Raw genomic sequence first — 288358 nt, 5'->3', positions numbered from 1 at the left:
TACCCTGCAAAGTAGACTAGTAGATATTACAATTATATACATTTTGCCTATGAGGAAAACTAAAATTTGCCTCAAGAAACATAATTGGGACATGATAAACCTAGTTCCCACTCCCAGTCCAGGACTCTTTCTACCACTTCTCAATTCTCATGGCAGCCCTCTAACTTTTCTGTACTCTGGATCCACATGTGAATTTTGGAATCTAAAGACAGGAACCTCTCTCTTTAAAAGAGATGGACTTCAAATTATACTCACCAGGCTTCTATTACAACTACCTGGACCATACTGAGAACTACCCTCTCCCCACTCCTGAAGCTACAAACACTATACACAAAATTTAATATTTAGACTCAAATTTTAAAATATTTGCACGAACTCTTAAATCTATAGAAGCTGAGCAGTCATGGCTGGGTGCGGTGGTTCATGCCTGTGATCCCAGCACTTTGGGAGGCTGAGACGGGAGTATCACTTGAGCTCAGGAGTTCAAGATCAGCCTGGGCAACATGGCAAAACCCTGTCTCTACCAAAAATACAAAAAATTAGCCAGGCGTGGTGGCACACAGCTGAGGTCCCAGCTACCTGGGGAGCCAAGGTAGGAGGATGACTTGAGTCTGGGAGGCGGAGGTTGCAGTGAGCTGAGATCATGCCACTGCAGCACTTCCCGCCTGGGTGACAGAGTGAGACCCTATCTCAAAACAACAACAACAACAACAACAACAACAACAACAAGATGGGTAGTCATGATGGTTAGGCTCCCCATTTAAAAAGGAAGGCTAAAATCACTGTTACTTGTTTTTCCACAATTACTATTTATGGATAGTTTGCCAGATAACTGATACTCCCTTCAGATAACTGATACTCCCTTGTACCCCTAATTTTATTTTTTTCTTTTTTTTAGGTGGAGTCTCACTCTGTCACCCAGGGTGAAGTGCAGTGGGACGATCTGGGCTCACTGCAACCTCCACATCCCGGGTGCAAGTGATTCTCCTGCCTCAGCCTCCCGAGTAGCTGAGATCACAGATGTGTGTCACCATGCCCAGCTAATTTTTGTACTTTTAGTAGAGACGGGGTTTTACCATGTTGGCCAGGCTGGTCTCAAACTCCCGACTTTAGCTGATCCACCTGCCTCGGCCTCCCAGAGTGCTGGGATTACAGGCATGAACCACCGCTCCTGGCATCTAACATACATTTTAAGAGTCATTCTGTCTACCTAATGGACAAGCAGTCCAGTGTCTTTCCCCAGAAAAGATCTAGAATTGGGTCTGTCCACCTTGTTCACTGACCTTTTTAATTAGGTGTGTAATCTTGGTATCCAGGGCCCAGCAGGTTTTCCCTTCCCCAATGTCTGGACAATACCCAAGTTCATCAAAGCAGAAACAGGACTCAGTTCCAGACCTTATACCTGGCTGAAAGAATGATATTCTTTTTGTCTCAGCTCAATCTTGGTTAATCTCCATATGCAGTCTAACTCTGGAGTGAAAGAGAGGAATGACTCTACTTGTTGCTTTGGGACGACTGCCCTATTTCTTTGTCTGCTGGCTGACCTTCCCTATGTAAGAGCATCAGCATTTGCAACATTGGGTTTAAGCAGGAAAGCTCTTTCATCTTTGTCCATTGGCCTTGATCTCTCCTGATCAGTATGGTCTGGATTCTTGCTAATCACTAATGATCCCTTGGCCCTCTATATAATACTAAAGGTATTAGACTTGAACTGTTAGGAAAATTCCTACTCAGCTAATTACATTCTTTCTGCTTTTCTTGGTTTTCTGTATAGTCTCAGCTGGAGTTGAATTTGAATTATTTCCTCAAATTTTAAATTGCTGGTTTTTGGAAAGCAATGGTAAGTTGTTCCCTCAGATGAATACAACTAATTATAATTAAAAAGCCCCATGACTAACCTCTTTCTCCCCCATCCCGCTCTTTTCCTTGGATGACTTTCCATACCATCTCCCACATTCTGGCCTTGAATATTATAATAAGAGCTTAATTCACTGGGCTAGGAGTTTCATGATTCTGTATTTTGTAAAGCAGGTTGAATATTATTAACTTAAAACAATATGGTGGTTCCACTACACATATGCTTTTCAGTCTGTATTTATAATCAACTACTAAAAATGACAAGTGTTTTACCTCACAGGTTAGGCCTCACCCATAGGCTAGGAGAAGGTGAAGTTTTTTGTAATAGTCAAAGCCTTGCTCACCAAATAGAATACAAGTTATGTTTGATTTCTTAAATGAGTATGATTGTTTAATATTTCAAGGAATGTGGAATGCCAATCCTGTGGAATTATACAGGGCAACGCTAATTTTAGCCACGACATCTTGAATGTTTCCCACCCAATTCCATATTCTAGAACTTAGCTTTTTAAATCATACCAAAATTATGCACTCAAAAAATTTAGAATCAACCAACCAAACTCTTGACAATATAACTTTTTGAAGTAATGTCTTTATCATGCATACCAATGCACTATACATGTATATGATTGTTAAGTTAGTAATTCATTGACCATCAAAGAGAATGTGTAGCACTTTTCTTAAGGCTGTCCTTTAGCAGCTACTCTTATTCCAGTGGTGCTGCCATATGTTAGTATGATGACTTTATAACTAGTTAAAAAGTCATTGAGGGAAGTCATCTAATTTTCTTTCAGCTTGTTTTGACCCCAAATTATATTATCCTGACTTGACCACCCACCTTATTCTTCAGAGCACTGAAGGATGCTAAAGGAAGATGGCTTGCCACCTCCAAGGCTCTTAAACCAGATGTGCTGTGGGTTCTGAAAGCAGTGCCCAACAAAGAGCTCCAGAAACGTTTTGAGCAATGGCAGCAATGGAAGCACCTACACAATAAGTGACAGCCTTCCAAGATGACTTGATAGATGAGAACACACTAAAATGTCTGTGTAAGTTCTGGTGTAGTTGTTAACATGCAGACATTAGTTAGACCTTGGTTATACCGTTTCAGCCCTCCAGCTGAGAGTTAGGGACAAAATTATTCCTAACATATTGTACTTCAAAAAATGGTACATCCTTTAGGTGCATCTTGCAGATTTCACACAAAATGTTTTAATATTTCGGATCTAGATATTGTTTTGAATGATTTCAAGCATTATCCAAGAAAGATGAAAACTATAACTGAGATAAACATATTGAGTATGTTTTTATATTTTTATTAAACCAATTAATTTTAACCAGGTGTATGTATGACTACTTGGGATGCACTTTGTTTACTTAATTGTAGACAATTCTGACTTAAGATTGGGGGGAAAAAAGGTACTGTATGTGGTCTTGATTTTAACTAGAAATATAGTGCTTTCAACTCAAATGAAACCAGCCCGTCCAGTATACCAAATAAGGAGCAAGACCTTTTAAGGATTATTTTGCATTCTAAAGTAATTAAAAGAATATCCCCTTCAATCATGTATGCCCTTTAAACTTTCCTTAATGAGTTTTAAAGGAGAAAAAAAAAAACATGGTACTGTGTGGTACTGTGAATACGGCACAATCTGGAGAAAACTTTCTGATTCCTAATTTATTTTTTTCCCTTGACTTTCTACTTAAAGGTAATCAACACAATTTTCCATTTGTATCAAAGAAAGGCCACAGTTTTTAACTCTTTCATAATAATGTTCCTTGAGTTTCTTGGAGCAAGGAGAAAATATACATATTTTAGTTACATTTCAACAATTACTTATTAAAGGTCCATAGGGATCATGTTCAATGGCAAAGGGAAGTGGAGGACCTATAATAGATAATGAATAAATACTTATTGAATGGATGGATGGAGGAAAAGAAAACTGTATCTTGGGCCCCATATGGAGTTCACTATAAAATTAATTCCCACAGATTAGCCTCCCAAAGTATTTGGTCCATGTAAATACAACTTCTGGCTATCATATAATATTAAGCCTAAAGCATCTGCTTAAATTTGGACTTGATTTTTCCAATTATTCCAGTTTTAGAAAATGTTTGGTCACATAAATAGAGCTCTCTCACTAACTTACTTGGACTATTTGGTTACATAACATCTCTGTTCCTCAGTTTATGTCAGAATGGAAATAAGACAAAAACCTCCTCCTTCCTATAGGGACTTTTTTGAGTACCTTGATAAATACCTACAAAATGATAAATGCTACTACCTCTTTCAACATTTGCACGATGTTAACTAAACACAAAATATTTTTAGTGTGTGAATTAAAATGCCTCTTTTACTGATGGCTTCAGATGTTTCCTTGTAAGATACCGTGTCAAGAACTGGTTTATAAATTATCTGTCCTTCCAGAACGCACTGACATCACGCTTCCTAATAGCTTGGTATGATGACTGCTGTCAAAATCGCCTGCATGGAACCATCCCTGACCTGGACTAACATCATGTATTAGCGTGACAGAGACTAAAAAGCTAAGAACCGCCGTGCGATGGCCGGCTTTGGGCACCGGGGATGGGGGCTACGCTACGCGTGAAGGGCCTCAGTCCTCGGGCTTTAATTCAGGAAGAAAATGAAAGCTGGAGGTCTCGTGGGCGGGACTGGAGGCGGCCAAATAGGCAAGAACCCGCAACAGGAGTAGGGACATTTTTTCTTCAAATTCCAATCCCATCCAGCGATAGACAGGCGCGTGGGTCTCCCTCCTCCACGACCACCACACAATGGCACACACTTTTGCTGGAAACTGAAATCGAAGTCTCTGAGGCAGGCTGGGGCCCAGGCCGGCAGCGGGGAGGGGAAGGGTCCAGCCACCTCGGCGTGGCCTTGGCGAGCGCTCCGGGGTCAGAGGCCGTCGTTCTCGCCGCGCTCCACAGCGCGTCACCCGCTGCCCTAGCGACCCCCGGGCGACCCCGGCATCGCCTGGCTGCGCCGTCCCGGCGGGCCGGCCCTCTCCACGCCCTCTCCTGGGGTTTGCGGCGGGCACAGCTCCCTCCAGACTGGGTCTCTCCACTAGCCTCCTCCCCGACCGCAACGTGGGAACCAGAGCTATCCGAGTCACGAGCCCCAAGTGCACACAAAGCCCCCAACGGGGCCACGGCGCCTCCACGCCTCGCTACCTCCAGCTCCAGGAGCGCAGAACGCAGCGCCCTGGGTCACCGCGTCTGCCCTGCGGAGCAGCCCCACTGAGGGGAAGCCTCGGGCAGGAGGTGAGACCCCGCGCACGCAAGCACCCCCGCCCCAAGCAGGGCCCTCTGCCCGAGGGAGACTCTCACCTCAAATAAACGGGCGCTGCCGCCTCCAGGGGGAGGACAGCGGGCGGAGAATACTCACGCTGGGCCCAGCCGCGCGGGGACTTCGCTGGGAACCACGCGCGGGCTCCCGCGGGGGAGCGGAGCCCCAGCCTGCAGTCCTGCGCCCGCCCCAGCACCGCCTCCTCGGAAGGGAGGCCTCTACCGTCCGGCGGCGGACCTGCAGCCGCCGCGGGAGACGCTGCCCCGCCCCCCGGCCCCGCCCCTCGGCCCCTCCCCGCCCCGCTGCCCTCCTTTTCCCCTGCCCCCTCCCTCCGCTCCTCAACGCCCGCCGGGTGCAATCTGCTCTCTCCGGGAGACGAACGCGAAGCGACGTGGAAACCCTTCCACCAAAATGAGCTGTGATATCCTTTTGATGGCTATAATTTATTCCAAATCGTCCCTGGACTGAAACGATCAATTAGCAGCCCGAAACGCACTGTGAAGTAAATTGTCACACTCTCTATTACAGGATGGTTATCATATATTTATAAGGTGTGTTTTCTGCAATCAGAACCAACAAGGTGTTGAGCGATCAGTCATAAACGCACTTCTTCAAAAAGAGAGGGAGAGAAGCTCAGCATTGTGTGGCGGGGGAATAATCCTCATGACAGTTCTCTCCCCACCCAGTGATGTTTTGTCTTGGCACCTGGGAAGTGCAGTGAGGGCTGGAGCTCTGGACGGACTCTCTTCGCCACGCGTGCCCCTGGAAGCAGGGTCCCTGTGAACTACGGAGAGACCCCAGAGGAGAGATTTCCTTATTGTGTAAACACAAATCAGTCGTAAGGGCCGCTCCCTCTGTCTTTCTCTGTCTTCTCTTGTATCCACGAAAATCATATCTTACTCTTTGCTTCTAAGCTTCTAATAGAATGTTTGCATCCTACACTTAATCATAAGTATTTTTTCTTCTTCCTCAGGTCTCAAGGTGTTGACCTCCTCTCTCGTTATTTAATTGATGATGATCGGTAGAAATTATGTCTGGGTGATACGAAGTTTACCCACAGAGAGAACCCTGCTTTCTGAATTGAAATCCTCAGCAGAACTCTTCCATCATTCATAAATGAGATAGCCCAAAGTTCTAAGAAAGTAATAAGAAAGGGCGATTTAGGCCAGGCGCCGTGGCTCACGCCTGTAATCCCAGCACTTTGGGAGGCCAAGGTGGGCGGATCACTTGAGGTCAGGAGTTCAAGACCAGCCTGGTCAACATGGTGAAACCCCGTCTCTACTAAAAATATAAAAGAGTAGCCAGGCATGGTGGTGCATGCCTGTGATCCCAGATATTCGGGAGGCTGGGGCAGGAGAATCTCTTGAGCGGGGGAGATGGAGGTTGCAGTGAGCTGAGATCATGCCACTGCACTGCACTCCAGCCTGGGTGACAGAGTGAGACTCTGTCTCAAAAAAAAAAAAAAAAAAAAAAAAATACTGATTCAGCCTGGTAGCTATTTTGACTGGACCAGGCCATGGAGACATTGTTATTTTCCTTCTCAGTGGTCAGGAATATACATCTGGAACTTCTGAGTTTTTCCCCTTACAAACTTTCATCAGATAGTCATCCATGAACCACCTATCAGTCATTTTTTAGAAGGGTTCTAGTTTGCATCCAAGTGATATTCCTTTTGCCTGAAAAACATAGCTTTAGAGCCTAGACTACTGGTTATTGATTGTGAAAAAAATTTAGCAGCTAGAATTATGCCCTTGTAGTAATAAAGTGACATTCATGCAGAGTGAATCACAAGGTGTGAAGGTAAGATGCAGAATTTATACCACATTCTTCTTAGGTTAAGTGCCCCCATGACTTTTGCATGGGAGGGCTTATCTGCAATGCCAACCCTTGAAGAATGGGGAGAAAGGAAATCTGGTTGGGCATTTGAGCTGTGGAGGCAGCTGTTGCCATTGGGCTTTCACCCCCACCCTCACAGCATAAATGAAGTACCACATTCCTCTGTCAGAAAGCAATGGGGATAGGGAACCTTGCTTCATCTGAGGACTGGCATAGCAAAGAGCCAGACCCAGCACCTTCACCTTGTGCCTTCCAATATTATTGATTTAATTTGCATTTAACAGCTAATATTTATTGAACATTTACTCCATGCCAGGCACTGAGCTTTAAACTACAGATGCACCTCAATTTATGATGGGATTGTCCTGATAAACCTATTGTAGTTTAAAAATATCTTAAGTTGAAAGTACATTTTTGACTTACAATATTTTCAATTTATGATGGGTTTATTTGAACATAACCCCATCATAAATGAAGGAACTTTTGTACCATTGTAAAGTTGTAAAGTAGAGAAATGTTAAGTCAAACCATTCTAAGTTGGGGACCATCTGTATGTGTATTATCTTATTTAATTATTTCAACAATCTTATTGGAGAAGGTTATTTATTTTGCCAAAGAGAAAACTGAGACCTGGAAAGATTAAGTAATTTATGCAAGACCACCCTCCTAGTAAGTGATGACTTCAAATCCAAGTCAGTCTCCAATACCCACACTCTTCACCCCAATAATATAATACTTCAGAAATTTGAGATTTTGATTTAAGATTTTTTTCCACCAAAAAGATTTTAGTGGAGCTGATGATACAATGAGAGTGGTAAATTCTGGGAGATGATTGAAAGAACAGCTGTTTGCAATAGAAAGCCACATTGGGTACTTACACAGCCCCTCCCCACCTTGGTAGATTATCTCTTCTTTGTTCTATCCTTCCTACCCTTCGTGATTTCTTTTTCAGAGTTACACCCGCCATCTAGCAAAACAGACCTCACCCAAGGTCAATGATGGCTGCTAACCTTGGGGTTGATGGGGGAAGGTGGATGCAGCAGACCCCAGGGAAAACAAGAGCACCGTGAGGAGGAGCCAGAAGAGGCCAGAGGCCCTTGTCTCAGACATCCAGCTCTGAGAGTGAAATGTTGCTTCCTAATGGACTTTAAATTACCAACATCGCTAAACTCTCTCTTAATAGACTTGTAAAGATTTGCTTGCTACCTTTTTCCTCCTTCATGTAGAATTTGTAATCAAGAGCCCAATTTTGTCATTTGGAAATACCAATTATCTAATCACGGCATGCTGTATAACGTACTTGTCTGCCCAATTAGCTAGGACAATTATTAAAATTCAGAGGCCTAATTATGTCTCAATTTAATGCTGGCAAACTTGCATACAGAGCAGTAATTAAAATCCTCTCTTTCCCTCTGCCTTTAGGGCAGGGGATGATTAGGCCCTGTCAGGGGGTGTACTGAACCAAACCAGTGAAGCGTATTGTGCAACATGACCCTGCATTGTTAAGTGTGTCAACATATTAACCTGAATTCCCTTCAGCCCCCACATAATCACATTTGGTGGAAGAATAAAGGAGCTAAAACATGAAGCATTTTATTAAAAAAACATAAATTCATTTTAATTAATGCTGTGAGAGTTCTGGTGAATTTCACGTTTCCAAGTGCTAGAAGACGTAAGACTGGTTCATCTAATTACTAGCAAATTTGTTCTTGTTAAAACTACTTTTCTTACTCATTTAAATAAAATAATTTTGGGGGGTAGTATTTAAAAAAAAAAGCCCTAGTTAGCTTCCAGTAATACAGTTGATTACCAGCTTTGATGATGGAACACAAGTGAATGTTGACTTCCAAAAGATTCAAACCCAAGACTGGAGGCATTGAGGGGAAAAAATACTACAATTTAATACTTGAAAGATGTTAATAAAAGTGGAACATTACAAATCATAATATTGAAATAAATTCAAAATATTTGTCTTTTGAGCTCTTAAGTTTGATGTCTGAAATTGAACCAGGGTGAGAAGACCAGAGCATTGCACAAATTCATGATGCTTTGCAAGCTCCAGACGGTGTGTGTCCACCTTGCCAGCATCTAAACCACCTTCTCTATGGAGTAAGGAGAGCCACAAAACCCATTAAGACTCCTGAGCTGTCCTCTAAGTTCTGGCTTTCACTCATGATGGTCTTTAGAGATTATTCATATATTCAACTAAGGAAGGACAACATTTAGTCTAGACCAAAAATGAATTATTCTGGAGCAGAACTTCTTTCAATTGCTTCCCAACTTCTTGCTGTATGGATAGCTTCCACAGAGTAAGAGACACACAAATACACACTCATGCACACTCGCACAGTCCCTTACTTGGACAGAGCTTACTCTCATCTCAATTGATCTCTTTTTCTTTTTTTTTTTTTAGATGGAATTTTGCTCTAGTTGCCCAGGCTGGAGTGCAGTGGTGTGATCTCGGCTCACTGCAACCTCCACCTCTTGGGTTCAAGTGATTCTCCTGCCTCAGCCTCCCGAGTAGCTGGGATTACAGGTGCCCACCGCCACACCCGGCTAATTTTTTATATTTTTTGTAGAGACCCCGTTTCACCATGTTGGCCAAGCTGGTCTCAACCTCCTGACCTCAGGTGATCTGCCTGCCTGGGCCCCACAAAGTGCTGGGATTACAGGTGTGAGCCACCACGCCCCGCCAATTGATCTCATTTTTAATCTCATGATCACCTTGTAACACATGTAAGGCAAGCATGTCTCCATGTTAATATGGGGCAGTTAATATACTTGCCCGAGCTCACCACTCCATACTCTTACTTCTTGGTTGTAGGCAGGGTAAGACTAGACTCCGTTCCCCTTGCTGCCCACTGCATCAGACAGTTAGCTGTGGATCAGTCACCAATCAGGGAGGCTTAGTTTGGTTAAATATGTCATGTTGAGATCGAAGTATAGATAATGTTATAAACAATGAGACAACAAGGGGACAGCCTATGTACCAACACCAGAGGACCTCCTGTCCTCAGTCAATACTTACTTGCAACATGTTTAGCCATATTTGTTTAGAGTTGATGCCTCTGGCCCATTTTCTTCCTCTTTAAGCTTTTATATTTCTCAAGTTTTATATAGTTTCATCTGGGCCAGTGATAGTAAAATTTGGGTTCCTTCCTCCTAATCTTGCTGTGGTACAATGTGGTGTGTTTAGGGACAATTCTGGCTGGTATATGCCCTCTTACTAACAAAGGCAGTGACTACAGCTATCTCTATGAGAGATGGTTGGCTGGAGCCAGGACAGGCCCTTAGGCACTTGTGCTACAAAACCCGGGGGTGGTAGTCCTCCCTCCACACCCGCCACTACCCCCCACCCCCACCTCCCAGGGAGTATGCCCTGTGTCTTGAAAATGGCCTTGCTCTGAGCCTCTTTGGATGGCAAACTGAAGTGCAAATCTGTGTTCTGACTTGTTCCCGTGGCTGTCAGCATGTTTTCCTCTTGTCAGCAGCAATTGACTGGTCAGGCTCACCCCTGTACAGCAATTGTAACAGCTCATTGACAGACTAGTGACCCAGCTGGACCTGATAATGGAAAACTATTGATTTTTGTGGGCTCCACGAATCTAAAATGAACGACCGATGTAATGTCATCAATTGTCTCGGACTCTGATAACCCAGGGGGAAAAAGTTTCAGGGATTGCTTGTATTTCCTGACAATAGTGTTCCAAAATCTCACTGAGCATATGTAAGAAGAAGCCCATTTCTTAGATGGGCTTTAAATGACCCCGATTAGTCCATCAGGGTTTCAACGCCGAGGCTTGCATGTTAAATGAAGTGGAAATTAGGATTATCAATTAGCAGAACTGAGACATAACGTACAATTTAGGAAAGATATTTGTGGAGAAGCCCTTTGAGAGGAAAATGTTTAAAATGTTTATTATAAAACAAGCTCACAGGAAAAAAAAAAGAAGAAGCTGGGAGGAAACCAAAATATATAGGCTCTCCAAGAGCCTTGATGTATGAAATTGTGATAGAACTATGAGGCTGCTTTGGCTTGCCTGTGTTGATTTATTAGTAGTAGAAAGAAAGGCTTGAAAATAATGTAGAGATGCCTTAAACATGTGTTGCAGGAAATCGCTATTTAGTTTTGTTTTTTAAACAATTTTCTCCTTACTTGATCATTTAAAAATCCTCAAACATTGCTTAGTGTGTTTTTTAGAAACAACAGCATTTTTTTCTTGAGCCAAATTAGCAATGGGTTGGAGCTAATTTTGCCCAGTGGACAGGTCTAGAAAATTCTGTACTCTATGCTGAATTCTGATAGATAGGATTTCCCTTAATGGCCTCTGCCAAAGGGAACTTGATTAAAAAAAAAAAAAAAAAAAAAAAAAGGCAAGGCTATTGATCTTGGCTGCCAAACTGATACATTTAGTTCACAATCCACTTGTAGTGAGAACATAATCATCTTATGGTCCTGATCAAATTCAGACATTCTTAGAACACAGTTCTGAAGGCTAGACAAATCAGAGAACACAGAAATAACAGGGGTGCTTCCCCATCCATTTTATTTGCTCAAAGAGGGCTAGAAGTCTCAGTAAGGGTCCAGAAAGAACAGGCCCCAGAGGAGATGAATCTATGTGTGGCTGGACTCCTGTTCACAGGATGCTGCCATCTTCACACTCTCCTGTCATGGTCCTTCTCTGGCCTTTGATTAGCATCGCCCCTTACAACACTGCACCTCTGGTTTTCTAGCACTATCAAAACCAACCTTGCCAATTGTTTGGCTGGCTACCTATTAGTAAAGACACACGAGGTTGAGGTTGAGATCTGAAAGAAAATTAGGCTAGGCAAAAAAAAATTGGTATTTGGACTTTAATAGATAAAAAAGGCTTGATGCAGAGAACACAAAATTTGCCTGATGCTGTGTGATGTGTCTTATGGCCCAGCCAAGGCATCAACAGGTCAAAGGTCAGGAGTGAGGTCTTATATGTTTTGGAATTCTCTACAGTGGTTTTCATCAGGCCTTGCATGTCACAAATATATAAATAATCATTGAATAAAGGAGCAAAAAGGCTATTTTTAAGTATAGAAAGATGAAGGTAACATTTTCCAGCGTATAATAGATTTGGGAGAAAATATTTGCAATCAGGGTTTTCCATGTGCAGGCTCATGCCAGTCCATGAAGGAGTTCACCTGTCTGTGGTAAATATAAATAAATGAACAAAAGGAAGTTAATAGGATTTTATAAAGCAAAATTTAATCTTTTTAAAAGTCCGAGATTGGCTGAGCATGGTGGCTCATGCCTGTAATCCCAGCACTTTGGGAGGCCGAGGCGGGCAGATCACCTGAGGTCATAAGTTGAAAACCAGCCTGGCCAACATGGTGAAACCCTGTCTCTACTAAAAATACAAAAATTAGCCGGCCGTGGTGGCATGTGCCTGTAATCCCAGCTACTCAGGAGGCTGAGGCCGGAGAATCACTTGAATCCGGGAGGCGGAGGTTGCAGTGAGCCAAAATCGTGCCACTGTACTCCAGCTTGGGTGACAAGAGCAAAACTCTGTCTCAAAAAAAAAAAAAAAAAATTCCAAGATTATAGTCTTTTGAGATGTTAAACATTTTCTTTTATAAATAATGATTATAATAAATTAATAGCTTTACTTGGCAAGGCAAGATTAAAAGTTGGCAAAAATCATACACTGGTCCAATACCTTAAAAATTACTTTTCTGTAGAAGCCAAAGAATGGGTGCACTAATCTAAATACCTATTGTGCCTCTTATTAATATTAAGGCAATCCCATATGACTGTCAACAAATAGAAATATTCATGATTAAGGCACAGCATTAGATGTGATAGGTGTAACAGCACTGGCCTAAAGTCTAGTCATTTGGAGCTTCTTTTAGGTTTTTGGTCTGTATTCTATCTTTACAAATTATTAAATTATTTAAAAATTTTAATTTTTAAACCCAAATCTGTGATTTGATTGAAATGCTGAAAGATGCGATATTAGTCACCATACTTTTAACTTCAAGATACTCTTTTCTGATAACACAATTCCTATCTTCTGCCCTATGCAATGTCAGGTCTGTTCCCGGCAGCAGTTCCACAGTAATGATGCCACTTGGAAGAGAAAACAATTTTGTTTCTTTGGGTTTTAATTTGATGTGTAAAGTCAAAATTTTAACTCAGAGTATGTGTTTTGCTGTGCTTTGTAACTTGCACTAAAGATTTAAATGTATTAAACACATTCCTTGCAATAACTATTCATAAAATTACAGTATTTATTAATAGAAGATTAATAACTCTGGACCCAGTTTCACCTCCACATTTAACATCTTCCTCTTGTATCTTTTGGAATGCTTTCAGCTGCAGGTAAAAGAGGAATGCTTTGTGTTACTTCACAAAGCAGGTCAGAGATCTTGTGGTTCTAGGATTGATTGATGCAGTATCTCAGCAACATAATCGAGGACCCAGGTTTTTTCCATATTTTTCACTGGCTATCTCAGCATGTTCACTTGTCCTGTTATACTCTCTTCCATCATGGAGAGCAATATGACCACACAGTTCCTGGTGTTCAATGTAGATAGTAATACTTAGCAGCAGGAAAAGGGGACATTCCTCTGTTGTGTCCCTTTTTAAGACTTAAGGAACACTTCCCCTAAAGCCCATTTTCTCACTTTCCCTCAAGCTTCATCCAGAGTTGTGTTATCAGCCTGTTTCTAAACCGTTTGCTGGCTAAAGGAATAGATTAATCATTATTGGATTCTTAATCTATATCCATCCTCTGGGGCTAGAGAAGAGCACAGCATCCCCTAACGTACATCACACCTGAAAATAAGTCACCTGAAAAGAAAATTAAGTTTCTGTTTACAAGGAAAAAAAAAGGGACACATCAACTTAGAATAACTGTTTCGATGACACTCCCTCTTAGAAGTCAGCCATCATGTAAGAAGTTCAGATGCCCTGAGGACACCATACTATGAGGAAACCTGACCCAGCCATTTGGAGAAACACAGAGGCACCAGTCAAGTGAGTGAGAATTTTTTGGACCTTCTAGCTCAGTTTAAGAGGAATACAGCCAAGTGAATAATCCAGAACTGCCCAGCCAAGTCCTGCTCAAATTCTTGACCCAAAGAGATAAAATGGTTTTTAGTTTAAGCCTCTAAGATTTGGGGTAGTTTATTGTATAGCAATAGGTAACAAAACATCCAACAATGTGGTATCTAGAAGAGAGACAGTTTAAATATAGAGGTACTAAGAGGTTGAAATTAAAAGATGGAAAAAAATATACTATACAAACAGTAAGCATATAAAAGATGGAATTACTATATTAACATCAGACCAAAGTAGGCTTCAAGACAAGCAATGTTGCCAGAGAAAATGGGTAATGTTTCATAATAATAAAATTATAAGTGTATGTATCTAAATCAGAGATTCAAAATACATTGTGTAAGAATTGTCAGAACTAAACAGAAATAGATCATTCAGAATTATAATTAGAGATTTAAGGCCTCCCAACAACTGTAGCCCCTCCCCATGCCCATGATTAAGAATACAAAAAAGCTTAACAACACAATCAACTATCTTGATATAATTGATATTTGTATAACACTATGTATTAGTCCATTTTCACACTGCTGATAAAGATATACCTGTGACTGGGAAGAAAAAGAGGTTTCATTGGACTTACAGTTCCACATGGCTGGGGAGGCCTCAGAATCATGGCGGGAGGTGAAAGGTACTTCTTACATGGTGGCAGCAAGAGAAAATGAGGAAGAAGCAAAAGCAGAAACCGCTAATAAATCCATCAGATTTCGTGAGACTTATTCACTATCATGAGAATAGCAGAGGAAAGATGGGCCCCCATGATTCAATTACCTCTCCCTGGGTCCCTCCCACAACACATGGTAATTCTGGGAGATACAATTCAAGTTGAGATTTGGTTGGGACACAGCCAAACCATATCATTCCACCCTTGCCCCTCCAAATCTCATGTCATCACATTTCAAAACCAATTACGCCATCCCAATAGTCCCCCAAAGTCTTAACTCATTTCAGCATTAACCCAAAGGTCCACAGTCCAAAGTCTCATCTGAGACAAGGCAAGTCTTCTGCCTATGAGCCTGTAAAATCAAAAGCAAGCTAGTTACTTCCTAGATACAATGTGGGTACAGGTATTGAGTAAATACACCTGTTCCAAATGGGAGAAATTGGCCAAAACAAAGGGGTTACATGGCCCATGCGAGTCTGAAATCCAGCGGGGCAGTCAAATTTTAAAGCTCCAAAATGATCTCCTTTGACTCCAGGTCTCACATCCAGGTCATTCTGATGCAAGAAGTGAGTTCCCATGGTCTTGGGCAACTCTGTCCCTGTGACTTTGCAGGGTACAACCTCCTCCTGGCTGCTTTCATGGGCTGGCATTGGGTGTCTGTGGCTTTTCCAAGTGGACAGTGCAAGCTGTCAGTGGATCTACCATTCTGGGGTCTGGAGGATGGTGGCCTTCTCACAGCTTCACTAGGCAGTGCCCCAGTAGGGACTCTGTGTGGAGGCTCCAACCCCACATTTCCCTTCTGCACTATCCTTGCAGAGGTTCTCCATGAGGGCCCCACCCCTGCAACAAACTTTTGCCTGGGCATCCAGGAGTTTCCATACATCTCCAAAATCTAGGCGGAGGTTCCCAAACCTCAATTCTTGACTTCTGTGCACCTGCAGGCTCAATACCACATGGAAGCTGCCAAGGCTTAAGGCTTCCATCCACTGAAGCCACAGCCCGAGCTCTGTATGTTGGCCCCTTTCAGCCATGGCTGGAGTGGCTGGGACACAGGGCACCAAGTCCCTAGGCTGCACACAGCACAGGGACCCTGGGCCCAGCCCATGAAACAGCTTTTTCCTCCTGGGCCACCAGGCCTGTAATGAGAGGGGCTGCTGGGAAGGTTTCTGACATGGCCTGGAGACATTTTCCACACAGTCTTGGGGATTAACATTAGGCTTCTTGCTACTTATGCAAATTTCTGCAGCTGGCTTAAATTTATCCTCAAAAAATGGGTTTTTCTTTTCTACTGCATTGTCAGGCTGCAAATTTTCTGAACTTTTATGCTCTGTTTCCCTTTTAAAATGGAAGGCTTTTAACAGCACCTAAGTCACCTCTTGAATGCTTTGCTGCTTAGAAATTTCTTCCACCAGATACCTTAAATCATCTCTCTCAAGTTCAAAGTTCCATAGATCTCTAGGGCAGGGGCAAAATGCCACCAGTCTCTTTGCTAAAACATAACAAGAGTCACCTTTGCTCCAGTTCCCATCAAGTTCTTCATTTCCATCTGAGACCACCTCAGCTTGAATTTTATTGTGCATGTCGCTATCAGCATTTTGGGAAAAGCCATTCAACAAGTCTCTAGGAAGTTCCAAACTTTCTCACATTTTTCTTTTTTCTTCTGAGCCATCCAAACTGTTCCAACCTCTGCCTATTACCCAGCTCCAAAGTCGCTTCCACATTTTTGGGTATCTTTTCAGCAATGCCCCACTCTACTGGTACCAATTTACTGTATTAGTTTGTTTTCACACTGCTGATAAAGGTATACCCATGACTGGAAAGAAAAAGAGGTTTAATTGAACTTACAGTTCCACATGGCTGGGGAGGCCTTAGGTGGCAGGAGGTGAAAGGTACTTCTTACATAGCGGTGGCAAGAGAAAATGAGGAAGAAGCAAAAGCGAAACCCCTGATAAACCCATCAGCTCTCATGAGACTTACTCACTATCACAAGAACAGCATAGGAAAGACAGGCTCTCATGATTCAGTTACCTCCCCTTGGGTCCCTCCCATAACACATGATAATTCTGGGAGACACAATTCAAGTTGAGATTTTGGTGGAGACATAGCCAAACCATATCACACTACATCCAACAATATAATATACATTATTTTCAAGGGCACATAAATTGTTCACCAAGATAGACTATATGTTGGGCCACAAAATATGTTTCAATAAATTTGAATAGACTGAAATTACACAAAGTAAGTTTTCTGACCACAAGAGAATGAAATAAGAAATGAATAACAGTAAGATAATTTTAAAATTCCCCCCAAATCTTTGGAAATTAAATAACATACTTCTATTAATCTATGGGTCAAAGAAGAAATCATAAGGAAAATTAAAAATATTTTGAACCAAATGATTATTTATTTATTATTATTATTATTTTTTGAGATGGAGTCTTGCTCTTGTTGCCCAGGCTGGAGTACAGTGGCTCTATCTTGGCTCACTGCAACCTCTGCCTCCTGGGTTCAAGCGATTCTCCTGCCTCAGCCTCCCCAGTAGCTGGGATTACAGGCACCCACCACCACACCGGGCTAATTTTTTCATTTTTAGTAGAGACAGGGTTTCACCATGTTCTCCAGGCTGGTTTCAAACTCCTGACCTCAGGTGATCCACCCACCTTGGCCTCCCAAAGTGCTGTGATTTCAGGTGTGAGCCACCGTGCCCAGCCAATAATTTCAAAAGGATCGAAAATCAATTATCTAAGTTTCCCCATTAAGAAACTGGGAAAAAGCCCGGGCACGGTGGCTCATGCCTGTAACCCCAGCACTTTGGGAGGCCGAGGTGGGTGGATTGCCTGAGCTCAGGAGTTCGAAACCAGCCTGGGCAACATGGCGAAACCCCCTGTCTCTACTAAAATATAAAGAAAAAAATTAGCCAGGCATGGCAGCATGAGCTTGTAATCCCAGCTACTCCAGAGGCTAAGGCAGGAGAATCGCTTAAACCAGGGGGTCGGAAGTTGCAGTGAGCCAAGATACCGCCACTGCACTCCAGCCTGGTGACAGAGCTAGACTCTGTCCAAAAAAAAAAATAACAACAACAAAAAAAAAAGCAAGAAAGAAACTGGGGAAAAATTAGCAAATTAAATCTATAGTAAGTAGTTTCATTTAGGAAATAATGAAGAAAGCAAAGACAAAAGCAGAAGTCAATAACATAGAAAAATAAAACAATAGAGGAAATTAACAAAGCCAAAATTTGGTTCTTTGAAAAGATTTTGAAAAACCGATAATCCTCTAGCTAAACTTACCAATAAAAAAGAGAAAACACAAACTAAAAATACCAGAAATGAAAGAGGGGAATCACCACAGATCCTACAACCATCAAAAGGACAACAAGGAAATATATGAGCAACCCTTATGCCTTTATACAGCTGACCCTTGAACAAGGATATCTTCATCTTTTTTGAACAGCACGATTTCTTCATCTTTTGTCCCCCTTTTCTTCCTCCTCCTCCTCCACCTTCTTTCTTCTTCTTCTTCTTTTATGATTATGATTATGATTATGATTATTATTTTGGTAGAGACAGGGTCTCCCTATGTTGCCCTGACTAGTCTCAAACTCTTGGGGTCAACTGATCTTGCCTCAGTCTCTCTGAGTGCTAGGATTATAGGCGTAAGCCACTGATATGAGCCACAAATTTCTTTAAAAAGCAAAACTTGTCAGTGGGACATGTTGGCTCACACCTGTAATTCTAGCACTTTGGGAGGCTGAGGCCAGGAGACATCGCTTGAGGCCAGAAGTTTGAGACCAGCCTGGGCAACATAGCAAGACCCCATCTGTATGAAAAATTTAACAATTACCTAGGCATGGTGGCACATGCCTGAAGTTCTAGCTACTCTGGTGGCTGAGGTGGAAAGACTGCATGAGCCCAGGAGTTCAAGGCTGCAGTGAGCTATGATTGTGCCACTGCATTCTCACCTGGGCAACAGAGCAAGACCCTGTCTCTAAAACAACAACAACAACAAACCTCCTAAAACCTCATCAAAACTGCCATATAAGTAAATAGAAAAATTGAATAGCCATATATCTATCCAAGAAGCTAAATCCATTATTAGAACAATAACAACAACAAAACTCCAGGCCCAGTTAGTGCCACTGGCGAATTCCATAAAATCTTAAGAGTAGTAATGACATCAGCCTTAAAATAGGGGAGAAGAGGCCAGGCACGATGGCTCATGCCTCTAATCCCAGCACTTTGGGATGCCCAGGCGGGCGGATCACTGGAGGTCGAGAGTTCAAGACCAGCTTGGCCAACATGGCAAAATCCTGTCTCTATCAAAAATACAAAAATTAGCCAGTCCTGCTGGCAGGTGCCTGTAGTCCCAGCTACTCAGGAGGCTGAGGTATGAGAATTGCTTGAGCCCAGGAGGCAGAGGTTGCAGTGAGCCAAGTTCACGACACTGCACTCCAGCCTGGGCAATAGAGCGAGACTCTGTCTCAAAAAAAAAAAAAAAAAAAAGGGAGAAACCATTTCCATGTTTCTCTGATGAAACCAGCATAACCTTGATACAAAAGCTTTAAAAGACAATACAAAGACATAAAATATAAACCATATATCACCTATGAACCTAGATGCAAAACTCACTAAAAATATTAACAAACTAAATCTAGCAATATATAAAAAGGATGTATATAATAATCAAGTGTAGTTTATATGAGAAATTCAAGTTAGTCTCTGTCATTTAAAAATCAATGAAATTCAACATATTAATAAAGGAGAAAAATCATTTGAACATCTCAATAAACACAGAAAAAGCATTTAATAATTTTTTTTTTTTTTTGAGACAGACTCTCGGTCTGTCGCCCAGGCTGGAGTGCAGTGGCGCAATCTCAGCTTACTGCAACTTCCGCCTGCTAGGCTCAAGCAGTTCTCCCGCCTCAGCCTCCAAGTAGCTAGGGCTACAGGTGCCCGCCACCAGGACCAGCAAATTTTTGTATTTTTAGTAGAGACGGGGTTTCGCCATGTTGGCTAGGCTGATCTCAAACTCCTGATCTCAGGTGATCCACCCACCTCAGCCTCCCAAAGTGCTGGGGTTATAGGCATGAGCCACTACGCTCAGCTACATTTGATAAAATTTAACACCCATTAATAATAAAAATTTTCAGCAAACTAGAGCTATGGCCTCTATGAAAAACAAACAACTAAACATTATGTACAATGGTAATATGTTGAATGCTTTCTTCTTGAGGTTGGGAATAAGGCCTGATTCCACTTTTCTTTTCTTTCTTTTTTTTTTTTTTTTTTCCGAGACAGAGTTTCGCTCTGTCACCCAGGCTGGAGTGCAGTGGTGCAATCTTGGCTCACTGCAACCTCCGCCTGCCAGGTTCAAGCGATTCTCCTATCTCAGCCTCGCGAGTAGCTGGGATTACAGGCACCTGCCACCACGCCTGGCTAATTTTTTGTATTTTTAGTATAGATGGGGTTTCACTATGTTGGCCAGGCTGGTCTCGAACACCTGACCTGGTGATCCACCCACCTCGGCCTCCCAAAGTGCTGGGGTTACAGGCATGAGCCACTGTGCCTGGCCCACTTTTCTTTTAACATTGTAATGGAGTTTCTAGCCAAGGCAATAAAACAAGAAATAACAAGGCATAAAGATTTGAAAGACAGAAATATAAAAATCTTTATCCCTATTTGTAGATGAATTTAATTAATTAAAATGTTAATTTAACAAGTTACAAAGATATAACATCAAAATATAAAAGCCAGTTTTATTTTACATACTAGCAGCAGTTACAAAATGAAGTACAAAAACCAGTTCACTTTACAATACCATCAAATAACATAGACCCCTTAGTAAAAAAATTAACAAAATAAATGTGAGACCTCTGTCTACATTAAAAACTACTAAACATGCCTGAGGGAAATTAAGTAAGACCCAGATAAATAAAGAGGCATTCCACATTTATGGATTGGAAAACTCAATGTTTTTAAGATGTCAGTTCTCTCAAAATTGACCGGTAGTTTCAATGCAATCCCAATTATCATCACAACAGACTTTTAAAATAAAAATTGACAAGCTGATCCTAAAAGTTATAGGAAAATGCAAAGGACCTAATGGAGTCGAAACAATTTCAAAGAACAAAACTGGAAGAATTAAATTACCTGACTTTGTGACTCACTACAAAGCTACATTTATCAAAGGCAGTACAATATTGCCACAAGCATGTAAAGTTGAACTGAATGGAAAGTATGTATATGTGTGTGTGTGTGCATGTATATATATATATATACACATGCAAACGTAAATACACATTTTTTTCTTTTCTTTGAGGCGGTGTTTCATTCTTGTTGCCCAGGCTGGAGTGCAGTAGCGCGATCTCGGCTCACTGCAACCTCTGCCTCCCGGGTTCAAATGATTCTCCTGCCTCAGCCTCCCAAGTAACTGGGATTACAGGTGCCTGCCACCATGCCCAGCTAATTTTTGTATTTTTAGTAGAGACGGGTTTCACCATGTTGGCCAGACTGGTCCCGAACTCCTGACCTCAGGTGATCCACCCGCCTCGGCCTCCCAAAGTGCTGGGACTACAGGAGTGAGCCACTGCACCTAGCATATACATATTAGATTTTCAAACAAAGGTCCCAAGTAAATGGAGAAAGATAAACATGTCAATAAATTAGTTTCTTGGAGGAAAAGTTGATTCCAGTGCTGGAGCAGGAATAGTAAAAGGAGCTCGTGGTGGTTCAATCTCAGTGTGTTCCAGGGGAGAGGTGGGGGTTATTGTCTCTTCCAGGGGCTGTGCCATACTCTGCCTCCTGGAGCATCAAAGCATCTCTGCTCTTTTCCCCAAGGCCCTCAGAGTCTCTTGAGAATACAACCTGGGTAGAGGTGAGGCTTTCTCTGTAGAATCCAGGCATGAACCAACCCAAATGCCCATCAGCGATAGACTGGATAAAGAAAATGTGCTATATATACATATATACTATGCAGCCATAAAAATGAATAAGATCATGTCCTTTGCAGGGACATGGATGAAGCAGGAAGCCATCATCCTCAGCAATCTAACAAAGGAACAGAAAACGAAACACCACATGTTCTCATTCATAAGTGGGAGCTGAACAATGAGAACACATGGACACAGGGAGGGGAACAACACACACCAGGGCCTGTTGGGGGCTGGGGGTTGAGGGGAGAACATTAGGACAAATACCTAATAATGCACATGGGGCTTAAAACCTAGATGACAGGTTGATAGGTTCAGCAAACCACCATGGCACATGTATACCTATGTAACAAACCTACACATTCTGCACATGTATCCCAGAACTTAAAATAAAATATTAAAAAACTAAAAAAAAAAAAAAAGAATCCAGGCATGAATCATATGGCATTCTGACAGACCATGACAAACCCTCTAGTCGCCTCCTAAACTCTCCCTTACCACCTTCATGCTCCTTTTGCATCAATTTTTTTTTTAAGTGTGGAAAAACCAGGTGTGGTGGTACATACCTGTAGTCCCAGCTACTCAGGAGACTGAGGCAAGAGTATTGTTTGAGCCCAGGAGTTCAAGGCCAGCCCAGGCAACATACTGAGGCCCCATTTCAAAAAATATTGATAGCATAAAATACACCATCATAACCATTTTTAAGTATACAGTTTAGTGGCGTTAAGTACATTCACATTTTGCAACCATGATCACTATCCATTTCCAGAACTCTTTTCATCTTGCTTCAGTAAAACTCTGCACCTATTAAACACTAATTCCTCTTGTCCTCCAACTCTCATCCCTGGGCAACTACCATTCTACTTTCTGTCTCTATGAATCTAACTACTCTGGGTATTTCATACAAGTGGAATCATACAGCATTTGTCCCTTGATTTATTTCATTCAGCATAATGTCCTTAAGGGTTCATTCGTGTTGTAGCATGTATCAGAATTTCCTTCCTTTGAAGGCTGAATAATATTCCATTGTATGTATATACCACATTTTATTCATTCATTCATTCACTGATGGACACCTGGGTTGTTTTCACCTTTTGGCTATTGTGAATAATGCTGCCATGAACCGGAGTGTACAAGTATCTCTTTGACACTGTGCTTTTAATTATTTTGAGTATATACATAGAAATGGAACTGCTGGATAGTATAGTAGTTATATTTTTAGTTTTTTGAGGAACTGCCATATTGTTTTCCATAGTATTTTACATTCCCACCAACAGTGCTCAAAGGGTCAAATTTCTCTATATCCTCACCAACACAATATTTTCTGTTTTTTTGTTTGTTTTTGTTTTTGGTAATAGCCAGTCTAATGGGTGTGAGGTGGCATCTGACTGTGGTTTTGATTTGCATTTCCCTAATGATTAGTGACAGTGAGTATATTTTCACTTGTTTGTTGGCCATTTGTAAACCTCCTTTGGAGAAATTTCTGTTCAAGTCCTTTGCCCATTTTTTAATGAGATTTTTTTTTCTTTTTTTTTGAGATGGAGTCTTGCTCTGTCACCCAGGCTGGAGTGCAGTGGTGCAATCTCAGCTCACTGCAACCTCCATCTACCGGGTTCAAGTGATTCTCCTGCCTCAGACTCCCGAGTAGCTGGGATTACAGGGACCCGCCACAATACCTGGCCAATTTTTTGTATTTTTAGTAGAGATGGGGTTTCACCATGTTGGCCAGGCTGGTCTTGAACTCCTGGTCTCAAGTGATCCCCCCGCCTCGGCCTCCAAAAGTGCTGGGATTACAAGAGTGAGCCACTGCGCCTGGCTTTGTTTGGGTGTTTGCATCGCTTTTTTTATTATTTCAGTTTAGTTTTATATATTTTGATATTACACAAGTGAATGCATAAATACATCCTCATTATACAAATTTGAACAATAAGAATGTATGTAGGTAAAAGCAAAGTATCCCATTCATGTCCTCTGCCCCTAGCATGTCCAACTCTTTTTCCTCATTGCTCTGTAAGTTTGATTAAGTGTATGGCTGCTGGTTGTTGAAATTCCAACTCTGCTGTTTATTCACTAGCTGTGAGATCTCAGGCACTTACTTAACCTCTCCTCATTAGTACCTACCTCACTGAATTGTAGGGACAGGAATAGTAGCTACCTTAAGTGAGCTGTTATGATAATTAAATGAGTTAATTCCTGTAAAGAGATGAGAACAGTGCCAGGTGCATTGTTATGTACTCTATAAGGGTTGACTCTTAGGATCAGTTTGGCGTGTACCTTTTCAGAACTTTCCTATACCTTTACCTACATATGCATGCATTTGGAAACGGATCGTTTGTAAGTATTTGACCAATGTTTTGCAGTCCTTCAGCACTCATTATACTCTGCTGTCCCTAACACACATGCAATCAGGTTGTGACACCTTGAGGTCAAACTGATCCCTCCTGCATCTCTCAGATGCAGTTTCAGCAGAGGTTGCACCAACTTCTTTATATTACCCAAGTGGTAATTTTTTAGTAGCAAACAAAAATTTCAGGAAGACAGAGTTCTAGTGTCAGTTTTGCCACTAAATGTACCTTAAGGCCACAGTGACAGCTTCATTCCAACTCCAAAAGTCTTGAGGTTAATATACATCTTTATGGAAACCCTTTCTGAGAGAGCAATAAAAGGCAAATCACACCTCACAACACACAAGAAAACTCCCTAAAGCTCTTCTTTGTCTATTGGCAAAGCCACATTTATTGGCAATGCTCGGACTCCCAAAGCTCTGGGTTATGGCTCTCTCCTCACTGCCCTGCCTCCAGGGCTTGTCTGGGGACTCTGTTGGCTTTTTATCCACATGGTATAATCTAGTCTCTTTCAGTTCTCATCAGTTCTCACCTCCAGGCCCAGCAGTGATAAGGTCCAGTAGAGACAAGGAAAGGTGAGATGGTAAGGAAGGAAAACACTTTGAATTTAATACATATTTTTATTTCTGACACAGACATAACTCCAAGCAAGCCACTTTCCTCCTAGTCCACAATCTGCCCTCCCTGTCTTCTTCCCCTCCTGCCCCTTTTGTCCCCTTTGCAGGTCACTGTCATGTGAGGGCCCCCACAACCTCCACTCAATAATACCTCATCCCAAAACAAGTTTGAGAACTCCTGCCATAGCAATTCTGGGCCTTTCTTTCTCTTGAGAAGGAGATACTGTCTTGGGAGAATAACATATCTTTGAGATGCCAGTCATTACTTCATCCATTTCAGAGGGAAAAACTAAGAAATTACGAGCACTTTAGAAATCATTCGTATTAAATATGCCCTTAACAGTACCTTTTTTTTTCTCAGCTGGCCTTAGGCCTAATCTTATTCTCAGTCTCCATGGAGAATCTGGCCTTCACAGATCCTTTATTTGTTACAATAAAAAGCAGAAGATTTCTCGAATATTTCAAATATTCGGTTTTTTTTTTTAGGTTCACATAGTCCCTGGAGGGTTTTTTATTTTTATTTTTTCGCATCTGTTAACTGTTACTTAAAGCTTTAGGGGAGGGAGATGGGAAGGATAGGAATGGAAGGGATTCTGTTGCAAACAGCTCTTTTTAGTTATGAGTATGCTGGAATATTTTTGTTTTCAAAAAGCAGTCCTTGGTCAAGTTATGCCCTTTCTGTTTGGAAGTAACAGCCCAACTTTCACCTAACCTATGGCATGGGAATCCTTGGTCTCCCATCAGTGAGTCACAATGAACACAGCATTGGCAAATTTCAGTGAGCTTCCCACTTCACTTTCAAACTGCTGTGACTGTGAAACTTTCAAATGCTGTGAAACTTCCTGAGGCTCCTAAGAGTTTATCAGAGGCATCTGCATTTATGGGTTAGCAAATTGAGCTACTACAAATTTGAGCCCACACAATTACATGCTGAGCAGACCCTCATCTAACATTTCATGAAAAAAAAACCAAACAATTATTTTCATATTATTTACTATTTACTTTATTAAAAATCTCCCCAAATTGCCAAATTGTCTTTAAACTTAGAGAGAAGGGCTTGCAATTTTAAATAAGGTGGTCATGGAAGGAAGACCTCATAGAAAAGGTGACATTTGAGTAAAGACTTGAAGAAGGGAGAAAGAAAGCCATGTAGAGATCCTGGGGAAAAACATTCAGAGCAAAGGGAACAGCAAGGTACAGGCTCTGAGATAAGAATTAGTATGGAGACCAGGCCTGAAGAATCCCTGAGCAGACAAAGCCAGTTGGGCCTCATGAGTGACCTTAACCTTGCTTAATTTGCAAACATGAGGGAAACCTAATTTGATCAATTTCTTGTAGACACCTGTATTAAGAAAAATGAAACTTAAGGGTAACCAATCAGAAGCTGCCAACTAACTTATTATAACTAGGGACTTTCCAGCAGGATAGACTAAATGAGACACATGTATAATTGTAATCAATCAAATAGTTTCTTTGATTACTTTTTTTTTTTTTTTTGAGATGGAGTCTCACTCTATTGCGCAGGCTGGAGTGCAATGAAAGTATCTCGGCTCACTGCAACCTCCACCTCCTGGGTTCAAGTGATTCTCCTGTCTCAGCCTCCTGAGTAGCTGGGATTATAGGCATGCACCACCATGCCCAGCTAATTTTTGTATTTTTAATAGAGACAGGGTTTCCCCATGTTGGTGAGGCTGGTCTCGAACTCTTGACATCATGATCCGCCTGCCTTGGCCTCCCAAAGTGTTGGGATTACAGGCTCGAGTCATCGTGTCTGGCTTTTTTTTTTTTTTTTTTTTTTTTTTTTTGGAGACAGGGTCTCACTCTGTCACCCAGGCTGGAGTGCAGTGGGAGTACAGCCTCGACCTCCTGGGCTCAAGCCATCCTTTCACATCAGTCTCCCGAGCAGCTGGGACTACAGGCCTTATCCATCATACCCAGCTATTTTTTGTAGTTTTTGTAGAGACAGGGTTTTGCCATGTTGCCCAGGCTGGTCTTGAACCCCTGGGCTCAAGCAATCTGCCCACCTCGGCCTCCCTAAGTGGTAGGAGTACAGGTGTCAGCCACCATGCCATCTCTTTGCTTACTTCTGTGTTTGTCCTATAAAATATTTACTTTTGCATTCCTTAGTGAAGGCTTAAACCACCTTTTGGTTTGGTGCTTCTTGATTCATGCATCCCTGTTTGCTCAAATAACCTTTTAAAAGTTTCTGTTACCTTTTAACAGAATATGTCTCGTATGTTTGAAGAGGAATACTGTGGCTAGAATGGCTGGACCAAAACAAGTAAGGGGAATTAATAGAAGAGGAGGCAGACAGAAGCCAGGGTGGAGGGTGGAGGCAGATCACGTAAAGACTTACGGATTGAGAATACGACGAAAGTAAGAATAGAAAATCTATTAGAAGCCTATGGCAAGCCGGGTGCGATGGCTCACGCATGTAATCCCAGCATTTTAGGAGGCCAAGGTGGGCGGATCACAAGGTCAGGAGTTTAAGACCAGCCTGGCCAATATGGCGAAACCCTGTCTCTACTAAAAATACAAAAATTAGCTGGGTGTGGTGGCGTGCACCTGTAGTCTCAGCTACTCGGGAGGCTGAGGCAGAAGAATTGCTTGATCCCGGGAGGTAGAGGTTGCAGTAAGCCAAGATCGAGCCACTGCACTCCAGCCTGGGTGACAGAGTGATATTCTGTCAAAAAAAAAAAAAAAAAAGAAGCCTATTGCAATAAGCCATGTGATAAATGATGGTGACTTTGATCAGGATGGAAATAGTGGAGATGGTAAGAAGGGGTTGCATTCTGGATGTATTTTTTTTTCCTTAACTTTCTTGAGATGTAATATATACCATCAAATGTACCCACTTAAGTGTACATTTCTGTGTGTTTTGACAAATTTGTGTACTACTACCATGATCAAGGTATAGAACATTTCATCACCCAAAAAAGTTGCCTGTGTCCCTTTGCAGTAAATGCATCCCACCCCAACTCCAGGAAACCACTGATTTGCTTTACGTCATTACACATTAGATTTGTCTTTTCTGTAGTTTCATGTAAATTGGAACCATATCTTACTTTTTTTGTGTATGTCTGGCTTCTTTCTCTCAGCTTGCTTTTGAAATTTACTCATTTTTTTCATGCTTCAGTAGTTCATCTATTTTTCTTGTTGAGTAATATTCCATTGTTTGGATAAACCAATTTGTTTATTCATTACTGTTAATGGACATTTAGGTCATTTCCAGATTTGGACTATAATGAATAAAGCTGCTCTACATACTTGTGTACAAATCTTTGTGTGAATATGTTTTGTTTCTCTTGAATGAATACCTAGGAATGTGATTGTCATAATAAGTATATCATTGGTCAAGGTAAACATGTGTTTAACTTTAAAAGAAACTGCCAAAATGTCTCCCAGAGTGATTGTATTATCATACATTCTCACTAGCAAAGTGTGAGATTTTGGTTGCTCCATATCTTTGCCAATATTTATTGTCAATCTTTTTAATTTCAGTCATCCTAATGGGTATATAGCATGTGTGGTGTGGAAACATTGGACCAACACACTCTTTGACACTTCACCTATCAATAGGTGGAGTCTAACTCCCCTTCCATTGCATATGAGCTGGATTTAGTAACTTTTTATTTTCATCCTTGTAATTGTTTTTATTGAGATATAATTAACATAAAATTTACAATTTAAAACCGTTCAATTGAGTGACTGGTTTTCCATATATTCATAATGATGTGCAACTATTACAAGTATCTAATGTCAGAACATTTCCTTTCTTTTTTTTTTGTGAAATGGAGTCTTGCTCTGTCGCCCAGGCTGGAGTGCAATGGCGCAATCTCAGCTCAGTGCAACCTCTGCCTCCTGGGTTCAAGCGATTCTTCTGTCCCGAGTAGCTGGGACTACAGGTGCGCACCACCATACAGGGCTAATTTTTGTATTTTCAGTAGAGATGAGGTTTCACCATATTGGCCAGGCTGGTCTCGAACTCCTGACCTCATGATCCACCCACCTCGGCCTCCCAAAGTGCTGGGATTACAGGCGTGAGCCACCACGCCCAGGCCAGAACATTTCTTTAACACCAAAAAGAAACTTTATACTGTTATCAGTCACTTCCAATTTCCTCCCATCTCCACCTCACTTCCCATTCCCTAGCAAACACTAATCTGCTTTCTGTCTATGGATTTGCCTATTCTGGACATGTCATACATGGAATCATACAGTATCTGGCCTTTCATGTCCAGCTTCTTTCACTGAGCATAATGTTTTTAAGGTTCATCCACATTACAGCATGCATCAATACTTGATTCCTTCTTATGGATATTATTTCATTGCACAGATACACCACAATTTGTTTACTCATTCACCATTTGATGTATATTGGGTTGTTTCCACTTTGGGGCTATTTTGAATAATGCTAGTATGAAAATTCATGTACAAATTTTTGTGTGAATAGGTTTTCATTTCTTCCTTTTTGAGGAACTGCCAAACTTTTCCAAAGTGGCTGCACTAATTTACAATCCCACCAGCAATATATGCAGGTTCCAATTTCTCCACATCCTTGGCAATATTTTTAGTGTCTGTCTTTTTTATAAATCCATCCTAGTGGGTGTAAAGTATTTCTCATTGTGGTTTTGGCTTGTGTTTCCCTACTGACATGATGTTGAACATCTTTTAATGTGCTTATTGGCCATTTGTATATCTTTTTTCGAGAAATGTCTATTCAAACTCCTTGCCTGTTTTAAAATTGGGTTATTTTTGAAGTGTAAGAGTTCTTTATATGTTCTGGACACTAGATCCTTATCAGATATATCATTTACAAACATTTTCTTCCATTCTGTAGATTGTTTTTTCACATTCTTGATAGTGTCTTTGGATGCAAAACTTTTAATTTCGATGAAGTCCAATTACCTATTCTTTTGTTGTTTATGTTTTGCTGTCATACGTAAGAAACTGTTGCCTAAGTCTTAAACCCGAAAAACTTTACATTTGTTTCCCTTTAAGAGTTTTTAAAAATTAGCCAGGCGTGGTGGCGGGCGCCTGTAGTCCCAGCTACTCGGCAGGCTGAGGCAGGAGAATGGTGTGAACCCGGAAGGCAGAGCTTGCAGTGAGCGGAGATCGCACCACTGCACTCCAGCCTGGGTGACAGAGCGAGACTCCGTCTGAAAAAAAAAAAAAAAGAGTTTTTAAAGTTTTAGCTCTGACAAAATTTAGATTGTTGATTTATTTTGAGTTAATTTTTCTATATGGTGTGAGATAGTGGTCCAAATTCATTCTTTTGCATTTTGTACTAGGATAGCTAGTTATTCCTACACCATTTGTTGAAAAGACTGTTCTTTGTCCATTGAATGGTCTTGGCACCCTTACTGAAAATCTATGTATGGGTTTCTTTGTGAAGTCTCAATTCTATTCCATGGATTTATGTCTATCCTTATGCCAGTACCACTCTGTGTTGATTGCTGCAGTAAGTTTTGAAATTGGGAACTGTGTGTCTCCAATTATGTTCTTTAAAAAAAACTGTTAGGCTATTCAGGGTTCCTTGCATTTCCATATACGTTTTAGAACCAGCTTTTCCATTTCTTCAAAAGAAAGCCATTGGAATTTTCATAGAGAATTGCATTGAATTTGTAGATCTTTTTGGGGAGTTCTTTCATCTAAACAATATTTTCCAATCCAAGACACAGGATGTCTTTCCATTTATTTAGGTCTTCTTTTTTTTTTTTTTTTTTTTTTTTTGACAGAGTCTTGCTCTGTCACCCATGTTGGAGTGCAGTGGCGCGATCTCGGCTCACTGCAAGCTCTGCCTCCCGAGTTCATGCCATTCTCCTGCCTCAGCCTCCCGAGTAGCTGGGACTACAGGCGCCCACCACCACGCCTGGCTAATTTTTTTGTATTTTTAGTAGAGACAGGGTTTCACCATGCTGGCCAGGATGGTATCGATCTCCTGACCTCGTGATCCGCCTGACTCGGCCTCCCAAAGTGCTGGGATTACAGGCGTGAGCCACCACACCCAACCAGGTCTTCTTAATTTCTTTCAATGATGTGCTGTGGTTTTCAGTATATAAATCTTACACTTCTTTGGTTAAATTTATTATTAAGAATTTATGTTTGTTGGTGCTATTGTAAATGAAATTGTTTTCATTTCATATTCTGATTTTTCATTGCTAATTTATAGAAATACAACTGATTTTTGTATATTAATCTCATATCCTGCAACTTTGCTGATACTAATTAGCTCTAATAGTTTTTTGTAGGTTTTTTAGGGCTTTCTACCTATATAAGATTGTGTCATTTGCAAATAGAGATTGTTTTACCTTTTTCTTCCCAATCAGGATGTCTTTTTCTTTTATTTTCTTCACTAATTGCCCTTCCAGTATAATATTGAATGGAAGCAGTGAGACCAGACATCCTTGACTTGTTCCTAATCTTAGGGGGAAAGTGTTCAGTCTTTCACCATTAAATATGATGTTGACTGAGGGTTTTTCATAGATGCCCTTTATCAAGTTGAGGAAGATCCCTTATATTTCTAGTTTGTTGAATGTTTTATCATGAAAGAATGTTGAATTTTGTCAAATGGTATTTCCTGCATCTATTGAGATGTTACTCAATAGTAACAAATTTTACTCAATTCTATTAATATGGTGTGATATATTGATTTTCATATTTTGAATCAACTTTCCTTTCCTGGGATAAATTCCACTTGGTCATAGTGTGCAATCCTCTTTCTATACTGCTCAATTTGGTTTGTAAGTATTTTGTTGAGGACTTTTGCATCTCTATTTACAAGGGATATTGGTCCGTAGTTTTCTTATGATGTCTGGCCTTGGTATCAATGTAATATTGGCCTCACGGAATGAGTTATGAAGCATTCCCTCCCCTTCCATTTTTTGGGAGAATTTGAGAAGAATTGGTGTCAAGTATTCTTTAAATGTTCAGGAGAATTCAATAGGGAAGCCATCTGATCCTCGACTTTTCTTTGTTGGAAGTGTTTCTTGATTACTAATGCAATCTCTTCATTGTGGGTCTATTCATGTTTACTATTTTTCCTGAATCAGATTTGGTATTTTGTGTGTTTCTAGAAATTAATACAATTCATCTAGTTACCTAATATGTTGGCATACAATTATCTATAGTATTCCCTTATACTCCTTTTTACCTGTAAGGCCAGCAGAAATGTTCCTTCTTTCATTTTTGATTTTAGTAATTTGAGTCTACTCTCTTCCTTTCTTTGGTCTATCTAGAGATTTGTCAATTTTGTTGATTTTTTTTTTTTTTGAGAGAATGAGAGAACCAGCTTTTAGTTATGTTGGTTTTCTTTGACCCCTTAATTACTCAGAAGTGTAATTTCCACATATTTGTGAATTTCTCAGTTTTCTTCCTATTATGGATTTGTTGCTGGTTTTTTTTGTTTTTTTTTGTTGTTGTTGTTGTTGTTTGTTTGTTTTAGACAGAGTTTCGCCCTTGTTGCCCAGGCTGGAATGCAGTGGCACAATCTCAGATCACTGCAACCTCCACTGCCTCCCGGGTTCAAGCAATTCCCCTTCCTCAGCCTCCTGAGTAGCTGGGATTACAAGCGCCTGCCACCACAGCTGGCTAATTTTTGCATTTTTAGTAGAGACAGGGTTTCTCCATGTTGGCCAGGCTTGTTTCGAACTCCTGACCTCAGGTGATCCACCCACCTTGGCCTCCCAAATTGCTGGGATTACAGGTGTGAGCCACTGCACCCGGCCCCTATTATTGATTTCTAATTTCATTCCTTTGTTGTTGGAAAAAACACTGTGTATGATTTTAATTTTTAAATTTTATTGAGGTTTGTTTATGGTCTAACACATGTTCTATCCTGAAGAATGTTCCATGTGCAGCTGAGAAGAATGTCTATTCTACTATTGTTGAGTAGAGTTTTCTTTAGATGTGTTAGGTCTAGATAGCTTATAATGTTGTTCAAGGCTTCTGTTTCCTTGCTGATCTTCTGCCTAGTTGTTTATGCATTACTGAAAGTGGGGTACTGAAGTTTCCAATTTTTGACATTTCTAAACTATTTCTCCATTCTGTCCATTTGTGCTTCATGTATTTTGGGGTTCTGTTGTATATGTTATATATGCTTAGAATTGTCATATATTCTTGATGCCTTGATATTTCATCCTTCTTTGCCTCTAGTAACAACATTTGTTTTAACATTTATTGTGTCTCATATTAGTATCTCCACTCCAGCTTTTAGTTACCGTTTATATGGAATATCTTTTTCCATCCTTTTACTCTCAACCTATTTGTATATTTGATTCTAAAATGAGTCTCCTATACACGGCATATAACTGGATCATGTCTTTTTTTATCTATTCTGCTAAAAGCCTCCCTTTAGCATTTCTTGTAGGGAAAGTCTGAAAGCAACATACTCTCTGTTTTGTTTATCTGGGAATATCTTAATGTCTCCTTCATTTTTGATGGCTAGTTTTGCTAGATATAGAATTTTTAGTTGATGACAGGTTTTTTTCTTTCAGTACTTTGACTAGGTAATCACATCACACTGCCTTCTGACCTCCATAGTTTCTGAGGATAAATCAGCCGTTAATCTTATAGCAGATCTCTTGTATGTGATGAGTTGCTTTTGCTGCTTTCAAGATTTTTCTCTTTGGCTTTGGCTTTTGACAGTTTGATTATATGTCTAGGTATAAATCTCTTTGAGTTTATCCAACTTGGAGTTTGTTGAATTTTTTGGAAGTGTAGATTAAGTTTTTCATCAATTTTGGGCAACGATTGAGTATTAAATTCTCTAATATTCTTTCTGCCCTTTTCTTTCACTTCTCTCTCCTTCTAGAACTTCCATTATGCTTATATTGGTATGCTTTATGGTGTACCCCAGGTGTCTGAGACTATTTGCTTTTCTTAAATTTTTTTCTTTCTCAGCTTAGATAATCTCAGTTGATCTATTCTTTTTTAATCTCTTTCTGCTAACTCATATCTGTTATTGAGCACTTCTAGTAAATTTTTCATTTCAGTTATTGTACTTTTCAACTCCATCAATTTCTATTTGTTTTCTTTTTATAATTTCTATTTCTTTATTGATAGTCTCTATTTGTGAGACATCATTCTCATACTTTAGTTCTTTAAATGTGGTCTCCTCTGAATATATTCAAAATAGCTGATTTGAAGTTTTTGCCCAGAAAGTCCAACATCTGAGCCTCTTCTGGACATTTCCTACTGATTACTTTTATCCTGGGTGTGGGACATTCTTTCTTGTTTCTTTTTATGTCTTGTAAATTTTTGTTGAAACTGGGCATATTAAATAATATAATATGGCAAGTCAGGGAATCAGATTTTCTCACTTTCCTCAGGGTTCATTGTTGCTGATTATGGTAGTAGTTATTGTTTGGCAACTTTTCTGAACCAGTCCCATAAAGCTATATTCTCTGTTGTGTGATGTCACTGCAGTCTCTGTTTGGTTAATTAAGTGGTCAGCTAATAATTGCACTGAAATTTCCTTAAATGCCTTGAGCCAAAAAAATATCTGTCTTTGCTGAGGAGCTTCTTGTGTATGTTGGGGCACATCTTCAGCACTCAGGCAGGCAGTTGCAACTCTGCCTTAGCCTTCACTTTCTGCTTGTGCAGAGCTTCAAGGTCAGCCAGAGGTGATAGCCTAGGGCCTTCTTGGGGCTTTCCCGAGCATGCACAGAGCCCTATGCCATGTGTGTGGCCGTCTAGAGTCCAAGAAATATGTTGTTTTTCAAAGCCCATATGAACATCTTTCCCCAGCCTTTTCTCTCAAACTTTTTCATTAGTCTACTGTTTGCCCCAACTGTTATCCATCATCCCTGCCAGCAGCAACTGAAACATTTGCCTGTAAATGTTTCAATAAATGCCACTTGTTTGGCAGCTTTAGCACTGGACAAGTTCTGAGTCAAGTTAAATAAAGAGAAGTCTTTCTGGCTGATCTTCCAGGAAGCCACCAGGCAGGTCAAATAATTCTTTATGAATGAAACCCATTCTGCTCCCTCAGGTGCCTGGATTGTGGACTGTTATTTTTAAGGCAACTGCTGAGTTGGGGAGTGGGAATGGGAGCAAGGTATATTAAAATGCCACCAAGCTCACTGTTATTGCTGAGATTCAGCTGTTTTTCTTGAATAGGCATTCCTCAGCTTGCTTCAAGACTTTAGTTTATTTCTTGAGTTCTGAAAAAGTTGATTCAGACAGTTTTTGTCAGTTTTTACATTGCTTTTTTGGAGGGGTGAAATTTCAGAGTTTCTCATCTGACATCACTCCTTAGTGAAAAACTTTTAATGAATAGATGCAGCAGAAGTAATGCTGAATGTCTTCCAAGGTTAGGTTGAAAAAGATGATGCAATTTCCACCTGGCTGTCTCTTGAAACACTTATCCTTGGAATAAGTGACAAATGGTGACAGCCATCATTTTGGAAGAATGCCCAGAATATATGGATAGGCTACATGATTGTGTTTGAGACAACAGCCCAGCTACAGTCTAAGCTAATGGCCAGTATTAATTACCAGACATGAGTGAATGAGCCTTCAGTGGATTCTAGTCCCTTTCCATTAAGTAGCCCTAGCTAAGTGGAGTAGGGATAAGTATACCCCTATCGAACCCTGCTCAAGTTGCAGTTTCATGGATAAACTCAATGTTATTGTTTTACACTATTAAGTTTTGGAGTGTTTTAAAATACAGCAATAGGTAAATAGGAAATTGGAATACAGTCAGCATATTACTCAGGGTTCCCTAGAGGGACAGAACTAATATAGGAGCTTATTAAGTATTAACTTACACGATCACAAAGTCCCAAAATAGGCCATCTGCAAGCTGAAGAGCAAGGAGAGCCAGTCCGAGTCTCAAAACTGAAGAACTTGGGAGTCCAATGTTTGAGGGCAGGAAGCATCCGGCACAGGAGAAAGACGTAGGCTGGGAGGCTAGGCCAGTATCTCCTTTTCACATTTTTCTGCCTGCTTTGTATTTGCTGGCAGCTGATTAGATTGTGCCCACAAGATTAAGGGTGGGTCTGCCTTCCCCAGCCCACTGACTCAAATGTTAATCTCCTTTGGCAACACCATCACAGACACACCCAGGATCAATACTTTGCATCCTTCCATACAATCAAGTTGACCCTCAGTATTAGCCATCATTGTCAGGTACCTGAAAGAGGTGTGCTGCTGTAACCCAAAATCTCAATTATAGGTACTGGCTTTGGGTGCAAGCTTGAAGGACCTCAAACGGATTGTTAATTAAAGTCAAAATGGTCTTAAAGATACTCTTAGTAGAAACTTGATGGCCCTCAAGGAGGCTGTTGGGATTACAGGAACTTGAAAAATGTTATTGGAAACTGGAGAGAAGGGGACCATTATTACATGGTAATGAAAGTTGAACTTCACTGTTTGTTTCAATAACATGAAAACTAGGAAATTTACACAATGAATTGGATGTTCTAGCTAAGAAGATTTCCAGGCAAAATGTTCAGTTTCTTATTTAGGTCCTTTTGGCTGCTTACAGTAAAAGCAAAAGAAGAAAGAAGTGCTGAAGAACGACTGTTAAATATAAACTAACAAGCGCTTGCTGGTTTGGAAAAGAAAACTGTCTCTCATTGCCAGCTTTTCCAGATGGCAAATGTTGCTAAAATTAAGAAATGGATTTGGGACAGAGTTCAAATCTAGGAGGGCTGTTAGGAAAACATGGTATATAATTGCAGTCCAACATATGACTGTAAGACTTTTGGTAAGACTTCAGAAAGATTTAAGATGGTGCCTCTTAAGAGTATGCCTTACAGATCCTCTCTATTAAACAATAGGGCTCCTAAGGATCTTATGGTTGTTGTCCCACAGAACCTTGTAGGAAGCCCAAGAAGAATAACTTACCTTGACAAGACTTGTGAGTGCAGCTTTTGTCTAATGGATTGAATCTCGATAAGACTCATAGAAAACCAACAAAGTTTTTAAGAAAATTGTATCAGCAAACACTGCCAGCTTGAACTGAAAGAGACCGAGACACTACAAAATGATAGGAAACTTTTGGCTCTCAAAACTACTAAGTTCAGGAAGCAGGCTGAGAAATCTACTTGGTAGCCTCATAGACCATTTCTTATGTGCAAGGCAGGATGACTCTCAAATTCAAGAAAAGATGACAAAAAGCCCAGAGGGAAGAGCCAAGAGCTGTAGGGAATCATTCCCAGGCAGTAGGACTAAGCACTAATCAAGAAACTGGCAACATGTGCCCTGCCAGATTTTTAAAAGTCTATGGAGCAATAACTTCTGTGTACTTCATTTTCCACCTTTTTGAATGGATCTAAAGCAGTTTTCGTGCCCCACCATTGTATACTGAGGGAGGGGAGAGAAGATTTCTTTGTAGTTCACAGGTCTTCACATCAAGAACTGTACTTCAGGAGCTGTACTTAGGGAATCACATCCAAGGAGCCTCAGCTGCCTCTGGATCTGATTTAGATGGTGAAATCTTTGAACTTAAACCTGGTTCTGATACTGTTAAGAGTCTTCAGGGAGGTTTGAATATGTTCTGCATGAAGCAGGAATGTAAATAATGTGTGACAGACTGTGATTGCTATAAACATGTTTGCAAATTCTTTGACACTCTTCTTCTCCCCTTAAATATGGGCCAGCTTTAGTGACTTGCTTTTAATGAATAGAATAAGATAGAATGTTGATGTATGACTTCAACTTCTGAGGCTAGATTTTAAAAGGTGATAGCATTTTTATTTAGTTCTCTCTCTTGGGATGCTTGCTCTTGGAATCTGGCCATGTTGAGAAGAATCCCAGGCTATACGGAGAAGCCATGTGCAAGTGCTTAGCTAACGACCCCAGTTATCATCCTAGCTGATGGCTAGCATCAACTGCCAGACAAATGAGTGAATGAGCTTTCAGATAATTCCAGCCCCAGCATTTAAGTGGCCTCAGCTAATGCCTAATGGAGCAGAGGTGAGCTGTCCCTCCTAAGGCCATACTAGTTTGCAAGTATGTTGGTAAAATAAATGTTGTCATTGTTTTTAAACCACTATATTTGGAGCTGGTTTGTCACACAATAGATAATTGGAACAAAGTGGTGGTTTTAATTTGCATTGCCCTGATTAATGATATTGAATATCTTTTCATATGACAATTGGCCACTTACATATCTTCTTTTATATATCTTCATTTGTTCAAATTTTTGCTCTTTTTTATTCCAGATACAAGTCTTTTTTAAAGAAATATATATTTGAAGACATGTATTCTCCCAGTCTGTGGCTTGCCTTTGCATTTTCTTAATGTTGACTTTAGAAGAGGTTTTAAATTTTTATAAATTTATCATCTTTTGAGTACCTACAATGATTTATGTACTTTCCCTATATTACGTTTAATCTTCACAACAACTTTCTTAAAAAGGGATTATCATTGCCATTTTGCACATGATGAAACTGAAGGTAAGAGAGGATAATTTGAGAATAAGAAATGAAGTAACACAATAAGGAACAGTATCAGGCATCAGGCATCAAACCTAGGTATGCATGATGTCAAAGCATGGCTCTTTTCCTTCTACCATGCAATAAGCCTCAGTAAAACTTACATCTGGAACATCCCTCTTTGGCTTACTAATTATGACCCTGGAGAAGTCACTAAACTTTTAGGAAGAGGCCTCGGTTTCTTTTTCTATAAGATCAAGAAAATGATACCCATGTCATAGAAGCCCTTTGAGGATGGTTGTGTATGAAAAAGCATTGTAAACTCTCAAGTCCCTCATAAATGCTTATGTCTTGATCAAAACTATACTAAAGAATTGGTTTATCCCCATAGTACTTCCCCATAATTTTGGGAAAATTTGATAGCTTCTCTTTCCCTTTTTACCCCATAAAAATTCTATAAATATATTATTTTGCCTCCCCCTTTATACATCAGATTACTCTTAAATTTAATAAGGAAAAAAAGTCACATTTTTACTCAATATTCCTTCCAAAAGTCTGGCCTACTTTCCTCCTATGTTTACAACCAAAAAGTGCTCTATGGCCTTTTAAGATGTTAGTAAACAGACAGCTGGTCTCAAATGACCAAGAAACCATAAATGAGCACTGGCAGGTCTAACATGCCAACAGGCCCTCCTCAGACAGAGTTCACATCCCACCTGCACCTGGATGGGCCAGAGCAAGGCTGTCACAGCCAGATCCAACACCTGTTTGCTCACAGAAACACATTATCTCCCTTGCTATAGGGTGGTGGTGGACTGTGGGTGCTATCGCAGGTCAAGGTTATGCTGTGGGTGAGACGCCACAGCTTGAGGAGGTTCCATACCATGAGTGCAGGAAGACACTGATACTCGCCAGCATGTGCCCCTTTTCTACAGTTATCTTCCTCTAGATTCTGAAAAATAGAACACACTGCTTGGTGTTAAATTTCTTTGAGATTAATACAAAATGCTTGCTTAACTAAACTTGCTTTCTCTCTAAACCTGCTGTTTCCTTAAATTATCCCTGGGCATATGCAGTACTTTGGACCAAAAATCCGTAAGTATTTAGGGTTAATGAGTTGACTCTGTCATTAAAAAATAATTTATTTTGGGTTATTGTTTTTCTAGCATTCACTTTTAGTAAGCCAAGGGATAATTTTAGTGTGCTTTTTACATATTTTATAAATCTACCTTGTTTCCAATAGTTTCTAGTTTAAATTGAACCATTTTCCATGAACATTTTTAGGTCAAAGATGGTTGAATATCAGCAACTTCATATAATTTCACCTAATTACATTGTGAATAGGAAGTGATGTTCTCTCCTTAGATTAAAGGGTGTTGGTATAAACACCCAGTTTAGTTCTGTATTTCTACTTATCCTTTGATGCTTTTTCTTTAGTTCTCCCCAACATAATATTTAATTTTTATTAAGATCTCTGCGCCCCTTTCTCTGCCTCACCCCATCATAGCTTAACAATTATTTCAATCTCTCCTAGAAATAGTTTATAAATACATTGGTTTTTAGTAGTTCAGAAATGTCACCAAATCACACCACCTTTCAAGCCTAAAAAAGCGGTATCCACCATTAGAAGCAAGCAGCTTTTCTTTCATTTCCTTCTTGATCATTGAGCTGAGATGTTTTAGAAGGTATCATTTATAAACTAAGATGACTTAGAACCAGCATCCACCTTTCAGAGGATATAAATACTCTTTTGTTCCACATATGGTCCCATCTGGTGGTTCTATACACAAATCATGCCTCTTGGTCTGGCTTCCATTTATAAAACTTGGCATATGAGAAATACAGAACTGTGGTTCCAGGTCTGGCTCTCCCAGTGTTTAGAAAACACATATCTACACCTCCACACCCTGGCAGTGGCCCAGGCCTGACCATGCATTCAGAATTTGAGGGAAAGGGTTTGCCTTGGAAAACCTCTAGTGAGGCAGTCTTTTTTGTGATATGATCTGACTCCTCTGTAGAGCTTCTTACTTCCTAACAGCGTCCACTAAAGATCTGCAGGGGGCCGGGCATGGTGGCTCACGCCTGTAATCCAATCCCAGCACTTTGGGAGGCCAAAGTGGGTGGGTCATCTGAGGTCAGGAGCTCGAGACCAGTCTGGGTAATATGGTGAAACCCCATCTCTACTAAAAAAAATACAAAAATTAGTCGGGTGTGGCAGCACTCGCTTGTAGTCCCAGCCACTTCGGAGGCTGAGGCAGGAGAATCACTTGAACCCAGGAAGCGGAGGTTGCAGTGAACCGAGATCACGCCACTACACTACAGCCTGGGTGACAAGAGTGAAACTCTGTCCCCCCAAAAAAAAATCTACGGTGCATAAATGTCTCAGAGGAACATCTAAGTTGTCAATATATCCCTTGCCATCAAGGAGAGCCACTGCTTCCTTGTGTGTCAAATTCAAAGTTCGTTGATCTGCAAGAAGATCCATCATCAGTCTCCATTACCAAAGCAGTAAGATTCCCTTAGTAACTCCTTTCATCCATATATGGAGTGCACAACTCTAGCTATCAAAAGTATCTTGGCAATTTTTTAGTACCACAGAGGGTGGATTGTGCTGGGGATCTGCAGAAAGTCTTCCTGTGTGGCTTCAGAATAACATCATTCCCGACTTTCTCTACCATTTTTCTTTTTATATCAGGGGAGAATCAAAATGTGATACTAAGGAGAATGATCAGGAGGCCCTCCGTATGTTTCATCGTTTCTTACTTGGGCAGCTGCAAAGGTTGAGATCTTAGTGTTGATTTAACTAAGATCTTTCCTCCTCCTCCTTCTTCCTGCCTTCTTCTACACTGTCATCTTGCCAGTGGCTCATGTCAATCAAGTCGGAACCAGCCAATGAATCTAATTCATTAGCTCACGGCAATGCAAAATAGCACTGTTAACTCAAAGCAATTAAGAAGACTGGGTCACACGGTTGTTAACTGTGTCAGAGAAAAATTTCGTGAAGAAATAAATCTTGAGTATGACCTTGGATGTGCAGTGATATACTTTGGATATTTGTCCCTGACCAAACCTCATGTTGAAATGTAATCCCCAATATTGGAGGTGGGGCCTAGTGGTAGATGTCTGGGTCATGAGGATGGATCATGACCCAGCAGGCACCAAGTGACATGGCTGCTCCTGCTTTGCCTTCCACCATGGGAAAAGCTCCCTGAGGCCTCCCCAGAAGTCAGGCAGATGCCGGCACCATGCTCGTACAGCCCACAGAACTGAGAACCAATTAAACCTCTATTCTTTATAAATTACCCAGTCTCAGGTATTTCTTCATAGCAATGCAAGTACAGAATGTACATGAAACTGGTAAAACTCATTGACTTAGAGATGTGTTCATCAACTGTAACTGAGCAGATTATTTACATTAAATAACTAGCTAAAAAAGAAATATCATCCAATCAGACAAACAGCAGCCTAACAACAAAACTGTATTAGGACAATGGTGATGTTTTATTTATCCTGGCAGATTCCATTATGCCTCACCACAGAAAGCATCTATTACCTACTTATTGAATAAACACAGTACTAATCATTGGTAGAGGGTCTGAGACTGAACAATGTTACCAGTGTTATTCAGCATTGTGTAGTGAGAAGGAAACATATTTAATAATCAGATGAATATTCAAAATTCAACATGTGTTACTTGACATTGAACAGGTGATTTTAGCTCTCCAGAGCCTTTCCTGATTTGTAAAATGACATCTCTGAGGACTATTGTGAAGATGAATGAGTAAACATGTGCAAGTTCACTGTTAATGGGGATGAAGGTATAGTATTATTTTGAACACCATTATTAGTTTTGTATGAATATTAGTCATCTCATGATGGGAGTGACTATGTCCTGATAATCCATTGCTTTCTCTCCTAAGGTTTAGGGGAAGTTTTTGCAATTCCCAAATGGTTTTGTCTTTTAAATACAGAAAGCAGAAATTCATAAGTAAATGTGAAGGCAACTAGAGGTTCCAGTTCTTACCCAGTATTTGATTTCTAGGCAGGAACACCAGCCATTTGGGCATTCAGGCACTGGAGAAGTTAATGCCTTTTGTTTCCTTTACATCAAGACTGAAGATATGAGAGATACATTTCCTGGAGTCACAGAGATACATGTAGGTCCAAGAATGAAGATAGGAGGTGGGCCATAAACTGACATGTTAACTGAAAGTTCTACTCTTTCAAAAAATTGGCAAATAAATAATATCCTGTAATGGCTATGAAATGTTTCTAGTCGGGCTTTTATCGAATGGTACGTAGTATTTCCCAATGTGTTGAGTTTTTAAACACCTAAATACTAAAATCCAAAATAGAACATCCAAATTATTTTACTTTGAAGGGTGGGCTTACTGCTTCTAAGAATCAGTTCTTCTGCTGACTGGTAAACTGATTTTTCTGTTTATATCAACCAGAACTTTAAAGGCCTGAGTGACACACTACAAAGAGCAGTATCACGGGGAAATCTTTTTGAGAAATATTAGTCTCTATGATTTAAAAAACATAGCTCTGAGAAGTCCTGTGTTTGGTTTGCCCAGGCTGGAGTGCAATGGCATGATCTTGGCTCACGGCAACCTCTGCCTCCCAGGTTCAAGCGATTCTCCTGCCTCAGCCTCCCCTGTAGCTGGAATTACAGGCATGCGCCACCAAGCCTGGCTAATTTTGTATTTTTAGTAGAGACAGGATTTCTCCATGTTGGTCAGGCTGGTCTCGAACTTCCGACCTCAGGTGATCTGCCCGCCTCGGCCTCCCAAAGTGCTGGGATTTACAGGCATGAGCCACCACGCCCGGCTGGTTCACTTTTATAGTTTGTGACAACGTGGGAGGGAGAAGTTCTACTTGGTAATGACAGTGGTAGCTGTCACTGAGTGACAGTCAAAGTGATGATTCTGAACTTTGGTGTTCTATGTATACTTGACATAGGACCACTAGTGTGCTGGAGCAATGAGAGGTGAGTGTGCACAATTCTTCCCAACTCTGCTTTTGGTGACATCATTTTGGTAGCTTGCAGTCAGCCACAGCGAGAGCATTTACATCATAGAAATTGGCAAATGCTACAAATTAGGTACCTGTGCACATAACCACCCCCAACCCTTGCCTGGAAAACCAGTTGTTAAACACTGACTGACACATCATTGCATTGGAATAAATTTTTTTTTGTTTTGTTTTTTGAGACAGTGTCTCACTCTGTCACCTAGGCTGCAGTGGCGCAATCTCAGCTCACTGCAACCTCTGCCTCCGGGTTCAAGTGGTTCTCTTGCCTCAGCCTCCTGAGTAGCTGGGACTACAGGTGCACACCACTGTGCCTGGCTAATTTTTTTATTTTTAAGTAGAGACGGGGTTTTGCCATGTTGGCCAGGCTGGTCTCAAACTCCTGGCCTCAAGTGATCCACCCGCCTTGACCTCCTAAGTGTGGGGATTATAGGTGTGAGCCACTGCGCTCGGCCCAGACTAAACTTCTTGAATGCTATTCTTACTGATATTGAGTCTATGATTCTTAAAGTACAAGAGGGTACAGTTGTTAACAGGTTGTTTGAAGTCTTAAAATTTTAATCTAAAATACCACTAATATCTTCCTGGATCTGTATCAGCAGAAGTACTTCAATCTTAGGTATCCTAGTTCCCCAGAATCCCAGCCTTCACTGTAATATATTTGGTGCTGGTCTAATGCCCTAAGGTTCTCAGTCTCTAAGACAGTTTGACTCTTCTGGAAATCAAAGGCTGTTCTATAGAAAACAGACAGTTTGATTAAAAAACATTCTATTGATGCCAAATGTTTGTTTGAAAATTCTCTCTAGGAGAAGGCTCTTCCAGAAACTGTATACAGATCAGAGACGCCAATGAGACTCAGGCTCATTTAAAAATTGTGTCAACTGACAAGGCTAAAAATGAAGACTCCCTTACTATTCCAAGAGCACTGAGAAAATTTCCAGTTTAGTTAAATGCTGTCATTACATTGATACATACATATTGCTCTCTTATTTGTGTCATTATGTATTTTTGTGCTTCTATCTTGTTATTTGATGTTTGTACTGATCATTCTCCAGGTTCGGGATTCTCATTCTTGTGTAGCTCATCACATTTCTTACTACAGGGCTACCCGTGTCACAGATAGACAATAAATGTTGTGGGAGATAGTAATGAGTTTTTAAAAGACTTCCATAGAATAAGATTCACTCGGTAACCCACTTCAGTTTACAAGATTGTTCCTCATTCCTTGCCCAAATCCCTCACACTGAGGCTTATATCCATTTATTGTTTGGAACGCAGGGGAGATAGAGAACAGCTGATCACCATCTTCCACATAATCGCCCTTCATATTTGTATCTGGGTGGAGCTTACATTCAAGACAGAAGCCTAGGGCCCAGTATGAGACTGGCTGAATAGGCTTTGTTCTTTAAAAATGTTAAAACTGCCATCACTTGGCCTATTGCTCTTTTAAATGAGTTTTCTTTTTTCCTACACCAGTTTCAGCGGTTTTCCAGGGTAGGAAGTCCAAGAGACTAGACATCTGAATAAGCATTAATATGTTTTGCAGTCTTCATTCAGCTCACAACCCTTCAATATCATTTTGTTCCACAATAATTCAGGTCAATTCTTGAAACACAGTATGAGACATGTTATCAATGCCTTTAGCCCTGAAGAAGTCCAGCTTAAGTAGGCTTTTCCCAGAATCGTGTATTGCTTCTTACCTTACTAGTCATATGCACCATTTTCACTCTGGTTTTTAATGAACAGTTTACCTGAAATAAATTGGCAATAAAATTTATTAACATTTTTTGTTCTCGTATCATTTTGAACTTTGCTTTTCATTTATCAGACTATTTTCCTTCCTTTTTGAGTCTGTCTAGGCTGGGTGTGGTGGCTCATGCCTGCAATCCCAACGCGTTGGGAGGCTGAGGCAGGAGGATTGCTTGAGGCCAGGAGTTTGAGACCAGCCTGGGCAACATAGCAAGACCCCCATGTCTACAAAAAATAAATTAGAAGAGTCTGCTGTCTAAAGAATGTTGCTTATATATCCTTTGTATTAATTGCAGCTCAGTTCTTAGCAAGGTTTTCTCATTTTATTTCAATAAAGGGTCATAGTTTTATAGAACTTGGTGAAGAAAATGATTATTTTTAATTTTATTCCAACTTCCATATCATGCTCCTTCTTTAGCATCTATTTTTATCAGAAAGGGTACCATAGACCACCAAAATTTTTTCTTACTATTTACAGGGTTCTGTAAATTTAGGGTGCTTTTGAAATAAGAGATATCATCATCTCCTTCTTGCCCAACAGCCAACAAAATATTTAGCATTCTGAGGAATGCCAAAGAAGTACTAAAGAAAGAATATTTTCCATTTAGGCAAATCATATCTTGCTCCTGAAGTGTAAAATATTTCCAAAATAATACAGAATATAAGACACCCAATAGACTCTATCTTAGAGACAGGATGTGATTGCCTTTATTTTGAAACATGCCTGAAATCTCAGTTTAAAGTATAAACTAAGTTAAAACCTTAGAAATTTCTCCTGAGTAGTGCTCATTTGACACACTCTTCCCAGAAGGTTCTGACAGAGAACAGACACTCTAATTTTTAGAACTCTCTGCTCAAACTCCTGTGTTTGGAAGGCCAGATTACCTAGTTAGAAACAGTACTTTAGTTTTACTTAACTAAAAACAATGTTATTCTCTATTTTACCACATAAAGGATACATTTTGAAAGATATCTGGCTTCTCAATTTAAACCGAAATTTGTAGTATTTTTTTTTTTAAATTGTGGCTTCAATAAAGGAAAAAAGATCAGTGAATGTTTACAGGACTACCCAGAAGACAGTTGTTTTAATAATTTCCACAACAGAGTTTACAGAATATAAAATTAGGGTCATATTCAGCTTTTGTTATGAGAAGATGATGTGCTCATGGTTAAGCAAATTTGGTGCATCCCACTGGGTTATGTGTCATTCAGTGAGATGTGTTCTTAGTCTGGGGCCAGATGGTGGATGCAGAAGTCTTTTGCTAGAATACATCTCTATAGAGGAGGGTGTCGCATTGGACTTGGTGACCAGGCAGATACTGAATGCAACTCAGTCACGGTATTTAAATCACATTAAGACTGTCTTTTATTTATGGCTCTCCTTGTGATTTTGTCTGGCTTATGTCTAATTCGCTAGCTTCCATGTGGCAATATGATGTGCTACCAGTTCTGCTTTTTATGTTTACCAAAATGAACTCTGCATCCCTGTCAGAGGTATAGTTTCCAGAAAAAATTCATTGTTGCATAAACCTATTAAAATAAAGCATAAACTTAATTAAAACAACACCTTATTTTTACATGCTATTTTTCATCATCTTCATACTGTTCAAACAAATTTTATTAGTGTAAGTGTGGATACTTTTCTGTTGTAATTATATAATTTTAGAGGTGGAAAAACAAGATCAGGTAGTCTTTCTAGTGATAAGGAACTAAATCAATTGTGAATTTAGGGTCTTGTACTGGATAAAGCAGGGCAAAACCCAGGCGCAGACATCAAGTTTTGATACCTGGGTTAGTATTCTTTCCACTACTACTCCCTAGCTTTGCTCTAACAACCACTACACTTAAACATCGCCTTCATCATCATCACTGTCATCATCATCTGACCACAGTAGGACATATCATTTGTTTCTTTTTTAAACCATGAAAAAAGGTCTTCTATTTGCATAATTTTATTCTTCCTATAGTCAGGGGGAAATTATATTTACTCAGTAAAGGAAAAAGCCAACTATGGTTTTATGATTTGGGTGTTTCTCAGTGTTGTAATATCAGAGACAGTAGCTGTGTGAAATCTGTGGCAATGACACATAGAGCTCTTCTCAAAACTGAAGCCTTCTTCCTGCCTTCATCAGTTTTAACGAATGTTTTCTGGAACACCTCCTTCTCCCTCAGCCCTCATCCATAGGAAGCAAAATTTGTTTTTCTTTTCCTGGCTGGCACTTCCAGCATATCCACTGTGTTGAGTCTGAAATTGCTGTCATGGAAGGCTCCTTTCTAACACCCCCTAGTGCTAGTTCTAGAATCTCTGATGTTCTTTTAGAAATTAGATTCTCTTTGACCTGTCCAGCTTATCAAATCTCTCATCATGTTCTTGTTCAATTTATCTTTTGTCCTCACCCACACCACTGGCATCAACCTGAAGGACCTGTTATAAGATTAACATTTACCTTTTACAGACATAAAAAGCCCTTTCCTGTAGTAGGAGGTGGCATTATCCAACACAGGTACAACTGTATTTATCACAGTGAGACCTTGGGTCACAGATTCTTAAATTACAATCTTGGTCTTCATAATCCTTGATAATATTGATTTTCTTTAAGCTATCAATATGAAAACGCTTTATTTACTAGAATTAGTTAGGCCAAAGCCCCAGGATAGATGTCTAGTAAAAGGAATCAACTCACTTAAAAGCATATAGGATTTACAATTCTTAAGTCAAATCTCCCCAACAAAGTTATATATTTTCTTTAGAACCAAACAGATAAATGTTTCAGATATCACTCCTAAAGGACCAGTGGGGTTTGTTCATTAAGTTTAGGCCAGTTTGACAAAATCACTCAGCTTTATCTTTTTTTAAGAAATAAAACCTGCACAATGGAAAGTAATCACTTGGGAAATGGTTGGATTTTCATTCCATCATGGTAGTTTTGTAGGTCAATTCTTTTTTTAATTATTATTTTAGTAATTTCATATTAACATCAGTTCCTTTTGTAGAGACTGGACCTTTCAGTGTAAACTAATAACATTTCAACATTTTTGGTACTGGAATGTAACTAAGACAAGTGGGGGTTCAGAAAGGTAGAACTGTAATGGGGTAAGGGGGATAACAATATGGCTGAAAAAAACTTGCCTGCTCTTTATAATAGGAATTTTAAACTATCTCTGACAAGAGTTTAACTTTTAAGAATGAACAACAAAAAAATCAATCAAACAAAAACCAATAAATAACAAATGCTAACAACTCCTCTCTAGGTATGATAATAAACTCTACAATTTGACGCAGAAAAGGATTAAGACAATCATAGTAATCCCTTGCCAGTGACTGTTTAGGAAAGGGCATCTCTGCTGTGTCTGCCAATGACAATGTGGGAGAGGTCACCCAACGTTATCCTGATTTTTCCTTGCTCTTAACACTTAAAAATTGATTTTGAGGATTTACTGTTTAAAATTTTCTAAATCAATAGTTACAAAACATACATGCTAAATGTTTAACTGAATTTCTTCCGCTCCCAAAGGATAAATATAACAAAGAATATAAGATAAGTACAAGAAAGGAGTGACAAATAAATAATGGATTACAGGCAATTATTTAAGAAAGAAGTTCCCTAGGGATATATCAGATTAAGGTCTATAGAAAACAACTCCAATTGAAGGGTTTTAAAATTATGTCATTGGTAGGGGGTAACCCTTTGATAGAAAGCACAGGTGCCTGATTAAAAAAACAAATATCTACCACCTATTGCCACCACAGATTCCAAAGTAGCAATTGCAGAAGCAGCAATTCAGACAAAGAAGTCTTGCTGGTTACCAATCTGATTTAGCTCCAGGATTCTTTCTGGACTAGAGATCAGGGTGAAGAGTCTTCTCTAGAACTTCTTTTCCTGGGACCCCACTCTGGTTCTTGTTTGGCCTATGATGTGGTAGGGATAGGATGAGGTAGAGCTTATGCTTTTATCGGAGACAGGCAGTGTTGAGCTGAACTTACAGGAGATGTAAGAGAGAAATGAAAAGCATAAAGAAACCAGAAAGCACTAAGGTTACAAGAAAGAAAGAACGCTCAGCCTAGAAGCAATCACTTTTTAACTTTCTGATAACATGAAAAACTCCACCTTATAACAAACACAATGCCCAACAGCCAGGACCTATTAGCCCTGCTCCTCATGAGGAATGAGAACTGCAGTAGGGTATACTCGCTCTTGGGAGCTGGAGTGTACTGCTAGCTGCCTGCAGGAGAACTGACATTTAAAACACATTTTGCTTGAGATCCTAATAGTAAAGGGCATAGGCTCTGATGCCAGACCACCTGGATTTTTAATTTCGCTTACTATTGATCAGTTACTGAGAAAGTTGGTCTTTATGCCTCATTTTTCTCATTGTAAAAATGCTATTTTCTACTTCACTGGACTGCTGTGAGAATAAAGATTAATATATGTAAAATATTTAGAATGATGTCTGACACATAGCAAGTGCTCAATAAATATTACCTATAATTATAAATTTTATCTCTATATCATAATGCTATCTGGTTATGGCAAGAAGTTTTGCTTTAAAAGGAAAAACAGAAATGACTGATAGCTGGAGAAGGCAGGGGTCAAAAAAAAGGTTTTTTGTTTTAAGATGGAGGAAAGTAAGTGTGGAGAATGGTTTAACTGGAGTTGGGATTTTGCCAAGAGAGCACAGAAAGTGAGACAGACAAGGGAAGAGTGATTATAAGAGAGTGATCTTGATGACAGACCAACGAATTTGGGTAAGGAACTAAGGGAAAATATGGAGGGGGTGGATGGCAGCTGAGAGTCAGTGAAAAGGTGGTAACATCAATGGACTGTTAGGCCCTGGTGAGGTTGAAGAATTACTGGAGTCAGGGTTTAAGAGACAGTAAAATCAGAAGGATAAGAAGTGGTAGTTCAGAGAGTAGGAATATTGAAACTGAGAAAAAATAGGCTGCAGTTTCATGAAGACAGACAAGGTTTAGAGCATCATGATGAGAGTATGAGGCCAAGAAAGCGTGAAGACTAAGTCTGTTAGAGACATCCTATGATCTTACATTTCTTACAATGACACAGGCCCTACATGACCAGCTCCAAATTACTTCTCTGACTCTATCTCCCACTTTTCCACTTGTTTCTCTCCAGCCACGGTGGCCTTCTTCCGGTTCCTTCAGAACACCAACCATGCTCCTTTGCACTTATCCTTCCTAGAGCCCAATACTTTTCCCCAAGACAATTATACTGCTAATTACATCACCTTCTTTGGTAACTTGCTTTAATGGCACTTTCTCTTGGACGATAAAATCTCAAGATTTAGAATGGGGTAGTGTTGTAGAGAGTAACCGGGAGCTAAAAATGTTCAAGGCTTTGGTATACTGGGGAATTGTCAGTGGTATAGCCTGAAAGCATGAGCTTCAAAGCTGAGGATTTTTAAAGAAGACGAAGAAGAGTTTAGAAATAACAATGAAGAATAAATACTATCAGAACTTTCCTCCCTCTCATATGAATTAAATTAAATTTACTGTTGTGTCAGCATTACCATTTAGAACCCTTTGGTTTTAGCAGTAACTGCATAAGAAAGTGATTTCCTTTTAAACTGTGTGGGCCCAACACCACACAGCAGACTGTATACTAATGTTCCCAATCACCAATTCAAATAGCCACATTAGCTCCAGTCTTAGACAGAAAGGGGCTGGGGCGATGGCTCATGCCTATAATCCCAGCACTTTGGAGGGCTGAGGAAGGAGGATTGCTTGAGGCCAGGAGTTCGAGATCAGCCTGGGTAACATGGTGAGACCCTGTTTCTAAAAAAAATTTAAAAATTAGCCAGGAGTGGTGGTACATGGCTGTAGGCCCAGCTACTCACGAGGCCGAGGTGGGAGGATCACTTGAGCTTAGGAGTTTGAGGCTGCAGTCAGCTACGACCATGCTGCACGCAGCACTCCAACCTGGGTGACAGAGTGAGACCTTGTCAAAAAAAAAAAAAAAAAAAAAAAAAAGGAAGGGAGGGAGAGAGGGAGGGAGGTAGAAGGGCAAGGACAAGGGCATTTGCCTGCCCTATCAGAAGAGAAAATATGACACTAACAGATGTCTAACAGAAATAATAGACCTTTAACGTTATACATGAGCGAATATAAGTTCCATCTTCCTAGTGAATGGCCCTAAGTCTTCATTGTATTGGCCTCCTAAGTGAGAAGAGGGCCCATGAAGCTATGATCTATGATGTACAGACTTAAACATATTATACGAAATATTAGGAGGGTCTGCAAAAACCATGTTCACATGATATCATTCACCTTTGGTAAGTAATGTTTTACTTCTGAAATGGTACCATAACAAGTATTCCAAATTAGCAGCTTGGTTACCACCTTAAGCAAAGAGAAATGAATAGCAGTAAACATCACCTTCTAAAAACAAACAAAAAAAGCAGAATGCAGAATATACAACTTAAATCACAGGGTAAAAACTGTGTTCATTTAAATCACTTTATGTTTTAGGTTAACATATTACAAAAATACTTTTCCTCCTTATCTTTTTCTACGTATCTCATAAAAAATACATATCCAGTGGTTGTAGAGAGTAGAAAGACAGCATTGTTGTGATAATCTGAAAGGACTTTAAAAAGTTAGGCACAGAAAAAAAAATAGATTTGAGGCAGCTGAAAAAGAACACTTTTGAAGCATAACTACCATGACTTAGACTTGACTTTACAGTGGTTTAGGGAAATAATGTATCACTCATATTTACATGAACAATTCTTCAATCAATTAAAAAAAGAGACTATACTGCAGGATCCTCTAATCCCTAAAAACTGACATAAAGAAAAAATTTAAATCTGTAACAGGGTTGGGGGAAAAATAGCATATTTTGGTTAATAAAAAATTGTAATAACTGAAGAAACAGAAGGCAAAAGAAATCTAATAAAATGAGGAAATTAACCCAAATGATACATGGGAAGATTGCTACAACAGGTGGTAAAGGCTCTGGAGGCTGGGGTTCTCTTAGTTCAGACGTGGCAAGGCTATGACATTGCTCTACAATACCAAAAACAGAAACAGCCTCCATTTCTAGAAAACTCAATATTTATATGTTGTACTCTTTCCCTACAATCACCAGAAACTGGCTGAATTAATACAACATTTGCAGAAAGGCTAGCAAGGAACCTAAAACATAAGATGAGCAAACAAGCACGAATCACCAAATATGTGAGGAAAACCTAACCCCAAGAAAACATTCAATAGAGTAAAGAGACTTAAAAACATGTATAATTCTTGAGGGCCAAGAGGAAATCATATCCACAAAACAAAATGGATCCTTAAGAAGAACAATTAAAGATCTTAGATATAGAAAGTGTTGAGTGCCAATAAACAAACAAACCAAAATATCAAACCCCAAAACAACTCATCAGATAGCTGATGAGCAGAATGCCCAGAGCTTTAAAGTCAACCTGTGATGGAAGACTGAGCTAAGGAATTCTCCCACAGGACAGCACAATAAAAAACTAAGAGAGACATGGAGGATAGATTTATAAGTCCTAATATACACCCGGAAAGAAGTGCCACCAAGGACAGAACAGAAATAATTAAGGGAAACAAGAAATGATAAAAATAAGTATCCCAGAACTGAAAACAGACATTGGTCCTCAAATTGAGAATGCCTACAAAGTATTGATCAGGATGAAGGAAAAATGACACATCTTGGTGAACTTTCAGAACATTAAGGATAAAAAGATAATCTTACAACTTTCATGGGGGAGGGTAGGAGATTGCCAAAGAAATTAGACCAGATTGGCACCAGACTATCCACAATACTAGATATAAGACAATGGAACAATCTTCAGAGGCCCAGGGGAAAATCTATTCTACCCCTAGACAAACTGGAAGTACATTTTCAGATGTACAAAGATTCAGAGAGCATACCACCCATAAGGTTACAGCCCTTTGTGAAAAAAGCTCCTTGAGGTTGTATTCTAACTATTCTAAGAGTAAAACATGTATAAAAAACCATGGAAGGTGAACTTAAGAATTAAATTACAAAATACTGATTAAAAAATAATATGGAAGTACAATAGGTAAACCCACTGAGACAAAATAGACTGGTGGTTGCCAGTGGCTGGGGGTAAGGGAAAATGGGGAGCAAGTGCTTCCTATGTACAGGGTTTCTTCTTGGGGTAATGAAAACATTTTGGAACTAGGTAGAGGTGGCTGTTGGACAACAGTGTGAATGCACTAAATGTCACTAAATTTTTTACTTTAAAATGGTTAATTCTGTTATATCAAGTTTACCACAATCTGCAAAAATGTTCCATAAAAATAGTAACTAGTTCAGCTTGGAACTCAAACTGCATATAATTTTCTTTGAAGCAACCACTACACTTCAGTATGCAGCAGAAATGCTTTATGCATTTTTCCCATTTCTTCACACAGAATATTAAGTAATAAAGGGTGCAGACTTAAAATTAATAAATTAAAAAAATATGGAAGCCAAATTTCAAGTGATCAAAAGGAAAAAAAAGTTGCTGAACATGAGGGAAGTAAAGCATACTAAAGTTCTTGTGTTGCTGGAGAAAAAAGATAAAATGCATGGGTGATTTCAATACAGGTTCCCTTTCCTCTACTCTTCTCCTAAGCCAGATGGTGACTGGGACTTGTAGTAGCTGGTGTAGATGTGTATGAGGCTTGGCGCTCTGCTGGGGTCCTATTAGAGAAAAGAGAACCAATATGCAACTTTCTTCTTCAAGTGTGGGAAGCTCAGTGTGGAGGACCAGAAGATGCACCTTGGGAGAGACTGAATATCAGGAATATGTAGGCTCCAGGGAAGAAGGTCAATTCTGGCCCACAAGTAAGTGTACTATGTATTTTTGAAAGAGTAAGTGGACTGAGTCCCCCTTATCTTGAGACCCAGAGATTATCTCCCAGAGAGCTCAGGGTGATAAGGGACCAGACACATCCTTCAGGTACTTCAGCAGGAACTGCCACTTCACTATCTACTGCTTGGTGGATTACTAACATGTAGGACACCACAACAAACGGGCCAGAATTCAATGAGCTGAAAAAGAAAAATAACCCATTTAAGGAGGCCCAGCAATAAGAGGAAAATGAGCAGAGTAATCAGAATACACCTTTAGTAAAACAGAAATGCTAGAGAAGATGAAAACATGAATAAAAATAAGAGCATTTAAGGTGATTCACGTGCAGCACATACACATACACGCACAACTTCCAAAAGTTTAGTAACATTATTTTTTAAATAGATTTTTAAATGAGGGCTATGCATGGTGGTTTGATCCCAGTTACTTGGGAGGCAGAGGTGGGAGGATCACTTGGGCCCAGGAGTTCAAGGCTGCAGTGAGCTATGATCCTGCCACTGCACTCCAGCCTGGGTGACAGAGCGATACCCTGTCTCTTAAAAAAAAAAAACAAAAAAAATTTAAATGATAGTTTTAAAAGGAGGATGGTCACTAAGCACAAGAAATATCTCAAAGTACAAAGCAAACATATGTAAATGGAAACTGTGAGGGAAAAGATTTAAAGAATGGATCAAAGAAATCTAACATACAATGGGAGTTCTAGAAGGAGACAAAGGAATAAATGAAAAAAATAAAATTATTCAGCAGGTAATAGTAGAAAATTTTACCTGAGTTAGAGAAAGACTGAAATCTACTCAGTAAGTCCCAAGCTGTACATTTAGACATGGTTGGTAAAGTTCCTGAACTCTAAACAGAAGATCTTATAAACATCCAGGCAGAAAGAACAAGTTACTTATAAGGAAAGAGGTTACACTGGCAATGAAATAGCCAGTCTATCCACCCTGAGACAAACAGCATCTATCCACCCTGAGAGAATGGACTGCCTCCAGTGATCCTTTACCTGGTCAATTAATTATTCATCTTTCAGGGCAAAAGAAAAGTAACTAGAAAAGAGGCCTCAAGATGGAATTAGAGAAAAGGAAACACTGGTTACTCATGTAAATTTAAATTTAATTGGGGAGGGATAGATTTCTTAGGATTATGACAATAAGGACGCAAAATTTAGAAGAGAAGGGTAGCAAAATCATTCTGAAGTTCTCACTGTGACAGCAGTGAAGGAGGTAAGTATATTCTCAAGAAGGACAGGGAACTGTTCTGCCATTATTAGAATATAGTATTAACTCTGCAATCAAATAAATATGGTATTGATTAAGAAAAAGACAAAAAGAATAGTTGAACAGAATAGAGATTCCAGATGCAGATCCTAGGTTACACAAGAATTTGATATGTGACAAAGTTGTTTAATTCTGTTAGACAAAGAAAAACTGTTCAGTAAGTGGTGTTGATATCCATTTTTGGTATAAGAAATGGACTCCTATATAATACTGTAAAAGCAAAAGTAAATTCCAGATGGGTTAAAAACAATTTTTTTTAAAAAAATCTAGAAAACTACATGTATTATCTAAGAAAAGAGGTATTTCTCTCTGTCCTATATTATTCTATACAAATATATGCATAAAAATTAGCCAAAAACTCCTCAATCAATCCAATAAAAGTTGGAAAAGGAATCATTAAGAAAGCACAATACATAGAAACCATAATATGTTAAGAGTAAGTGTAAACATATGCACAAAAATATGAATCGTTGTATTTACCTACTCATCTTAACTTGGGTGAAATAATAAGAAAATCTAGCTCTACGTCCAAAATAAACTGACATTAGGAAAGAAGGAAAAAAGATATCCCTCCTTTTTTTTTGTATTTTAAAAACTGAACAATCTACCAAGTAGATATAATAGCAACGAACCTCTATATACTTAAAAACAAGGTTAAAAAATAAACTGAGGTTTAGCAGAAACAGATACAATAACAATCACACTGAGATCCTAAACTATCTTTCATAGAATCTGACAAATTATATAGAAAATAGATGAGTAGGCCGGACACAGTGGCTCGTGCCTGTAATCCTAGCACTTCGGGAGGCCAAGGCGGGTGGATCACCTGAGGTCAGGAGTTCAAGACCAGCTTTGCCAACATGGCTAAACTCCACCTCTACTAAAAAATATAAAAATTAGCCACGCACGGTGGCAGGCACCTGTAATCCCAGGTACTTGGGAGGCTGAGGCAGGAGAATCGCTTGAACCCAGGAGGCGGAGATTGCAGTGAGCCGAGATTGTGCCACTGCACTCCAGCCTGGGCAACAGAGCGAGACTCCATCTCAAAAAAAAAAAAAAAAAAAGAAAGAAAGAAAATATATGATTAAAATATAGATAATTAAAACAGCATCATTTAAATCCAGACTATATATATGATATAAATTATATTTTAAAATATATGTAAATAAACTATATATCATGTATATATAAAATTCTATACCAAAAAAACAGATTATACATTATTTTCAAACACATTAAACACTACCAACAAGTAATTACAGATCTTAGACCACAGAAAAAATTTCAACAAATTCCCAAAAGTTCTGTAGAAATTGGTTAAAAAGTAAATCAAAGTTGAAATATAATGTAAAAAGTAAATAACAATAGCTCTAGTATATCTACGCCTGTGGGATATCAAACTGACATGGACAGAAAAACATGTAACCTTACATGTAATTACTAGAAAACCAGAAAGGTGGGAAATAAAATTTAGGTTGGAAGGTAGAAGAGTTAATAAATAAAATACCAAGAGTAAGTTCTTGTAAAGACTGAAAAACAAACACCCCAGAAAAAACCTTCAGTAAGTTTAATTAAGGAAAAAGAGAATCAAACATCAGTAAATGAGGAAATGACAGAGATTAAATAACTTTTAAGAGGATATTATCTAGAAGTTACTCCAAAATTTTGGAAAATCTAGGATAGACAGATACTCTTCTAGGAACGTATAACCAAAATTGGCTCAAAAAGAAGAAAAAACCCTAACAATCTATGATTATAGAAGAAACAGTAAACTTCTCCAAAATATTGATCTCTCAAAAGTTAACAGGCTCAGATGAGTTTATGGATGAGTACGATCAAATCTTTAAGAAAGCAATATTGTCCATGATATGAAAACCCTGTCAAAGCATAGACAAATTTAAATTTCCTAACTCATTTTCTTAGGCTAGCCCAACTTAGATTCCAGACAAGTAAGGCAGAAGAAAGGTACAGACCAATATTACTAATAAACATATATGAAAAAAATTCCTCAATGAAATATGGATTGAGTATCCCTTATCTGAAATGCTTAAGAACAGAAGTGTTTCAGATTTTGGATTTCTTTAGGTTTTGAAATATTTACATATATTAGATTTATGCAAATATTCTATATTAGATATGCAAATATTTCAAAACCCAAAGAAATTATTAGGTTATATACATAATCCTTATATTATTTACATAACATATTGGGGATGTGATCCAAGTATAAACACAACATTCATTTGTTTCATATACACCTTATACACAGTCTGAAGGTAATTTTATACAGTATTCTAAATAATTTTGTGCATGAAACAAAGTTTTGACTGTTTTAACTGTGACTTGTCACATGAGGTCAGGTGTGGAATTTTCCATTTGTGGCATCATGTCAACACTCAAGGGAGTGACTCAAGGATTTTGGAGCATTTTGGATTTTCAGATTAGGGATACTCAACCTGCAGAAACAAATCAATTGTACAGTATTAACCAACACAGCATGATTATAAAAAGGCATTTAAGGATGACTTAATGTTTAAAAGCCTATTAATATATTTTATTAGTATCAACCGATTAAAGAAGAAAAAAATCACATGGCAATCTCAACAAAAGTTAATACTTATTAAAATCAATGTTTCCTTTGTTATTTGAAACAAAAACATGCAAAAACCCTTATCCAACAAGAAATAAACTCTTTTCAACTCAAACTGTTTACAAGAAACTTTCAGCAAAATTACATTCAATAATGACAGCAGTATCCTTGTTATAATCTGAAGCAAGAGAGAAATACCTGCTAATATATTGTTAATACTGTACTGGGGATCCTTCATAATATAAGAACACAAGAAAAAGAACAGGAATAAAATTGGAAAGCAAGAGATGATTTTTTGAGATGATTGGCTACTTAGAAATTTCAAGATAACTTACAGAAAAAATATTAGAATATGAGTTCAGCATGATAGGATTGAATGGATTCCTTTGTATCAATATTGAATTAGAAAATTCTGGTATAAAAACCCCTCTTTCACTAGCAACAAAAACAAAAACTAAGATACATAAAAATACATTTTAAAAGAAATGTGCAGTTCTCTATAAAGAAAACTATAGGACTTTCCCATAGGACATAAAATACAAAGATAAATGGAAAAACATATCATGTTCCTAAGAGGGAAGACTTATATTTTCCCGTTTTCCACAAATTACAGTGTAGTTCTAAGCCAAATCTCAGGATGTTCCCAAATTTGACAAACTAATTCTAAAATATACGTGGAAGAAAAAAACGCAATGCTTTAAAATAGCTAATTCACAGGCTGGGCGCAGTGGCTCATGTCTGTCTTCTGAGCACTTTGGGAGACCAAGGTGGGTGGATCACTTGAGATCAGGAGTTTGAGACCAACCTGGCCGATATGGTGAAACCCCATCTCTACTAAAAATACAAAAATTAGCTGGGTATGGTGGCAGGTGCCTGTAATCCCAGCTACTCGGGAGGCTGAGTCACAAGAATCGCTTGAACCCAGGAGGCGGAGGTTGCAGTGAGCTGAGATCATGCCACTGCACTCCAGCCTAGGCGATAGAGCAAGATTCAGACTCAAAAAAACAAAAAACAACAAAAACAAACAAACAAACAAAACTCAATCATTCGGTAACTACTGGATGCATGCTATATACCAGTACTCTTCTAGAATAGAAGTGAACAAAACATACAAAATGCCCAATCTCAGAAAATTTATAATGATTTATTAAAATGTTGGATTAATAAAAACAAAAACTTCATATAGGCATCAAAGAACTAATATGACAGTGAAGGATTACTGAGCCAAAAATCCGAAAGATACTTCTCCGCAGAGTTCACAGAAAAAAAAAAAATCTTAAGACAAGAAACTCAGTGAGGCCATCCAGCAGGGATACATTTTAGTTTTGCCCAGGGGGAAATGTCCGATCTGAATAAATAGCTATAAAACTAAATTGCACTTTCAATGGCCTCATGGGGCTAGAAGAACAAAACTATACCCACAGGGCAAAAGGTGAACCAGTTGTAAAACCAGCCTTCCCATGAGATAGCTCTTATAGCCTGACTTTGGGTCATCTTAGTAGGCCAGGTAAATGCAAGACATGAACTTGGATTAGGGTGTTCTGAACTAGTAGCACCCCTAGACACCTGGCAGAAGTAAATGAAAATCCTATGGGAGAAGATACTGTCCTAGGCCTGAAAATAGTTCTATAATACATTTCAAATACAATGTCCACCACATAGTCAAACATATGGGCATATAAGAAAACAAGACGCCATGAACAAGCAGAAAAAATCAACTACTAACAGAATCTGACCCACATTTTGGAGTCCCAGAACTATCAAACACAGAATGTAAAAATAACTATCTGCACCATATTCAAAGAAATAAAAGCCAACCTAGGGTACTAAAAACAATAAAAAGTATATCTGAAAAAGAGCCAATGGAAATTCTAGATCTGAATAATAGTATAACTGAAGTAACAGTCGCTGAGAAAATCAGGGGAAGAAACTAGAATGCAGCACAGAGAGACAAAGAGAAAGAAAACAGAGAAGACAAAAAATCTAGAAAGCACAGTGAGAAGGATTTAACTTATATTTAGAGTCCCAAAAGAACCAGAGAGAGAAAATGGGGCAGAAAAAAACAGTTGAGAGATAAATAACAGCCAGGAAATTTCCAGAATCCCAGCAGAGATCTCAAACTTGACAACAACAACAAAAAATTCCCACAGACATATTAGAGGAAAACTTTAAAAACTCGAGATTAATATAAATGTCTAAAAATCAGCCAGAAAATAGAGAACAGATTATTTTAAGATGAGCAACAACTGAACTTCCAAGAACAAGGCAGAAAATGATGGAATAGCCTCAATCTGTGAGGAAAAAATAACTATCAATATAGAATTCCATACCCAGTAAAAATATCATTCTAGAATTAAGTGAATATCCATACTAACTAAAACATCAAATAAATCCTAAACAGTGAAAAAAAAAAATTAACCAAATAAAGGCATCACCAGACATACAAAAGCCAAGAACATGTGCCATAAAATGACTAAAAAATTTAAAAGGATTTATTGGAAGTCACCATAAAGCAAGTGAAAAGTACAGTCACAAAGTAGAGGATATCTGCAACACATACAACCTAAGGATTAATGGAATTGCTAAGAGTCAATATGGAAAAAGACAGACACCCCAATAGAAAAAAATGGGCGATCAGTAAAAACATTTTTCAAAAGAGAAACATAGGTGGCCAATAAACCTAAGAAAGAATAATCAGCCTTATAGTAATCAGGGAAATGTAAATTAAGTTCACAATGAAATATCATTTATATGCACTAATGAGTAAAAATTTAAAAGTCTGACTGTATTAGTGAGAATACAGAGGAATAAGAACTCTGACACAGTCCTTCTGGGAGTAAAAACATGCACAATCATTTTTTAGAAAAGTTTGGCTTTATCTAAGAAGCATAAACTATATAGTCTATGACTAAAAAATCCCACTCCTTGGCATGTACCTTAAGAGAAACCCGCAGATGTCATCATGAGACATAATAAAAGTGTTCATAGCTCCATAGCTTTTAAAAGCCATAAGCTGAAAACAACTCAAATGTCTATCAAGAACAAAAATGGATAATTAAATGTGTCATATATATATAATAATATACAACAATGAAGCCGGGTGCGGTGGCTCACTCCTGTAATGCCAGCACTTTGGGAGGCTGAGGTGGGTGGATCATTTGAGGTCAGGAGTTCGAGACCAGCCTGGCCAACATGGTGAAACCCCATCTCTACTGAAAATACAAAAAAATTAGCCGGGCATGGTGGTGGGCGCTTGTAATCCCAGCTACTCAGGAGGCTGAGGCAGGAGAATTGCTTGAACCCGGGAGGCGAGGGTTGCAGTGAGCCAAGATTGCGCCACTGCACTCAAGCCTGGGCAACAGAGAAGACTCCGTCTCAAAAAAAAAAAAAAAATACAACAATGAAAATGAATAAACTATAGTTACTAACAAAAACAGAGATGAACTTCAAAGATGGTATTAAGCAAAAGCAACAGGTCACAAAAGAGGACACGCAGTGTAATTCCATTTCTATGAGGACAAAGCAGACTGCATGCTTTCTAAGAGGTCAAACTATTAAGAATGGTAAACAAATGATTATTAGAAAAGTCAGAATAATGGTAAACAGAAGAAAGAGAATTTAATTGGGGATGCTGGCAATGTTCTACATCTTGTCTTTAGGGTAATTAAGGTTATTTCTTTAAATATCAGAGTAATATATTTACGTACTTTATCTCACAATAAAGCCAATTTGGTAAGTGGCAATTTGTTCATACTTTAAACATTTTGAGTATTTATAATATTTAAGAATTATCTGGTCTATTAGCCTAACAGTTCAGCCTCCTAAATCCAATCTAAAAATGTGTAAATGAGTAATCAACATGGACTTGTACTAATCATTTTAAAGTAGAAATCTTATTAAGTTATCTGAGGCATTGAAATAGCCAAGATAATTCAAGGTTCTACATATTAAGACTAATTTGTTCTATTTATAAAAGATAATTATGTACTTGAAAAGGTTTTAAATCAGGGAACAGAGGTTCTTGAAATAGAAACTGAATATACTGAATTTAGAAATGCACTTTTAAATGTTTTTAAAATTCTACTAAGGTTGTAAATGTGACTACACATTATCTAAAAGCTCCTTACTTCAAAGTATTTGCTGAAATTTGCTAAACTCATCAATAGAAAAAAACAAACAAACAAAAAACCACGAGTTTGACCTTAGAAAATTAAGAAAGAACTAAATCTCTGGATTTATATCCTTAAGAAATCATCTTTTTAGAGCAAACTTCTAAATAATATTTGTCTACCAACTTGTTCAGAAGACACAAAACAATTCACATTTAATGCTATTTTTCACATTATATAAAAGCAAATGAAAAAACCTATGCCAGAAGTTTTTTTTTTAATTCCCAAACACCAATTTATATGCCGGAAGATTTTGAGGGTTAATTTTAATTAAAATTTGTCTAGGATTATACTCAAAAACACAAAACACTTGACAGTTGATATGGTGACATATGCTACTTTCAAAGAAGTTATTGTTTACTTTTTTGGGGGTAGGTGGGGGTCACAGAGCAATTAAGTGCTATGGAGCTCCCAGAAAAATGTATAGACACACCACACAATACAATAGTCAAAGATCTCTTGAAAAAGACTACAGGTTAAGGACACTTAAAACTCTCCATTATCCTGGTGGCCAATTATGAAATCAGAGCTTAAGTTATTTTAGACATATTATCCAGCAAAATATAATTGTATGTATTATGTTATTATATATAATTATATTCATTTTAAATCAGAAAGGTAATGTCTTTAAGAACAAAAGTTCACATATTTTGTTTTCATTTACCAGTTAAAAATGAACACAATACCACTTTTTACATACTAAATAAGCAAAGTTTTGTTTCGTTTAGAATATACTGGCAAGGATGAGAGGAACTGAAACCAGTCTCCATACATTGAAGTTAGGAGAATATAGTTATATAACCTTTCTGAATAGTAATTTGGAAATGTATACATAAAGCCTCAACTGAGGAATATTCAACTCTTGATTAACTCTACTACTAGAAATTTATTCTAAGGAAATAATTTTGGATGTGTACAATTTACTGCAAGAATAATCATCAAAAACATTTTTTTTTGAGACTGAGTCTCACTCCGTTGCCCAGACTAGAGTGCAATGGCACGATCTCAGCTCACTGCAATCTCCACCTTCCGGGTTCAAGTGATTCTCCTGCCTCAGCCTCCCAAGTAGCTGGGATTACAGGCGCCTGGCACCATGCCCAGTTAATTTTTGTATTTTTAGTAGAGAAGGAGTTTCACCATGTTGATCAGGCTGGTCTTGAACTCCTGACCTCAGGTGATCTGCCCACCTCAGCCTCCCAAAGTGCTGGGATTACAGGCATGAGCCACTGTGCTGGGCCGACAAAAGTATTCTTTATGATGCCCAATCCTGGAGACAATATAACATGAGTAATAATGGAGGAGTAAATAATGTATAGGATAATGGAAAATTGTAAAAAATTTAAGTATATTTAAGATGAATATTTAGTGGCATGAAAATGCTCATGGATCTACTGCTAAGAGAATAAAGGGTCAATTTCTACATAGCAAATTCTTTTTTTTTTTTTTTTAAAGGAAAAAGTCTACAAACAGAAAAAAAAGACTAGGGGGCATATGATGAATTTTTAATGTGGGGAATTATAAGTATTTTTTTCTTTTTCTTATCTAAAATTGTAACAAGAAATAAATCAATAATTTATTAGATTATATGCACTCTTTGTTCACCTTGACTTCTGGTCTAATCTAAGAACCATGCAGTATGAAGAATCAATTCTGTAAATTTTATTTATTATTACAGTTGTCGTTTGCCTAAACAATTACAGGTATTATTCAATAATTTGTGATAAGAAAAACCAAGGTTGTAGTAAAGGTATGGCTACTGATGAAAGATCTATAATTGAATGTGGCTGGCCCTCAAAATAAGAAAACAAGTTCCCATTGTTGAAATAAATATGATAGCTATCTTCTGCAGTGGGGATGAAAAGTGATTCTAGTCTGTCATTTGAAATATCACAGATGGGGACTGGCTTCTGTCACATTCAAGGGTTAACATAAATTTATGTGGTATTCAAAGGTTAATCTATACAATACAGCAACTGAATTTAAAATTAATGGTAAAACAAGATACGTTATAATACATTCTGATCATAATTATATTGAAATAGTAAGATAGATAAAAGAAATAAATGTATCAAGCTATTTAAAAGTAGGTATCTTTGAGTGATACTATCACAGGTGATTTCCCCAATTTTTATTTTTTTGTTTTTCTAATATTTTTTAAATGGGCATAGATTACATTTTTTTTTTTTAAGAGACTGGGCCTCACTCTGTTGCCCCAGTATGGAGGGCAGTGGCATGGTCATAGCTCACTGTGTTCACCTTGAACTCCTGGGCTCAAGCAATCCTCCCACCTCAGCCTCCTGAGTAGCTGGGACTACTGGTGCACACCACCATGCCTTTTTTTTTAATTCTTTCAGAGATGGGGTCTTACTATGTTGCTCAGGCTGATTTTGAACTCCTGGGCTCAAGTGATCCTTCTACCTCAGCCTGCAAAAGTGCTGGAATTACAGGCGTGAGCTACTGTGCCTGGTCTATTACATTTTCTTAGTGAGGAAAAACCCAGAGTGATCCTTTGGACTTTGTATTCTAATTGGACAGTCCTTGAGAAGTTATGTATATGTCCTTTAAAAAAGTTTGTCTAGTAAATTACTGAGAAATCATTATCTCCCCAACCCATAATTAAATAAGTAAAATCTAAAATATAGATATGAGTTATGCCACAGTTCTAATATACTCTAAAGAAGTATAGTGGAAAATAATACATAGAAGTTAACCTTTTTGTCTTGAAGCCATTAAATAAATCAACACTTCAGCCTGGAATTTTTTTTTTTTTTTTGAGACGGAGTCTTGCTCTGTCACCCAGGCTGGAGTGCAGTGGCACCATCTCAGCTCACTGCAAGCTCCACCTCCCAGGTTCATGCCATTCTCCTGCCTCAGCCTCCCCAGCAGCTGGGACTAGAGGCGCACGCAGCAACGCCTGCTAATTTTTTTGTATTTTTAGTAGAGACGGGGTTTCACTGTGTTAGCCAGGATGGTCTCGATCTCCCGACTTCGCGATCCACCCACCTCGGCCTCCCAAAGTGCTGGGATTACAGGCGTGAGCCACTGCGCCTGGCCCAGACTGGAATTTTTTAAAGCCCTAATTTAGCATTAGAAGCTTGCATATCTCAGGCAATGGTAAAAGAATTAAAAGAAAATTAGTCAATACTGAATGATAAATCAGGCCATATGCTGACATAAAAATCTATCATGTAAATTGAGACAATATTTTATACTTTTCTTCTAGTGGGAACCAAATGAAAACATATTATTAATTTTCTAGTTGCCAAATAAAAGATGAATTTTGAATGCTTCCTAAAGAATTCTTTAAATTTTGTAACCCAAATATCTTTACTATGGAAAATGCTCTTTGCTTAATTTACTTTTCAGGAGTCACTCTAGTCTACTGTTTCTGATATGAAATATTTTATTCTGATGACTGAATTCTTTATATAACTAGAAGGAGAAATAATTGTTTACATATAGTTCAACATATTTTAAAATTAAATGTAGTTTTGATTCCGAAACTTGTGGTCAAACTAATTCTTCTACTTGTATTCACACATGTTGGTATTTGGCCTGATAAGACATCATAGAAGTGTAAGAATTAGGAGGCCAGGTGTGGTGGCTCATGCCTGTAATCTCAACACTTTGAGAGGCGGAGGCGGAAGGATCTCATGAGCCCAGAAGTTCCAGCACAGCCTGGGCAACATGGTAAAACTCTGTCTCTACGAAAAATACAAAAACTAGCCAAGAGTGATGACATGTGCTTTTAATTCCAGCTACTTGGGAGGCTGAAGTGGGAGGATCACTTGAGTCCTGAGAGGTTGAGTCTGCAGTGAGATATGATCACACCATTGCACTCCAGCCTGGGTGACAGAGTAAAACTCTGTCTTGAAAGAAAAAAAAAAAAGAATTAGAGTGGAAAGGGGCTCTAGTGATTACTAGCCTTCCCACAAGATTCCTGCTATGATTTTTTTTTGTTTGTTTGTTTTGTTTTTACTTCTGGACTCCACTTGCTATGTAGTATGTCTTCCAATTTAAAAATATATATTCAAAGACATATAACTATCAACAAAACTTGTTCAGTAAGAGATAACCAATATATACAGACTTGGTATATTTTCAGTCAAAAGTAAAGAAATGGGATGTTTTAGTTAGTTTTGTCACTATAGACAAATACATAGTTTTTATTGGGACTTTTGTAAAATTGAAAATAACTTACAAGTACTATTCCCTTATCTATTAACCTAAGGATCAGGAGACCCTTGGTTGGGAATGATCCAACTAGTCCAACCTTCTAATTTTGCATATAAGATGGCTCTGAATTTAGAGGTTTGATTAATCATGAAAGGGGGAAAATGATTTTTCTCACATACATTATATTGACCAATGAGGTGATTCTAGAAAAACTATGCTCTGTGATCCAAGTAACCTGGCAAGTATAAACAATTTAAATCCAATGAAACACAACCTGAAGTGAACTATTACCACCAATGATAAAAATAAGAAATGTTTCACATTTTAATTTTCTTTAAACCTTTTTTTATTTAGAGATTTTTCTGGTAAGGAGATATACCATAGGAAAGCAATTTCACTGGCAGTGAGGTATGTATATACTCTACCAAAATACTCCTTATTTTAACTGTTTTTAACTTTATTTACATACGAAGCAAAGAATCAATGCATATCCTTGGTTCAACTATAGTATTAGCCATACTACATGAAATAAAATGGTGCTTGCATACAAAAACTTGTTGTTTGTAAAGGAATCTGATTTCAGATTAAAATACCTAATTGTTTTTGGAAAAAATTTTTAAAAAGAATCACAATTTATCATGACCAAGACACCTGCACCATATTTTCCATTCCTCACAGCACATTTATTTCAGTAATTCTGTTATGTCGGTTCTTAGCATGAGCATAGTGTTACACGATTTTCGTACATATAATCACATCCAAAACAAGTTCTAAAATTTAAATTGTAAACATTCTCATATGTAGAAATATTTTAATTGGTGTATTAAGTTTTGCTAACTGATCAAATTTGGAAGATAATATAAATGAGAACGTCTATTCTAAACTGTGTAGTGAGCATTGTTTATTAATTACATTTCTACAATGTTAAATAAAGTAAGAGGCAAACCTGTCCTGTAAGCATGTCAAATTTTAGGTAAAACATTAAAAAGAAACAAACCTGTTAACAAAAGAATGTCTTGCAATAAAGAACATTAGATTTTTAAAATCTATTATGATACAAAAATGTAAAGGGTAAATAGCATCTTTGTTGACAAAGTAGGAGGTAGCATGGATGCACCACTTTATTGTCTGAGAAATGCAACTGGAGTAAAGAATATTTCCTTACCACAAATAATTTCCAGAACTATGTACATATTTCTTTTAGAAATACTTGTTTAAACAAATCTCCCTCCACTTTTTAGTATAAAAAAAACCGTTCCATGTGATTTTAAAAAAAACACTTACACATCTAGATAGAATAGTACTCTGCCCTATTTGAGTGAACAGTCTCAAACTATGAAGTACATGATATTTAATGCCCTAATTTGAGTAAATTTAGTCAGCGGTTCTTGGTATTATACAAAACACTAAATACATACAAACAAAATATAATATCTTATTTTTCTATGCAAGTCTTGTGGGGAATAAACAGAGCCTTGATTCTGGTAACACTGCAAAAAACATAATTGTCCAATAAGTCTGTCTATAAGTATCCATGTGCAACAGTTTATTAATGGCTGCTTACATGTACTGCTCTTTTATTGAGTGAACATAGTTAACCAACAAAACTTCATAAACCTTAAAAACACATCTTCCACCCTATATAAAATATATAGACTACTTACTGTTTTAAGTATTCAATTTGCTCTGATGTCACTGTAATTCACTTTCCCCCCATTTTCCTGCTTTAGTATTTATAAACAGATAATTTAATGTGGCTTAAAAAAAAAGAATTTCAAATTTACATCCAATTCAAATTGGCTATTTAAAAGGTTTCCTGGTTCTATGAAGCTGCTTCGGCCATTAGTAGAGAAAATGAAGTTTCTGTAATGGAGGCAGGCTTTTTAAGTAGTGACGTGACTTCCACCATGCCAGCTCCAGTCCGTGGAAGATTAGCGTTTACAATATGTCGTTGTAAGTGCTTAATCCAGTCTTCCTGAACAGACAAGGGTCCTCGAAAGACTAGGCCACAAAACCTACAGAAAGATAACAATTCTCTTAACATGACCAATTCTCTTTAAAACTAATTCACACAAAATACTAAAACATAAGGAATAAACTTTATCATATTTTAAAGACAGCAATTGATAAAGTTTCTAAAGTCAAATGATTTAATAAAACATCAAAACTCCCAATTCATATGTTTATTAACAGCTATAATAAACTCCAGTAATCTTTGTATAGGTGGGAGCATTATTATTTTAAAATTAACATCTACACATCTTAATTCACTTGAAACAACAACTATTACTCCAAAATATGTCATTCTTTAGAAAAGACCCTTCCCCAGTTTAGCATTCCTTAAATGGCATTGTGTCTATGTTTCTTCATGTGTGTTGTGTGTGAGTGTGAGTACGGAAGAAGGCGTGACTATGAGGGGAGAGAAAATGTGTTCCCAATAAGCGAGAACTCAAGACAACAAAACATCAAACCAAACAAAATTAAACCATACAAACCAAATAAACACAAGGAAAGCCAGTTTTTTTTTTCTTTTTTCTGAGACAGAGTCTTGCTCTGTCGCTCAGGCTGGAGTGCAGTGGCACGATCTCGGCCCACTGTAACCTCTGCCTCCTGGGCTCAAGCAATTCTCCTGCCTCAGCCTCCCAAGTAGCTGGGATTACAGGCACCCGCTACAAAGCCTGGCTAATTTTGGTATTTTTAGTAGACACGAGGTTTCATCATGTTGGCCAGGCTGCTCTTGAACTCCTGGCCTCAAGTGATCCACCCATCTTGGCCACCCAAAGTGCTGGAATTACAGGCATGAGCCACCACACCTGGCCAAGCTACTTTAATAAATCACAGTATAATAGATTTACATTACTATTGGCTAATGTAAAAAACTTGATTCATTAGTTGTTGAAGTACAGGATATTGTGAGCTGAATTAAGATTTTAAGCCTATCTCCAAAAGTTCATTTATAACTTGATTGTTGAGAATGCACTCTGCCACAAATTAAAAATCCCAAATGAAATAGCTAATATGTTTCAAAGCAAAGTATGAAGAAACTGATCAGATTTGGCAATATAGGCATATACCTGCATCGGAGAATGTAAACCTCGTCAGCACCATGAGGTAATGTTAGCATTTTCTTCTTGCTTCCAGATCTTGACCTTGATTTCTTTTGCTTACAATCTAAGGCTAAAAAGGGGAAGAGAAAGACTTAACATTCCTTATATATTTCAAAATATACATACACACATATTTTTCTAGAGAGGTCAGACAGACCATCTAAATCAGTTAGAAAAAGTCTGCATTCATTTCCCTATTCCCTGAAGCATGCATTCAACTTGCTGATTCTGTAATAGCAGTAATATTATCTGTACTGTACAGCGGTATTATCTGTACTGAAGAATACTATCTGTATTCTTCCTATACTGCCTTTTCAAATAATGCTTTACCACACCAAACTAGAACTGAGAAAATGTAACTAAATAACTTGAAAGTACTAAATTGGTCAATTATTACAATAATGGTAATCTTTACTTTTATAATCATACATAATTTTAATATCTGGTTTAATCTTATTTCCAGAAAAGTAGAACCTTTTATTTGAGATCATTAAATTAAGTTTGCATTTGATTACTGCTCCATTAAGTAGGTCTTCTATACTTGGAAAACTTCGTAAGGGAATATGGATAATGTAATTAAAAGCTCAAGGAAAAATCAATTTTCATAGTGATTCACCATGAATTTTATAATAAATAGCTCTTAAAATTGCATGCTGGCCCTACATTTGAAAGGACAAAAAAAGCTCAACTTTCATTTTTGAACTTAACTTGTATTGCATATACAATAATCAATTATGCAATCATGTTTTATTTTACTAGAAAATAAATATAAATCCATATTATCTCACGTAAGTTTACAATTGGATCTGATGTTCAATGCTAACTATTCTTTACATATTTTTCATTTTACATTTTCTCCAACTGCTTATTTTAAAATGTGATTTGAAAAGGTAAAAAAAAAAATTAAAATAGACCAAAATTTTATGTGAACTGTTCTTGAAATTTTTCCATTAATTGACTTTTCCTTTATTTATTCTAAAACAACCTGATTTTAAAAAGAAAAAAAGGTATTTTTTATAGGTAGCAATAGATAGCACATAACATTTTATAGGTCTTTGAATACAGCTACACCATTTCTTTGGACAAAGGGATGATAGCAATCCAGGGTGCTGCTGGTCAATTAGCAGGAAGAGAAGGTAAGAATTTATCTGTAGGGATCCAAGGGGGGAGGGATACAAATGTAACAGAAGAGTTACCCAAATGGCTTTTCTTCCATTATCCTGCCATGTGAAAAATTCCCTGGAAAAATTCTAAGTAAGAGAGAAGGAACTGGCTGTTCAATGACTCTGTGAAACGAATTGTTCAAAGTCCAGATTCCAAAAGAATAGATGCTACTATTACAAAACCAGTAAACATAGTACCTTAGTCAAATGGCAATGATAACAGAAATGTCATATAGAAAATTCAAAACCACAAGAAACCTAAATCTCATTGAAGCCACTGGTTTCAGCTTCCTGTCACCTGCCTATTCAAAAGTAAAGTCTAGGACACAGTCTTTTTCTGTTTATCCTTAGAAGAAGAGTCTAATAAGTAAAGAACTACTAGAAGTCAAGTTAGGTATTAAAGAATGGGTAATTCAAAGCTAAACAACCAAACTCTGGAATAGAAAAATCTTACAAGGATCTTATTAGTTATCTCAGTCAAGAGCCTCGCATGTAGTAGGAACTCAACAAATACTTCTGGAGTAAAAATAAAGCAAAACTCAGTAATTTAACCATTGATATTTAGACAGCCTATGAATGAAAATGTTTTACTCCTATTTAATACAGGTAATATTCCTGTACAACATTGTGCATCATTTGTTTAAATATGTTGCTGCAGTCACACATACTTCATTATCCTAGATATAAATCACTGACCAGCCAGCTTATGTACAGAAACTAGGTTATTCACAACAACTACAAGAGTGAAATACCTTATGCTTTGTACCCAGTAGGAAAAACCTTTTTCCTAATCGCTTTGGTGAGCAATCTGAATTTAAGTGGGTTATGAGTGATTCATTAGAAATAGAGTTCAGGGAACTCAAAGAGTAAGTGCTACTAGATGTCAGCTATTCTTTCCATCTGTAAAGATGGATCCTTGTCTGTGTTAGGCAGAATAGAGCAGGCATTTGGTGTATCATAAGATTACAGGTAGAATCTTACTTTGATGAGCTTGCTGGTTGTCAAAATTGCCACACTGTATTCAAACTCCTTTTAAAATGCAAATAAATTACTGTAGGATACAAATAGAATACATTATAACAACCCTTAAAAATTTGTTCACAGAATGTTAATGTTAGGGGTGTAAAGCAAATTGAGGAAGAAGGGCAGGAGGATGGTAGGGAAATATGCAAAAGAACATTTTATCAGTTACAAAAGCATTTAAATTTACATGTTGTTAATATTTTAAAAATGGAACTGGAAATGTTTATTCTAAAATACAGAAATATTTTTGGCTTTTTCTTTAATAGGGAAAAAAGAATTATTTTATGGCTTTTGATGCTTTATGGACTGTGGAAACTCTTAAATTTAGGCTGTTTTATGAATGATCAGATCTAAACTTGAAATGAGAATGCCATCATTTTTGTAGCAATGATTATTTGAAGGTATTATAACCTTGGAAAGCAGGACAACTCTGCCAGCATATGACTGATCAATCATCTCTAGAACCCAGGGCTCCAAAGTTAAGGTTACAGAATCTCATGCACTGAGAATCCCTAGAAACTTATTCACAAAGTTAAAATATTAAAAATCTGGGAACTTTGGAAATTGAAATCTAAATGCCTCAGTGTTTTAATATCTTCATCAATTCTAGATTTATTATCTCCTGAAATGTTATATTTTTGAGCAGGTGAAACATGAACATATTTTACAATAGTTTTTCTAATGCCAATATCCAAACCCACTCCTGTGATATTGCCCATACCTTTGGGAAAATCTGTTTAAAATTGAGTATTTAACATATTAAAACTGCACAAAAAGGGGACATCCACATAGGATCCTCTACATAAAAGGATGATTTACACAGAAAATTTCAATAAATGAAAAGGATGAGGTAGAAACATGTCTGTTATACCAATATTCTCACTTAAGAGATTTTATTATATCTAGAGGGAAAAGTAGTTTTGTTCTGGACTGTACCAGGAGCCACTAGAACATTAAATACAGATCACTAACACATTCAGTTTTAATATAATGCAGCCCATCAGTATCTGTGATAAACAGCCAAAGCTTTAACAGAGTTGTTTATATGAATAATCTGCCAAATAGATAACTTTGTTACACAAAGCCTTTTTTTGTAATAGGATTTTATTTGCACTTGTTAGTGACCAAAAAACTCCAAGGAACTTAAAAACAAAAAACCCACACACTCTTTTCTCTTTACAAAGTATTTTAAATCTAACATTGTTTCTATACTTTAAATATATTAAAAAATTATTTTTAGAAAGTATTAATTTTCTTCTCAAGCATAAGCTTCTATAGAAAGAAACAAATCCAGTCATCCAAACCTTCCTAAGATTACTATTCAGTGGGCAGAAACTGTTTAAGTGATCGATTTCAACCAAAAGACTGTTAAAAATCTTTCAAGTTACCTGATTTATAAAAGATCTAAATTGCTACTGAGAATATTTTACTCATACGGAGAATAAATTGAGCTGTAAGGTCAAATGCAAAAAAAAAAAAATAGAATATACCTTTCAGTAAGATATTTGTCTTGGTCAAATACAAATATGAAAGAGAAATACAATAAACTCATGAGTCCTCAAAAAGAACACCACACTGCTATGCTATGAATACGACGACCAATGACCATGACGACAACAACATGCCAAAGCACTAAACCAGACTGGTGCAAAGCAAATAAATAGATAACACAACACATAAAAATTCAAGTCTGTTTTCTGAGCCATTATTTAGTTTTATACAAAGAAGATTAAGAATTTACTTTTGACTTTGACATTAAAATCTTTTGCTCTTTCCACCTTTCTGCTCATTTTATACAATAATTGCTTCAATGAGTTTCATTTTCTTTTTCCTTCACGATATAAATGACCCAAGAGAATGAGATTTCATAAAAACATCTGGAACTTCTTTGATAAAGCACACCATAACTAAATTAACATTCGCCACCGAAGTATTTTTATTTGTAATCATTCTCACCTGCCCAATAACTTAAAAGTCTTGTTTAATCCATTTCTTTTCTAATTGGTTGCTGGTATCTCTAGGACAAAGTGAAACAACTGGGGTATCTATATCCAAAGTAAGAGGCACAGTATACCCCTACGAGAGGGAAGAAAATTTCTTCTCTAAGTGGTTGGCCTGTGTAAGTTTGGTGGACAATATTAGCTATGAGCTCATTCAGAACTACAGTAGGAATAAACATGACACGAACAGGTAAATCATCATTCTATCACTATTAAAAAGTTGGTGCTGGAGGTCGTGCTGGCAGTGGTGAGGTGGGAAGAGGATGCACACATGCCAAAGGATACACAAGTGTAAGAAAAATAAACTCAACTCTTTTTTTTAAACCTTTATTTTAACTTCAGGGGTACACGTGCAGGTTTGTTATATAGGTAAATTGTCACAGGAGTTGGTGTACAGACTATTTCATCACCCAGGCAATAAGCACAGTACCTGATAGGTAGTTTTTTTTATTATCTCCCTCCTCCTACCCTCCACCCTTAAGGTAGGCCCCAGTCTGTTGCTCCCTTCTTTGTGTCCATGTGTTCTCGTTGTTTAGCTCCCATTTATAAGTGAAAACATTCAGTATTGGTTTTCTGTTCCTGTGTTAGTAATAAATTCAATTATAACTGTTGTCACTAATCCTTCAAGGTTCATAAGCCCCAAGCATATAAAAAGACTGCAAATATAATTTTCTTTCCTTTGGCCTCAAATGAAAAAGAATCAGGGCCTTTTTTTAGAAAACAACAACAACAACAACAACAACATGCTAGCTTGTGTAAAACAGGAATGGGGTAGAGAAAGCCAATTGCTGAGAAGCCAAAGTTTCATTTATTCAGCTTTTATCTTTCTTTCTGTACAAAGTGCCTAGGAGACCAGCTTCATGGGTGTCCAACTTACACAGTCACATAGGGAGAGCCCCACACTCAGTTTAATGCTCTACTGTTGCAGCCTTGAAACTATTAATTTTTGAACGAGGTCTACCACATACTCATTTTGCATTGGACTTTGCAAATAGCAGCCCTGGGACCTGAGTATCTACTATCATAAATGAGAAAGGCTGCATTCAGTTCCACCCCTCAATCTCTCGGCCCATTCAAAAAAGGAAAAAAAAAAGGCTGAGAAAAATTGTTAAATCCCCATTCTACACAGTATTAAAATTGAAAAGGACTCCCCTACTCCTATCAACATCAGTTCTTTGCTCCTAGCTATACCACTTCATTATTCCCAAGATGAGTCGTTTACATTATAAAAAGCAATGTTTCCCTTACAGTCAGGCATGAAGTATAAAGATACACATTTGGTCACCTCAAAAGTATTTATTTTCATCAACATTTTCCCTTGATATTTTCACTCTAAAATTGGGTAATTTTTTAGTACCCTAAATAACTTTCATTAATTTTTAGAGTTTCCACTCCCAGTGACTGAAAAAAAGATAAGTAACTCAATCACACAGCAATCAGTGGCAAAGTTAACTAGTTCCTGCTTGTTTTAATAATTTACCTGGAAGAGGATGAAATGCAAAATACCTGGAAAGCAGATTTCCTTTGCTTTAAGAATTAGGTTTGTGGTTTTACAATTATTAGTCCACAAGGACTGGTTGCTTGAGTTTGTCCTACAAAGTAGGAAGTTAAATTAAGTATAGTCAACAGCCTTATAGTTCAGAGAAAGAGTTAAAGGAAATGGAAGTAGCCTTTTATTTAAACTTGAATGGATTCAGTTAAAGAAAAAGTACAATTTGTAGAAGACTCCACTATTTCAAAGTAGAGGGGATGATTACTAAAGGGTATTTTGAGCAAGTATTCTCTATGTAAAGGGAAAAGCTGGACATAAATATGATACTTCATCACACATTTTTATAAACAGGAATTAGAGGCAGGCTAGTTTTATCAGCTTACCCAAAGCTAAAAAAGCTAACAATATCACAACTACAAGTGGCTTACTGGTCAGTTGATTTGATAGGATAGCAAACGTATTACTTCTTTGTGGTAACAGGTAAGAAAATAACATTTAAAATTTTCTTTTCAATTAAGTTGGACTTGTATGCCGTTTTATTAAGCAAAATAGGCATTAGCCATCAACATCAACCACTTTTGTAAGACACATCTGAAATCAGAATAAACATTAAAGTACCTAATGACAATCTGCTTTAAGTCACTTTTGTTTAGAATTACAAACAAAATAATCACAGTCCCTGCCCTCTAAAATCTCCATATTTCTGATATATCATTTCAGATGTAGTAACAATAATTAAATTGTTCTTGATCATAAAATTAGCTAAGAAAACCACCTAACTTTAAAATTTCCTTTAAATTATTTTCAATACAATCATATTTACCTTAAATTAGATAGGACTCACAACAATATATTAGTAAATCTAAATGGCACAAATCCATGGTCGCAATGGATCTGATTTGGCTTTTTATAGTTCTCAAGAGCCTTACACATTCCAGCCAAAATTCAAACTATAACCAAACATGGTATTGATCAGATATTTTCTGTTTTAGCCAACTTCCAGCTAAGCTACAATTAAATACATAAACCTTGGATAACAAGAATTAACCTCATTCTTCAAACCCTAGGCATACCAAAAAAAAAAAGTAAATTCTACTTTTCTACTTTTTTATACTTCTGCAATAAGTGAGGAACTACCTACAGCCATCCTTTTGCCCTAACCTCCAATAGAGAAAGTCTGAGTGTTATTTTATTATTTCCGTAAAGTCAATTAAAACATTACCTAAAATTTAGCTCTGGCCAACCACATGCCTTGTTATATTATAAGGGCTAATTCTATCTTAATCCAGATTACAAACCGCATTCAAGAAATTCATGTTAGAGAGAAGGAAAGCAGCTCAGCAGTCAGCTATGCACAGTGTGCAAGATTTACCAGGCCCAGAAAGACTGGAGTAGGGGACTTCAGTCACTTGACTCTCATGCCCCCCACTGAGGGGAGGGCAATTGTTTAAACTAGGCATTCATTATGTTCCTGACATGATGCCTCACCCATTATTTTTATGTTCCTGAAATCTGTGATACAAAGAACAATGTATAGCCAATCGATAGCTTACGTTATCTTAATGTAAATTCTTGGTAAATAAACATAGAAACCACTTTTTTTCTTAAAAACTCACTTGTAACTGCTGCTAATCACAGTGTATATCCAGGGCAACTTGAACCTATGCTCCCAGGTGGCCATCCTCAAGCTTTGGGCTTGAATAAACTCTATACCTAATGATATTTTCTGAATCTCATTATTTAAGGCTTAGAGAATAAAAATCATAGCAAACACAAACATTATAACTGAAGATAGAATTAGATATATTTAAAATTCCCAAACATATATTAAAAAAAAAAAGCAAAACCCAGAAACTTAGTAAATAATTAAACCAATAGTAATGCTAGGAAACTAGGTAAGACTTGCATGAAAAACAAGATGTCAGTCAAAATAGATCACCTTCCTTATGAAACCAATGAGCAGCAAAAAACAAGCATCATAAAATTTAAGTATTTTATGCTACAATGGTGTAACTCTTAGGCTATATTCTCCTAAAAACAAACTTACTGATTCAACAAGTGTGGTTATTTGCTTTTGAGAAATAAAAATAAAATTCTAAGTTCTACAGCAGACTGAATGGACACCCTCCTCTTTGCCAAGGTGAGCCCAGAGAAACCTTAAAAATTGAGTTCCCAGCCATGATGGGACAGGAGGTGAAGCAAGTCTCGTTAGGTCCCCTCCCTCACTAACCACCATAAAACTTTCCTTCCTAAGAGTTAAAAAGAAACCAACCCTTTCAAAAGACTTGCTCCCCACTGATATCAACCAATTGCCTAACTCAGAAGCCAGACTCCTCTCTGTTTTTGTGGTTTTGAACTGACCAGCATTCCTTACTGATTAGAGATCACCAACTGGTTCTAGCTGGTCCATGAAGGCTGCACATAGGATGCCTATGAACTCTGTTTCACCTTTTGACATGTAAACCTTAATTTTACTATGATTAAATGTTAGGTCTCCACCTCAAAGTGAACATGGGATGTATGTAACATGGAGTGTGCACACTAAGCATGTGTGCACCCCCCATGAATATTCATAGCTCCTCCTATAATCTGTTGAATATGTATACTTAGCCAACCCATTCAACATAACTTCCTGTCTCACCGTTCCTCCTTTGAAGGGCTTGCTTTTGGTCTCTGTCTGAGGATACACTTCCAAGCCTGCAGGCTTCAAGCTTCCTAAGAAATAAAGCTCTCTTTTCCAAATTTGTAGATCTCCTGCTTTTAAGATGACACTTTGTTATAGTGGATAGCTGGATGTTGAAGTGTTGCTAGTAAATGACAGAGAAGTAATGAAGCCTGCCCTTCTACCAGACAGCATGGTAGCAGATTGATTAACTGTACTGGTATAACCATCCTCCTCCCACTCAGATTTAAAATCTTGAGTCATCTCTTAACTCTAATCTACCATATCCTGCTTATTTTATTTCCATAATATTACCCATACATCTAGTACCCCTCCTTTACATTCTTAATATCACTGACCTGGTACAGGACTCTTAAAATGATCTACCCTGCAATTTTTCCTCCTCTCTGCCAAATCCTTTATTTAAAAAGCAATTTCAAAAGCATTACACAAATTCTGCATTCAAATAGTTCCCCACTACAAAGTTAATTCCAACATCTTAGACTAGCATTCTACGTCATCTATCTGACTCACTTTACCAGTCCAACTCAATTCCCTTACCTCCTACTTCCTAGTATTTCCAATAAACTTCCCACATTGTTCCACCTTGCTCCCTCCTTCAGGCATTTCTCTTCCCCACCCCTGACCCCCATTTCCATTTCAGTTAGCTATACATCAGGGTCCATTCAAATGCTAATTCCAAAAGCCTTGGGAGATCCTAGTCTAGCTGAAAGTGTCTTCCTCTTTCTCTGAAATTCCACAGTATTTCACGCATACCTCTCCAATGGCACTTAACAATTTGTCTTGTATTACAGTTATGCATATATGTGCTTCTACTGTATTGTAAGATCCAATGTATCTCTGCATACTTAGCACAGTTGGAGGTGGAAAAAGTGCTTGTTGAATTAGTGAAAAAATCAGCCGATCATTTTTTTGTATGGTGGAGAAATAGCCTAATTCTTGCTGGAATAATAAAACAATTAGTAGAGTATCTATAAGGGTTACCCAAAATACTCGATTAAATTACATCCAAGCTACTCAAGGCAAAAATAAGAACAACATTTTGGAGCAATAACCACCAAAATGGTTAGGAAAAATCAAGTTATTAACAGTTAAAGGACTATTCTTCAGTCACCTAGAGAATTTACTCAACTCAGATAATTCGTTACCTTGCTAATCACTTATAAATGATATGTTACTGTGCAGATAAATGTATACACATATATGCTCTTAATGAAGAACAATACTATAGAAATAAGTTATAGCTAAGAAATATAAAGACCCATCTTTTCTCTGTCTCATGAATGGCTTTTTAAAATATAAGTTTGACCATACCATTCCCTTATTTTTCTTCTCTCTCTCTCTGCCCTCCCTCTCTTCCTCCCTCCTTCACTTCCTTCTTTCCTTCCTTCCTTCCTTTTTTGGAGATGGAGTCTTGCTCTGTTGCCCAGGCTGGAGTGCAACGGCATGATCTCAGCTCACTGCAATCTCCACCTCTCAGGTTTAAGCGATTCTCCTGCCTCAGCCTCCTGAGTAGCTGGGATTACAGGCGCCCACCACCACGCCTGGCTACTTTTTCGTATTTTTTAGTAGAGACGGAGTTTCACCATGTTGGCCAGGCTGGTCTCAAACTCCTGACCTCAGGTGATCCGCCTGCCTCGGCCTCCCAAAGTGCTTGGGATTACAGGTGTTAGCCACGGCGCCTGGCCTATTTTCCTTTTGTATTTATTTATGAGACGGAGTCTCACTCTGTCGCCCAGGCTGGAGTGCAGTGGCACAATCTTGGCTCACTGCAACCTGCACCTCCCAGGTTCAAGCAATTCTCCTGCCTCAGCCTCCTGAGTAGCTCAGATTACAGGCGTGCACCACCACACTGGGCTGATTTTTTTTTTTTTTTTTTTTTTTTTTTTGAGGAGTTTTGCTCTTGTTGCCCAGGCTGGAGTGCAATGGCACAATCTCGGCTCACTGCAACCTCCAGCTTCTGGGTTCATGCAATCCTCCTGCCTCAGCCTCCTGAACAGCTGGGATTACAGGCGCATACCACCACGCCTGGCTAGTTTTTTGTATTTTTTTTTAGTAGAGGCAGGGTTTCACCATGTTGACCAGGATGGTCTCACACTCCTGACCTCAGGTGATGTGCCTGCCTCAGCCTCCCAAAGTAATGGGATTACAAGTGTGAGCCACCACGCCCGGCCTCCTTATTTTTAAAACATCCTTTAATGACTTCCTAATTTTTTTTACCAAGCATTCAAAGCACCAACCCCACCTTTCTGGCACTACAATTTTACCAAACATCTGTAACCAAATCTTCTGACACTTGAACTCCAAGTTCCACTCCTGACACTTGAAGTCCAAATTTCATCCCTTTGTGTCCACACTATGTTCTTCTCTGCCTGAAATATTCTACACTTCATCTCGTCTTCCTAAAACTCTACTGCATCCTTCAACTTCAGGGTCTGGCTGAAACCATATAAACCCTTCTGTAATGGCATACTTGATCTTTTCCCACTGGGTTATATTATGTTTATGCAGCTGGAGTGCAGTATCTTTACTGGCTCAGCGATGAACAGTCTTGGTACAAGAACTCAAACTTTTGTTGAATGAATAAAATTTTGTATGGCTGCTAGTTTTGTTGTTCTCTTGCATTTAAAAAGTGACAAGAAGCATACCAGCATGAACTACTTTTATTTATTTATTTTTTCTGTTTTTTACAAGCTCTAATTCAATGAGACAAACAGTAAGGGCATCAGAAAAAAAAGGAATCTCAACTCCCAGCTCCCCTCAAAAGGAGGCTTAGACTAAAATAATCAACCTGAACTCCTACAACACTTAAAGCCGATATGCCATTTAGTTGTATACTATCTTGCACAGTTTTCAATTTTTGATAGTTTTATGTATATTGTCAACAATCCTTTCCTAATTTCTCTGACAGCAGAGACATGTCTCATACTTTTCACATACCCTCCTCAGCCCAGTCTGGAAGAATTATCAAGGAGTTTGCTTTAAGCAGAAGCAAGTTTGCTCATTTGGAGTTTAATCTTAATAAGAAGATCAAAATTTTCTACTTACACTCTTTCAGTCTGAATGAACCACTATGAAAACATGCAATTTTTCAAACATGCAATACTATATTATTTTTAAAAGACACTACAGTGACACTCATGAATGAACAAATAATTTAATGCACATTGGGAAGCTTTCACAATACTATTTTTTCTATCACATCAGAAAGTGCTCCCATAGCACTTTCCACAACATAAGAATGACTTTTCTAGTGGCTTACAAACCCATTCAGCACTTGATACTGTGCTATATGTTCACTAGTACTTGTTACAGTCCTGTGTGGCCAATTATATCATTAAAGCTGAAAACAGGCAAAAGAAACCTACTACGATTACACTTAAAAGTAGATGGTATGAAAAATAAAACACTGACTTGATTTTTTAAAAACGTTAATATATTGCACTAGTGGTATTGACCTCATCAGAAAAGTCAAATAATTATGATGGATAAGTCATTTGTTGTAGAATAGCAACAATTGGGCTTTACTTCCAAAACGTATCAAGAAAGCGTTCTGGGCTGGGTGCAGTGGCTCACGCCTGTAATCCTAGCACTTTGGGAAGCCCAGGCGGGCGGATCACCTAAAGTCAGGAGTTCGAGACCAGCCTGACAAACATGGAGAAACCCCATCTCTACTAAAAATACAAAATTAGCTGGGCGTGATGGCGTGTGCCTGTAATCCCAGCTACTCAGGAGGCTGAGCCAGGAGAATCACTTGAACCTGGGAGGCAGAGGTTGCAGTGAGTCGAGACTGCACCACTGCACTCCAGCCTGGGCAACTAGGGTGAAACTCCATCTCACACACACACACACACAAAATTGTTCTGAAGATAATGAAATGAAGCCCCTCCCAAATATAAAAATATTTTTCTTGCATTAATTTTAAATGAGTAACTAGAAATTTCCAATTACTTTAAGTCCCAGAGGTTAGCATTTGATTTACAAAAGTGATCTAGAGAGAAAAATGTGGATAGAATGAGTATAGAAAATTCACCTGCTGCCACAGAAGAGTTATGACTTCTAAGATACTACTACCATTGGTCAGTACCAACCCCTAAGAGAAAGAGGCAGTTAGGGCAGTGTCTTCAATCTATGATAGTGACTTCTTAAGTGGGTAGCAAATCAATTTACTGGCTCATGACCAGCATTAATTTTTCACAACAAAGAATATAATAAAAAAGAAAATATTAAAGTACATTTAGGTGAGTACACAAGGAATTGTGTGTTTGTATTAATGTAAATTTGTACATGTGGTCAAGATATAAAATAAAGTCTCAATTAAAATGCTGACTGCTACCATCATTGTTTCTTCTTTACAAAAGATAACAACATGCTATCTACCATAGAAAAGCATTGTGGCATTCATCTGACAGATCCACTTCCTTTAACAACATTCTCTCTACTCTGTATTTCCCTTTCCCTACCTGTTGAAATTCACTCTTATTTTGACCTCAAAATATATTTTTTTTCCTGATTGCAGATTAGGTTGATAGAATATGCTTTACCTTAATTTTAAATGCTTTAGCAATTTTAATAACCAGGATGATTAATTTACTATTCAATCCAGGACACTTATGAGAGTAAAAGAGGCACTAGTACTTAGGTGTGGCAACAAGGTAAACCAGTATGTATAGTCACTCCATTAATAACTTAATAGAACTATGTTCTTAATATGGCTAGCATAAAAATACATCATTTAATTAAAACATTAGGCACAAAAAAAGCTAATCAGTAAAATAAAAAGTCCAGAAGTAATTAATATAAGCTACATTATAAAATTTCAATATTTAATGAAAACTATATAATGTTCTCATTAAACTGTATGGAAAATTAACCAGAAAAAAATCTGTATGAGCATGTAAAACATTAAAGAGAACAAAATCTCAAAAAAAAAAAAACCCTACCATTACTGCATTCCATAAATAACTAGAATAAACTCTTGAATAAGAAGTCTGCCTTAAATTTACAATATAGGATATAAAATAAACCCTTTGATTCTAGTCTATTTTGATAAAGATTGATCGGGGAAAGGAAGTAAAACAGCTTCATAAATTATCTACAAGTGAAGACAGAGAAAAATTATTAAACAATTTATTTGAACCTACCCAACAGAAGATAAACTGGGACAGTTCTGGGCAAAACTTTAATCTGTGAAATTATTCTTTTATGACAATTTAACTCTCCCAAGTCTGCCTACCTCTTCCAAATCTTCAATTCTAAATCTTTCCTATTTCCTCCATCGGTTCCTTTTACAAATATTAGGGAAGATAATGACCCCACAATTAGTTTTGCTATTATGCAATTCTTGCATTTTAAGCATCTTCTGCTCTTAAAAAAAAAAGAACTTCTTAAGGCTTCTGATTCCTAGTTCTGTTTCTACTTTCCTTTTATTCTGGCATCTCTCCTTTCTCAATTTGCCATCAGACAAATTGGTGATAGCCTTCAGGAGATACGCAAAGCCTATACACACAAAAATTTTTATCTGAGAACAAATAAGTGCATGTTTCTGGGATGGGGCCCACAGCTTTCATGAAATTCTCAAAGATGTCGGTGACCCCAGTAAAGATTGAGAACCATCACATTAGAAGTATTTAAGTTACCAGTAAACAGGTATTTTGGGAAGAAGAGGGATATCCTTTTCAGTGTATTCAGGATACTTGAAGAGATTATAAGTTAGAAGAAATATTTTTCTTCCCTCAAAAAGTCACCAGTTCCCACAGAAGAGACCAGGAGCTGTGGCTTCTAAGAAGGCTTGAAAGTTTATTCTATCACAGGTAACCAAAAGCAGGCCTTTACCATTTAGTCTGAGGGTATCTAAGCTTTGTATTCAAGAGTGGACCACACAACTTAAAATCTACATGAATTAAGATTGCTTAAACTAGAAATACACATACTGGACATGGTTAGGGAGGCTTTATTCCTATCTACTTTCCCTTTACATTGTTCCAATTTTGTGATATACTAAGGTAAGATTTTATAAAAATGAATTTGCATTTTATTCATTAAAAGATCATGTGTTCTTGAAAAATGATGCCTGTTACTCATATAAATTAATGAATCACTTATAATAACCAAGTGGAACCTTCTAGGGCCATAGGTTTTTAGGAACACTGCTTTATAACAGTGATATTGATATGGGGGATAATTAGTATGTGGAGTTTGTAAATACAATACAGAATTCTCTATCTGGAAAACAGAAAAGTTAATAAAGCTTGAAAAAAAACTTCTTAGTTGGCATGAATAAGCAGCAAAGACATCTGTATAGCTCTACTGATCAAGAAGATTTTTTTTAATGAGGGAAAAAATGTTTCAGAATTTCCAAGAAAAAGAAGCATTAGTTTTTAAAGTTTCTCAAAAGTGGCTACTGGGTGTGGAAAATAAGACCCTAGGCTTTCTTCAGTTTCTCATTTTCCTTTTCTTTGCCTAGGACTGCCAAACACACGCTTTCTATTTCCTAGTACTTCTAATATTTTGGTAGTACTTAATCATATTTTTAAAATAACACCCTCTTTTATTCTTCAGGACCTAAACATATTCCCAGTCATCCTACATTACTTTTCTCTCTGATAATGAAGATTTTTTAGATAATCTTCATAAGTGCATTCTTGGTAAATGGAGATTTACTACCAGTTATTTATAAGTAATTAATCCTGTGTTTTGCAGAATTTTCAGATGAAGTAAAAGCATTTTTTTAATGGACTAATAAAATCTGGACTGGAGATATCTTGCCTTATTGGATATTTGCATAATCTGCTTGAATAATCAGAATGGAACATTAACTCCTCTAAAGTCTAATTTAGGCCTAAGCACTTCTTGGATCTCTGCTCTTTTTAATCAGACTCTTATTTATTCAGTCTTCACCAGAATAGTCCCCATTTTAAACCCACCTTCAGGCCAGGTGCGGTGGCTCACGCCTGTAATCCCAGCACTTTGGGAGGCTAAGGCGGGCAGACTGCCTGAGGTCAGGAGTTCGAGACCAGCCTGTCCAACATGGTAAAACCCCATCTCTACTAAAAATACAAAAAAATGTGCCAGGCATGATGGCGTGAGTCTGTAATCCCAGCTACTCGGGAGGCTGAGGCAGGGGAATTGCTTGAACCAGGGAGGTGGAGGTTGCAGTGAGCCGAGAGCGCGCCACTGCACTCCAATCTGGGTGACAGAGCGAGACTCCGTCTCAAAATAAATAAATAAATAAACAAACAAACCCACCTTCATTTTAGAATTTTCCATTGCTTATTTTTATTTCAATTTCTTATTTTAAAAATAAGAAATTCAAAAATAGGCCGCCTGTGTAAGGTAGAGAATAGTGATTAAAAACAAAGATTAGGTAAGATAGCCCTGATTTGAATTACAACCTTGCTACTTATTAACTGTGTAAGTTTGAGCAAATTAAGTTCTCTAAGTCCTAGTTTCCTATAAAACGTAAGAGAATTCCAGTACCTACAACTTGTATGGCTGTTGTAAAGATTAAATGTTATGCATGTAAATTGCATAGCATAGTGCCTGACACATAGTAAATGTTCAATAAAAGTTAGCAAGTATGGTAACAATAATGATTTCCTACTTGTATAGTCACTTATTTTTATTGTTCCCCACCTCTAATGTCTGCAATCACTTGCCATGCCTGATAAAGGTGAGGGTATATAAAAATTATAATCTCAGAGTAGGAGGCCTAATCCAGTAGACTAAAACTCACCCCACTCCTCTCTTTTTAATATAAATTGTCAACATTCATCCCTGGTCATTTGTATATCAAGTTAAGGAAGAATGCAAAGAAGCAGAAGAAAGACACTAGTATAAATATAAGTGGTTTTTTGAAAGCAAGAACATATTGGATCTAAGTTCTAGGACATGAGGAAGAACAAAAAAGCTGGGAAAACAAGTAGAAGAAAGCAGGAGGCAGTGATCTAAAAAAGAGCAAGAGAAATAAAATGATTGGAAAGAATTTTAGGCAAAAGAATTTATGTAGATCTATGTCAAAAAGAGGGTATATTTTAAGATGTGAGGGAAATGAGATTTGCTGAAGCAGGGTAGCTTAAAAGACTACAAATGAAAGTGCAAAGCATTTTGTAGGTTATAAGAAGCGTATTACATATAAGTAAGCTAATAAAATTTTCACAGATGAGCAGTATTAAGAGGTATCTGCAAGGTTGGGCTAACCAACCAAAAATAACACAGAAATGTGCATGTTAACACTTATGTGCATAGCTAAATTTATTAATCCTTAATATATTTAAGAAGTATTAAAAGAAAAATCTATTCACTTGTCAACACAAGCCATTATTAAGGCTCACCCCTTCAAAGATCTAATCTATAGACTAATGAAAATTCATTAGTTTGCTTAGTTTCCTAATCAAGTCTACATTTTGAAATTTCCCTATAATTTCCTTTTCTAATAAAGGATTTCCCCAAGCTAGAACTACAATATTTTTATGCTATGTTGCCCAGGCTGGAGTGCAGTGACTATTCACAGGCACAATCATAGCACATTATAGCCTCTAACTCTTGAGCTCAAGTGATCCTCCTGCCAGCCTCATGAGTAGCTGGGACTATAGGGACACACCACTGAGCCTGACTAGAACTATAAAGAGAGGTGTTTTACTGGAATCTAAAATCAATTTAAAAATCAAAAATAGTATTCTAAAAAAGAAATGGGATTAAGGTAGACTCAAAAGTTCCACACCTCTTGGGTTAATTTTTTTTTCCCCCAAATTAAGTCAATAAGAGCCAAAAGAAAAAGATTAACTTGCTTAGAATTACATCTAACAGTTTACAAGTTGCTGAAATTCAATGTGTATTCAGACTCAACTGCAGCTTACCAAAGAAAGCTATAAATATGATCTGAATTAACACCAGTCTGGTGGGGAAAAAAAAAGTGTATTGTATCAAACAGACTTGCTGTGATATCTGTTCAAACATACCTGTACCAGTCAAAAGTCCAGCACTCTTCTTTCGTGCATAAGCGCGTAAGTGGTTGGACAGGCTAACAGCACTTGTAAACGTCGTATTGCAATGCACACATGTTCTAAGCTTCACAGGCATACCTATCATTCAAAAGAAAACTATAATCCAGTTCTCACTTCAAAAAGTGAAATTTTCTTAGCTTAAAGAGTGTAGAAAAGCACCACAATAAAGATGGTTTTCAAAACGTTCAATGAAATAGGTTAACTTAAAATAAGGAGGGGAAATTAAGTTAATTGTTATTAGTTTGTAGTTAGTATTTAGAGTCAACTCATGCTCTTTGGAAAGGTAGAAGAGGAGTGACTTGAACCTTTGAGCTCCTCTGGATATACACCTATTATTACTTTCTTGCAGATTTCTGTGTTACGCAGATTATTTCTTAAACCTACTACAATACAATCCTGTGATTTGAACACCACGGTTCTGTTGAGAAGTTTCAAAGCTTACAACATTACCAATAAAAAGAATTAAAAAGTCTAGTTGACAAAGTGGTAATTAAAGTGTTTTACCCACAAAACCGTAAAAGTCTCAATACTAAATTAGGCTTTCTGATGAAGGCTGGGAGAAAAGGTGGTAAAACACACCACTGAACAGCTGTTAGACACAACATTTTATTTAGGGTATTTTATGTTCATTACTCTGAATGCGCAATCAATAATGAAAGTTAATGATTTAAAGTTTTTTGCTAAAATCTTTGTGCTAAATAAATGATCAACAAGCTAACATCTTAGTCATCACAGGAAAAACATGTTCAAACAATAAGAAACTCCTAACTTCTCAGACAATCCTCACTCCCCCAACACATTTCAACTGGTTTCTTCAGCATTACTGTGATAGCCACAAATATGCTTTCCATCTCTGAAGTATACTACCCCTTGGTCAACACAGCTAACACATCTTCCCTGCATTTTATCCTTCTGAAAAAATATTGAAAGCTATTGACTTTCAGAGACTCTTTATTCGAAAGAAAAAGCCGGATTAAACAGAAGCTCATACAAGATAAACTGCTTTCCAGACCACTTACAATACAAAGTTATCTTTCCTTAAATCAAAATTGCATTACAACTATTTGGGATATCACAATGTCTGCCCCAAAGCAAATAAACAACATTACTTTACAGTAATGTTAGTCGTTATTAATCCATTAACTATTACCTCCGACACATTCAACTTAGAGCTCTAATCATGAGACCATTTACATAAACCTTCAACATTAACCTTCAAAAAGAAATCTAGAAAAAACACTTAAAATTTTTCTAGTCTAAAAGTATAAACCACACTTGGCAATACTGAATAAAGTTTGGCTACTTTATTTGCCACATTATTTGCCAATACATACAAAATATTCCTTTCAAAAGGAAAAACTATTGGTGCACAAGCACTAAGCTAAATCATCTGTTCTGTTCCATTAGAGCACTATTTTAAAACCTAAAACCCCAAACAAATATGTTTTATGTTCACAACTGTTCTCCAAAACCAAACTATTCCACAATACCGTGAGGAATTGGAGAGGGAGATGTTTCTTTGGGTTAATCACAACAGACACCAATCCATTCAGCTTTAAGAGTCTGTTTTGTTTTACCTAAGCAGTGGAAAAACCAACAGCTAAATCTTGAAAACATGATCACCTTGGAGAACTGGCAAAAATATGACAGAGGTATGCCTTTTCAATAATGCTATGCTTTTGAACATCAACCTCCCATCCACAACCATCCTCCAGCCAGAGCAAGTTTTATTTTTACAGATCAGCTTTTTGTTTGTTGTTTTTATTGTGTGTGTGTGTGGTTTTCTTCTGCTTTTGTTCTCACCTTACATTCAGACCAAGAAAAGAGGCACAGAGAACTCAGTGCTAATGAGCATCAATTGATGAGTTATACAGAAATGACAGTAGAATAACCAATCTGTGCTCTGTAAAAAAAAAAAGCAGCTTAAACAGGAAGATTGTGAGAAAGTATTTTCCACATAGATTCCATTAAAGAAGGCATAATTGAACTGCATGTAAACTGTGTATAGCATAGTCATAAACGTCCTCTTACCTGAGTGCATAGTCAAGTCCATTTTTTGTGGCTGATACATCAACGGACTATCCTCATTTAATGGAAGAACGCATTTCTGAACGAATCTCTTTCTTGCTGTCTGATTATGGATCTTTTGAGGAGAAATAGCAGAATTCCTTTCTTCTCCCATCCTTTTATTTTTAAGAAGTTCTATGAGTGTAAGAGACTGATTCTTTTTCCCACTGGGCAGTTCTGGTTTTGTTTCATCATATTCATTTAAGAAATTCAGCCCTTCTTCTTCTGATGCAGACACTGACAGAGCTTCAGTCTTTAGGCCATTACGGTATGCTTCAAGAGGTATAACATTTTGAGATATAAAGTCATCACTTGATGCAAGTTTTTGAGCTACAAATGGTCTGGGAATAATACGACGACTGTTCAATGCCTTTAAGATTTTTTCGTATTTTTCTTCATTTTGCATCATCTCATTCAGAACACAGATTGGAGATTTGTGAGCATCCCATTTCGTCTTTCCAAGTCTTTTCAAGTGGCCTCTAACATGATTTGATAATCCAATTTTAGTATCAAACCAACCACCACAGAGCTGACAAGTGTGTTCAGAAGTGGTTTCAGACTTCTCTATAGCTAGAAAAAAATTTTTAAGAGTAATATCAGACTTTCTTATATAAACTGACCACCCTAAAATGAGTTAATTCTGAAACATAAGATTATGATTCTAATAAAGACTAAATTCAAACAAAACTTTTAAATCTTCAGAATTAGAACACAGACCTATCAGCCCAAATCATCCCCATGGAGAACTTACCTTTTCTAACTCGTTTAACAGGTGTTCCTGTGCCAGTTCTTTTGAAATGCTGCATTTTGTCACTTGTGGCTATTTGTTCTGGTGATACAACATGACGGGCTTCATAGCTTAATCCTGCTCTGTGAAGATGCCCCCGGACATGATTTGATAACCCAACACCTGTTTCAAATGTTGCTGGGCAATAAGGACACGATTTCTTCTCAAGAGACAAATCAGTCCAATGAAAAACAGAACTATGCTTTGACAATGAAGCGTCTGCAGTTTCTAAATGCTGAGGATCATGTATCTCATGCAAAAAGTTGTTACTTCCAGCATCTTCATAGTATTCAAAATAAAAGCCATCGTTTTGGTCATAACTAAGAGTAGCATTTTCTCCAGGCTCCTGACCTTCCACTTTGCTCTTAAATAAAGGGAATAAATTTACATGCTCTTGATTAATATCACTATAGGTTTCATCTTCTATGGCCTGTGTAGTGTAGTCTCCTAACTCAACATTATCCCAGGAACTTTCATCTTCTGTTTCATAACTATCTTTCTTTTCAGCAGAATTAAGTTTTTGCAAAACGACAACAGTCATTTTATGCAAAAAATCCGGATAGCTATCCAAGTCTTCCCCTCCAACAGAACTTTCCTTCTTAGATTCCTTAACTACTCTCTTTACAGCTACACGTCTGTGATCTTTGAAGCTTTCAGGCCTTTTGGTGTCAGGCTTATGAGGGTCTGAAATAAAATTGTTGTGAGAATTACTTGATGATGAAAACAGGTGTAAAGAATTTAATGAACTAGCTTCTTCTTTTTTGAAATGCACAGGATATGATTCACCTGATTTTTTGATCATCCTATAGTTTTCATATTTGTGTCTATACAAATAGTGGCTATTTGCCTTGGCATTAGACTTTTCTTTTGCTGCTTGATGGAAATACTTAGGTTTTTGGTCAACGCTGCTTTTAATTGTAACATTCTTATGAGGAGAGCTGTTTTGATTGCACATGTTTACACCTGATTGGGCAATGCTTTTCCGAGCTTTCTGTATTCTGTGTGGCCGCTTATGAATTTTTGAAAAACTACTTGATTGTGAGGTTGATCCAAATGTTCGCTTCACATCTTGTTTTAAAGCAGAGTTCTTTGGAAACGTGGTTGACTGTTGTTTAGTTAATGGTTTAGTGCTATCACTATCTACAGGTTCTTCAAGGATGTCATTTTTTCTTTTATCAAGTCCAAGAGGACTACCAAATGAATCAACACATGATGATGAATGCAAGTACTCCGTGTGCTTTTTTAAAACACTTTTGGCTGAAGTAGTAAAAGGACACATCTTACATATGTAGGTAGCTGATTTTTTGGATGATCCTACTACAGAGTCTTTCATGAAAGTCTTTTTTTGTGTTTTTCTCTGGGCAATATCAGAAGTGACCATAGGGCATTTTACCACTGCCCCATGTGCAATGCCTCGATGGCATTCCAATTCATTTTCTGTCACTGCCATGAAGTTACACTCTTCACAGCAGTAGTACCTTTTATCTTTTTCATGGGTTTTAGCATGTTGCACAAATGTTTTAGGGCAATTGGTACCAAACACACACTGAGGACACTGTAATCGTGCACTTCTTCCTTCATCCTGAAGTTCTTTCAATTCACGAATTTCCTCCATCAACTTCTGTCTTCTCTCCTGGTGAATAATCATATGTTTTAGAAGTGAATTGCGATCTCGAAATGTCCGTCCACATTCTCTACAAGCATATGGCCTTGGGACATTAAGATGGCGAAAGTGACTATTCCCATCTAAATGATACATCATATGCCTGTGGAGGTGCTTCTTCTCCCTAAAATTCACATTGCACTTTGTACAGGGGTAGAATGATGGCTCTTCGGTACTGAAAGTAGCAGGTGACTCAGAATCACTCTCTTCACATTTCTTTTTTAAGGTATTTGAAAGAAAAGTGCTAGTATGAACAGGTGAACTCTCTTCTCCACACTTATCTGGGTTATAAATTAGATGTTGGAAGGCATCCACAGATTCTAAGTCTTCATCAGTTGATTCAGGCTTCACTTTTGATAATGCATATTTCTGTGAGTCTACTGCTTGTAGCTCTTCATTTTGTTCTAGAAAGTCTACTTCTTGCATTTTTGATTTATTGGGTACACAATTAGAATCACTAAAGCAATCCTCGGTATAACGAGTTATCTTGCTTACATCCATTTTTCGCTTTCTTTTTTTTTCTAGACCTATTTTAGAATGAGGTGGAGCTTTATCTACTGTTTCCTCATTAGTCATAAGAAATTGAATGAACTCTTTTTGGGGATCCCAGTTTGTATCATTTTCTGACCTAAATCCATCTGTACCTGAGGAAATTCCCGTTACTGTATTGACACAATCATCTTTCACCAATAAATCTTCACCATCCTCACCCACCTCTACTTGATTTATTAAAGTGCCATCTGACTTTATATTACTCCCTACTGAATTCTGAATGTCACAACCAACTGAAGCAGAGGTAGGTAGTTTTTTATTGGAATGGGTGGGATTCTTAGCATGTGCTACATCTGATAACAAAAATAAAACTTGGTGTTGACTTGCTTTCTGTGGTGTAGACAGCTGAAGATCAGCTGCTACCTTCAAAGTTGAACAAGATTCTGTTGTTGGCTGATCCACAGGCTGTCCAGTGGTTAATGAAACACTGCCTTTATTCATATTGGAAGTCTTAGTTAAGGAGGAGTGTGAAACTGGTCCATTAACAGCAGCTCCTTTAGGCAAGATAAAGTTTTCACTAGAAACAGTAGGAGCACCAGCATGTATAAATAGACTAGACTGGCCTCCACTTAAGGCGTTTTCAGATTTGTCCTTTGACAGTTCTTCAGGCAGAGTCAATGTATTATTTTTCTGAAATGATGTTTGACAATCTTTTGGCTTATGAACTCCGCTCTCTTTGTCTGAGATAAAATTGTTGTCATCTAGGAGTTCTTCTTTAGCACCAGTAATATCGGTGTTTATCTTCAAATCATCCATATTGTTGGCAAGCCCATTTAACACATTTAGTCTAGAAAATGGAAAAAAAAAATTTAGATTTGCATGAAAGAAAAAATACTATTAGAATGTATGGAGAGTTGAAAGTACATATTTTTATTAGTTTAATTTTCTACTCTTTATATTGAGATTCTAATAATTTTCCAAGAATGAAAGAACACAAACATATTGAAATATTTAAAAAGCACCTCAAAGGTTAATATTGTTCTTCATGCTAGGCAACAACAACAATCCAATACGTCATGTATACAAAATGTCTAGGGAAAAGCAACATACACAAACACACTAGGGAAAAGCAGCATACACACAGATACACATGTATACACACTCAAAAACAATATAAATATGCTACAGACTGAAAAAATTTTAAACCTCACGTGGAGATTGCTAATACAAAGAAAATTCTTTCACTTAAGTAGGTTTATCAGAGGTAGTCACTCTATTCTAGAGAACAATATAAATTATCAAATATTGCAGAGAAGTAAAAGATTTGTCACTTATAAGTTCATTCCTGAAGGTAACAAAACACCATTCAGTAAATAACTTTATTGAATGAACATATTTGCTATCAACATCAACGTTTTATGTATGAAATAGTCCTTTTTAAAAGACTGCTTTGCTCTCAAGATGCTTAATGTTCTCCCAACATTCTATCAATTGTAAAAATGCTTTATTCATAGTTTTGTTCATTCCTTATTCAAATTAACCTTAACTATAATTTTAACTTTAGTAAAGTTAACTAAATTTTAGTAAAGCGAATTTTAACTTTACTAAAGTTAAAATTAATGAAGGTTTATGTCAAACTTTCATATGTGGGGCCCCAAATTCTAGGCATTCTCTAAATGCAGTTATCCCACTTATGATCTGGTGGTCTAGTGCAATGGCCTAACACATTTTACAATAGAATAGCATAAACATGTTTTAAATTTATTTCATATAAAATGTAGATAAAACTTTTCTAGGCATTTTTGATAAGATATTTAATCATTATGAGAAAAAAGTACAATATTTTTAAAGGAAACAGTATTTCTGAATGTTTGGGGTCCATTCACACCATGACCGTAATGCCTACCCCCACTATGAAAAGTTCCCTTGCAACCTGTTTTTTTCCTGCTCTTAGAAATGGCCACATTGGAAGTATCTGCCTTCTTCAAAGAATGTCAGCTCTTTGAGGGCTGGGAATGTAATCTAGTCACTATCATATCTCTAGAACCTAGTACATCACTTGGCATAGGTGCTCAGGCAATATTTGTTGAATAAAAGACTGAATAAGTATTGGATTAATAAAAACACAATTTCAAAAATCAAAGTAAAAGTTCCTAAAGTGTAAAGAAGAAAAACAGTTTTGTTCCTATGAAATTTGGATACCCCATTCAAACACAAGTTCCATCAGGTTCTGATTTATTAACTCAGTAATTATAATAAGGTCCTCAAAATATCCAGTAATTTTCATGTACAATTTAAAGAACCTGCTATTTGGCAACCCCAGGTATTAACTAATTGAAGTACTGGCATAAGCTTCCATATTTCTTCTCCTTTTTTGCAGTTATTCTCCAAATATTTCCTAAGCACTTAGTAGTGCCATGCATTGTTCCCGTATTCCAGATATAATGGTAAACAAGACAAGTTAGGTTCCTGCTCTCAGATAAAGAATGAAGCCTGTATATTTTTCTTTTGCAGTATTTTTAATTTGCATAACAAGTAATACTATTTTAGGGCAACAGGACCTTACAATCTAACATTTAGAAATCAAAACATGTTCAATATAGTTCAATATTTCTACTATCCTTTAAGGGTACCAATTTCATGCTTTGTAAAACATTAAATCTAATTCAAGAATAATAAAATTGTTCTTAGGCCGGGCGCGGTGGCTCACTCCTGTAATCCCAGCACTTTGGGAGGCCGAGGCGGGTGGATTACAAGGTCAGGAGATTGACACCATCCTGGCTAACACGGTGATACCCCGTCTCTACTAAAAATAAAAAAAATTAGCCAGGCGTGGTGGTGGGTGCCTGTAGTCCCAGCTACTCGGGAGGCTGAGGCAGGAGAATGGCGTGTACCCGGGAGACAGAGCTTGCAGTGAGCCAAGATCGTGCCATTGCACTCCAGCCTGTGCGACAGAGTGAGACTCCGTCTCAAAAAATAAAAAACAATAAAATAATAAAATTGTTCTTACATTTTTCTTATTTTATAACTTAGAACAAGCACTTATAATCTGATCTTATTCTTTCCATAAAATGTTATTTAATACAACAAATACCTATTACCAGTATCTTTGACATTGTTTTTTATACCAACAATCATTTTTTCCACCCCTCGTAGGTTTTAGAATTCTGTTTTGAGATTGGCAAACTTCTGTGGTAATAAAAATAGACTTCCAATAAGATCACATTTAATGATATCACTCCAAAATGGTGCTAATGCATCACCCAGCAGGAGTCTCTACATCACATACACAGAAGTTAAAAATGGGCAGCACATAAACATGTGTTAGGAAAGGGTGTGCAAATGTCAAGGGAAAGAAAAGCAAGCCTTAATGCTACACTACTATTCATTCCTGATATTTCTCATTAAATTAGGTAGAAAACATAAAACGCTTCAATAGCAACAATCTCATAAATCTGAAACGAACGACAAAAAACTAACTTGAAAGACAGTTACTTTCCTTTCCGTTCCCACTTATTATAATCACAGAGGTGGACAAATATATGCTAAGTCAATTTGAAAGCCTATATTAGTTTTTCTCAACAGGAAGCAATGTTGCTAACGAAGTGGTAAATTCAGTGTTAATGAGTGGCTTCACTGTTACCACCTCAGAGGTAAAACCTTCCATGTTCTATGTTCCACCCATCTGTTCTGGTGTTAAGAGGTTTAGAGATGGAACAGACGCTTCCCATTTAAAGCAACTTCATTGGTACCCCCTGAACAGCAGGGTGACAAACTATGAGAACATCATGTCAGCTTGGAGACTGCATCCTCATTACTGGAATGGCTTTATAAGAGCTTTTCATAAGTTCACATTCTGAAGATATCAACCTGTTTTGTTCAAAAACATAGAGAAAATATATGTGCATAACAGATATTTTATCTACAAAACACATCTAGCAAAAAAAAAATCCGATTAAATATTGTTAAAATATAAAATGAAGTCTTTAACAATGAAAGTTTTCCTTCACATCCACATAATAAAATATGGCTTACTTACCCCTAAATTATTAATTATCTCTACTCAAAAATAAAAGATGTTACCTTCTGCATCAGTTTGAAAATATGTTACAAAAGTTGACTTAGGAAGCTTTCTAGGTCACTTGGTAATTCTGATTAGATACAACCTTCCTGTCATCAAATCTATACTGTCCATTTTCTGTTCATGAGTAATTCTTTACTGAGAGAAAATTAGCTTAATTTTGTTCTTTTATGTACATTATTAACTGCATTTACTACAAGTAGATTAACGTTTTGTGGGTACTTATTTTAGGAACAATTAAAATGTTCAGAATATATTCTAATTACACAATGCTCCAAATATACTTCTTCTTAGTAACAGTACTCAAGACTCATAGCTGTTGTGCTGAGATACAATGCAGAACCATGGATCATCAAAATCTGTTGCACTGAATAATTGATACAGAATTTTAACATCATCAAAAATTATTTTACTACATTCATGTTGGGTTATGTGGCATCTAGGCAAGAAAGCATTTGACTTGAGTTAATTTTACACCATCTCAAATAGTTTTTCAACTACCTTTGTATAGTCAAATGTATATATAACAGAGACATCAATACCAGTTTAGGTTACTATAACAAAGTAGGAACATATTTGAAGGTGGGCATTATTCATTAAGTTTAAAAAACAGAAGCTAATAAATTAAGATAAATAAACTGATGTTTGGACTCCTTATATATCAATTAAGATTTTTAAACACTGTTTAGACACCATTACTAAATCTTCCCCATATAATCATATAACCATAGAATTTTTCTTTTAACTGGTTTTTAAAATAGTCTTTAAAAAATTCACACACCTTTTTAAAAAGCTGCAAACAGAACTTGAAATCTACATAAAATATATTTCAATTTCTAGAAAATCATAATGAGTTCTACAGCTATAACTGCCTCTAGTTATATACTGTGAGCACTAAAAAAATTGTACAAAGGTCAGATCTGTCTTCAAGATGACAGATCATCACTTATATGCCTCAAGCTAGACTTATTGTCTCAGAAATCTCAAACATCAGTATTTTTGCAAACTATCAGCACTTGCTATAACACCCTCACTACACTACATCTTGAGGTTACTACAGAAGAAATGAGGTGATAATTGCATATTAACATAATTATTCTGTAATCCCTCTGAGCAAGCTTCCTAGGTCACTCAGTAATTCAGATTAGATACAACCTTTCTGTCATCAAATCTATGCTGTCCACTTTCTGTTCATGAATAATTCTTTTCTGATAGAAAATTAGCTTAATTTCATTCTTTTATGTACATTATTAATTGTATTTATTACAAGTAGGTTAACATTTTGTGGGTACTTAACTACATAATGCCAACCTTTGTTGTGTTGTATAATTTCATGCAAAATATAGTACAATTTGCCCTCATTGTATATTAGTTCATTAATTGCTATATTACACAGCTATAAATAAATTATAATGCTGCCCACTAGCTGAATTATAGTTAGGATCTGTCAGGTTTTCACAAACCCTATGTTCATTTAAATTATCCTTGCGAACACATGACAACTTCAGTTAGTAATGTATGAGATTGGGTCAAGAAGAGAAAACCATTCACAAGTGTCAGTCTAACTGTAAAACAGATCTTAATTAACTGAAATATTATATTTAAAATTATTGCGGCATTTAAACCTATATATACCATACACAATGTACAAACATATATACCTAAATCTCAGCTAGTGCACACTTCAAGAGAAGACAGAATGTATCATCCAGGTAATAACTTATTCTGGATGTCACATTGAGAAGAAACACTAAAAAAATACAGAACACTTGTAAGGGTATCCAGCATGAGACTGACTTTAAAACCAAGCCAAATAATAAAATGGTTCAGAAGGTTAGACTGCTTACTTGTCAAGAACATTACAGACAGGAATATGGAGTTGAGGATTGAATAAGATGATTTCTAAGGTCCCTTCTAATATGTACTACAAATGTTTAGTACTTAGTTATTACATAATTAACATTTAACATTATTTGAAATAATGAGCAAAAAACTGAAGAATTACACTACTGAGCCTTAAAAGTATTCTTTAAATTCACAATTACCTGAAATAATCCTTTAGTTAACTTATGATCTGTCAATAAATTGATTCTTGAACAATGAAAATATGACATTAAATGACCAACACACTGCCACAGAGCTAACTGTATCATGAAAACTCAATGTTACAGCCAGAGATTTTTTTTTTCCTTGGCAATACCAAAAAACAAAACAAAACAAAAAAGGCACTGAGTTTGATATATAGATTGCAATTTAAAAAAAGCAAACAAATTACACTGAACCTGTTGAACAGCTTGTTCCTGATGCCATGTACCATCCTCACTTGTTAACAGGAAGGCAGATGTTACAAAGTCAGGTACCAGACCATAAACACCTAATAACTCAAGATCATTCTTACTGCAAAGTATAGTAAATACTAAATATAATCTAACACATCTAAAGAAGCTCCCATGTGGTAAACGGAAGCAGGTAACTGTGTGGATGAAGGCAAGGAGGGCAGGGAGGCCCTACAAAGACATAACTTTAAAGACATGGTAAAATTATGTAACAATAAGAATCAACAGTAGAAAATCAAAAGGATGTTCACTAATCAAACATTAATTTCCTAATGAAGAATTCTGCAACTGGAAGAAGGCAATAAATTACAGCTGCAACCAAAGGAGAGTACTAAGTCATAGTTAGCACAGAATGACTGTTGTGTTGTTTATGCTTTCATGTAATTAGAATAAGTGATGGTCTCAGCTTACATCGTAATAGACATATATGCACGTGGCTCCAACAAGACAAATTTAAGCATTTAAGCATTTGAAATGAGTGATATATATGTAACTGATCAAATATTTTGACCACATTTGTGTAACATGGGTCAGTTCACTATAAAACATATCTGTTCAAATTATTAACTGTGAAACTTTCAAAGAAACCAATGTACCTAAGTACGTCAATCCCATACTCCAGGGGCAGTGTGTCAACTTTGCCCTCCACAGAAAGTATTATGCCATAAATTGTCATTTTACTTTGAGCCTTCTGGTATTCTTTAACCTATGATGGGTCTGCTGTTTATGTTCAGTTTTGAAATATTATATAAATACTAAACTATCATATCTAATAAATTCAAGAAAAGTGAGAGTGTTCAAAGTCCTAGGAATACAAAGCATATACAGATGCTCCTTTACATATAATGGGGTTACCTCCCAATAAACCCATGATAAATGGAAAACATCATGTTGAAAATGCATTTAATACATTTAAACTATTGAACATTGTAGCTTAGCCTACTTATACATACTTACATTAGCCTACAATTGGCCAAAATAATCTGACACAGTCTATAAAAATTTTATAATAATAAAAGATAAGATTAAAAATACAGTCTCTACTGAATGCACATTGCTTCTGCACCATCGCAAAATTGAATCATTGTCATTGTAAGTCAGGGACTGTATGTAATTACATAAATGAAAATAGAGACAATTATACGTAAAGAAGTGAGATAAATATATGTGCATATGGAATAAATTGCTTCAGAATAGAAATAATTTTAAAGGGCAAAGACAATTTCACCATTCAAAAAACTGCTATACCTATAAATTTCACAACAATTATCAAGACATAAAGAAATAACAAAAGAATGGTTTTAGAGTATAGAATCAGCATCAAGTCAGATATCTATTTGCTTAATGTTTATTCAGGAAATGCTAGGAATTTGTTGAAGAACTTAAAAGCTAAGAATGTTCAAAGTGCTGTTGATGAAGCTTTTGCCCCAACCATGTATATTCCACAGGATCAAGGCACACTATAGTATGCACAACAAAGTTAGTGGCATGACTGCAAATGCAAACATGGTGGCTTTAAAGGGATTCCTTACAACAGCTGAAGAGATAACTGGTGCCTTAATAGATTGTTAATGCAGATGAAACTACTGTCATCCCTCAGTATCCATGGCTGATTGGTTCTAAAACCCTGGTGGATACCAAAATCTACGCATACTTAAGTCCCCGCACTTGACACCATCTATGGATAAGATAAGCAAGCCCTCCATAAATGTAGGTTTCACATGCCATGAAGACTGTATTTTTTATCTGCATTTGGTTTGGGTGCGGATGCAGAACCCACAGATACAGAAAGTCGACTATATTCATCGAAAAAAATCCACGTTTAAGTGGACCTGCACAGTTCAAGCTCATGTTGTTCAAGGGTCAACTGTATTTCATTTTTGGGAAAAGATGACCAACAGAACCCTTACCAGCATGTCTAGCCTGATGCTCGGAACATAACGAATGTATACTAGTTTCCTTCTAATACCTCAGTAATTAAGTTTTTCAAATTCAAAGGTTCACAGATTTTATTTAATATGTAGACTTCTTAAACTTCTGTAGATTTTAATAATCTGTCATAAAAGTTCCATAAATTAATTTGCTTAATCTCATATTTAGAAAATATAAAATTAAAGTCTAATGAGAAATAGAACTTGAATAATATGACATCCAGGATTGAATTATTTCACTGATTTACAATTTAATCTATTGAAGGAAGGATTTAAATCGTAAACAAATTTCTGTAAATCTGTAATAATCTATAATGAGTACTTAACCTCTCACCTGTATTATATACATTCAAACTCTACTATGTAAATTCAAACTTATATATTGAATTTATATATTTATATATTTGAATATATTTATTCCATATATTCACATGGAAAAGTATGACATCTTTGAGAACTAAAAAAAAGAACAAAACTGAAAGTGCTACTTCAAAGAAATGTTTTGTATTAAATGTGAACTCTTGAAATGTTATTATCCTTGCTCAATTTATTTTTCTGAAACCAGAAAAAATCCAATTATCATCTAAGAAAAATATTTCAAGATAATCACTATTCTACAAGTATCTTAATTTAGGATGGTAATAATTCAAATACAAGAAATTTGCTTTTCTTGAAACAAAATATATTAGTGTGCTTCTCTCTCACATTATTGTCTTAACAAAAATATACTTGGCTCTCTCTGTGGGTTTTGCATCCTCAGATTCAACCAAACTCAGATCAAAAGAAATAAAAAATAAAATTACAAGAATAAAAAATACAAATAAGAAACCAATGAAGTATAACAACTACTTGGCATTTACACTGTAGTAGGTATTACAAGAAATATATTGATGATTTAACATATATGGGAGGATGTGTACAGATTATATGCAAATACAACATCATTTTATGTAAAGGTCTGGAGCATCATTGGAGTTTGGTATTCTTGCAGGGTCATGGAACTAATCCCACATGGATATCCAGGGTTGAATGTATGTTACCGATTTTTAGTTAGCAGCTAAATTTGCGTGTTTTTAGCAATAGGATTCCCAGTATGTGGCTAAGGAGAATGTTTGCTTATACCACCAAACACCGTTCCTGAATCCTTTTTGTTGTTCATTTATTGATTCAAAAAAATAGTGCTGGGGCCGGGCGCAGTGGCTCACGCCTGTAATCCCAGCACTTTGGGAGGCCAAGGTGGGCAGATTGCCTGAGCTCAGGAGTTCACGACCAGCCTGGGCAACATGGTGAAACCCCGTCTCTACTAAAATATAAAAAATTCGCAGGGTGTGGTGCCGTGCACCTGTAGTCCCTGCTACTCAGGAGGCTGAGGCAGCAGCATTGCTTGAACCCGGGAGGCAAGGTTGCAGTGAGCCGAGATCGTGCCACTGCACTCCAGCCTGGGCGACAGAGTGAGATTCCATCTCAAAAAAAGAAAAGAAAAGAAAAGAAATAGTGCTAATAATAGTGCTTTGTTGTTGTTATTGTTAGTCGTTTTTTTAATTTCAAAGTGTTTTGTCAGCCTCCTCCCAAAAGCAGATTGTGTTTCTTTATTGAAAACATACTAGTTTACAGAACCTGAGGATATTAAGTACTAGGCCTGGTAATGATGAATCTTATAAATTAATAAAGTATAGAGATATTCATGAATCTCTTGGCACACAACAAAATGGCTATAAAATATAAAAATAAAAAACTTTTACAAGTACAAAGAAAAACTGACAAATCAACAGCCACAGAGGGAGGCTTTAAACGATTCTCCCAAAGGTTAACAAATCAAGCAGACTTAAAAAGTAAAGAAGAATACAGAAGATTTTAATAACATAATTACTAAGGTTGATCTGAACAGTGGTCTTCAAACTGGGCTATGTATGCCCCTGAAAGTACAGACAGACTTCTCAAAGAGTATGCAGGTCAAGTATTAATTTCTAGTTCCTCAACTTCCGTATGTACTCTTTCCCTAAAATTGATCTGGATGTTATATTTGCAATACTCTAGTTCTTCTTACCCATCTCCCTTTTAAAGATCACCCTTCTCTCACTGTACAAAAGAAAGGTTCCCAAACACATATCTAGCAGCCTTCCTCATCTGTATCAGTTGTTCAGGCCAATAACCTTGGAGCAACCTTCACTGTTCTTGTTTACTCACACCTCATATCTAAACCATCAGGAATTCCTACTGCTATTATCTTCAAAATACATCCAGAATCCAATCACTTCTCATCACTGCTATACCCAGATCCACTAGGACTTCATCAGCTGACTAATCTGGTATTAGTACAAGGACAGATCCTTACACACTTACCATCTATTCTCAACACAGCAATCAGAGTGATCCATACAGATAATGTCCCTCAAAACTCTAAAATGACTCCCTGTTTTTCTCAGATAAAAAAGGAAAAGCCCTTACAATGACCTGAAAGGACCTACAGAGAGATACTACCTAGTAACCCTTTGACTTCGTTTCCTACTCCTCTCCCCAACTCACTCACTCTGCTGTAGACACACTGGCTTTTTTGTTGTTGTTTTGTTTTTACTATTCTTGAATATGTTCTCTACTAGCGTAAGGCCTTAGCATTGACTATTCCTCAGATGGAATGCTCTTTCTCCCAGATAGTCTCATGGCAAACTATTTCATCTTGGTTCAAGTCTTTGCTCAATCATTATCTTCTGAATAATGCCAACCTGGACCACTCTAGTTAAACTGACACCCCAAAACCCTTACCTTCTCCACACTGCTGGCATTCTCAAATCTACTTATACTAGTTTATCCCTTCCCCCGCCTCCCATAACACTTAATTAACACCATCTAACACACCATGCAATATATTTATTTACTGTGGTTGTAGTTTGTGCATCCCTCCTCTAATACTAAGTTTCACAGGCAAAGATTTCTATGTACCTTGCTAACTGAATACCTCAAGGGTCAAGAAGAGAGCTGCCCAGAATCTTAGCATTGCGCAAATGCTCCAGTGTGTAAAAACCTTTGGGGAACCAAATAAAAGGTTTGAGAATACAGAGCTCCTTAGGCAGAAGGCCATTGCAGCAAAGCACATAATAGGAAAATTTGAAGGCTACACAGTCTTAGTTAATCAAAAAACAGCTCAAGGGAAGAGTTCAGTATCTGTCTCTCTCTCTCTCTCCATACTTCTCTCTCACCCCTCTCCCTGACTCCCAGTCTTAGAATTAAAATTCAGAAATGAAAAGGTCATCAACAGTGATACAAATACATTTATTTGAATTTTTAAAATGAAGCCATTTTTACTGACAAAGGGTCACCTTGGTTTAGCTGTAAAGACTGGCTTTGTTAAATGTTACAAGACAGACATTTTCTGTAACCTTAATGAATTAAATCTACAGTACAAAGATTCTGAAGAAATGAGATGTAAATTATGCATACAATGTACTGTATAAACATGTAATTATTCTCACTTGTGACAAAAATGTCAGATGCCACCTTAAAAATACCATAGTTTTCCAAAATTATTTTAAGAGGTGTGTGAAGAAAACAGTATGTAGACCACTGATCAAACATATAGGGAGAGGTCTATACAACAACTAGACATTCTTTTTTTCAAAACACAGAACATTTATAAAATCTGAGAATGTATTACAATGACCACTGAGAAGCTTCCAACAGAAACAGAAATCACTGTAGACCATATGCTCTGGCCACTATGTAACAAAGCAGAAAGTTGATACAATTAAAGAGATAATTAGTGAACTAGAAAAAGGTCAATACAAAGTATATTGAATGAAGCAAGGGGAGACAAAAGGATGGAAAATAGAGAAAAGAGTAAGAGCTGAAACTGATATGGTAAAAGATCACACATACATTCCAACATCTAGTTGGAATCCCGGAAGGAAAGAAGAGAGAATATAAGACAGAAGCAATACTTCTGAGATAATCGCTGAGAATTTTGTAAAACTGACAAAACACATCAAGCCAAAGCTTCTGGGAGCACCTGGAACTCTGAGATGAATAAATAAAAACTACACTTAGATACATCACAGGAAAACTAATGAAAATAAAAGACAATGAGAAAAAAAATCTTAAAAGCAGCCACAGAAAAAAAGAATACCTATAAAGAGACAACAATTAGACTGAGGAAAAAAAAAAAAAAAAAAGCAGCTCCCAATGTCCAAGAGCTAATCTCATGCTATCAGACTATCTGATGTTCTGTCACAACGTTGCCTTAAGAAAAAAATAGTATCTCATAAAACATCCATGTCAGACAAGGTCATTGTGCAACACAAACTACCAAACATCTCCCCCCCTCATTAAAATGAGTGATTTGTCACTTTCTTTACCAATTACAGGAATACCTTGGAGATACTGTGGGTTCAGTTCCAGACGACTGCAATAAAGTGAATACTGGAATAAAATGAGCCACCATTTTTTTTTTTTTTTTGGTTTCCAAGTACATATAAAAGTTACATTTAACAGACATGGGGAGGGGAACACACTGGGGCCTATGGGGTAGGGGGTGAAGGGAGAGCATCAGGAAAAATAGCTAATGCATGCTGGGCTTAATATGTAGGTGATGGGTTGACAGGTGCAGCAAACCACCGTGGCACAGATTTACCTATGTAACCAACCTACACATCCTGCACATGTACCCTGGAACTTAAAAAAAAAAAAGTTATGTTTGTACTATACTGTTGTCAATTAATTACACAAAAGCTATTATGTCTAAAAAACAAGGTATATACCTTAAAGTATTCTATTGTAGCTGGGCCCAGTGGCTCACGCCTGTAATCCCACACTTTGGGAGGCTGAGGCGGATGAATCACCTGAGGTCAAGAGTTCAAGACCAGCCTGGCCAACACGGGGAAATCCCATCTCTACTAAAAATACAAAAAATTAGCCAGGTATGGTGGCAGGCGCATGTAATCCCAGCTACTTGGGAGGCTGAGGCAGGAGAATTGCTTGAACCTGGGAGGCAGAGGTTGCAGTGAGCTGAGATCGCGCCACTGCACTCCAGCCTGGTGACAGAGCGAGACTCTGTCTCAAAAAACAACAACAACAAAAATAAATAAATAAAATAAAATACTTTATTGCTTTAAAAAAATGCTAACAGTCATCTGAGCATTCAGTGAGTTTGATTCTTTTTGCTGAGATTTTTGCCTTAATATTGACAATCAGAGTGGCAGATGCTGAAGGTTGGGGTGGCTGTGGCAACTTCTTAAAATAAGACAGCAATGAAGTTTGACACATTGATTGACTCTTCCTTTCATGAAAGATTTCTCTGTAACGTGCAATGATGTTTGATAGCATCTTACCCACAGTAAAACTTCTTTTGATATTGGAGTCAATCTTCTCAAACCCTGCTACTGCTTTACTGACGTAATATTCTAAATCCTATGTTGTCATTTCAACAATGTTCACACTATTTTCACTACGAGTAGACTCCCTCTCAAGAAACCACTTTCTTCGCTAGAGAAGCAACTTCTCATCTGATCGGGTTTTATCGTGAGATTGCAGCAATTCAGTTACATCTTCAGGTTCCACTTTTTTTTTTTTGAGACAGAGTCTCACTCTGTTGCCCAGGATGGAGTGCAGTATTGCCATCTCAGCTCACTGCAACCTCCACCTCCCAGGTTCAAGCAATTCTCCTGGCTCAGCCTCCTGAGTATCTGGGATTACAGGCTTGCACAACCACGCCCGGCTAATTTTTGTATTTTTAGTACAGACAGGGTTTCACCATGTTGGCCAGGTTGGTCTTGAACTCCTGACCTCAAGTGATCCACCTGCCTTGGCCTCCCAAAGTGCTAGGATTACAGGCGTGAGCCATGGCACCCAGTCTTCAGGTTCTACTTCTAATTCTAGCTTTCTTCCTATTTCTACCACATCTACAGTTACTTGCTCCACTGTAGTCTTGCATCCCTCAAAGTCATACATGAGGGTTGAAATCAACTTCCAAACTCATATTAATGTTGATATTTTGACCTCCTCCCATGAATCACAAATGTTTAAGTTGCATCTAGAATAGCTAATCCTTTCCAGAAAGTTTTCAATTTACTTTGCTCAGATCCATCAGAGGAATCACTCTAGCTACAGCAGCTGTAGCCTTATGAAATGTACTTAGTGACTTCAAGGTCAAAATTATTCCTTGTTCCATGAGCTACACAATGGATGCTGTGTTGGCAGGTATGAAAACAACATTCATCTTGTACATCTCCATCAGAGATCTTGGATGACCAGGTGCATTGTCAATGAGCATATTTCGAAAAGGAGTCTTTTCTAGCAGGTCTCAACAGTAGGCTTAAAATAGTTCATAAACCATGCTGTAACAGGTGAACTGTCATCCAGGCTTTGCTGATTCATTTATAGAGCACAGGTAGAGATTTCATATAATTCTTACGGGCCCTAAGATTTATGGAATTGTTCAATGAGCATTGGGCTTCAACTTAAAAGTTACCAGCTTCATTAGCCACTAACAAGAGGGTCCGCCTGTCTCTCAGGCTTCAGTTTTGAAGCCAGGCATTTACTTTTCTCTAGCTATGAAAGTGCTAGATGGCATCTTCTTCTAGTAGAAAGCCGTTTCATCTACACTGAAAAATCTGTTGGTTAGTGTAGCCATTCTCATGAATTGTCAGAGCTAGATCTCCTGGGTAATTTGCTGCAGCTTCTACATCAGCACTTGCTGCATCACTTTGAGCTTTTATGTTATAACATGGCTTCTTTCCTTAAACCTCATGAATCCACCTCTGTTAGCTTCCAACTTTTCTTCCGAAACTTCCTCACCTCTCTTGGCCTTCACAGAATTGAAGAGAGTTAGGGTTTTGATCTGGATTAAGCTTTTGCTTAAGGGAATGTTGTGGCTGGTTTGATCTTCTATCCAGACCATTCAAACTTTCTCCATATCAGTAACAAGGCTGTTTTGATTACCTACTATTTGTGTGCTCACTGGAGTAGTACTTTTAATTTCTTTCAAGAACTTTTCTTTTGCATTCACAAACTTGGCTAAATGTTTGCGGCAAGAGGCCTACCTTTTGGCCTGTCTCATCTTGTATAATGCCTTCCTCACTCAGCTTAATTCTAGGTTTTGATTTAAAATGAGAGACATGTGACTCATCCTTTCACTCAAACACTAATAGAGGCCACTGTACAGTTATAAATTTGCCTAATTTCAATACTGTTGTGTCTCATGGAATAGGGAGGCCCAAGGAGAGGGAGAGAGACAGGCAAGGAAGGGCCAGTTGGTGAAGCAATCACAACACACACAATATTGATCAATTCAGTTCACTATCTTGATTGGGCATGGTTTGTGGTGCCCTAAAACAATTACAATAGAAACACTGAAGATCACTGATCACAGATCACCATAACAAAATAAAAAGTTTGAAACGCTGTGAGGATTACCTAAATGTTATACGGAGATACGAATGAGCATATGTTGTTGAGAAAATGATACCTGTATACTTGCTTGATGCAGGGTTGCTGCAAAATTTCAGTTTGTATAAGACACAATATACGAAAAGCACAATAAATCAACACACAATAAAACAGGGTATGCCAGTGAAAGTTTATCTCAGCTTCAGTCTGCATTCCCTACAGATGAGATTTAGTATGATGGCCAATCTTGAGACAAACGAAAATGAAAACACAACATACCAATACTTATAGGATGCAGCAAAAGCAGCATGTAGAGGAAAATTTACAGCTGTAAATACCTACATTAAAAAAGAAGATGTCAAATTAGCCGTCTCACTTTATGCCTTAGGGAATTATTACCTTAGGAAAAAGAAGAGCAAACTAAACCCAAAGCCAGTAGAAGGAAGAAAATAATCAATCTTTAGAATAAAGATAAGAGAATATTGGTTCTTTTAGTCACAAATACTCAGGAGGCTGAGGCAGGAGGCTCACCTGAGCCCAGGAGTTCAAATCCAGCCTGGACAACACAGACTCTGTCTCAAAAACAAAAACAAGAAACCCCTACCTAAGCCGCCCTCTAATTAAAAAAATTAAGTTGGTTCCTTAAAAAGATCAACAAGATTGACAAAGGAATTGACAACAACAACAAAAGAGAGAAGAACACAAGTGAAAAATCAGGAATAGAAGTGGGGGAACACTGGTACCAACCTTAAAAATTAAAAGAATTATAACAGAATACTATGAATAACTGGATGCCAAAAAATTGGATAATCTAGATGAAACAGAAAAATTCCTAGAAACACAGAAATTACCAAAATGAAGTCAAGAAGAAATAGAAAATCTGAACAGACCTAGTACAAGTAAAGAGAATGAACTAATAATCAAAAACCTCCCCAAATGGAAAAATCCAGGACTATGCGGTTTCACTGGTAAATTCTATGAAACAAAATTAACACTAATTATTCTCAAATTCTTTCAGAAATGGAAGATGAGACAACACTTCCTAACACATTCTAAGCAGCCAGCATTACCCTAATACCAAAGCCAAAGATACTGAAAGAAAACTACAAATATCCATTATGAAAACAGACACCAAAATCCTCAACAACTTACTAGCAAACTGAAACCAACAGCATATTAAAAGTATCATATAACATAACCAAGTGGGATTTACCCCAGGAATGCCAGGGTAGTTCAACATAAGAAATGCAATCAATGTAACATATCACATTAATAGAACAAAGAAAAAACACTACATGATCATCTCAATGGATGCAGAAAAAGCATTTGACAAAATTCAACACTGTTTCATGAAAAAAGCAAAACACTCAGCAAATGAGTAATAAAAGGAAATGTCCTCAACATGACAAAGAGCATAAAAACCCATAACAAACATCATACTCAATGGTGAGAGACAAGTTTTTCCCCTAATATCAGTAAAGAGACAAGGCTACCACTTTTACCACTGCCATTCAACACTGTACTAAAAGTCAGTCAGAGCAATTATGTAAGAAAAATAAATAAAAGGCATCCAAATTGGAAAAGAAGTCAAACTATCTCTATTTGTGAATGACATAATTCTATTCATAGAAAATTCCTTAGCATCCACAAAAAAACTACTAGAGCTAATAAACAAATAAAGCAAACCTGCAAGCACAACAGCAACATGTAAAAATCAGTTGTGCTTCTATATACCAGCAACGAATGATCCAAAAAGAAAATTAAGAAAATAAATCCATTTGCAATAGCATCAAAAATTAAAAAATAACCAGAAGAATAAGTGTAACCTCATGACCAGCCTGGCCAACAGCGAGAAACCCTGTCTCTACTAAAAATAAAAACTAGCTGGGCGTGGTAGTGGGCACCTGTAATCCCAGCTACTCAGGAGGCTGAGGTTGCAGTAAGCTGAAATCGCACCACTGCACCCCAACCTGGGCGACAAAAGCAAAACTCCTAAAAAAAAAAAAAAAAAGAAAGAAAGAATAAATGTAACCAAGAAAGTAAAAGACTTGTGCACTAAAAACTACAAAACATTGCTAGAAAAACTTAGAGGCTTAATTAAATGGAAACACATCTATGTTCATGGATTTCAAGACTTAGTATTGTTAAGATGGCAAAATTCCCCCAAAGTGATCCCAGATTCAACTCTATCCCTATTAAAATTCTAAAGGCCTTTTTGCAGGATTGTAAAAGCTTATCCTCAAACTCATATGGAACTGAACGAGTCCCTGAACAACAAAAACAGTACCGAGAAAGAAAAAGAAGGAGTACTCACACTCCCTGATTTCAGAACACTGATTACAAAACTATAGTAATCAATGTGGCAGTAGAAGAAGGGTAAACATACAGATCAATGGAATAGATTTAAGAGTCCAGAAATAAGCCCAATCGTCTATGGCCAATTCATTTCCAACAAAGTGCCAAGACCATTCAATGGGGAAAAGAACAGTCTTCTCAACAAATGGTACTGGGACAACTGGATAACCACGTGCAAAAGAATGAAGTTGGAAGCCTGTCTCACACCAGGTACAGAAACTAAATCAAAATGGACCAACAATCTGAACACAAAAGCTAAATTTGTAAAGCTCTCAGAAGGCATGGGTTGGATCCTCATGACTCTTGATTTGGCAATGGATTCTTTGACATCAAAAGCACGAACAGCAAAAAACAAAACAAACAAACAAAAAACAGAAATTGAACTTTATCAAAATAAAAATCCTTTGTATATCAACAGGTATTATTGAATATATTTGGTAAATATATTAATATCCAGAACACATAAAAAACTCAACAACAAAAAGACAACCTAATTTTTTAAATGAGCAAAGGACGTGAACAGGTATTTCTCAAAAAAAGATATATAAATGACCAAGCCCATAAAAAGACGTTCAACATCGTGGTCATTAAAGAAATGCAAATCAATACTACAATAATACCACTTCATAACCATTAGAATAGCTTTAATAAACAAACGAAAAAAACGAAAACTAACAATTACTGACATTGATGTAGAGAAACAGAGACCCTCATACACTGCTGGTGGGATAATAAGTATGGATAATAAGTTTGGCAGTTCCTAAAAGAGTTGAGCTAGATTACCATATGATCCAGCTATTCAATGCCTAGATATACATCCAGAAGAAATGTAAACTCATGTCCACAGAAAAACTTGTACACATATGTTTATAGCACTGTATTCATAAAAGTGAAATAGTAAAAATAACTCAAATATTCATTAAGGAATAATATGTAAATTGCGGTATATCCATACAATAGAATATTATTTAGCCACATAAAGAAATGAAGCACATGCTACAACTTGCCAAGTAAAAGAAGCCAGACACAAAAAGTCACATATTCTATGGTTTCTTTCATATGAAATATCCAGAACAGGCAAATATATAGAGACAGAAAGTAAAGGTTACTTTACCAGGTGATGGAAGGGGGCAAATAGAAAGTGATTACGTAATGAATACACAGTGTTTTTATGGGGTGATGAAACACTTTAGAAACTAGAGAGCTAGTGGTTGCACAACAGTGTAAATACAGTAGTCCCTCATCTACAGTTTTACTTTTCACAGTTTCAGTTACCTGAAGTCAACCACAGTCCAAAAATATTAAATGGAAAATTCAGAAATAAGCAAGTTACAGGTTTTAAATTGCTATTCTACAGAGCTTGATGACATCTTGCACCATCCCACTCAGAGGGATATGAATAATCCCTTTGTCCAGTGTATATGTTCTCCACCCATTAGTCACTTAGTAATCATCTTGGTTATCAGACTGACTGTCATGATATTGCAGTACTTTTGTTCAAGAACCTTTATTTCACTTAATAATGGTCCCAAAGCACAAAAGTAGTGATACTGGCAATTCAGATATGTCAAAGAGAAGCTGTAAGCCGTTTCCTTTACATAAAAAGGTGAAAGTTCTCAATAAGAAGAGAAAAAAAAAATGCTAAGGTTGCTAAGATCTACGTAAGAACAAATCTTCTACTCGCCGAATTGGTAAGAAGGAAAAAGAAATTTGTGCAAGTTTTCCTGTTGCACCTCAAGCTGCAAAAGTTATGAACATGGCGCATTTTAAGAGCTTAGGTAAAACAGAAAAGGCATTAAATGTATGGGTGAAAGACATGAACAGAAACGTGTCTGACTGACAGCAATAAGGTTTGGTACTACCTGCAGTTTCAGACATCCTCTGGCAGTCTTCAAATGTACACTCTATGGATAAGGAGGGACTACTGTTCACTAAATACCAATGAATTGTACACTAAAAATGGTTAATCGTATGTAATGTGAATTTTACCTCCGTTTAAAGAAAGCCAATCATAAAATGTCCCATGTCCTGACAACACCCAATCTAGGACACATTTCCACTTCCTTAGACCCTCTCCAAACTACTCAACCAAAGCCCAAATCCTGTAATAGGTTCCTTCTAATATCCTCTTAGTAAGACACCCTAAAGCTCCCTTTAGTGTGTGATCTCCCTCATTGCAACAAGTAAAAAATGTGCTCAACTACAGGTGTTCTTGCTAGTCTTTTTGGATGGAGGACATTGACAAGACTAACAATTTCTCAACAGAAACAACAGAAGGCAGAGAAAACAAAGGAGTAACATCCTCGTTAAAAGAAAATAACTGCCAACTCAGAATCCTAAACAAGAATCATCCAAAAGTGAGGGTGAAATACAGAACATGACCAGACAACAAAAATGAAGAGAATTTCTCACTACAGACCTACACTAAAGGGTACAATAGAAAGTGTTCTTCAAAAACAGAAAATGGTCACAGATGAAGAAATGAAGATGGAGGAAAGAATAAAAAGCGATACAAGTGGTAAATATGTAGGTAAATCTACATAGCAAAACGATGATGACATTTCATGGTGGCTAAAATATATATGGAGTTTAAAAACACAAGAGTATAGTGGCAAATAAGTTGAGTAAGGGGTACAGTATGGAAGGAAATGAATAGGATTAAAGTGTCTTAGGTTTCTTGCATTGTCTGCAAAAACAAAACAATTAAATTAACAAGTTATCAATCTAATCTAATTTACTTAATTTATTAAGTTTGATTAAATTAGGTCAAGGGTGCATGCTGTGATCTCTAGGACATGAGGTCTGAAAAGTGTGAGTTGTGGGGCCCAGGGGGCATCCCTAAGACCTTATTAGAGGATCTTCAATAAACAAAACTATTTTCATAATAATACTAACACCTTATTTGCCTTTTCACTGCCATTCTCTCACAAGTGTACAATGGAGTTTTCCAAAGGCTATATAATGTATGATATCTGAACTGAAGCAAGTATAAGAATCCAACTGTCTTCTATTAAGTGAGACATTAAAGAGATTTTTAAAACATGTAAAACAATGGTCCTCTTCTCACTAAATTTTGTTCTGGAATGTATATTTTTCTCAAAATGCTGTTAATGTTAACATGTAATGGAATATTATTATATTAAAATAAACTTATAAACATTTAAAATTTGTTTAATTTCAAAAGCAGTAAATATTGTTCTCAACTGGAATCAATACACTTGGAAATGTCTAGAGACTTTTTGGCCGTCACACTGGGTAAGTACTACTGGCATCTAGTGAATAGAGGCTAGGTAAAAATCTTATGATGCACAGATAGTCTCCATCCAGATAGTCCACTGAACAGAAAATTATCTGGCCCAAAATGTCAATTGTGCCAAGGCTGAGAAACAATCTTGATAAAAGCAACAAATAACCTGACATAATCATATAAATAAAAGTTATTTTAAAAAGTTCAAAGGGATCCTGAGAAGAAAGAATTTCAGTCTGAGTGAGCTAAATAAATGGATAATTTGCCACTCATGAACTATAAGACCTAATATCATAAAGATGTTAACTGTATCTCAATGAATAGATTCAATTTTATATAAACGATATGAATAAAAATTTATGGAAAGCAATGAAACAAGAACAAGGTAGGCCTTAGTGGATATAAAGACATTATTATTATTATTATTATGCCATGTAATTAAAACACCATAGTGTTGGTGCTTTAGATAGACAAAAGTAGACCAATGGGGGAAAAAAACAGAGTCCATAAACAGACCCATATGTATATGGTCACTTTATTTATGCCAAAGGTGATACCACAGAGCAGTAGGGAAGTGATCTTTTTAATAAATGATGTCATATAAAACATACATTCACATGTAAGAAAAGGTGATTCTATGCCTCACACATCATACAAAAATCAGTTCTAGATAGAAGGTAGATCTAAATACATAATAAACAATATACAAAATAATAATAATAAGTTCTAGGTAGATGGTAGAAAGCAAAATAATAAAGATCCTAGGATAATGTTTCTTAACCTCACCCACTAGTGACACCCTGGCTAGATGTTTGTTTTGTGCATTGTAGGATGCTTAGCATTCTGTACATTGTAGGATATTTAGCAGCACCACTAGCCCAACTCACTAGATGACCAGAGTACTCCACTCACTCAGTTATAAAAACTAAATATGTATTCACACTGCCAAATGTCCCACCCAGATGGTGGGAGATGTGTGGTTAGAGAGGAGGGAACTGCCTCTAGTAGAGAAGCATAGTTTCTGAGCCTAAGAGAATATCTTCATGTCCTTGGAGCAAGGAAAGACTTCTTAAATGGGACACAAGCAGCATTAACAATAAGAGCAAACAATGATAAAATGAACTATACTAAAATTAAGACCTTCCTTTCATTAACAGATAATATTAAGAAGGTGAAAGTCAAGCCAAAGTGGAATGTATATATTTTTAAAATGTAACTAACAAAGAGTCTGTATTTAGAGCATATAAAAACTCCTAAAAACAAAAGGAAAAGTACAGAAACTCCAATAGGAAAAATAGGGCTGTATGTATAAACCATATAATTCCTATAAACCAGTAAGTTAGAAAGCTCAATAGTAATTTTGTTAAGGTGGTGAGGATAGGAGAAGAGACGTTGCAAAAATGGATACCCAAACAACCAGTACATTTATAAAAGGGTATTCAATTCCATTTGGATCAGGGAAATGCATCTTTCAGAAGACTAAAATTAAAGAGGATATTAATACCGAGTGTTAGTGAGGATACAGAGCAACAGGAATCCTCATATACTTGATGTGATTGATACAACCATTTTGAAAACAATTCATGTGTCATCTTCTAAATTTGAACATACATACACTGGTCAAACCAATGACCCAGATTCTAGTCTTGGTATACACCTAGTATAAATGTTGCACATATGCACCAAGAAACATGTACAAGAATGTTCACAGCAGCATTATTCAGCCCAAATCTCCTACAGTAACATGACAAATTGTGATAAAATTATACAAGTGAACCATAGCGACATCTGACAAAATTTCCAACTCTCAAACATAATGTTGAACAAAATAAGCTAGACAAAATAATACTTCTGTATATTTCTGAAAAATTTCAGAAACAAGTAAAAAAAAAAGTTATTTTCTTTGAAGTCAGGCAAGTGGTTAACCTGGGAAAGAAAGAACAGGGATAGTGACTGAGAAAAGAGACATAGGGGGTTTCTGGGTTGCTGGCAGTATTCTATTTCTCGATCTGTGGTGGTCATGGAGTGTTTACTTTGTGGTGATTCACTGAGCTGTACCCTACACTTCATGCATTTTCCTGTATGTATTGTATTTAGATTTTTAAAAAGACACAGAGCACCATCTTTTATAGCTATATATGTGACCCTAGAAAACAATACATTACACAAATACCTTAACAATTATGGTATTAGATATCAAGTGCTAGGCAGCAAAAATTATGTCTGGAACAAAATAACTTTCTTGTTATACTTCAAGATCCTTTATCTAATTAAATGAAACAAATACAGTATCTTTAAAAGGGCTGCTTGATTTTTCAATATGCTGCAGGAAGACATCATTCAATATATTTAATTTTTCTGTTTTCCTTTAAGTTTTACATATTTTAATCATTTGAAAAAATTTCAATTTCTTAAGTTTATATAAGAGAAAATAAAATACATACCTTGGAAAATATTAATTACTATTAAAGTTGAAGATGTTTGTTTCTAATATTAAAAATCTATTTTCTCACATTTAGACAAAGAAGGGGATTAAGACAGAATGATAAATGACACCTGACCTAAAGGAGGTTTCTATCAAAAATGTATATACTTCCCTACCCAACAAACTAAGCCTTGGTTTATATTTTTATATTCCATGACATTTTAATAAAACTCTACAATACCAATTATTATTTTATTTACAGAAGAATCAAACATTTACTATATTAAGTTGCTCAGTATCAGTTTCCCTCTGAATTTAATCATTTACCTAGAACAGTATAGTTAATTGCATACAATGTGATTCATTTTTAAGCCACATAGTGCCACCAAGTGGTAACAAATTCTTTTTCCAAAATACCACACTGAAGCAACAGAAAAAGCTATACTGGAATATTATACTGGAATGGAAAAATCAATCTTTTGACAAATTTAAATAAGACTGTGAAGTATATTAGTATGAAACTTTAAAAATAGAAGAGGTCTTTTTTTTTGGAAAAGAGTTGTGCATATTATCTTGTGATAGAATTTAGTTTTAGAGTTAAAAATTTTCTTGGAAGGCAAGGAACTATTATATAATGCTGTAGCATTTACTTTTTGTTGCTTGTTGTTTTTAAATTCCCCACATTTCCTTAGAAGACATAAGTTGCTTTACAAATTAATGAAACACACACACATACACACAAACACAATAAAAGACCTGGAACGTTTCATAACAATCTGTTACCCTTGTTAAGTATGGGGAAGGCGTGAGGAGAGTAAGTTTTGCTTTTTAGTTAATAACTGTATTAATTTGCTAGGATAACAGAAAAAGCTATACTGGATCTGTATAGCTAGAACTGCCTTTTAACAAAGTCCTGCAAGTGGTGGCTTAAATAACAAAAATTTATTGGCTGAAATATCTGGGAACTGGAAGTCCAAGACAAAAGTACAGTAGGGCTGCTTCCTTCTGACTGCTGTGAGGAAAGATCTGTTTCAGATTTCTTCTTGGCCTGTAGAGAGCCATCTTTTTCCTAGGTCTCTTCACATCGTCTTCCTTCTATTAGTGTCTCGGTATCCAAATTTCTCCTTTTTATAAGCACATCAGTGATAACTGGACAAGCCCACCCTAATGACCTCATTCAACTTGATTACCTCTATAAAGACCCTATATCTCCAAGTGAGGTTATAGTCTGAAGTAGAGGGGGACAGGATTTCAACATAAGAATTTGGAGGAGGATATAATTCAACCCTTAACACTACTCTTCTTTTCTGAAATTTTTGTATATTTTTCTTATTTAAAAGGAGGACAAAAAATAGTTCCTAAAAGTTGTAAAATAACAGAATACTATTTTAATTACATAAAATGTTATCAGCAAAAAAGGACTGAATTTTGATATAAGTAATGAGTCATATAGTTCATATCCAATGCACTTTGTCCTAGACCCCATCTCCCACTAACTCTCTTTCTCTTTTTTTTGAGATGGAGTTTCGCTCTTGTTGCCCAGGCTGGAATGCAGTGGCATGATCTCGGCTCACTGATACCTTCACCTCCTGGGTTCAAGCGATTCTCCTGCTTCAACCTCCCAAGTATCTGGGATTACAGGCGCCAGCCACCACGCCCAGCTAATTTTTTGTATTTTTAGTAGAGACGGGGTTTCACCATGTTGGCCAGGCTGGTCTCTAACTCCTGACCTCAGGTGATCCACCCACCTCGGCCTCCCAAAGTGCCTGGCTTATAGGCATGAGCCACCGCGCCTGGCCCCAACTCTCTTTCTCAATGTACTCATATCGGCCTTACTATTTCTCGACTATGCTCTGGTTATTTTGCACTTAATATTCTCTGCCTGAAGTTCTTCCTCCAAATATACTTACGGATCATTTCTTTCACATTTGTGTCCATCTCCTTCTTAGTTCTTCGTAGACCATCCAAAATAAAGTTACTAGAAGAGCACTCTTAGTAATTCTCTATGCCCCTCTCTGCTGATATTTTTCTTTATAGTACTAACACCTGATACATTATTATTTGATCATTTGTTTTTTTCTCCCCACTACAAAGTAAGCTTCTTGAGAAAAGAGACACATTTTGCTCACTGATGTACCCTTGACATCCAAAATAGTGCCTAGAGTGTTCCATTTTGAGCCATAGGTTAAGGTCTAAATTAAATCTGGGGAACAGGGGCCAGGTGCGGGTGGCTCATGCCTGTAATCCCAGCACTTTGGGAGGCTAAGGCAGGCAGATCACCTGATGTCAGGAGTTCGAGACCAGCCTGGGCAACATAGTGAAACCCTGTCTCTATTAAAAATATAAAAATTAGCCAGGTGTGGTGGCGTACACCTGTAGTTCCAGCTACTTGGGAGGCTGAGGCAGGAGAATCGCTTGAACCCAGGAGGTGGAGGTTGTGGTGAACCAAGATTGTACCACTGCACTCCAGTATGGGTGATAGTGAGACGCAGTCTCAAAAAAAAAAAAAAAAAATCTGGGTAACGGGCCAACTTCATGGACTAGTAGGCATTTTGGGAGATGGTCTTAAGGTAGCAGTAAGTAAGAGCTGAGCAGCTCACGTGATAGGAGCACTTTGGGAGGCTGAGGTGGGGAATTTGTGACTACTTTTTTGTTCATTATCATAAGCAGAAAGAGTTTCTTAAAGTTAATGCATGTCTGACTTCTAAGTAGAATCTACTGTTCCCCTTTCTAATCATTTTCTGCACCACAGGCAGAGTCATCTTTTCACTTCTCTGTAAAACACATTTTCCCTTCTCTCAGGATATAATCCCAAATCTTTTATACAGTTGAAATGGCTTTGCTGGGCCCTGCCTATCTCTCCACTGTAGTCTCAGATTCTACTCCCATCAGTTCTCAGTGATCCAAAGTACTGTCCTCCTCTCAAATTCCCCAAACATGTTCCTCTTCACCATAGGGCCTCTGTACATGTAGTTCCCTTGGTCTGGAATCCTCAGCCCTCCATCGCACAAATCTAGTTAACCTTAACTCATAATCTCATCAGATCACAGCTCTTAAAGTCACTTACTCTGTGAAGCTCTCCTCAACCCACTCTGTGTCAAGTTCCTTTGACAAATGCTCTTACAGAATGGTTCCTTTCAGAACTCTTTCAAATATTCAGCTGATGATTATTGATTTCTCTCTCCTAATGGTCCTAAGTTCCAAAACATAAAACATAAAAACCTTCCCTGTGATTCCAAGAGAATGGGAACCATGTCTTCTATTGCATATGCTGTTTTGAACAACTAATGCTGTTTTGAACAACTAAAAGGTAGTAGTCAACCTAATGAAGGAACACAGACAACACAGGCTGACTATAAATGAATAAAGCCCTGAAATCAGTCAATTATAGGAATTAAACACAACAAATTTTCCTTTTATTAACTTCAACTGGTTTCATCAGACACATTGCATATTTCTGGGTAGCCTGCCCCTAGCCACCAGTGAGTGCACAAAAAGATCCAAGCTTATGGCCAGGCACGGTGGCTCACGCCTGTAATCCCAGCACTTTGGGAGGTAGAGGTGGGTGGATCACAAGGTCAGGAGTTCGAGACCAGCCTCGCCAATATGGTGAAACCCCGTCTCTACTAAAAAAAATACAAAAAAAAAAAAAAAAAAAAAATTAGCCAGGAGTGGTGGCAGGCACCTGTAATCCCAGCTACTCGGGAGGCTGAGGCAGGAGAATTGCTTGAATCTGGGAGGCGGAGGTTGCAGTGTGCCGAGATTGCACCACTGCATTCCAGCCTGGGTGACAGAGTGAGACTCCGTCTCAAAAAAAAAAAAAAAAAAAATCCAAGCTTATTTTAATATTCAATCAGGCAATCAATTTAAAAGTGCATGAAAGGTAATAGAAATTGTCATTATACACCTTATCTCAATTAGTGATATACCTAATTCACATGCCTCATCACCAGTTATTTTGTAGGAATTTGCAGGAAAATTTTAAAAATTTCCTATGTATGTAAATGTACTGATATGCACTGAAAACTTAAAAGGCTGCCTATGAGATATAATTTACAATAGGGTAATGTCAAAATATAGTATTGCATAGGCAACTTTTTGCCCCCAAATTAAAAATTTGTCAACTAGCTAATTTGCTTTTAAACTGTATATAAGCATTCTAATATATTTCGGTTTTCGGGGGGGGAGCCTCTCATTTTAATGTGATGTGTGATAAACAGACTTTTTACAATGGTTCTAGTATCACTACTATTTCTCTGAATTGAGAAAATAAGGAAAATTTAAATCTCTGTCACATTTATTGTTGTATCATTAGCCTTCTGGTACCTAAACAATGACTATCTCCAGATTAAACTGTGTAATTTTAACAGACAGTACAAATTTTTACTGTTTCCTTAAATATCACAGTAATATTTAAAGTGGGTTGAATAAATTTTTTAAATAACTTTGTATAATAGATGACATGAAGGTATACTGTAACTCCCTTTCAGATTTATGATTCTTTTCCTGAATACTTTAAGGATACCTTTCAATATATACAGATAAATAGATATATCGATAGATACATTTATCAGTATACCTTGAATGCATATATGCACATCTAGATGCATTTATCCTATTTACTTGCCACAGCAAACCAAAAGTCACACATCTGACTCAATGCACCACATCTTGTTATTACATTCTAAAAGTATGGTTAAATATTCATTACAAAAATCAAAGTCATCATTTTTGGCAAATTTTCTTCAGTAAGCAGCATCTGATAATTCCAAATAATTTAACTCCACTCATTAATTCATTCGCTATAAAGAACAACACTTTAAATGCAATGTTACAGATTGAATTGTGTTCCCCCCAAAATTCATATGTTGAAGCCCTAGTACAAAGTTAAAATGAAGCCATTAGGGTAGGCCCTAATCCAGTCTAACTGGTGTCCTTATAAGAAGATTAGGACATACAGAGAGACACCAAGGATGGGCATGCACTGAGAAAAGGCCATGTAAGGACACACGGAGAAGACAGCCATCTGCAAGCCAAGGAGAGAGGCCTCAGGAGAAGCCAAGCCTGCAAACATCTTGATCCTGGACTTCTAGCCTCCAGAAATGTGAGAAAATAAATTTCTATTGTTTAGGCCACCCAGTCTGTGGTACAATAGTCACCCCTCATCTGCAGTTTCGCTTTCTGAGGTTTCAATTACCTAGTCAACTATGGTCTGAAAATATTAAATCGAAAATTCCAAAAATAAACAATTCAAACCTTTTAAATTGCACACAGTTCTGTGTAGTGTGATGTAATCTCACACTGTCCTGCTCCATCCTACCCAGATTATGTATAAACCATCCCTTTGTCCTGTGTATCCATGTTGTAAATGCTCCCTGTCTATTAGCCATCTTAGTTATCAAATCAACTGTCTTATCAAATCAACTGTCTAGGTATCGTAGTGCTTGTGCTAAGTAAACCTTACTTTACTTAATTGTTCTATTATTATTGTTTTAAATCTCTCATTGTGTCTAATTTATAAATTAAACTTTATCACAGATATGTGTATGTAGGAAAAAAACAGCCCATATAGAGTTCTGTATTGAGGTTTTCGCATCCACTGGAGGTACTGGAATGTATCCCCCACGGATTAGGTAGGTCTACTGTAGATTCTTATGGCAGCCCTAGCAGACTAATATGCTCAACTTGGCAGAACAAATGAGATGTTTTAAATCACACTGCATTTAAGTTCTACTGTGATATACATGAATATTTCTATCTTCTGAAAACACAAAACTAAGGTCATCTCCAACATGCTTTATGCTAAATGCTGAGATGTGAGCAGAATACCAGTTTAGACATAAGAACAAGTTTGCCTAAGAAAATATTTGGTGGTCCTGCCTATTCATATTATTGCAACCCTATACAGCAATTAGATTAATATCTGGATAAGCACCTATGTCAATTTCCTTAAGTAAACAACTTAGCTCCTGTATAATTGACATTTAAAACATATGGATCTCCTTTCAGCCCATACAATAGAAAACCTGTATTCAGGGCCCTTGCAAATGATCTTAATCAAAATAAATTGCTAACTATCCTTTCTTGTCGCTGAGAAAATTCTAGACCAGTACTAAGAACCTAGCTGTGCTTCAGATAAACTTGGGAAACTTTTAAAAATGACAGATTGTGCAACTCCTCCCCTGGAATTTGATTCCACTTTACCAAGGCCTATAGACTTTTTAAAGCACCCCATACAACTTGTATTTGTAGCCAAAACAATCTAGAGAATTTTTAAATATTGCTGTACTTGAAGACTTTTTAAAAACTACTAATGTTCAGTCCCCTTCTGAAAAATTCCAATCTAAATGACTCTGGCAATGGTGTGTGTGCGAATATCTCCTTTGACATTGTAAAGTGCAGCCATAATTGAAAACAATAGTCTAGAGTTCAGATATCATATGATCATCAAGTGTTGTAATTAGTGTGAAGCATATACAACCAAATACCAGGGTATATAAGTGATTATCTATTAAAAAAATATATGGCTGAGGAGGGCAGATCACAAGGTCAAGAGATAGAGACCATCCTGGCCAACATGGTGAAACCCTGTCTCTACTAAAAACACAAAAATTAGCTGGGCGTGGTGGCACATGACTGTAGTTCCAGCTACTCAGAAGGCTGAGGCAGGAGAATCACTTGAACCCGGGAGGCGGAGATTACAGTGAGCCGAGATCACACCACTGCACTCCAGCCTAGCAACGGAGCGAGACTCCATTTCAAAAAAAAAAAAAAACACTATCACTTACATTCCACTGAACTATAAATATACACTGTAGTATGGCTTTATTATGAAAATTATCTGTATGCCTTCATTTATCCAGGTAGAAAAGAGATTGAGAACCTCAAACAAAATACTAGCAAACAAAAGTAAACAGCACATTAAAAGTATTATACACCGTAAGCAAATGAGATTTATTTCTGGAATCCAAGGATAGTTCATCAACATAAAAAAAAAAATCAATGTAACACAGCACATTAACAAAAGAATGGACAAAATCCCATGACCATCACAATTGATGCAAAAAAAAAAAAAAGACAAAATTCAATATCCTTTTGTTAATAAACAGATCCAACAAACTAGGAATAGAAGGAAACTACTTCAATGTAATAAAAGCAATATTCAAACATTTCTTTCTTTCTTTTTTTTTGGTGGGGGGACAGTCTCACTATGTCACCCAGGCTGAAGTGCAATGGCGTGATCTCGGCTCACTGCAACCTCCACCACAGGGTTCAAGCGATTCTCCTGCCTCAGCCTCCTGAGTAGCTGGGATTACAGGTGCATGTTACCACATCCAGCTAATTTTTGTATTTTTGGTAGAGATGGGGTTTCACTATATTGACTAGGCTGGTCTCAAACTCCTGATCTCATGATCCATACACCTCGGATCCCAAAGTGCTGGGATTACAGGTGTGAGCCACCACGCCAGGGCAAGAAAAGCCCACTTCTACGTAACATTGTACTAGAATTCCTAGCCAGAGCACTTAGGGGAGGGGATGAGGAGAAGAGGTGAGAAGGAGAGAGGGAGTGTGACTGCTCTCCCAAGTCTCACCTCCTTTCAATCAGATAGAAACCAGGCCCTTTTTTCATCATTTCTCAGAACACTTCCAAGTATTACTTCTCATTATTCTTATATTCTTATATTATTCCGTTTGCATTTTAAGCATACAGTGTAAAGGCTGGAAAACAATGAAACATGCAAGTAAGCAGCTGTAGTCCCAGCTACTCAGGAGGCTGAGGCATGACAATCACTTGAATCCAGAGGCAGAGGTTGCAGTGAACCAAGTCATTATACCACTGCACTCCAGCGTGGGCGACACAATGAGACTCTGTCTAAACAAACAAACAAACAAAGACTAATTGAACTTTGTGAAAATGTAAAAATTTTTGTGCAACAAAAGATACAGAGTAAAGAAAACCAATGGAATGGGAGAAAATATCTCTGCAAATCATGTATCTAACAAGGGATTAATATCTAGAACATATACAGAACTACAACTCAACAGAAAAACAACATGATTAAAAAATGGGCAAAAGACTTGAATAGACATTTCTCCAAGGACATTCATATGGCCAATAAGCATATGAAAAGATGCTCAACATCACTAATTATTAGACAAATACAAATCAAAACCATAATGACACATCATAGCCACTATCAAAAAACAAAAAACAAAATGTCAAGTGTTGGCAAGGATGGAGAGAAACAGGAACATTTGTGCACTGTTGGTGGGAATGTCAAATGGTGCAGCCACTACAGAAAACTATGGTGGCTCCTCAAAAAACTAAAAATAGAATTACCATATGATCCAGCAATTCCACTTCTAGGTATATATCTTTGAAAATTGAAAGCAAGGTCTTGAAGAGATATTTGTACACCCATGTTCACTGCAGCATTATTCACAATAGCTAAATGGTGGAAGCAACACAGGTGTCCACCAATGGACAAATAAACAACATGTGTTACATACATACAATACAGTATTATGCAGATTTAAAATGGGAGGAAATTCTGCAAAATGCTGTAACATGAATGAACCGTGAAAACATCACACTTGTGAAATAAGCCAGTCACAAAAACACAAACACTATATGATTCTGCTTATGAGACACTTAGTCAAATTCAAAGAGAGAAAAATGGTGATTTCCAGGACCTCAGGAGCAGGAGAAATGGAGGAATTGTTGTTTAATGGGTATAGAGTTTCAGTTTTGCAAGACAAAAAGTTATGAAGATGGATGGTGGTGATGAGTGCACATTATAAATGTATATAGGAACACTGAACTGTACACTTAAAAATGGTTAAAATGGCAAATTTCATGTTACATATAGTTTACCATAATAAAAAAAAAACTAGAAAAAAATTACCAATGGGGATGAGGTGGAGATCAATAAATAACAAATATGTCTGGGTTTGCTCCAGAATAACCTGAGAGGGAGGAAAAAATGGGTGAGAGTATAATACATAAACGGGTGAGAGTATAATAAAGTAAGAGTATACATGTAATTATGTATTTTCCTGTGTAGTATTTCTTGTGTTATTTCACTGAATTATTTTAATATTTACTAAATTATTTTACCACTCTGTTGAGAGCAGTATAACATAAGCCTTTAATAGCAGACTCTCAAGTTAAACTACCCCGTTCAAATCCTAGGTCTTCCATTGTTAAACTCATATTTTAGTTTTGTTATCTGTAAAATGAGGATTGAGTTAATATTTAAAAAGTACTTATAACAGTGCCTGGCAGATAGTAAGCACTATATAAATGTTAAATAAGTCTGCGTTTATCATGGTTTTTATTTTTAATCCATCAGACAAAAAATATCTGTGTTAAGCGTAGAAAGAGTAAACATCATATAAACTTTTGCTTAAGAAAACATATATATATATAAGGTAACCACGATTTTTGTTTTTACCAGTTTAAAAAATAGAAGAGCCCGTCATCTATAGAGGGTACTGCAGGAGACATCAATATTTAGCACTTCATTATCTTGTGATACTTTTAAGTCATTCAATTTATAGGTGGCTCAGTTTGCAATCATAAATATCAAGAGAAAGTGACTTCCTAGTAATGAGATGTAGGAAATGCTGCCCCCAAAATATGGCACCTTGGCATTTGAGAAAACAGCAGAAGCAGGAAGGTCTCTCTTCTGACTTTCTCATTTTTTTCTCCCCTGAAGTAAGCCATAAAATCTAGGAAAGTCATTCTCTGACTTTCTCTCCCTTCTCTCCTAAAACTTTTATGGGATAGGTGTCCGTATAGATGTGTCACACAGAGATGCCAAGAAGAATCTGAACAAACAGGCTTTGCTAAGTCCACCCCAGTTTATCACCATTAGATCATAACCTTTTGTCCTCTAATCATACTCCTGCATGACTGTCCATCTCTACTAAAAATACAAAAATTAGCTGGGCAAGGTGGTGGGCGCCAGTAATCCCAGGCTGAGGCATGAGAATCGTTTGAACTCGGGAGGCAGAGATCGCAGTGGGCCAAGATTGCGCCACTGCACTCCAGCCTGAGGGATACAGCAAGACTCTTGTCTCAAAAAAAAAAAAGAATTTGAGGGACATTAAGATTTCATGCTGATGATTCTCACATCTCGAGTTATAGATAGGTCTCATATCTAACTGCCACCTGACATTTCTACTCAGAAGTCCTGAGCTACTTAAAGCTTAATACATCTAAAATGTAGCTCTTGTTCTCTCCAAATGTTCTTCTTCACAGTTCCTATCTGTGAATAATACAGCACTACTGCCCAGCTAGAAACATGAGTCATACTTAACTCCTTTCTTATTCTCCTACTCCCACCTCCATTACAATTAACCACCAAAGCTGGTCTCTTTTGCTGTCTAAATCTCTCTCAAATCCAACCACATCTTTCTATCCCCACTTCTACCACTCTCAAGTCAGGCCAGCATGCTCCCCATACTAACTAGTCATCCTGAATCCAATCCAGCTTTCCCTGTGATCTGTTCTCCCCATTTTAATTAGGTTCATTTGCTAAAACAGATAGAATAAAATCATTTCCTCACATTTAAACTCCTTCAATGGTTTATAAAAACCTCAATAAAATAGCCCAGCCTTACTCTCTCATCTAATCTCTTGAGACTAGCCACTCCCCACATCCACACCCCACGGTGAGCTCTACATTCAAAACTTACATTTATTTCAGTTCCAGCAATCTTCCCTTTCTGTTACCTCTCATCCTTTGCACATGCTATTTCTTCTGCTAACAGTCCTTCCCCACATTTTTTATCCACATTAATCACCAACAGTTCCTCCAAGTTTCAGTTTAAGTGTCACTTCTGGGAGGCCTTGCTATATTTCCATCCAGTCATTAAATATTTATTAATTGTCTATGAGTAAAGTATTAGCTATATTAAAGTACTGAATATATCTTAAGAAATAAAACAGACATGGCCCTTGCCTTCCAGGAACAGAGACTATCACAGTACTAATGATACTTGATTATAATTACATATTTAGTTATCTTTTCTCCTCAGACTAGTAAAGTGTGATCTAAAACCAACTTAATTACAATCACCAATTCATAAAACATCAGATGAATCAATAAAATATTAAACAAAAATTTACTGAGCCCACGGGCTTCAGCCTAGTTAGAAGACCCTAAAAGTTTCAAATATCTACTTTTTTTTTTTTTTTTTTTGAGACAGAGTCTCGCTCTGTCTCCCAGGCTGGAGCGCAATGGCGTGATCTTGGCTCACTGCAACCTCTGCCTCCTGGGTTCAAGTGATTCTCCTGCCTCAGCCTCCCAAGCAGCTGGGATTACAGGTGCCTGCCACCACACCCAAACAATGCTAATTTTTGCATTTTTAGTAGAGACAGAGTTTCACCACATTGGCCAGGCTGGTCTTGAACTCCTGACCTCAGGCAATTCACCCACCTCAGCCTCCCAAAGTGCTGGGATTACAGGTGTAAGCCACCACGCCTGGCCTCAAATATCTACTTTAATGGTCATCTCAAAAGAATAGTAAATCAGAGGTCAGAAGACTTAGGTTCCAATTCTGTTTCTGCAATCATCTACCTGACCTCAAGCCAGTCATTCATTATTTCTGAATCTCTTACCCTTAAGTGTAACATTAGAATAATCAAAATAATGATGAGTATGAAGGCTTTCACAGTATCATTTATTTCTTGGCGGATTCAAAAAAATTAAACTTGTTTAAACAGTTTGAAAAAATAGCACAAGGAAACAGTTCAAATAATAAATTCCTAAGCTGTGGTAAAATGTGAACTTCAGTACATTTAAGAAACTGCCAGTAACTCTGGCAATATGGATATCCAGTTAAATGAAACTGTTTTTACGAAATAATGTCTAGCAACTAAAATAAGAGCTTTAGTTCATGCCCCCTCTGCCCATATTTTCCCAAGGTCAAAATTCTATTCTTTTTTTCAACTCTAAATGATATCTTGCTCTATGAAGCCTTTCCTGACTTCTTCCTTAAAGACCTCCTCCTCAGACCTACTACTACACTATACTACTCAGACTTGGCAGTATTGTGTTCATCACTTGTACTATAACTAGTTGCATGGTACTGGGAATTCTAATGACTAATGCATCCCTAACATATAGCACAGTGCCTAGAATATTAGATTTCAATAAAGGCTTACTGAATGCCTTGTTTTATTTAGCACTTTTATTTATAGTTTAGACCAATCATAGAAGGCTAAAGTATAGCCATGGCAAAATTCTTTGGTCTGAAGGAGCAGTTTTATGGTTTCCTGTTCACATATTGGAATGATATTTGCCACTTAGCCTTTGTTAGGTTTAAAAACATTTCAGATTTGGATAGAAACTTTTATACTAAAGACAAGCATGGCTGAAACTTTCTTTGGAAAAACTACTGACAGCTCAACTTCAAAAGAGAACAACGTAGCCTCCCTTTAAACAAATTTAACAGCACAGTGAAACCAAGGGTGAGTTTTAAGAGATGTAGATCAAGACAGACAGATATACAGTTGACCCTTCATATCTGAAGGGGATTGGTTCCAGGACACCCCCCTAGATACCAAAATCCACAGATGCTCAAATCCCTTATATAATATGGCATAGTACTTTAAACATATCTAGGAATAAAGGCATCACACTAGAAAATACTATTAAAAAATACCAAAATATGCCAATTTGTAAAAATAACTCAGAGAAATCCATCACAGAAACATTAAGGATTTTCTCAGCTCTTTTTTTCTGGTTGTAAATTTTAGTATTTAAGTTTTCTAGAATTAAATACTTAAAAAAAAAAAGGAGTTCACTCACATTAAAGCTGGAATTAAGACTAACAACTGTAGCTTATCATACATAATAAGGATAGTAAAAAATAACCACAAAGAAGCAAAGTATTCTAATGATTGCGTTGTAAAAGACAACAGATTTTAAGCAGTCTGCTATCAATCTAGACTTAATGAACCTAATATTTAGTAATGGCTTTTATTTTCTTTTTATTTACAGGCTATGCTGATGTTAGTTTGTAGCAAACTATAAAGAAATTTACCATAAGGAAATATTTATCCTAAAAAAATAGTATGAAGGGAAAAAAAGGCAAATAATCTGATTATTCAATATTAAATAACTTTGACTGTAATACCTAAAACACAAAGGTATGTTAATTGATGGAACCGATGGACTTAACAGTAAAAAATAAAAATCTTCACATATATTCTCCAGTAGAACTTAAGTTGTAATGAAGGTGATATTTCAAACCTTTGAGCACTCTCACAATTTAAAAAATGCCCAGTAAAATAAATACCACTTTCCACCAATTAGACTAGCAAGGATAAAACAAATACTTAGCAGAATGTGGGAAAACAGATATTCTCATAAACTAGCAATAAGAATATTAAGTGGTACAACCTCATTGCAGTTTTATTACATCAGAAGTTAAAGGGCACATATCCTTGATCCAGCAATCTACTGCTACAAATTATCCTGACATTCTCACACACTCCCGTTAATACCATCAAAAATATTTATTGCAGCAGTACTTATATACAGGCAAAAAATCCTGAGACTTACCTAATATTAATAAGGTAACAGTTATAATAAATGTGGTAAATATATGGAAAAATGTCCAAAATATATTGATAAGCAGAAAGAAAAAGATGTAGAATACATACCAGCTATTTTTGGTAACTTATGGGGAGTATAGTGCTGGGTGGGAGAGAAGAGTTTTACTTTTTACTTTAAACATTGCTGTACTATTTGCTCATAAGGTCACATGTGACTTTTATAAAAAATTTACATTTTGAAAATACTAAATGTGGCCAGGTGCAAGTGGCTCACGCCTATCATCCCAGCACTTTGGGAGGCTGAGGCCAGTGGATCGCCTGAGGTCAGGAGTTTGAGACCAGCGTGGCCAACACAGTGAAACCCCATCTCTACTAAAAATACTAAAATTAGCCAGGTGTGGTGGCATGCACCTATAGTCCCAGCTACTCAGGAGGCTGAGGCAGGAGAAACGCATGAACTCAAGAGGCGGAGGTTGCAGGGAGCCAAAATTGTGCCATTGCACTCCAGCCTGGGCAACAAGAGCAAAACTTTGTCTAAAAAAAAAAAAAAGTGAAATACTAAATACTAACTGTTACTTGGCAATACAGCTGGAAAGGGTCAATGTACGTTGTACAATCTCATCTAGAATGAAGGACAAAGAATTTTATTAATTAAAAAGTCTTCTTTTTCATGCTACAACAAAGGGCAGCACATCTACAATGCTACTAAAGAAACTGAAGTACAGAGAGGTTAAGTTAAAAATTAGAGAAATTAATCTAAGACAAATATCCATAAAGAATTTCAAATCCTTGGATTTGGGGATTCTGCAGTCTTAACAGCAGCTGCCTATGTTAAATATTGAAGCACAAAATGAAGACGAAGACTCTGCAACGGAGGTACAGCTAGCAGCCTCTGAGAAGAAAAATTAGACTAAAGTCTTTGTGGAGACATGTAAGTTAGGCAATCTCAAGGTTAAATTTCTCTGGCTCCTCAACTCTAACCAACAACATGACTAAACACACTTCACAATCAGGATTTAAAAAAAAAAAAAAAGAACCAAGGTCTATATACGGTAAGAATCTATGTCTAAGAAAACCCTTGTGGGAAGACAGAAGGAACAGCATGAGAAAATGTCAACGTCTAACTCTGTGTTCAAACATTATGGCAGAAGCTGCAGAAAGGAAAAGCAACAAATTGATCCCTGTGGGGAAGAACCTCTTCTTGCTTTGGACTTGCTAGAGGGCAATCAAGCTTCAGGCATAAAAATCTCCAGATGATTACTATAGCCAACCCAACTAGCCAAATTTCAAACACAGAAAAAAAAAAAACCACTAGTCAAAATGCTTTAAAATTTAAGAAGTGTGTTATTTCTTAAGAGAGTATATTGTTTAGGCCAGGTGCAGTGGCTCACACCTGTAATCCCAGCACTTTGGAAGGCTAAGGAGGGTGGGTCACCTGAGGTCAGGAGTTCGAGACTAGCCTGATGAACATAGTGAAACCCCATCTCTACTTAAAAAATACAAATTTAGCTGGGTGTGGTGTCGCATGCCTGTAATCCCAGCTACTTGGGAGGCTGAGGTAGGAGAATTGCTTGAACCTGGGAGGCAGAGGTTGCAGTGAGCTGAGACTGCGCCATTGCATTCCCACCTGGGCAACAAGAGCGAAACTCCATCTCAAAAACAAAACAAAAAAAGTATATAGTTTATATATGCTATATTACATATGTACAATTTAAAAAAATTTAAGTACCTTTAAACAAATAGCAAGCTTCCTAAGCTGTGGGAATCAAAAATGTTATTACAGTTCTAGGCTATGATTCTACAATTTCTTCCTCCATCCTAACAGTTTTTTACCTTCAGAGAAGTAAGGAAAAGTTTTCTTCACTTCTTACATGTGTGACTAGTGTTCCCAATCTTCTACTCGTATTAGTCTAACATTCCAAAATCTTTAAAGAAATAACTGGTACAAACCCACAAAGAAAATACTCTTCATAGCAAACACTTCAAATTTCTGCAACATGGATTAATACCTCCACTTGGGAATACTAATCAAAATCAACAATGACAGTCTTACTTTAGGTCTGAATTAAGAATATTTTACTAGCCACTGTATTTCAACTGGATTGAATGAAGACTTGGGAAATATTTTATTTCTCTTTCTAAAATGTCTATAATGCTGTCTCTGGATTATCCTCAGTGGCTCCTTCCTATGGCCCAACAGCAACTCAAGTGCCAATGCCCCCATCCCATTCCAGCTAGCATTCTGAATCTCTATTTGCCTGGGAGAAAAGAACTCTTTTCATTGGTCAATGTTTAACAAAACATTTACTGAATGCACACAGTATTCCCAGCACTGTGCTAAGATAAACGAGACATGGATGGTATCTACCTTCAAACTCATACTCTAATAAAGAAGACAAACTACGGCCAGGCATGGCTTAAAGGATCAGATGATGCTTCAGATAGGCTATTTCAGAAGATAAGCTGACAACTAGCAAAGAGGTCTCTGGCAACTGGGGAGGCATGGGATTGAGGGAAAGTGACAACATGTACCTAGGACTAGAACTAGCAATATGAAACATCATACTTAGTTTATTCATATAATCCTCAGCATTCTGGCATAGCTACGGTGAGATAACTGCATGCCGTGTTATAAGGTTTACTACATTTTATTCTGAAAGTGATGGGGGACAATTAAAGAGACAGGTAGAAGAAGGAAAAGAGTATAGAAAAGTTAGCAAGTAGGAACAGAGATATGGAGAATCCAATAAACCAAATCACTGAGAAAACATAAATACTTTGTAGTGTGTTCATACAACGGAATATTACTAAAAATAAAACAGCAATAAAAAATAATGAACTGCTGACATAGTCACAACATAGATGAAGCTCAAGAACATTATGTTGAATGAAAAAGCCACATACAAGAGTACATACTATATATAAAATCCAAGAACAGGCAAAACTAAATTATGCTGACAGAATTCAGAAAGATGATTACTTCAGGGGAAAAGGCTATTGGACTGGAAGCGGGGAAAGCACAAGGAACTTTCCAAAGTAATGAAATGTTCTATATCTTGATCTAGATGGTGGTTACACATATGAATGTGTATGTGAAAAGTCATTCAGCTCTATACCTCAAATTTTATGTTACCATATATATGTAAACTATACCATAATAAAAAAGAAAAAACTACATATATAAGCATGGTGAAAAATAAGGTCAGAATAAGTTAAACCAGTGTCATCCCACAAGCAATATCAAACATAGAAAATCAGAACAAAAGTTTTAACAGACACTGTATATTCAACTAGAAAACAAACCCTAGTAAGACCTTCAAGTACAAAAGAATGGCTTCTTCTCCACTTTAAGAAGATACATAGGCAAGTGTTATTTCTAATAAATGCTACAGAAGTAAATTATTATTCCTAAAGAAAAATAGCCCACTATAAAGCAAAAAATAAAATTTTTCTACACAACAAGAGGAGGTACTATAACGATCAATAAGGTATGACAAGCACTTAACAGAATTTAGAGCACAATAAGTACTCTTCAAACTACCACTACTGTTATTATTATATAATAGCAATAAAAGCAAAATTTTGCTTCAAAACATGCCCAAACCACTGACTGAGATTTCCTTCAGTGCATATTACTGAACTACAGCACTTTTCATCCTAGACTTTTTTTTTCTTTAACAAACATTGAGATCAGCAAATTTTTGACAGCTGAAACATCTGGTTAGAGGGAAAACCAAGTTAACTCCAATTTTTTCAATGTTCTTTTTCCCTTGTTTCCGTTTTGAAGCCATATTCACTTACCAATAAATAGTAAATGTATCTTTTTAAAACATGTCAACGGCTTATATTATTAAAAAGCATTCTTTCACATACCAAAGTACATGATGCCAATTCAATTTTTTAAAAGTGAACAGCCTTAGAAAGCTAATCAGAATGCTATATTAGAGAGGTCATTCAGTAGAGACACCCACTAGGAAAACATTAAAACAATAATTTACAATTTTGAATACTATATTAACAGAAAGAAATCACAATTTGGCAAATTTATCCCATTTGGGAAAGTGCTTCCTTAACAGTAAAAATGAAGCAAAATTCACAAAAGCAATGACTATTCATATACTTTATCAACAAAGGAGAGAACAATGAAGTGACACAATAAATGTCTTACTGAAGTGGTCAGAGTTCAATAAGAGTGGCTGAACCAAACATTAACTTGATTTTCTAACATGTTAGAATATTCACTGGAAACTTGAATGCTTTAGTTAACCTCAACACAAAAGAAGGAAACTAAAAATTTAGTTCCACAATGTGATAGTTATAATTTTACTCCCATCAAGTCAACTGGACCGAGTGTGTCAAAAAGTCAATTATTTGCATTTCAAAATTTTATTTAAAAACTCTTTGGTTCTGAACTCAACACCACATTTTTAAGACATAATTTTTTTGTATTATTCCTACCTTGATATGTACATTTAACAAAGCAGTCTTCTACTTACCTAGATTTTGTCTTATTAACATCTTGCTGCAAGAACGATCTCATCCAAAATTAAATCAAACCTGAAAGAAATACACACAATGACCAAGGTTTAATTTTTTGTTTCAGGCATGAATAACTATAGCTACAATACACTATTATTTTAAATGAAAAAACACAAACCAAATTATATTTCTTGATATAACATAAAAAAACCATTCAACCAGAATACCATCATTTTAATCTTTAGGAAACTATTGCTAAGTGCCCCCCAACCTCACTGCTTTTTTTGAGAAATAATAATCTATTCAAATGAGAAATTGAAACTAATTCTTTTTTTAAAAAAAATTCTAAATTGTTTTCATTAATTTTAATAGTATGGCAATGGCAATAATTAAAATAATTACTAAAACACACATCTTTCTAGATCAGTATTTATTTAATATTATGTACATATCAAGACACACACCAAACAGCTGAAGACAAAAATGTTATAGTATTGGAACACATAAAAGTATATACTAATAGTAATTATCATAATAGCCAACACTGATTACTTACTAAATGCCAAGCATCATTATTCTAGAGAATAGAATGTATCAATACTCCCCATCTTCAATTTAATCTTTAATCTAGTATAAAGTGACTTCTACACCAACAATCCACTGAACATGCATTTGCCAAAAATATATCTACCATTACTAATTTTACCATATTTCAGAAGTTCTGAAAACTCAGTATGTCCCACACTCTACATATCTCCTCCTCCCCATACCTGAAACTAGCTTGTGACTCTTCTAAATTCTCTATTCTTTAAAAAATAGCACCACCACACCTACCTCTGTTCTCAAGCTAGGTTACTTTAACTGTTTTATTTCCAAACTATCATCTCTGATTTGTCCTTCCTAGAACCACAGACCTAGAATTTTCTGCATCGTATCTAGAAAAGATGAGATATTTTCTCTGCCACCCAATGCCATCATCTCCCACCAACCCAGAACTGGACACGGGGGCCTGTTAAAAACTAAACTATAAAATAAAAGTAAGAACATTAAAAGTCTATTATAAACGACTGAGTGGGATAAGCTGAACTATTGCCCCACAAAAGACTTCCACACCCTGATCCCTGAAATCTGACAATGTTACCTCATATGGCAAAAAAAAAAAAAAGTCTTTGTAGATATGATTAAATTAAGGATCTTGAGAGGGAGGATTATTCCGAATTATCTGGGTGGACCACAGTGCAATCACATGTATCCTTATAAGAACGAGACACACACTGAAGGCAATGAGAAGACAAGCGGAGAGGCCGGGCACAGTGGCTCACACCTGTAATCCCAGCACTTTGGGTGCAGATCACCTGAGGTCAGGAGTTCGAAACCAGCCTGGCCAACATGGTGAAACCCCGTCTCTACTAAAAATACAAAAGTTAGCTGGGCGTGGTGGCACGCGCCCGTAGTCCCAACTACTCAGGAGGCTGAGGCAGGATAATCTTGCTTGAACTCAGGAAGCGGAGGTTGCAATGAGCCAAGATCACGTCGCTGCATCCAGCCTAGGCAACAGAGCAAGACTCTGTCTCCAAAAAAGAGGAAGAAGAAGAAGACATGGCAGAGAGAACTGAAAATGCTGCTTTCGTAGACTGGAAGGACATGGGCCATAGCCAGGAATGCCAGCACCCACCAGTATCAGGGAGAAGCAAGGAATGGATTCTCTTCTACAGCCTCCCTCCAGAAGGAACAAAGCCCTGCCATCACCTTGATTTTGGCCCAATAATACTGATTTTGAACTTCTGGCCTCCAGAACTGTGAGAGAATTAATTTCTATTGTTTTACACCAACCAGTTTGTGGTAATTTGTTAGAGCAACCACAGGAAATTAATACACTGAAGACAGCAAGTTCTCAAGGAGATAAACTGGAAGCACCCCTATATAAAAGATGTTACGAACTGCATTGGTCTGCTAGGACTGTCATAAAATACTACAGACTGGGTGGCTTACATAACAGAAATTTACATTAGAGCGAGAGCCTTTCAGGAATCAAGTTAAATAAGGTAACTTACGAGGCCTTTACCCAATATGACTGGTGTCTTTTTTTTTTTTGGAGACAGAGGCTGACTACAAACTCTGTCTCCCGGGTTCAAGCGATTCTCGTGCCTCAGCCTCCGAAGTAGCTAGGACTATAGGCACACACCACCATGCCTGGCTAATTTTTTATTTTTATTTTTAGTAGAGACAGGGTTTCACCATATTGGCTAGGCTGGTCTCGAACTCCTGACCTCAAGTGATCCACCCGCTTTGGCTTCCCAAAGTTCTGGGATTACAGGCGTGAGCCACCACGCCCAGCCTGACTGGGCTGGCTCTCTGCAAAAGAGAGATGCCTCAGGAGAAACAAAACCTGCCAACACCCTAATCTTGAATTTCCCGTCTCTAGAACTGTGAGAAAATAAATTTCTGTTGTGTAAGCCACCCAGTCTGTAGTATTTTATGACAGTCCTAGCAGATCAATGCATATTTTTAAAAACTATATATGGTTGCACAAACGATATAAACATACTTGAATGCCATAGAACTGTACACTTTAAAATGGTAAATTTTGTTATGCATATTTTACCACAATAAAAAATAAAGGCATATACAAACACCACACACATACAAACTTTGACTTAAGCTGTTTAATTTTACCTTGCTTTGCTCGTACTCTCCAAAATCTGAAAAAAAAACCTTTTAACTGCATTTGTTCCCCACAAACCTAAACCAGCACATTTTAGACACTTTATTTTTATTTTATTAATTCTTAATTGACAAATACTAGTTGTATATATTATCTATTTATGGGGTACGATGTGATGTTTTGACATATGCTTACATAGTAGAATGATTAATTCATGCTAATTAACAAATCCATCACCTCACACTTATTTTTTTGTGGCAAAAACACTTAAAATCTACTCTTTTAGCAATTTTAAAATATACATGCATTATTACTATATTTCATAATTCTGTGCAATAGATCACTAAAGCTTATTCCTCCTGAATAAAACTTTGTACCATTTGATCAACATCTCCTCTTGCCCCATCCACTCCCCAACCCAGCCTCAGGTAAACACCATTTCACTCTCTACTTCTATGAGTTCAACTTTTTTAGATTCTACATGTAAGTTAGATTACGTGGTGTTTGTCTTTCTGTGCCTGGTTTATTTCACTTAGCATAATGTCCTCCAGGTTCATCCATGTTGTTGCAAATAACAGAATTTTTTTCTGTCTTAAGACTGAATAGTGTTCCATTGTGCATATATACCATGTTTATCCTTTCATCCAATGATGGACACCTAGGTTGCTTCCCTATTTTAGCTATTGTGAATAATGCTGTAGTGAACATGGACATGCAGATACCTCTTCAGCATACTGATTTCAATTCCTTTAGATATATAACCAGACGTGAGACTGCTATATCATATGGTAATTCTATTTTTAGTTTTCTGAGAAAGTGCCATACTGTTTTCCATAATGGCTGTTTATTTTGCATTCCTAACAAGGTACACAAGGGCTCCCTTTCTCCACATCCTTGCCAACATTTGTTATCTTTTGTCTTTTTGATAATAGCAAATAAATTTTTTTAAAAAAAGATTTTACAAACAAGTATGATAGAAAGTATTTTAAAATCTACACCTAAGAAATATAATTGGAATATTACTTATATAAGTGGGAGGGGGTACAAAAAAAGAGGATAAAACTTAAAAGCAGTTGGCACCGCTGGTTTTGCTTCAAGCAGTATTCTAAGAGAACACCTGAATACTAAAATGTCAAGTATAACACATCCTCCCAAAAACCCATAACCACAGTCTGATCATGAGAAAAACATCAGACAAATTCCAATAGAAGATCATAGAGTATATCTGACCAATATTCCTCAAAACTGTTAAGGTGAAAAAAAAACAAAAAACAAAAAAAAAACCTCATAAGGTCATCAAAAACAAAGTCTTCAGAAACTTAGGAAGAAACGACAACTAAATGTAATATATCTTGGAACACAAAAAGAACATTGGGTAAAAACTAAGAAAATCTGAATAAACTATGGTCTTTAGTTAATAATAATGTGTCAATATTGGTTCATTAACTGTAATAAAGGTACTGTACTAATGTAAGATGTTAATAACAGGGAAAAATGACAGTTGGAAGGGGTGGTTAGAATATGGGAACAGTATACTGTCCTGCTGAAATTTTTTGTAAATCTAAACTTTTAAAAAAGAATGTCTATTAATTTTCAAAAATATTGTAAATATGCTGAAGAGACATGAACATATTTTAGAAAACTAAACACTGACAATTCAGAAAAGTCTTCAGAATTAACTCCGAAAGTTCAGAAACACATTAAAATTATATAAAAGGTAGGTCACAAAACAAATCTGAATAAATTTAAGACTGAAATCATACCAACTATCTTCTCTAATCACAGTGAAATGAAACTAAACACCAATAACAGAAGGAAAACAAGAAAATCCACACATGTGGAAATTAAAAAACTTACTCTTACCCAACCAATGGGTCAAAGAAATTACAAAGAAATTTTTTAAATATCCGGAGACAAAAACAAAAACACAACAAACCATTACGTTATGAGATGCAACAAAAGCAGTACTAAGAGAGAGGTTTATGGCAGCAAAAGCTTACATGTTAAAAAAAAAAAAAAAACCCACAAATTAACAACCTAACTTTATATCTCAAGGAACTGGAAAAAAGAGGAACAAACTAAACCAAATAGTAGCAGAAGGGAGAAAAATAATACATATTAGGGCAGAGATCAACTAAATATAGAACTGAAGACAAGGAAAGAAAAAAACTCAATGAAACCTAGAGTTGGTTTTTTTTTTTTTTAAAAAAAAAAAGATCAACAAAATCAATAAACTCTTTAGCTAGACTAAGAAAAAGAGAAGACTTGAAAAATGAAAATCAGAAATGAAAGAGGGGACATTACAACTGATGCCAGAAGAATTATAACAGAATATTATGAACAATTATACATCAACAATTGAATAACCTAGAACAAATTGGTATATTCCTAAAAATGTACACCTAGCAAAACGAGGACATGAAAAATAAAAACTCTGAATGGCCTATAACTAGTAAACAGAGATTGGATGCAGTTATCAAAAACTTACCAAATAAGAAAAGCCCAGGACCAGATGGCTTTGCTAGAGAATTCTACCAGACATTTAAATAAGAATTAACACCAATCTTCCTCAAACTCATAAAGAATTCAAAAGAAGGGAATACTTCAAATTCATTCTATAAGGTCAGCATTACCCTGACACCAAAACCAGACAAAGACACAACAAGCAAGAACAAAATTATAGACGTATATCTGTGATTAATACTGATGCAAAAATCTACAACAAAATAGGAGCAAAACAAATTTAGCAGCACATTAAAAGGATTACACATCATGACCAAGTGGGCTTTACTCCTGGAATGCAAGGACAATTCAACATATGAAAACAAAATAGAAATAGAAGGAAAGTTTAACATAATAAAAGCCATACATGAAAAGCCCACAGCTAACATCACACTCAACAGTGAAAGACTGAAAGCGTTTCCTCTAAGATAGAGAACAAAGCAAGGATGCCTACTGTCACCATTTCTATTCAACACAGTAGTGGAAGTCCTAGCCAGAGCAATTAGACAAGAAAAAATAATAAAATGCATTCAAATTGGAAAGAAGTAAAATTACCCTGTTCTCAGATGTGACCTTATATGCAGAAAACTCTTAAATTTTCAAGAAAAAAAAATGTTAGAAGTAATCATTTCAGCAAAGTTGCAGGATACAAAAAATAAAAGCACACAAACATGCAAACATCAATTGTATTTCAATGAGCAATTTGAAAAAGAAATTAACACAATTCCATGTACAATAGTATCAAAAAGAATACAATATTTAGGAATTAACCAAGGATCCAACAGACTTGTACACTGAAAGCTATAACACACTGCTGAAAGAAACCATAAAATATACCAATAAATGGAAACACACTGTACCCACAGATTGGAAGATTTATTGTTAAAATGTCCATACTACCCACAGCAATCTACAGATTCAATGCAATCCCTGTCAAAGTCCCAATGGCATTTTTGCAGAAACAGGAAAACCTATCCTTAAATTCATATGGAATCTCAAAGGACCCCATAGAGCCAAAACAAACTTGAAAAAGAACAACAAAGTTGGAGGCCTTACATGTCCTGATTTCAAAACATACTAAATACAAATAGTAATCAAGACAACAATGGTGCCAGCATAAAAAGACATATAAACCAATGAAACAAAATATAGACAGCCCAATAATAAACCCATGCATTTCTAGTCAAATGGTGTTTGACAAGGGGGCCAATACTATACAGAGAGGAAAGGACAGTCTTTTCAACAAATGGTACTGGGAAATCCAATATCCACGTGAAAAAGAATGAAGTCGGACCCTTACTTACACCACATACAAAAATTAATTCAAAATGGATAAAGACCAAAGCATAAGAACTAAAACAATAAAACTATTAAAGAAAACATAGGGGAAGGCTTCGGGACATTGGATTTAGCTATGAATTCTTGAACATGACACCAAAAGCACAGGGAACAAAAAATGGAATTACATTAAAAGTTAAAAACTTCTGTACATCAAAAGAAGTAATCAATGGAGTGAAAAGACAACCTACAGACTGGGAGAAAATATTTGCAAATCATGTATCTGATAAGAGGTTAAAATCCAAAATATGTAATATAATGAACTTGACAACAAAAAAAGAAATGACTGAATTTAAAAATGGGCCAAGTATTTGAATGGACAATCCTCCAAAGACAGCATATAAAACAAGCACACGAAAAGATGCTCAGCCCAGTGTGGTGGCTCATGACTATAATCCCAGCACTCTGAGAGGCTGAGGTGGGAGGATCGCTTGAGCTCAGGAGTTTGAGACCAGCCTGGGCAACATGGCAAGACCTTGTCTCTACTAAAAAAAATAAACAGGTGTGGTAGCACGCGTTTGTAGTACCAGCTACTTGAGAGGCTGAGGTGGGAGGATCACTTGAACCTGGAAGGTCAAAGCTGGAGTGAGCCATAATTGTGCCACTGCACTCCAGCCTGGGCAATATAGCAAGACCCTGTTCCAAAAAAAATATTGTAAGAAAGAAAAGATACTCAACATCACCAGTCATCAGAGAATGCAAATCTAAACTACAAGATATCACCTTACATCCACTAGAGGCTGTTATTTTTAAAAACCCAGGAAATAACAAGTGTTGGCAAGAATGTGGAGAAACTGGAACCCTTGGTGCACTGTTGGGGAAAATATAAAATAGTGCAGCCATTATGAAAAACATGACAGTTCCTCAAAAAATTTCAAGTTAAATTACCATATGATCCAGCAATCCCACTTCTGGGCATATACACAAAGAATCCAAAGCAGAATCTCAAAACGATATTTACATGCCCATGTTCACAACAGCATTATTCACAAGATCCAAGAGAAGGAAGAAACCCACTGTCCACCAATGTATAAATAGATCAAGGGAATGTGTACACATACAATGGAGTATTATGCAGCCTTAAAACAGAAGGAAATTGCGTCACATGCTATAGTATGGATGAACCTCAATCACCTCAAGGGCATTATAACTGAAATAAGCCAATCACAAAGGACAAATACTATATGATTCCATCCATGAGGTACCTAACATAGTCAAAAATCACAGAAAGTGGAGTGGTTGTCAAAATCTGGGGGAGAGAGGAAGTGAAATTAGTGTTTAACAGACACAGAGTTTCTCTTTTCCAAAGTGAAAAAGTTCTAGAGACCTGTTACACAATGTGAATACACTTAACACTACTAGACTGTATACTTAAAAACAGTTAAGATGGCAAATTTACTGTTATGTGTTTTTTACCAAAATAAAAGATAAATATGAAGAGTAGAAAGTACATATAAGAGCCAAGGTGGAGTAACAGGAATTGGGTTTGCCTTCCTCCCTGAAAACTCAAGAAATCAGAAAACATATGAAACAATAGTTTTCATATATTAGACATTAGGCAACCCCTGATGGTGAACCCTGAAAGGGAAACAAGGTGAGCAAACTACTGCCTGGAGAAAGTACAGATCCCTGCCCAAGGAAAAGAGTATCTATGCAGAATCTGGTGGTAATCCTTGAGTTGAGGAGACTGAGCTAAAAGCCTAAAGAAGTCATGAAGGCAGAATACTGAAGAGAAGATAATTCCACAAAGAACGCCCTCAAGTATCTAGCTACATAATGATTAGAGCAACTCTGTGTGGAAACTATCCAAGCAAGGAAGAGTCACCCAAAAGGATGAAAGGGAATTGCCCTAGTCTTACACAGCACCAGAAATAGTACCTGTTTTCTTAAGAGTGGAAAATCTCTTGATTCACGTTAACACCAGACAAAAAGGAGTCTTGCCTCAGTGGGAAAACAAAGTAATCCTGAACTATATGCTGTTAAAGAGACAGACCCCCAAAAAGGAACGTGGTGGAGAAGAAGAATTACAAAGTGGCACCAGGAGAACTTTTGGGGGTGACGAATATATTCATCATCCTGTTTGTGGCCTCCTGAGTATATATATGTGTCAAAATTTTTCTCACTGTATACTTTAAATATGTGTACTTTATTACATGTCAATTATGCCTCAATAAACCTGCTTTTAACACCTTCAATAATAAAACAACCCAATTACAAAACAGGCAGAAAATTTGAAGCAGCACTTCGGCAACAATACATGAATGACAAGCGTATCAAAAGATGCTCAGTATCATTTGTTACTGGGAAAGTGCAAATTAAAGGCACAAAGAGTTATCACTACACAGCTATAAGAATGGCTAAATTAGTAAGACCAACCATACCAAGTGTTGGTGAACAAGTGGAGGAACTAAAACTTTCATACATTCATATGAGAAGATAAAATGGTACAACCACTTTGTAAAAGTTTCACCGTTTCTTAAAATGTCAAACATACACCTACTACAGGATCCAGTCATGGAGTGGAAACTCCTAGGTATTTGTCCAAACAAATGAAAGCATATGTCCATACAATGATGTATTAGTCCATTCTCACACTGCTATAAAGAACTACCTGAGACTGGGTAATTTATGAAGAAAAGAGGTTTAACTGACTCACAGTTCCGCAGGCTGTACAGGAAGCACGGCTGGGAAAGGCCTCAAGAAACCTGCAATCATGGCAGAAGACAAAGAGGAAGCAAGCACATCTTACCATGGTGGAGCAGGAGAATAAGAGTGAAGGGGGGGAAGTGCTACACACTTTTAAACAACCAGATCTCGTGAACACTCACTCACTACCACAACAACAGCAAGGTGGAAATCTGTCCCCATGATCCAATCACCTCTCTCCAGGTCCCTTCTCCAACATTGGGAATTACAATTCAACATGAGATTTGGTAGGGACACAGAGCCAAACCATGTCAAACGATTTGTATGCAAATGTCCATACCATCCTTATTTGTAATATTGAAACACTAGCGGAAAAATGTCCACCAACAGGTGAATCCTCACATTAAACACCTGCAACAGAATATGTAGGACTGAACTAATGATATATGCAACATGAATGAATCTCAAAAAAAATACGTTGAGTTAAAAAAAAACTCCAAACAAAAAGAGTACATACTGCATGTGTTGATTTATGTAAAATTCCAGAATATGCAAACCACCTTATAAATGACCTAAAGCAGATCATTCACTGTCTGGGCAAACAGGAAGAATACCAACAGGCATAAGGAAACTTTTTGAAACTAAAGGGTATGTTGCTTATCTTGAATGATTTCATAGGTATATTCAGACGTCAAATCTGTTCAAATTGTTTACTTTAAGTGTGATTTCTTAATATGTCAATTATACTTCAATAAATCTGTTAAAAATTCACAGTATACAAAGAACAAATAGAAAAAAGTCAAATCTCGAAGTTAGAATAATAAATGTACACCCAAAAAAAATCATTTATAACCAAAAAAAAAAAAGATATAAATGAATCACCTTTGAACAACTGCTAATTTACCAACATCTACCTACAACTGGTAATTCAGTGTATAAACAATGCTTCCAAAATCTCATCAGACCTGATGTATGAAACAAATATAGCAAAGAGTAATCTGGACTACTGGACAGATTGATATACAAAATTTGTACCTGCCCCAATTTCTATATGCAAACAATTCTTACTGAAATATGAGTTCAGAATTAAACATTGAAAATTAATCTAATTTTACCAACTGAAACAAAAAGCCTGATTGTGAATAGCCCAATTCTGTTTCACCTCGTTATCCATGTATTTGGCAAGGAAATTTTGTAGTTTCTCTCATCAAGAGGTGGTCCGCCAGGTGCAGTGGCTCATGCCTGTAATCCCAGCACTTTGGGAGGTCAAGGCAGGAGGATCACTTGAAGCCAGAAGTTCAAGCAGCCTGAGCAACACAAGGAGACTCTGCCTCTACAAAAAATACAAAAATTAGCCAGGTGTGGTGGTGCATGTCTGTGGTCCTAGCTACTCAAGAGGCCAAGGCAGGAGGATTGCATGAGCCCAGGAGTTCGAGGTTACAGCGAGCTCTGACTGTGCCACTGCATTCCAGCCTGGTCAACAGAGCAAGACCCTGTCTCTTAAAAAATAAAAAGAAAAAAGAAGTAGCATCCTCTCCCTGATCTCTTAAATCTGGGATTGACCTTATAAGAAACACCAGTGGAATCCAGCAGATTTCAGTTTGCCAGTTTTGAGCTTAGGCTTCAAGAGACATTGTATACTTCTGCTCTCTCTTTCAAAACCTTGCCACCACCATGATAACAAGCCAACTCTCATCTGCTTCAGAATGGGAGGGTATCCCAGACGTCACAGCACATCCTAGACCAAACTACAGCCAGCTCAATATAGGCCATCCTAGATCAACCTTATGGCCAGTCAATGCCCAAATATATCAGAGAACCCAGCCAAGAGAAGCAGAGCCACCTTCCTGACCTGCTGCTAAATGCAGATTCACAAATGAGCCCAGTCAAGACCAGAAACGCCACCTGGCTGACTCACAGACTTGTTCTAATCAAAATGTTTATTGATTTAAATCACCAAGTTTCAAAGTAATTTGTTACACAATAATTAGCTAACTGACAGAGCAAGTCTATCTTAACAATACCATAATAAATTTTTCTTAGCCCTAGGAATTATTTTATATTGACATTTGATTTAGGTCTCTTAACTTTTGAAGACACGGGGGGAAAAAGGAACAAATCTATTTCATTCTTTTATTAGCAGTAACTCTACAAGACATTCTGTCACAAAATTTTTCAAACTCAGAGACATATAAACTGACCAAAATCATTTTGTAAGTAATGTCACCATTCAATTATAATTTTTTTGTGAAATATTGTTCCTAGACAACTTTACTGGATCCAGCAATACAAGGAAATTTTTCAGGACACTCCAAAATCTATAAAAACTGTTATAGAGCAATCTTCTATTTCTAATATTGCCTCTATTTTTACTAATAGTAACCTTAATTTCCAGATAGGGACACATTCTTACTCAACTATTACAGTGGCCCCAATCCTAGGCACCTGAATGGAAGGATAAACAAGTGACTCTCAGGCTGATCAGATTACCCTGTTGTCCTAGCACAGTAATTTGTTCATGGATGGGACTAAATGGGAGATGTAGAATGCTTCTTAGTACATTTGCAAAAACTATTGGGAAAGTGTCACTTGAATCCTCAGCGGAAACAGTTATGAGAACGATGTAGGTTAGAGCAGCCAGTGGCTATCTTTGCCACACTTCATGGAGAGAACATGTTCAGGGATGAAATTACTATGGAAGAAATCCAAGCCAAAAATAAAGACATCATCCTATAGATACCATATGCACTCATCGATCCTTCAATCCCTAAAATTTAATTAAAGTAATCACAGAATGCTAGAGACCCCACAAGCACACAAAAATTATCTCTGGATAAAGACAGTATCACCATAGGGCTCTGTATTCAGGCCTGAGAAAACAGCTAGAAATTTAAATGGGAAAAACATGGCAGTCAGAGAACCAGAGGGGTGAAACAAAAATTCTAGGTATAAACTTTGCCCAAATAATTGGATGACTGATAAACCAGTAGGCACAGAGAAGACCTGAAGGGATTGAGGAAAAAGTAGGCAGAAACTAGAAAGAATGATGCTACACTTGAAAATAGCACTGTATTACTGAATTTGTTGCCTTTCAACAGAGTGCATTCCCCAACTATGCAGTGTAGGCAGCAGGAAGCTGCAGCTCTACAAGGTTGAAGTACTAGTGAAGGTTAGAAGCTCTGCAGAACAGCTGGAAATTAGTAAAATTCCGAGAAGCAAGAAAACCACAGGGCAAAATTGGACTACAATCTCCACAAATCTTTGGGTAACAACCAACTTACTCAGACACTGGGAGACCCCCAACAAGCCAAGCCAAAAAAGCAGCAATGGAAAGCTAGAAGAAAACACAGATGGCCGCGGCTGCATACATCAGGGGAGACCAAGTTTGCAGTCTGGGCCCAGGTAAGTTAACTATCTACCTTAAAAAAAAGACCTGCAACTCTAAGAACATTAACTGAATTATTCATTAAAACATACCATAATGTGCAGTTTCAGGAAAAAAATACATGATATGCAAAGAAAGAGGAAAATGTGACCCAGACTCAGGAAAAAAGAAAAGTAAATCAACAGATACTGATTCTGAGTCTACCTGAATTAATTCAAAGCAGTTATTCTAAGTATGTTATGAAAATTAAAAGAAATTATGTTCAAACAATTGACAGAAACTTAAAAAAAAGAAAAAGCTGAAAAATACAATAACTACAATAAAAAATTCCTCAGATGAGTCAACAGAAGATTAGAGATAGCAGAAGAAAGAATTGGTGAGTTTGAAGACAGGGAAATTAAACTGTCTAATCCAAAGAACAGAAAGTAAAATAACTAAAGAAAAATAAACAGATCCTAAGAGACCAGTAGGACACTATCAGGCAGTCCAACATATATGTAAGTCCCAAAAAGAAAGGAATGAAATGAGCATAAAAAATTTTTTGTTGAAGAAATAATGGCCAAAACATTTCAAATTCAGTAGAAAATGTTGACTTAACAAATCCAAGAATCTCAACAAATCCAAGCAGAATATACACAAAGAGCCACATATGCATATATATCATAGTCAAGCTGGTGAAAGCCAAAGAGAAACCTTGACAGCAGCCAAAGAAAAATGACTGGTTACATATCAAAAACAACAATACTATTAATGGTTGACCTATCAGAAAAAATGGAGATACTGAAACAACATCTTCTATATCCAATGATATTATCCTTCAAAAATGAGGTGAAAAATAGTTATTTTCAGAAAACAAAAATTGGGTTTGTGGCCAGCAGATAAAACAAACAACAAGAGTTTTAAAAGGGGAAGGGGAAGGAAAGTAGTAACAACACTAAATCAAAAACATGACGTCAGAGGCTCAGAGCCCTCATCAGAACCTGACCATGTTGGCACTCTGATCTCAGACTTCCAATCTCCAGAACTGTGAGAAATAAATTTCTGTTGTTTGTAAGCCACCCAGTCTATAGTACTTGTTACAGTAGCCCAAACTAAGACACAGACACATAAATACTGCACACATTCTTTCCAAAGACACACAAAACATTTATAAAACTTGGCAATACATATATTAAAAGGTACTCAGTCACATTTGGAATCAGGGAAATGCAAAATAAAAATCACTACGAGATAACCCTACATACCCTCTAGAATAACAGAAAATATTTGCCAACTATATACTTAACAAAAGACTCATATCTAAAATAATTTAAAACTCCCAAAACTCAACAGTAGGATATAAGCAAAAATTTCAGAATAAGAACCTTCGAAAATCATCTCCTCCATAAACCCAGCAAGATCACTGGCAAAAACTGTGAAAATCAACATTCTGTGAACTCTGGAAATTAGCCAAAGGCTTGGAGCAATGTAGGAAGAGTGATAGATGGCTGAATCTTATTTGGGAAGACCAGCACACTTTAAGGCATCTTATCTTGCCCTATTCCCATTCTCCCCCATAGTAGCTTTGAAAATTAGCAGCCTGGGGGATCAGGCCCAGTGGCTTATGCCTATAATCCCAACTACTTGAGAGGCTGAGGTGGGAGAAATGCTTGAGTCCAAGTGCTTGGAACCAGTCTGGGCAACATGGTGGTACCCCGTCTCTAAATAATGTTTAAAAATTAGGCATGTTGGCATGCATCTGTAGTCCCAGCTACTCGGGAGGCTGAAGCCAAAGGATCAGTTGAGCCAAAGACTTTGAGGCTGCAGTGAGCTATGACCATGCCACTGCACTCCAGCCTGAGCACAGAGCCAGGCCCCACTGCTTTATAACTAAAAACAAAAACCCAACAGCCTGGCAGGCACTAGGAAAGACAGAAGAGGTTTGGAGCTCTTTTAGTACCTCATTCCCAGAGAACTGTCATTATTTAACACATCTAGTGGTCTCCTGGAAGGCTCTACTCGCTAAGCTATCTTAATTTGACCTGACTCAGCACTTACCTAGTATAAAAAGCTTCCCCCAATACCCTAGGACAACCAAAGGACATTTGTCAAAAACAATCAGAGGTAATTGTTTCATATTGCAGCTGGCTGAGGGAGAGAAGAACAGCTGAGGCAAACAATAGACTAAAAGCTTTAAAAAGAAAAGCTGGGGGCTTTGTAAAGCTCCAACATATTCCTGAGACTCTAGAGAGCCACATGTACAGAAAGGGATGTATGCACGCCCAGGAAAGACCTAAGTGCTCACCTCTGGCTAAACCTGAGGCTCTGCACAAACAGGAAGTAAAAAGTAAGGCAGAGTTGTAAACTGCCTGGTTAAGTGTTGAAGGAGCGTCCCAACACACACATAACTTCAACAAAAAGATTTATTGCTCCCAGGCATTTAACGAAATCTCTGTCCAATCATTAGCTGACCACTAAGCCAACTGAGCAGAGATTTCAGTGCCCATATGTGACAAAGAATATAGATTTGATAGAATTAGTTTCAAAAAAAAAAAATCACTAAAATAACAAACAACACTGGGGCAGAGAGGAGAGGAGAATCTGATTATCAGAGTTGTGACATTATTTTAAATGTGCAGTATTCAACAAAAAATTACAAGATATTAAAAAAAAAAAGGGGAGGGGGGCGGTTCCAAGATGGCTGAAAAGGAACAGCTCCAGTCTACAGCTCCCAGTGTGAGCGATGCAGAACACAGGTGATTTCTGCATTTCCAATTGAGGTACCGGGTTCATCTCACTGGGGAGTGGTGGACAGTGGGTGCAGCCCACCAAGCATGAGCCAAAGCAGGGCGAGGCATCGCCTCACCCGGGAAGTGCAAGGGGTCAGGGAATTAATTCCCTTTCCAAGCAAAGGGAAGCTGTGACAGACGGCATCTGGAAAATTGGGTCACTCCCACCATAATACTGCGCTTTTCCAATGGTCTTAGCAAACGGCACACCAGGAGATTATATCCTGCGCATGGCTTGGAGGGTAACATGCCCATGGAGCCTCGCTCATTGCTAGCACAGCAGTCTGAGATCGAACTGCAAGGCAGCAGCGAGGCTGGGGGAGGGGCACCCACCATTGCTGAGGCTTGAGTAGGTAAACAAAGCGGCCAGGAAGCTCGAAACTGGGGGGAGCCCACCACAGCTCAAGGAGGCCTGCCTGCCCCTGTAGACTCCACCTCTTGAGGCAGGGCATAGCCGAACAAAAGGCAGCAGAAACCTCCACAGACTTAAATGTCCTTGTCTGACAGCTTTGAAGAGAGTAGTGGTTCTCCCAGGATGGAGTCTGAGATCTGAGAATGGAGAGACTGCCTCCTCAAGTGGGTCCCTGATCCCTGAGTAGCCTAACTGGGAGGCACCCACCACTAGGGGCAGACTGACACCTCACACAGCCAGGTACCCCTCTGAGACGAAGCTTCCAGAGAATGATCAGGCAGCAACATTTGCCGTTCAGCAATATTTGCTGCTCTGCAGCCTCCGCTGCTGATACCCAGGCAAACAGGGTCTGGAGTGGACCTCCAGCAAACTCCCAACAGACCTGCGCTGAGGGTCCTCACTGTTAGAAGGAAAACTAACAAACAGAAAGGACATCCACGCCAAAACCCCATCTCTACGTCATCTACATCATCAAGGACCAAAGGTAGATAAAACCACAAAGATGGGGAAAGAACAGAGCAGAAAAGCTGAAAATTCTAAAAATCAGAGTGCCTCTCCCCCTCCAAAGGAATGCAGCTCCTTGCCAGCAACAGAACAAAGCTGGACGGAGAATGACTTTGACAAGTTGAGAGAAGAAGGCTTCAGACAATCAAACTTCTCCGAGCTAAAGGAGGAAGTTCGAACCAATTGCAAAGAAGCTAAAAACCTTGAAAAAAGACTAGACAAATGGCTAACAGAATAACCAGTGTAGAGAAGTCCTTACATGACCTGACGGAGCTGAAAACCATGGCACGAGAGCTACGTGATGAATGCACAAGCTTCAGTAGCCGATCTGATCAACTGGAAGAAAGGGTATCAGTGACTGAAGATCAAATGAATGAAATGAAATGAGAAGTTTAGAGAAAAAAGAGTAAAAAGAAGCGAACAAAGCCTTCAAGAAATATGGGACTATGTGAAAAGACCAAATCTACGCCTGATTGGTGTACCTGAAAGTGACGGGGAGAATGAAACCAAGTAGGAAAACACTCTGCAGGATATTATCCAGGAGAACTTCCCCAACCTAGCAAGGCAGGCCAACATTCAAATTCAGGAAATACAGAGAATGCCACAAAGATACTCCTCGAGAAGAGAACTCCAAGACACATAATTGTCAGATTCACCAAAGTTGAAATGAAGGAAAAATGTTAAGGGCAGCCAGACAGAAAGGTCAGGTTACCCACAAAGGAAAGCCCAACAGACTAACAGCGGATCTCTCAGCAGAAACTCTACAAGCCAGAAGAGAGTGGTGGCAAATATTCAACATTCTTAACAAAAAGAATTTTCAACCCAGAATTTCATATCCAACCAAACTAAGCTTCATAAGTGAAGGAGAAATAAAATACTTTACAGACAAGCAAATGCTGACCGATTTTGTCACCACCAGGCCTGTCAACAGCTCCTGAAGGAAGCACTAAACATGGAAAGGAACAACCGGTACCAGCCACTGCAAAAACATGCCAAATTGTAAAGACCATCGATGCAAGGAAGAAACTGCATCAACTAATGAGCAAAATAACCAGCTAACATCATAATGACAGGATCAAACTCGCACATAACAATATTAACCTTAAATGTAAATGTGCTAAATGCTCCAATTAAAAGACACAGACTGGCAAATTGGATAAAGAGTCAAGACCCATCAGTGTGCTGTATTCAGAAGACCCATCTCACGTGCACAGACACAAATAGGCTCAAAATAAAGGGATGGAAGAAGATCTACCAAGCAAATGGAAAACAAAAAAAGGCAGGGGTTGCAATCCTAGTCTCTGATAAAACAGACTTTAAACCAACAAAGATCCAAAGAGACAAAGAAGGCCATTACATAATGGTAAAGGGATCAATTCAACAAGAAGAGCTAACTATCCTAAATATATATGCACCCAATACAGGAGCACCCAGATTCATAAAGCAAGTCTTTAGAGACCTACAAAGAGACTTAGACTCCCACACAATAATAATGGGAGACTTTAGCACCCCACTGTCAACATTAGACAGATCAACAAGACAGAAAGTTAACAAGGATATCCAGGAATTGAACTCAGCTCTGCATCAAGCGGACCTAACAGACATCTACAGAACTCTCCACCCCAAATCAACAGAATATACATTCTTCTCAGCACCACATCACACTTATTCCAACAATGACCACACAGTTGGAAGTAAAGCGCTCCTCAACAAATGTAAAAGAACAGAAATTATAACAAACTGTCTCTCAGACCACAGTGTAATCAAACTACAACTCAGGATTAAGAAACTCACTCAAAACCGCTCAACTACATGGAAACTGAACAACCTGCTCCTGAACATAACGAAATGAAGGCAGAAATAAAGATGTTCTTTGAAACCAACGAGAATAAAGACACAACACACCAGAATCTCTGCGACACATTTAAAGCAGTGTGTAGAGGGAAATTTATAGCACTAAATGCCCACGAGAGGAAGCAGGAAAGATCTAAAATTGACACCCTAACATCACAATTAACTAGAAAAGCAAGAGCAAACACATTCAAAAGCTAGCAGAAAGCAAGAAATAACTAAGGAGATTTTGGGCAGAGACGATGAGGTTTTCCAAATATACAATCATGTCATCTGCAAACAGGGACAATTTGACTTCTTCTTTTCCTAACTGAATACCCCTTATTTCTTTCTCCTGCCTGATTGTCCTGGCCAGAACTTCCAACACTATGTTGGAAGAGAGCAGAACTGAAGGAGACAGAGACACATTCAAAAAAATCAATGAATCCAGGAGCTGGTTTTTTGAAAAGATCAACACAATAGATAGACCACTAGCAACACTAATAAAGAAGAAAAGAGAGAAGAATCAAATAGACACAATAAAAAATGATAAAGGGGATATCACCACCGATCCCACACAAATACAAACTACCACCAGAGAATACTATAAACACCTCTATGCAAACAAACTAGAAAACCTAGAAGAAATGGATAAATTCCTGGACATATACACCCTCCCAAGACTAAACCAGGAAGAAGGTGAATCCCTGAATAGACCAATAACAGACTCTGAAATTGAGGCAATAATTAATAGCCTACCAACCAAAGAAAGTCCAGGACCAGATGGGTTCACAGCCAAATTCTACCAGAGGTACAAGGAGGAGCTGGTACCATTCCTTCTGAGACTATTCCAATCAATAGGAAAAGAGGGAATCCTCCCTAACTCATTTTATGAGGCCAGCATCATCCTGATACCAAAGCCTGGCAGACACACAACAAAAAAAGAGAATTTTAGACCAATATCCCTGATGAACATCGATGCAAAAATCCTCAATAAAATACTGGCAAACCGAATCCAGCAGCACATCAAAAAGCTTATCCACCATGATCAAGTGGGCTTCATCCCTGGGATGCAAGGCTGGTTCAACGTACACAAATCAATAAACGTAATCCAGCATATAAACAGAACCAAAGACAAAAACCACATGATTATCTCAATAGATGCAGAAAAGGCCTTCGACAAAATTCAACAGCCCTTCATGCTAAAAACTCTCAATAAATTAGGTATTGATGGGACGTAACTCAAAATAACAAGAGCTATTTATGACAAACCCACAGCCAATATCATACTGCATGGGCAAAAACTGAAAGCATTCCCTTTGAAAACTGGCACAAGACAGGGATGCCTTGTCTCACCACCCCTATTCAACATAGTGTTGGAAGTTCTGGCCAGGACAATCAGGCAGGAGAAAGAAATAAGGGGTATTCAGTTAGGAAAAGAAGAAGTCAAATTGTCCCTGTTTGCAGATGACATGATTGTATATTTAGAAAACCTCATCGTCTCTGCCCAAAATCTCCTTAACCTGATAAGCAACTTCAGCAAAGTCTCAGGATACAAAATCAATGTGCAAAAATCACAAGCATTCTTATACACCAATAACAGACAGAGAGCCAAATCATGAGTGAACTCCCATTCACAATTGCTTCAAAGAGAATAAAATACCTAGGAATCCAACTTACAAGGGATCTGAAGGACCTCCTCAAGGAGAACTACAAACCATTGCTCAACGAAATAAAAGAGGACACAAACAAATGGAAGAACATTCCATGCTCATGGATAGGAAGACTCAGTATCGGGAAAATGGCCATACTGCCCAAGGTAATTTACAGATTCAATGCCATCCCCAACAAGCTACCAATGAATTTCTTCACAGAATTGGAAAAAACTACTTTAAAGTTCATATGGAACCAAAAAAGAGCCCGCATCGCCAAGTCAATCCTAAGCCAAAAGAACAAAGCTGGAGGCATCACGCTACCTGACTTCAAACTATACTACAAGGCCACAGTAATCAAAACAGCATGGTACTGGTACCAAAACAGAGATATAGACCAATGGAACAGAACAGAGCCCTCAGAAATAATACCACACAGCTACAACCATCTGATCTTTGACAAACCTGACAAAAACAAGAAATGGGGAAAGGATTCCCTATTTAACAAATGGTGCTGGGAAAACTGGCTAGCCATATGTAGAAAGCTCAAACTGGATCCCTTCCTTACACCTTATACAAAAATTAATTCAAGATGGATTAAACACTTACATGTTAGACCTAAAACCATAAAAACCCTAGAAGAAAACCTAGGCAATACCACTCAGGACATAGGCATGGGCAAAGACTTCATGTCTAAAACACCAAAAGCAATGGCAACAAAAGCCAAAATTGACAAATGGGATCTAATTAAACTAAAGAGCTTCTGCACAGCAAAAGAAACTACCATCAGAGTGAACAGGCAACCTACAGAACGGGAGAAAATTTTTGCAATTTACTCATCTGACAAAGGGCTGATATCCAGCATCTATAATGAACTCAAACAAAGTTACCAGAAAAAAACAAACAACCCCATTAACAAGTGGGCAAAGGATATGAACAGACACTTCTCAAAAGAAGACATTTATGCAGCCAAAAGACACATGAAAAAATGCTCATCATCACTGGCCATCAGAGAAATGCAAATCGAAACCACAATGAGATACCATCTCACACCAGTTAGAATGGCAATCATTAAAAAGTCAGGAAACAACAGGTGCTGGAGAGGATGTGGAGAAATAGGAATGCTTTCACACTGTTGGTGGGACTGTAAACTACTTCAACCATTGTGGAAGACAGTGTGGTGATTCCTCGAGGATCTAGAACTAGAAATACCATTTGACCCAGCCATCCCATTACTGGGTATATACCCAAAGGATTATAAATCATGCTGCTATAAAGACACATGCACACGTATGTTTATTGCGGCACTATTCACAATAGCAAAGACTTGGAACCAACCCAAATGTCCATCGATGATAGACTGGATTAAGAAAATGTGGCACATATATACCATGGAATACTATGCAGCCATAAAAAAGGATGAGTTCATCTCCTTTGTAGGGACATGGATGAAGCTGGAAACCATCATTCTCAGCAAACTATTGCAAGGACAAAAAACCAAACACCACCTGTTCTCACTCATAGGTGGGAATTGAACAATGAGAACACTTGGACACAGGAAGGGGAACATCACACACTGGGGCCTGTCGTGGGGTGGGGGCCTGGGGGAGGGATAGCATTAGGACATATACCTAATGCTAAATGATGAGTTAATAGGTGCAGCACACCATCATGGCACATGTATACATATGTAACAAACCTGCACATTGTGCACATGTACCCTAGAACTTAAAGTATAATAATACCAAAAAAAAATACAAAGAAAAAAAGAAGGAAGTATGGTTCATACACATGGAGAGACAAGCAGTTCACAAAACTGTCCCTGAGGAAACCCAGACATAGGACTGACTAAACAAGACAATGTTTTTAAATCAGCCACTTTAAGCATATTCAAATAACTAAAAGAAACCCATGTCTAAAAAACTAAAAGAAAGTATGAGAATATCAATAAAAGATAAAAAATTATGAGAAAAAAACAAATTGTAGAATTGAAAAGCACAATAACTAAAATGAACAATTTACTAGAAAAGTCAGCAAACCTGAAAATAGATCAACTGAGATTATCCAGTCTGAGGAACAGAAAGAAAAACCAATTTTAAAAATCCATAGGGCCTAAGAAACCTGTGAGACACCATTAAACATCCCATTGTATACCTCATAGGAGTTCTAGAAAAGAGGGGAGATAAGAATGAGGCAGAAAGAGCATTTGAAGAAATGTGACTAAAAATTCCCCCAGTTTGATGAAAAACATTAACCTAAACATCCAAAAAAGCTCAAGGAACTACACAGAGGATAAACCCAGAGAGATCTACACCTTAGACACATCATCATAAAACTGCTGAAAAAGGAAGAGAGAATCCTAAAAGAAGCAAGAAAGAAGCAACTTGTCACAGACAAACAACTTCAGTAACATTAACAACTAATTTTTCATGAGAAACCATGAAGGCCGGATGGCAATGGTGTCAAAGTACTGAAAGAAAAAGACTCGACCATGAATTCTACAACTATTTTTCATAACAGAAGGAGAAATTAAGACATTTACAGATTTAAACAAATACTAAAGAGTGTCCCTCAGGCTGAAATGAAAGAACACTAGATAGCAATCTGAATCCATCCGAAGAAATAAGGAGCATGGTGAAGGTAACCACATAGGTAAATATAAAAGACAGTATAACTGTTTTCTCTTTGTAACTTTTTCTTCTCCTATCTGATTTAAAAGGTATAAAAGGATGTATGTATGGCAATAACAGCACGAAGGAAGGAGAGGGAATAGAGCTATATAGGAGCAAAATGTTTGTATATTATTAAAATTTACAGTATTAATTTCAACTAGACTAAAATTAAGTTGTTAATTATAATTCCCAAGGCAACCACTACAAAAATGAACTAGAAGTATACAGTACAAAACAAGTGATTTAAGTGATACACTTGAAAATATCTATTTAACACAAAAGGCAGCACTACAGGACTAGAGGAATAACCACCCCAAAAAACAATGAGACACATAGAAAACAAAGAGCAAAACAGCAGATGTAAATTCCACTTTATTGGTAATTATATTAAATGGAAATTAATCAGGCACTCCAAACAAAAAGCACATAGGCAGAAGGGGTAAAAAACATAATCCGGGGAGGAGCCAAGATGGCCGAATAGGAACAGCTCAGGTCTACACCTCCCAGCCTGAGCGACGCAGAAGACGGGTGATTTCTGCATTTCCATCTGAGGTACCGGGTTCATCTCACTAGGGAGTGCCAGTCAGTGGGCGCAGGCCAGTGCGTGCGCGCACCGTGCCCGAGCCGAAGCAGGGCGAGGCATTGCCTCACCTCGGAAGCGCAAGGGGTCAGGGAGTTCCCTTTCCGAGTCAAAGAAAGGGGTGACGGACGCACCTGGAAAATCGGGTCACTCCCACCCGAATATTGCGCTTTTCAGACCGGCTTAAAAAACGGCGCACCACGAGACTATATCCCACACCTGGCTCGGAGGGTCCTACGCCCACGGAGTCTCGCTGACTGCTAGCACAGCAGTCTGAGATCAAACTGCAAGGCGGCAGCGAGGCTGGGGGAGGGGCGCCCGCCATTGCCCAGGCTTGCTTAGGTAAACAAAGCAGCCAGGAAGCTCGAACTGGGTGGAGCCCACCACAGCTCAAGGAGGCCTGCCTGCCTCTGTAGGCTCCACCTCTGGGGGCAGGGCACAGACAAACAAAAAGACAGCAGTAACCTCTGCAGACTTAAATGTCCCTGTCTGACAGCTTTGAAGAGAGCAGTGGTTCTCCCAGCACGCAGCTGGAGATCTGAGAACGGGCAGACTGCCTCCTCAAGTGGGTCCCTGACCCCTGACCCCCGAGCAGCCTAACTGGGAGGCACCCCCCAGCAGGGGCACACTGACACCTCACACGGCAGGGTATTCCAACAGACCTGCAGCTGAGGGTCCTGTCTGTTAGAAGGAAAACTAACAAACAGAAAGGACATCCACACCGAAAACCCATCTGTACATCACCATCATCAAAGACCAAAAGTAGATAAAACCACAAAGATGGGGAAAAAACAGAACAGAAAAACTGGAAACTCTAAAACGCAGAGCGCCTCTCCTCCTCCAAAGGAACGCAGTTCCTCACCAGCAACGGAACAAAGCTGGATGGAGAATGATTTTGACGAGCTGAGAGAAGAAGGCTTCAGACGATCAAATTACTCTGAGCTACGGGAGGACATTCAAACCAAAGGCAAAGAAGTTGAAAACTTTGAAAAAAATTTAGAAGAATGTATACTAGAATAACCAATACAGAGAAGTGCTTAAAGGAGCTGATGGAGCTGAAAACCAAGGCTCGAGAACTACGTGAAGAATGCGGAAGCCTCAGGAGCCGATGCGATCAACTGGAAGAAAGGGTATCAGCAATGGAAGATGAAATGAATGAAATGAAGCGAGAAGGGAAGTTTAGAGAAAAAAGAATAAAAAGAAATGAGCAAAGCCTCCAAGAAATATGGGACTATGTGAAAAGACCAAATCTACGTCTGATTGGTGTACCTGAAAGTGATGCGGAGAATGGAACCAAGTTGGAAAACACTCTGCAGGATATTATCCAGGAGAACTTCCCCAATCTAGCAAGGCAGGCCAACGTTCAGATTCGGAAAATACAGAGAACGCCACAAAGATACTCCTCGAGAAGAGCAACTCCAAGACACATAATTGTCAGATTCACCAAAGTTGAAATGAAGGAAAAAATGTTAAGGGCAGCCAGACAGAAAGGTCGGGTTACCCTCAAAGGGAAGCCCATCAGACTAACAGCGGATCTCTCGGCAGAAACCCTACAAGCCAGAAGAGAGTGGTGGCAAATATTCAACATTCTTAACAAAAAGAATTTTCAACCCAGAATTTCATATCCAGCCAAACTAAGCTTCATAAGTGAAGGAGAAATAAAATACTTTACAGACAAGCAAATGCTGACCGATTTTGTCACCACCAGGCCTGCCCTAAAAGAGCTCATGAAGGAAACGCTAAACATGGAAGGGAACAACCGGTACCAGCCGCTGCAAAATCATGCCAAAATGTAAAGACCATCGAGACTAGGAAGAAACTGCATCAACTAACGAGCAAAATCACCAGCTAACATCATAATGACAGGATCAAATTCACACATAACAATATTAACTTTAAATGTAAATGCACTAAATTCTCCAATTAAAAGACACAGACTGGCAAGTTGGATAAAGAGTCAAGACCCATCAGTGTGCTGTATTCAGGAAACCCATCTCACGTGCAGAGACACACATAGGCTCAAAATAAAAGGATGGAGGAAGAGCTACCAAGCAAATGGAAAACAAAAAAAGGCAGGGGTTGCAATCCTAGTCTCTGATAAAACAGACTTTAAACCAACACAGATCAAAAGAGACAAAGAAGGCCATTACATAATGGTAAAGGGATCAATTCAACAAGAGGAGCTAACTATCCTAAATATATATGCACCCAATACAGGAGCACCCAGATTCATAAAGCAAGTCCTGAGTGACCTACAAAGAGACTTAGACTCCCACACATTAATAATGGGAGACTTTAACACCCCACTGTCAACATTAGACAGATCAAAGAGACAGAAAGTCAACAAGGATACCCAGGAATTGAACTCAGCTCTGCACCAAGCAGACCTAATAGACATCTACAGAACTCTCCACCCCAAATCAACAGAATATACATTTTTTTCAGCACCACACCACACCTATTCCAAAATTGACCACATACTTGGAAGTAAAGCTCTCCTCAGCAAATGTAAAAGAACAGAAATTATAACAAACTATCTCTCAGACCACAGTGCAATCAAACTAGAACTCAGGATTAAGAATCTCACTCAAAACCGCTCAACTACATGGAAACTGAACAACCTGCTCCTGAATGACTACTGGGTACATAACGAAATGAAGGCAGAAATAAAGATGTTCTTTGAAACCAACGAGAACAAAGACACAACATACCAGAATCTCTGGGACGCATTCAAAGCAGTGTGTAGAGGGAAATTTATAGCACTAAATGCCCACAAGAGAAAGCAGGAAAGATCCAAAATTGACACCCTAACATCACAATTAAAAGAACTAGAAAAGCAAGAGCAAACACATTCAAAAGCTAGCAGAAGGCAAGAAATAACTAAAATCAGAGCAGAACTGAAGGAAATAGAGACACAAAAAACCCTCCGAAAAATCAATGAATCCAGGAGCTGGTTTTTTGAAAGGATCAACAAAATTGATAGACCGCTAGCAAGACTCATAAAGAAAAAAAGAGAGAAGAATCAAATAGACGCAATAAAAAATGATAAAGGGGATATCACCACCGATCCCACAGAAATATAAACTACCATCAGAGAATACTACAAACACCTCTACGCAAATAAACTAGAAAATCTAGAAGAAATGGATACATTCCTCGACACATACACTCTCCCAAGACTAAACCAGGAAGAAGTTGAATCTCTGAATAGACCAAGAACAGGAGCTGAAATTGTGGCAATAATCAATAGTTTACCAACCAAAAAGAGTCCAGGACCAGATGGATTCACAGCTGAATTCTACCAGAGGTACAAGGAGGAACTGGTACGATTCCTTCTGAAACTATTCCAATCAATAGAAAAAGAGGGAATCCTCCCTAACTCATTTTATGAGGCCAGCATCATTCTGATACCAAAGCCGGGCAGAGACACAACCAAAAAAGAGAATTTTAGACCAATATCCTTGATGAACATTGATGCAAAAATCCTCAATAAAATACTGGCAAACCGAATCCAGCAGCACATCAAAAAGCTTATCCACCATGATGAAGTGGGCTTCATCCCTGGGATGCAAGGCTGGTTCAATATATGCAAATCAATAAATGTAATCCAGCATATAAACAGAGCCAAAGACAAAAACCACATGATTATCTCAATAGATGCGGAAAAAGCCTTTGACAAAATTCAACAACCCTTCATGCTAAAAATTCTCAATAAATTAGGTATTGATGGGACGTATTTCAAAATAATAAGAGCTATCTATGACAAACCCACAGCCAATATTATACTGAATGGGCAAAAACTGGAAGCATTCCCTTTGAAAACTGGCACAAGACAGGGATGCCCTCTCTCACCGCTCCTATTCAACATAGTGTTGGAAGTTCTGGCCAGGGCAATCAGGCAGGAGAAAGAAATAAGGGGTATTCAATTAGGAAAAGAGGAAGTCAAATTGTCCCTGTTTGCAGATGACATGATTGTTTATCTAGAAAACCCCATTGTCTCAGCCCAAAATCTCCTTAAGCTCATAAGCAACTTCAGCAAAGTCTCAGGATACAAAATCAATGTACAAAAATCACAAGCATTCCTATACACCAACAACAGACAAACAGCCAAATCATGAGTGAAATCCCATTCACAATTGCTTCAAAGAGAATAAAATACCTAGGAATCCAACTTACAAGGGATGTGAAGGACCTCTTCAAGGAGAACTACAAACCACTGCTCAAGGAAATAAAAGAGGATACAAACAAATGGAAGAACATTCCATGCTCATGGGTAGGAAGAATCAATATCGTGAAAATGGCCATACTGCCCAAGGTAATTTACAGATTCAATGCCATCCCCATCAAGCTACCAATGACTTTCTTCACAGAATTGGAAAAAACTACTTTAAAGTTCATATGGAACCAAAAAAGAGCCCGCATCGCCAAGTCAATCCTAAGCCAAAAGAACAAAGCTGGAGGCATCACACTACCTGACTTCAAACTATACTACAAGGCTACAGTAACCAAAACAGCATGGTACTGGTACCAAAACAGAGATATAGATCAATGGAACAGAACAGAGCCCTCAGAAATAACGCCGTTTACCTACAACTATCTGATCTTTGACAAACCTGAGAAAAACAAGCAATGGGGAAAGGATTCCCTATTTAATAAATGGTGCTGGGAAAACTGGCTAGCCATATGTAGAAAGCTGAAACTGGATCCCTTCCTTACACCTTATACAAAAATCAATGCAAGATGGATTAAAGATTTAAACGTCAGACCTAAAACCATAAAAACCCTAGAAGAAAACCTAGGCATCACCATTCAGGACATAGGCGTGGGCAAGGACTTCATGTCCAAAACACCAAAAGCAACGGCAACAAAAGCCAAAATTGACAAATGGGATCTAATTAAACTAAAGAGCTTCTGCACAGCAAAAGAAACTACCATCAGAGTGAACAGGCAACCTACAACATGGGAGAAAATTTTCGCAACCTACTCATCTGACAAAGGGCTAATATCCAGAATCTACAATGAACTCAAACAAATTTACAAGAAAAAAACAAACAACCCCATCAAAAAGTGGGCAAAGGACATGAACAGACACTTCTCAAAAGAAGACATTTATGCAGCCAAAAAACACATGAAAAAATGCTCATCATCACTGGCCATCAGAGAAATGCAAATCAAAACCACTATGAGATATCATCTCACACCAGTTAGAATGGCAATCATTAAAAAGTCAGGAAACAACAGGTGCTGGAGAGGATGTGGAGAAATAGGAACACTTTTACACTGTTGGTGGGACTGTAAACTAGTTCAACCATTGTGGAAGTCAGTGTGGCGATTCCTCAGGGATCTAGAACTAGAAATACCATTTGACCCAGCCATCCCATTACTGGGTATATACCCAAATGACTATAAATCATGCTGCTATAAAGACACATGCACACGTATGTTTATTGCGGCATTATTCACAATAGCAAAGACTTGGAACCAACCCAAATGTCCAACAATGATAGACTGGATTAAGAAAATGTGGCACATATACACCATGGAATACTATGCAGCCATAAAAAATGATGAGTTCATGTCCTTTGTAGGGACATGGATGAAATTGGAAACCATCATTCTCAGTAAACTATCGCAAGAACAAAAAACCAAACACCGCATATTCTCACTCATAGGTGGGAATTGAACTATGAGATCACATGGACACAGGAAGGGGGATATCACACTCTGGGGACTGTGGTGGGGAGGGGGGAGGGGGGAGGGATAGCATTGGGAGATATACCTAATGCTAGATGACGAGTTAGTGGGTGCAGCGCACCAGCATGGCACATGTATACATATGTAACTAACCTGCACAATGTGCACATGTACCCTAAAACTTAAAGTATAATTAAAAAAAAAAAAAACATAATCCAACTATAACTGGCTATAAGAGACACACTTGAGATTAAATAGATACAAATAAACTGAAAGTAAAAGATAAAAAAAGTTATACCATGCAGAAAGTAACCAAAAGAGGGTTGATGCAGCTATTCTCATAGCAGAAACAACAGACATTAAGACAAAAAATTGTTACTACAGAGAATGTTTTGTAACAATAAAAAGGTCAATCCATCAAAATTACATGCCACTTATAAACATGTGTACACCTAATAAGAGAACCCCAAAATATATGAAGTAGAAACTGACAGAATTGAAAGGCAGAATATAATTCAAAAATAATAGTTAGAAACCTTAATACTTCACTTTCAGTAATGGATAGTATAGATAGAAGATCAAGGAAATAGAAGACTTGAACACTATAAACTCTACAGAACACTCCACCTAATGACAGCAGAGTAAGGAATGTTCTTTAGTATGTACTAGGTGTTAGGCCATCAGACAAGTGTCAATAAATTTTAAAGGAAAGAAATCATAGAGAGTACGTTCTCTGACCACAATGGAATGAAACTAGAAATCAATACCAGAAGGAAATTGGTAAGTTAATATGTGGAAATTAAGCAACAAACATCTAAGTAACCAGTAAGCCAAAGAAATTGCATTGCAAATCAGAAAGTATATTGAGAAAAATGAAAACAAAAACACAACATACTAAAACTTACAGGATGAAGTAAACGCAATGCTTACAGGGAAATTTATAGCTATATATGACTATATTAAAAAAAATCTTAAATCCATAACCTAATTTTCTAAGAAATTAGAAAAAGACAAACTAAACTCAAAGCAGACAAAAGAAAAAAATAAAGAACACAGCAGAAATAGAGAACAGAAAAACAGTAGAGAAAAAAAAATCAATCAACCCAAAAGTTGGTTCTTTGAAAAGAACAAAATTGACAAACCTTTAGCTCAACTAAGAAAAGATTTAGATCACTACAGTGAGGAATGGAAAAGGAGTCATTACTACCAACCTTATATTAATAAAAAGGATTATAAAAGAACACTATGCAACTGTATGCCAACAAATTACATAGTGTAGATGAAATGGACAAATTCCTAGAAAAACCCAAACTGTTGAAACTGACTAAAGATGACATAGGAAATCTGAATAGACCTAAAACAAGTAGAGAGAACTTCCCACAAAGAAAAGCCCAGGACCTAGCCAACCACGGCGGGCAGCACCTGTAGTCCTAGCTACTTCAGAGGCTGAGGCAGGAGGATAGATCATTTGAGCCCAGGAGTTCGAGGCTGCAGTGAGCCAAGACTGTGCCATTGCACTCCAGCCTGGGCAACAGAGCAAAACTCTGTCTCATAAAAACAAACAAACAATCCATGACCAGACTGCTTCCCTGGAATCTGGGGAACATTTCAATAATTAACACTATTCCTTCTCAAACTCTTCCAAAAAATAGGAGGGAACACTTCCTAACTCATTCCTATAAGGCCAATATTGCCCTCATACCAAAATCTGACAAAGTTATCACAAGAAAACTACCAACAAATATCCCTTATGAATTAAACCAAAAAAGTCTTTTTTTTCTCTAAAGACATGCCATCTAGATCCCTTCAACCTCCTGTCCCAAGCTGAACTGATTACTCTTCAGACCTCCTGTACAGCCCTATCCTTGAATCTCCCTTCATAATCATCCTAGAAATTCTCTTCACTCTTCTCCTGTAATGCATCCTACTTTCTGGATCCCCCCTCTTTTTAGTTAACCCATCACTTTGATGGAGCCTGTGCCTTCTAGTAAGTTCCTGATATAGTACTTTTGAAGTAAATATTCTAACAACCTCATGTTCCATATTTTTAGCCTCCTCCCACACTTGATAGCTTGGTAGGGTATAGAATGAATAGTTTGGAAATAACTTTCCTTCAGGATTTTGAATGTATTATTCCATTACTGATTACTTTCCAATGCTACCTATTTCTAATCCCTTCTTTGTGCTCCATTCCTGAAAGCTTTCTTGATCTTCCCTTTATTTCTGGTGTCTGAAATTTCACCATGATGTATCTTGATGTGGTTCTTTTTTTCAGTCACCATGTTGAGCATTCATGAGCCCTTTCACTGTGGAAATTCACATTTCTTGTTCAATTATTCTTAATTTCTTCCATTTTCTCCCTTTTTTTTTTTTTTTTTTTTTGAGACAGTGTCTCGCTCTGTTGCACAGGCTGGAGCACAGTAGTGCCACCTCGGCTCACTGCAACCTCCACCTCCCAGGTTCAAGCGATTTGCTGGGATTACGGGTGCATACCAACATGCCCTGCTAATTTTTGTATTTTAGCAGAGACAGGGTTTTACCATGTTGGCCAGGCTGTTCTTGAATTCCTGACCTCAGGTGATCCGCCCACCTCGACCACCCAAAGTGCTGGGATTACAGGCGTGAGCCACTGCGCCCAGCAAATTCTTACTTTTCATATGTTGAACGTGCATGCAAGTGTGATCCTCTAGTTTTCTTATTTTCTCCCACTTTACAACTCTTTTTGTCCTCCTCCGTGGGAGTTTTCTCAACTTTATCTTCCAATCCTCTAATAAGAATTTAATATTCTGAATTTCCAACTCTTCTATGAAGTGTTTCATATTCTAAATTTCTAGAAGCTCTTGTTTTCTGGGCACTGCTTTTTCATAGCATCCTTTCTTGTTTCAAAGATGCAATACCTTTACTTCTGAAGAAATCAGTTAACTTTTCACAAAAACTTGTCTTCTTCTTGAAGTATTTCCATTTCCCTCTTCTCTTTCATATTAAGGTTATCCTCAAATGTTTGGTGATCCTTAATCTCATATTTAAGATTGAGGCACTTAAAAGTTGCCTAGGGATTCTGTCTTAATGAGTAGACATACTGTAGGATTATCAATCTGGGCCACATCTGTTATCAGTTAGATATTTTTCCTGATCTCAGCAGTTTGCTGTCACAGGATGAATCTTTTAATCTCACAGCTAGATGGGGCAAGAACTTGTCAGCCAGTATTCTCAGAACTGGGAGGGAAAAAGAGACTGGGAATAACTCTCAGATCAACATGCAGATTTTTATTTAATTCTCCCTGTTTTCCAGTATGATGCCCTTACCCTGAACTATGCCTACTGTTCTCAAGTACAGAGATCCTCAGGTTGAATGTCAAAGAAGAAAACTTGGATGAGGCAAGAGATCCATTCCTGAAACCATGAGTGTTGCTTACTAGTTATACAGACTTTTAGACAATTCCTTCAGAGGTCCCTGCAGCCACCAATTCCTGAAGCATTCCAGGGCCCTATAGCACCAGTTCTAGACTAATTCTAGGCCTTCTCCACTGACAGCAGAAGGTTCAGCTTTCTCTCATCTACAAACAAATGGAGGTAGGGCTATTCCCAAGAACTCTGGAGCCATACACAGGAATAAAAAAGCAACTACTTAAGCAAGCAATTCAGAGCAGCGTTTTCAGAAAAGCTTCCTATACCACTAGTTCATCAGGATAATCAGAAAACAGTTGATAGTTCTGCTGTCATTCCTTCTCACCCATACTATCATACAGAAACCCCATTTTTCAGAGATGTAGATGAAATCTCTAGGTCCCAGTGATAGTAGGGAGCAACCCACTGTATTTTGCTTTAGCTGATCTGCCTCATCAGATAACTTGGACAAAGTCAAATATACCTCCCGATTTTACCACATTCCCAAAAACCTCACTATTAACGTCTTTACTTGCTGCAGTTAAATGGTAATAATTGCGCAGATGAAGGTGATACATGAATAACCAAAGTTGAAAAGCACAGTAGAAAGACAAAAAATTGACAGCAGGAATAACAGAAGGCTGTGTACCCAAAGCTGGAAAGGACTTCATCAGTACTGACCATCAGAATTAAAAGAAAAGGCTGGTCTCAGCAGCTCACACCTGTAATCACAGCACTTTGGGAGGCCAAAAGGACTGCTTGAGCCCAAGAGTTCAAGACCAGCCTGGGCAACAAAGTGCGACCCCATCTCTACAAAATAATAATCATAATAGAAAAAAAAAGAACGGCTTATGAGAGCTTGGGCAATACCTGTTGGAAAGGAGCGAAGGGGAAAGACTTAGTGCCAGCAGAGAACTACTACATACTAAATCCTAAAAGCTTAATATTTCCAAGTTAAGCCTATATTAACTGTGAGAATGTTTAAAATGTAAATGTTATACTAAAACGTGGTATCTTAAAACTCTAAAACTATTAGTTCCCAAGCTTCTGTTCTATTTCCTAACTCTTAAAAAAAAAAAAGAGGATTTAAAAAACTGTATTACTTCTATTTTTCCTGTTTTTCTAATTCTTCTATTTTAAAAATGACCTTTACCCATAATAAAACAATGTACACTCAATTTAGGAATTATTAAAAACTCTACATTTTAAGAACATTATTTTCCTATAAAAACAGAGTATTCCCAAATGTTCCTAAATTTTAAAACAAGTATCTATTTAAAAACAAATATAAATATGTAGTCCACATTGTTAATTTTTATTATTTCCTGTTTTCCTGCCAGCTCCAATACAAATTATAATGTCTCTTAAGCCATGGCTAAAATACAGAATTTTAACTCAAAATTCAGCATACAAGTACAAGCTCTTCTTACCAGTTACCTTAAATATTTTTTACTTAGGAAAACACCATTATAGCATAACTTTATTGGTTTTCAAAGTAAACTTAACAGAAAAAAAAGGCCAAGCCAGTTTTTTTAAGAAAAAGGCATACCTCAATTAGTGCTAGTAAGTCATATGCAAACTCTATCTCCATTTATTTTGAATACCAGAAGATAGTAAAATTCTTTCATTCTTATTTTAGCTCTGCACTACAAACTGAGGAGCCACAATATTTGATTTGACTTATTTAAAACTATGCATCCTTACTCTTAATATACCCTTCCCACTCACAAAGATAATAATCACCAACTGGCCTTCCTCACTTCAATCTCCCTCCAATCACGCTGTATCTGGCTGCTAATCATATGTCTTCATGTAATTCTATTCAAGGATCTTCAGTAGAACTCCTTATTTCCAATTTCTAATCCAAACTTCTTTAGATCCCTCCAGCTCATGCCACAATCTTATTACTTTTTATTATATGCATTTAAAATAGACTCTAACCAAGGAAAACGCTTGCATTCCACAATTCTCATGTCTGTGCCTTTTTTTTTTTTTTTTTTTTTTTTTTTTCTGAGACGCAGTCTCACTCTGTTGCCTAGGCTGAGTGCAGTGGCACAATCTCAGCTCACCACAACTTCTACCTCCCAGGTTCAAGTGATACTCCTGCCTCAGCTTCCCGAATAGCTGGGATTGCAGGCACCCACCATCACGCTTGGCTAATTTTTTTTTTTTTTTTTTTTGTATTTTTAGTAAAGACTGGGTTTCACCATGTTGGCGAGGCTGGTCTCAAACTCCTGACCTCAGGTGCTCCACGTGCCTCAGCATCCCAAAATATCTGTGCTTTTTTAACATGCTCTTCCCCCTAGCTGTTATCTCCTTCCCTTTCCACCAACCTATACACACCACTTCTTCAAAATCTAGGTAAAAAATTATTTTTGTCAAAAAGCTTTATTAATCTTATTACAGATCATTCATTTTATTTTGTCAGCTCAGTAATTTAAATGTTTCATAGTTAAGTACTCTTCAAGCTATATCTTAGATCATGAGCTCTTTGGAGTAGAAGCCATATCCTGTGCTCTATGTATATGCAACCCTACCCCTAGTGGAGCATTAGCTGAATTTTGTATGACAACTAACCCAGTTAAATAAAAGTTATGAAAATTGGGGGAAATACAACCAGACAAACAAGACTTTTCTGAATACAAAAAAACTGAAATCTCCCAAAACTAAATTCAAACATAACATTCATTTTTGTCAAAACAACATGTAAACATAGAACACAAACTTGAGTGTATTTTTTTCTACATAGTCAGTTCTGAAAACTATAAGAACATTCTAATTGTTTTATGTTAGTGATTTTCTAAATCTAGCCCCCAAAAGCTGTTATGTGTAAAGTTTTAATATTTTGGAGATAATAATCATATACTTTTTTCAATGTCTAATTTAACCAATTTGCTTTAGCCTTCTATACTTCACAAAAGCTACAATAAGAAAAGTTGACAGGTGAGATTTTATTATTTCTTCAAGACAAATACTGAAATCCCTGGAGCAAGAGTATATTAAATGAACTTATTACAAATTCCAAAAGACAAAACTTCTTTATATAGAGTAAATATTTTCATTTATAAACTCGAGCATTCACAATCCAAATGTTAATGAGAAAGTCTTTTCATACCCATTTCTGCGCAATTTACATATTCATTCTTCAAAACCAGATATACTAGAATGTGAAGATATATTTTTTATTATATACGTTTAACAACTTTATTATAATACCCATTTCAGAAAAAATTCTTTATCTGCAAAGCACCAATTTAATACTGCTATACTACAATAAGGTTTCTACTGCTCAGTATTTACGAAAAATAATGCTACAACTATTAATTCCATTTGGGGGAAAAAAACTGATTCAAGCACTAAAAGTAAAAATCATGATCAACAATTCTATTTCAGTTTTCCATTTATAAAGTCTCCTACATGGGCTTTAACCATTCACACTTGTAAGCAACTGTCCATAAGGTAACATTCTAGTTATATTCTACTTTTCTGTTGAACAGGTAGATGCCTACCTATAAAAAAAGTACACCTATTTATTCCTACCTCTAAAATTACAATCAGAAATACCCAAATATCTTAATAAGCAACCTAAAATGCCTAATAGCTAACTGACATAATGCCTGGAAGCTACCATCAAAGAGGCTCCAAAAACCATCTATATAAGGAGGCAATCCACAACTTCCTCCACCTACTTCCTGGCTATATGCCTAGAGAATACTGTAATGACAGCAAGCCAGGCTACTATGTTATCGGTGGAGGCAAATTCAAATCTCTGCATTCTAAACAAAATATCAAGTCATAAAACTAACCTCTAAAGGATTACTATTAATGAACACTAAGAAGCACCTCTCTGATTTTGTCACTGGGGGGAAAAAAAGGGCCATAGTACCAAATATCACCTGATTTACCTCCCAATTCATAACAATACCAAACAAGGACAGAAGAAAAGAGAGATGGATTCAAGCATCAATTCTCACTACCCTTGGGAGGGAGGACAAATATGCCATAAGAAGTTTAGAAACAAAAACTCCAGCCCGGGCAACATGGTAAAACCCTATCTCTACTACCAAAAGAAAAAAAAAAAATCAGCCAGGCATGATGGCATGCACCTGTAGTTCCAGGTACTCAGGAAGCTGAAGTGGGAGGATCGCTTGAGCCTGGGAGGTGAAGGCTGCAGTGAGCTGAGATTGCGCCAATGCACTCCAGCTAGGATGACAGACTGAGACCCTGTCTCAAAAGAAAAGAAAAGGAAGGAAAAGAAAAAGAAACAAGCAAAAACTAATTTATGGTGATAGAGGTTAGAGGTTAAAATAGTGGTTACTTCTGTAGGGAGAAATTAATAGGAGGGAGCACAAGGCACCTTTAATCAGTGAAGAAAAATATTCTACATCTCTATCTGGGTATTTCATTTAAAATAGGCTCTAATCACGGAAAATGCTTGCATTCCACAATTCTCATGTCTGTGCTTTTTTCACATCCTCTTCTCCCCAGGTGTAACCCAGTACCTCCCACTACCTGGGAGTTACCTAGGTATACTTATATGTATAAATTCACTGAGTTGTACTTAAGATTTGTGCACTTCACTGTATGTTATACCTAAAAAAAAATACTTAAAAACAAGTAACCAATTAATAGCTAAATCTAAAAACCTTTTCTCAATTCTCATCCTTCTTTATCTCCATCATATTATTAATCATAGAACATCAATATTCCCTAAATGAAACACTTTCCCTTTTGAAGATCCACAAGGCTTTGTTAGGATGTTTTTTCCAGCATTTTCTGTAGTGTCATATTAATTCTCTCTAAATATTAATTCAATATTTATCTTTTTTCTTTTGTTTTTTGGAGACTGAGTCTCACTCTGTCGCCCAGGTGGGGATGCAGTGGCATGATCTTGGCTTACTGCAACCTCCGCCTCTCAAGTTTAAGCAATTCTCCTGCCTCAGCCTCCCAAGTAGGTGGCATTATAGGTGCACGCCACCATGCCCGGCTAATTTTTGTATTTTCAGTAGAGACGGGATATTTCATCATATTGGCCAAGCTGGTCTCAAACTCCTGACCTCAGGCGATCTGCCCACCTCAGCCTCCCATAGTGCTGGGATTACAGGCGTGAGCCAATGCACCCAGTTAATTCAGTATTTATCAAGTGCTCATGTATGAGACACGAATTAGGCACCCTCCAATATATATTCCCAATCTCTCTCTCTCTCTCTCTCTCACTCACACACACACACACACACACACACACACACACACCCCAACCCACATTCCCTAAACTGGATTCAAGCCACTCTATTACCTGGTATCAAACTGTATTTGCTGTTTTAATTCCTATCACTTCTTTATGGGAATATTCTTCTCAAGCATTTTCTGTTCTCAGCCATCCTTTACGGTTCAGTTCAATTTCTATGTTATTCTTTCCCTATACACCATAGGACTTACTGTCTGTAATTGTACTGTCCAATACAGTAACCTCATGTGGCTACTGAATACCTGAAGTCTGGCTAGTCTGAATTGAGATGTGCTTTAAGTATGTAATACTAACAGATTTTGAAGACTTAACATGGTTAAAAAAAGAAAAAATGTAAAATAGTTCAATCATGTTTATATGATGAAATAATAGTATTTAGATACTGGGTTAAATAAAAATCCATTAATAAAATTTCAACTATTTATTTTATTTTTTGATGTGGCTATAGAAAATCTAAAATTGCATTTGTGGCTCAACTTATATTTCTATTGAGCAGTGCTGACCTATACAATCTATTTATAAATGCCCACAAATTACCTTTTTCTTCTTCTTCTTCTTAAACTGATAAATACAAATTGTATATATTTATGGTGTACAACACATTTTGAAATACATATAAATTATGCAATGGTTAAATCTAGCTAATTAACACATGCATTACCTCACATAGTTATATTTTGTGGTGTGAACACTTAAAATGTACTCTCCTAGCAACTTTCAAGTATGCAATATTAACTATAGTTACTATGCCCCACAAATTATCTCTTAACATATAATGTCATCTTCCCGATGAGTGCCAGAATTCAACATTAAGCTTTTTTCTTTTATGAATTAAATATTATATTAGGAATTACTAATAGTAACTAGATAAGTTTTAAGTGCCATTTGATTTTAATATCCCTTTAAGATTTTTAACAAGGAAGTGTAAGGCATTTCAAAGTGTTCAAATATAAAAAAAAAGTTGTTTTCAGATAGCTATAAATTATACAATTTGTCATCTATATTTTACTTATATACAATTCTAAGTCAAATGTCCCACCAGCAAGGATAGATAGCATGATTAAACCTGTAGCAATCCAAATCCCATAAAGTATTCGTTCTGATTAAGCCTGATTTTTTTCATCTTAGTCACTCAGTAAAGGGCAGCATCCATTTTGGTCAACATCATTGTACCAATGTCCAGCAGCCAAGACAAAGAGCCTTTATATGGTGGTATGAATAGACAATGAGAGCAATACGACACCACTTGAAATAAGGGGAGGGAGAAAAATGTTTTTATAATGCTAAGTTTTAAAACTAGGAGATGAAACTTACAAATTGTGTAACAACTAGGTAAAAGGATATATATGTAAGAAGAACAGGAAGGTAGAACAGAAAGGTCTCCTCTCTAGACCTTCTCAAGATATACCTAGGTTCAAACTTGGCTACTCCATTATTAAGTGGATGTGTTTCCTCACATGTAAAGTGGGAATATATACATCACAGGATTATTAAAAGAATATAGTAGACGCTTAATTAATGTCATCTGTCTTTAATACTAATAATTATATAATGGTAATAAGATTATGGGTGACTTCCCCTCCCTCAGTTTCCAAATTGCTGTATTTTTCAAGCATAAATGAAAAACTTACAATTTCATACTAGTACCCCTCCTCAAATGAACCTAAAATTATTTTTACTAGCTGTCTTTGACAAATTTGCTTATAAGCTTAAAATCCGTGTTTGTGCTAGGAGGAGGTTGGTGGTAGAAAGAAAATTAAAGAGGGGGAACTGATAACTTTAACACCATACCAGCACAGACATATACAAAACAAAGTGTGGAGAGGAAAACAGCAAAAGGAAATGCTGTTTGGGAAATTCCCAACTCAGACTATCCAATGAAAAGATTATATTCCACCCTCCTCAATCTAGCTACCTACCAGCCACTCCTCACTCTCATCTTGGGTTTATACGTACATTACAAATACGCATAGCCACTCACCTTCTTCTCTCTACTAATGGTCACCACATGGCCTCACAGTCAAAAATTGAAAGGAGAGTGAAGAAATTCAGCATGTTATAACAAAGACAAACCAATGCACTGGCTGGGAAATAACTTCATTAAAATGTACTCATTCCCAAGTGTATCTACTCATCTGCTGACAGTGCTGGGAATGCATTCCTGAAATATTTAACCTGGTTATAAGATTCTGCTGCTAGAATCAGAGAAGGCACACTTCGATGCCTACCTCTCACTTCCTCTATAACAACCTTGTCTTTATCAGCATGGCTTAAAATGGGACATTAGCAAAAGTATACAACTGCAAATCACTCACAGGTGAAAATCTCAAGTTAAAGTAGAAAGAATAATTAAACAATGGTAATAATAACTATTATTACTCTAACAGGTAACACTTACTTTACTCAGCATTGTATGCCAGAAAGCTAAGGACTTTACATGAATTATGTAATATCAACCCTAAACCTCTTTGAAGATGGTAATTACTAATTCCACTTGCCTAGTGCTCACACAGCTAAATCTGAACCCTGTCAATTTTACTTCAAGGCTTACACTTTTAAACTTTATCATATCCTGCCTCTTTATATATGCATAATTACAATTGCAATTGTGATTCTGTGTGTGTGTGTCTGTGTGTAAAGTATTTGGTGAGTCAGTAGTAAACAAAAGGCAATTAATTCCAACTCTGTGAAGCCTTTTACCCACTTTCACAAACCAACAATAAATTGGGAATTACCCCTCTCCTCCCCAATAAATGGTGCTCTGAAAGTACTAGTTTTACAGTCATACATCACTTAAGCATGGATGTACATTCTGAGAGATGCATTCTTAGGCAATTTGGTCACTGTGCAAACATCACAAAGTGTACTCAAACAAACCTAGATGGTAGAGCCTACTTACACACCTAGGCTACTTGGTATAGCCTATTGTTCCTAGGCTACAACATGCTCCTGTAAAGCATGTTATTGTACTGAATACCACACAAAATTGTAACATAACTGTTTAGTATTTGTGTATCTAAACATAGAACATAAAATACAGTAAAAATACAGTATTATAATCTTATGGGACCACCATCGTAAATGCAGTCCACTATTGACCAAAGAACATCATTATGCTGCACATGACTGTATTTAATATCTTCCTCAAGAAACTAATGAAAGAGATACTTTTAAGTAAAATATTAATCTTTTCAAAAAATTAGATAAAATAATTGATAGACTACAGGTAAACATGCTTTGTAAAGTGTAAAGAATTTTAATCAACATTTTATTAGGTATTTTTAATTTTCAGTTGTCTATTTGGCTCAAAATATACTTATGTTTCTAGAGTTTGTACAAAGTCTTTTTTGTTTGAGACAGGGTCTCACTCTGTCACCCAGGCTAGAGTGCAGTGGCACGGCATCTCTGCTCACTGAAGCCTCTGCCTCCTGGGTTCAAGTGATTCTCCTGCCTCGGCCTCCCAAGTAGCTGGGACTACAGGCACGTACCACCATGCCCAGCTAATTTTTGTATTTTTGGTAGAGACAGGGTTTCATCATGTTGACCAGGCTGGTCTCAAACTCCTGACCTCAAGTGATCCACCCACCTCGGCCTCCCAAAGTGCTGGGATTACAGGTGTGAGCCTCCACACCCGGCCTATATAAACTCTTTTAAAAGCTGTATTTTCAACTTAAAAAAAAGATATACATACCAAAAGGATTAACACATAAAATCTGCCTTCATCACTCTAACCCAGCTTCAATTCTACCAAAATCTAGGCTAACAGAATTAAGTTTCAAGGAACAAATCATTTTATCTTTATTTTTACTTACAAAATCTCAGTTCAAAGGATTCCAAATGAAATGGGAAGACCACAGCTAGCAGACAGAAGAGGTAGGGCCAAGATTAGTAGGAGAGGGGAAAGAAAATCTCTCAGAAACGCTAATCTTAATCCAGTCTCACTTTCTCCCAACCAAGAGAAGTGTGCACTGCTGCTACTTCTGCCCTGGCAGGCTCCTCCTCCTCTTACTCTTGAAATCCTCTGCTTTTTTCCTCCTGGAAAGGTACTCTCACAGGGCTGTTTTTCTTCCTAACATCTCTCAATTGTCAAAGGATTTCTTATCTTGAAAGTAAAAGAATAAAAATATACTAACTTTCCATAATCACATAAGAGTTCCCAGGAAGTTCAAAAAGGATAGTAACTCCTGCCAGGTGCGGTGGCTCACGCCTGTAATCCCAGCACTTTGGGAGGCCAAGGCGGGTGAATCACCTGAGGTCAGGAGTTCGAGACCAGCCTGGCCAACATGATGAAACCCCATCTCTACTAAAAATACAAACATTAGCCAGGTGTGGTGGCCGGCGCCCGTAATCCCAGCTACTTGAGAGGCTGAGACAGGAGAATCACTTGAACCTGAGAGGCGGAGGTTGCAGTGAGCCAAGATTGCACCACTGCACCCGCGCCTGGGAAACAGACCGAGACTCCGTCCCCCAACCAAAAAGAAAGAAAAAGAAAGGATAGTAACTCCATGGTTCAACTTGGCAGATCTGCAAAAAAAATTATAATGCAGCAACTAAGGCCTTAGAGACAAGAAAACACCTTTTTCATGGAAACTTCCTCTCCCTGAAGAAAGATAGAATTTAATTTAGAGTCTTACTACCCTCTGGGTCTCCTGTGATCTTCATGTTTGTTTCTTAACGGGAAGAGGAGAAATCTTTTAGCCAACCAGCAGGGTGAGCTAGTGCTAGCATCAGTTCCATGATTCTCAAATCTCCCAAAACTCAGTGGTGTGAACAGCTTGCACTATTAACAGCAGCTATTTATTTCCCTCTAATAAACCTGAATCAAAAACACCACTTCTAGAACTGCTTCAGTTAATGCTATACCTGACAACTTTACTCAATATTTACAGATTCTCCATATACGAAATAGACATTGTCTCTACCAGAAAGATTAATAAGTGTAAATAAAAGCTCATTTGAATATGTATCCATAGTATTACAGTATCCACTCTTCATTCTCGTTTTATTTTACAAGGTTACTAATTTAAAACATTTAGAAAACAGTTTAAAAAATGGCTAAAACAAGTGCTCTATAAAATCAGGGTTAGATAACTCAACATGCCAATTTCTCCATTTGCTGCAAGCTACAATCGTCTTAAGACCTGACTGAAAAGCCTTCCCAAGAATAAGATTCACTTTTCCTTCCAGAATCACATCTTGAGAAAATGGTCTAAATAAGTAACACTAAAAAACAGTATTTAGGATGACAGAAAAAAAATGGACCTGACCTTTCTCTAGATTGCAGATATCCCACCACTTCTATTCTCTTTGAAACTTTCTTTTCTCCTCCTGCTACCCATTAACAGTCTCAATTCAACCAAAACACTCTTATAACTTGAATGACAAACTAAAACTGGAAAATGTTTAAGGTTGGCAGGTGACAGACCACTTTATAACTACAAATAACCTGAAAGTGACTCTAATTTTCACAAAATGAAAGTGTAAGTAAATCCACTCACATAATGTTGAAAATTATAAAACAGCTTATCAACTTACAAAAATCAGTAATTTAAAAGCACCTTATATGACCCATAAAAACTTTAAAAACCTTAAAACAATTTAACTTTTTGCTAAATCTGACATTCAAAGAAGTTAAAGATCACTATAGGGTCCCACCATAAATGACTGTCACTACTTGTTCAATTTCCTAACAGACCTTAGAGGTACCACTCAGTAGAAGTAGTAGTCTTAAAAAGTTGTTTTAAAGAAAGGGAACATTCTGAGTGGCACATTCGTTTATCCAACCAAAACACTATTACAAAATGAAAGACACCATTATTTTCAGCATTGATCTCATTTCTTTTCCTACATAGTAACTGGCAATAACAGCAGTTATTTCAAACTTTCAAAGAAATTTATCAAGTCCCTGGTTGTTGTTTTTTAATTTTTCAATTTCTGGGTCAAGACTGCATTTGGAAAACCTTAAAATTCAAAAGCAACATTGCTCTGAAACTATCTGATATTTCTGTATTTTGTACCTGATTTTGTTTCACTGAAAGTCACTTTAAAAACCAAGTTACCACAGAATATGAAAGTTTTTTTGTTTTTTTGTTTTGAGATGTAGTCTCGCTGGGTCACCAGACTGGAGTGCAGTGGCACGATCTCAGCTCACTGCAACCTCTGCCTTCCGGGTTCAAGTGATTCTCCTGCCTCAGCCTCCCGAGTAGCTGGGACTATAGGCACCACCACGCCCAGGAAATTTTTACATTTTTAGTAGAGACGGGGTTTCACCATGTTAGCCAGGATGGTCTCGATCTCTTAACCTCGTGATCTGCTCGCCTCAGCCTCCCAAAGTGCTGGGATTACAGGCGTGAGCCACCGTGCCAGGCCAATATGAAAGTTTTTAACTTATTGTCACAGAAGTTCTCATGAACCTAACAATATTTAATTAACAAGTATTCTCAATAACATTCCCTTGTTTTTTTAACCATTAGTTGTAGATATTCACCTTCTCATCCCAGCAATATGACAAATACAAACAGCAATGGGTAGAGGCTGAAAGGCAATTTTCCATTATGCCACTAACTTAATCATCTCTGGTCCTCAATATATTGTAAAAGAGGAGGGTAAGAGCAGTTGTTCTTTGATATTTCTTCCACTGTAAAACTTTATGATCCAGGAATACATTTGCTAATGTTAATGCATTTCCTATTCATTAATACAAGACTGTTCTGTATTAGAAGCTAAAAAAAGAGAAAATATATATCTGAAAAGAACAAGGAAATGAAAGTTAACTAATGTTGAAAAATTCAAATTTCAGTTTGAACACAGAGATCTACACAGTGATCTAATGTGTTTAAATATCCCTCCAACCAAGGAATTCTGTTAATTGCCAACACAAAACATTAGGTGTTTCAAAATTTTGTACTTCATGAGTTAATACCAACACAAAGTATGATATAATTGCAGTATAACTTTAATTTGTTAGAAATTGTAAGACTTTTAAAAGCAATACATACCACTGCATTAATACTAATCAAGCTTTATGCTTCACCAATTAAAATGTCTAGGCTAGATTACAGCCTTATTATAAAAACAAGGTTTTCCTTAGCAAGCCTACCAAAATGCAAGATTACTGCCATCAAGTTCCCTAGATACTTACACATGCCACTGAAGGCAAACAGCCAGGTTTCCTTTCTTTGAGAAACTTTAGTTGTCTATTTTTTGAAATGTTTTCCTTCTCATGGGACCAAAAAATGTTTACAACTAAAGCAAACTACTGCAGGGAGGGAATACACAATTAAAACAAATCTACCATCCAGATGCAACAAGCGTGGAATTAGTCAGGACTGGACAGGATAGTCGGCGGTGTTGTGATACTTCTGTTGAAATTATTAACAAGACAAAACCATCATTCGCCCCCAATTATGTTTATCCCCTCGTTGAGTTTGATGATCACACAAAATCTGTAGTCTAAATATAAACGTTTTTATATTCAAAGTCAATATTCAAGAAAACTTTTCCACTAATGTTGCTAAACCATAGATGGATCCCAACAAGAGTTGTCTGTAGAAGTCTCGTAACAAGTAACCTTTAGCTCCACCACCTAAGTTTCCAATCACTGAGAAGAGTCTGGGACAACTCATCTTCAGGTTCACGGGAGAAGTGGAGCACACCTGCTTTCCTCTGGCAGAGTAACTTCCCAGGGACACAAAGGCCAGAGAATCAGACCTGGAGAGGCAAAAAGCTTTAGCTGGACACCCACCAAGCCCCTGGCAACCCAAACACTTCGAGCGATTTACCTCTTGCTGTTACTTCCCAGGCACCTAGCCGCATAAGATCTTGCAGGACGGGGGGAGGAGAGGGCTATGCGGTCCTGTCCCAAATAAGGGGAGGGGTGTAGACAGTTAATGCCAGAGCCAGCGTTTCTGGCCACAACCGAGCAGCCTCAACGAGAGGGGTTGGTGACTGCTCTCGGCCCGCCCCGTTACTCAGTGCATTGCAATGGCGACCGCCAGGCTCCCCAAGCCGCCTGATCTCGGCCCCTTCCCCCTACTGCTCACTGGCTGCTCGACTTCATGTGACTAAACAAAACCCCCAAGTCTAGTGCCCAGCTCAGCCCCTTTGTGTCCGCTACCGGATCCTCCGACGCCGCAGCGGAAAGCCCCCCCCCCCATCCCCCCGCCGAGTCCCGCCCCGCGGCGGCGGCCGCCGCTCACCTCAGGCTCCGTGGCCCCCAGCGACCGCCGCGGCCGCCGCCTCCCCGAACCCGGGGCCCGGGCTCCTTGTGTAGCACCAACTCCGCCTCCTCGGCCGCCGCCGCCATCTTAGCCTGTGCGGCAAAATGCGTCCTTTTGGATGGCTGGGACCCAGCCTAGGGCGTAGCTCCCCGGGCCCGAGAGCCGGAGGCCGGGTCCCCCAAGTTCTTCCGCCACCCTCAGTCCCGCCGCTGCCACAGCCCAGAGGCCCGAAACCCACTCGGGTCCCAGCGAATCTGACCAAATAACCCCTGAAACTCACAGTTTGGTGCCGTGTGCGTCAAACCGGGGCGACGTTGGGAGCGCGCGGCGTCCCCGCGTCACACGCCGCTCTGTACGCTACTCGGCTCCAGCGGCCCCCCTCCGCTCCCCGCTTTTCGCCTCCAGCCCCGGTTCCCACGGCGCAGGCGCGCTGCTTTCCCGCCTCTGCCGGGCTGCGGGCCGCGGGGGTGGCCAGCGAGGAGCTCCCGGGAAGCTTCGCGCTGGTGGAGCGTCTGGGCCAATTAGACAAACGGGGGCAGCGGAAACAGTGCACCACTGTTCTCGGGTGCCAGAAACCAAACAAGGTCACCTCCCCCAGCGCTGACCTAATCACTCCCAAGGAGGTTCCCGCCCCAAAGTAGGCACGCTCCAAATATGGTGGTGCCCAAACTCTGCAAGACCCAAGCACTAGGCATGCCTAGGCCCTTTAAGGTGGAACAGGCCCAGGTTTGAGTTCCACGATCACGAGCGTGCAAAAATCTCTGTTATTTTCCTCTTGTTGAGGAAAACAGCAATATTTGCCAATCACAACTGTGGAGTAATGGCAGAGGGAAGGTTTTAGGATCTTAAGGGGGCAGATTGTTGGGAGTTGCTTGATGGCCAGGCAAAGCATCAAGTGTGACATCTCAGTTACCCGGACAGCCTGCCCTGAAAGGTGGCCGAGGTTTGCTCCAGTTTGACTCTCTGAGGATACTCTCTCCCTGCATTACTGAAAGTGTCGTGGTTCTACGAATTAAAGTTATATAAGAAGCATGTGAGATGCTGGTTAACCCTTCAGAGAATCAGTCCCGAGAGGGTTCTGGAAATTTTCATTTTTAACAAGACTTCACCACAGGATCCTGGGGGCAGAGAAACACTGAGTGGGCTATTCTTTTGGTTTTCGACTGAGCCAACGAGAAACTGCTAACATGTTTAAGATTAACCAAGAGTTCTTGAGAAATCTACTGGTCCCGCCTTAATTATTTGGCTTCTCTGAACCTCTGTTTACTCATTTAAAAATTTAAAAATAAAAAAGTTTTCCTTAGTTGTACAGCTGTCATTACTGTCAAACCCTCAAGATGTTATTGACATTCGGAAGAATATACCATAACTGCATTTATTTGACAAGAATGAGAAACATTCTTTTTCCTATAGAATGATGCCTTCAGCAACAGCAAACGTAGATTCCAAACAACAAATATTTGACTAAACACATTAATTGCTTCATTACTTAATAGCTAACACTTTTGAGTGCTTACTGTGTACCAGGCATTGTTCTAACTTGCTCGATTTCATTGTAACCCAATGAGACAAAGAGAAGTAAGGTGATTTTCTCGAAGTCATACAGTTCTTTGGGCTCTTTAAAATGCAAATCTCCTGTCTTCATTTACACAAATGTGTAAACAATAAAATATAAATACGTATATATTTGCAGTCAATGGGGGAGGGGTGCCCTTTGGATCATTTCGTTTGCAGAATCCATTAAAATTGGACATTCTCAGTTTACTATTGGACTTACTACAAAATATTATGCACTATGGAAATTCTTACATTATATCACTGTAAAAGCAGTTACTAAGAAAATAACTGTTATTAATGTATACCACTGACTAATGTGCAGACAAATCACACAAGCAAATAGAATCATTCAGAACTCAGCCATGATCAGGAACTTGTCTCACTAATGAAGCTGTTTTTTACACTAGAACTCAGCAACTGAAGTGTAATACTGTGGAAGTCATAATAGCAGTAAAAGTAATCATAGTAATTATAATAGTAGAAGTAGTAATAGTTGATGAAACGCTGTACAAAATGGATCTCAAAAGCTTCTATGAATGGCAGAAAATATAATGACAGACAGCTTGAATAAGGTAATGCGAAAAGAAAAAAAAATACATGTGAGTTCTCTGTCTAGCCGCAGATGTGGGTCTCTGTTCTGCAGGATGGGGTTTGTAAAAGTTATTAAGAATAAGGCCTACTTTAAGAGATATCAAGTGAAATTTAGAAGACGACGAGAGGGTAAAACTGATTACTATGCTCAGAAACACTTGGTGATACAGGATAAAAATGAATACAACACACCCAAATACAGGATGATAGTTCGTGGAACAGAGATATCATTTGTCAGATTGCTTATGCATGTATAGAGGGGGATATAATAGTCTGCACAGCATATGTACACGAACTGCCAAAATATGGTGTGAAGGTTGACCTGACAAATTATGCTGCAGCGTATTGTACTGACCTGGGGCTGGACCGCAGACTTCTCAATAGGTTTGACATGGACAAGATCTATGAAAGCCAAGTGGAGGCAACTGGCGATGACTACAATGTGGTAAGCATTGATGGTCAGCCAGGTGCCTTTACCTGCAATTAGGATGCAGGCCTTGCCAGAACTACTACTGGCAGTAAAGTTTTTGGCACTCTGAAGGGAGCTGTGCATGGAGGCTTGTCTGTCCCTCACAGTACTAAATGATTCCCTGGTTATGATTCTGAAAGCAAGAAATTTAATGCAGAAGTACACAGGAAGCACATCATGGGCCACAATGTTGCAGATTATATGTGCTACTTAATGGAAGAAGATGAAGATGATTACAAGAAACAGTTCTCTCAATACATGAAGAACAGTGTAACTCCAGACATGATGGAAGAGATGTGTAAGAAAGCTCATGCTGCTATACGAGAGAGTCCAGTCTGTGAAAAGAAGCCCAAGAAAGAAGTTAAAAAGAAAAGTGGAACCGACCCAAAATGTCCCTTGCTCAGAAGAAAGATTGGGTAGCTCAAAAGAAGGCAAGCTTCCTCAGAGCTCAGGAGCAGGCTGCTGAGAGCTAAACCAAACAATTTTCTATGAGGATTTTTCAGATAAAGACAATAAACTTATGGACAGAAAAAAACATACAGGCAACTGAAAAAATCCAAAGACAAGTTATGTGGCTCAGTGCCAAAATATTTAAGGAAATCACAGTTGAGAATGAAAGTCAAGATGTGGAAAACAGTTTGGGAGAAAATTCATAACACATTGTGAATAAAATGATGCTCCAATGAATACACCTGGTAAATGTTTTAAAGAAATAAAAAGCAAGATGCTGCTACTGGTTTTTGTTGCTGTTGTTGTTTTTAAACTTTTATTTTAGGTTCAGGAGTACATATGCAGGTTTGCTATATAGGTAAACTCATGTCACTGGGGTTTTGCACAGATTATCTCATGACTCAGGTACTTAGCCTAGTACCCAGTAGTTATTTTTTTCTGATCCTCTCCCTCCTCCCACCATCCACCCTCAGGTGGGCCCTAGTGTGTGTTGTTCCCTCCCTTGTGTCCCTGTGTTCTCATCATTTTGCTCCCACTTATAAGTGAGAACATGCAGCCTTTGGTTTTCTATTCCTGAATTAGTTTGCTAAGAATAATGGCCTCCAGCTCCATCCAAGTTCCTGCAAAGGACATGATCTCATTCTTTTTATGGCTGCATAGTATTCCATGGTATATATATACCACATTTTCTTTATCCAGTCTACCACTAATGGGCATTTAGGTTAATTCCAAGTCTTGGCTATTGTGAGGGATACTTCAGTGAGCATACACATGAATGTGTCTTTATGGTAGAATGATTTATATTCCTTTGGGTATATACCTAGTAATAGGATTGCTGGGTTAAATGGTAGTTCTGTTTTCAACTCTTTGAGAAATTGCCACACTGCTTTTCACAACAGTTGAACCAATTTACACTCCCAACAGCATATTAGTGTTCTCTTTTCTCTGCAACCTCACCAGCATGTTATTTTTTGACTTTTTAATAATGTGGCTACTGTTAATATGTTAAAATCTGACCATATTAACACAGTGTATGAATCTATTAGTGATTACCAGATTATCAGTGAATGGAATTACCTGATAAAAAACATAAAGTGGCCGGGCACGGTGGCTCATGCCTGTAATCCCAGCACTTTGGGAGGCCGAGGCGGGCAGATCACGAGGTCAGGAGATCGAGACCACCCTGGCTAACACGGTGAAACCCTGTCTCTACTAAAAATACAAGAAATTAGCCGGGCGTGGTGGCGGACGCCTGTAGTCCCAGCTACTTGGGAGGCTGAGGCAGGAGAATGGCGTGAACCCGGGAGGCGGAGCTTGCAGTGAGCCGAGATCGCGCCACTGTACTCCAGCCTGGGTGACAGAGCAAGACTGCGTCTCAAAAATAAATAAATAAATAAATAAATAAATAAATAAAAGTAAGTTGTGGTCTCAAATGACTTGCTCAAAAAGAAAATGCAGTTCAGTTTTGGATAAAAACAAATAATTCTCCTCATTCCAATGCTTTATAATTCCAAGCAAAAAGAAAGAAATGAAACATTAATCTACTAGTAATAAAGTCAAATCAAGTTTGGATTTTGCTCAGTATCCCACTAGTTCTGGATCAACCTCTTAATACCAAAACTGTAAAGCAAGTCACTCTTGTGGAACTGCAAATAGTTCAGTATGTTTGTTCATTGGAGTGGGGGTAGGGAGGATGTGTGGAGTAGAAAGAGAGATGATGTAAACAGAAACCAAGTTTTGTATTTATTTTTGTTCCACGCTGACCTGAGCACAGAGCTTTACACATAGCAGGTATGCGATAAATAATTCCGTTCAGTTCAACCAACATTCGTTGATTGTTTACTCTATGCAAGGTACTGCACTAGGCACTGTCAGAAAAAAATGAATAAGACAGTTCCTTGAAGCTATTCAATAAATACTGTTGAATGAATGCAGTGCTTTTATACTTCAAAGAAAGAGCTAGACAAAAAGGTACAATCAACTCTCAATTTACCAGGGAATGGAGGACATAAGGAATAGATAATAAAGTTCTCCAAATCTCAGTTAAAAACAAAGGCTCATAAAACATAGTACAAAATAGATTTAGTATACACATATTTAATGAAAATTATATCTAATATTCAGAAACACATTTGCTATTCTACTCAGCATATCATTATGCATGCCCCCTGGAGGATGTGAAGGTAAATAGAACACACTCAGCTCTCAAATATTTTGTGGTGGAATGGATCAAAAGTTGCATGTTCATGTGCATGTGCAACTTGCGTGTTAAAGTTGACAAAGAAAGAGATCAGCTCATTGTTCAATTGGTGCTTCACCTAGTGATGATAATGCTGTGGTATCATTTTCCTCTGGAGTTTGGCTCTTAGCTTTGCAGGTTGAGAATCAGTTGAACCAGAGTTGATCAAGCGCAGATTGATGAAATGCGTAAGAGATTAATAAGTAAATCAAATGCTGATATATTAATTTACAGTAAAATTTTTGACTGCCAATCATAATGGAATACCTAAGCAGACTGGTCAGCACATTCCCTCTCTGTAGAGAAGGATGCTAGGAACACCAATTTACTTGCTTGATGAGCATAGAATTAGATGAATATGATCTCAGCAGATGGTATCATGAAACTTTGATAGCAAATTGCACTCTGCCATGATGATGTACCTGTCAAGGGAACTTGGACGGTTTAGTCTGCTTTCACCAGGACAATAACTCTTTTAAGAGTTAAAATCTTTCTTTTAAGATATATAACATACAAACCACAAGAAGATGAAGTATTTATAATCCATATTTCATCAATTCTATGACTTTTAAAAAAAATGTTGTAACATTTCAAATTGTGTCTTACAATCATAATTTGTAATTACCAGTTTTTTCTTTCGTAGGGGTTCATAAAATAAGGGCACACCTTTCAGTGGTATCTTAGAATCTAATGGAATATGATAATTGCATGACTTTTTTTAAACTCCCTTACTTCTGTTTTGGTAAATTGCCTTTCATCAACTTAGTAGTTGCCCCACTACATCAGTACTTACACAGCCTAAGTTCAAAAACTATGTCAAGCTTTATTTTCCTCAATTCATATTCTGATCAGGCTGTCGTAATTGAGCTAAGTTCCCAAGGGATACAGGACACTGGAGGATAGTTCATCCACAGATGTATTCTTAGCTTCTAAAGTAACCCAGACTTGGCTGTGTGCAGTGGCTCACGCCTGTAATCCCAGCACTATGGGAGGCCGAGGCGGACAGATCACCTGAGGTCAGGAGTTCGAGACCAGCCTGGACAACATGGTGAAACCCTTTCTCTACTAAAATACAAAAATTAGCCAGGTGTGGTAGCAGGCGCCTGTAATCCCAGCTACTCAGGAGGCTGAGGCAGGAGACTCACTTGAACCCAGAAGGTGGAGGTTGCAATGAGCTGAGATTGCACCACTGTACTCCAGCCTGGGCAACAGAGTGAGACTCCATCTCAAAAAATAAAAAATAAAGTAACCCAGATTTCACTGGGTTTTGTCATCCCTTTTTACTGCAGGACCCTTAAAATGCCTGCAAAGTCTCTTAAGGGGGCATTTGTACTTAGGAACAGGTCCTATTAGCTACCTCATTCCCTCTCTGATTTGGCAAGCCATCTGCTGTGGCTACTGATGAGCCTTCTGCTGGAAACAACTGCATTCCACATGGCAGCACCATTTTATTGCCAGGCATCAATATGGCCATAGCTAACAATCTAGAATATATATGGTACTAAGTAAGCCATTATTGGAGTCTCTAGTCTAAGCTTTTACTTTTATGGACTGTTTTCTAAATGTGTCACTTAATATGTGTTGGGCTTTATAATAGTCACTGTAGAGACTACAGAGAAAAATCTACAGGGTCACTATGTACAGTTGTGGAGTTTGTACACAGTACAAAGATGCCAAGTAGGTGAATGGAGGCTGAAACTCAACCTGTTCCTTATTCACCAGCTCATGCCCCCTAGTGCAGGGCTGAATCCATCCGCAAGAAAGAGTGCCATTTTCTTCTGGCAAGGATACTTCTTATGAAGCAATCCTTGACCCCATGAGTCTGTAACAGCCTGTTTCTAATTCTTCTGCATAGAGAGTTACCTTCCCAATCCCTCTGCCCAGAGAGAGTCTTTCTCTAATCCCTCTTCCCTACTTCACACAGAGGGAATTGATATGCTACTGGGCCCTAATTACTCAGTCTCTATCTTCAAGGAGCTTACAGTCTAATGGGGGAAGATAAAGAAAAAAAACCATTGTGACACATGTGATAAGGATGAGCTAGAAATAGGCATCCAGTAGGACCTTGGGAACACCAAGAGGGAGTCCTAACCCAGTCTAGTGGACCAGGGAAGGCTTCTGGACGATGCCTTCTCTGCCTAGAATCATCTTCCCACTCCTTCACCTGGGCTAATTCCTACTCATTCTTCAAGTTTCAGTTAAATATCCCTTTGATTAAGTTCCTTAGTTTTGGATAGCTAATATCAACAATCCTTTGACCAATTTTATAGGTTACCCAAATGTAGGCCAATTTGTGATTATCTATTTACATATACATATATGTAGATTATATATGTATATATAATTTATATTTAAATGCATATATTTGTATATACATATATATAATCTACATGTATGCATATATAGATAATCACAATATATGCATATATAAATGCAAATATATATACATATAAGACCTGTGTGTATATAATATACATATAAATTATGTATATACAAATATTTATGTATGTATATTTATATATAAATATAATATACATAAGTATGTGTACATATATTTACATATATGCTTTCCTTCTTGGCATATGCCTGCCTGTACATTCATTTTTTTATTTTTTATTTTTTTGAGAAGGAGTTTCACTCTGTAGCCCATGCTGGAGTACAATGGTGCAATCTCGGCTCACTGCAACCTCCACCTCTTGGGTTCAAGCAATTCTCCTGCCTCAGCCTTGCGAGTAGCTGGGATTACAGGTGCACACCACCATGCCCGGCTAATTTTTGTATTTTTGGTAGAGACGGGGTTTCACCATGTTGGCCAGGCTGGTCTCAAACTCCTGACCTCAAGTGATCCACCTGCCTCGGCCTCCCAAAGTGCTGGGATTACAGGCGTGAGCCACCACGCCCGGCCCCACCTGCATTTTAAGTTAACCACTGTGGGCCTGCCTTGATCCTTCAGCAGTCCCAATTAATGTAATTGGCTGATTGGATTCACCTGGGCTTCTGTCAGAGCCACTTTCCGTCACCCTCTTACCTCATACTCAAAAACCACTCAGTGCTTCTTTTGTTATACTTATCTCATGTGTACATAAACCCCACTATAACTGAACAACTGGAATCTAAAAATTCAGTTTCACAAATTACAAGGTCATATTATTATGAGATTAATGAAATGATTGGAGTGATCCCACATAGTTTGCTGGAGAGCACCAAGTGTCTGGCTGTGTGACCAAAATCCATTCTGGTCTCAGCTAGAGTTCGGAGCCGTCTGCTGGTACTTGACTTCTCCAGCTTAAATAAATATACAGGGGATAACTCTAGGCTCTATGACTAGCTGGGAATTACAGAATCATAGCACTGATTCCAGGAATCTCTGGGCTTCTTGACAGCCATTTGATCTGTCTAATACAGGCAGATTGGGCTGGGAGAATACTGGGAATGCAGAGTCCCACTTCCTGGGTGTGCAGAGGTCCACTTCACCTTGTCTTCCCATCCAAGATAGGAACTTCAACCCACCACATTGAAAACGGGAACTGGGGAGAGGGCAGGATGAATAGCCAGATGTATTAAAATTGGTTTTGCATTGTCAGGGAACATAATTTCACCATGTTATTTCTACATTATTGTACATGTGGATTTTACTATAATTACTTGTTTAATGACTACCTCCTCCTCTAGACTCTATGCTACGTGAAGATAAGGGCCCTATTAATCTTGTTTCTTACAGTGCAGGGCATTTCTTAGCTCACATTAGTTGCTTAATAAAAATTTGTTAAATTAAATCGATGTCATATCTAAGAGAAGACATAAAATACTTTTTTTTTCCTTTTTTTTTTTTTTAAAGATAGCATCTCTCTCTGTTACCCAGGCTGGAGTGCAGTGGCATGATCATGGCTCACTGCAGCTTCGACCTCCCAGGTTCAATCAATCCTCATGACAGCCTCCTGAGTCGCTGGGACTATAGGCACACGCCACCACGCCCAGCTAATTTTTAAATTTTTCTGTAGAGTTGGGGTTTTGCCATGTTGCCCAGGCTGGTCTTGAACTCCTGGGCTACCCACCTAGACCTCCCAAAGTGCTGGGATTACAGGCATGAGCCACTGGGACTAGTGAAGACCTAAAAGACTTTTAAAAGCTAGTTGGGGGGAAAGAGTAGGGGTAAAGATATTCTTCGCAGAGGGAAACATGAAAAAAGTATAAGAAGTACAAGAGAGTATGCCATGTTTAGGGAATGGTAAGTAATTCACAAAACCAGAGTATACATGCAAGAAGTGGCAAGAGTAGGCGTGGTAAGAAATGAAACTGGAAAGAGAAGCAGAAGTTGGATTGCTAAGGACAAGGAACTTGGACTTGATCCTAAGGGCAATGGGAAACCATTGAGGGATCTTAAAAGGAAATTAAATGGTAAAATTTGCACTTTAGAAATATATACAATGTATTGAAGAGGTAAAACTGGATGCAGAGAGAAGAGTAGGTTATTTATGCAGCTTGTACCTGCATAATCATAGCACATGTTACAGGAAGCTGCCCTGCCCTCCGCTTGCATGGAGAGGTAGTGCTCAGCAGCCCTGCTTTGCACTCTGCAAAACTGCTCTCCCCAACACTTAGCTACATCTGACTGGACACGGGATGGGCACCTGATCCGAAGGAAACTAATCCATAGGCTGGCAAGTGGTCTATGACATGGCCAGCATGGAAAATAGTAATCAAGATAGTGTGGTATTAACATTAAGATAGGCAAATAGATCAATAAAAGAAAATAGAGGGTCCAGAAATAGACCCACAATTACATGGTCAATTAAATTTCAGCAAAGGTACAAAGGCAATTCAATAGAGAAAGGATAGTCTTTTCAACAAATGATACTGGAAAAATTAAATATCCATATGTAAGAAATTGAAATTTGATTCATATACTAAAATTAACTCAAAACAAATTATAGACCTAATCTAAAACCTAGACCAAAAAAAATTTAGGAGAAAATCTTTGTGAGCTTGGGCTAGGCAAAAATTTTTGAGAAATGTCACCAAAAGCACAATTCATGAAAGAAAAAGTTGTTAAAATCAACTTCATTGAAATTTAGAATTTTTGCTCCTTAAAAGACTTAGAGAATGAAAGGACAACCCCAGACTACGAAAAAATATTTGCAAATTACACAACTGATAAGGGACTTGTATCCATAATATATAAAGAATTCTCAAAACACAATAAGTAAATACATAACCTAATAAAAAATGGACAAACGAATGAACAGGCACTTCACCAAAAAAGATATAATGGTGTAAAAAAAAAAAAGCACATGAAAAATACTCATTAGTCATTCGAGAAATGTAAATTAAAACTCCAAATGAGATATCATTACACATCTGAATGAGAATGGCTAAAAATAACAAGACCAACAATACCAAGTGTTGTCAAGGATGTATAACAACTAGAACTCTAGCACACTGCTTATGGGAATGTAAAATGGTACAACCACTTTAGGAAAAAGCTTGGTAGTTTCTTTAAAAGTTAAAAATACACACCCTATAATGAACATGATTCATCCCTTTTACTGCTAAGTAATTACTCAAGATAAAAGAAATACACATGCACACAAAGACTTGTACAAGAATTTTTATAGCAGCTTTATTGGTAACAGCCAAAAACTGGAAACAACATGAATGCCCATCAGTAGATTAATGTATAAAGCCAGCCTACCTAACAAAATAGTTGCTGTGTGATTATCTTTATATAAAACCCTAGAAAATGCAACTAATCTGCAGTGACAGACAACAAATCAGTGGTTGCCTGTTGTGGAGGAAGAAGAGGCAGGTGTGAGGGTAAGGGTTTTATATTAGGAAATGAGGAAATGTTTGGGGGTGGTATGTTTATTTTCTTGAATGTGGTGATGGATTCACTGGTGTAGATATATGTCAAAACTTATGAAATTGTACACTTTAAATATGTACTGTTTATTGTTACAATATACAATAGTTTGAATAAAATTCTTTAAAGTGTTTTTAAAGAGAGAGCATGGAAGGAGAGAGTTTCTTGTAGTGGTTGAATATGAAGGGTATTCAGAGTACACTTGGACAGAGACAGATAACACTCCTATTTGACATATTTCAACATGGGGTATCAGGCAGATGAAAGATTTCTTTGCTCAAATGCTGTCTATTTTGTTGGTAAGATTGGCAGCAAAGCTTTCTGCACAAATGACCTAAAATAGGTTGGCAGAAGGCTTGAAGAAGGTGGAGTAGGTTTGAAACAGCTGCTGGAGAACCCAGACCCAGAACTCTTGGCATTTGAATAGAGCTGGAGGTTCTGTTGATATTGGGGACCAAGAATCTATGGTAACACTACTTCCATATCATTATGTAATTTTCTATAGCACATGTCAATAGTACAGGCAAAGAGACACAGTCCTGTTTTTTCTCTGAACACATTTCATCTCCCAGAAGTTTCTTTAATCTCTTGAGCACTCAGATTTCTATGGCATCTGCTCCACCACTTTGTCAGACATGCCAAGATATTTTTCATCCATTCATTCAACAGCTATCTATTGAGGCCCTTTAACTCAGCTGTGAGGTGTCAGGTGGTACTGAATATACAATAGTCCAAATATACATGATCCATGCTTTGAGGCTTACATGTCTGAATATGCAACGTACTCCCACAGGATCTAACACTGATCACTTGCAGACCTCAGAGGACTGTGCATTTCCCAAGCATGGGTCTCCCCGGGACTCATATCAGCCACACATCACTTGACCATTAATAATCAAGGTGGCCTCATTGCAAGTGCCCATTTTCAAGCTTGACCCATCTCATGTTCCTCCTTTTTATTGTGGATATATATATACACACATATAATTTTTCTTTTCCAAGACAGAGTCTTGCTCTGTTGCCCAGGCTGGAGTGCAGTGGTGTGATCTTGGCTCACTGCAACCTCTGCCTCCCGAGTTCAAGCAATTCTCCTTACTCAGCCTCCTGAGTAGCTGGGACTGCAGCCACGTGCCACCACGCACGGCTAGTTTTTGTATTGTTGTAGAGACGGGGTTTCACCATTTTGGCTAGGCTGGTCTCGAACTCCTGACCTCATCAGCTGCCCATCTCAGCCTCCCAAAATGCTAGGATTACAGGCTTGAGCCACCGCACCCCGCCTACTGTGGATATTAAAAGTTGGGAGAGGTGTGTGGCCAACACTGAATTTGTAGGATCTATAACTAGAGACCTGAGGGCCCAAGGAAATGTTCACAGCTATCTAGTATGCTGTCAGATAACAGGTTTAGGTATTTTCTTTCTTTGAAATTCAATAAACTTTCACAATGACTTTTCATTAAAGATGAATGCTAAATTGCTATCTCACCCACAGTTTGGATAACAGATTATTAGAAAATCTGTACATATTAAGTAATGTATCACTGTTGCATCAAATGGAAGTGTATCTCTTTATCCTCTTTAAAGAGAGATATCAGATACATAATACTCAAATATCTGCAGTTGTGTGTTTACACACACACACACACACACACACACACACACCAGGCAGGGGAAGAGAGAATGTAAAGATAGGAATCACATTTGCTTTGAGGGGAGATAGAAAAGTAAAACTTTCTTTCTACGATTACATCAGTTTTGAGTATACTAGGAAATCCCATATGAAATTATGATTCTAGGATAGAATATTCTGTCTTTTAGGGCACCACAAGAAGAGAATACTAAACAGTAATAAAGAGGAAAAGATAGACATACACATGTTCTTTTCTCTTCTGCTGTTGTTAGCCTAAAAAAATTTAAAATGTGCACGAATGCATAAGGGATATTTATTTTAGTGAAAAGGCGAAAATACCAAATGCCTAAAGGTTGGGAATAGAAATTGATGAGTTTGGCAGTAGGCTTTGGAAATGAGCAGTGATAGCCAATCTGACTAATATGAAAAAAATGTTGCAAAGAAGCACTAGAAACAGAAAAAGCAACAACTTTTTGCATTGTGCATAAAAACGAAATGGTCTTGTAATAGCCCCTGGTAGAAGTTTTCTTGTGACAACGAGACTTTCCTAAAAAGGAACAAAATGGAATAAGGAGCATCTGCCTGCAATATCCCTAAAGAGACAAAGTGTTAATCTCTCTATCCCTATGAAGATAGTGAATTTTTTTGTTTGTTTGAGGTGGAGTCTCTCTCTGTCACCCAGGCTGGAGTGCAGTAGTGCAATCTCAGCTCACTGCATCCTCCACCTCCTGTGTTCAAGCAACTCTTCCACCTCCACCTCCCAAGTAGCTAGGATTACAAGCACCCACCATCAGGCCTGGCTAATTTTTGTATTTTTATTAGAGACAAGGTTTCACCATGTTGGCCAAGCTTGTCTCGAACTCCTGGCCTCAAGTGGTCCACCCACCTTAGCCTCCCAAAGTGCTGGGATTACAGGTGTGAGCCACCACACCTGGCCAAAAATAGTGAATTTTTTTTTTTTTTGAGACGGAGTTTCGCTCTGCTGTTGCCAGGATGGAGTGCAGTGGTGTGATCTCAGCTCACTGCAACCTCCACCTCCCGGGTTTAAGCGATTCTCCTGCCTCAGCCTCCCGAGTAGCTGGGACTACAGGCACGCACCACCACATCCAGCTAATTTTTGTATTTTTAGTAGAGACGGGGTTTCACCATGTTGGCCAGGATGGTCTGGATCTCTTGACCTCATGATCTGTCGGCCTTGGCCTCCCAAAGTGCTGGGATTAAAGGTGTGAGCCACCGCGCCTGGCCGTGACTTTTTAATAGGAAAAGAAATCGTGTGCCAGAGACTTCCCTAAACGAGGTCAATGCACAGATTCTCTATATAGCCATCATAAGTAATCTGGCCAGAAATCCCAGGATAATCATCATCCCTAATTAAATGTAAAGCATACATGGAGCCAAATATCAGTATCGTGCCTGCAAGTATACTTGCCAGGATGAATAGTTGAAATAGTAACAGAAAATAAGAGCAGATTCATGAATCAGCCTCTTAAAAGTGAAGAAGGCGGCAGGGCACGGTGGCTCACGCCTGTAATCCCAGCACTTTGGGAGGCCGAGGCAGGCGGATCACGAGATCGGGAGATCCAGACCACGGTGAAACCCCGTCTCTACTAAAAATACGAAAAAAATTAGCCGTGCACGGTGGCGGGCGCCTGTAGTCCCAGCTACTCGGGAGGCTGAGGCAGGAGAATGGCGTGAACCCGGGAGGCGGAGCTTGCGGTGAACCGAGATCGCGCCACTGCACTCCAGTCTGGGGCGACAGAGCGAGACGCCGTCTCAAAAAAAAAAAAAAAAAAAAAAGTGAAGAAGGTTTGACGCTGGAATTCTTAATTTCCCCTAGTTTTCGGAAGCTTAACTATTGAGATAAGGAATTGTTAGGCTTATTACTATTATAAGTGTGCTCTCAGTACTTTTTATTTAGATAAATAATTGGAGAATACTTACATAAATAACCCTTAAGACAGACTGCTTTGTGAGTTATCTGTGGTGACTTGTGAAGAATTTCCCCTCTTCCCAAAGGTAACCTACTCTGCCTCCCCTCACCCACCCTTAGGTTTGCTTGTATCTTGAAAGATTGGCCTGCAGAGCCTTCAGGCAAACCGTCGTGGAAATCGTTTTTCTCCTGGCATCTATGAGTTTATGATTTCTCTCTGCAAAGTGCCAGAGTACAAGATACCTAAATTGTTGTAAGAGCCAAGTTTGGGATTCCATCACTGACATGCTAATTCAGTCAGCCATTATCTATTGTATGCCTACTGGGTCCCAGGAATCACACTGTTTAGGATCCTGGGCACAATGCTATAAACAAAATTGACAAGATCCCTGTCCCTGTGAAGCTTACATTCTATTATCGTGACTGTAGCTCAACACTAAGAGTTGATAAATGAGAAACCACTATGGGCACTTCAAGCAAAGGATTCTTAAGTAATCCTATGAATCAACTGGGCTGGGGAAGGCAGACCCACCCTTAATCTGGTGGGCACAATATAAGAACTGTTAGGAAGGGAAAAATGGAATTAGAGTACTAATCTGAAGAGAGACCTCCTGGTTAGGAAGCCAGAATCTGCTCAGGCAGGCAGGCTTAGGTGAGTGAATGAAGGAAAAATCTATTATTTTGCAGGTAGGGAAGGCAGCACAGTAGGGGCTCTGTCAGACCCAGAATAAAACATTCTTGGAATGAGAGCAGGCTGTTGCTTATGTGCTATGATTTGAGATGAATTGGGAAAGCTGCCAGTTCAAAAATGTCTCTTCCACAGATGTCTGGAAAATGTGAATGTTTACTTCTCTTGGGAGAGGTGGTGGTTAAAAGCATGGACTTTGGAATCAGGCAGTCTTGTTTGTGAATTGCAGCTCTGCAACTTACTGTGCGACTTTAGAGAAGTTACTTTTCTTCCTGAGCCTCAGCGTCCTCATCTATAAAATGGGGATAATCATACCCCCTCACAGTTTTTTTTATAAGACTTTTAAAAAGCTATTATAAATCAAATAGTAGCACAGGTACCCAGAAACAGTAAATATTTAATAAATAACAGAATTCTTAATATTATATATAATGAATGTTCCAACTAACATTCATTGAATTCCCCCTGTGTGCCTGGCACTGTACTGGTCATGATGCAAAAAGGAAGACAGTCTTGAAAACAGCTGACTACAGTAAAATGTGAAAGATGCTCTCGGAGATAGTTATGGAATAAAACTTTGTTTTCTTTTTCTCAAAGCAGAGAAAGGAGGGCGGACTTTTCAGGAAGATGGAATAAAAAAGTCTCAGTAGGTGAGAAATATTTTAGGTGAGCTTCTTCCAAGAAACTAAGATGTAAATAGTAGAAATTGAACATCAATATAAGAGGATACTTCCTCCTAAAAACACTGTGTTCCTTTGACTTCTGCGGCACAGCACTCTCCCCGTTTCTCTGCACTTTCTCTCTTAAGTTCTTCCCAGTCTCCTTTGTGGTGTCCTTCACCTCGACTGTTACATGTTGAAATTGCTCAAGACTGCCTGAGGTGTTTTCCTACTCCATATACTCTCCTTAGACATCTCATCTACTACCAAGGGTCCTAGGGTTTCAATTACCACTTAAATGCTAAATCCCAAATTTTTATTTCCATGTCAGATCTCTCATGAACTACTCCTATTTCTGACAGACTCATATTTCCAATTATTTTGTGAATATCTTCATTTGGGTGTCTTAAGAATATTTCAAAATTAAATTGTCGAAAACTAACTAATCTCCTTTCCAAGCCCTTTCCGGTGTTCCCAGTCTCAGTAGTACACCATCCACTCTAGTGCTGTCCAAGTTAAAACCTGGCAGTCATTCCTGACTTCAATCTCTCCCTCAATCATCACATTTAATCAGTCATCAAGTCTATTCCTTCCACATCTTAGACATGAATGTCTCAAGTCTGTTCATTTCCCTATCCTCATTGCCACTACCATAGTCTACCTGGGCTATGGTAATGTCTCCCCATACTTAGGCCTCTTCTCTCCCATCCAATCCAGTCTTTATACAGCAGCCAGAAAATGCAGCTCTGTCCATGTCAACACTTTGTTTAAAACCCTCCAAAGGCTACTCATTCCCTTTAGGATAAATTCCACATTCTTTCCCAAGCTGTCGCTCTTTCAGCTCCAGTCACTGTGAAACTCTCCTTTCCTGGGATTCACTATACAGGCTATTGCTTATCTCGCAAGTTTCCCCACTTGTTTCCTCTGCCTGAAATGCTTTGCTCTCCTCTTAACCTAACTACTTCTAGTCATGCTTTAATTATCTCTTAAAGAAGATCACTTCCTCAGTGAAACCTTCACAACCCATCACTCTAGGTCTAACCCCCCTCTAATCCCTGTGTTTCAATATTACAGACATTTATCAAGAACCTACCTTGGAGGCCGGGCTCGGTGGCTCATGCCTGTAATCAGAGCACTTTGGGAGGCAAAAGCAGGTGGATTTCTTGAGTCCAGGAGTTCAAGACCAGCCTGGGCAACATAGTGAAACCCCATCTTTACAAAAAATACAACAGTTAGTTGGGGATAGTGGTATGTTCCTGTAGTCCCAGCTATTCAGGAGCAGAGGTGGGAGAATCGCTTGAGCCTGGGAAATCGAGGCTGCGGTGAGCTGTGATCATGCCACTGCACTCCAGACTGGGTAACAGAGTGACATACTGTCTCAAAAAAAAAAAAAAGAGAACCTAATATGGACAAGGTACTGTATCTGGAACTAGGGATATATATTAGTGAAGAGATACAGACATAATGCCTTCCCTCACATAGCTTAGAGCCGAATGGAAGAGACAGAAATTATCAAATAATCACACATGTACATACAAATTTTAAGTATAAAAAGTGCTATGAAATAGAAGTACATGATGCTTTGAAAGGACTTGGTAGCACAGAAAAGTCATTCCCAAGGAAATGATGATTGACCTAGACCAGAAGGGTGAGCAGGAGTTAATGATGAATTGGAAGAAGGAAATTATTTTCTTTCTTTCTTTTTTTTTTTTGAGATGGAGTCTCGCTCTGTCACCCAGGCTGGAGTGAAGTGGTGCGATCTCGGCTCACTGCAGCCTCCGTCTCCTAGGTTCCAGCCATTCTCCTGCCTCAGCCTCCCAGGTAGCTGGGATTGCAGGCATGCGCCACCACACCTGGCTAATTTTTGTATTTTTAGTAGAGATGAGGTGTCACCATGTTGGCCAGGCTGATCTTGAACTCCTGACCTCAGGTGATCTGCCTGCCTTGGCCTCCCAAAGTGCTGGGCTGAGAGGCATGAGCCACTGTGCCTGGTCAGGTAATTAGTTTCTGTAAGGGGACAGCATATTATAGGCCCTGGGTCAGGAAAGATTTAGATGCATTCAAAATCTGATAGAAGGCCAGTGTAACTGGATATCAAAAAGCAAGGGCACGCTGTGATGTTAATCCTGATTGTCAACTTGATTGGATTGAAGGATGCAAAGTATTGTTCCTGAGTGTGTCTGTGAGAGTGTTGCCAAAGGAGATTAACATTTGAATCAGTGGGCTGGGGAAGGCAGACCCACCCTTAATCTGGTGGGCACAATCTAATCAGCGAATATAGAGCAGGCAGAAAAACATGAAAAGGTGAGACTGGCCTAGCCTCCCAGCCTACATCTTTCTCCCATGCTGGATGCTTCCTGCCCTCGAACATCAGACTCCAAGTTCTTCAGTTTTGAGACTCAGACTGGCTCTCCTTGCTCCTCAAACTTGCAGACAGCCTATTGTGGGACCTTGTGATTGTGTAAGTTAATACTTAATAAACTCCTATATATATATGTATATATATATGTGTGTGTGTATATATGCATATATATGTGTATATATATATATGTGTATATATGTGTGTACATATGTGTATATATATGTGTATATATGTGTGTATCTATATATGTATATATGTGTGTATATATATGTGTGTGTGTATATATATATGTGTGTGTGTGTGTGTGTGTGTGTGTGTAGTTCTGTCCCTCTAGGGAACCATGACTAATACAGATTTTGGTGCCAGGAGTGGGGTTCCAGAGAAACAGAATATTAAGGATGGAGTTCTTTCATTGGTTTTGGGGTTTCTGGAGTTAGCTGCTTAATATGGTGAGACCTGAAAATGCTAAGGACTCTACTTCTAATAGTATGGAGAACACTGATAGTCCTTGGCGTGAACTGCTTATAGAGTTATGCAAAATAAATGCATTTGACACTCCTGATTCACTGCTCATGAGCAACAAGGAGATTAGTGACTCTATACATAGTACCTTTGACCATATGTGAAGAACCAAGGAACATAATGAAGCTGGTTGGTTACTCCTAAGTTCAGTGGACAAAGTGATGAAAGAAAACGATGAACTCAGGGATTCTGTATCCTTGCTTCAGAGGAAGATACTGAGCCTCAAATCTGCTAAGATTGCCATAAATGAGAGTCTTATCTCCTGTAGAGAAAGAGCTGAAATTGTGGAAAAACAGACGCAAGCTCTTATCATGCGAGTGGCTGACCTGCAATGAAATGTGCATGCACAGCCTCTCCAGGTGTCTACTGTTAAAGTGAGGGCATTGACTGGAAAAGAATGGGACCCTGCAACTTAGAATGGGGGATGTGTGGGAGGACCCTGATGAAGCTGGGGACACTGAGTTTGTAAACTCTGATGAACCTTTTTTGCCAGAAGGAACAGCTTCGCCATCCCAATAGTGGCAACATCCCCTTGCTGACCCATGCTGCCATCAGCCTTTCCACTTTGTCTGAGGAGATAAACCTTGCACTGCCTGAGGAAATAGTGATGGCCTCCCCTGAGACAGTTGCCAGGCAAAATAATGTTGATTTTCCTCAGGGGCCACCCCCAATACCCCTGTTTGCTTTTAGACCTATGACTAGACTAAAGTGCCTTCAGGCCCCTAGCTCCTAGTAGTGAGGTTCAGAGTGTGACCCACGATGAGGTGCACCACACTCGAAAAAGAACTGCTTGAGTTCTCTAATTCATATAAACAGATATCTGAAGAACAGGCATGGGATTGGATATTAAGGATATGGGATAATGGTAGAAGGAACAAACAGTTGGATCAGGCTGAATTTATTGATCTGGGCCCACCTAAGTAGGGACTCTGCATTTAATGTTGCAGCTCAGGGAGTTAAAAAAAGGTTCTGGCTAGGCATGGTGGCTTATGCCTGTAATCCCAGCACTTTGGAAGGCCGAGGCGGGTGGATCACCTGAGATCAGGAGTTGGAGAGTAGCCTGACCAATATGAAACCCCATCTCTACAAAAAATAAAAAAAATTAGTCAGGCGTGGTGGCATGCACCTGTAGTCCCAGCTACTCGGGAGGCTGAGAGAGGAGAATTGCTTAAACCCAGGAGGTGGGGATTGAAGTGAGCCATCTCAAAGAAAAAAAATTAAAGCACTTATTTGGGCCAGGCACAGTGGCTCATGCCTATAACCCCAGCACTTTGGGAGACCGAGGCAGGTGGATCACCTGAGGTCAGAAGTTCGAGACCAGCCTGGCCAACATGGTGAAACCCCCTCTCTACTAAAAATACAAAAATTAGCTGGGCATGGTGGCAGGCACCTGTAATCCCAGCTACTTGGGAGGCTGAGGCAGGAGAATGGCTGGAACCCGGGAGGTGGAGGTTGCAGTGAGACGAGATCATGCTATTCTACTCTAGCCTGGGCAAAAAGAGTGAAACTCTGTCTCAAAAAAAAAAAAAAAAAAAAAAAAAAAAAAAGAAGGCTCTAATAGCTTATTTTCTTGGTTAGCTGAAATATGGATTAAAAGATGGCCTACTGTGAGACAGCTGGAAATGTCTGATATCCCTTGGTTTAATGTAGAGGAAGGGATCCAAAGGCTTGAGGAGATTGGGATGGTGGAGTGGATTAGTCACTTTATTCCTGCTTATTCCAGCTGGAAGGGTCCAGAAGATATACCCTTGACCAATGCCTTGTGAAATAGATATGTGAGGGCAGCACCTGTATCTTTGAAGAGCCCTGTAATTGCTCTTCTCTGTATGTCAGATCTAACAGTGGGAACAACAGTCACTCAACTATTAAATTTAAATTTAAATTTAAACACAATGGGAATAATTGGATTCTGAGGTGGCACGGGCCAAATGGCAGCACCCCACCATCAAAGGCAAGGAGGGCGTAGCTACCATAATGGACAGCAGAGGCAAAGCAGCAATCAGAATAGTCTGACTCTTGTAGAGCTCTGTCATTGACTTGAAAGACGCAGGGATGATGATTCCCACCACATCCTTGCTCAACACTCCCATTTGGCCAGTGCAGAAGACAGATGGCTCTTGGAGAATGACAGTGGATTATTGTAAGCTTAATCAAGCGATGACCCCAGTTGCAGCTGCTGTACCGGATTTGGTTTGATTGCTTGAGGAGATTAACACATCTCCTGGTACCTGGTGTGCAGCCATTGACTTGGCAAATGCCTTTTTCTCCATTCCTGTCTATAAGGCCCACCAGAAGTAATTTGCCTTCAGCTGGCAAGGCTAGCAATATACCTTTACTGTCCTACCTCAGGGGTATATCAACGCTCAGTCTTTGCGTGGTAATCTTATTAAGAGAGACCTTGATTGCTTTTTGCTTCTGCAAGATATCCACACTGATCCATTACATTGATGACAGCATGCTGATTGGATCCAGTGAGCAAGAAGTAGCTAACACACTGGACTTATTTGTGAGACATTTGCATGCCAGAGAATGGGAAATAAAACTGACTAAAATTCAGGAAACTTCTACCTCAGTAAAATTTCTAGGGGTCCAGTGGTATGGGGCCTGTCAAGATATTCCTTCTAATGTAAAGGATACGTTGCTGCATTTGGCCCCTCCCATAACCAAGAAAGAGGCACAATGCCTACTGGGCCTATTTGGATTTTGGAGGCAACACATTCCTCATTTGGGTGTGTAACTCCAGCCCATTTATCGAATGGCCCAAAAGGCTGCCAGTTTTGAGTGGGTTCCAGAACAGGAGAAGGCTCTGCAACAGGTCCAGGCTGCTGTGCAAGCTGCTCTGCCACTTGGGCCATATGACCCAGCAGATCCAATGGTACCTGAGGTGTCAGTGGCCGATAGGGATGCTGTTTGGAACCTTTGGCGGGCCCCCATAAGTGAATCACACAGAGACCTCTAGGATTTTGGAGGAAGGCTCTGCCATCTTCTGCAGATAACTACTCTCCTTTTGAGAGACAGCTGTTGGCCTGTTACTGGGCTTTGGTGGAAAATGAACCTTTGACTATGGGTCATTAAGTCACCCTGTGACCAGAATTGCCTATCAAGAACTGGGTGCTTTCTGACCCATCTAGCTATAAAGTGGGTTGTGCACGGCAGTATTCCATCATCAAATGGAAGTGGTATATATGTGATTGGGCTCAAGCAAATCCAGAAGGCACAAGTAAGTTACATGAGGAAGTGGCTCAAATGCCCATGGTCCCCTCTCCTGCCACCCCATCTTCTCTTCTCCAGCCTGCATAGATGGCCTCATGGGGAATTCCTTATGGTGAGTTGACAGAGGAAGAGAAGACTAGGGCCTTCTAGTCTAGGAAGGGAAGACATGGTTCACATGGTTCTGCATCATATGCAGGCACCACCCAAAAGTGGACAGCTGCAGCACTACAGCCCCTTTCTAGGACATCCCTGAAGGACAGTGGTGAAGGGAAATCTTCCCAGTGGGCAGAGCTTTGAGCAATGCTCCTGGTTGTGCCCTTTGCATGGAAGGAGAAATGGCCAGATATGCAATAATACACTAATTCATGGGCTGTAGTCAATGGTTTGGCTCGATGGTCAGGGACTTGGAAGAAGCACAATTGGAAAATTGGTGACAAAGAAATTTGGGGAAGAGGCATGTGGATGGACCTCTCTGAGTGGTCAAAAACTGTGAAGATATATGTATCCCATGTAAGTGCTCACCAACAGATGACCTCAGCAGAGGAGGATTTTAATAATCAAGTGGATAGGATGACCCGTTCTATGGACACCACACAGCCTCTTTCCCCAACCACTCCTGTCATCACCCAATGGGCCCATGAACAAAGTGGCCATGGTGGCAGGGATGGAGATTATACATGGGCTCAGCAACATGGACTTCCACTCACCAAGTCATTCACTTTTGCTAAAGAAGTGTGGCAGTGGGCTCATGCTCATGGAATTCACTGGTCTTATGTTCCCCATCATCCTAAAGCAGCTGGATTGATAGAACGATGGAATGGCCTTTTGAAGTCACAATTAAAATGCCAACTAGGTGACAATACTTTGCAGGGCTGGGGCAAAGTTCTCCAGAAGGCCATGTATGCTCTGAATCAGCATCCAATATATGGTACTGTTTCTCCCATAGCCAGGCTTCATGGGTCCAGGAATCAAGGGGAGGAAGTGGAAGTGGCACCACTCATCATCACCCCTGGTGACCTACTAGCAAAATTTTTGCTTCCTGTTTCCACGACATTACATTCTGCTGGCCTAGGTCTTAGTTCCAGAGGGAGGAACGCTGCCACCAGGAGACACAATAACAATTCCTTTAAACTGGAAGTTAAGATTGCCACCTGGACACTCTGGGCTCCTCCTACCTTTAAGTCAACAGGCTAAGAAGGGAGTTACAGTGTTGGCTGGGGTGATTGACCCAGACTATCAAGATAAATTCAGTCTACTACTCCATAATGGAGTTAAGGAAGTGTATACATGGAATACTGGAGATCATTAGAGCATCTCTTAGTATTACTATGCCCTGTGATAAAGGTCAATGGGAAACTACAACAGCCCAATCCAGGCAGGACTACAAATGGCCCAGACCCCTCAGGAATGAAGGTTTGAGTCACTCCACCAGGAAAAAACCACCGCCTGCTGAGGTGCTTGCTGAAGGCAAAGGGAATACAGAATGGATAGTAGAAGAAGGTGGTCATCAATACCAGCTAAGATCACGTGACCAGCTGCAGAAACGAGAGTATCTCCTCCTTCTTTTGTTAAAAAGATGGTTGTGCATGTATACACTTGTACTAAGAAAATATCTTCATTTTATTTTCTTTCTGCTTTATCATGTGACATAAGGTGTTGACTTTATATCTGACTTTATTGTTAACTTTATGTAATAGTATTTGGGTTGGGGATTGGTGCGTTCCTGGTTGTGCAAAGATAGTTGTATTACGTTAGGCGTAATTGTGACCTTACTATTGTCTTTATTTGAAGATTATGTATGATCTCAGGAGTTGTGTATGCGTTCAAGTTGACAAGGGATGGACTTGTGATGGTTAATACTGAGTGTCAACTTGATTGGATTGAAGGATGCAAAGTATTGTTCCTGGGTGTGTCTGTGAGAGTGTCGCCAAAGGAGATTAACATTTGAATCAGTGGGCTGGGGAAGGCAGACCCACCCTTAATCTGGTAGGCACCATCTAATAAGCTGCCAGCAAACATACAGCAGACAGAAAAACGTGAAAAGACGAGACTGGCCTAGGCTTCCAGCCTACCTCTTTCTCCTGTGCTGGATGTTTCCTGTCCTCAAACATCGGACTCCAAGTTCTTCAGTTTTGAGACTCGAATTGGCTCTCCTTGCTCCTCAAGCTTGCAGACAGCCTGTTGTTGGACCATGTGATTGTGTAAGTTAATACTTAATAAATATATATATACACTATTAGTTCTGTCCCTCTAGGGAACCCTGACTAATACATACACCTATAAAATGAGGCTGCAGCAGTAGATGGAGCCAGGCTTTACAAGGCATTGAGGACTATGCAAACAATTTGGGTCTTTATGCTAAGAGCCATGCTTAAGAGAGGAGGTGGAAAAGATGAAAAGAAAAAATATGATCAGATTTGCATTGTGAAAATACCACTGTGGATGATGCATGGAAAAAAGATTGAAAGGAGGTAAAAATTGATGTTTTTGTAGTTAAAATGGTGAGAAGTCTATTGCAGAGGGTTAGGTGAGAGATGATGTTAGCTTGAATCAGGGAAGTGGTAATAGAAAAGGAGAGAAGGTAATGTTGTCAGAGATATTTTGGACATAAAATCAATAGGCTTTAGTATTGCATTGTATTGGGAGGGGATTCCTCTGCTTTCCATGAAGAGAAATTTTCTTTATATTTTTCTGGCTTCTTGCTCCTTCCATGTGATTAATGACTTTGGGACAGTAACTGAGCTTGAGAGGCTCAGGTCTTCCTGCCTTTTCTTTAGCACTGGCCTGTCTGCAGGGAGCGTGTGCTTTCAGTCTGCATAGAGGCCAGCCTTTTTAATGAAGATCCTGTTTTTGTGGGGAGAGGGCTGTAGTATTTTAGTGCCATCAGGGACTGGCTAGGTTAATCTTCCTAAAGCTGGAGTTCAGAGTTAGCAAGCTGATTTTTACCACACACCTAAGTCACATTCTTCATTCTGGACTTTTGTCAGTAGTTAAGCTGGCATAGTGATTCCTATCTTCCTGACTCATAATGTACTTATTAATTTATTTCAATCTTGAATGAGGGTTGGAGGAGGAAAGAGAGAATGAACAATGATGATTCCTGTGTTTCTAGCTTATGAACTGAATGGATTATGGTACCATTTTTTTTCCTTCCTTCTTTCTGTTTTTTTTTTTTTTTCTTTTTTGGATGGGGCAGATGAAACTCACAAATTGAATTTGGGAAACGTTGAATTTGAGATAACTATGTGTGGAAATGTCAAGCAGACAATTGTGTATATAGGTCTGAGGCTCAAGGGCTGAAGGTAGAAAACAGAAAATTGGGAGCTGTCAGGATGTAGATCACAACTATGGACATGAATGAGCTCACTCAGGGAGGGCTTCTAGAGAAGGGAAGGGGGCTAGGCCTGAGTGTCAATGAACTACAATATTAAATCATCAGTTTGAGGAGGATGAGTATGAGAATGTAGACCAATTTACTGATATTGGAGTAGATACAGAAGTCAGATAGAAAGGGCTTAAAAGATGGATAATGGAGGAAGGGCTGAACTGGGGACCAGGAAATACAGAACATTATAGGGATAATGGTACATAAAAGATATAATGCTTACATTTAGGTAGGCTTACATTTTAGACATTAACTAGTGAAAACAGGGTTCAGATTTAGTCTCAAGTCTTGTAGTGATTTAATTACTTATTCAATTATGTACTATTTAATTATTATAAATAAATTATTTATTATATATAATGCCTAATTTCCTCTCCAGATAGAGACTCTGTAAGGCTGTCATTTTTTGTTCACTGCTAAATGCCCACGCATAGCAGCACAATTCCTTGAACAAAGTAAGGATCCAGGATCTTTTGACTTCTTAGCTCTATATTAACTGATAAAAAAAAAAAAAAGACCTGAGAAAGAGAAGCCTGGGAGCATTTCTTAGGTGAAGCACTAATTATGGACACAAAGGGAAGGGAGTAGTGGTGAAAAGAAATATGTATTTGTTATTCACTGCATTTCATATGGAAGAAATGCATCCCTTTACTCATTATTATTAGCCAGAAGTCTTTTCCTTTCATGTTATAATTAAGCATTTGATTTTTTTTGATGGAGTTTCACTCTGTCACCCAGGCTGGAGTGCAGTGGTGCAATCTCAGCTCACTACAATCTCCACCCTCTGGGTTCAAATGATTTTCCTGCCTCAGCCTCCCGAGCAGCTGGGATTACAGGCGCCCACCACCATGCTCTGCTAATTTTTGTGTTTTTAGTGGAGACAGAGTTTCACCATGTTGGCCGGACTGGTCTCAAACTCCTGATCTCAAGTGATCCGCCCACCTCAGCCTCCCAAAGTGCTAGGATTACAGGCGTGAGCCACCTAGCCTAGCCAAGCATTGGATTTTATAAAGCCTTTCATCAAATAATTCAAAAAAATCTTCAGGCTCATAAAATTATTATTTCAACCATGTTAAAATATGTATTAAAACAAGACTAGAAGGGAGTGTGGTAATGTGCTCCTAGCAGCATGAGAGTGATTTTTCCCCTTTAGAAATTTATCTAGTTTCTAAATATTTCAGTTGTTCTATTACTATTTTAAATGCGTTTTTTAAAACACTGTGGATATTAATCTTTGTCATTGATTGGATGTTGTAAATATTTTCTCACAGTGTGGTACTTTTTAAAACAGTGTTTGTAATAACAATAGTAATGTGTTATTATTATTATTGTTTGTGCAAGAAGGCCCTCAACTGATGCTGATGCTTTACTCTTATACTTCCCAGCCTCCAGAAATGTGAGAAAACAAATTTCTCCTATTTATAAATTAACCCAGAATCGGGTATTCTGTTATAGCAGTACAAATGGACTAACACGGTGTCCTTAGAACAAATACTTTAATTTTTTATGGAGTTAAATTTCTCAATTTTAAAGTTCGTCTGTGCTTTTTAAAATCATATCTAAGGAATTGCCTAACTCAAGATCACAAAGATTTTTCCCATTTTCTTCTGAAAGTTCTTTCATTTTTAGTTTCTTACATTTGGGTCTATTGTATATTTTGAGTGAATGTTTGTGTATGGGTGAGATAAGAAACAACTTGTTGTTTTGTTTTGTTTGCATAAAGATGCCAATTATGCCAGCACCGCTTTCTGAAAAAAAAAAAAAATCCTTTTCTACTGATTTAGCTCAGCAACTTTGTCAAAAACAATTAATTAGCCATATATTTATTTTTGGTCTCCCTATTCTGTTTCATTGATCTATATGTTTACCTTTGTGGCAAAATCATATTGTTTTGATTACAGTACCTTTTTTTTTTTTTTTTTTTTTTTTGAGACTGAGTCTCACTCTGTCTGGAGGGCAGTCACACTATCTTGGATCACTACAACCTCCACCTCCTGGATTCAAGAGATTCTCCTGCCTTAGCCTGCCGAGTAGCTGGGATTACAGGTGCTAGCCACCACACCCAGCCAATTTTTGTATTTTTAGTAGAGACAGAGTTTCACCATTTTGGCCAGGCTGGTCTTAAACTCCTGACCTCAAGCGATCTGCCCATCTCGGCCTCCCAAAATGCTGGGATTACAGGCGTGAGCCACCGTGCCCAGCTGATCACTGTATCTTTATAGCATGTTTTAAAATAACATATAAAAGTCCTCCAACACAGTCGGCTTGACTACACTGTGTGGAACAAGTTTTAAAGAAGCAAAGGACTCAGAATTCATGCTTGAAGAAATGCAGGCAGACCTGTTATCCTAAACTAGGGTTTTTAATGACCACAGCAAGCAAGCATGCAGTTTACCACTTGAAAGGGTCTTGCCTCACCTAAGCTGGAGTGCAGTGGCCCTTTGAGGCTTACTGCAGCCTCGAACTCCTGGGCTCAAGTGATCCTTAGCCTCCCAATGGTCTTTGTAGACAGCCTGATGGAGTCTCATGGCACAAGAAGATTAAAACAATGTCTCCAATTTTAATAAATTTGTGCAATCCAAAAAAAAAGTCCTCCAACATTTTTCATCTATTTCAAAATTGTTTTGTCTATTCTAGGTTTTTTGTATTTTTGTATAAATTTTGGGGTCAGCTTCAATTTCTACCAAAAAAAAGAAAAAGCTGCTGAGATTTTGTTAAGGATTTCATTGAATCTGTTGATCCGTTTGGGGAGAATTGCCTCTTAACAATGTTTACTTTTCTAGTTCTTGAACATGATATTGCTCTCCATTTATTTAAGTGTCTTATGTGCATTTTTATTATGAGGAAAAAAAATCAACAATATGTCTCCCCTTTCCTCCAATCATTTTCTGTTGGTACCATATACTCTTAAATGGGAATGGATTTCTCCTGTAGCTACTTGTTACAGCTGAATTTCAGTGTCCCAGAGGAGGTCTCAGGGAACTGCTCTGAACTATTCAGAACATCCCTGGCACTGGTAGTTTACTGTGGAAGAAAGAAAGTGAGGCATAAGACTTTTGGTTGCAGAGGTCAATAGGTCAAAATCATTCTGTGCTATGCTGCTTTTCTACTTGTTTAGGATACTTGTAAGAAAGGATCATTCAGTTTGTCCATCTCCGTCAATACTAAATATATAATCTTATAGAAAATAGTACTCGGTCGGGTGCGGTGGCTCATGCCTGTAATCCCTGCACTTTGGGAAGCCGAGGCAGGTAGATCACTTGAGGTCAGGAGTTCGAGACCAGCCTGGCCAACATGGTGAAACACCGTCTCTACTAAAAATACAAAAATTAGCCAGGCATGGTGGCATGTACCTGTAATCCCAGCTACTCGGGAGGCTGAGGCAGGAGAATCCCTTGAACCTGGGAGGTGGAGGTTGCAGTGAGCCAAGATCATGCCACTGAATAAAAGAAGTACTCAAGTATTGAACAGTTTTCAGTTATTAGAAGATTATTTTAAAAATTCTGGAATAATTGTTTTCAACAGCACTTTCAACACATAAAGAATAACAGGTGAAAATATTGCTGTTTTTTAGAGGTTATTGTTTATCTTAAGACTTGCTGCATTTTACTGATAAAGTAAATTATCTTGAGATGGGTATGCTTACCCAAACCAGACAGTTTCTATGCATTAAAGAGTGTCACCCAAATATCAATCCCAGTATAAGTACATTGTAACTATAATAAATCTACTGGAAGATACTTTAAAATACTGTTATCTGTCAATGTATTATAAAATATTAGATGTATAAAGTAGCTTTAATAAGTGAAATAGCTACAACAGTAAACCTTCCTTCACATGAAGTGAAAAAAAATTTTTTTTAATTTTTCTATTTGAGGAAGTGAAATACATTTACACTAAGACAGAGTAAGCAGAAGAAAAAGTGCAAGCAATAGCCTGCAGAAAATAAAATGTCACATTCTGTAGCTCCAATTACAGAACTGCTAATACAAAAGAAATGGCCAGGCGTGGTCGCTCAGGCCTGTAATCCCAGCACTTGGGAGGCCGAGGCAGGTGGATCACCTGAGGTCAGGAGTTCGAGACCAGCCTGGCCAACATGCTGAAACCCCGTCTCTACTAAAAAATACAAAATTAGCTGAGCATGGTGGTGGGTGCCTGTAATCCCAACTACTTGGGAGGCTGAGGCATGAGAATTGCTTGAACCCAGGAGGTGGAGGTTGCAGTGAGCTGAGATCGCACCATTGGACTCCAGCCTGGGCGACAAGAGCAAAACTCTTCAAAAAATAAAAAAAAAGAAATAAATAAATTAGACACAACAAATATAAATACTTTATAGCTCTTATATTCAATGCTTCATGTTATCAGCTTCTATTACAAAAAAAGAACATAGTTTGTAGTAAAAAAGAAAAAATATAAAGCTAACACAATTGTATTTATGAATCTATAAAATTTCCTCAACTATAAAAGGATACATTTCAAAAACATCAACAATGATAATGCCACCAATAATAGAACATATTAGAATTCAAATATTCCCACATATTTAATAACCTGTCCAACATTAAAACATTAAAAGGCTTTATTAATAGCCCTATTATAACTACTAATTATAGGTAGAAAATAAATTTTCTAGATAGAAGATAGATGGATAGTTATAAATAGACAAATAGACATAGACATAAACATATGTAACACTTCTAGTATAGATTTTTTTTACTGTATTTTTGTCTCTCTGAAGGGAACTACAGACCATTTAGTAGGAAAATAAAAATGTTTTGAATGAAGAAATAAATTAATCTGTCTTGATTACTTCATTTCAGAGATCACAGACTTGAGGTGCAAAGAAGTTAAATGACATTCATTCACTGATTAATTCATGCATGCATATGTTTACTGAACAAATAATTTTTGAGTATTTACTATGTGCCAAACCCTATGCTAAGAACTGAGAATTCAAGGATAAACCAAAGCCTTGCAGTACCTAGTCTATGATATTTTGAGCCTAGTGAGAAGAGACACACTTTACCTGCACAAGTAAATTACAACTGTGCGTAAGTACCCAAAAGGTGCTATATGGAGGTGTGCAGAAGAGAAGAAAATGATGTAGTCAGAGAGATCAAGAAACAGTCTGCAAGGTAAAGGCATCTAAGTGGAAGTCTGGAAGTTTCTCTCCTCCTCTGGTCTTCAAGAGTAAGGTGCTGTAGCCCCAGGTAAAGAGCATAGTGTTTGGAATCAGACAATCCTGGTTTGAATTCTACCTCTACTACTTACTCGTTATGGGATTTAGGGCAAGTTACATAACCTCCTTTAGGCTTAGTTTCCTTTTCCGGAACATGAGAATAAAAATAATCTCCTTTTACTTGTTTTATTATAAGGATGAAGTTAGATGTTTAAAAGTAAATACTCAATAAAAGATTTTTCTTTTCTTAACAAAATTCTTAAGGACAAACAAACAAGCCTGTGCCAGTACCTACATGTCTTAATTCTCTAGACAGGCATTACTTTCATATCAAATACAAGAAAGGATTTTACATATCTTATCCACACTTTATGCAAAGAAAGACTTAGGTCTGTTTGTTAGTCTGGAAAGGAGTCAGTACATACAATTAATTTTGTTTTAAAATAATATCCTCTAAATATGTTAAGAACCCTTATAAATAATACTATGTTGAAAATGATCAACATAACCATTTGAGTAATTTTCTAATTATGAATAACTCTTCAACAAAATGTGGAGTTATCTTCAGTGCCTCAGGAAATGTATCATTTTTCCTTCAAACCTGCTCCTTCTTACCCTATCTCACCAAATGACACTACTTGGGAGTCATCCCTGAGTCTTCCTGGCCACAATCCCCACATGTAATCAGTTACCAAATCTGAAAATAAAAATCTATTAAATATTTCTTAGTTCAGCCCTTCCTGATTTGATTTCAGTCCTTCATTGTGATTGACCTAGAGTAGTCACCATATTACTAGTCTTGTCCCCCTTCAATTCTGGTTCAATGACCTCACACAGCCTGCTGAGTAATCCAATAAGAAAATGTGATCACAGAATGTGAAGGTAGAGTACTCCCGCACACACCCCAAAAGGCACCCTAATCCCTGGAGCCTTTGAATATGTTACATTGCATGCCAAAGTAATTACGGTGTTTAATTTTAAGATACAGAAATTATTCTGGGATATCGAAATGGGCCCAGTGTAATCACATGAGTCCTTAAAAACAGAGGACTATCTCTAGCTGAAGTTGGACAGAGATGAAGAGGAAGAAGAGGGATGCAGCAGAAAGAGAAGTCAGAGAGATATCAAGTGAGAGAAGGGCAATATGCTGTTCCTGGCTCTGAGATGGAGGAGTTGGAGTGCAAGTACCAAAAGAGGCTCTAGGAGCTAAGAGCAGCACGCTGTTGGCAGTCAGGGAGAAAACAAGGCCCCAGTCCTATCACCACAGGGAACTGGATTCTGCCCACAACCTGAATAGGCTTGGGAGCAGGTTCTCCCCTAGAGCTCCAGTGAGAAACACAGCCCTGCTGACACGTTTATTTTAGCCCACTGAGACCCACATCAGGCTTCTAACCTGCAGGTGTTGCTTTAAGTGGTGGTAATTTGTTATGGCAACAATAGAAAACTAACACAGAAGGCCTCACAGCTCAAAATTAACCACTGGCTTCAGTCACTCCGGGATAAAATCTGAACTCCTTAGGACAGTATAAAACTCTTATCATTCTCCGTTCCCAACTTACTTATCTATCTTACTTTCTGACATCACCTCCCTCCCACCCCTCTCCACTCGTGTTCTCTTTATATCCCAATTCTCAGAATATGTAGTGTTCTCTCACCTGAATGTCAACCTGGCCAATTTGAGTTCATTATTCATGCCCTCACCCAAAAGATACCTTCCCTGTGAAGACTTCATTAACTCTCCCGGACAGTTTTTCTTTCATTTACTCCATAAATATTTATTGAGCACCTACTAGGTGCCAGGTTCTCTTCTAGGTGCTGTGAACAAGATAGTAAAAGTCCAACCTCTCAGGGAGCTTCCATTCCAGTCTGGGGGTTGGAAGGTAAGGGGAGAATAGTGACATTAAACAAGCATTTAATATACATAATTAGGATCATTTCGCATTGTGGTAAGTGCTGTGAAGGAAATGAACAGGGTGACACGATAGAGAGAGTTTTGATGCAGGAGAAGCTACTTTAGGTAGGGTGAAAAAGCTTTGAAGGCAGATCTGTAGGATGGGAATGAGCTGGCCACATAGAAGAGCTGTGGAAAGGGACTTCAGATGGAGGAATCTCCATAAAAGGGTCCTGGAGCTTAGAATGCTCCAAGTCAAGAAAAGATGTTGGAATAGCAGGACAGCAGTGCAGAGGGGACTTGTAGACCAAGCTGAGCCATACAGGCAGCAGCCAGATGGTGCAGGGCCTTGCAGGCTGTGGAAAAAAGTTAGGATTTTATGCTAAGTGCAAAAATAAGGTTGTGAGCAAGATAGGAAGATGACTTGATTGGCATGGAAGGGTCTCACTCTAGCTGCTCTGTGGAAAGTGGGCTATAGAAGAGTTAGCACAGGAGCAGGAAGGATTGCGACAAGGCTACTCCAGCAGTTCAGAGCGAGAAGGCAGAGGTGGGCTGAGAGTGGTAGCAGCCAAGATGAAGCCAAGCAGACAAACTGGAAGTGAAACCAAGAGCATTTCCTGCTAAATAAAAGATTAGCCAGGAGATAAAACCCATTAGATATTCCTTAGTTTCAGCTTTTTTTCTTGATTTCTTGATTCCTTCCTTTCCTTGGGCTGACTGCAAGGTTTTAGCTCAAGCTACTGGGTGGATGGTGCCATTTATCAAGTGAGGGAAGTCAGAGGGAGGAGCAGGTTTAGGGTGAAAAAATCAAGAGCTCTGTTTATATTGTGTTAAGTTTATGCCTGTTAGACATCAATGAGAAAGTGTCAAGACAGTTTTCTGTATGTGTCTGGAGTAGGAGAGGGGTTGTGCTAGTCAGGGTTCTCTAGAGGGACAGAACTAACAGGATAGATGTATATATAAAGGGGAGTTTATTAAGGAGTATTGATAAACATGATCACAAGGTGAGGTCCCACAATAGACCATCTGCAAGCTGAGGAGCCAGGAAGCGAGTCTGAGTCCCAAAGCTGGAGAACTTGGGAGTCTGATGTTTGAGGGCAGGAAGCATCCAGCCTGGGAGAAAGATGTAGGCTCAGAGGCTAAGCCAGTCTAATCTTTCCACGTTCTTCTGCCTGCTTTTATTTTGGCTGTGCTGGCAACTGATTAGATTGTGCCCACCCAGATTGAGGGTGGATCTGCCTTCCCCAGTCCACTGACTCAGTTAATCTTTGGCAACACTCTCACAGACACACCCAGGATCAATACTTTGCATCGTTCAATCCAATCAAATTGACACCAGTATTAACCATCACAAGTCCACCCCTTGACAACTTGAACCCACACACAACTCCTGAGATCATACGTAATATTCAAATAAGGACAATAACAAGGTCATAATTACACTTAACGTAATACAACTATCCTTTATATAACCAGAAATGCACCAATCTCCAACCCAAATACTATTACATAAAGTTAACAATACTTAAATGCTAATATGAAGTCTGTAAATCTTATGTCACATGATAAAGGAAAAAGGAAATAAAATGAAGATATTTTCTTAGTACAAGTGTATACATGCACAGACATGTTCTTAACAAAATATGGAGGAAACACTCATCACAATTACAGTCCTCGATTCTGCAACTGGTCATGTGGTCATAGCTGGTAGTGACAACTACCTTCCTCTACTATCCATTCTGTATTCCCTTTGCCTTCAGCAAGCACCTCAGCAGTTTGTGTTTTTTTTCCTGGTGGAGTGACTCAAACCTTCATTTCTGAAGGGTCTGGGCCATTTGTAATCCTGCCTGGATTGGGCTGTTTTAGTTTCCCATTGACCTTAATCACAGGGCATGGTAATACTAATGGATGCCCTAAAGGATCTCCTGTATTCCATGTATACTCTTTTTTACCTCCACTGTGGAGTAGTAGACTTGTTTCATCTTCATAGTCCGGGTCAATCACCCCAGCCTATAACTCCCTTCTTAGCCTGCTGACCTAAAGGTAGGAGGAGCCCAAAGTTGCCAGGTGGCAATCTTAACTTCCAGTTTAATGGAATTGTTGTGTGTCCTGGTGGCAGCGTTCCTCCCTCTGGAACTCAGACCTCCAGGTCAGCAGAACATAATGTCGTGGGAACAGGAAGCAAGAATTTTGCTTGTGGGTCACCAGGGGTGATGGTGAGTGGTGCCACCTCCACTTCCATACCTTGATTCCTGGACCCATGAATTGTGGCTATGGGAGAAACAGTACCATATATTAGATGCTGATTCAGAGCATACATGGGCTTCTGGAGAACTTTGCCCCAGCCCTGCAAAGTATTGTCACCTAGTTGGGATTTTAATTGTGACTTCAAAAGGCCATTCCACCCCTCTATCAACCCAGCTGCTTCAGGATAATGGGCAACATGGTAAGACCAGTGAATTCCATGAGCATGAGCCCACTGCCATACTTCTTTAGCCATAGTGAGTGCGTTGGTCAGAGGCAATGCTGTGTGGAATAGGGGTCAAGGTTAGAAATGTGAAACCTCATCAGCACATAAGTGGTATTAGACATAAATGCTCTTTTTACGTTTTTTTTGTTTGTTTTTCTTTTGATATGAGTCTTGCTCTGTTGCCCAGGCTGGAGTGCAATGGCGCAATCTCGGCTCACTGCAACCTCTGCCTCCTGTGTTCAAGGGATTCTCCTGCTTCAGCCTCCCAAGTAGCTGGGATTACAGGTGCGTGCCACCACACCCAGCTAATTTTTGTATTTTCAGTAGATACGGGGTTTCAGCGTTTTGGCCAGGCTGGTCTCAAACTCCTGACCTCAGGTGCTCCACCCGCCTTGGCCTCACAAAGTGCTGGGATTACAGGCGTGAGCCACCGCACCGGCCTCTTTTCATGTCTTTACTGTACTTTGTAGAGACCTTCAATTCAGTATTATCATACTGTCTCATAATTGAACCTTGCATGACTAACTTCCCACTAGATTTATAAGCCTTTGAGGCAAGAATTGTGTTGTGTATTTATCCTCCCTGATTTATACCCAGTGCCTGTTATGTGGTAATGCTCAGTAAATAATTGTTGAAAAATAACAATAGCAACCAGCATATGTTCAGAAGTTCCAATGCATTAAATTGTGAAGTATAATCCTATTTCTAACTATATATATATATATGTGCATGTGTGCATATGTACATACACACACGCACATATATACTTACATATATGCATATAAAAAGGTCTAGAAGGCATACACCAACTCTCATCAATGGTTGCCCCTGGGGAGTAGGAGCAGTTGGATGAGAGAGGTTCACTTTGTACTTTCTATTGTCTAAATTTTTTCAGAGAGCAGTTCATCTTTTTTTGTACAACATTTATAATTTTTTAAAGCAATGAAAATAAATAAAAAGAAATAAAAAATAAAACCGAAGCATTCTTTCCTTGTCAAAGGAGGAAAACTTTGATATTCCACTTCGTGTAACAAAGGAACACGGAAAGCAGAAACAGATGTCCCTCATTCAAGCATAGAGAAGGAAGTGAAAATAGGAGAACTGTTTAAGAAGGTTAAAAACAAGTCATCTCTCAGAATCTAATCTGCACAAGCACATATGGCTGCCACTGGTTTTTTGAAAAATAATTTTATAAATGTAAAGAAACAGAAATGACTTGTTCATTTAACCACTATGAACAAAAAATACATTTGATAGCTATGAACATTTTGCCAAATAGAAAGTGTCCAAGAAAAGACAAAGGAAGCAAAATAATGCACAACATTTCTCAGCTAGATCAATATTATATGTGATTAAGATGAGAAACCTTTTAGAGTGAACACATGAAATTGCCAATTTTCTAAGTCAAAAATACGGGAAAGTCAGTAGTTTTATATGGTTCAACCAAACACATAGAAGAGTTTCTACATTGTATAAGCTTTTTTGAGAAAATAGCAAAAGTAAAAAAATAAATAAAGCTCAAGTTTTGTTTGTTATTACTGTTTTACATCCCACAAAGCTTTATGAGATAAATCTGAGACCCCCACTTTATTTTTCAGACAGGAAAACTCATTTTTTTCTTAATAAATTACAAGTATAAAGGTTAATATTTCATAGGGTCATTTAGATATTCTTTGTGCCTAATTAGTGTTCAAAGCAGAAAAGAAGAAAACAACTCAAAAATTTATCTTTCATGAAATATTGGTGTTCAAACAGTGAGGAGATAAAATTTAGAGAAAGTTTTTCCACTGACAGCTAAATTTGAAACAATCTCTAGACAAAGGGAAATCATCGCAGCGCAGATTGTTCCAAATCTAAATCCATTTTTTAAAAGCAAAGGAAAACAAAGACTTACTTAGCTGTGCACAAATGGATTAAGTCTCAACAGCATAACCTATAGATAGCCGGTTCAGAGTGAAAAATATGAAACAATAATGAAATAAAATAAAAGTAGAGAAAAGAATTTTTCTATAAATTGGGATCCTTAATTTATTCATCAAAATATGCAATTCCACCTAGAAACTCATTGTTAAATAGTAAAACTCATTGTTAAATAGTAAAACCCTCAAAAAAGAGAAAAACTTCAAAAACAGATTAGTTTGTTTAATCAAAGCTAAGACTCCATGTACAAGAAATTTCTATATTTCGAAGCACAAATCCACAACTGTTGTCCCTGTCATAATATCAGAATAATGTCATCACCAAAGACTCTATCCTAATAGAAGATACTTTTAATTGCAAATAATAGATACATACTCAAAATAGCTAAAACAATAGGAAAAGAAAAAGAGAAAGAATGAAAGGGAGAAGGAATGAAGAAAGGAGGGAGGAAGGAGGAGAAAAGGTAGACGGAGGTTTTCTAACACTATAGGGCTATCTCAGGAAGCTGGTGAGTCAAATGTATCCTTGAACTTCATGATGAACGGGAACCTAGAAAGAACTCAAAGCCATGTGTTCTACCCACTTCTTTCTCTTCAGGAGCACATGCTCTCTCATCTCTTTCTTTGCACATTCATTCTTTTCTTTCTGCAGACCACTTTTCTCTGTTTTTTCATAAGTATGGCAAGAGATTATTACCTGACTTTAGGTGCTAAGTAAGACTGATTAGCATTCACATCTCTGAATGTAAAATTCCAAATTCCTAGCAAGAACTAATCCAATTAGTGTAGCTTGATGTATTTATTCCTCATTCAGTCAATGTGGATGAAATCTCATAGACTAAAATATGTCTGCTCCCGTGAGTGGGAGGGTAAGATATAGATGTGTGTGGGTGAAGGAGGGAGTTGTGGACTGGTGAAACACTCCCTAAACTCCCTAATACATACCCTGATCCTAAAATTCTGTCTGCACTTCCAGGCTGACAATAGTCACATCTACAAAATATTCTGAAATAAGTGTATGTGCCCTTAATCCAGTCCATATTTGTAATATTTGTATTACTTGTCCATATTACAAATATATTCACCAAAAAAAAGTTAGTATTGAAAACTAGGAATGCTGTAAATTTTATAACAAATTAATCTGATTTTTTTTTTCTTTCAGACAGGGTCTCACTCTGTCACACCTCAGCCTCCCAAGTAGCTGGGACTACAATCACATGCCCCCACACTTAGCTAATTTTTGTGTATTTTGTAGAGAGAGGGTTATGCCATGTTTGCCCATGTTGGTCTTGAACTACTGGGCTCAAGTGATCCTCCTGCCTCAGCCTCCCAAAGTGCTGGGGCTACAGGTGTGAGCCACCACACCCAGCCTGAATTTTTTGTTTTTCCAACAAATCAATGCGGTAGGCTAAACAATGGCTCCCAAAGATATCCACACCTTAATCCCCCAAACCTGTGAATGCTACCTTATATGGAACTTTGCAGGTGTGACGAAATTAAGGACCTGGGGATGGGACAATTATCCATGTAGCACCTAAATGTCATAATCATAAGTGTTCTTACAAGAAGGAGAGAGCAAGAGATTATACTACACAGAGGAGCAGGCCATGTGATGCTGGCAGCAGCAATTGGAGTGATGCACCTGGGAGAGGAGGAAGGGGTCACAAGCCAAGGAACATGGGAGCCACTAGAAGCTAAAAACATCAAGGAAACGGATTTTCTGTTGGAGGCTCCAGAAGGAATCAGCACTGCCAATACCTTGATTTAGGTCCAGTGAAACTGATTTTGGACTTCTGACCTCAAGAATTATAAAAGAGGCCCAGGCGGGTAGATCACTTGAGGTCAGGAGTTCGAGACCAGCCTGGCCAATATGGTGAAACCCCGTCTCTACTAAAAATACAAAAATTAACCAGGCATGGTGGCAAGCACCTGTTAATCCTTGCTACTCAGGAGGCTGAGGCAAGAGAATCACTTGAACCCAGGAGAAAGAAGTTGCAGTGAGCCAAGATTGCGCCACTGCACTCCAGCCTGGGTGACAGAGCAAGATTCCTTTTTTTTTTTAAATAAAGATGAAAACGGATACTGATACACAGTTTCCTTTCCTTTAATACAGGATAGCTTTTCTTTTGATAAAATTTAATATTATGTCCTTTATGTTATAAAGCTCTTTGTTTGTTTGTATCTGAAGCATTAGTTGTGTGCAGACTTTACCATACATTTTCTTGTCTAATCTCCTTTTGATGACAACACTCATTCATTGATGTATTCAAAAAATGCATACTAAACACTTATTCTGTGCTAAGCATTCAATTAACAAATATTTATGGAATATCACGTATGTGGTGTGCTTCATGTTGGGACACTATGGATGAATGACAGGAATGGTCCATGCCCTCATGGAGCTTATAGTCTAGCAGGGAAGAAAGAGAGTTAAACCAATGATTATCATAAAGTATAAGGCATGTTATGATTTGGAGAAGTACAGGATATTATGAACATGTATAGTGGGCAACTCACTTAGCTTGGGACAGGAAGGGAAGGCCTCTCAATGGAGATTATAATTGAGTCGAGATCTGATTTGAGACCTAAGAATGCAGGGATGAAATCACAGCCCCTGTCCTCAGGAAGCTTACAGTTTAGTAGGAATCTAAGCTGTATAAACTAACACCCTCAACACGACATGATAAAAACTACAAAGGTGGAGTATACAAGGCACAGCACAGAAGAAAAAGGCCCTGATCATATCTGTGTTGGGGTAGGGCATCAGAAAAGATCTGATTTTCGAATGGTGTCTCAAAGGAAGTGCAAACCTTAGGTGGTCAAGGCATGAAGGCATGTCTGAGGCTGAGGGTACACTGTGGCACTGCAGAGCATGTTGTTGAGCTGTGCTGTCTAATATGCAGGGATTCACCATATGTAGCTATTGATCCATGAAAATGTTCACACATACACAAAGTTGAAAGAATATTTTGGTGAATACCCATACACTGCTTCCCAGATCTTACCATTAATATTTCTATGCTATTTTATTACATATCTATCCAAATTTTCAAATATTAAAAAGAAAGAAAAAAATTATGTGCTATTAAGGATACTTTTAGGCTATCATAAATTATCACGTTTTTGTGGCTATTTTCAAAGTTGGACTTCCACTAGAATTAGAGGTCATAGGAATATAAAATTTTTATAAAACCTCAAATAAAGAAGTTAAGGGTTTTAAATAAATAAAAGAAAATACTATTATGGAAAAATATAATCCATAGACTACAAAATGCCTTAATCTATCAAGAAGGTATTTCTGTTTGCTTTATTTTTATTTTGGCAACTGTAAAAGGGTTTATGCTGATTAGGAATACAGTACTAGGTTTGTGATTCAAATTACAGTCAGCAGTCTAAATTCCTCCATTCAACTGACAACTGGATTTCCAGTTTCTAGATTTTTATGAAGACTATGCCATCAAGCATTCTTGGGATTTTTAAAGTTTTATACACTCTTTATGGTAATTTAAGTATGCTAGTAAGAATCTGCTATGAATACTTATTATAAATACGAAAATGAAAAGATGTGCTGAGCAATAATCTCACTCATAAATGAGTGCTTTGCTAATGCATATTCCAGGTGAGAAGGATTTAGAAAAAGTGGCATTTCTGGGAATGTATGAGATCTATTTTGAAACCATGTCTTAGTTCAGTTGTTCCAAACTTTGGTGCTCATGAGTTATCTACAGAGCTTATCAATGTGGATCTGGATTGATTCCAAAATTCTAATCAGCAGGCCTAGGGTGGGGCTCCAGAATCTACCAAAGGATGAAGACAAGGCAAGAGCACACTTTTAGAGACACTACTGAGCAAGTCCCCATTCTTTATTTTATTTTATTTTTTTGAGATGGAGTCTTGCTCTGTTGCTCAGGCTGGAGTGCAGTGGAGCGACCTTGGCCCACTGCAACCTCTGCCTCCCAGGTTCAAGCGATTCTCCTGCCTCAGCCTCCCCAAGTCCTCATTCTGAGTACATATTAGTTTATCTCTCTGGTCATTTGTGCAAGATATTAGTGACCTTTTATTGAGGACTTATAATATATTAATATTAGTACTATGGGGACAGGTTATTTGAACTAATCCTTTTGCTAAACACAACAAAAAAATGCTGGACAAAAATATATTTAAAATATCTTCTTAAAAGCATCTTACATTTAGGTAATAAATTATCAGGCCAAAATCTAAGTGAAGGCAGAAATCCTGAGGGTAGCTGAGAACCAAAGCTACTTTTGCCCTGAGGTTGTTTGCTGAAAGGGGGAAAATTGTGGCACAGTTTTCATAGTTTTGGCTTATGGGACACCTGTTAATAGGAAACCCTCTCTGAAGAAAACTGAGACTCTATAAAGGCCTAGAACCCAGGGTAGAATAATTCAGAACCAAGTCCCCTCCCCAACCAACCCTCATCCCCAAAGTAAATAAGGAAAACTGCCTTGGTTCTGGCGCTAAGGAGGAAAAAAGGACCATTCTATGAGAAGCTGCAACCACAACTGGTATTTGTGCTGTTTTTCAGCCCAAATCTATCTTACCTGGTGATATGGTTTGGCTGTGTCCCCACCCAAATCTCAACTTGAATTGTATCTCCCAGAATTCCCATGTGTTATGGGAGGGACCCAGGGGGAGGTTAATTGAATCATAGGGGCTGGTTTCTCCCATGCCATTCTTGTGATAGTGAATAAGTCTCACGAGATCTGATGGGTTTATCAGGGATTTCCCCTTTTGCTCCTTCCTCATTTTTCTCTTGCCACCACCGTGTAAGAAGGGCGTTTCACTTCCCGCCGTGATTCTGAGGACTCCCTAGCCATGTGGAACTGTAAGTCCAAATAAACCTCTTTTTGTTTCCAGTTTCAGGTATGTCTTTGTCAGCAGCATGAAAATGAACTAATACATCTGAGTAGTACCAGAAATCTCAAGGCATGAATTTAGTTTGGAATAGTCCCGGACTAGCACATCCTTTAGTTACCTGGCAAAGACATTAAGTCCTTTCTGGTGGACTATCACTTCATCCTAGGCCTCAAAGATGTCCTATAAATAATTTTCCAAGGGAAATGAGTGTGATAGATTGCAACAATGGCCCCAAGTCTTTTCTCCTCTTCAGAGCCATGCCTTTCACCATATAACTTTGCAGTGCACTCCTACTCCTCCCCTTGACATTGGCCTTAATCATGTGGTTTGCCTTTGCAAAAGGAGTTTTTTAGATAAGACACAAGCAGAGGCTTGAAATGGGCTCCTTAGAATTTGCTTTTTGCACCTTTGCCAAAGCCATGAGAATACACCTGGGCGATCTTGCCACCAGGTCTGAAAAAAATTAAGGTAGACCTAAATGAATCTTTGTAACTGGACAAAAAAGACTTCCAAGAGTCTTAAGGGACATTTGTCCCACAGTTAACTTGACATGCTCAAAGTCATAATGATTAAGTCTAAAGACAGAGGCTTGCCTCAAGAAAACACTAGAGGTGTGTTTTTTGGTAAGTCGAGGGATTTGGAATTGAAAACACAAAAATCCCACAGAGTTTTTGAGAGACTTGTATTGACAAAAGCACTGTTGGCCTGGACTGAAACTGTTCAAAATGGTGAGGGCAGGGAAAGGCTTATGGGCCCTCAACTTTCTTTGGGAAAGAAGTAGGGTGAGAAAGTTGCCAAAAGCTATTTTCCAAAGCTCTCCATAGAAATGGCCAAGGAGAATGAAGGAAAAGGAGAGACATCTCAGAGGGAGAGCCAAGAAGCATGGAGACTCAAGGGCCTCAGGAAGCCAAACCAGAGCCTAATCAAGGAGCATTCTCCACCGCAGAGTAGGGAACATTTGCCAAGCAGGGTTTCAGAATTATTACGGACCAGGGACTGTTGTATACCTCCTGTTCTTTCCCATTTTCTGAATGGGAGTCTTTGTTGTAATTACCCTGTACCTGTTCAACAATTGTTGGGTGGGTAGGGGACAGATAACGTTGTTAGCTCATGGGACTCCAGATTCAGAGGAGCTGCATCTGATCTGGATCTGATGTAGATCATAAGATCTTGGACTTTGAGCCTGTGGCTGTGACTGGATAAGACTTTTTTTTTGTTTTTTTGAGACAGAGTCTTGCTTCACCCAGGCTGGAGTGCGGTGGTGCAATCTCGGCTCACTGAAACATCCATCTCCCAGGTTCAAGCGATTTTCCTGCCTCAGCCTCCTGAGTAGCTGGGATTACAGGCATGGACCACCACGCCTGGCTAATTTTTGTATTTTTAGTAGAGACAGGGTTTCACCATGTTGGCCAGGCTTGTCTCGAACTCCTGACCTCAGGTGATCCACCTGCCTTGGCCTCCCAAAGTGCTGGGACTACAGGCATGAGCCACCGGCCCTAGATAAGACTTTAAGGGGTCTGGAATGGGTATGAGCATATTTTTCACTGAAAGGAACATGAATAATTTTGATTATGAGGGCAGCCTCTGGCAGATTGAAGAAATAGTCCTAATTTTTTTACTTCTCTCTGTATCTATACTTTTTGCCAAGTAATTTTATGATGCCTTCCCACCATAAGAAGAGAGAACTGCCTCATTCGTCAAAAGAAGTCTGACCATGAGATGTACTTTGGCCAACATCCTGGCCAGATGTACTTTGGCCAGCATGTTGGCAGGCATGAAAAAAGCAGAGGCTTAAAATTGACTTGCTTTCTTGTGCCTCAGCCATTATTGTGAGAAAATGCCCAGACTCACCTGATAGTCCCAGGAATGAGATTATGAGAAACAAATGGAGCAGAGTCCCATGCAGCCAGGGTGAGCCTATTTCAGCACACAGCCTGCTGACTCCTAAAGGTGAGCCTATTTCAGCCCACAGCCTGCTGACTCCCAAACGTGTGAATGAGCCTTGCTGCATTCAGTGGAGCCACTTAGCTGATCTGCAGTTGACACCAGATGTGTGAACAACTAATGCTTATTCTAATTTTGATTCTCCTCTGTAGAAACCACCCCCTTTTTGTTAACACAGATGTTTTTTCAAGTTGTTAAATGTGAAGTAAGTTCTTTTAAAAGACTACTCTCCAAACATGAGAAACGGAGGCCTCCTAAGTGCCTAAAGCTCTGTGTCTCACCCAGGAAGAGAAAACCTCCTCCCATGTTGGGCAATACCCAGAGTGGTAGAAGATATTTGACATCAAGAGACTATGATATGGTATTAAAGACATTAAAATCTGCAAAGAAACCCACACTGTAAAGAAGTGGTTTTTAATATCAAAGACAACAAGGTTCAGTGTCTTGACTGAAACCTTTGAGACATAAGTCAAATATTTAATTGTTCCCTGACTCCCAAAATAGCACTGACTTTTTTTTTTTTTAGTTAGAGTCTCTCTCTATTGCCCGTGCTAGCATGCAGTGGCATGATCTCAGCTCACTGGACCTCCACCTCCTGGGTTCAAGCAATTCTTCTGCCTCAGCCTCCCAAGTAGCTGGGATTACAGGCGCCTGCCACCACGCCCGGCTAATTTTTGTATTTTTAGTAGAGATGGGGTTTCACCATCTTGGCCAGGCTGGTCTCGAACTCCTGACCTCAAGTGATCTATCTGCCTTGGCCTCCCAAAGTGCTGGGATTACAGGCATGAGCCACTGCACCTGGCCTGACCTTTTTTTTAATGTCTTGAAGAAAAACGTATATAACAGAGATTATTACTGTCTCTGGAATGCATTTCCTCTTCTTTCCTTTTGGCTAATAGAATCCCCGTGAGTTTTAGCAAACACAGACACCCAGCTAGGAGCTACATTTCTCAGCCTCTTTTGCAGCTAAGTATGTGGCCTTATGATTAATCTCTCACCAATGAAATCTGAATGGCAATGATTTGTGTGACTCCTATGTCACCATCTTGAAAAAAAATAGGTTTCCCTCTACTTCCTTTCTTCTCCTTTCTCATACACTGGATGCAAATGTGGTGTTAAACAAGTTTCAACCATGCTGTCAAGAGCAACGCCCCAGGGCAGTGCTTCTCAAACTTTAGTGCACAAGAACCACCTGGGGATCTGCTAAAATGCAGATTCTGATTCAGTAGGTCTGGAGCTGATTGAGATTCTGCAATTCTAACAAGCTCCCAGGTATTGCTCATGTTGCTGTTCTGAACACTGCACTTTGCAGTCCTAGGGGACAGTTGATCAGCAAGATTGAAGAAATCTGAGTTCCTGGAGGACTTTGAGGTGCAGAGCTCCCCATTCACTTCAGTCTGCCCCTCCACCCCCATTATATTTGAATCACAGTATTTTATGCTCTCTTTGTTATAGCAGCTTGGCATGTGCCCCAACTAACACATCATATAAGCAGAATGGGGGTGCATGGCCAACCTGGAGGCTCATAGAGTAGGAACTTGCCAGGGGGAACTCTCCAGCCTAATCCAGAGTTAAGGGTACGTGACATTTTGCTCCCAAACTCCTCTTTTTGTTAGCAAAGATGATAGTTTAATTGCTCCAGCAAGGAACACCACCAGTGTAACTCTCTGGTTTTTATTTCCTTGTTTAATGTATTGCCTAGTTGCCTGCTGATTAAAAAATATCTCACAGAGATATTTCCATAGGCTCAGAATATATCAGTGAGTGAATACTAGAATTTTGACAGTTGTATAAATTGGCATTCTGCTTTATATACCAGTCTTTTGAATTTAGATGTGTCTGTCCCCTAGACACTGTTTGCTTCTGGGTGTTCTGGCAAGAATGAAGTTTCTCAGTCTGCAGAGCTAAAAACCACACCCTGGTCTGTAACGTCTTCCATAACATATTGCTGTGCTTGGAAGTCTTGTCTGGAGGCCCGCCAGCCAGGCCAACAACCCATTACTTCTGCACGAGTATAAGACATTTCTCTCCCAACTCAGCACACTCAACAGAAACATTTAATGTTTTCCACAAAACCCTTATAAACCAGAAGCAGATCAGGTATGCTATCACTGAAAAGAGCATTACTCTAGGAGTCCGAGGGGTAGGTTTAAATTCCACCTCTGCTACTTGATAGCTTGATGGTTGTGTGTTGTTTAGACAATTTCATCATCTGTAAAACAGGGTTGATAATATTTAACTCATGATATAATCATGAAGATTAAATGGAATAACATATATGAATATGTCTGACATTTAATAATAAATGTTAGTTTTCTTCCTTGCTTCCACTACCTTATTTTATTTCATTTATATATATATTTTTGAGACTGAGTTTTGCTCTTCTTACCCAGGCTGGAGTGCAATGGTGCGATCTCAGCTCACTGCAACCTCCACTTTCGGATTCAAGTGATTCTCCTACCTCAGCCTCCCAAGTAGCTGAAACTACAGGCACCTGCCACCACACCTGGCTAATTTTTGTATTTTTAGTGGAGACGGGGTTTCACCATGTTGGCCAGGCTGGTCTTGAACTCCTGACCTCAGGTGATCTGCCCAACTCAGCCTCCCAAAGTGCTGGGATTACAGGCATGAGCCACTACACCCGGCCTCTACTTTATAATAATGCAGACAGATTTTAGAATTTTCCCCCCTCATCCTATCAGGTTTGTGTCTGAGGGGCTTGTGGTCAGAATGTTGCTGATGATAATCGCAGTAATGATAGCAGTAGTACAGAAAAATCAGTGCCAGCTTTTGTCAAGAACATTTGGTTTTCTACATTCCTCCCATACTCCTAAGGAAAGAGAAAAGGAAACTGCATAGATTAAGAAGCAGAGGTCACAAAAGTATGAGGAAAAGCAGCCGAGAGCAATATCCCAGAGGCCAAAGAAGAAAGAATTTCAGAGAGAGAGTGATGGAAATCTTGTAGAAGTTCAAATCAGCTCAAATATTGGAGAGAAATCAACTAAAATAAAGATTGAGAACTGTCCATTGGAGTTAGTAACATGGAGGCCACTGATGGCATTAGCAAGAGTGTTTTTGTGGAATTGGGCAAGAAATCAGTGTGAAGAGAGAGTGGGAGAAAAGAAAGTAGACCTGAAGAGTTTGGACAAGGGTTCTCAAGTGTGGCTATGAAGAGAAGGGAAGAGGTAGGTCAGTAGCTATAGGAGGACACTGAATTGAGAAAGCTCATTTGTTTAAATACGAGGGCACAATACAAGTTAAAATACTGGATAAGGAGGTGACAACAGAGAAGACAGAGGATAACGGAGAAAGGGAAGTTCTTGAAGAGGCAGAAGAGGCTAGGACCAGGGCTGAGGCGGAAAGACAAGCCTTAGAAGCAGGGACAACTCCTTCACTGCAGCAGGAAAAGGCAGGATGTACACACATGTCCATTGATAGATTTGGAGCCAGAAAGTTAAGGGAGCACTTCTTGAATGGCATCTGTTTTCTCTGTGAAATAGAAATTTAGTTTGTTTTCTGAGAGTAAGGAGGAAAGAGAAAGATGGCTAGATGGTGGAGGGAAGCGAAGAAAATCAGAAAAAAAATAGCATCTGGAGCAGGAAGAGAAAACTGATCAGAGCAGCATAAAAGACTGCAGAGCAGTGCTGAGGGCCCAGCTGAAGCTGATGGGTTTCCTATTGGTGTTGATATGTCCGTGTATTAGTCCATTCTCATCCTGCTATAAAGACAGACCCAAGACTGGGTTATTTATAAAGGAAAGAGGTTTAATTGACTCACAGTTCCACAGGGCTGGGGAGGTCTCAGGAAACTTACAATCATGGTGGAAGGGGAAGAGACACGTCTTACATGGTGGCAGGCAAGAGTGTGTGAGAGCACAGGAAAAACTACCATTTATAAACCACCAGATCTCACGAGAATTCACTCGCTATTATGATAACAGAATGGGGGAACTGCCCCCATAATCCCATTATTTCCCACCAGTTCTCTCCCTAAACACCTGAGGATTACAACTCAGGATGAGATTTGGGTGCGGACACAAAGCCTAACCACATCATTAGGGCTCTGCTTTCCTTGGCTCTGTAGACTAAATAGCTGGGCCTTCCCATTGTGTTGCATGAAGATGTGCTGGTAAATACTTCACAACTGGCTTTAGGCAGTGTGATGGCAGGAAGCCTGATTTGTTTGTTTTGAGACAGGGTCTCATTCTGTCACCTACGCTGGAGTGCAGTGACAAGATCACAGCTCACTGCAGCCTCGACCTCCCTAGGCTCAGATGATCCTCCCACCTTCAGCCTTTCAAGTAGCTGGGACTACAGGCATGCACCACTATACCCAGCTAATTTTTTGTTTTTTTTTTTTTTGTAGAGATGGTTTTGCCATGTTGCCCAGGCTAGTCTCGAAATCCTGGGCCCAAGCCATCTGCCCACCTCGGCCTCTCGAAGTGCTGGGATTACAGGCGTGAGCCACTGTACCCGGCCAGAACCCTGATTTGCATCAGTGGTGTAAACCATGACAGATTTCAAGCTACCGATATGATGCCACTGAACTCAGGCTGGGAAAGAGATGCCTACACTATTATATACCATTTCCATGACACAGATATAATGGACATAAATAACTTTCAACGCATAAAAAATAATAACATGTAGTAAAATAATTAGGCAGTGGTGAGTCTGGACTATTTATAATCTTTGTTTTTATATACTTTTCTTGATTTCAAGTTTATATTATTTAATTTTTAATGATAACTGTTTTAACATCCAGCTTGCAAAATTCCTAAAAATTTTATAATCAGCTCTCTTGAGACAGCATGAGCTGGCTCCAGCATTCCACCCATCGTATAAAGCCAGGTTGAAGTGGCCTGCACTAAAGTATAGAGGGTGTGGGAGGGAGCTGAAACATAAATGGCAAGATTGCTTTCCAGTGGAGGAAGCTTGAGTTCACTATGAAAGAGAGTGGCAAAGGATTGAAAAAAAGCCTGAGTTTGTAGCAGGAAGAGGGGTGTAAGGTGGGATGTGGATCGAGTGTCAAACAATTCAGTACTGGGATAGTTTCCAAGTTTGTATTTATTGTGTGATCCTGAGTTTCGCTTAGTGTATTAAAAACAGTTTATAAAAGTCTTATGAAGTGGCGCAGGAGGCACGATGGAGAGAGGGAGGGGTACTTAAAGGAGAAAGGCAGGGAACAGGATTGTGAGCCCAGGGGCAGAGAACCTGGGCCCCAGATAATGTCAGAGGAAAGTCACCCCTGAAAAGGCAAAACAACCTGGGAATCCTGCTGTTGGCAGTTTCCCTGCACTGTGTTTTGTTATAGGTTGGCAGAGAGATATTTGGAGAATAGAAGCTCTTTTTGGTTTTAAAATTACACTATAGGAATGAATGACTATACCTGAGGATCTCATTTTAAGAAGCTTACTAAATAAACTTAGAAAAAAATTATTTTTGCTTAAAGTTCTCTATATATGGCACAAGAATAATTTTGCCTCAATTCTATTCAATACACTCTTCTGATATTAGAAAGTCACTTTCCACAAAAGAGCTAATATGTTATGGAGTCAGTTTCACTTTTATAATCATGACTGTGTGTAATTCAGAAGCATGTTTGGTGTAAGAGACCTCAGCAGGCAGCATTGTCACTCTTTTCAGGGAAAATATTTCAGAGAGTAACTGTGTTGTCAATATCTCTGTTTGCAAAAATCCTGCCTGTTCAGGATACAGTTGCAATCACAAAGACATTGAGAAATTTCATTATATTTCATCAGATATTAGAAGCAATAACAAAAAGAGGAGGAGAATCTAAGGCAAAAATAGACAAACTTTGTACACACACACACACACACACACACACACAAACATGCATTCGTGCAGTACTTCCTAGAGAGATAACAATAACATTTTGCAGGAGGTAGGAAGGTTGACGGGGAGGCTTTGGAGGGGGCAGGGCAAACACATAATTGCCAGGTTAAGACATTAAAAAGAAATTACTGGTTGCCATCACCATTTCATAAAATAAAGGTATTTTAACACCAGGTAGGTAGGAGAAAAAAAACCTTAGAATAAAATTCCTTTTATTATTATTAAAAAGTCAAAAAACAACAGATGCTGGTGAGGCTGGGGAGAAAAGGGAATGCTTATACACTGCTGGTGGGAATGTAAATTAGTTCAGTCACTGTGCAAACTTTGAGATTGGAGATTTCTCAAAGAACTTAAAACAAAACTACCATTCGACCCAATAATCCCATCACTGGGTATATATCCAAAAGAAAATAATTCATTCTACCAAAAAGATACATGCACTTATATGTTCATTTCAGCACTATTCACAATAGCAAAGACATAGAATCAACCTAGTGCCCATCAAAAGTAAATTGGCTAAAGAAAATTTGGTACATATGCACCATGGAATACTACACACTCATAAAAAAGAATGAAATCACGTTCTTTGCAGCAACATGGATGCAGCTGGAGGCCATTATCCTAAGTAAATTCACACAGGAACAGAAAACCAAATACCTCATGTTCTCACTTATAAGTGGGAGCTAAACTTTAGGTACACATGGACATGAAGATGGTAACAATAGACACTGGGGACTACTAGACGGAGGTAGGAGGGAGGGGGCAAGGGCTGAAAAACTAACTATTGGAAACTATGTTCACTATCTGGTTGATGGGATCAATTGTACCCCAAACCTCAGCATCACATAGTATACCCAAGTAACAAACCTGTACATGTACCCCCAAATGTAAAATAAAAGTTGAAATTATTTTTTTTTAAAGTCATTTTTAAAGAATACATTTAGTTTATGGGGCAACAGAGAACATTGTTTTTATTTTTCTCATTTAAGGCTAAGTGGTGAAACTATCCTTATTAACCGTTGCAGGACAATGATATTTGAGGGTTTGTTTGTTCGTTTGTTTGTTTTTGAGGCAGAGTTTCAGTCTTGTCACCCAGGCTGGAGTGCAATGGCATGATCTCGGCTCACTGCAACCTCCACCTCCCAGGTTCAAGCGATTCTCCTGCCTCAGCCTCCCGAGTAGCTGGGATTACAGGCATGCGCCACCATGCCCAGCTAATTTTTTTTTTTGTATTAATAGTAGAGACGGGGTTTCTCCATGTTGGTCAGGCCAGTCTTGAACTCCTGACCTCAGGTGATCTGCCTGCCTCAGCCTCCCACAGTGCTGGGATTACAAGCATGAGCCACAGTGCCTGGCCTGAGCCACTGCACCCAGAAGGGTTTTTTTAATTTAGTGATTTTGTTCTTTTACCCTTTTTATAAGTCCTTAATATTCTGCTACCAAAAAAAAAAAAAAAGGGGAAGAATAGGAGCAATGTAATATTCTTTTAAAAGTAAGAACTACAAGGGGGTTCCCATTGCTCTGATAAGAAGAAGAAGAATGTGACTGGGAGGAAAGTTTGGTTACCCGCAGTCTGGCATCAGGGAGAGAATGTAGTTCTCCGAACTGGGCTGGCCTAGTTTCAAATCTCAGTCCTGCCACTTACAAACTAGGAAACTATGGGCAAGTCATTGAACTTCAGTTTTCTTCTCTTCAAAAGTACGATAATGATAAGTACTTTCCAGGTGGCCACCATGATTTTATGAGCTAAAATTTGTTAAGAACCCAGTAGAGTGCCTAGCATTCAGCAATTTCTCTCACGTTTTCTCTTCTCCGTATCTTTCTTTTAAAAATGACAATGACAGAAACTGGCAATCATTTCTTTTTAATGTCCTGAACTTGACTTTATGTTTGGTGACTCTGCTCCCTTTGGACACACACACACCCTTTACTACCCATGCCAATGTTTCTGGTTTGGAAACTGCTGCACTAGCACAGACTTCCCACAGGTGAATGTTTTAAACCACAGTTTGATTTCCTCTGTCCTACAACCCGCACTTTTTGCTTTGGTTAACAACATTACTTTCCTATGGCTGTGGATTTTACAGGTACCAAATGGTCACAGGTTCTCTTGTGTAAACACTATTATCTTGTTTCAAATGAAATAGCTAAACTGACTTTACCTACAGTGGAATAGGGGATTTGGTCACCTTCTAATGTAATGGTTAAGAGTCTGGACTCTAGAATTGGATGACTTGGCTTCACTTCTCAATTTTACCACCTACCAAATTACTAAGGCAATTTATTTATATTCATCCCATTGCCGATTGGTTTCTCCTCCATAAAATGATCATAAGAATAGAAATAGCTAACGTGGACCAGGTGCGGTGGCTCACGCCCGTAATCCCAGCACTTTGGGAGGTCAAGGCAGGCAGATGACCTGAGGTCAGGAGTTCGAGACCAGCCTGGCCAACATGGTGAAACCCCATCGCTACTAAAAATACAAAAAGTTAGCTCAGCATGGTGGTGCACGCCTCTAGTCCCAACTACTCAGGAGGCTGAGGCAGGAAAATAGCTTGAACCTGGGAAGTGGAGATTGCAGTGAACTGAGATCGTGCCACTGTATTCCAGCCTGGGCAACAGAGCGAGTCTCTGTCTCAAAAAAAAAAAAAAAAAAAGAAATGACTAACATGTACATAGTGCTTACTATATGCTCATCTACTTTACTCCTTAAATGTTAACTCACTTAAGAATTATCTTATGGAGCTATTATGAAAATTAAACGTGTTAATATTTGTAAAGAGCATATAGTAGTAAGCCTCTAGCACATAGTAAGTCCCCACTAAAGGTTAGCTATTATGGTTTTGCATAGTTTAGTATTTTCCTTATATGTTTCAAAATAAATTTCTCATCTTATTAATTGGTTTTGCACTCTCATTAATCATGGCATTTTCCAAATTTGATCCACGTGAACCACTGAGTTACTGAGCGTGCTGCTCATGGTGACAAAACAGGCAAGACCCCAGAGTGGTCCTGGCTGCTTAGCTAATGCTTTCTGTCACATAGTGTCCAAGTCTGCCCCGGCTGCTTTGCGTTTCCATACCTCTAACGTTTTATTGTATTTTATTCTACTATGGAAGAAGTATAAGGTTGAATGTCAGTTAAGTCAAATTTAGCACAGTGGAGTGGAGAAGGTGCTTTATTTGTTGCATTAACATTGTCCACAGCGATGTATTGTGTGGGTTAGATGCTGGGGTTGTGTTAAAAAAACAAAACAAGGCTGGGTGTGGTGGCTCCTGCCTGTAATCCCAGCACTTTAGGAGGCCGAGGTGGGCGGATCACCTAAGGTCAAGAGTTCAAGACCAAGCTGGTGAACAGGGTGAAATCCTGCCTCTAAAAAAACACAAAAAATTAGCTGAGTGTGTTGGCATGCACCTGTAATCCCAGCTACTTGGGAGGCTGAGGCAGGAGAATCGCTTGAACCCAGGAGGCAGAGGTTGCAGTGAGCCAAGATCTCGCCACTGCACTCTAGCCTGGGCAAGAAAGCGAGACTCCATCTCAAAAAAAAAAAGAACCACAGTTCCTGCCCTCATGAAGCTGACAATCTAGTGCAGGTGACAGCCACATAAACAATTAGACATTTAGCAAAGAGTTGGTAGGGGTCTTCATGGGGATGGGTGAGGGGGCGGTGATGGAATGTGATGAGCTTCTCAGTGAGGACCCAGGCTTAGACTCAGCCCTAGGGGCTGAGTAAGGGTAAACCAGATGGAGGGGCAGGTGGCATTCAAAGCAGAAGAATGGTATGAATAAAGGCAGGGACGCTAGAAGCTTGGTGTGTGTGTGTGTGTGTGTGTGTGTGTGTTCATGTGTGAAAAGCTACAAAGAGTTCTGATCCACTGGAATACAAAACATCTTCTAGAAGGGGAGGGGTAGGAAGGTGAGTGTGGGCTGTAGGGTAGGAGCGGGAGGTGAGTGTGGGCTGTAGGGTAGGAGCGGGAGGTGAGTGTGGGCTGTAGGGTAGGAGCGGGAGGTGAGTGTGGGCTGTAGGGTAGGAGCGGGAGGTGAGTGTGGGCTGTAGGGTAGGAGCGGGAGGTGAGTGTGGGCTGTAGGGTAGGAGCGGGAGGTGAGTGTGGGCTGTAGGGTAGGAGCGGGAGGTGAGTGTGGGCTGTAGGGTAGGAGTGGGAGGTGAGTGTGGGCTGTAGGGTAGGAGTGGGAGGTGAGTGTGGGCTGCAGGCAGAGGCCAGAGCATTAAAGACTCCAGAATCCCTGTACCAGCAACCAGGAGCTCTTGGGGAACCAATGGCAAGGTCAGATTTGTCATCTCGGTGTCCTGCGCTCATGCAACGCCCTCTGCCTGAAATACCTGCTCACTCACACCACAAGAACGCAGCCCTTCTCACTCAAATCCACTTTTCCTCTGACTCCCTCGGGCCAGAGCAGTCTCTGCCTCCTCTAAACTCTTACAACGGTCACTGTATACATGTTATGTCAGTTAATATTCATGGCCCTGCCCTGAGAGTTATTTCTCTTTCAAAATATTTCCCGGCTCTTCCATAAGTTCCTTAAATAGGACTTGCTTCTTCAGCTGCTTCCTGTCCTCCACGGAGGCCATACTAGAGCTGGGACACACTAACTGCTCAACCAACATCTGTTCGATAATCAGTTGTGGCTTTGGGGAGGGAAGGAACCAGGGCCAGATCCAGAAGTCTGACGTTCAGGGGAACTTCCTGCTTGCCAGGCCATGAGAAGGGAAATGGGATAACACTCATGAGATCTTTTTCCTTCCGTTCTCAAGTTACTACACTCCTCTGGTTTCTTCCCAGCTTTCTGGCTGTTCCATCTTAATCCCCTTTGCCAGCTTTTCTTCCTCTACCCTAAGTTTAGATCCTAGAGAGACCCTCCTTTCTTTGGAGTTCTCTCTCCCTTGATGATTTCAGCCCACTCCTGAAGCTTCAAGTTGGCAATTTTATACCAATAGCTATCGAATCAGGAGCTCCAGCCCAGGCCTCCTCTCTGAGCTCCAAAGCCCCTCCCACTCCCATTCCTGATGACACCTTAACCTCTCTGCTTGGGTGAGTGTTATGGACTGTTTGTTCCCCTCTCCCTCCAGATTCTTCTACTGAGGCCCTAACCCCTGTGTGGCTGTATTTGGAAATGGGGCTTCCAAGGAAATAATTAAGGCTAACGAGGTCATAAGGGTAGGGTCCTGATCCAACAGAATTAGTGTCTCTACAAAAAGAGGACACCAAGGCGCTCTTTCTCTCTCTCTCTGCCCTCTCCAAGGGCACAAAGAAGTCATGTGAGCACACAGCAAGATGGTGGCCCCCGACAAATCAAGAGAAGAGGCCTCAGAATGAAACGTACCTGGTCAGCACCTTGATCATGGCCTTTCCAGTCCCCAGAGCTATAAGAAATAAGTTTCTGCTGTCTGAGCCACCAAGCCTGTGGTATTTTGTTATGCCAGCCCAAGCTGCCTAATACAATGTTGTCATAGGCACCCCAAATTCAGTGTGTCCAAAACTGAATTCATCATACTCTCCCCTATCTTTTAAAACAAACAATAACAGCAAAACAGACAAAAAACCCTGCCTTTCCTCCAGTGTTGCCCTGCTTCATAAATAGCCCAGGCTCTCAGCTGCTCAAATGAAAACCCTGGGAGTCTTCCCTGCCTCCTTCTTCTACTTCCTACCTACTCTCCTGACCTCTGGTCTCAATCCTGCAGCTAGACAAAAACTTATAAAAATGCAGATGAGATCATGTGACTTCCTTGTTTAGCACTCTTCAGTGGCTTCCCACTGTTCTTAGAATGAGCCAAAGACTCCTGCAGACTTTAGCCCTTATGCCTCCTCATCACGCTTCCCCTTAGTCTGCATACCCCAGCACTCCTGGACTTATTTCCATGAGCATCCCAGGCTCTCTCTCATCTCTAGGCATGCTGCTCTCTCTTCCTGCAATGCTTTACACTCTCAATCTCACCCTGACTAGCAAATAAACCAGGAATCACTTGGTGCTGCTATGATTGCCAACATGAACAAGGCAAGAGTTGGTGGGATCTAGAATATTGAATGGTTCAGTCTTGGCCTTAGTCAAACTTCATGTTTCTTATTTACAAAAGCTAGTGATATATCTGTATGTTCTTGTCCTGCATTCTGGCATATGTTCTCACCGGATCCATGATCCTCAGGATAACTAATTTCATGAGTGTGTGCTAAGCCGTCTTCTAGGTATAGTTTGGAGGCCCGTGCTGGACCCTCTCTAGTGTGTAAGTGTTTTAACCTATGTAATGGTCATGAATATTCTATTTGTTCTAGAGAAATGTGTATCCCAGAGATAAGATACAATAATAGGGAATGTGTGCTCCAAGAAAAGAAATATCACAATATATGTTTTTAAAAATTGGGGTTGCTGCTAAGGTCTATGCTGTCTTCTAATAATTCCCCCAAGAAACTAATTAAATCTGGGTGTCAACTTACTGTGCAATACTGTATTTCACCAACAATTGAACCAGAGTGCTGAAAGGACATTAAAATTAAATAAATAACTTAATCTCCTCTGTAAAATTAGCATATGATTCTAATTCACACTTATCAAAAAAGAATTTATTTCTATCCAAATTAACCAATCAGTAAATATAATGTAAGGCAATTATATTAGACAATCTTTCCAAGAGATTGAATTACATCAAATTAATCCCATGTTGGCTGAGATTTCCAGGCCAGGTATTTCCAGGGGCCATGTGTGATGAATATTTGTGCCATGTCTGGGTTTCTGTGAGCCAAAAGGCCTACTCATAATCATAACATGTATTACACACATACATAAGAGTTCTACTATAATGAACAGTAGTAAACCATTTTGGAACAATCAATTAGGAAAGGTTACAGAGGCTAATGGCTATGTTGAGAAAGGAAAAAATTCAACTACCAGCAATGAAACAGTAAAAAAAAAACTTTATTTCTAGAACAACTCATACACTATAAATGAGTATTTGTAACGGTCAGCACTGTGTCCAGAATGCCTTTCAAAGCTCGATAACTCAATAGTTGTATATCTTTACCAACATCCTATCACATGTATACATATAAATCCAAATCAAAAAAAAATTTTCTTCTCATTAGGCACAATTTAATATATTTAAAATGGCAGGCGCGGTGGCTCACACCTGTAATCCCAGCACTTTGGGAGGCTGAGACAGGTGCATCACCTGAGGTCAGGAGTTCAAGACCAGCCTGGCTAACATGGTAAAACCCCGCCTCTACTAATAATACAAAAATAAGCTGGACATGGTGGTGCATGCCTGTAATCCCAGCTACTCCGGAGGCTGAGGTGGGAGAATCGCTTGAACCAGGGAGGTGAAGACTGCAATGAACTGAGATCATGCCATTGCACTCCAGCCTGGGCGACAAGAGTGAAACTCTGTCTCAAAAAAAAAAAAAAAAAATATATATATATATATATACACACACACACACACATATATATGTGTATATATATGTATATATACACACACATATATGTGTGTGTATATACACACATATATGTGTGTGTATATACACACATATATGTGTGTGTATATATACACATATATGTGTGTGTATATATACACATGTATATGTGTGTGTATATATACACATGTATATGTGTGTGTATATATACACATGTATATGTGTGTGTGTATATATACACATATATATGTGTGTGTGTATATATACACATATATGTATATATCAAGTTGCCAAAAAATTATTTAAAAACAATGTATATATACATATATACGTATATATGTATATACACATATATACGTATATATGTATATACACATATATACGTATATATGTATATACACATATATACGTATATATGTATATACACATATATACGTATATATGTATATACACATATATACGTATATATGTATATACACATATATACGTATATATGTATATACACATATATACGTATATATGTATATACACATATATACGTATATATGTATACGTATGTACATATACATATGTATGTATATACGCATATATACGTATATACATGTATATGTGTATATACATACACATATACACGTGTATATGTGTGTATATACATATATACATGTATATACGTATATATGTATATATGTGTATATATACATCGTTTTTAAATAATTTTTTGGCAATTTGATAGAAACAGAGAAAAGTTCTGTCCACCTGAGAAAATGGTAATAAAGAACTGCATACCATATTTCTGAGTCAGAATTTGCTTCTTTAACTATTTATGCCAGATGTATCAGTGGGCATTACAGACTCTCTTTGGTTGTCAGTATCCCGAGGCTGCCATAATGTAATTCCTTCTCAGGAAGGAAAGAAACTGACATCATTTCAGCGTTTAATATGAGCCAGCTAGTCAGTTATATGCTATCTAGTTTAATCTCCCTCCAACAGCTTTATTGGTAGAGATGCATTAACATCCCAATTTTGCCAGTGAGAAAACTGAAGCCCAGCAAACTGAAAGGGTTTGCCTTAAGTTTCATGACTAATTTTGTCAGAGCCAGGGTTAGAACCCAGGCTCTTCAAGCCATCCAAGCACATTTCATTTTCCTCCAGCTGCCTCTCCTAGCACAAACCCATGCTGCAAGAAACTCCTCTAACATGTGATTCCACTGAAGGTCAGAGACCAAGCCTGGATGATCAGGAGATGATTGCTGATTGAAGGAGCCACAACAAAATGTCAACCCAAATAGAAACTTCTCTTTCAGATTCAAGGAAGATTTGGATTTAAATCCAGCAATTATTTATTGAACACCTTCTATGACCAGATCCTATGCTATGTATTTATACATGTCTTTTAAAATCATCTCAACAAATGATTTTCTTGTTTTGTTTTAAGGTAACACAAACTTAATATCAAAAAAAAAAAAAAAGGAGTGCACCCTGTGGTTAAGAAGACACAGTTTTGGCCGGACCCCATGGCACACACCTGTAATCCCAGCACTTTGGAAGGCTGAGGCAGGTGGATCACCTGAGGTCAGGAGTTTGAGACCAGCCTAGCCAACATGGTGAAACCACGTCTCTACTAAAAATACGAAAACTAGCCGGGCGTGGTGGTGGGCACCTGTAATCCCACCTACTTGGGAGGCTGAGGCAGGAGAATCGCTTGAACCTGGGAGGCGGAGGTTGCAGTGAGCCGAGACCACACTACTGCACTCCAGCCTGGGCAACAAGTGCGAAACTCCGACTCAAAAAGCAAAAAAAAAAAAAAAAAAAAAGACATAGTTTTGGAAATTTCTCTGCATCCCCTACTCTTGGGAAGGGATGTGATTTCTGTCTTAAAAGCAAGCTCATTTCTGAGATAGTGCCACTGCACTCCAGCCTGGGCAACAGAGGGAGACTCCATCTCAAAAAAAAAGAAAGAAAAAAATAAGCAAGTTCATTTCAATGCCCAAACATCACTTTATAGACTTGTATGTCGTTCTTTCCTTTAATCAAGCTTAGTGTTTTTCAGTCCTTAGTGTGACTAAGAATTAGGGATGTGTAACCAATTTAGATATTTTTGAGGATGATTTTAAATATGTAATGTTTCTCCTTCAGACTGACCCTAGAACCTAATCCCTATTTCAGATATGATCTTTGGTTGTTGGGGCTAGGGAGGCTGCCACAGTAATGCCCCAAGTCAGAGTCATTTCCTTCTTTGGGGAAACCACCCATCTTTCCTGCAGTCTAATCCTGTAGTCAGAATGCAAATGGACATCCTCTCATATGACTCTGCTTCCCTGGCCTCAGTGATTGGTCGAAGAGATTGGCACATAACCCAAGTTGGAATGACACAACTCTTTCCCAGAATTTTTCAAAGTGGAGCTGTTCAGATTCACAGGCACACTTTCTCCTTTCAAGTTGCCACCCTCTGAGAGTATGAGCCTGGAACCACCGGTGCTCCCATGAAGAGGGAGAGAGATAAGCCTGATGGTACCCAGTCCTCTGCATTCCGTCTTTTCTCAGGCCAGCTCTATTCCTGCCTTCTTACAATTTAGCTATGTAAGTTGATAGATGTATCTGTTTTGTTTAGGCAAAAGTTGAGGCTTTGTCTCATCCAGCCAGAATTCTAACAAACTACTTCAATAAAACCTTTTTTGTTTGTGTATTTACTCAAGAGGGAGTATGCTGTAAGAGAAGGCATATAGACTTGAAATGCTATCAAAAAGAACTTTGAATGTTATGAGGCACTGTATGGTATGGGGGTAGAGTGTGAAAGAGAGTTTGCCCAACTCAAGATTGGTCTGTCTGCTGCTGGGACCCATCACAGCTCTCTTCACAGCCTAGGTACAATGACTGCCTCAAGCTGCCTGTTACCCATCGAGTTGTAGGGCTCCATCCTCTGTTAACCTTAGGCCCACAGACAAGGAAAAGTCCTTACTGTCCTTCCAATGACTTAGCTAACCCTAAGGCCAAGTGTGATGAAGACAACCTGAGCACTGGCTGTAGTTACAAATACAATTATTCACAAGAAATGCTAAACTATTGAACCAACAGAAGCGGGGATAAAGAGTGAGGGAATTTATTTATTTATTTATTTATCGTGAGATGGAGTCTCGCTCTGTGGCCAGGGCTGGAGTGCAGGCACGAACTCTGCTCACTGCAACTTCCACCTCCCAGGTTCAAACAATTCTCCTGCCTCAGCCTCCGAGTAGCTGGGATTACAGGTGCACGCCACCATGCCTGGCTAATTTTTGTATTTTTAGTAGAGATGGGGTTTCACCATGTTGGCCATGCTGGTCTCAAACTCCTGACCTCAGGTGATCCGCCCACCTCGGCCTCCCAAAGTGCTGGGATTACAGGCATGAGCCACCGTGCCCAGCCCAGAACTAGGTTTTAACTTAACTATTTTGCTTACTAACTCTGTGAATTCGCTGAGCACCAGATTTTTCATCTGTGAAGTGGGAATAATGATACTTTAACCTTTGGTGCTTTTATACGAATTAATTTAAGTAACTGTGAGCCAGGCACAGTAGCTCATGCCTGTAATCCTAGCACTTTGGGAGGCTGAGGTGGGCGGATTGCCTGAGCTCAGGAGTTCAAGACCAGCCTGGGCAACACGGTGAAACCCCATCTCTACTAAAAATACAAAAAATTAACCAGGTGTGGCGGCCGGCACCTGTAATCCCAGCTAGTCGGGAGGCTGAGTTAGGAGAATCGCATGAATCCGTGAGGCGGCGGTTGCAGTGAGCCGAGATTGCACCACTGCACTTCAGCCTGGGCGACAGAGTGAGAATCTGCCTCAATAAATAAATAAACAAACAAACTATGGAAAGTACCCGGTACAATGCCCATACTAGGTGGCAGCTAATACGTGGTAGTTGTGGTGATGATGTGGTGGTTGGTGATGATAAACATGGTGGACATTTTGACTGTAAACCATTCTTATACTTCCCAGTCAAGAAATGGAACAGGGGAGAGTGGTTCTTCTTCTTCAGGACCATGTGATGAGTCACTGACAAAGATGAGACTCAAATAACAGACTCATTCTGGAGATTTCTGTGTTCTTAGGAGCCGAAGGACTTAAATGATGGAAGTGCTTAGTTAATTTCATGGCAGTGAGTGTGAATAGTATCTTGCTTTTGGTTTGTTTCTATATTTCAGTTTACAAAATAAAATTTAATGGACATGTAATTTTAAAATGTCTTTGACTCCAATTTGGGGTAACAGTTTCCTATCTCTTAGATTATTCTAAAAGTATACTTCTAAATTCTTCCTTCTTGGTTCTAATTTTTTACTAACTTTTCATTTTAAAATTTTCTTTGCGTGTTCTATCTTAGTTAAAAAAATGAAACCCTATTGCATTTTTCCCCAAAATGCTGTCTTGAGGAAAGGCAGATCCCTGACAGGGTATTATTAACTGCATGCTTCTTATAATTGAGGCCTCTTCTCAGACAACTCTGCTGTTTAATCTCAGCTCTCACCAATAACCCTTTCCTCTTTTTGATCAAGTGTTTAATTTCCTTGAAAGATTTTCTCAGATTTCAACTATTACTGAGAGGATTTTCATCTTACCCTAACCCTTTAATGGCTAAATCTTGCATATCCATTATTTCAAAAAAGGATATTTCTGTTCATCTAAGTAAATAGTTCAAGGATTTGATCTTCTTTTCTTGCCTATTACTGCTGAAATGAGGAATTATTTGGAAATTTCTTTTGCTAAATGACTATCTTGTAAAAGCAGGTAAAATTAAACATTTACAAAAACCGATCTCAGACAACTCTCAGTTACCTAGAGGAATGTAGAACAATGCATAGATTACTGAAAACAGATAAACTCCTGAGCCCGATTGTGGTCATTCTTTTACTTTCTTCTTTGGAAGGCAAAATGTATGTGTTTAACATTCAGTTCAGTTTTTCTACCCATCTTTAAAAGCTTTCTAATTTTAGGAAAACATGAGCTTTTCATAAAGAGGTAACAAGAAAAAAAAAGAATAGCCAGGATAAAATTAAAATCTAGGGGTAAGAATTATTGCTATTAATATTTTAGTATAAAAGGAATATAATTTTTAAGAAATTTTTTTGAGACAGGGTCTTACTGTCACCCAGGCTGGAGTGCAGTGGCATGATCTTGGCTCACTGCAGCCTAGACCTCTGGGGCTCAAGCAATCCTCTCACCTCAGCTCCCCAAGTAGCTGGGACTACAGGCACATAACAAACCCAGCTAATTTTTGTATTTTTTTGTAGAGACAGTTTACCCATGTTGGTCAGGCTGGCCTTGAACTCCTGAGTGCAAGCAGTCTGCCCACTTTGGCCTCCCAAAGTGCTGGGATTGAAATCGCCTTTGCAAAATTATGACTGAGACAGTGAAAGAGATCTAACTTAACTAACTCCATCTTGCTTGGAACCTCCAAGCTGTCTTTGTTCATTCCTGGGCCTAGGCTGAACTAACTTTGGGAGAAACTTAGTTTATAGTTTAAACAAAGATGGTAACAGCCCTTTCCCAAAGCAGACTTCCTTCTTGCCTGGGGACTAGATTGCTTTGTAGGACTAATATTAGCCACAAGATTAGAAATTATGGTTTAGGAATCATGCAGTTGGAGGATGCAAGATTCTGACCCTCTTTAAACCGCTCCTAAGATCAGTGCTTGAGATATTTTGCAGACCCTGCACTTGATGGATCAGCTGGCACCACCCAGATCAATAAACTGGCTCAGCTGATCTTGTGGCCCCCACCCAGGAACTGACTGAGCACAAGAAGACAGCTCTGACTCCTTGTGATTTCATCTCTGACCAATCAGCACTCCTGGCTCACTGGCTTCCCCCCACCCGCCAAGTTATCCTTAAAAACTCTGCTCCCTGAATGCTTGGAGAGACTGATTTGAGTAATAATAAAACTCTGGTTTCCCGCACAGCTGGCTCTGCATGAATTACTCTTTCTCTATTGCAATTCCCCTGTCTTGATGAAGTGGCTCTGTCTACGCAGCAGGCAAGATGAACCCCTTGGGTGGCTATAAATTTGGTTTGCCCTTGTGGCTACGTCCCCAGCGTTCAGTCTCCCCTCCTCCCTCAGCGATGGATCCGGAAGCCAGCCCAAGTGGCTGCCTAATTGTCTTGGACTGGGGGCTGACTCTGGTACTCTCTCTCTAGCAGGGCACTGCTGACCCAATGTGCATGGATTTAATTGCAATGGAGAAATAGTCCTGGGGAGACGTCTTTTAGCTATAGCCCTATCACAGGGTGTCTGTCTGTAGCCCCACTGTGGGGTGTCTGGATTGGTGAGTATCCTAAGCGCTGCCAACACCTCCTTCCTTCTCCTAACTGGTTATGTAGCCCTATGGTGGGGTGTCTGTGGCCCCATTGAAGGGTGTCTGTATCTCTACCATAGGGTGTCTGTGTCTGTAGCCTCACTGTGGGATATCTGGCTCCTGGAGGTCTTGATTGGCTCTTTCTAACTGGTAGGAAGGGTCTTGGTTTGGGAGACTTCTCCTCAATCAGGAAAATTTCAAGGAGGTTTCTCAGACAGAAAATAGGAGGATAGTTTGGAAAGGATACTCTTGGAGTTCTTGGTTAGGGGTCTGATTTGGAAGGCCTTCTGTCCATCTCATCTTTGTGTGTGTTTGTATATGCGGAAGGGATCTCAGAGGGGTTGCTGATGGAAGTCCAGCAGGCCTAACTCCGAGAACCCTTCTTATTTGTCTGGTCACATTAGATGAACCCTAAAGAAGGCTCAAGAGGCCTATCTCTTGGGGTGACTATCTGCTCTTCCCCTTGCCCAGAGACCGCATTGTGAATTACTGTTCAGAAGTCGTCCATCCCCACCTGGAGTGGATCAAAGGCAACAGGGACCAACAGGAAAAAGTTTGAGCTTTGCCAGGTTGATATTGGATGCTGAATGAGGTGACTAATGCTTGTTTTGTTGTGTGTATTTTGCTGGGATGGAAAATGTTAATTCAGTTCCCCATGCAGCCTATTGGGCAGCATCTTGCACATTAAGAATCTCACCTATGGTTCCATAAAACAGTAAAGGGTGATTTTTCACTTGTAAAGTGACTTGAACCCCACAGCTATAGCACAAGCCAGCAGGGTCATCAGAAGCCGCTCCATTCTTCAGGAAGCTGCAGAGAAAGGGAACCCAGAAACCTGGTATGCTAGTTAAAAGGGTAAGAAATTCTTACCAGCCAAGTTTCTGTTCTCTCTCTCTCTTTCTCTGTGTGAGTAAAACAGTAAACTATTGGTCTCCTCTGCACGGGTTTAATTAATAGAAAAAAGGATTTGTGAGACTAGTCTTAGGCTGTAGCAAATCTGGTGTACTTTGAGCTAAGAATTTGTCTGTGTTCTGTGATTGAGAGAGGGGTATCACAGGATAGAACGTGGGTTTAGGACCGCTGTAAGCCTGCTTTTCAAGCCAGCTTGGCAGACTGGTCAGTTGCAAACTTTGCTATGGGTCCCTGAAACCAATGCTGTATGAAATTTCTCTGTCTTTTTTTGTGTCCTTAAGAGCTTAACTGTATGACCATGTGGGGATACTTTCTTTTGGTTTCCACCGTCCAAAGGACAAGAATTTTGGGGTTCATGTCATAGTCCTAAAAATTTTTCTTGAGCAGTTAAAAGCCCTGCAAGCTTGAAATTGGCTTCTCTAGGCTTCTTCTGGGAAAAGCAATAGAAACTGCTCAGTGCTGTATAGCTCAGTAGCTAAGGCTTTATCTTTTGACAGTGGTGGCCTGGGTTCAATTGTTGGCTTCTGGAATTTTTCCATCTGTTATTTGTGTAACTTTGCCATTTATTGAGTGTGTTTTTGGTAAAAGATTATAAAAAGGCACAGGAATATGGCTTTTAATGGGAAGGTAATTTTGTCTAGTTCAGAGGGTTTTAAAGATTGTCTTAACCTAAAAGAGTAAAGGAACAAAACTGAAGGTTTAAGCAAAGTGAAAAGGGTTTGTAGAGGGTTGATCTTATAAAAATTATGTGGATATAAACAAGTTGGCTAAGATTTAAAAGAAATTATTTAGCTTTTTTCCTTAGGTTAAAACATTAAAATCATATGATGTAGGGCCAGAATTTGGGCCCATGTGTCCAAATAACACAGTTTTCTTAGAAAATTGATCTACTGTTTGATGTAAAATTGTAAAGGGTTCTAAAAAGTTGATGAGAATCTTACCTTATGGTCAAATTAATTAAAACTGGATAGAGCTATAAAATTTTATTTAAAAAACTAGCTTTAATATTAAAGATGCACTAATGTAAACATGAGATTTGGTTTTCTCTTTTGAAGATGATTTTTATGTAATGTTAAAAGATAATGAAAGGGTTTTGTTTTCTCCTTTGGGTAAATGGCAGGAAAAAAAAGGAGGAGAGAGGGAAGAGACAGAATCAGTTGGCCTCATCCTGTCTTCATTGGGTCTTGTTTGGAAAGCTAAGTTTCCTCTATCAGAGTAAAGGTTTTTCTTTTTTAAAAAAATTTTTGGAGTTATCATTTTGCCCAAATGAATGACTTATGGTGACCTGGGATTCTATTTTGTGATATCCAGTGTTTTAAAGCTTCGATATTTGACAAGCTTTCCAAAATCAAATTATAAATTATGTCTCTTTCTTATCTAATATTTTAGATATTAGGTCCTCTAAAGTCCAAAAGTGACATTTGGCTTATTTGGTACAAAAATCATACAGGAAGCATTGTCAGATATGAAATGATGTTTGGCTTTCTTTCGTCTATTTTTGTGTAAATGTGTTATTGGTATATGTTCCAAAATTATGTAAAACTCCTATAATTCTAATATTACTTAATATATGTTATCAGTAATAATTATAATTATTATGTTGACAGGCTATGTGCTGCAGATGTAACAAATTTCCTTGTCAATCGTGTCTTTAATTGTGGCTGCCCTAAAATGTTTTTGTCATCCACAGACAATTGTCTTGTTTTGTTCCTGTTTAAAAGATGGTTTTATAATCAGATATAAAATTTGACAGATGCTCTTAATGCAGGATTCTGATTAATAACACTGGAGATTGTGACATTAGAATAGAGGAAAAACTTTCAAATACAAGAGTGAATGGTGTTTGGTCTATTTTGGACTGTATTTGTATAAATATGTTAGTATGTGTTCTAAAATTATGAGAAACTTCTATAATGTTGCTATAATTTATGTACATTATTAGTAACTATAATTGTTATGTAAAATTTTTGTATGCCACAGAAGTAACCAAAATTGCTAATCAACTGTAGCTTTAATAGTGACTACAGACTTTTGTCATCCACAGACATTTTGGCTTGCTTTGGTCCTTTTCAAAAGGCAGTTTATACTCAGATATAGGACTCTAAGTGCAGGTCTCAGATAAAACTTTAAAGCTGTGCTAGTCCAAACTTCTAGGATTCTCATGGAGAGCTAATGTATTAAATATTGCGAAACCTTTTGTTTTCAGAGTCAAGAGAATTTATTTCTTTAGAGCTATTTTCAACTTTTTTTTTTTTCTTTGAGATCGAGTCTCGCTCTGTCACCCAGGCTGGAGTGCAGTGGTGCGATCTCGGCTCACTGCAAGCTCTGCCTCCTGGGTCGGAGTGATTCTCCTGCCTCAGCCTCCGGAGTAGCTGGGACTACAGGCGCCCACCACCACACCCGGCTCTTTTTTTTTTTTGTAATTTTAGTAGAGACAGGGTTTCACCGTGTTAGCCAGGATGGTCTCGATCTCCTGACCTCATGATCTGCCCCCCTCGGCCTCCCAAAGTGCTGGGATTACAGGGCTATTTGCAACTTTTAACAAGTGAGTAAAATATACTCCTGTGAACAAAATTTGGAGCATATTTGTTCCTCTCTACCTGATTGCTCCAGAATTTGGAAACTGTTTATGAATATTCTTAATTCATGGCAGTATAGCTAATTGCACAAGTGCAATAAGAATCCATTTTCTTTTGTAACAGGACACAATTGGAGAAATTGGTTATTTTGCTAAGGCTTTGACTGGAATGGCATGCTTCCTTTAAAGAATCAAAGTTGACTTGTATAGCCAATTAAAGCCTGTTGGGGAATCTGGCCTCATACCTTATCCACACAGAGTGCCTGTACAAGGTTCCTGACCTGTGCTAAGTAAAGAATGTCACTTTCTAACAGGCCCAGGAACCCCAGGTTATCTTGGGACCTCAAGAGGAGAGGAATTTGTCCAACTCAGGGGTATTTGAGGGTACAAACCCATGGCTGGGCTGGGCTTTTTAAAAGCCTTATTTAGGCTGGGCATGGTGGTTCATGCCTGTAATCCCACACTTTGGGATGCTGAGGCAGGCAGATCAACTGAGGTCAGGAGTTCAAGACCAGCCTGGCCAAGATGGTGAAACCCCCATCTCTACTAAAAATACAAAAATCATCTGGGCGTGGTGGCATGCGCCTGTAATCACAGCTACCCAGGAGGCTGAGGCAGGAGAATTGCTGGAACCTGGGAGGCAGAGGCTGCAGTGAGCCAAGATCACGCCATTGCACTGCAGCCTGGGTGGCAGAGTGAGACTCTGTCTCAAAAAAAAAAAAAAAAAAGTCTTATCTGAGATTCTTCACAGAACAACGTTCTATCAAAGCCAATTTTAAAAGCCTAAGTGAAAAATAATTATTCTTGCTGCATTTCATGCAAATAATCAGGCCACGTATAGTAAGACTAAAGTTTATTTTGTAAACAAATAAGTTCTGTCATGATTTGTTTTTAATAAAAATGAGGACTGGAGAGAGAAAAATTATGCTTTCACAGAAAAACTATAGCTGTTCTTGAGGTTTTTTTCTGCAGTTTAGACAAAATTCTAAATTCTTTGTGGGTTAGAAGTCCTCAAACTAATGCTTTCAAATCTTTGCTTTTAATATTGGGAATTGTAGTCGGGCATGGTGGCTCACGCATGTAATCCCAGCACTTTGGGAGGCCAAGGTGGGCGGATCACGAGGTCAGGAGATCGAGACCATCCTGGCTAACATGGTGAAACCCCGTCTCTACTAAAAATAAAAAAAATCAGCCAGGTGTGGTGGCACACACCTGTAGTCCCAGCTACTTGGGAGGGCGAGACAGGAGAATCACTTGAACCCAGGAGGCCAAGATCACGCCACTGCACTCCAGCTTGGGCGACAGAGCGAGACTCGGTCTCAAAAAAAAAAAAAAAAAAAAAGCTGGGCGCAGTGGCTCACACCTCTAATCCCAGCACTTTGGGAAGCTGAGGCAGGTGGATCACGAGGTCAGGGGATGAGGTCAGGGGATCAAGACCATCCTGGCTAACACGGTGAGACTTGGTCTCTACTAAAGATACAAAAAAATTAGCCAGGTGTGATGGCATGCGCCTGTAGTCCCAGCTACTCCGGAGGCTGAGGCAGGAGAATGGCATGAACCCAGGAGGCAGAGCTTGCAGTGAGCCAAGATTGCACCACTGCACTCCAGGCTGGGCGACAGAGTGAGACTCAGTCTCAAAAAAAAAAAAAAAAAAAAAAAAATTGGGAATTGTACTCCTTATCCTAGGACTCGTTATTTACCTTATAGTAGGCTATTCACTTAAACACTGTACTAAAACTATAGATGAAAGTACTAATGTTTTTGCCATGCAAGCCTTGAAAGCCCAGCCAGGCCTGCATGAGTTGCTGAGACAATTGCAAAGCAGTTCCACTCTTCTCACCTTGGGGTTCACTCCCATTCCCACTATGTTCCCTATCAGCAAGAAGAAGCCAGAGCGATCAATGGTCTTTTCCCATCTTCATACCCTACACCTCAAGGTTAAGGTGTTATAAAACCCAAAGGGAGGGATTGAAACCGCCTTTGCAAAATAATGACAGAGACAGTGAAAGAGATCTAACTTAACCTACTCCATCTTGCTTCTAACCTCCAAGCTGTCCTTGTTCGTTCCTGGGCCTAGGCTGAACTAAATTTGGGAGAAACTTAGTTTATAGTTTAAACAAAGATGGTAATAGCCCTTTCCCAAAGCAGACCTCCTTCTTGCCTGGGGACTAGATTGCCTTTGTAGGACTAATAATAGCCACAAGATTAGAAATTATGGTTTAGGAATCATGCAGTTGGAGGATGCAAGATTCTGACCCTCTCTAAACTGCTCCTAAGATCAGTGCTTGAGATATTTTGCAGACCCTGCACTTGATGGATCAGCTGGCACCACCCAGATCAATAAACTGGCTCAGCTGATCTTGTGGCCCCCACCCAGGAACTGACTGAGCACAAGAAGACAGCTTTGACTCCCTGTGATTTCATCTCTGACCAGTCAGCACTCCTGGCTCACTGGCTTCCCCCCACCCACCAAGTTATCCTTAAAAACTCTGCTCCCTGAATGCTTGGAGAGACTGATTTGAGTAATAATAAAACTCTGGTCTCCCGCACAGCTGGCTCTGCATGAATTACTCTTTCTCTATTGCAATTCCCCTGTCTTGATGAAGTGGCCCTGTCTACGCAGCAGGCAAGGTGAACTTCTTGGGCGGTTACAGGATTACAGGAATGAGCCAATGCTCCCAGCCCTGATTCTTTTTTTACATAAAAATATCAGTAACAAATCAATCCATCATGGCTTTTGTCAGATTCTTCTGCTGACTTCAATTAGACTTCAACTTATCTCAACCCTAACCATAAAGCTTGGCTCCCAAATTCTTTGTAGTAAAGAATTTGGCCTTACCAAAGAAAATATCTGGCTTTTACTCTAGACCTCTAGGAGGTACTCTGTCATACCTGACAGGAGAGTCTCTGTTTAGGATGGTGGATGGCCACACCAGATTTCAGCGTGGGATTTATCACACCTAACAGTCTTAGGGTGGGAATGAGCCATACCAGAAAGGCCAATGATGTGACCTAGGGTCAGGGCTTTGAGTCTTGCGGTATCATGAAAACTGAAGTCTGAATTCAACCGCATGGCAATCAATCAGTCAATCAATCAATTAATCCTGCTCATGTAATGAATCCCCAATAAAAATTCTGGACACTGAGATGGGTGCAGTGACACGTGCCTAAAGTCCCCGCTACTCAGGAGGCTGAGGCAGGGCGATCACTTGAGCCAAGGCGTTCAAGACCAGCCTGAGCAACATACCAAGACCCTGTCTAAGAGATAAAATTTTTTTAAAAAAATTTAAAACCCCACAGGTCAGGCAAGATGGCTCACACCTATAATCCCAGCACTTTGGGAGGCCAAGGCGGGTGGATCACCTGAGGTCAGGAGTTCGAGACTAGCCTAGTCAACATGGCAAAACCCCATCTCTACTAAAAATCCAAAAACTTAGCCGGGGAAGGTGGATCATGCCTGTAGTCCCAGCTACTTGGGAGGCTGAGACAGGAGAATTGCTTGAACCCGGGAGGCAGGGGTTGCAGTAAGCCAACATCGTGCCACTGCACTCCCGCCTGGGTGACAGAGTGAGACTCCATCTTAAATAAGTAAATAAATAAATGAAACCACAAAACTCTGGACACTGAAGCTCAAGTGAGCTTCCTGGTTGGCAATATTCCATGCACATTGTCTCACATCGATGCTGAGAGGGTAACACTTCCTGACTTCGGGGGGATGGGACGATGGACACTTCACAATTGAAAACCTCTCAGATTCTGCTCTGTGTGCCTCTTCCTTTGGCTGATTTTTATATGTATCCTTTCCCTGTAATTAAACCATCACTGGGAGAATAATAGCTTTCTGTAAGTTCTGTGTCTTTATAGAATCCTAGCATCTGAGGGTAGTTTGGGAAACTCCTGAACATGGAGTTGGTGAGAGCCGTCTTGAGGATTAGCCCTCAGCCTTTGAATATGGCTGATGGAGTAATGCTCCTCTTCAGCTCTCCCACAGCACTTGGTCACCATCTCTATCACAGCATCTAACATGTGCTTTTCGTTGTTTGCTTTTTAAATATTTAATTATGTAATGGCAAAAAAAAATGCTCAAGGAGTGGAAAAGAGTTTACAGTGTGTGGTTATTTCATTAGTAGTGGTAGTGCAGTAATGAGGGGGAAACTGAGGCTCAAAGGGATAAGCAAATTGCTCAAAGCCACACAGTTAATAGAGCCAAGATTCATTGAAACTTAGTCATTCTAGCTCCAGAGTCAAGCTTCTAATCACCACATCACTCTGCCTCAGCATTCGTTGCCAATAATAGAAACAAAACACAAAGGTTAAGCTTAAATCCTGCCCCCCCCAAAAAAAAAATAACAAACAAGGAATTCATGGTTGTCAGTTTCCCTCCCCCACCCCTTCCTCCTCTCTCTTTTTTTCTCTACTCTGCCTCTGCTTTTTCAAGACTAATGGAAACAATAGACTTCAGTACTGGGGCTAAGGTAGGAATGAATGCATAGATTTCAAAGGGAAAATCCACTGGACCTATAGCTAATGGGATTTGAAAGATAAAGAAGGAAAAAATCAGCCAAACCTTTGAAGTTTTTGACCTGGTTAACTTGGAGGGTGTTATCGTCCATGATAGTGGTGATTTGGAGAGAAGATAATAAACTTATTTAATTTGAACTCAAATAAGGTAATTTATGTACAATAACATTTACACAGGGTAAGCAGATTGATGAAACAGGTTGATGCCTTTTGGCAAAGGTATGTATTGTGCACCCACCACCTTAAAATCAAGATACAAAATTAGCTGGGCATGGTGGCATGCGCCTGTAGTCCCATGTACTTGGAAGGCTGAGGCAGAAGAATCCCTTGAGACCAGCAGTTCAAGGCCACAGTGTGTTTGTATGATTGTGCTGGTGAATAGTCACTGCACTCCAGCCTGGGCAACATAGTGAGATGCTGTCTCTGAAAAGAAATATATGTGTGTGTGTGTGTTTGCCAGTCCCCAGAAAATTCCCATGTGGCCCTTCCTTCCCTTATCATGCCTAATAACCATTAATTTGATTTCTATTACTCTAGATCAATTTTACCTGCTCTAGAACTTTATATAAATAATCATGTTATGTACTCCTTTGTATCTGGTTTCTTTTGCTCAGCATAATAGCTGTGAGATTCATCTATGTTACTTCATATATCAGTAACTTTTTTTTGGCCAAGAGTATTTCATTGTATGAATATATCACAATTTGGTTATCACTTTACCTGTTGAAGAACATTTGGGTACTTTGCAAATTAGAGTAATTATAAATGAAGCTGTCACGAACATTGAAGTACAGCCCTTTCATGGACAGACAGATGTTTTCATTTCTCTTCTTGTGTGTAAATACCTAGGAAGCTGAATTGCTGGCTCATAGGGTTGATGTATGTTACCTTTTCAAGAAACTGCCAAATGGTTTTCTGGAGGGGTTGCCCCATTTCATATTCACACCAGCAATGCATGAATATTCTTGTTGCTCTCCATCCCTTGCCAACCCATGTTATTGCATCTTTTCCATTTTAGCTATTCTAGTGAGTATGAAGTAGTGTTTTACTGTGTTTTTTAAACAGCTTTATTGAGGTGTAGTTTACATACCATAAAAATTCACCATTGTAAGGGTACAGTTGAATGATATTTTTATTAAGTCTAGAGATTTGTGTAAACATCACCACAAGCCAGTTTTCGAATATTTCTATCACTCCAAAAAGCTTCTTCATGTCCATTTGCAATCAGTCTCTGCTCCCACTCTCAGCCCAAGGGAATCACTCGTCTGCTTTCTTTCTCTATAAATTAACCTTTTCTGGATATTTCATGTAAATAGAATAATACAATAGGTAGTCTTTTGCTTCTGGCTTCTTTCACTTATCATAATATTTTTGAGGCTCATTCATGTTTCGCTTATATATCAAGAACTATGGAAGGTCTGAGATTTTACCCTACTTGCAGGCTAATCAGGTAGCCTGCCACAGTTTCATGTCTACTGACAGAAACCATGAGACTCCTGCATCATGGGCAAAGGACTTCATTACTCACGGCTCAGCAGGCAGCTCTGTGTTTGTGCTGTTTCCCCATGCCCCTCAGGTCCCAGGGAGTGGTACAGGGGGCCTAGATGGATGCTGCACAGGCAGTGGACATAAACGTGTCAAAGCGAAGGGACCACAGGCTAAGGAAACCTTCATTTATATTTATTTATTTATTTATGACAGGGTCTTGCACTGTCACCAAGGCTGGAGTGCAGTGCCATGATCACAGCTCACTGCAGCCTTAACCTCCTAAGCTTAAGCAATCCTCCTACCTCAGCCTCCCAAGTAGCTGCGACTACAGGCACGTACTCAGATAATTTTGGTTTTGTTTGTTTTTTCGGAGAGAGAAGGTCCCACTATATTGCCCAGGCTGGTCTCCACCTACTGGGCTCAAGTGATGTGCCCACCTTGGCCTCCCAAAGTGCTGAAATTACAGACATAAGCCACCATGCCTAGCCCTAATTTTTTATAAGAGGCTTCAAGCAAACCTACTCAAACTTTGTCTTGGAGAGGGACATTGTCTTCATTAAACTGGATATCACACAAGCCATCTCTCTGCTTTAGAGAGAGGTATTATCTCAATCTTCCAAAGCTGAAGCTGTTTGCTATACAATCATCCTTGAAAGGATGGTCTGGAACAGGCAATCAGTGCCTCAGACCATGGAGAATTTTTTTTTTTTTTTTTTGAGACGGAGTTTTAGCTCTTGTTGCCCAGGCTGGAGGGCAATGGTGCAATCTCAGCTCACTGCAACCTCCACCTCCCAGGTTCAAGCGATTCTCCTGCCTCAGCCTCCCAAGTAGCTGGGATTACAGGCATGCACCTCCATGCCTGGCTAATTTTGTATTTTTAGTAGAGACAGGGTTTCTCCATGTTGGTCAGGCTGGTCTCGAACTCCCGACCTCAGGGGATCTGCCCACCTCAGCCTCCCAAAGTGCTGGGGTTACAGGTGTGAGCCACCGCGCCCAGCCGGACAGTTGTCTTCTAACAACATATCATTTATTTGTTCTTTCTTTCCTGCTTGCTTGCTTTCTTGCTTTCTTTTTCTTTTCTTTCTTTCTTTTCTTCTTTTTCTTCTTTCTCTCTCTCTTTCTTCTTTCCTTTCTCTCTCTCTCTCTTTCTTTTCTTTCTTCTTTCTCTCTCTTTCTTTCTTTTCTTTCTTCCTGTCTTTCTTTCTTTTTGTTTTGTGCTGAATAGTAATATAAATTTTCTGTTCCAGAAAGCATGAAATACATAGGCATGGCCTGGCACAGTGGCTTACGCCTGTAATCCCAGCACTTTGGGAGGCCGAGGCGGGCAGATCACGAAGTCAGGAGATGGAGACCATCCTGGCTAACACGGTGAAACCCCGTCTCTACTAAAAATACAAAAAAATTAGCCGGGCGTGGTGGCGGGCGCCTGTAGTCCCAGCTAATCGGAGGGCTGAGGCAGGAGAATGATGTGAACCCGGGAGGCGGAGCTTGCAGTGAGCCGAGATCGCGCCACTGCACTCCAGCCTGAGCAACAGAGCTAGACTCCGCCTCAAAAAAAATAAAAATAAAAAATTAGTCGGACACGGTGGTTTGCTCATGTAGTCCCAGCTACTCGGGAGGCCGAGGCAGGAGAATCGCTTGAACCCAGGAGGCGGAGGTTGCAGTGAGCCAAGATCACACCACTGCACTCCAGCCTGGGCAACAGAGTGAGACTTCATCCCAAAAAAAAAAAAAAAAAAAAAAAGAGAAAGAAAAACTGCCAAACTGTTTTCTAAAGTGTCTACATCTTTTACATTCCCACCAGCAGTGTAAGAGAATCAGTCTAGTAGATGTGAATTTGTATCTTATTGTGATTTTCATTCACATTTCCCTAATAACTAAATGATGTTGAGTACATTTTTGTGTGCATATTCACCAGTTGTATATCTTTGGGAAAAAGTTCATTTGAATCATTTGCCCATTTTCTAATTCATTATTTTTTAATTGTTAAGTTATAAGAATTCTTTTATATTCTAGATACAAGTGCCTTAACAGATTAGTGGTATTTTTGGAAGTACCAGTGTTTTAAATTTTGATAAAATGCAATTCATCATGTTTTCAAAACATGGGTTTACTTTTGATAAATCTAAGAAACCTTTGCCTAATACGAAGTCACAAATGTTTTCTGCTATATTTTCTTTTCTTTTTTTTTTTTTTTTTGAGGCAGAGTCTCGCTCTGTCGCCCAGGCTAGAGTGCAGTGGTGCGATCTCGGCTCACTGCAAGTTCCGCCTCCCAGGTACATGCCATTCTCCCGCCTCAGCCTCCCGAGCAGCTGGGACTACAGGTGCCCACCACCATGCCTGGCTAATTTTTTTTGTATTTTTAGTAGAGACGGGGTTTCACCGTGTTAGCCAGGATGGTCTCGATCTCCTGACCTTGTGATCCGCCTGCCTCAGCCTCCCAAAGTGCTGGGATTACAGGCGTGAGCCACCACGCCCGGCCCTCCTTTTTTTTTTTTTTTTTTTTTTTGAGATGGAGTTTTGTTCTTGTTGCCCAGGCTCGAGTGCAATGGCCCCATCCTAGCTCACCGCAACCCCTCCCTCCTGGGTTCAAGCGATTCTCCTGCCTCAGCCTCCCAAATAGCTGGGATTACAGGCATGCGCCACCACGCCTGGCTAATTTTGTATTTTTAGTAGAGAGGAGGTTTCTCCATGTTGGTCAGGCTGGTCTGGAACTCCTGACCTCAGGTGATCTGCTCGCCTCATCCTCCCAAAGTGCTGGGATTACAGGCATGAGCCACCACACCTGGCCTCTGCTATATTTTCTTCTAGGAGGTTCATCATTTTAGCTGTTACATTTAAGTCTATGATCCTACATTTAAGTCTATGAGATAATCTTTGTGTATTTTATGACGGAAGTTCACTTTTCTGTATATGGGTATCTATTAATAATTGTCCCAGCACCATTGTTGGAAAGGCTACAATTTCCTCATTGAATTGTTTTGACACCTTTGTTAAAAATCAATTCCCCATAAATGTAAGGTTTATTTCTGGACTGTCAATTCTGTTTCATTGATCTATATGCCTATCCTTGCGCTAATACTACACTGTCTTGACTACTGTGGCCTTATAGTAAATTTTAATATTTAGCAGTATAAATCCACCACCTCTGTTCTCTTTTTAAAAAATTATTTTGACTTTTCTAGGTCTTTTACATTTTCATATAAATTTTAAAATTCATTTGTGAATTAACAAAAAAAAGCTGCTATGATTTTGATAGGGATGCATTAAATTTATAAATCAATTTGGGAAAGATTGCCATCTCGACATATTGAGTCTTTGAATACGAACATGGAATGTCTTTTCACTTATTTAGATCTTCTTTAATGTGTCTCATTTATGTTTTGTAGTTTTTAGTGTACATTTTCTACTTTTTATTAAATTTATTGCTACATATATTTTTGGTGCTACTATAAATGAAATTGTTTTCCTAATTTTATTTTTGGATTGTTTGCTGTTAATATATAGAAGTATAATTTTTTTGTGTGTATTGTTCTTGTATCTTATAACCTCACAACCTGTTCATTAATTCCATTAGTTTTTTGTGGATTCCTTGGGATTTTCTACATACAATATTGTGTTATTAGTGAATAAAGACAGTTTTACATATTCCTGTCCAATCAGAAAGCATTTATTTATTTATTTACCTTATAGAAGGGTAAGAGTAAACATCCTTGCCTTGTTCCCGACTTAAGGGGACAGCATTTAGTTCTTCATTATTAAGTATAATGTTAGTTGCATGAAATTACTCTCCAAGAATTTTCAGAAACACAGCAAGTAAGACTGTTCTTCTCGATGACAGTGTTCTTTGTCCCCCTAATTGGCTCAGATAAACCATAAGTACAATACTGGAACCAAATATTTTGCAAGCTGGGAAATATCAGAGGCTGGAAGGAGAAGAGAGACAGAGACAGAGATAGAGATAGAGAAAGATATGGAGATGATACAGAGAGAGGATGGTAAAGGTGTGAGTGACTCATCTAAATGACATCAGCCAAGTGGATTCTATCAATGGGTTGTAACCGAGATGGCTTGGAGGGCCCGGACAGGAAATGGGAAAAATCAAGAGAATGCCCAGTAGCTTTCTATCAGCATGAAGGACCTTATCTCAAAATAAGAGTAAGTGCTAGCTTACTCTGAGGACTGGGAAAATAGAGGCCCCCTGAACTGGCATTATCTGTGTGGGAAATGCTGTTGGAAGGACTGGGACAGGATGTAGACATGCATTAAGGGAGGGCAAATCCCCGCAGTGTGAAAGCAGAGCTTGAAATATTACATTAGCCAAGTGTACCAGCTGCCCTGCCCATTAAATATTCATGCTAAAATCCCTGTCAATCAACAGAAACAACCTTGTCCCACTCAGACCTGCTGAAGAAGAGCTGTGCAGGTTATTCAGCAAATAGTAAGGGGAAAGGGACTTGGCTTTTGTTGTCCACAGTGATGCCAAAGAAGCATTCAGTATTGAAGGTCACACTGTTCCCTTCCTTGTCTGTCTTTTGATTGAATGCTTCTGGGAGGCTGGGGAGTGTGGCTGTGGTTCTCAAACTTGGATGTCTGTGGGACTGAACTGTAGCCTTATGAAATGCAGATTTCTGGGCTCCCATTCTTGCTCCCACTCCTTGTCTGATTCCATAGGTGAGAGTGGGGTTAGGGGAGAGAGTGTGCATCAGGCGATTTTGATATATGTAGCCTGCAGGCCATTCCTTGAGAAACACTGGGCCAGTGCAGTGGCTCACGCCTGTAATCCCAGCACTTTGGGAGGCAGAGGCGGGTGGATCAGGAGGTCAGGAGTTCAAGACCAGCCTGACCAACATGGAGAAACCCCGTCTCTACTAAAAATAGAAAAATTAGCCGGGCATGGTGGCGCGTGCCTGTAATCCCAGCTACTCAGGAGGTGAGGCAGGAGAATTGCTTGAACCCAGGAGGCGGAGGTTGAAGTGAGCCAAAATTGTGCCACTGCACTCCAGCCTGGGCGACAGAGCAAGGAAAAAAAAAAGAGCGAGTTAAATGATCAATTTGTTACAGGAAAGGGTTCCCAATCCAGACCCCAAGAGAGAGTTCTTGGATCTAGCACAAGAAAGATCCCAAGAGAGGGTTCTTGGATCTAGCACAAGAAAGACCCCAAGAGAGGGTTCTTGGATCTAGCACAAAAAAGAATTCAGGGCGAGTCCACAGCGCAAAGTGAAAGCAAGTTTAATTAAGAAAATAAAGGAATAAAAGAATGGCTGCTCCATAGAGCAGCCCCATGGGCTGCTGGTTGCCCATTTTTATGGTTATTTCTTGATGATATGCTAAACAAGGGGTGGATTATTCATGCCTCCCCTTTTTAGACCATATAGGGTAACTTCCTGACATTGCCATGGCATTTTTGTAAACTGTCATGGCAATGGTGAAAGTATAGCAGTGAGGACTACCAGAGGTCACTGTCATCGCTATTTTGGTTTTGGTGGGTTTGGCCAGCTCCTTTACTGCAACCTGTTTTATCAACAAGGTCTTTATGACCTGTATTTTGTGTTGACCTCCTATCTCATCCTGTGACTCAGAATGCCTTAAGTGTCTGGGAATGCAGCCCAGTAGGTTTCAGCCTCATTTTACCCAGATCCTATTTGAGATGCTCTGGTTCACATCCCTCTGACAAATTCATAATGGCTCCAAGTTCATCAGCAGATAACTTAAACCCAGCGCCCCCTCACTTTCACTCTGCCTCTCATGACCATAGTATAAATTGGGACGTAGCAAAGAGTTAAATACCCACAAAGGGCTTTGGTTTGGCACACAGCCTGATACAGGAAGCTGTAGCTTCCCACAGAGAGGTGGTGGCCTGACCTGTGGGGACATGGTGCAGTGATCTACTGGCCAGGTCTGCTTTGTAAAACTCTGACCGCAGGGGTCTATGTGACCTGCGTCTTTCTCTTACTTTGCCTCTGCAGTGAAGGGCCTGCAGGGAATGTCAGCGGTTCAGGATCAGTGCTGTGTGAAGGAAGGCACACTGACCCAATTTCCTATTCTGCCTCTCCCTCTTGTAAGCTGAGAGGTTTTGCACATGTCAGGTCACTTCTGTCAACTTTAGTTTCCTTATGTTCCAAAATAAGGGCAGATCAGATCTTTGTATGTGGGCAGGGTGGTTTAGCACTTTCACATATGGTCTCCCTTTTGATTCCCACAAGACTGTGGATTCCACAAAACAGGAATTCTATCTCAGTTCACAAGTGAGCAAATGGAGACTAAAATGGTGAAAGGACTTGTTCAAAGTCACAGGGTGAGTGCGGAACTCCAGCCCGACTCGTGTCCAGTGGTCTATACTACATTGCTATGCCCTCATTCTCTACCTTGAAGGCCAGCTGTGAGGATTAAAAAAGGTTATGGATGTGAAAGTTCATGGTACACTTTGAGGCACCATGCCACATCCTCGTCAGCCATAACAGGACATAAAGGTGGATGTCTATTTATGAAGAGTGACCATTTGGCTTTGGACTAACATGCCATTGTATTTTATAGAGAATACTCAACCATATGTGCTTAGCCTACTGAGAGCTCTTCAATGTATTACACGGAAAATGTATATTTTCATCATCATGTTATTATCATCATCTTCCTTATCAGTAACAACTTCGTTTATAACATACTGGCATACTACATACAGAGCCCTTGTAGAGTACTTTAAATATAACGTCACATTTATTCTCAACAATGTCAAGTGAGGAATTAAAAATATCTATGAGAAAGACACTATTATTATCCTCATTATATAGGAGGAAGAGTTTAAGCATTTGGCCTCTACTCTGCCTGACTCTAGTCTTCCTGTTAATATCATCCTGCTCTATAGCTTCTGTTTAGAGGTGACATAGATAATGTAGGAATCAGGAGATATTTTTCTTCCCCTGTGAATGTTCACATCTAAGTCTATTGAAATGAAATGATAATAGATAGATTAATAGAAAAAAAGTGTAAGAATTTCTTAATGTGGAATTTATTAAACATGCGAGTTCTGCAAATAGGAGACTCAAAGAGCCAGATGGCTGAAGCATGACTGAGGCATGTTGGCACAGCAGCACTGGGGAGTTTCGGTTGGACTAAGGAGTGTGGGGATAGGTGGGAGGAAGACAGAGGGGAGGGAAATGAAAGTAATATTTACTGAGTATTTCCATATTGAAGGAAGGAGCTTTCTGTGTATTCCATTATGAATATTCACAACCACCCTGTGAGAGAGATGTTGTTATTTCTATTACATAAATAAAGATACTTAGATTTAGAGAACATAAAAACTTTGTCCCAGGACAAAACATAAATAAGTAACAGGACTGGCAGTAGAATCCACACTTTGGAGTTGGCTGCAAAACCCATTGCTCTTCCCGTAATTCCTGATACTACTATGATCTTCTCAGATTATTCCATTAAAGGAATGCAGGGGACCCAAAATATGGCCCCCTAGTATAATGAGTATTTTCAATTAAAGGCCCTTAGAGAACAACAGATGCTGGAAGAGACTTTTCTCCTACCTGCATAAAGACCTGACAGATCCAACAAGGAGAACAATTGTTTTTTTCTCCTCCCTTCCTGTCTCTCAATCCTCTACTTCTCCCAAAGACAGGATGAAGTTGTTCTCTGAAATTTCCTCATCTGCCAAAATTCAGACCTCCCTGTATTAGGGTTCTCTAGAAGGACAGAATTAATAGGATAGATGTACATTTAAGGAGGAGTTTATTAAGGAGTATTGATTCACATGATCACAAGGTGAGGCCCCACAAAAGGCCATCTGCAAGCTGAGGAGCAAGGAAGCCAGTCCGAGTCCCAAAGCTGGAGAACTTGGAGTCTGATGTTTGAGGGCAGGAAGCATCCAGCACGGGAGAAAGATGTAGGCTCAGACGCCAAGCCAGTCTAATCTTTCCATGTTCTTCTGCCTGCTTTTATTCTGGCCTCGCTGGCAGCTAATTAGATTGTGCCCACCCAGATTGAAGGTGGGTCTGCCTTTCCCAGTCCACTGACTGAAATGTTAATCTCCTTTGGCAACACCCTCACAGACACACCCAGGAACAATACTTTGCATCCTTTAACCCAATCAAGTTGACATTCGATATTAACTGTCACACTCCCCAAAAGGAAAACAATTACCTCTGGTCCCTTCCCTGAGTTTCCATTAACTGAACTCATATTTCAGGAAGAATGACTGAAGTCAGTCAACACACCTGGACAGACTTGTCACAAACCACTATTCACTCTGCAGGCCAAACCAGCTTATGCCAGGCCATTTTTATGTTCCTCAAACCCACTAAATTATCCAATCACCTGAGGCTGGGAGTTCGAGACCAGCCTGGCCAACATGGCAAAACCCTGTCTCTACTAAAAATACAAATATTAGCTGAGCTGGGCATGGTGGCACTTGCCTATACTCCCAGCTACTCGGGTTGTAACTGCCCAAGGGGTTCGCCTTAGCTGAAGCCTAGGCAGAGTTTATTCATCAAGACAGGGGAATTTCAATAGAGAAAGAGTAATTCACGCAGAGCCAGCTGTGAGGGACACTGGAGTTTTATTATTACTCTCCGAGCTTTCGGGGAGCAGTGTTTTTGAGGATAACTTGGTGGGTGGAGGGAAGCCAGTGAGCCAGGAGTGCTGATTGGTCAGAGATGAAATCACAGGGAGTCAGAGCTCTCTTGTGCTCAGTCAGTTCCTGGGTAGGGGCCACAAGATCAGCTGAGCCAGTTTATTGATCTGGGTGGTGCCAGCTGATCCATCAAGTGCAGGGTCTGCAAAATATCTCAAGCACTGATCTTGGGAGCAATGTAGAGAAAGTCAGAATCTTGTATCCTCCAGCTGCATGACTCCTAAACCATAATTTCTCATCTTGTGACTAATGTTAGTCCTACAAAGGCAATCTAGTCCCCAGGCAAGAAGGAAGTCTGCTTTGGGAAAGGGCTGTTACCATCTTTGTTTAACTATAAACTAAGTTTCTCCCAAAGTTAATTTAGCCTAGGCCCAGGAATGAACAAGGACAGCTTGGAGGTTAGAAGCAAGATGGAGTCAATTAAGTTAGTTCTCTTTCACTGTCTCAGTCATAATTTTGCAAAGGCGGTTTCAGAGTGGCTGGGACACAAGAATGGCTTGAACCCAGGAGGTGGAGGTTGCAATGAGCTGAGGTTGCACCTCACAGAGTGAGGCCCTGTCTCAAAAAAAAAAAAAAAATTTTAGGAATTATTTACTATTCCCCTGAAATTATCCATATTTTCCTATCTCCCCCTACCCCTCTGTGAAATAAAGTTATATAAGTATTTTGACTCCATTGGTATATTGGGTAATCACTCTGTGATTCTCCTTTGAGTACACATTAATAAATTTGTATGCCTTTTCTCAAATTAGTCTGCCTTTTGTAAGTTGATTTTTTCAGCGAACCTTCCAAGGGCAAAGGGGAAGCCCTACACCATATATCTAGACTGTCCCATATGTCTAGAATCCCCAAACTGAATTTATAGAGGCTAAATCTTACCTATGCTGGGTTTCAACTTAAAATTTCTTTTTCTTCTGTCTCCACAAAGCCCAAGGAAAGACTCTTCCTTTTGAAATGCAGGTAATTTGTGATGTTTGAGAGGCAAAGTGTATTAATAAACATGTGCGGCCTAAAACCTGCAGAGATCACATGGTGGAATGAAAAGCTAGCACTTTGCTGCTGATGCCTGGGTTTCGGCCCACATTCTGCCACTAACTGGCTTTACTGAGCTTCAGCAGCTCAATGCTTTAAGCCAGTGCAGTTGGTTGAAAAGCTTTTTATGGATCTACTGTTTAATGCATTTAATTGGGCTTTTTGATTTTATAAAGGTGGAATTTGACCGTAAAACCCATAGTGAAGGTTGATTGTGTAGCGCCTTCTATTCATCAGGAAAACTTTTTTTTGCATTCTGGGTTTGTCAGCCATTAGCCAAATGAAAATCATGGAAGAGACAGAAGATTTTAAATGAGAGAAAAGGAAGGGTGAGTCAAAAAGTAACACTAGACTGGGCTCTTGCTTTTAGCAGGTAATCCCCAATAATCCACATAAAGTAAGAATAAAACACCACAGTTATTAAATGCCCTGAGGTTCTTGCTTTTAATCCCCCTTTTCTTAAAGAGTTATCTGTTCCATATGTACAAGGCACTTCCCATCCTCCCCTGACTCTCTCTATCACCACCTTCCCCAGTGCTAGAGAGAGTCGTTTATTCAAGGATTTATTTAGTATCGATCAACAGCCCATCTGCCTTGCATAAAAAAAATTAAAAAGCAAAATATGGTCCTTTTCTGTTCTTTTAACACAGGAATGTGTGCCCTTCCCCCACACTTCTCACTGATACACCTCCTTTTTCAATTATTTTGTAGGTAAAGCAAAGAAATTCCTTGCTTCAGCTATCCTCCTAAGCTTACCAAATCTAGGCTTTGTTCTTAGGCCCCTAAAATTCACTCCTCCAGAAACTCAAGTCTTTGAGGAGCATGGTTGGCCCCTAGCTGGCATTTTGTAAATCAATCTCTTTGAGAGCTTTACCCACCTGTGAAGTCTTTTCAAAGTCTTTATGATTCTGGATAAACACCAGGATGCAAACTCCAATAGGGGGAGTCTCAGGAAAGGTTGTTTTTCCTTTCTTTTGGGCTATTTGCATGAATCTTGGTCAAGATTTTTGCAAAGAAATGATTAAAATATGACAGCAACACTAAGTGGTGATTAGAACAAGAAAATGGACAAATGTCACAAGCATAGACTGAAGGTGAAGTCAGTGAAATTAAGTGATTTTGGTAAAACAAAAGAGCCAATTTCCACATTAAGGTCTATCTTTGCTTTTTCTAAATCAGCCACATTCAGAATAGCTTGCTTGCTTGCTTGCTTGCTTGCTTGCTTGCTTGCTTTCCTTCTTTCTCTTTCTTTTTTTCCTTCTCTGTCTTTCTGTCTTTCTCTCTTTCTTTCTTTCAGATGGAGTCTTGCTCTGTTGCCCAGGTTGGAGTGCAGTGGTACGATCTCGGCCTACTGCAAACTTGGCCTAGGTTCAAGCAATTCTCCTGCCTAAGCCTCCTGAGTAGCTGGGACTACAGGCACCCGCCACCACTCCCAGCCAACTTAGAGTAGGTAACTTTTTAAGCTATGTTTTTTCTCCTGTGGCATCTGAAAACCTGTAGTACTAAACTCAGATAGTTCATCACGAACAAACACCTAATCATCTGCTCTAAGAAACAGAATGCTGTTGCTTCTTGCACAATATAGTCATGCAAAAGAAAAACATTTGCCTCTTGCTAGAGATGGATTGGATGCAGTGATGGGGAGGTAGAAGGTGTGCCGCTTTGTCTTAGAACGCCCAGATATTCACAATACTTATGACTTTTAAATTAGCTGCCAAAAACTGACATGGACTTCATTTTGATCCAGGAGAAGTTAGCCATCTTCTTTTGATTACTAAGGCCTCCCCCCCAAAAAAGTTTTATGGACACCTTAGGGTTGCACATCTGTGAAAGCAGATGCAATATCAGACAGAAGGTGGTAAGGGTGGAGGCTCAGAGTGAGTGAACCTTTGGAAACATAGGAGAGAGCCAATTGGTCAGTATTTGTCTTTCAGCACAGTGTTTTCAATGTCTGGCTGGCCTGGGGACCACCTACATCAGCAATTCCCACGAGGATTGTTTAAAATGCAGATGCCCCAGATCTATTAAATCAGAGTCTCTGTGGGTGGGCTCTGGACTCTAGAATTTAACTAACTTTTCAGATGCTTATTCTGCATGTTGGAGTTTAAAAAGCATTGTTTTAAAATTGGTGTAGCCAGGCTTACCTATTGCAACTTGGAATTAGAAAGAGATGATCATTGACAAAAATGCCAAACTCAGTAAAATATTTGAAGAGATTTATTCTGAGCCAAATATGAGTGACCATGGCCTGAGGCACAGTCTAAAGAGGTCTTGAGAACATGACCCAAGGCAGTTGAGTTACAGCTTGGTTTTATACATTTTAGGGAGACATAAGACATCAATCAATACATGTGAGGTATACATTGTTTCAGCCCAAAAAGGCAAGACAACTCAAAGGGAGGGCATACAGATCATAGGCAGATTCAAAGATTTTCTGATGACAATTGGTTGAAAGAGTTAAGTTTTATCTAAAAATCTGGAATCAATAGAAAGGAGTGTCTGGGTTAAGATAAGTAGTTGTGAGTTGGGCGTGGTGGCTCATGCCTGTAATCCCAGCACTTTGGGAGGCCAAGGCAGGCAGATCACTTGAGGTCAGGAGTTCAAGACCAGCCTGACCAACATGGTGAATCCCTGTCTCTACTAAAAATACTAAAGTTATTGGGCGTGGTGGTGGGCACCTGTAATCCCAGCTACTTGGGAGGCTGAGGCAGGAGAATCGCTTGAAACCAGAAGCCGGAGGTTGCAGTGAGCCGAGATCACACATCTGCACTCCAGCCTAGGCTACAGAGTGAGACTCCTCTGTCAAAAAAAAAAAAAAAAAAGATAAGTAGTTGTGAAGACCAAGGTTCTAATCACATAAATGAAGTCTCATAAGTGGCTACTCTTAGAGACAATAGATGGCCAATGTTTCCTGCAGAATGCAATTTTCTCCCATAAGAGACAGCTGTGCCGGGTCATTCTAAAATATGTCAAAGAAATATATTTTGGAGTAAAACACTTTTATTTCTTTTAGGGTCTGTTATTTGTCATATGAAGCTACACTACAGTCAGGTTAGAATTTAGTATCTTATTGCTAGAAAGTCTGTGTTTTCAGTCTTAAGACCTCTGTTTTAATGTTAATGCTACTCAGTTATGCCTGAACTCCCAAGGGAGGAGAGAATAATGAGGCATGTCTGACCCTCTCTTCTCATTATGGCCTGAACCACTTATTTAGGTTTCTTTGGGTCTCCTTGGCTGAGAGAAGGGTCTATTCAGTCATTTGGGGGCTTCAATTTTTATTTTTGGTTTACATGATTATCCATTGTTTCTAGAAAATAAATGTACTTTTAATTGTGGCCTGTTTTATGTGGGTGCCTGATTAGCACCTGAACAGAACCTTTGGGGCCCCATTCTGCCTGCAGAAAGTCACTACACTGAGACTTGATACTTTAAGTTTTAGGATACATGTGCACAACGTGCAGGTTTGTTACATATGTATACATGTGCCATGTTGGTGTGCTGCACCCATTAACTCGTCATTTACATTAGGTATATCTCCTAATGCTATCCCTCCCCACTCCCCCCACCCCACAACAGGCCCCGGTTTGTGATGTTCCCCTTCCTGTGTCCAAGTGTTCTCATTGTTCAATTCCCACCTATGAGTGAGAGCAGGCGGTGTTTGGTTTTTTGTCCTTGCGATAGTTTGCTCAGAATGATGGTTTCCAGCTTCATCCATGTCCCTACAAAGGACATGAACTCATCCTTTTTTATGGCTGCATAGTATTCCATGGTGTATATGTGCCACATTTTCTTAATCCAGTCTATCATTGATGGACATTTGGGTTGGTTCCAAGTCTTTGCTATTGTGAATAGTGCCACAATAAACATATGTGTGCATGTCTTTTTATAGCAGCATGATTTATAATCCTTTGGGTATAGACCCAGTAATGGGATGGCTGGGTCAAATGGTATTTCTAGTTTTAGATCCTTGAGGAATCGCCACACTGTCTTCCACAATGGTTGAACTAGTTTACAGTCCCACCAACAGTGTAAAAGTGTTCCTATTTCTCCACATCCTCTCCAGCACATTGTTTCCTGACTTTTCAATGATCGCCATTCTAACTGGTGTGAGATGGTATCTCATTGTGGTTTTGATTTGCATTTCTCTGATGGCCAGTGATGATGAGCATTTTTTCATGTGTCTGTTGGCTGCATAAATGTCTTCTTTTGAGAAGTGTCTTTTCATATCCTTTGGCCACTTTTTGATGGGGTTGTTTGATTTTTTCTTGTAAATTTGTTTGAGTTCATTGTAGATTCTGGATATTAGCCCTTTGTCAGATGAGTAGATTGCAAAAATTTTCTCCCATTCTGTAGGTTGCCTGTTCACTCTGATGGTAGTTTCTTTTGCTGTGCAGAAGCTCTTTAGTTTAATTAGATCCCATTTGTCAATTTTGGCTTTTGTTGCCATTGCTTTTGGTGCTTTAGACATGAAGTCCTTGCCCATGCCTATGTCCTGAATGGTATTGCCTAGGTTTTCTTCTAGGGTTTTTATGGTTTTAGGTCTAACATGTAAGTCTTTAATCCATCTTGAATTAATTTTTGTATATGGTGTAAGGAAGGGATCCGGTTTCAGCTTTCTATATTTGGCTAGCCAGTTTTCTCAGCACCATTTATTAAATAGGGAATCCTTTCCCCATTTCTTGTTTTTGTCAGGTTTGTCAAAGATCAGATGGTTGTAGATGTGTGGTATTACTTCTGAGGCCTCTGTTCTGTTCCATTGGTCTATATCTCTGTTTTGGTACCAGTACCATGCTGTTTTGGTTACTGTAGCCTTGTAGTATAGTTTGAAGTCAGGTAGCATGATGCCTCAAGCTTTGTTCTTTTGGCTTAGGATTGTCTTGGCAATGCAGGCTCTTTTTTGGTTCCATATGAGCTTTGAAGTAGTTGTTTCCAATTCTGTGAAGAAAGTCATTGGTAGCTTGATGGGGATGGCATTGAATCTATCAATTACCTTGGGCAGTATGGCCATTTTCCCGATATTGATTCTTCCTATCTATGAGCATGGGATGTTCTTCCATTTGTTTGTGTCCTCTTTTATTTCGTTGAGCAGTGGTTTGTAGTTCTCCTTGAAGAGGTCCTTCACATCCCTTGTAAGTTGAATTCCTAGGTATTTTATTCTCTTTGAAGCAATTGTGAATGGCAGTTCACTCATAATTTGGCTCTGTTAGTCTGTTATTGGTGTATAAGAATGCTTGTGATTTTTACACATTGATTTTGTATCCTGAGACTTTGCTGAAGTTGCTTATCAGCTTAAGGAGATTTGGGGCTGAGACGATGGGGTTTTCTAGATATACAATCATGTCATCTGCAAACAGGGACAATTTGACTTCCTCTTTTCCTAATTGAATACCCTTTATTTCTTTCTCCTGCCTGATTGCCCTGGCCAGAACTTCCAACACTATGTTAAATAGGAGTGGTGAGAGAGGGCATCCCTGTCTTGTGCCAGTTTTCAAAGGGAATGCTTCCAGTTTTTGCCCATTCAGTATGATATTGGCTGTGGGTTTGTCATAAATAGCTCTTATTATTTTGAGATATGTCCCATCAATACCTAATTTATTGAGAGTTTTTAGCATGAAGCGCTGTTGAATTTTGTCTGACCAGCTCCTATTAATCTCAACTCCTCCATCCTTTTATCTCCTTTTTCTACACTATACACTGTAAAGGAGTAGTTTCCAGACTGTTTTGTTGTTTTGTAAATCAGTAAAAGAGCAAAATAAATAAAAACCAAAAACATTTTGGTGATCAACTTAGGGCCACTTACTTTTCTTTTTCCAAGTAATATTGAAAAATAATAACTATCTCATGGCAGTAGTAAGTTCTTACTTTTCAATAATAACCGTAAAAGTAAATGCACTAAACTCTCCTATAAAAAGGCATAGAGTGGCTGATTGGATAAAAAACTATATCTAAGGATCTGCTGCCTATAAGAAACACATTTCAACTATAAAGACATACACAGACTGAAAATAAAGAGATGGGAAAAAATATTCCATGCAAATGGAAACCAAAAAAGAACAGAAGTAGCTTTACTTCTGTCAGATAAAATAGATTTCAAGACAAAGAAGGTCATTATATAGTGATAAAAAGGTTAATTCAGAAAGAGGATATAACAATTGTAAATATATATATGCACCCAACACTGGAGCACCCAGATATATAAAGCAAATATTATTAGAGCTAAGGAGATAGATAGACCCCAATACAATAATAGATAGAGACTTGAACATCCCACTGTCAGCATTCAACAGGTCTTTCAGACAGAAAATCAACAAAGAAACATTGGACTTAATTTGCACTATAGACCAAATGAACCTCATAGACACCTACAGAACATTTCATCCAATGGCTGCAGAATACACATTCTTCTCCTCAGCACATAGATTATTATCAAGGATAGACCATAAGGCCATAAAACAAGTCCTAAAAATTTTGAAAATGTTGAAATCACATCAAGACTCTCATCTGACTACAATGGAATAAAACCGGAAATCAATTACAAGAGAAACTTTTGAAATTATACAGGCACATGGAAATTAAATGATATGCTCCTGAATGACCAGTGAGGCAATGAAGAAATTAAGAAAAAAATTGAAAAATTTCTTAAAACAAATGAAAATGGAAATACATACAAAAACCTATGGGATACAGCAAAAGCACTACTAAGAGGAAAGTTTATAGCAATAAGTGCCTACATTAAAAAAGTAGAAAACTTCAAATAAACAACCTAATGATGCAGCTTAAAGAACTGGAAAAGCAAGAGCAAAACAAGTTCAAAATTGTTAGAAGAAAAGAAATAAAGATCAGGGCAGAAACAAATGAAATTGAAACAAAAAAATCAATGTGATATATCACAAAAATCAACAAAATGAAAAGTTGGTTTTTTAAAAAGATAAGCAAAAGAAAGAAACTTTTAGTCAGCCTAAGAAAAAAAAGAGAGAAGACCCAAATAAATAAAATCAGAGATGAGAAAGGAGACATGACAACTTATACCACAGAAATTCAAAGGATCACTGGGGACTACTATGAGCAACCATATGCCAATAAATTGAAAAACCTAGAAGAAATGAATAAATTCTGAGACACATACAACCTACCAAGATCAAACCATTAAGACACTGGAAACCTAAATAGACAAATAATGAGTAGAGAGAGTGAAGCCATAATTAAATGTCTCCCAGGAAAAAAAAAAAAAAGCCTAAGACCTAATGGCTTCACTGCTGAATTTTACCAAACATTTAAAGAACTAATATCAATCCTACTCAAACTATTCTAAAAAAAAGAGGAGGACAGAATACTTACAAACTCATTCTACAAGACTAGTATTACTCTGATACCAAAACCAGACAAAGATACATCAAAAAAGCAAAAAGAAAGAGAACTATAAGCCAGTATCTCTCTTGAACATTGATGCAAATATTCTGAACAAAATACCAACAACCCATATTCAACAACACATTAAAAGGTCATTCATCATGACCAAGTGAGGTTTATCCCAGGGATGCAAGGATGGTATAACATAAACAAATCAATATGACACATCGTATCAACAGAATGAAGGACAAAAGCCCTGTGACCATTTCAATTGATTCTGAAAAAGCATTTGATAAAATCCAACATCACTTTATGATAAAAACCCTAAAAAGAAAGCAGGGTATAGAAGGAACATATCTCAACACAATAAAAGCTATATATGACAGATCCACAGCTAGTACTGAATGGGGAAGAACTAAAAGCCTTTCCTCTAAGAGCTGAAACATGACAAAGATGTCCACTTTCACCACTTTTATTCAACATAGTACTTGAAGTCCTAGCTAAAGCAATCAGATAAGGGAAAAACAAGTAAGAATTCAAATTATCCTTATTTGCAGATGATATAGCCTTATATTTGGAAAAACCTAAGGACTACACCAAAAAAATTATTTGAACTGGTAAACAAATTCAGTAAAGTTGCAGGATACAAAATTTACATATGAAAACTAGTAGCATTTCTATGCCAACAACGATCTGAAAAAGAAATCAAGAGAATAATCTCAGTTACAAGTAAAAGATCTCTCCAATAAAAACTAAAAAACATTGATGCAATAAATTGAAGAGAATACACAAAAAATGGGAATATATTCCATGTTCATGGATTAGAAGAATCAATATTGTTAAAATGTCCATAGTACTCAGAGCAGTCTATAGATTTATGCAATCTCTATCAAAATATCAATGGCATTCTTCACAGAAATAGACAAAATAGTTCTAAAGTTTATATGGAACCACAAAAGACCCCAGAATAGCCAAAGTCATCTTGAGTAAAAAGAAAACTGGAGGAATCACATTACCTAACTTCAGATTATACCACAGAGTTATAATAGTGCCAGCATGGTACTGGCTTAAAAACAGACACATAAACCAATGGAACACAATAGAAAGCCCAAAAATAAATCCATACATCTACAATGAGCTAATTTTCGACAAAGGTGCCAAGAACATACACTGGGGAAAGAATACTTTCATCAATAAACGGTACTGGGAAAACTGTAAATCCATATAGAGGAAAATGAAACTAGACCCCTCTCTCCATATATAAAAATCAAATCAAAATGGATTAAATACTTAAAATCTAAGGCCAAAAGTTATGAAACTACTAAAAGAAAATATTGGAGAAACTCTCCAAGACATTGGTCTGGGCAAAGATTTCTTGCATCATACCCCAAAAGCACAGGCAACCAAAGATAAAATGTACAAATGGGATCACATCAAGTTAAAAAGCATCTGCACAGCAAAGGAAATAATAAAGTAAAGAGACAACAGGCAGAATTAGAGAAAATATTTGCAAACTATCTCACAGGGGATTATTATTATTAGCAGTAAAGTATTAGAGCTCAAACAACTCAATATGAAAAAAATCTAATAATCTGATTTTAAAATGGGCAAAATAGGCAGAATACATTGGATGTGGTGGCTCAGGCTTTTAGTCCCAGCACTTTGGGAAGCTGAAGTAGGTGGATTTCTTGAGCTCAGGAGTTTGAGACCAGCCTGGGCAATATGGTGAAACCCCATCTCCACAAAAAAAAAGAAAAAAATTAGCCGGGTGTGGTGGCATATGCCTGTAGTCCCAGCTAGACATTTCTCAAAAGAAGACATACAAATGGCAAACAGGCATATAAAAAGGTGCCCAAAGGCTGGAAACAGTGGCTCACACCTGTAATCTCAGCACTTTGGGAGGCCAAGGTGGGCAGATCACCTGAGATCAGGAGTTCAAGACCAGCCTGGCCAACATGGCTAAACCCCATCTCTACTAAAAATACAAAATTAGCCAAGTGTGATGGCACATGCCTGTAATCCCAGCTACAAGGGAGACTGAGGCAGGAGAATTGCTTCAGCCAGGGAGATGGAGGTTGCAGTGAGCTGGGATCTTGCCACTCCACTCCAGTCTGGGCAACAGAGCGAGATTCCGTCTCAACCAAAAAAAAAAAAAAAAAAAAAAAAAGGGCTAAACATCATTGATCATCAGAGAAATGAAAATCAAAACTACAATGAGATGTCATCTCACCCCAGTTAATTGGCTTTTATCCAAACAACAGGCAATAACAAATGCTGGTGAAGATTTAGAGAAAAGGGAATTCTCATACACTGTTGGTGAGAATGTAAATTATTACAGGCACTATGGAGAACAGTATGGAGGTTCCTCAAAAAACTCAAAATAAAACTATCATGTGATCCAGCAATCCCACTGCTGGTTATATACCCAAAAGAAAGGAAATCAGTATATCAAAGAAATATCTGCACTCCCATGTTTATTGCAGCACTATTTATGATGGCCAATATTTGGAATTAACCTAAGCATCCATCAACAGATGAATGGATAAAGAAAATGTGATACATATGCACAATGGAGTACTATTCAGCCATAAAAAGGAGATCTAGTCATTTGCAAGAGCATGAACAGAACTGGAGGACATTATGTTAAGTGAAATAAGCCAGGCACCGAAAGATAAACTTCACCTGTTCTCACTCAGTTGTGGGAGCTGAAAATTAAAACAATCGAACTCATAGAGATAGACAGTAGAATGATGGTTAACAGAGGCTGAGATGAGTAGTGGGGTTGGCAGGGAGGAGTGGAGATGGTTAATAGGTACAAAGATACAGTTCGATAGAACAAATAAGATCTAGTATTTGATAGCACAAATGTGACTACAGTCAACAATAATTTATAGTACATTTAAAATAACTAAAATAGTCTAATTGGAACGTTTGCAATACAAAGAAATAATAAATGTTTGAGGTGATGCATACCCCATTTACCTCAATGTGATTATTACCCACTATATGCCTGTATTAAAGTATCTCATGTATCTCATAAATATATACATCTACTATATATTAGTCTGTTCTCACATTGCTATAAAGATACTACCAGAGGCTGGGCACGGCAGCTCATGCCCGTAATCCCAGCACTTTAGGAGGCCAAGGCAGGTAGATCACCTGAGGTCAGGAGTTTGAGACCAGTCTGCCCAACATAGTGAAACCCCATCACTACTGAAAATACAAAAAATTAGCCAGGCATGGTGGTGGGCACCTGTAATCCCAGCTACTTGGGAGGCTCGAGACAGGAGAATCGCTCGAACCCAGGAAGAGGAGGTTGCAGTGAGCTGAGATGGCGCCATTGGACTCCAGCCTGGGCAACAAGAGTGAAGCTCCGTCTCAAAAAAAAAAAAAAAAAAAAAAAAAACTACCAGAGACAGAGTAATTTATAAACAAAGGAAATGTAGTTGTGTCACAGTTCCACATGGCTAGGGAGGCCTCAGGAAATTCACAATCATGGCAGAAGAGGAAGCAGGCGTCTTCACAAGGTGCAGGAGAGAGTGTGAGTGTGTGGAGGAACTTCCAAACACTTATAAAACCATCAGATCTCAAGAGAACTCACTCACTATCATGAGAACAGCATGGGGGAAACCACCACCATGATCCAGTCACCTCCCTCCCTCAACATGTGGGGATTATAGGTCCCTCTCTTGACACATGGGGATTACAATTCAAGATGAGATTTGGTTGGGAGGCCGAGGCGGGTGGATCACAAGGTCAGGAGATTGAAACCATGGTGAAACCCCGTCTCTACTAAAAATATAAAAAATTAGCCGGGCGCGGTGGTGGGCGCCTGTAGTCCCAGCTACTCGGGGGGCTGAGGCAGGAATGTGGCGTGAACCTGGGAGGCGGAGCTTGCAGTGAGCAGAGATCAGGCCACTGCACTCCAGCCTGGGTGACAGAGCGAGACTCTGTCTCAAAAAAAAAAAAAAAAAAAAGATGAGATTTAGTGGGGATACAGTGCCAAACTATATAATACTATGTACCCATAAAAATAAAAAATGAAAGAAAAGATGAAGGCCACTAAAAAAAAAGTAGCTATCATCTATCATTACCATGATTATATAAAATAAAGAGGATTCTAGCACTGATTTTAAAAAGGAGAAAGATATGTGAATTGGTTTATAAAACTCACTATGTTATTATAATTTTTCTCTATGTTGCCTTTTTTTTTTTTTTTTTTTTTGAGAAGGAGTCTTGCTCTGTCGCCCAGGCTGGAGTGCAGTGGCACGATCTCGGCTCACTGCAACCTCCACCTCCTGAGTTCAAGTGATTCTCCTGCCTCAGCCTCAGGAGTAGCTGGGATTACAGGCGCCCGCCACCATGCCCAGCTAATTTTTGTAATTTTTGTATTTTAGTAGAGACGGGGTTTCTCTATGTAGGTCAAGCTGGTCTCGAACTCCTGACCTCAAATGATCCGCCCTCCTCGGCCTCCCAAAGTGCTGGGCTTACAGGCGTGAGCCACCACACCTGGCATCTATATTGCCTTTTTTAAAGAACTACTGGTGTAGAAGGCTGAATGTATCCAAGGGCAACACAACCTGGCTCATTGGAATTGATTAAATGAGGGAATAATTAGCAAAGGAGAGCTACCTTCTCTGTCTGAGGAGAGGAAAGGACATTTAAGGAAGTAGCTTTGAGCAGGATTTTGAATGGTAGGGGGATTTTAATGTATCATGGTCAGTTTTTACAGGTGAGAGAGCAGGAACCTAGCCATGGAAGCTTGGTGTGTGGGGTGCACTGGGTGCTGGAAGGTAGTAAATCTGGTGGGTCTCTCAGGCTAAAATTGGAGAGATCTTAATAGCAATAATCATAGCTGACCACCATGTGCGTATTTAGTATGTCCCCTTTAATTTTCATAACAAGTCTACAAGGTGGAGTTCTACCTTGCCAATGCGTAAACTGAAGCACAGAAAGATTAAGTTACTTTTCTGAGACCACAAATATATAGATTTGAGCTAACATATTTCCAGATCTGACACCAAAGCACATGTTCTCTCTCTCTTTTTTTTTTTGACACAGAGTTTCGCTCTTGTTGTCCAGGCTGGAGTGCAATGGAGCAATCTCGGCTCACCGCAACCTCCGCTTGTCGGGTTCAAGCGATTCTCCTGACTCACTCAGCCTCCTAGGTAGCTGGGATTACAGGCATGTGCCACCAGGCCCGGCTAATTTTTTATTTATTTATTTTATTTATTTTTTATTTAGTAGAGACAGGGTTTCACCATGTTGGTCAGGCTGGTCTCAAACTCCTGACCTCAGGTGATCCACCTGCCTCAGCCTCCCAAAATGCTGGGATTACAGGCGTGAGCCACCACACCTGGCCCACATGTTCTTTTTTGTACCACCTTTCTCCCTTGACCTTGACTAACAGGATAAATGATTATCATTGCCGCTTTACATCTAACACTTCCTGTGTGCCAGGAACTGCAAATGCGTGAAGCGCTTCACATACATCAGCTCATTGTGGTAGAAAGGCGTGAGACCTTTCCTCACCCATCATAAAGGTCACAACTGGCATTCCCATAACAAAAGACAGGTTAACAACATAAAAGAGTAGCAAATTTATTTAATCAAAATTCTGTGTGACATGGGAGCCTGCAGAAATGAAGACCCAAAGATCCAGGGAAAACCGTCTATTTTATAGTTAGGGATAGACAGCCATGTAGAAATGTGATTGGACCAAAGGGTGTGATCGAATGGTAATTGACATGGGGTAAAGCCAGTGAGGCCTGTCTGTTCAGATGCTTCTTGGTGTCTCTGTAAAGCATTCCCCGCCTCCCGTGGGTCAGGGGCCCTCTGAATTGAGGTTCTTTAAGGGCAAAGGGAGAAGGGAGAGAGTGTGGCCTTTTTAGGTTTTACAGCTCGCTTTGGGGAAGAGGAGTTCTAGTTTCTATAACCCGGCTTGTGACAGAGAAATTCTGGTTTCTATGACTCCCTTCAGGAGAGAAAGAAGGGCAGGAGGTCAGAGAGACTTTGCTCCTGAGGCCTTTCCAATCTTCAGTTCAAAGTATTCAGCACATCAAGGTGTCATACTTTGGGGTACTGTGTTCTGAGCCCCAACAAGCTCATTTATTCTTTAGAATAAGCCTATATTGGGGTTCAGGATATGCTACACCAAAATATGACATCTTGGCATTTGAGAAAACAGCAGAAGCAGAAGGGTCACTCTTACCTTCCTCTCATCCTTCTCCCCTGAGCATGCCAAAAAAGAATTCTTTCACCTTTCTCTGAAATAGATCATAAGACCTTCCAGAGATACCTTCTCTATACCCGGGGAAAAGAAATGTCACACTGAGATTCAGAAAAATCTGAACAGGTGTAGCTAAGTTCCCCCCACCCCCAGTTTATTACCATTAGATCATACCACCCTTGTCTAACCATACATACTCCACAAATATCCACAACTTCATCAAACTTAACATAAAAATACATAGGTTTCCCCATTTCTTTGGGTCTTTATTTCCAAAGGCTACTACTATGTCACATAAAACTTATATTAAATGTGTTCCTATGCTTTTCTCTTGTTAATCTGTCTTTTGTTAGAGATGCCTCAGCCATGAACTTAAAACGGGTAAAAAAGATATTTTCTTTTCCTCTTCATCTAAAATAAGCTATTTTTCCCCCTGGGAAAATTTCTCCCTTCACTCTGTTAGTGACCCAATCTTTATGATTTTTTGCATCAATAGTCTACTGAGTATGAATAGGCATTGTGTGCACCAGTACTGTCTAATAGAAATATAATGAAACCCACATATGCAATAAGAAATTTCCTAGTAGCCCCATTAAAAAAAGGACAAACAGAAACAGGTGAAATTAATTTTAATAGTATGTTTAACCAATATGTTGAAATATTCTTTTTTTTTTTTTTTTTGAGACGGAGTTTCTCTCTTGTTGCCCAGGCTGGAGTGCAATGGTGCAATCGCAGCTCATCACAACCTCCACCTACCAGGTTCAAGAGATTCTCCTGCCTCAGCCTCCCAAGTAGCTGGCATTACAGGAGTGTGCTACCACCATGCCTGGCTTTTTTTTTTTTTGAGACAGTCTCACACTGTCACCTGGGCTGGAGTGCTGTGGCACGATCTCAGCTCACTGCAACCTCTGCCTCCTGGGTTCAAGTGATTCTCCTGCCTCAGCCTCCAGAGTAGCTGGGACTACAGGCGCCCGCCACCACGCCTGGCTAATTTTTGTATTTTTTACTAAAAAAAATACAAAATACTACAGGCGCCCGCCACCACGCCCAGCCACACCCGGCTAATTTTGTATTTATAGTAGAGATGGAGTTTCTTCATGTTGGTCAGGCTGGTCTCGAACTCCTGACCTCAGGTGATCCACCTGCCTCGGCCTCCCAAAGTGCTGGGATTACAGGCGTGAGCCACCATGCCTGGCCTGAAATATTATATTTTAATATGTGATCAATGCTAAAAATTACTGAGATATTTTACATTTTGTTTTTGTAGTAAGTCTTCAAAATTCAGACAATCCACATTTCAAGTACTCAGTAGTGGTAAATGACCTGTGGTTACCATACTGGACCACACAGACCTACATAAAGCCAAGTAAAGAATAGAAACATGGCTGGGCGCGGTGGCTCACTTCTGTAATCCCAGCACTTTGGGAGGCCGAGGCGGGCGGATCACGAGGTCAGGAGATTGGGTCCATCCTGGCTAACATAGTGAAACCCCATCTCTCCTAAAAATACAAAAAATTAACTGGGAGTGGTGGCGGGCACCTGTAGTCCCAGCTACTCAGGAGGCTGAGGCAGCAGAATGGCGTGAACCCGGGAGGTTGAGCTTGCAGTAAGCCCAGATCGCGCCACTGCACTCCAGCCTGGGCAACAGAGTGAGACTCCGTCTGAAAAAAAAAAAAAAAAGGCCAGGCGCAGTGGCTCACGCCTGTAATCCCAGCACTTTGGGAGCCCGAGGCGGGTGGATCAGGAGGTCAAGAGATCGAGACCATCCTGGCCAACACGGTGAAACCCCGACTCTAATAAAAATAAGCTGGGTGTGGTGGCATGCGCCTGTAGCCTGTAATCCCAGCTACTCGGGAGGCTGAGGCAGGAGAATCGCTTGAACTCAGGAGGCGGAGGTTGCAGTGAGCTGAGATCATGCCATTGCACTCCAGCCTGGCGACAGAGCGAGACTCCATCCCCCCTCCCCCACACACACCCCTACCCCCAGCCAAAAAAAAGAAAAGAAAAAAAAGAATAGAAACACACTGGGCATGGTGGCTCACGCCTGTAATCCCAGCACTTTGGGAGGCTGAGGCAGGACAATCACTTGAGGCCAGGAGTTTGAGACTAGCCTGGGCAACATAGCGAGACCACTGTCTCTACAAAAAATGTAAAAATTAGCCAGCCATGGTGGTGTGCACCTGCAGTCCTAGCAACTCAGGAGGCCAAGGTGGGAAGATTGCTTGAGGCCAGGAGTGTAGGCTGCAGGGAGCTCTGATCATGCTGCCACTGGACACCAGCCTAGGTGACAGAGCGAGATCTTGTCTCTAAAATAGCTAACTAAATAAGTAAAAGAATAGAAACAGTATGATAATTCAAGTCAAAAATCTATGCCTAAGTGGGGGCATGGTCGCTCATGTCTATAATCCCAGCACTTTGAGAGGCCAAGGTGGGTAGATTGCCTGAGCTCAGGAGTTGGAGATGAGCCTGGGCAACATGGCGTAACTCCATCTCTGCAACAAATACAAAAATTAGCTGGGTATGGTGGCCACACCTGTACTTCTAGCTACTTTGGGGGCTAGGGCGGGAGGATCACTTGAGCCCAGGAGGTCCAGGCTGCAGTGAGCTGTGATTGTGCCCCTACACTCCAGCCTAAGTGACAGAGCGAGACCACATCTCTAAAAAAATAAAATAAAAATAAAAATCCGTGCCTAAATTAATAGCCTATTTTGGAGGAAAGTGCTTATTGCTGCTTAGATTTTTGGTTCCTCAATAATTTGGACTATCTTGCCACTTTCTCCTGGGTTCCAGCTGAGTTGAGCATGGAGAGTTCTGAGCATAGGCGCAGATACACATATAAAGAAGAAAACTACAAACAAGGAACTGCATGTTCTTTCTCCACTGTGGAGCCCGGCTGAGCACATTGTGAAGAGGCCATTCCTAGGCCTGCTTTCGCAACATCCCCAGGTGTTTCCAGTTATCTCAAAGGGGTGTCGTGAAGTTTGCAAAACAAAATACAATTTAAATTCTTAGATATGTAAAAAGCAGTTACTGTATATGCTTTGTGGAAGGGAGAGTTGTGAAACCCAGTAAACAATGAAGGATGATGTTGTAATTCTTAAAAGGCTGCAAATCACAAACAAAAGTAATGTGACAGAGGTAATAAAGGCATTATGAGAAAACATTGGGTTGGGGTTTGGAAAACCCAGTTTTCCCTGAGCATGCTCACCAAATGACTTATCTATTCAATAATGTTGAATGAACCTTCCACTTTTCCCTCTGTGAAAAAATTTTTGACCCTACCCTTTTCATTTGCTGTAAGAGTTTCAGCTACTTTTGCTTATTAGCTCTCAAAATAACTGCACTCATGCTCTATTTTTTTCATTATTTATTCATTTTGTAAACATTTACTGAGTACTCCTCTGTTTCCAGGGCTGAGCTCAGCACTGGGGTTGGGAGGGGAATTTAAAAAATGCTCACCATCTAGTGGGTGAGACAGAGAAGCAAACAAATGTGCTGCAGAGATCATTGCTGGAAGCAAGTTCTGAACAAAGGGTTAAGGGAGTCCAGCTAGAGAACTATGAAGTCACTTCTGGGTCTGGCTAAGTAAGGATTAGCCTGTAGGGATTAGCCTGTAGAATTACTTGATTCATTGGAAGGTGGGGCAGAGGTGGAGGAAGCCTATCAAAGCAAATGGGCTGAGCCAGGGGAGCAAATGTGTTCAACCTCTATCAGTGAACAATGGCATGGTCAGTTAATATCTCTGTAGCTTGTGGTTGGACTGGGACCCCAATAGGTGCCAAAGCAGGCAGGGCAGGGATGACTGATAAGAGGCAACCTTTACTGACTTTCAACACATTTTTCTCCTTCCTCCTCTCTGTTGCCTAAGAGCTCACCCAGCTTTGTTCTGATGCTGTGTCTGGGAGCTTTGGGAGTGTCCAGGGTTCACTCCTTTGGTGAACTTTGACATAGGCTCATCTCTGAGTCACCTGAAGGCCAAAGCCCATGGGCCTGCGGGGCCAGACACATGGCAGCAGGAGCCACAGTAGAGCAGGCATTGTGATGACAGCAGCTGACCAATTGGGCGTAAAATGTGTCCCCTCTGGGGACACTTGGGGGTGTGGACTTAGGTCATACTATTAAAAAAATTGAGGCAATCAAGCAGTAGATGTAGACCTATGATAATTATAATTACCATTTAGTGACTGCTTGCTGTAGGGTACCATGCCCTACATGAATTACAGCCATTTTCTCATTTCACTCCTCAAAAGCAAGTAGCTTTGGCTGGCACAGTGTGTGTTTTGCTGGGAGCTGGTGGAAGTGGATGACACTGGGGGAAGAAAATGAAGGAAATGAGTATTGCTTGGTTCCCAGATTGTGCGTAGCTAAAAAACAAGAAATGCCATATAAACCAAATTAGAATTTAAAAAAAAAAAAAAAGAAAAGAAAAATGCCTGATTTCTACATTTAGCAGCAGAAAACGTCCTTAGGATTTCACTGGTCATTATTATTACTTTTGCTTGTCAATCTAGGAGAAGTCCCCAAGACTATTTTATCCAGATTCTTCCCAAGCATGGATGAAGAAACTGTAACTTGGGTGGAGAGTGTAGTGACGTACCCAAGCTCACAGTCAGCTACTGGCGTCACCTGCAGAGAATACCTGCTGGAGAACCATTTGCTTGGCAGGTGGAGGGTCCATCCTTGGTCACAGCATGACAGAATGTTCTCTACAGCCCTGTCAGTGCTTATCAGCATGTTTGTTGCCTTTGAATTCTAGGGCTGGAAAGTCAGGTTTCTCAAGTCTAAAAATACCACAATCTATTCTTCATTTCCCCAGCCCTGCCTCAGGAAATAGGCTTCTGACACCTGAACTCTGTTGAGATTGATTTGTAAACAGCAAAGCTAATAATTTACAACCAGATGCAGTCTATTTTGGAATCTCTTTACCTGGTAGTAGGTGTCCTTGTGAAATCAAAAACATGATTGGAAGATTACCTGATGGGCAGAGAATTATACAACAGGAAGAATAGGCCTAGTAAAATATACTCAGTATTGAGGCTGGGAAAATCTGTTACCATTTTTATTTCCCCATGGAAAGAGTTGCATCTTGGGTTGAATTCTAACTCTGACATTATTAGCTGTGTGATGTTGGGCAAGTTGTTTAATCCCTCTGATACTTTATTTCTCCATAGATGTAATGAGAATACCTGCCAAATATAGTGTCTCTTCCTTAGATGTGGTTGAATGCACTGAGATTTGGATTCTCAAATGCTGCTAAATGGACCATAATTTTCACCATTCCTTTGCCAGGTGAAAAAAGACAATGTAGAGCGTTTTCATCATGCAAGTTCATTAAAATATTTGATGTTTAAATATCCTTTATTTCATTATAAAAAACTATAAAAAATATAGTTTTTAAAAAGTATCTTTACCTTGCAATATAAGAAGTTGGCGTCTTAATCCATTCACTTGGGATTTCTGCCAGCATAGCCAGGAGTATTTGGATTAGGTGACTGCAGCAAAATAAGAGGTGTATTCTCTTTGGTTTTCAGGTCTTTTATTTGGTTTGTGGTTTCAGTTAATTTAGGAATAAGAACTGAAATGTGTAAAACAGAATATTAAAGTCCATGCTATTCAATCTCGTTTTTGTAATTTGTTTCAAGACAGAACATTAGCATGTGATGGCATCCAGGTTTTTGTGGATTTTCTTCCTCATCTGCCTACCACATCTGCCTTTGTTGCCCTTTGATTACTTGGGTGTCTGGTGACATGGGTTATGGGAGGTCTTTGATTGAGGATGCAGATACAGCAACTGAACCTGGTTAGAGTCCCGTTTTTCTGTTTAGAGGTTTGTCCAACAGGCAGAGCCAGGAGAAGGGAACTTTGGAGCCAGCACACCAATGTCCCACTCTGCCCAAGGGTCAGTGACTTCCAGAATAAGCAGGAGGGACAGGTGAGGCAGCTGAGAAAGACTACAGCCTGTGGCTTTATATAAAGAGAAAAGCAAAAGGAAAAGAGAAAGTGAGAGGAAGGAAGGGAGGAGGGAAGGAAGGAAGGGAGGGAAAGGAGGGAGGGAGAGAAAAAAGAAGGGATTATTATCTGAGCCAGACAAGCCATTTTAAAAAAATCCCTATGGCTCTCTGGAGAAAAATACAAAACAGTTAAAATTTGGGAGCTACATTGTGAGGGACACCTGTTGTATTTAGAGGCAGAATTATTTAAATAGCAGCACCCCAGGCACCACTTCAGGTATATATAAGCTGTTATTTTGCACTGGAAATTTGAGCCACGGGGAGGAAGAAGGAAAAAGAGCCTGGGTAAACTAGCTAAATCTGAGGTCGAGTAGACAAAGGTCATGGCTGTCTGCTGCTGCAAGCCTCGGATACCTGGTAACTTCAGCAAAAGCGCCCTGAGTAGGCACTCTAGCTCAATCTCTCATCCCTGCCAGACAGTCATCTGGTTCCATTTTGAGCCAGCTAGCAAAAGCCAAGGTTTCACCCCTTCATAAGTTTGCAAAGTCTTTAGTATAACCTGTAGTTGTAGAGCCTGTAACCATTTTGATTCTTGTGAATCTTTTCATGTAAATCAGGAGTGGTTGAAAACCCAAACAGGGCCTTTCTAGCAGCTTTCTGGGCTGCCCACTTCTTGGAAGAGTTGAGGAGAAATATTATGCCAGAATATCTGAGGTGTTTGCAAATGTGACGCTAGGAAGATGAGCTAATTGTGGAAGAGAATCTCTTTGCCTATCCTTACCGGAAATAGGCCCATGTCTTTTGGACTGGAAGCAAGACTGTGGATGCAAGTGGGGAGAGAGCCACACCTCTCACCTTCATATATTATAGCAATAGCAGGAAAAATCCTGATGATATGCAGTGTTGGTGGTGGTTGTATTTGTGGTGTAGGCAAGGGGTTTTAGTCACTGTAATGAAGTTTGTGACTAAATGCTGGAGTTAGCTCCAGCTGTATGCTCAAAGGAGAGGAAAGTTTAAGCTACAAATGTCTTATGTCCGGAGTAGCCTCCCAAATAGTTTTCTTGCCTCCGGGGCACTGAAGCCTGCTTTAATGGCTCATAACAGCTAATTGTGCATGCCTCTTCATAACTGTGTTCAGTGACATCAAATTTGCAAGCTTGAAATTAGCCATGGTGGAAATATTTACACTACAGAAATTGGCAAGCACCATGAATCAAGGTGTTTGGGTTTTCCCTGAAGATCTGATTTGTCAGCACAGTACTTCACTATGTGCACTCCCATCCCCCTACATTTTACTCCACAGCTGCAGTGATCTATCCAAAGTTAAAGCTGATCATTGTCACCAATTGTTTAAACCATTCATTGTCTTCCCATTGCTCTGAAAAAGCCCACAATCTTTACCACAGCTTATGAGACCAGCCTACATGATCTGGCCCTAGAGGTCTCCTCAGCCTTTTTCTGCATTACATCTTATCTCACTGTATGTGCTCTATTAGTTCATTCAATCGAACTACAGTTTCTCACCACAAGTTCTTTGCACATAGTGTTTCCAGCCATTTGTGGCTCACCAAATATTCACAAACTGTCTCACATTTTCTAGCCCACTTGCAGTTGGGTGGGGCCATGTGACCAGTTCTGCCAAGTGAGCAGTGAGTGGCAGTGACACACAGAAGAATATGGAAGAGTGGTGTGCCGTCTTCCAGCTTTCTCTTCTGCAGCTGCAATCCTGGAGGCCATGTGTTGAGACAGCAGAACCGCACAATGGAGTAACCTGGATTGCCGAGTCAGCACATGGAGGACAGCTGTCTTTAGAAACTTGCTTGATGGTGCATGAGTGGGAAATAAACATTGTGGTGTTAAGCCACTGAAATTCAAGACAACTTTGTTACTGCAAAATAATTTATCCCAGTAGTTCTAAAACGTTTTGGTCTCAGGATCCCTTTAAACTCTTAAAAATTATTGATGATCCCAAAGAGCTTTGGTTTATGTGGGTTACATCCATCAATATTTCCATATCAGAAATCAAAACTGAGAAAATTTTAAGATGTGTATATATTAATTTTAAAATAACAATAATAAAACAATTACAGTTTAACCTAAATATTTTTATGAAAACAGCTAGCTGCCAAAACAAACTCATGGCAGTGTTTTATATTTTTGCAAATCTCTGGATTAATTGAAGACAGCTGAATTCTGATATCTGCTTCTGCATTTAATCAGTTGCAGTCTGTTTTGTTGTTGTTTTTGTTGTTGAGATATGTGAAGAAAATCTGGCCTCACACAGATAACGTAGTTGAAAAGAAGTGTATTTTAGTATCCTCTTCTGATAATCGTGGATATTCTTTTTAGACACTACATCAAAACTCTTTAAGTGGTAGTTTCTTTTTATTTCTTTTTTCTTTTCTTTTCTTTTTTTTTTTTTTTTGTCTTTTTTTTTAATTTATTTTTATTTTTTATTGAGACAGAGTCTCTCTCTGTTGCCCAGGCTGGAATCTCGGCTCTCTGCAACCTCTGCTGCTCGGGTACCATCGATTCTCATGCCTCACCTCCTGAGTAGCTGGGATTACAGGCACCCACCACCATGCCCAGCTAATTTTTTTGTATTTTTAGTAGAGACAGGTTTTGCCATGTTGGCCAGGCTGTTCTCAAACTCCTGTCCTCAGGTGATCCTCCGGCCTCGGCCTCCCAAAGTACTGGGATTACAAGTGTGAGCCACCATGCCTGGCCCAAGTGGTAGTTTCTTAAAAGTTAGTTACAGTGTAGAATCTGAAATCATGTCAATGAACTTTTGATACTCTGCTACATTAAAATCTGTTAGGCTCCCTTGCACTTTGAAAGGATCCTTTACCCATACATGGTCTTATAACCTTATGATGGGTTATTTGGAGAAGACTAGTTCACTGAGTTACACAGATCTTCCAAATGTTAACATATTTCTTTATACAATATTTTAAAAAATCACATTAATTAATATCACCATCAATCTTATTGGAGTCTTTAAGTACTGGAAGCTGTCTAGCTGATAGTGGTGGCTACAAGTTTTCTAACATTCCAATTTTTGTTTGAAAGCTTGCATTTTATCTTTAGCAACAAACACTGTCAGTTATTTTTCTTGAAGTGGCAGGCTCACTTTATTCATTTTCAAGAAAATGTCTGCCAGCTACCCAAGTTTGAATAACTATAGTTTGTCAGTTTTTTCAAGTAAAAATGTCATTCCATGATAAAAGCAGCTAGTTCCGTTTGCAACTGAAAAAATCAAACAAATGCTTTTCCTCAAGACAACCATCATAGTTCGGTATGCAGTAGAAGGGTTTTATGCATACTTCTCATTTGTCACACAGAATATTAAACAGATGTGTACTCCTGGATAGTGATTTAATAAGAGAAATAACTTTTACACTCCTGGGTAGTGATTTAATAAAAGAAATAACTTTTACACTTAGTCAAAGACATTTTAAAGTAAAACAGGTTTTGTTTTTTTGTTTTTCTCCTGAAGTGCATGGAGTAAAGAATACAAATACAATGACAGTTAGTACAGTTTGATTAGTGCTCAGGCATCAGAAGTTTTACCCACCAGTGCTTTTATATCATCAGTGCAAATGTAATCAAATGAAAAGGGTAGTAACATCTTAGTGTCATTATAAAAAACAATTTTGACCATACAAAACCTCTGGAGGCATCTCTGGAACTCCCAGTGGTCTGAGATCACTTTGAGAATCACCAATCCAACCCATTCTCACTAATTCACTCACACCGTTCTTTCTGGCTAGAATGTGCCCCACTCCCACCCTCTTCACCAGGCCATCACGCTCTGTGCCCTAGAGCCTGGGTTCATGATCAACTTCTCAGGGGTCCTTCCATGACTTCCTGTGTTCCCCCTTTAACATTCTCACATGCCTTATGTACATCTTACTGCAACAGTAATTTTAAATTGATATCTATTTTCCTTGCTAGATTTTAAGCACCACTAGAGTAGAGATGGTTTTTGGCTTACTACTCCATTTCCAGTGTCTAGGATGGTGTCTGGTGCATAACAGGACCCAAATCTTGAATAAACGTAGGGGTCTGGAGCGGTCCTGTGAAAAGGCCTAATGAGCTCAGTGGGAAGCTTTTGTTAATTTGGGACTAACTAGAGGGACTCTGGGGCCTTGCTTAAACTTAGCTCACCCAGGTGTTTCTACAAACAGGTCTGTATAAAAAAAGATAGCGGGCCTGTGACTGGTGTGTAAAGTATACATGTTTAGCTCTTTCCTGTTTTGGAAGGTGTGTGTGTATGTGTGCCACATATGTGAATGGATCTGGAGAAGGGATATTGATAACTCTTTATTACTTCTATAATGGGGCAAAGCACCAATCATCCTTCAAAATGCTGTAAAATTTGACATTTTTATCTCACCCTATGGAACCTTTAATAGGAGCTGTAAATAAGTAGGAAACTGATTTCCATACCACTGCATTTGCTTTCCCTAGCAAAGGTTAGTAAGTTCTTTGAGGATAAGGATCATGTCTTTCTCTTCCTTTCTTTTTCCTAACGGTGCCCAGCCCAGTGCCTGGCATATAGAAGACATTCAATAAATGTTCATTAAATTGTCATGTGGCAAGAAGTAAGGCAATGTGACAGGAAGAAGGAAAAGCAAAGGCCTTGTGTTGGGAGCTGAAAACCCAGGATTATCACCACCACCATGTTCCCCGTTCATTAATAAAATTGGGCATGTTGGACTACCCAATGGTTGCTCTTGGTCACGGTTAGCAGTTCTCAGACTCACCTCCTTCTGTTCCGTTTTCCATATCCAGGATGTCCAGCAGGACCAAATCACTCCATCTGCTACAGAATCACCTAAACAGAAAAGGAGGGGGGCCACACCAATGGTTCTCAACATGGGCTGCACATTAGGTCCTCCCAAGGAGCTTGTGAAAAGTACCGTCTCTTGAGGGAGGGGGCCCAAGAATCAGTATTTTAAGAGTTCCCTAGGTTATTCTGAAATGCAGCCAGGAAACAGAACTACTGGGCTAGACAAGGAGCGAGACACTCAGGTATTCATGGGGCTCCCCTTTCCTCTATGGGGACAAGTTAAAAACTAGGTGATGAGTCCCTAGAAAATTAACATATGGCAGCCCATGGCCATGATGGCTGTCACTGCTAGAGAAGAGTGCATGGGATTGGAACCAGCTCCCAGTCTGCGTCCTGAGCCATGGGACCATCCCAGAGTGGTCTCAGCCTTGTGCTGCTTGGGGGCTCTTTGCACAATCTACTTTTAAAGCACCAGGATCTCAAAATCAGTTGTTCACACCTTTCGGTTACTTGAATAAGAGGCAAGTGGAGTGGCATGATGCCCTAGAAAGACAGGTGTGCGATTACATTCTGCTTACAGTGAAACTCCCAAAGGAGATCACATGCTGACAGTACTGGGAGTGGTGCTTATAATAAGCCCTTGTTTATAGTTCAATCAGAGTTCAATAGCTTACAGACCCCTATGTCCCCCTTCTGCTCCCCAGCCTCCTACCCAATGGCTTCCTCTAATAAGGTTCTTTAAGCTACTCTCTAATGGTGGGGTGGGTACACAACCAGTTATACTTTAATGGTGTTTACACAGTCAAAGCAGTTCAGCTTGTTAGACCATCGAGCTGCCAGGACAGCAGAGCATCAGTTCAGGGCTCTGTGAAATTAACCTTTAGTCAGTTTTCCCTAATTGATCCCATGCTTCAATCCCAGAGCATTCTAAGTATTTAAAAGCATGTAATGTAAGATCTGACTAGCCTGTAACCATGGTGGTTAAGAGAACTGCTACAGTATTCCTTTTGAAATATCCCAGTGAATTAAAAATTATTTAGAAGATATTTGACTGAATATAAATTATTTCATTTTGGGTGAAATTAGTCTCTAAACTTAGACCAAAGATGTATGTACATAAAATAACTTGTTCTACACTCAAGGAAGAGTTGAGGCAATGCTGATGTCTTCACTTGGTCAGAATGCTGGTGGGAGTTGGTATCCCCCACAGCTTCTATTAGTAGAGGAGCACACTTTGTGACCTTTGCCTCAACATGTCAACAAATGGAGGTTAAACTTCAGAGGTGTGTAAACTTCAGAGAACTGTCCCACGCTGTAATTGGGTTTCAGCTCTGGCCAGAATTTTGCCAGTCAGAGGATAATGGAGTGGACAGCATAGGATCTGGTATGGGAGAGACCCAGGTTAAAATCTCAGGTCTCACATTTCCTGGCTTTGTGACCTAGGTCAGTCTCTTAATGCCTTTAAGCTACCGTTTTCACATCTGGGAAATGGAGATGTTAATAGTACCTGCCTCTCAGAGTTGCTATGAGAATTAGCACAGATAACACGTGCCAAATGCTTAGTATAGTACCTGGCAAGTAGTAAGTATACAATAAATATTAGCAAAACAAAAATGAAACAAAACAACAAAAGCAGGACAAGAAGCCCTGAAGAGCCATGTAAAGTTGTTCAGCTGCTTGACACTGCCACTGCCCCCTTCCTTTTCTCCCTTGTCTGCAAGCATGCTAATTACAGTGAACATCAAAGAAAGTTATATTTAAATAAATATGTTATAGAGACTTAAAGTTCAAGTGCTCATAGTATGCTCAGGACAAAATTGCAATCTGGGAACTGGTCCCAGAATAGACTTCTAGAACTTGTCCCGGAATAGACTTCTAGAACTTGTCTTGGAATAGACTTCTAGAACTTGTCCCGGAATAGACTTCTAGAACTGACAAATGTCTTTGAGGGCTCTTCTTCCTGAGCACACAGTATGACAACTTCTCTCAACCTCCCGTGCAATTAGATGGAGCCACCAGAATGAGTTCTGGACAATGGAACTTGGGTGAGAGTGAGGTGTGCCACTTTCAGGCCTGGCCTGTAAAACCCTCCCGGTACAATCCTGGCTCTCTCTTTTTCATTTCCTGGTGAAATAGAACACCAAGGACACTAACAGCCTAAGAGAGGGCCAGCCCAGAGGGAAGAGAAGAGGTTCCCCTCTTTCCCTCTTCCCTACATAAGACTGTGATGTAAATGAGAAATAAATTCGTATTGTATTAAGCTACTGATATTTTAATTAAATAGTTGTGGTAGTGGTTGTAGCAGCTTGCCTATTCTAATAGGTACAATGAGCTTTTCCAGGTTTTGCTGGTCTCTGAAGGTTGACTAAAGCACCAGATAGGCTGTCAGGAAAGCTGGTCATAGTTTGGGCTCTACCTGTCTCTTTCTGATAGATCTAAATACACTTAGAAAAATGAAGAGCATTGAGACAGTCTAAGAAAGTCATGCTGAGTGTGGTGGCTCACACCTGTAATTTCAGGACTTTAGGAGGCCAAGGCAAGAGGATTGCTTGAGGCCAAGAGTCAAGACCCGCCTGGGCAAAACAGCAAGACCCTGTCTCTACAAAAATAGAAAATTTAAAAAAGGGTGGCTGGCAAGATGACCAAATAGGAACAGCTCGGGTCTGCAGCTCCCAGCAAGATCAACACAGAAGGAGGGTGATTTCTGCATTTCCAAGTGAGGTACCCGGCTCATCTCATTGGGACTGGTTAGATAGCGGGTGCAGCCCATGGAGGGCAA

At 38.9% G+C, this 288358-nt stretch overlaps 1 protein-coding gene, 1 long non-coding RNA gene and 1 pseudogene across 13 annotated transcripts; 2 read left to right on the top strand and 1 right to left on the bottom strand.

Moving 5' to 3' along the window:
- Positions 1–4676: 4676 nt before the first annotated feature.
- Positions 4677–8619, top strand: LOC100610326 (uncharacterized). Its single transcript, XR_010153257.1, has 2 exons — positions 4677–5133; positions 5845–8619. It is a non-coding gene; the product is annotated as an uncharacterized LOC100610326 (long non-coding RNA).
- Positions 8620–66190: 57571 nt separating this feature from the next.
- ZNF644 (zinc finger protein 644) lies at positions 66191–179374 on the bottom strand. 12 transcript variants are annotated; one of them, XM_063799699.1, is made up of 9 exons: positions 178925–179042; positions 178207–178280; positions 133160–133220; positions 124003–124063; positions 89154–92191; positions 88367–88972; positions 86291–86413; positions 68937–69039; positions 66191–67877 (listed from the first exon to the last, which is right to left on the bottom strand). In XM_063799699.1, exons 5-9 carry the CDS (start codon positions 92158–92160, stop codon positions 67685–67687), a joined length of 4032 nt encoding a protein of 1343 aa, XP_063655769.1. In that variant the 5' UTR covers positions 92161–92191; positions 124003–124063; positions 133160–133220; positions 178207–178280; positions 178925–179042; the 3' UTR covers positions 66191–67684. The 12 variants fall into 12 exon arrangements, with proteins under 12 accessions (XP_063655769.1, XP_016777787.1, XP_063655775.1 ...); XM_016922298.4 differs by lacking the exon at positions 124003–124063 and having other exon boundaries at positions 178925–179225; XM_063799705.1 differs by lacking the exon at positions 178207–178280 and having other exon boundaries at positions 178925–178996.
- Positions 179375–180828: 1454 nt separating this feature from the next.
- Positions 180829–181749, top strand: LOC744449 (large ribosomal subunit protein uL18-like; annotated as a pseudogene).
- The last annotated feature ends 106609 nt before the right edge of the window (positions 181750–288358 follow it).

The sequence above is a fragment of the Pan troglodytes genome, chromosome 1 (genome assembly GCF_028858775.2).
Source record: "Pan troglodytes isolate AG18354 chromosome 1, NHGRI_mPanTro3-v2.0_pri, whole genome shotgun sequence".
Lineage (NCBI taxonomy): Eukaryota > Metazoa > Chordata > Mammalia > Primates > Hominidae > Pan > Pan troglodytes.
This window is presented reverse-complemented; position numbering and strand designations above follow the sequence as displayed.

Bases quoted from the DNA above. Each gene is read 5' to 3' on its own strand.
- ZNF644 (XM_016922264.4), bottom strand. From the start codon at position 133,203: ATGAGATCGTTCTTGCAGCAAGATGTTAATAAGACAAAATCTAG. The intron at 88,973-89,153 runs GTAAGTTCTCCA...ATTTTTTTCTAG, and splicing joins TGTTAAACGAGTTAGAAAAG to CTATAGAGAAGTCTGAAACC. The intron at 67,878-68,936 runs GTATATGCCTAT...ATCTTTCTGTAG, and splicing joins GTTTACATTCTCCGATGCAG to GTTTTGTGGCCTAGTCTTTC.